Below are 283,421 nucleotides of genomic sequence, written 5' to 3' on the forward strand. Positions count from 1 at the left end.
TGACATATCTGTCATTGTTCCAGATATCCTAAAAGTGGGGCCCTTTTTTTTACGTTAGTGTCTCATCTCTCTGCCCCCCAGGGAGAGGAATGAATAGTTGAAAGCAACAAAATGGGGGAAAAGGCAAAAATAGCATCTGCAGCAGAACAAGCGATGAAACACATACTCTTTTTTAAAGTCACTGTGTTGGGAGGGGTCTGTAGCTATGCAGTTGGACTCTGCAGATGACTGGACCTGTTACTATGAGAAAAACATGGTTAGCACATGTTCTGCCTGGAAGACTTGGAAGTATTTCAGATTAAGAGATTTGGAGCCAGTAAACCTCATGAATTAGGGACAGGTTAGAAGGAAAGGGTTGGGTTGATAGCGGCAGCTGTGGTAAGGTGCTCAGACATCTACAAAGCTGAGTATTCTGGAGCCTAGGTGACACCTACCTGTCATAATTCACTGCTGACAGCCTCAATAGAAATGGGAAGGAAAATAAATTGTCCCTTCTCCATTTTAGAGGTCTCCAAAGATGAGATGAAGCCTCTTGATAGGGCAGATGTTTATAATGTCATGTGTGTTTTATTAAGATTTTTTCACTACTTACATTTTTCACAAAAGGGATGTTTCTTCAAAGAAAGGAGCACCAACTATCTGCAAATGACTTAGTAACCTGTAAAAAAATTATAAATTCAGAAACTCTTACAGGAATAGGACAGATTTTCTGATATCACAAAGAGAAACTCTGCATCAGAACAATGTCTTGTCATTACAGATGTGTGACAAGTAGCCCACTTGGCTGCTGCAGGTTTCAAAATGTTCTCACCATTTATTGTGTATCTTTTCAAAGGTTATTCAGCTGCTTCATTAACAATTTACATTCCTTTAGCTGTGCTATTCTCCTGCCTATTGTGGTCATTCTCCATCCTCCTGTTATACTGTGGTAACATCTGCTGGTGGGAAAACTCTCTATTACAGTAAATGATTGTCAAATACCAAGCAACCACTAAGCAACTTCTAGAGTCAGTTTAGCAAGCTACCTTAAAAAATAATTCTAGGAAATGCTTTTAGGTAGTGTGGATTTCGAACAAAAAATTAGTTCAGATCATACAAATAAACAACAGGGTAGGAAGGTCAGTATGTTCCAGCCGAGGAACAGAATTTATTTCCCCAGCCTCAGAGTTACAATAATATTCAGGGTTCCAAAAATTTTTCTGACCAAATATTAAAACCCTCCTCTCTACAAAGCAGGGTTGGCAATTTTTTTTTTTTTTTTTTAAATAAGGTAGAGGAGCAAGGCCAGAGAGGACATGTTAGTGCTGGAGTTGGGTGTCAGGAAATTTTTACTGGGACACGCGTTTTACTATTTCTTACAAATGTGCCGTTCTAGAAGGTGATGCTCACAGATACCATTTTGTGGATATAAGTTCATCAGTATGAAATCCAGATTTCTTACAACTAAAATTCAGAGATATGTCTGACTTAGGACATGAAGGGCTGTGTTCAGGTCAGGTACCTTTGCAATCATGAATACACCAAACAGTGTAAAAACGGGGGGACCATGAATCTTCCTTCACCAGACCTTATGCCAAGCCAAGGAGTGAACTTTGGAACAGACCTGCATGGAGGAGACGTGGTTTCTGGTCATTATGCAGACCCCTCCATCAGGCATGGAGTGGCTGGGCTGGAGACCAGTTTCTCCAACTTGTCTTTGCTCAGGCTTTTCTGGCAGCAAAACTGATGTGACATCAAAGGGCTCTTCCACACATCAGCACCTGCAGGTCTTAATGCAATGGGGATGATTTCTTTTCTTCCCCTCTGGATCAGACCCTCCATGTCTCTGGTGCTTCCCAAAGTCCCTAGGAGATTATTTCCTGCTGCCTCCAGCAAGTTTTAAATGAAGTGGAAAAAGAAGAAAAGCAGTTTTCTGCATTGCAGAAATGACAAAGGGAGCAGCTCTCCCATGTGCTCAAGGGCTGGGATTGTAAAGACTGATTTGGTGTTGTCTCCCAGCCACAGGTGTGGGTGGTTTATTTAGCAGAGAGGTGAGGCAGGGGGAACTCAACAAACTCATCTGACTTCCTTTAGTTCAAATATTTCTTGTCAGGACTTACTGAGGGAAAATAAGTATTAAAAGAGCAAAAGCAGGAAAAAGCCATTGGGCTTATCTTGTTCACTTCCTGAAATCCAAACAAACTTTCAAAAAAATCCATATCACACCCTATCCATTCACCCTGTTTCCCTGCACTGAGGATGGGAGAGTCTAGACAAATCTAGGCTTTGGAAAACCTTTGGAACTTTTTGGAAAATATGTTCCAAATGTTTTGTTAAAGGCTACGAACATGTTGGAAAACACTTGCTGGGGGCTTTTTGGGTTATTTATTTGTTTTCACTCCAAGCACCATTGCCAAGAGCACTGGAGAGAAAGGCTGGGAGGTCTGAGCCAACGAGTGATTACTCATATGAGGCAGTCTCAGTGATTTCCCCAGGACACCATTTGCCAGTGGTGACTCACCCAGTATCACCAAAAGTCAGGAGCCAGCCCCGGTCGTTTGTGGCAGCTCTGCTGGCCCTTCCATGGCAGGTGCTTTGCAAGAGCTCCTGCCCTTATAACGCTCACTCCAAGGTCAGGAGCGTGGTGTTCCAGTGTTTACCCACTTGGCTGTGCCCTGTGGCTTCTCATTTACAGTGAAGTTCATCTGTGTGGCTTCACTTTTTGGCAGGAGATGTCTGGTGCCTGGGGTGAGAAGCAGCAGTTCCTATATCAGGCTTGCACTGTCTGGAAGCCAGGTCTGCAGGCATACACTTCATTTCAAGCGAGATGCCTCAAAGCCTGTGTGAACCTGGGGTTCACTCTCTGGTGACCCAGGGTGCATTTTAATTAGTGGATGGCACTTTCTAGACCAGCGAAAGTCCAATTCTTCTTTACAAGTCAGATTAAACAAAAACAAGATCAAAACAAAAAAAAACCCCAAAAACAAAAACAACCCGCCCCCCCAAAAAAACCCCTAACAAATGAAAAACACACACACAAAAAAAAAAAAAAAAAAAAAAGAGAAGAAAGAAAAAAAGAGCAGCATCAGAATTATCCACCACAATATTAGGGAAGTGAATTTCCTCAGATTGTATGCCCAGCTTCTCTACATGTTCACTCCTCTGGCCTTCTGCTGTGGTTTCCAACTAATAAATGCATTCTCTTATTCTTGAGTTTCACTCTTCGCAAATAATCTGTTCTTTCTCATGTCACAATGGCAGAAATGTGCCAGAATGAGCCAGTTTTGTTTGGTCTCCTGGAAAACTTGTGGCTGCTAACTTTATGCCATAAAATAGAAGCAACCAGGGGAGTCTCTTCAGTACTTGGAGAATTAACTGACAGTTCATGGAGCTAAGTGATGGAAATTGGGAGCCTTCATCACAGATTTGACTTCTTAATGTGTTAAGCCCTTATTGTAAGAACCAGGGAATGATCATGTTCAATCCTAGCTGGGTTAGGTGCCTTATCTAATCAGTCTTTTTGCTTAAACACAACAAAAATGAATAGGAGGATTTCAGAACACTTTTACTCCTTGTGTCAACATTTTAGTTTTATTTTAAACACTTGCAAATCCTGATGCTGTAAAACATTTTTTGACCAGCTTCCTAAGGCAATTCACAACTTGAGAAAAACTGTCAGAAAAAAACTCCTGAGGCGATATATCTGGGAGACCACCAGGATTTAAGGGAAAGTGTCACCGACAAGGTGATATGAAGGGAGTTTTGAGCAGTTTCCAGTTAATAAGAAAATCAGCAATCATAACACCACATCGTGAGACCCTGAAGTAGCCCAACTCCTTCTTTTACATTATTTAGCAGAGGCTAGATGGCTTTGGGGAAAAGATAGCTCACATGTTCCCCTGGAATACAGGCTGGGCTTTGGAAAGTGTGGGAAATGCATGTAAATGTTTTTCACACACTTCAGCATATTTTACATTTAGAAGTGGAAGAAGAGAGAGTGAAACCAGGGTGGGTATTTAGGTTTTGGTGGATCTGTGCCTCTCAGATATCCAAAACCAAGACATCCTGGGGAACTTATAAAGAATCTCTTTCTCCAACGAAGCAAGGACTAATATCCAGTTTGGCCATACAAAGTAACAAGTTTGGCTAATTGCCCAAAAGTTTTGATTAAATTGTTAATAAATTAAGCTTAAAGAGCAGCCAAAAATCACATCTCACTACTAAAATTCATTTTTGATTGAAAAATCCTGCGGTTTGACAGAGGAAGGAATGTTGTGCCAATTTAATGTTGTTATTTGGATTGACATTTATTTGTCTCTTCAGGAGAGGTTCTTCTGTCACCTGTCCCTTGCTGGGGCAGAGTTGGGGAGGGGGGGCACAGACCTCTCTGTCCTCCCCCGACCCCTCACCTGGATCATGCCCTGCCACTTTTTGCATCAGCAAGCTCCAACCCTGAGTGGACCATGCCTCATTTCAGACAGAGGATGACAAATCCAAGGCACTCAGCCAGTTTCTAGGGATTAACAGGCATAAATAGCCCTGGAAATGCCTGGAGCTCAACTGACTCCTAAAAAGGAACAAAAAATGCAATCAAAGCCCCAACCCACCCTGTAAATTGCAGCACTAGCACAGAACTTAAAGTTTCACATTTGTGGTCCTCGTTTTCAAAAAGAGGTCTTCCACTGAGCAAAATCTATAGGAGATGTTTTTCACATCTTGTAATATATTTTTGACAGGAACAGAGATAGGATTATAGAACAGAGCAGTCCAATACAAACTGTGGTCTCCAAAAAATCGAATCCCCAAACCTTGCACTGTGGGCCTTTCCTCTTTCCTGGCCAAAAATCCCTTTAGATGGATTAGCTTCTGAACGCCCTTCATCTGGTAACAGAGATTTGGTCAGGTAGAGCTCACTGAGTACTACAGAGACAGAGGTGCCTTTTGACAGTTTAAAAAAGAGGGGGGTGGGGGAAAAGGGACAAATCCAGTTTTTGAAAGTTGGCAGAGGCAACCTGTCCGCTTCTGTAGACCACCACTTTTCACCTCTGAGCCAATCCTCTTGCACAAATATGACCAACCAAAAAAAGGTCAGGCTGGCAGAGCTTTAACTTTGGGACAAAGGGACACACTGGCGTTATGTTTTGCTGTTTTCTTTGGTTTCTTTGTTGAGAGGGTGGGTTATTTTGTTCCTCCTAGTCTGAGCTCCAGTGATTCATCCATCTCCAAATGTTGACATTTTAACCCGATACAAATCCCCCTGCCTAGCTTTCTGTCTTTTCCATTTTCGGTTCAGATTTCCCTTGTGGACTTGCAATTCACTCTCAGATCATTAATATCCTTTGCTGGCAAATCCCTCTCTGTGTACAGAGCAAGAGCGCTTGCTGCCAACTGATCTTCCTTCACCTTTTACTTCCAATGAGGAATGTAACCTCAGCTGCCTTTCAACATTTCCGGCTTCTATTTTTCTACCTATCATTCCTAGTTGCATAAAGGCCACTTTACCTCAGTTATCAAGGTTCTTTATTACTGCTCACTCACTGCTGATGTTTGTCTGTAACCTCACTTTTCTAGAGGGTTGGCAGACAGGAGGCAAGACAGACTCAGGCCGCTGAGCACAGGCTTTTCTGAGGATCCAGGATGTGGCATAAGCCAAGAAAGCTCCCCCTCCTTCCGAAGAAATATGGACAGGGGGAAAAAGGAAAAAAATGAAGCAGCAAGCAACTCTCAAGACCAATTTAAGCAGAATGAATGGGTCTTTGTTCTCTAGGGCAGGGTTTGCATTTATATTTGCTGTGTTAGCCACGGTTGTGATTTAATTGCACATCTTAATGACTTTCGGTGTTTCCCTTAAAGACCCAGAAGCTGGAATCAAGGGAGTCTATAAGGCCCTTTGCACTCATTCGGAGCAGAAGGTAAACCTTACTTTTACAACAAAGAGGAACAAAATTCTCCCCAAAAGGCTCCAAAACCCAAAGGAAAATAAAAGGAAATTGACATTTGTTGTTTTTAAGAAGTCTCAGGATCTTTAAGCCACTCTCAGGATTTTGGAAGGCGTGATGCTTTGATGCTCAAAATTGACAATGCTGCCTTTATATTGAGTGTGCCACCATGCACAAATTTGCTCAAGGAATTAGGACTCATTCCATATGCTACACCAGCCCTTTCAACTTGTTCCTTGTTCTCTTGATGCAAGTGGCAGCAAGGAGAGAAGCCAGTGCCCATCTCACCTCTGTTGCCTTTGGCGATAGCCCATCCCTCACAGCTTTGCTAGTCAGACTCTCATGACCTCTCACCATGTACAAAAGAGCTGGTGTGAGCACACACTGTACACTTTGGAGATGTTTAAATAGTATAGTATTTAAAGGGGAAGAAATAGGATAGTATTTAAATGGGAAGACATGAACACTGGGTTGGGGTTCACAGGAGAATGAGACCAATGGATGATCTTTCACTGTCCCTGGGTGAGATCCTTCCCTGCAGACCAGTGCAGCCAAAGACCCTGACCCTGTTGACAAAAATCACCAGCAATGCTGCTGTAACTTCAGTGGTGATCACTGTGGCAGGAAGCAGAGTGTAAGTGTCTTCCTGTGTCCTCCATCTTCTGCATCTAGTTTGTAACTTTCTTCATCCTTTTTCTGTCCTTTATCCATTAATCTTCAACCAGATTCATCACTGAACCACTGGGTTGCTGAGGCTCACATTTACCTTTTTCAAGGGAGCTGGCCTCATTCCCTGTGCATGCCACAGATCTACGCAGGCAGCATGAGCTGTAGCTGGGATAAGCTCCAGAGACTGGAGCCATCATCCTTCCACAGAACGTGCTGACTGAGCCACCAGCTGCAGAGGAGCTGGCTGTGGGCATGAGGAGCTTCATCCAGCCCTGGCTGCTCACTATCTTCCCTCTGCCAGAGCTGCTGTCAGAGCTGCCCTTTGGGCATTTATCAGCTAGCTGGTCTCTGTCAGCGTGAGCTGGGTTAGCAACGATCTACTGCCCAAGCTCAGGTTTTACCTGGAAAAGGCTGTGGAATGCTCACAGTAGTGGTGAAGCAGCACACCTGCTTCAGGGTGTTTGTGACAGTATGGATGGGTGGTGGCCAGCGGCTGGGAATGTAGCTTATTGAGACAGGACTGGAGACGAGATGTGTGACCAGACCTGCAAGAGGTCACTGGACTCAGGTCAACAACTTTGCACCACTGCTCTCCTTGCTGCCTTTGACTTGTTTGTCTACTTGGATTGTAAACTGTACAGGCAAGGGATTCTCTCTTAGCTGTGGCTTGGCAGAATAAATGACAGCAGATGAATTTGGTCTCAATTCTTTTATGACCTTATTTTAAAAAATTCTGCTAAATCCTCACGGCAAATATGATACTGATGGGGTTCTTTCCCCACCAGCATCATGTGCTTCCAGTAAGTCAGATTCCTGACTTTTTTTAAGGCTGAATTATTTCTACCTTGTTCCCATACTGTCTGTGGACAGCTACCTTCCCCTGGCCCTCACAAAGAGGGCCTTGCCTGATTTATGTCATGTTTCCATAACAAGTCTTCTCTGTTAACCCTAATTTTTTTTTTAAATTTAAACTTTGATTGAAAGAATATGTAACCCCAGCTTGTTGGTGGCTGAGGTGAAAACTGACCTGAGACACTTGTCACACAGGGTTTTCAACTGGTATGTAGAGAGAAGGTGAGGCCACCCAGTGCAAAATTACATTATTTCTGGAGTCCAGTGACACTGCTCTCTGTGTAGCAATGTAGTTAACCAGATACCAAAGGAACACAGGGCCTGCTTGTGGGCTGTCCTGGCCAGCAGGGAAAGCCAGGCACTGGTAACCTGCAGGTCATAGCCAAAATTTAGTGGCCTAACAACCAGTGAGGCTAACAGTGATCAAGAGTGTGGGAAGAGACAAGTGAGGAATTAATAGCAAGGACTTCAAGCTCCTGTTATAGCTGACACTCAGGTGACATTTCCTGGTTGACTGTGTTGTATTACAGTGCCTGCAGAATAAAAATGGTTTTGGAAAACCAACATATACATAAAAAAGAGACTTGTGAGGACATTTTTAATGTTCTGTGGTGGTTCTTATTTTTCCTGTGGTGAAACACAGGAAAAGGCAACCCTATGTTTTGTAAAGAGAAGGGGGAGGGGGGCTTGGACAGTCAGTCTAGAAGTATGCAGATGAAGAAGCATTTGCTAGCAGGGATTTGTTCAGTTTGGCAAATGTAAGGCAAGAACCAATGGCTAGAAGGTGAACAAAATCAGACAAAAGAAGTAAGTTGTTTTTATTTTTTAATGTGCCATAGTGCAAGAAGAAAATGATTGTGGAAGGTCTTATGTCATACAATGTACCGAAGATCAGATGAAGCCATCACAAAGATCTCTGACCTTGTAATTTCTGGTTCTATTAATGAATAATCATTCAGCTTCCATATGAATAAAGAATTGATAATACTATGGAACCTGAGACCTGCATTCTTGCTCTGTTAGCACAGCAACAGGACTTCGCACAGGGCGAAGAAAAAATTAGTGTTTTAGTACAGAAAGAACTCAACCTAGTAGTTGCCTAATGCTCTCACATCCCATTCAAACCAGCAGAGAAGTACCCATGGTCTCACTTGATGTGTTCAGCTTCTCACAGGATCTCTTTCTCAACACACAAACCATATCGTATGGAGATTTCTATTTACAGCAAGAGTGGGCAAGTTTCTCCATGTTTTTTCTACTCCTGTCAGCTGATTTACATGCGAATCATAAACCACATCTATTTTCTGTTTGTATTCTGCAGGCAACCTAAAGCAGTGCTACTGCCAAAGGGAGAATGATAAAATGGCAGTAAGGAAGGAGCACTCCCAGCTGCACCGCACATCTCCCCACACTGAGCAAACTCTCCAACCTTTTTCTGATATCATTCCTCAGGCACTTCCCTGCATCCTTCTGCTTGGTGTGCTAAGGACAGGCTAGGAATGGGGAGTGGTTCAAAGCCGTATTTAGTGCAGTTTTTGCCTGAAAAAAAAAATAGTGGTTTATTAGTCAGAAGTATTTTAAAGATCACCCGCCTCCACATGCATTGGTTGGCACGGTGGTCCCTAAGTGGGATTTAGGAGTGCCACTGCACTACATAACGCAGCCGGCGCTGGCAGCTCTGGGTGTAACGTGCCTTCCCAAAGCATCCCCTCCACAGGCGAGGAAGGGGCCGCTGTCCCAGCTCCCGAACAGCAATGCTGGCCTCTGGTGGCCGCGCCGGCCCTTTGCAGCGCGGTGTCACCAGCCCCGCGCAGCCACCGCCGTGCGCCTCCGGCCCTGGGCAGGGCTGCAAAGGGAACAGGCACCTGACCCACACACCATCCCTCGAAATGTTCCCCACTGTGGGGGCATCGCCTTCCCACTGGCATCAGCTCCCTCCTGGTGGTACTGACTGACTGACTGACTGACTGACAGCTTTGGCCCCCGCTCAGGAGGGTGTCCGCGGTCAGGACACACCTTGCTGTTATGGCAGCAGTCGCTATTGCTTTTGCTCTGACTACGAATGCCTGAGGGACTAAGTCAAACATTTCAGGCCATCTGAATAGCTCTGAGACAGCACTTTCACTAGGGTAAAGATCAAAAAAATCAACAAACTCCTACAATTAGAAAGCTTCTTCCAGTCCATGGAACATGGGCATCTGCAGGGATTAAGAGCAGAGTAGATGAGAGCTCCTTGAAATGGATATTTTCTGCACAAGTGAACCACAGCAAAAAATAAAGCTAAACGCAAAATGAAGAAACTTAGCAAATGTCAGTGCCAGTTAAATATCTCCTTTCAGCAGTATGGTGGTTTGGCTTCCCCACTGTTACCCATGACATGAGCTTTGTCAGTGAGGGATTAGAAGCCCATTATGAACTGCCTGACAAAGCAGAGGGGTTCAAGTAGCAGGTGACATGGTAATGCAGTAAGATTGCTCAGTTGACACGAGGCCACCATATTTTTACAAGGCAAGACCCTGCCACCTGTCTCTAAATTGTTCCTGACCCCTGAGACCACACAGAGTGAAATGGGGTGAACACATTCAAGGCTCAGAGCAGGGGTGTCTTGGTACCCCCTCTGTGAAAGTACTCATGTTATAGGAGAACAGAGGTCATCCTGGAAGTTGTTTGCCCTGATCTGTTTACAGTGGTCAGATGTCACACCTACATAAGTTATGGAGACAGACAAAGATCAGAGCTCACGAAACAGTGACTGGGTGCCTAAAGCAAAGGGAGAATGTGCATTTAGATTAGCTGGTGATGAGTGGACAGCTCTGGAAAAGAATGTCTTTCACCTTCCCTTCCTCATCTCTGCCACAGTCACAGCTCTGTGTCCCCAAGAGGCAGCTGCATGTTGAGCACCGGAGACAGCCTCACATCTGAGGTAGCAGTGAAGATGTTCACTGTGCACCCACTGAAGATGGGCACAAGCTGGAAGCCTGAGGGTGGACAGAGCCCACCCAGCACAGGAGAGGCACTGCTGGGGGTGGTGGCCCTGCTGTGGCACCCGGAAGAGCCTGCACTCCAAATACAATATGGCTCAGCTCCTGGATCAATTCTTACTGCATTCAAGAGATGTGAGTCACCCGACAAAGTGATTTCCCCCCACCCCCTTTTTTTGGATGAGGAGGCTTCAAGAGAGGAATTTTGAAATATCCAGTCCCTTTTCCAAAAGCTTTCATTAAAAGAGCCCATAAAGTTTCTCTGGAAAGTTAAGGAGGCCTTTAAGGAAAAAAAAAAATTAAAATTAAAATTCAGTTTTATTGAATGAATGGGCAGCACTGAAAATATTCAGAAAATTAAAATTAATTTGAAAATAATTAAAAATAAGAGAAGCCTAGTGTATGTTTCCAAGTTCTGGGTAATATTAAAGTAGCACTAAAAAACTGCAAAGGAAATTTACTGTGAGCAGGTGTTTGAAATAATTGGGGGAGAAAAAGGGTTGACTATTAATTAATGAAGAATTATGAATGTCCCTTGTTGGATTTTTTTCCTGTAGTCAACATATTTTTAACCACATGAACTTAGGGAACACATTTTAAAAGTGTGGAGTTGCTTTACAGACACATAGAGGGAGCTGAGCGTCATTTTAGCCCCATTTATTTTATTTTGCCAGTGGCATGCATTTAACAGGAGCTGTTGAGAGGACCAAGGTACTACAGCAAAGTATTCCTCATCAGTTTTAAAGCACAGATGTTAATATTTTCTGCACAAAAACTCCTACACCAGGGTCAAAGCCACTGAAAACTAAAACACAGCAACTGGTTTCAAGAAAGGCAAATGAAGAGCAAATGTGTAAGGCCTGGTCATGCATAGGAACTCGCTCTGGGCTGTCATCCCAAAAGACTTTCAGGTACCTACTGAACTCCCCAGGGCCCCGAGTGGACAGATGCTGGAGCACAGGTTTTGCCTGGGCTAACCAGCTAACCTGGGCTCCTGTTGAAATGGCTGGTGGTCTTGGGGCTGCCCTGGGCAGGTGTAAAGGGGCAGCACTTTCATGTCCTGTGCTTGGCTACTGTAAAGTTGTTCTCTTGTTGGTTCCTTCAGCCCCCAAGCTCTGCCAGGCGGATTGCGATGGCTTTGTTCCATGTCGGCGAAGAGCACTGAGCTCTCTGGAGAATGAATCCAACCCTTTGGTTGATTTAACTTACGGCTTCATCAGGAGGGTGTCATCTTGTACACTTAGATCTTACACCTGCAGGCCTCAGGCTTGTCAAATATAGGCTGGTATTAAATGGGAGCCTTCCAGTGTAAGAAGCCGAAGTTGTTTCTCAAGTACAGTGCATGTCTCAAGTGCTGCAACCAGAGCTGTGGATAAACCAGCCAGAAGAAGTGCTACTGACTGAATATAGGCCAGTACCAGTCAGAGGTTGTTTCCTGATTTCTTACCCTGTAACCTTTTTCTCAATTTTTACTCTTGTTCTTTATTTTTTCACTAGCTACCCACTTGAAATTTGATTTAACTCTGTGGGAAACAATATTTCTGATTCCAGACTGTTTTGGCAGTCGATGAACTCCTAGATGGCGTAAGGTTAAAGTGCATTCCCCAGACAGCAATACTGAATAGGCCAGTGGTGCAAGTGTGACAATTTAGGGAGAAAAGTACACCAGGTCCCTTGAGTGACCAAACACCAGAAATTTCAGTAATTTCTAATTTCCTCCTTAGTAACCTGGTCTTAAGGACTTCCAGCAAGACTGCAGTCAAGAGCATCTCAAGTCCCAGTTACTTGCAGAGACAGCCAATGTTTTATTACAAGGAGTGAGTACAAACTGTGGGCCTGAGTCAACCTTTGATGTAGGTACATTCGTTTAAATTGAAATTACTTTTCTCTTCATTTATCTAGAGACAGTAGTTGGGAAAAAGGCCACGCTTCTTTCTATCACTAATATAAACAACAGGCACATTAAATACAGCAAACAAAAACCCTGGAGTAAACAAAATCAGCATTTATTCCTCATTCATCTTTTTACAGGATTTCTTCATGATTTTCACAAAAGAACACATACCAGAGATACATGAGTTAATCTACAAAACCAGATATTCAAACCAAAGTGATCAGGTACATGAAAATCCACATGCTTCATGGCTTAGTTGCCACATGCCTGTCATCTAATTTCAAGGGAAGTTGCCATGGGATACACAAACATTAGTTCTGCCACACCAAAATGTGATCGCTAACTCTACGGACACAGCTAAGCAACATATTTACAAAGCACTATCTCTACCAGTCCTCATCTAAGTTTGAAACAGGTAGCTAGTTGTTCAGCTACCAAGCCTTCATGGAAGGTGAAACAGTCCAGCATTCCTAAACAGATTCACGCAGTGTTTAGTTTTATTCACAGGAGACACAACAACAAGTATGTATCAGTGATGATAAAAGTAGTACATGATGATGCATCATCCTCCTGGAAGGAGTTTGGAGCATCGGTGCTCATTCATTCATTCATCACTACTCTGGGTGCAAAAACTGCATCCATTACCATGTTTTGAAAGTCCACGAGTTAAGAATTGCCCTGCTCACTGGGTCCAGGGGAACAGAATCCAATGATTCCAGGTCTCCATCAGTGGAGAAGAGCTGACAAACACCTTTTCACAGAGCTCCTGGTGGGGGCCATTTTGCTGAAAGAGGCTGCCAGTGATTTATAGTACCAGCATTCAACTGAAAATGCTAAAATAACTTGACTCTTACTGCAGCAATTTAACCACTGAAGAAAAACTATTTCTTGATTGAGATTCCTTCACTGTTAAAAATATTAAGATTCTTTTTATTTCTACTGATCATCACTGGTGCAAAGTAGGTATTTTTGGCGGGAAGGTGGGGTGGTTAAACTGGGCTCTTGTACTAATCACATCACAGAAAGTGGACCTAGCACTTCCCTTATTTATTTCTGTGAGCTATCCTGTTATTCCTGGTTGGAATCAATAATTTAGTTTGGCTTTAACTTTATTCAGCTTCTAATATTAAAGGGAATATGAAAACTAAATTAAAAAGCAGCTGCTCTTGTAATCTCCAGAGTGGATTATCCAAGTTGCCAATTGCTTATGTCGTGAGGGTACCCAGAGGAGCAACTCACTGCAGGTGTTCACAAACATGGACATGATAGTATGGAGATCTTTCTGCAGAAGAGGTTTTTACCCATTTCGTAATTTTCAGGATGTACAACATACAAAGACAGTTGAAAAACCACTAGTGTCCCATCTTGTGCCAAGTATATTTGCCTCTAATCCTGATGTCCATTTTAGACTACTCTAGTATACCTGGCATCCAGTATACCTGCTGCATCTATAGGAGTGGTAATAACAGCATCCTAATTCTTATGAGTGCCAAGTGACACTTGTCATGTTCCCAGGATATGGCCTTTAATTTTTACATGTCAGGAAGAATGCAATGGTGTGCACAAAACAAAGACTGTGTCTGGGCACTTTATCCCTCCCACCACAACTGATGTTTCTATACCATTCTTGAGGCACCTCCAGTCATCCCTGTCTGTCCATGAGTATACAGTTAGATGGAACAACAACAGCTAGAACAGTGCCTTTCACACCCAAACCTGCACAGCAATTCACAGCTTGCAAATGCAATCACATAAACCAATAGGTAGCAAAAATTATAAGCATGCTCACACAGACGTAGGTGACTTATTAGAGCCTAGTAGCCTTAGTATTATTATGACCTAGTAGAAAATAAATGATGATGTGTCAGAACAATAATTTAACACAGCAGGCTTTAGCTATTAGTCATTACAGAACACATTTAAATCATAAAATCATAGAATCATAGAATAGTTTGAGCTGGAAGCGACCTTTAAAGGTCATCTAGTCAAACCTTCCCTTAGTGAGAAATGATGTCTACCACTAGATCAGGTTGCTTAAAGCCCTGTCCAACTCCACCTAGAACGTTTCCAGAGGTAGGGCAAAGTAAAACAGAACCCAAACCAAACTTGCATATGTGAGAACACACACAAAACAGCATGCTGCTCAAAGTGCAACAAGACACAATTAGGAAGCCACTGAAAAGAATCTGTCTCAAGCTATTATTTAACTAAAATTACAACAGCCATAAAAGATCACAGAATTACAGAATCATTAGGGTTTAAAGGGACTTCTGGAGATCATCCAGTCCAATCCCCCTGCCAAGGCATGGTCACCTAAAGCAGGTGACACAGGAACACATTGAAAGGGGTTTGGAATGTCTCCAGAGAGGGAGACTCCATGATCTCCCCGGGCAGCCTGTTTCAGTGCTCTGCCATCAGCTTAATGTAAAGAAGCTCTTCCTCATGTTGAGGTGGATACAAGACAAAAATGAACATCTCTGGAGACATTTTTCTCAGGCACATTGCTATACACAGCAGTAATGATTACACGGCAGTCTAATTTTTTACCCTTGGTAACAGTAAGGCCCTAGGTAATGTACCTCCCTTTTGACTCCATGCTGTAAATCCAGCGTCTGTGGAGCAAAAAGCAGAAATGTGCTTGGGATTCTTTCCTCCTCCACTGCACACCTGCAGGTCCACACTTGAGTTTAACCCTGGGCACCAAATGGCACCTTCAGTCACTGCAGAGACTTGCTCAGTCCAACTTCCTCTGACTGTCCCTCCCTCAACTTCACCCCCACTGCAGGAGCTGTTCCAAGAATGAAACAGTGGGACAATTTACAGACAAGAATCTAGAGTGTGACCACCATTATCCATGTTATTAAGAATGGAAGTTACATGCCTTGATTGTGTTAGCACACTGCCCCGTTGCACAAGCCAGAGGCTGCTGAGGGGTCCCCTCCTCTACTCATGTCTAAATTCTCGAGGTGGGGGAAATACATTCAGCTCTTCTATCCTCCCATGTGCTCCTATTTCTGACAGAGCACTGTACAGATGAACTTGGGGGATGTGCTCAACAGAGGCCATGTTTTCCTACAGCTCCTGGACGATTTGTGGCTGACTCAGTGCAATGCACTCTAACACTGGGCTGATCTTAATGGCACTAAGCTCTTAATTACTACTCAGATGTATATATCAACAAATAATAAATCCTCTTAATTCAAGTGAGCAACAAAGCAGAAAAGACTGTAGTCACACTATTATTCTAGTATAGGTAATAAGAGTCAAAATTACATATAATTTGTTCGTATCCATGTAAAATCTACCACAGGAAAAACAAAACTCTGATCCAATTCTACAATAGTGGCACTAAAGTGCATAATGAGATCCTGTCATTCCAAAGTGGTTTCCTGCATTTTAGTCTGAGCACTGAGTTGTTTACTGTATGGAAAGCTACAGTATCTTGAAGACAGTCAGAAGAGGAATGGCATCTCCAGCCCTAACAGAAAGGTAGCTTTTCTATTTTTTTTGTACAGGCAAAAAAAAATGGTGACTAAAAACAAGCAGCCCAGCTTCTATCTAAAAGTCATATGCTCCTTTTCTTGCTTTGAGACTGCTCAGTCTTTTCCCAAAGAAACTTCCGTTTCTGCTTGTCAAAGTTTACTTAAGACTACAGATGAGGACTTGAAGGTGGCAGTGCTCTATATTGTATAAAAGTTACATGGTGTGTCAGTGTGTGATTGCAGTATTTGCAACCTCTGGTGCAACACATCAGTACTACCGTGATGTCACAGCTGTAAGAAGCCCGGTTCATTTGCAGGAGCAGTCTTAAGAGAGGTACTACAATGATTTTAAAACATCGTATCAAACTGGCTGTAGAGAGTGTGATGGCCATGATGTCCCATTAATGGGCCCCTTTTTATTTCAAAATGAATGCTATCCAGAAAGGACAAAGGTGTGAGAAGCAATTCATTGCGTGGCGATGAATAATACTGTTTTGTCTTTATGTTGATCCCTTTTTTAAAAAGACAGAACTTAAATATATAAACTTATGCAATGCATAGATAAATATATAGAGATAGCAATGTTAATATGTGGTTTGATCATAACTGGATAAAGCAAAGACAGTGTAAAGACACCCCAACAGCATGATTAAATAAAATACTCATTACAATTTGCATTTATGTAGTTCTGAAACCAAGCAGTAAGAAAGCCATATACAGCAGGGAATAAGTCTCTTATTTTAACTTCAGAGCCTTGGCAATTTAGGCTCAGATTCACTTAATGATAAGCCGTACTCAAACAATCTCAAGTAAAGAATTCAGCTGTTCTGACTTCCGTTTTTCTACCCCGTTAAGAATCAGAGAGGCTTGGGAGCAAGATAAGAAAATTTAGAAATACAGAGGATTTTTTTTTGAGCCAGTAGACAGAGGTTATAATGAGCAAAGCACTGACTCACCTCTTTGCAGTGGTCCTAATCAATTAAATTAGCATTAAACAGATTAGCTGATATAAAATCACCCTCGGTTAAAATAACTTTGAATTATACTTGCGTTTTGAAGAACAGGGTCTGCATGGGTACAAGTGAATAGCGCCTTGTTCTCTTTCTTGTTTAATTAACCCAAGTGTATTTACAGCAAGCAGTAATTCATCAGGCTAAAAATTCCTGAAATGTACCATATCACAGTTGCAGCAAATTCACCTACATGCAAGGAAAGCCTCATTTCTCCCTTTCACTGGTGTTACATTAACATGGCTTTAACTCTGGTTGAGCTAATCCTTAACTCATTTTAGTGTGACAGGAAAAACAAACTTCAAATCTTCTACATAAGACAGCTTTAAATTTGTTGCTTTTTTTTTTTTTTTTTCTTTTTAAGTTATTTGACTCCAGTGTCAAATGAACCTTGGCCAAAGATACAACATAGTAACCGATTGCCTTCTGGGCTGAGATGAGAAACAGTTAATCTTACACGATAACTTAAAGAGCCTTTGATAAGTAAATGAGGATATAAGAGTAGGTAGAGAAAAGTTCATTATGAAACCAAGCTAATGTAGCACTCGCAGGCATGGAGAACATGCTGCTCCAGAAGAAATATGCTCCTACAACCTGGAGGAATACTTTCCTTCTTTCAACAGCTGAGTAGAGAAGAAGCAGCTCCACAGTGCTGGGACTTGTCCTGCAACTAAGGTGTTGTTGGTCCGTTTAGTAGAAGTCTCAGTCATGGCAGGGGGGTAAAGCACCGAGACTGCTGATATTTTCAAATCTCTTAGCAGCAGTAACCACACAGCAGCTTTTCTGCAAAATAAACAAAAAAAGAATCCAGTTAATTCAGCAGTATATTTTTCATTTGGTTAAGTGTTCTAGGATGACCACATGGTGGTTTCTTTGTGCATGAAGAAAAGAAAGCAGCACTGAAGCTCCCTGCTTACAAAGGATTCTCACAGACACCTTTTCTCTGAAATATTTTATACAATATGAAAAAACAATGCTTCTTTGTTAAGTGGAGATTGATCCTGGAGGTCTCTCTTGAAATGCAGCTACTCTGCCTTTTTTGCCTCTCTTGTCATACAGATCACAGTATGCAAAGGCATGCTGCAAACCTCTCTATTTGTGTTACCACTGACAGCATTTATAATGCCAGATCTAAATCAACTGGCACTTGAGTGCATTATTTTGGGTTAAATGTGGTAACCATACTACTTGCCTGAAAAAAACCAGCTAAAGGGATTCTTTAAAAATAAAGCACAGCCATGACTTTAGATCCACTCATTAAGTAAATTCAAATAAACTCCAAAAAGAAAAACACACACAGAGGAAATAACACTGCAAAAGCCAAAACCAGATTTTCCTGCAAGTTAGATCATGGGTAGGTTACTATGTTACAAAGCTATTAAAAGTTTATTTAAAAATAATTTTGACTGCTGTTGGACACTCAATTTATCTTAAAGTTGACTTTGGTTGTAATAGAAAATTGTGTAATACCATGCTTCCTGCATTAGAGAGGGAGAATTTTCACCATTTTGTTGCCTTGTTTGTTGCCACAATTTAGTGGCTTGAAATGGGAAATACAAACACCAGTCTTGCAAAAGGGCTGGAAAAGCTGTTTAGAAAACTACTGTGTAGAAGCACACAGGTGAGTGGATCAAAGCTTCATGGAATCTGTCTCAGCACCAGTGAAGTGAGGGTGAGTACTGAGGATCACCAAGAGGTATAAATTCCCAGTGGATTTCCACTCCAGAAGTTGATGATCAGATATTACCGTATCAGGAAGTTACACAGCTTCAGAGAGCAAGTAGAATGTAATAATGGTGCCTTAGTCCTTACTGGCTTCCACTGTATCATGGAAAGGCATCTTCACATCCCCGAAATAGCTCATATAAAGATCATTACCTTCTGTGTTACTGCACTACACTGTATAAAATCTGCTCTAATCTTACTTAGTCAGAACAAAAATTCCAACCTTTCAAAATACTCTCTTTTTCACATCTTCCTGGAAAAAACTCATTGCAAAAAAATGCCAGTCCTTCCATCACTTGCCCTACCAAGCAGATGATGGATGATGGCACCATTAAAAACTTGGTAGTGGTGAAAGGTGGACTACTTTTATTTTGGCATCCTGTTGTTACTCATGACGCACTACTAAAAGGAAGTGGTTTTACAGTGTATGTGTGTGTTCTCAGCCTAATTCACATCTTGACCCTCCACTGAGTTTTGCCCAGAGATGGCCTCCAGAACCTTTGAGTAGTTCCCCTGGTCCTTGAACAGAGCCACCAACTTCTGTGGTAGTTGGTGAAAGTGGCTGTGGGAATTGGAGTACTGGTTTATGGAGACATTTCACTGCCTGAAGTAGCGCAATTTCAAAGTGGCTGAGTGAGTCAGGGACCAGAGACAGAAAAAAGAGAACAGACTTGAGTCTCCCTGATCCCCAGGGGAGGCAACCAAGCCAGCATGAGAACCACTAATGAACTGTTAATGAAAGGGCAAAGACAAGGAGCCAGGGAAATAGGACAGAGAGATGCTCTGTCAAAATAGTTTGGGTTGCTAAAAGGGAAGGTAAGTGCCCTGTCAGAACTGGGCCCTCGGACACGTGGAGCAGCTTCTTTTAGGGGACACCTTGCTTTGATTTCACTGCAGTTAGTCAAGCTGCCCCGAGGGTCTGGCCCGTGCCTCTGCTAAAAAGTTATTACTTTTCATATTTCTACCCTTTTTAAACTTTACTTCTAACCACAGCATGAAAACCCGAAAGCTTTCAACACTGAAAAATTATTGGGTGAAATCTTGCCCCATGAGAGCCAGTGGGAGCATAACCATTCCCTCTAAAATGGCAAGGGTTTGCAGCACATATGGCTCCATACCCATTAATTATTTTGCACATTGCTGTTACTTGGTATAAGTAATAGAGCCAGTTTACATTTTGAATGCTTTCCAGACAGCAGCAGGGATGGTGGTGGTAAATACAATGTGGACCGTGCCCTTTGGACTATACAAGGTTTTCAGCTGCCCACTGATCCCTTCCACAGGGCCTACAGCTTTTACATCTGAAGGAACATTTGGGACCTGAAACAAACCTTCTGTTTGGCAGCTCTTTCAGAGAGGTTATTGAGCCAGGGGTGCTTGAGACACACAGTCACCTTTAGCCTTTTTCTAAGGAAAAAAGAAAAGAAAACAAAAGAAAGAAACAAACAAACAAACAAACAAGATACCATTATTGGAGCAGTAACTGAAGATCAATCATACCTTACCTCTACTTAAGGTAATGGCAGAAGAACACTGCAACATCAGCATGTTTAGTGAAGCTACTTTGCAAAGCACAGCTTTGAAAAACAAATACTGGGGGAGAAGATGCAAAGGAAAACATGAGCTATAAGCTTTGCATTAGGGTAGGCTTTCCTGAGAAAAAACTGGTGGTAGGAAGAAGGACAGCAGTTTGTGTTCTTGCAGCATTTGGAAAAGCCAGTCTGTTCCCCAGATTGAAGAAATCAGAGCTTCTGAAACTGGAGCCCAACTAAAGGAGTCAAATGGTATCCTATGAAAACCTCTGAAGATACATTAACCATGATAAACTCTCCTATTTTTACTGTGCACACACACTTACAAATCTTCTAATAATCTCATGGGAGTTGCTGTTCGGAGAGATTACAACTAAAAGTAAATTTAAGTGAAAATTAGGATAATTTATTTGATTTTTATATTCTATTTTATAGTAATTCTGGTTATCCTTACTCTATAACAGGAATATCTTGCAAGGACAGAGCTGTCATGACACTATTCAGACCATCCCACCACCTCATCAGCAGAGCTGCCTCTGCTTGATTATCATAATAATCTTTGTTCTTATTTTAATAACATTATTTTGTTAATTAATAAGATGGTCTATTAATTCTTAATGCTGGCCGTATATCAAGATGCACCATGACATATACATCCTAGGCAATGCAGCAGTCATTTTATTTAACACAGAAGTGCTTTGCCTGCAAAGGAAGAAGTGAATATTGCACTTCAAATGCTGTAAAAAAATTCTGAAACCTGTTTAAAATTATCCCCTTGTGAACCACTGACTCACAGACTGGACTCAGAAACAGCCAACAGCGGTGTCACTAACAGCATGAATCTCCAAAAATTACTGACACAGGAATAACCAAAGTGATTTAAAATCTTGTTGCTCCTCTAGCTCAGCCCAACTGAGTTGTTTGCTTGAGCAAACAACCTCTCCTTTTGTGTTGGCCACTGAGCTGGTTACCATCGAAGGGCAAGAAGGTGCTTAAGTGCAAAAGTATGCACTAGGTGAAGTTCATAGCTCTGTTGGGAAAGGTATCTCTTCGGAAGAGGTAGGATGAAATCTAACAGCACTCATGGGGGACTTCAGCAAAGCCTGAAAGAGTTTTCAAAGCAGGAGCAAGAATCATCCCCAGCTGGAAAACCCTTTTCATATGGTGATTCAGTGCTCATTTTGCAAATACTTTTATTTTGCTGAGAAATTGATCCACTCAGCAACACACAGCATTGCAGGATCTTATATTTCCTCTCAGACATGCAAGAACTGATGAGCAAGTGTGAGCATGCAAATTGTAACAGCTAAAAAAAGCAATGGGACACATGAGGCTCACAATGGCAAGGAATGAATCAGCAACAAAGACTCAAATTAAGAAAAGTGTCAAAGCAAAGTGATGTGGCAACACAAGAGGGCAGCAGCGGAGGCACAAGGATATTTAAATGTAGGGACCTGGAGTCTGTAGTGGAGCTTGTGGTCTGTTAACCATGGGTGTTTTAAGGCAGCAGTTGCACTTAATCTCCAGCTAGAGGAAAACCAGAACGCCATTAAGAGTTTTTCCCAGAATCTTACAAATCAGCAATTGTCTGCTATAGGTCATGTGTTCTGCCATCATGCAACGTTGTCATTTCAGAACAGTATGACAGATGGCAGATGAATTAAGTCTTATTTCACAGCAAAAACGTATTCAGTTCATTTCAGAGCATTTGACGGATACAATGAACATCATCAATGAAGTGTCATTATAATACTGTATGTGGACATAAAAAACTTAGATAAGTCATACTAGTTCTGCAATGGAGCAGCACAAGTGATACAACTGTGTCATGACGGCATGGCACACACATTTCAAAGATACAGGATTATTTACCATTTTTCCTTGATGAGAAGCTTTGATATGAAATCTTTGGCCTCATCAGAAACATCTCGAAATTCCTCATCTTCAAAATCCCAGTTACAGGCCAGGATATTGTTGAGGGTCTCATTGTCATCATCACCCAAAAAAGGAGACAATCCAGTGAGGCTGAAGTGAAAAGGAATATGTTCAGTCCTCCTGTCTTTCCCTCCTTGTGTACATGGTCTCCAATGTGCCAGCTAAGATTGTTCTGTTACTCTGGCCTATCTTAAAAAACACTACTGTCTAACAAGGTCTCCAGACCATTCCCATTTTTTCAACCACATACATTTTTAAATAATCACCCATCTTTTCTAACACACCAAACATTACTGTCTTTCATGGTAGGTCATATTTTCTAGACCTCTGACCACTCTTGCTCTACCCACTGGGAATTTACCAGGCAGTTTACATTATTCTGGAAGTGTGATGCTCAAACACTCCTGAGAGATATGCAAAAAAAACAAAGATGAAAAGTTCATGGCAATTGGAAAAGAGGAGAGATTTCTCAATATGGAACTTGGAAAGAAGTCTACATTTCCTATTTTGGGTACATATTTTTTCCCTTTTCCAATATAACAGCAAACTTGGATGACTGACACAGTTTAACCTGGAAACAGCTTACAAAGCAGATACTGAATCCTACTTACAGCATATAAGCAATGACTCCTAAACTCCACATGTCTGTAGGAAAAGAGACAAACTCATAATTCACAATTTCAGGAGCAAGAAATTCTGGAGTCCCAAAGTTAACTCGAAGTTTTTCCCTGGGTTTATATCTAGGAAGTGGAAACATTAACAAAAGACATAAATTACAATTCTTATTAAAGTTGCATCGTTAATTATCTAGCACTTAGAGGAATTCCAGAAGCATACAGAAAATTCAATAGGAAAACAAGGACAGATAGAGGTACAAACTAAAAATAAATATGCCCATATAGAGAATTAAAAGTGTTTGCAAGCTGTATATCATACAAGGACAAAATGCAGCTGCCATAAAAAGGAAGAAATTCATATTTCAAGGACTTCTCAGAGCAGCTCTTACCATCCTTTTGGGACATCCATATCTTAGGCATGAAATTTTTAACCAGTAAATCCTTCACTGAGATTATAGCACCTAATTAAACTAGAAAGTGATATGGCATGGAATATATTGTAAGAGCCCTCGATAGTATATTACACTCTCTTTTGAAGAGTCCCTTAATACTGGAGACAAGAGACTAGACAAGATGTACCACTGGTTTTGTCCATTTTAGCTGTTCCAAGATACTTTTATGTATGCTTAGTGAGAATCAGCCCTCTTTCAACCTTCTACCTGAAAAGAAGGTTTCAGGACAAATCTTTTTCACTCAGCTCCAAACATTCCATATTAAAATATATCCCTGGTTAAAAGAAACAAATTTGTCCTAAGAACAGTAGAAGACCATTATGTATCAAATACATCATTGTAGGGATGCAATACTTTTTTCATTGTTTCCTAATTCATTTATGATTAGTGAGAACACATGCACATACCTTCTTGCCAATCCAAAATCAATAATTTTTATTTGATTTGCCTCTCGGTTCACACACAGGATATTCTCAGGCTGCCAAGAGAAACAAAAGGAAGAAAAACACTTGAATGAGAAACAAGTATGAAAAACTGGGCTTTTAGTAAACTGTAGGGAGAAAACCACTAATAACAGTGAAAATATCTCATAAGCACCTTCTGCTTTCCTCCTTGTTCAGATGTCTCTGCATGGGTACCCCCCTTGCTGTCACACAGCAATTGGAGCTGAGCATTTTGTGCCTTCCAACAGCTTTTTCTTCTCCACAGCTTTTCAATTTGACATAAGGCAGCAGTTCAGATAAAGAACTAGTTAGGGGGAAGGGGACAGGGAATGTAGACTTCCAAAGAGGGGTTTCAGGATGCTGTCTGTGATTTTACAGACCTTGATAAGCTCACACTGATTTAAAAAAAAAAAATTAAATATTTTAGGCTTTGAAATTTATCTTACAGCTTTACATTTTTGAGTTCTCAAATGTTTATGTTTTTTTCAGGTATTTTAGCAAAAGATAGGATTCACAGGTTAAATGCCTCTGGATTTTCATAGGGCCAAATGCTACTCTTCACTTTCCTGGCAGGAATCCATTAACTTCCAAGAATTACTCCAAATTCTTATAGAAGGAACTGAGAGAAGGATGTGGCCAATTGTCTTTGAAATGTAAATACCTAAAACACAGTCCCATACTCACTGCCAGCACTTTTCTAGCTGCTCTGTCTTATTGCTCAGTGAGTCCTCTTTGAAACAAAACAGCCCTCAACACTTAAAACATTAGTTAACCTTTGTCACCATTACTAATTCATTTTACATGTAGGACTTTTAAACACCATATGTTCATAGTTTCTGAGGTCCTGGATGATTACGGTCAAGACGATTTTCTTTCAATTTCAAGCTTTCTTTCCCAAACTCATTTGTTACTGACAGCAATCTATGAACAAGCAAAACAGAAGGGAGAAGCCATAGCTGGCAAGCACATGAAAAGAGATCTCTGGGATTAATTTCTTGGATTGTATATGTATCTTTTTGTCAGCAGTTTGACCTCATACTAAAACTGTGCCATCTCAAGATCATAATTAATGTGTCCCAAAGAACTGTGTGAACTTCTGTTTGACAAGTTTCTAGGTAACTGGATGTTTATAGAGAAAGAGAAAAGTAAGTCTGGTCATTGATCGGCTACTGAAGCAGATCCCAACAAGCATCTGCTCATTTCCTTAACCACTGCAGTAATATATATGCTAACAACATTAAAGATGTACTATATTAACTCAGTTATTACAAGCCAAAAACAGCAGCTGTTATAAAAATCTCACCAAAGAGAAAACCATCTTCTGCACTTCTTGTTTCTTTTTACTGTATTGTAAAGCTCAGGGATCAATAGGAAGCTTTCTAGCCAGTCATAAAACTAAAGACATCATCCCATTTTATTCCTGCACTAAATAGAGGTAAGAAACAAGTCCATTATTTAATAAAAATTTGGGCTAAGGGAAAAAGAGCCAGCCCAAGTGTACAGTTTAATGAAAAACAGTAACAAATGTTTTCCAAGGGGTGGCAGTTGACCATTTGCAGTTGACCAGAGTAAGAATGTGCAAGTACATGGTAGAGTACTTGTACATGTGTAAGTACGTGGTAGAGAATCTGTCACCTTTCTCTGGGCTTTCAGCTACACTAGCAGTTATTGTCTAATCCAACATAGACACACTGTATTGGTTACATTAGCCACTGACTATTTTTATTCCTTTCATTTTAGAAAGTACTTTTTAATGTACTTTCCCTTAATCTGGCTGTCTACTGATGCCTTTTCATGACAGCAGCAGTTTAGTGTAGTTCTCAGAAAGTTGTGTAGGCCTTATACTGATCCTGAATGACCCTTGAATTTAGTTCCACTCACTCATGCCTTTCTGCATAGTAAAAAACAGGGATAATTGCCACCCCATGGCTGATGTGTAAAACACGTACCTCGTGCATCTGAATTAAATAATATTTGCACAGTATCTTGAGATCTAAATATTGTAATTAAAAATAGTGATGTATTTGTACTCAGCAGCTGGCTTTCTGTAAAATCAGTCTGTGGAAAATCTAAGCACTATGAAGCTTGATGACATATGACCACAATTTTCATCTAATTTACTTAGTCCTGTAGTAATTTAACTGATCTCAATGTGGTTAAAGTAAATATGCATTGAAATAAGGAAAGCAGAATAAGGCTCTTTGTTGTTTCTGCCACAGGAATCTGCTAAGCTTTATGGCCTACCATTAAGAATAGGAATTTCCACATCTGTCATTGCACAAAACATACATCTCAAAACTCTACCTTGAGATCCAAATGAAGAATGTACATTTGGTGCATGTACTGAATTCCATTGCAGATCTGTTTTACGAATGAGATAGTATCCATCTCTGTCAAATTGTAGTTTTCATCTATAATTCGGTCAAATAACTCTCCTCCTTCCACACTGAGGAGAAAAAGACAACAAAGCAGTGACCAAGTTCAAATCCAGTCCCACACAGTAAGACTAATGCTGAAATTATGCTATTGACTATTTTTATCATTCACAGTCAAGTTCAGTAAGATGAGCTTGTACTCAGATCTGAACTTTCTAAAGACTGGGTTCTGATGCATACTGTCCTGAACCTCTTCAAGGCCTGAGAGTCCTGTCTTCCAGCCACTGAAAACCATGAAAGTCTTGAAATTTGAATTTTATGCTGTCTTGAGTCATCATTTTGTACCACTGAAATTAATGAAGTTCCATGGAAAACCAAGACAACATGAGGGAGAATCTGAATTTAAATCTGTGGTCTCTTCCCTCTGAGTTTAAGAGGGACAGGATCCAAAATGTCAATCTCAAACTACCTAAAGTCAACAAAAATTACTTAATTTCTCTTCACATTTCAGTATGCCTCCAGTTTATCTGTTCATAGATACACAGATACTTTTTTTTTATGATATGTTAATCATGTAGACCAAATTCAGAGGATTATCTGAGAAGGTCCAGAACAGTCAAACTCACCCAGTTTTGAAACTTCTGCCATGACTTTCAGTGTTTCGGTTTTGGCCTTGTTGGCTTCCCTAAGACAGCATCTACTTAACTTGACCTTGAGGCAGGTATTTTGTGCCTAACTAGCCTGATAATCCAGCATACAAAGCAGGTTTATCCTTTCAGGCACCCAGCAAAAGGATTAGGCACAACACCCACATCTGGCTTCTCTTTGGTGTAAGATGCCTTCTTGTTTGCCTCACAGGAGATATTCTGAGAGGTTTGTTTCTTAGCTTACACTAAGATAAATTAAAGTATTAAATGAAAGATAAGATATGTAACACAGCTCCATCTTCAACTGGAGCAGTTGTTTTACAGCACGAGGAATGTGGCACACTAATTGAAAAAATGCATAAATGCCTGCATGGGAAAACTTTTCTCTTAAATTCCCCTTTTTTTCTCTTGTTCATAAGAACATATTTCATATGTGTTTTCTACCCATAAGAAGTTCCATTTCTAATTTCAGGAGAAAGTAAGAAGGAAGCTGACAATTCTAGCAAAAGTAGTAAGCACAGAAAGGAAAAGAAAAGAACACACTTACTATTCCATGACGAGTACAATATCATTTTTAGATTCAAAGGCATCATATAACTGGATGAGGTTCACATGATTCAGCTGGTTCATGACATTGATTTCATTTTTTACTTCATCCTGTAAAGAGCAATGAGTATTGCTTGAGATGCCTTTTTTCCTAAGAAAGCTACGTTTGAAGCAAATCTACATTATTTCATGTTTTCACTTGTGGCAACCAAACTCAGGGCTCCTGCAGTGGTAGAGGTCAAGGCTATAGGAACTAATACACTGAACTCAGAGCTTGAGTGAGGTGTTTCAGTAATAAGGTATTTGCTGGAAAAGGAAGAGACGAGCCCACATGAAGAAGTGGTAAGCTCTCAGGGATGTAAAGGGAAAAGAGAAACAGAGGAAGATTGTTCGAACAGCAGTAGGTGTACAAAATCAAGCTAAGCCCAGGACAGTCCTCAGAACCTAACTTTGCAGTCAGAGGAGAGAGACTAGTGCCTCCATTCAGCCCAACTATTTTAGACACGCTGAATCATTCTCTGAAGGTGTCAGTCTCTCTCCATTCACTCTAAAGAGATTCTTGGTGATCAGCTTGGCCACAGCTATATCTTAGCAACCCCAGTTATCTGAGACAAATCCTACTCTTGAATGCCCTTAATGACACTGATGTCACACAAAGAGGTTATGCATGTCTTTCCTGTGAAAGCCAGTCCCAGATGGCCAAGAGGTTTGCAAAACAGCCCAGACTAATTCTTCTCATCTGCATTTATGCTGATGTCAGGAGCCCAGATCATGTCTGTTATCAGCATTCCCCACACTGAAATCAAGTCATTGCAGCAAAGGCTACAGTGTGCTTGGGAGGGAATACACTATGTCACAGGCCTGACAAATGTTTTTACCATTAAAGAAAACACTAATAGAACTAGAAGCAGAAAGAAAAAAAAAAAAAAGATTTAAAAGAAACAGAAAACACCCCAAAAATAGTACTTTGATGGGCTACTAAAAGTTTTGGAGGAGAAGGGAAATAGAACTAGGATTAATGGTAATCCAGCAGGTCCTATGAGTGTGTGAGACACTTGGTCATGATCTGTTGTGTAGCTGAAGAACACTGTGTGACCACTTGGAGAACAAAAGACTAATATCATGCTCTACCAACCTTCTGTTTTGGACCTTGTGCTTTTATAATTTTGGCTGCCAACTTGAGACCTGTTGCTTTCTCTTCACATTTGTGCACTTGTCCAAATCGCCCTCTAGAAAAAAGGAGGAAAAAAAATCATCCAGCGGTACAGGTGTCAACTCTGAAAGTAAACTACACTATAAACAACCATAAATTATCCTCTCCCTACTGGCTTTCATTTCAATTGCTCTGTGTTGCTATTTTATCTTGTAGATCGTACTTGCTACTAATCATTTAGGCACACCAACATCACACACTGTTCTATCGGGTACTACTCCGCTTGTGTGATTCACTATACTCACCTCATAATATGCAATGACTAATCCCAGGGAAGTCAAGGATGTACTGTAAGGATAATGCCTCACTTATGTGCACCATCTCCCCCTCTCCATCACATCGTTCTCCCCCATGGGAGCGTTGTGATTTCATGATGAAACAAAGCCTTACCCAAGAGTATGCTGCCATGCAAAATTACAATATCCCACTCCCCTAAATAATGTCAGCATGAGAGATAAGTAACTGCATGGCCTGTCAGATCAGCCTGCTAATCCATCTGAAAACATGCATGTTCTTCCTCACTGAGTGGAAGAAGACTACAACATGTCTCTACATACTGCTGGCTGTAATTTGAGGTAAAGTATTACAGCATCCTAGGAGCCCTGTCATAAAGCCTGAGGGCATCTGGCTGACCTAGAACAATGCCAAACACAGGCCAAGTCTGCTGGTGCCAAACAGTAAGCCAAAATTCACTCACACTGTAAAATCAGCCTCCTCTTTTCATCCCTCTATAAAACACTGTAACAGCTTAGACTTTCATGACTTCAGCTCTAGAGGGGCATGTGGCCTCCACTGACCTCCCAGGGTGCTTGGCTGTAAATTTGCGCCTTGCTTTCCAAGTCGATTTACTTCACCTGACTTACCCTCCCAGAATTTCATCCTCGTTGACATTATAATAATTGCTGATCCCCACCCTTTTGGCTGAGACAATCCGGTGATCAAATGGTGCTGATGGAGTAGGAATATCATCTAAAAAAGACAAAATACACAGAGAGCATATGAGTGGTCACATGCAGTGCTTGTTTATCTCATATTTTAGTTCCTCTTTTTCCCAGATAAGTTCATTTAAGAACTGAATACACTTACTGTAAGCTTTATAGCTAGGTCTTTCTCTGTTATTGAAGAAGGGTTTTATTTCAGAAGCTCTGGCTCAGAAAAAGAGGTTATTGTTAGGGAGCTACACTACCAAGACAAGGACTCCTTTGCTAAGCTATCATCTTCTGTACAACAGTAGGGAGAGGCAAAGTGAAGACCACTGGACTATACCACTGTAGCTTCATACTCACAAGGGGCCTCTGCAATTCAGCCTAATCTCTGATTTTTTTATTACTTTTTCCTCCTCGGGGACAGTTAATAGGCGAGTATGTACTGTAACTCTCCAGTGGGGTAGGGAGAGAAACAACTCTCCTGCAGGCTCAGCTAAGAGAGGCTATTTCCCAGCTTTTGGTGTTCACAGTGAGGAATCCCCTCTTAACTGATTGACAAAACTTGTCCTTCTCCACAGTGTGGTCATCACCTTTAAAGATCACATTTAGAGCTTGTGCACATGAGGGAGTTTCACCCTGGCGGACAGCACTTGGGGTTTCCAATATGGTTCAGGACACACGGTAACTCATATGCTGCTCTGAAGAATTTCTGCCCTTAAAAAATGATGGCAGATAAAAGGTAAAGACGGGCACAGAAAAGTGATGGTTCCCAACATCACACTGCAGCAGCTATGGAGCTTTGGCAGGTCTCTGGTTTCTGGAGGTTTCTGGACCTCCACATGATGGACCTTTCTGCCATCCTGGTGTCAAAATCCCTGCTGGAGACCAGCCCTCCATGCCTAATTTGAACTTTTTGCAGGCTGTTGTGACTTCAATTTCATACCCACATTGTTTTTCATCTGATTGATATTCCTGAGAGTGACCTTTGGCTGACCAAGGTGACAAATACTTCTTCAACCGTTTGGGAGGGCTACAGCCCCAGTGTTTCAACATGAGCTCTCTGGTTTGGAATGCCAGCTCCTTTTTGTGTGAGGCTTGTTGAGCAATTTTAAAACCATTCATTACTCCAGTGAAAATGATCAAAAACACAAACAAGAAACCCCATGACAGCATGTAGCTGGCAGGAACACTTTGGTCATTAATGTAGCTGTAGATTGTCCTTATGCACAGTGAATGTCCATTTTTCCAGGACACAAGCTGTGTACCTAGATTTTTTTTTGACAGTGTTAATAACTTACATGGTCAGGAAGTTAGTTCATGGTCAAGGAATTGTGAAAAGCTGGGGCTTCTGGAAGTTTGCCACCTACTTGGGATTCTGCAAAGTTTGAATTGCAAGTCTGTAAGTATGGGTCTTTGCACGTTACCGAGACCCACAAAATGCCAAGAAAACCTCTAACCTAAGGCAAAATTTGACTCTAACAACACAAATTCCATCAGCACCAGCATGTAAGTGACAGAAGAAAAGGTCTTTTTGAAAGCTCAGCTCAAAACATTACCAAACTCTGGGCAAGGAAATATTCTTTTAAAGACGCCTGACTGCTTTTCAAAACTATGCTTAAGTTTTTGCCTTCAAGATGTTCCCCATGACAGACCCTCTATTTTTCTTTTCCTACAAACCAGAGGGGATTTCTCCCTATTCAAGAACAACTTTCTATTACAGATCGAAGATGCTCCAACAGAGACACTCTAACCTTAACATCATCCCTAACTATCTACCAGGGCTCACAGCAGTTTACGGATTTTAAAGCTTTTGGGCTATCTCCTGTTTTCTGCTACAAAAACCTAGCACAAACCTGCCATAAACATTTCCCTCCCACACTCTCACCCCATTCCCAAAGCAGATAAGTTCATCCTGAGTCCTGTGTACGCACATGCACACACATATAGCTTCAAGTCTTTCACCTCCTCACATGCCATAATTTCACATACAGGAATAGGCACCAAAATTCTCAAACTGGAGGTCTAATATTAGAAATCTCTGCCTCACCGTGGTGAACACTGCTTCAGAGTTCGGTGCCTGAGCACCGTTTATCTGACTGTTCAACAGCATCACTCAGGCTTCCACACAAAAGTCTGTATTTGCTTTGTAGACTGCAGTTGTTCTCACTTCAGATTACAATGGTACAAATATGAGCAAGCTGGTTTTTCAGGCTATGTCCACAGCATTGCAGATTCTCTGTTAACACACATTCTCAACACTTCCACAGGTCGACCGAGTTTGCTGCACCTGATATAATTTCTCCCTCCACTCTGTACTTAGGGGTTTTAGCTCTTTTGTTAAAAGAAAAGGGAGAGAGGGTAGTATTAGTGGAGTAATTGTGGCAGAAGCAGATTAATTGTGAATAATTTCTGACAGAACAGAAGCCTCTAAGATGGAAGCAAGCAGAATCATGTTACTTCTCATCAGTTTAGGATGTGGTCCATGAACAACTATTTCCCATCAGAGGAACCATGCACACCTTTTTCCGCTACTAATTACAATCACAAAATCATTCACTTCTACAGATACTGCTCTCTGCTCATCACTGCAATACCCATGAAATCAAATGCTTTGCCTTTAGGCTAGTTCCTTGCTTTTTATAGTTTTACATATGCCATCAGTGCTTCCTGCAACTACTCTGCTCTTTTTGTTGTCATCTTTGACTAGGCCTTCATCATGCACTTGATGCTCACTGCTATCACTATGCTCAAATTGGCAGGTCTGCCCAGGGATTGAACTAGAATTTCCTGTACCTTTTTCGCAGCTTTTACACCTGCAAGGACAAAACATGGTATTAGTGCAGAGTACACTTAAAGCAGAGCAACTTTAGAAACATAGGTGAAAAATGCCTACACAGCTATTGAATTCAAATAACATTAAGCTATTTTGTTTCACGGTGTAAAATTAACTAGTTTAATATTCACCTTGAGAAATAAAAATGGCTCTTAAATTAATCACGACAGCAAAATGTTTCTCAGTTACTGAAAACCTCACCTGAGTTCTTCTAAACTTGACATTAGGCTATCAATCTCACCTTTAAAGCAAGGGGAAAGCATTGGAATTCCACTTTGTACATACAGGTTCCTGAGAGCTTAAACGTGTTTATCCCTGAAAGGCTATCTATTAAATCCAGGAAAGAAAGAATTGCAGTAAACAAATTTATCAGGTCAATTGCCTGGGCAAATTATCACATTTTTATGTTGTCCTTTAAGTTACTACATTTTGCAGTAAGTTAATTCCCAGTTGGCAGATGGCCTAATCTATTTTGCTGATGTTATATGATGTTGCAGTATACAAACAAAACTATGGGAGAATTCTCCTCAGAGATAAAGAATAACCTAACATAATTCCCGTGTTCCTGATATATTTCCCAAGCAAACAACCATAACACACTGCTAATACCGTTTGTGGTAGATTGTTTGCCAGTCTTTTTTAAGAGTATCATTTCACTTAGATCAGAGGCATAAACATATTTTTCACTTTTGTATTGGGCTAAATTTTCACCAATACTTATACAAATCAGCCACTTGGACTTGAAACTTGAATTACACATTTTTTTGAAGCAAGGGTCTCTTCAGAATGTGTAGTTTGAATTTCAGATCTTACCTTCCCTCTGATACCTCATCATCATGACTTTGTTCTGCCACATTTTCCTTTTGGGAAGGAGCTGGTGGTTCCTCAGCACCTTTTTTACTCTTATCAGCATTTCCTTCCCCTTTATTCTCTTTCTCCTCTTGCTGTTCCTCAAATGCATCTTCAGGCACTTTTTCCTTCTTCTTCTCATCTGCTGGGGACTCACTCTCTGTCTCCTGCACAGTTAGTTTTTGACAAGCATCATCAACAGCATCTTCTTCCTGCTGCTTTTCTGGAGTGAAGGATTCCTGAAAAGAGTGTCTCCTATATTCATAATGGCTTCCTAAAGACAAACTTTCTCCTTTCTGCTCTGACTCTTCAGTATCAAATTTGGGAGGATCCACTTCAAGCAGAATGGAACTTTCCCTCTTGGCATTTTCCTTGTTGAGCTTATCAACTTCCTCTTCCCGAGAACAGGACTCACTCTGCTGGATGCGCCCATCTATAAGTAAAGAGGATGCAAAGGAATCTGTCAGTGGTTTCCTGATAGTCAGTAACAGTATTAGAGTAGGGCTGCACACTTAGCATAACTCCTGTTGAATTTTGAACTAGGCATTTGCTTTCCACTCCCACTTTCAAGGTCCATACAAGTGTCACCTAAGCAAGAGCAGACTACTTATTTAAAACTGGGATTGCATGGGTCACAAATGCTTTCTTTGAGACACAGCACTAGAAAATGTTTTTCTCATGCAAAGTTAATGTCAGCCAAGTCAAGGTCAATAAACTCCTCATGCAAAGCATCTTGCCGAACAGTTGGATACCCTGTGCTCACTTATGCTGATGAACACACATGTAATCCAAGCAACTTCACTGGAGCTGCTCAGGAAAGTCATGGCTATTTCTGTTCTATTTCTTAGGAACTAGAGGTTGATCAGAGAAAAAAAATAGTCTAACCTGTTGAATCTGGTGGTTTCTTTTCTTTTGTTTCTGTTTCATTCAAATGTGACCTTTCTTTGATGACCTGTGGGAAGGCAATTGACATATTAGTCAATTTATATAGTGCACATGTTGTGTTCGTCCTCATGAAATCACAGCCTGTTGTTTTTTTTTTTTTTTTGGTCAAATTCTCTGTGTTCTAACTCACACATTTCTATAAATGATGGTCCTTATTTTAATCACTACAAGCCGATTGAATTGATACCAGTGCAAAGCAAGAGAAATTATCTTGGTTGTAATCAGCATCAGTGTTGGCATAAAAACAGCCTAGAAAGGATCAGAACTGAACCGCAGAGACCAAACCAAAGAAGAATCCAGGAATCAGCTGCTGCCCTGTACTAGCTTTTGCTGTTAAAAAACTAGGTTAAACCAGATCTCGGAATATTTAATATTCTAGTAAAATGTTCAGTAATGATCTTACTGACACATATCAAAAATTTTCTTGCTGTTTAATCAACCGTTGGTAATGACTTTTTAAATGATGCAACAATTTATTAAGGGCTGAGACAGTAACCAGGATTTGGAGCGTATAAGCCCGTAACTTCAGCTTTGTACCCTTCTCTTACCTACATTTTACAATGTTGTAGTGACATCTAGAGGTGCTTCATACCAATCCAGGTCCTCACCTCTGCAATTACTGTTCCCTTTGTGGATATTAACTCCTGTTTCTATGCTGTGTGCTCGATGTGTTTTTTCACGGGCCACTCCTAGACTGGTTTAGTAGGTGACCACAGCACAACCTGGTTCTTGCTGTTGCTTGGTGCTCCTTTTTTCACCTGCCTTCTTCCTCTCACAGTGCTATGGAACTGGCACTGTCATTATAATTATTATTAGATCCACACAGTGTGAAAAGTGCAGATACCTCCAAGTACTTTCCAGACGGACTACCAGCTAAAGCAGTATTGTACACATCCCAACAAAATATACAGGTTCAGGCACTTACTTTTGAGTGTCTTAACCATGTGATCAGTCCCACAGCTCTGGCCACCAACCAGTCCTATTACTAAACATTTGTTCTGGTAAGCCCTCTGCATTTTTTTATGCTTTATTTTTTTATTTTAATTTCATCAGGCTATATAGAAATTAGGCATGAAATCAAAGCAATGTGTATCCACTATAAGCAGAGTTCAAGGGAAAGGAAATTCCATGAGAAGCCAAAAGAGTGGAGACAAACTGAATGTAACTGCATGGAGCGATTTCAACAGGACTTGTTCACAAATTCTTGATCTGCAAGGGACAAAGAAACTGTAACATAAGCATAAGACCTGAGACTGACAATTATTTGGGATGCAGTTTGTCCCAGGAAACTGCAGGCCACAAAATGAAAAAGGCCACAATACAACCAGGTAAATACCCTCGAAATATAAATCGGAGCCTTGTTCCCACAGAACTTAAATATAAATGTAATGTTGCCAGATGGAACACAGGGAATCAACCAGTGCTCTAAAAAGCAATAAAAAAAATAAATAAAATAGGGAAAAGCCACAGACTTATTTATTCTGCACTGTGTTGGCAATTAGTAATGCACTCGGATTCCTGTAAGTATGTCAGCCTCTCTGTACCGCTGAGGACATCAGCTCTGATCAAACACAGTCAGCTGAGCAAATAACCAGGGAAGTGGCCTCCAAGCTCTTTGATGCATGAGGCCAGGTTTCACTTTTGCATTCAGAATTAATTGCAGACACACAGCACTTCCAACTAAATATTGCTGTAGTTTTGCAGGTGTGAAATACAGAAGCCAGCTTTTGAAAATCCGTCTAGTGGAAGGAACACTGCACAGTGCTGAATACCTGAGACTGCCAGGGCATTACATAAATTACTACCGTGTTTATTCAAGCACCATTTCTGATCTCTGACATTTTACCAGCAGATGCCAGCAGATGAGGAGTTCATACTAATTTAAATGAAAAAAAAAAAAAAAAAAAGAATACAAATGAATTATTTACTGATCTCCTTCAGAATCAATTTGCAATAAATATAGGGTCAAGAGTACACTAGAGTAAGAAATACAAATATAAGGACTAGATATTGAAGTACTTGTAAATACATGAGTAGTTTATATATGAATAACCCAGTTTTCTCCACATTTTGCTGTTTGTAGCAACATGCGACTTCAATTTGTCAAATCTTGACCAGGCAATAAAAGCAAGAACTTTTGCTCATTATTTCTCCCCTCTAAAGGGTGGCGGTTCTCCAGGTTCTCTAGAGCTGACAGAAATCAAATTATCCTTCCCATCCCAGCCACAGGCAGTACAAAGACCTCCTTGTAGTTTGTCAGGGGCATGCGTGATGTCCAGCCCCAGGCAGCTGAGCAGCTGCTCTGAGAGCCCACAACTCCCAAAAGCTGTGACACTCTTTGAAAATCTCATCTGAAAGGTGTGGTGGTTTGTTAAAGACCTCTATCCCACCTAACTACTCTTCACACCGCTCCTCTTCCCTCAGTCTGTTAGAGCTTTCTTAAGGCTCTTTTTAACTTAATCCCTAACAATGTGTTATTTATTTATGTATTATTCCTCCAAAACAGGTTACATGACTTTCTACAGTCTGTATTTTCTAAAATGACTGTAATCAATATTTCTTAGTAGAAAACATTTTTTCCCCTTTCTGTAATGATTTGAATATTAAAAAAAATTAGGGAAATGGCAAATAGTACTTTTTCCTAGTCATACAAGCCAAAAGCTTTCAATGAATTTTACATTTTCATTTCACAAAGGTTAAATATAAAAGTTTGTGTTGTAACCCTGTAAAGTATACCACAGGAAAAAGGTGTCTGTATCTACACAATTTTGAATTGTGTCTTCAAAAAAAAACATTTTCTAGACTTAAACATATTCTTTCACAGAATTCTGCCAGACCCTAAGCAAGAGAGACAGATTAAAAGCCCAGGTGATGATACAAAATAATGTGAGATAGTCCAGAGGCTGAAACTTCAGTATAGACCAATGGAAAAAGAAAAAATTGGAAATTATTTAAATTGACTTTAGAAACCTGCAGAAATTAAGCAAAAAGCAATAATATATATAAATATAATATATTCTAATAGAAATTTCAAATGGAGCAAGAAATTAATGTCTTTTATAGACATCTGACTCCATTTTAATGATCTGTACATGGTTAAATTCCTTCTTTATACTGAAGCAGTCCTACCCTTGGAATGTTTTTTTAGTTAACTTCCAGATTTTTTTATTCACCTAATAAAACTCTTTGATTCTTTTTTTCCTACTGCAAAAATTTCTGTAATGAATGGCCTCATGAAGCAGCCCCAACCATTCAGTTAGAGGTTCTTTATCACCCCATCACATTTCACTTGATACCAAGACAATAACCTCAGCTTCCATTTGCCAATACCAAGACACAAACCTTTGCATATGCCTAAACCACATTTTAACTCTGTGTCACTTTCTCATGTTCTTGATAGTTTGCAGAGCTCTATTATGTCAAGATAACCTGGTTTTGTGTAAGATCTGACCACCATTCATTTATCAAAATTATTAAGTTACTTGAGATTTGCAATTAATGAGTTTCCCTAACAGCCAGAACCCAGCTATGGGCTTTGCCACCTGAGCACTGTACTGAGGATGCTCCCAGTATCTCCTCACTGGTTCCCAGGAGAGTGCAGAACGTATGACAGAGCCCTCGGGGCAACCACATGCATGGTGATGTCTCCTGTGCCATCCACCAAAGCTGGAATCCATCTCCTCCTGCCCTTTCATATTCCTCTTCAATACATACCCTTTTCTTCCCCCACCCCCCACAGCAGTGTCAAATATTCAGTGAGAGCATTTTTGATACAAACTTGTAAGTGCTAAAAACCATACACACGGGAATTCTGCTTTTATTGGTAGGTGGTGCATCTGCTTCCATGTCATTATTTTTTTTGGTACACTATAAGAACTGCTGGCAAAGATTCTGACTCTTGCATGATTTTGATAGAGCTCCTTGAACTAGATAAAGAAATCATTCCTCTGTAAAATAAAAACTCAATCTACAAATATTTTCTAACCACACACAAAAAATAAGCTCTGAACCATGAGAATTGTGATTCCCCCAATACAAAATACAAGAGAAGTTCTATGTGACCTGCTGCTTTGAAAATACGTAGGTAATGAGGTAACAACCTCTGTATGTGAAAAATCCCTCAGAGCAATATCATCCTAGGGAAGAAGCAGAAAATCAGTGAAGCCAAAGTGTTGTCCATTCCCCACGAAAGTTTGCTGACTTCCCACCCCCTGTGCTGGAGAAGAAGTGGCTGTCCTGTTTCAAATGGATGCTTCCTCCTGCCAGGCCATTCTTCTCAAAACCACGAATCTTACACAGAAGAGTAGAAAAGGCTTTCATGCAACCAGGCTGAGGACAGAGACCATAGCCTTAGTGAAGATGCAACGAGTTCCACTAACAGTGACAGGTTGGTTCTAAACATCTTACTTTTGTCTTGAGGTCTAGTTGCTGTCATTTAACAGAGTCATTTTCAGGCACAAGAAGAGCTCTGGAGGTAGATGTTTTAACTCCAATTGATTGGTTCCCTTTTAATGTCTCTGGAATACACAGAGGCCTGTAATAATCACCAACAAATCTGAGGCTACTGAGACACCCACTAAGACCAGAGTACTCATCATTATCTGGCTTTGACACATCCTTTCACTGCATCTGGGAAATCAAATCAACCAGTTACTATCATTTTTGAGTTTCTCAAATCAGGAGCAATGTCAGGCAAGCACAAGTACTGAAGATTTCAGCTGCTTTTCTTACCAACACATTGGACAGCCTCACATCTATCCCTTCTCTATACTGCTCAATGTCCTTACATGTGTGATGACTGACAGGGTGCACATGTGCCTCATATGCACCTGTGCCACTGCTATTAAATGGGTCATCCTCCTAAGTGGGTTCCAGTACTGTCACAGTGTGAGAAAGGAGGAAAAAATTCCATCTTGAAAGCCAAATCACCAGCAGATCTTTGTGGGGACAAACCACCCACTTGTCAAACTACTCAGGCAATTTTTTTACTACAGTATCAGTTAAGTAGCCTCACTATTAAGAGAGTATTTCTCAACTTAACTAACTCAGCTGAGCTAAGCAGGCAATGGTATGGATGGAAAATATCTTCACACTTTATGAACTGCCCTTCCTAAACTTTTCTCCAAGATCACACAGTTGTGAGATTTCCATCCAAAGGGTTATAAACTTAAGAAATCATCTCCTACAGCTTTGATGACTCACTTTGAATTGGACTCCAGAAATGCAGGTTTCCTAACAATTCATTTAAGAAGAAGGGAGTTTGATTTGAGGGGAAAGACCTGTTTGGGTTTTTTTAAATTTTTCCCTTTATAGAAAGACTGTGGTCCTGTGGCACCTCACCATGCAGAGCCCAGCGAATGAAATGTGGTGGGGCTCATTCCAGGCTCTCTGGGGGCTGCTGTCCAGCCACCCATCACTGCTCCTTCTCACTACTGCATGTGTATGCAAAAGCCAGGGTGCTGCCAGGATGGCACCAAATTAGTTGTGTTTCAAAGCAGCCACCCTTGTTACTAAAACTCAGTGTGGTGGAGATGCCACATTTAGTTGCAATAGCACTCTGCTACCAGAGGATATGGTCAACCATGGTACCCCTACACTTTCTGATAGGGGCTGAGAGGAGCCATTACCAGAAAACTGCCTAAATGTCAAGGATATCTGATGACAGAAGGTGAATTTTAGATGGCTGCAGTGGACAAAGGCTTCCTCCCTGAGCAAATCCCTCCTACCGCTGTCTCACCTCTTTGAGTAACCTTCTGCTTTTACAGGACTGCTCTCTGATGAGCTGCCTTGCTTTGCTTTCCTGCACTTAGCAGTTATCTCTTTATCTTCATCATAACGTCTCCCTAGTTTTGCAAAGGAATTGTAATGGATTCCTACAGTGGTCACTCTAACACATAGGCATTCATGTCAAGCCCGAAACCCATCCAATGTGGCACGTAGGTATTTAGAAATTAGCTGTGTCTACTTTGATTTCATACATTTTCAGACTTGCAGAGACAGAAAAATCCCAACAGTGTTCAGGAAGTGATCCTACGCAGGGAACATCGTACAGCAGACAGCAAGTTCTGAGTGTAAATGAAAACAACGTTAAACAGCATTATGAATTGAAAAGGCATGAAACAACTCCTATGGCTGTCACTAAGGGAGAGAACAGGGCAAAACAAGATGGAAACATTGTCCTGAGAAAACTTACCAGTTTTAGAGAGAGAATTTTAACTCTGACATACTACAGCTCACTCAAAAGCTGAAATTCTTCTACCAAGATATTTAAGTAAAGGCATCAGTCCTGAGGGAAAGAAGAGCATTCTCAAGTATAATGGCAACTGAGAGTGCTGACCAGCTTCATTGCCCAAGCAACACGCAACCCATCTGCTGAAATTCTGCAGAAATCTCTACTATTGAAACCACTGACCACAGCAGAAACTCTTGCAAATAGATTTTAAAAAGAAAAAAAAAAAAAAAACCAATTCCTACTTATTTGGCTGAAAGAATAAAAATACACGGAACATGGCCAATTTGGAGAGAATTTAAACAATACATAAGGGACCTGTTAGCATCTGTAGGCAAAATGAAGGAATCAGAACAGTTATAGACTGAGGCTGAATGGATCTTAAAACACATGTGGCAAACAGCAGTTTCATTGTGGGCTCCTACTAAAGCAGCCAGTGACCTGCAATTGCAGTGTGATACCTGCACAGGAGGTACACAGGGTTCAAGCAGAAAACACAGCTCCCACCGCTGGCATGTCTTTAGTGTGGGAAACAGCCCCAAACTGCTAATGGTTGTTATTCCTCAAGCAAAGCCTGTAGAAATATCAGAAAACCAAAGCTACAGACACCTGCAGGCAACTGCAGGAAGTTCAACACTACTTTACGATGGCAACAAAATGGACTTTCTGGCTCTCCAGATGAGTATTTGCAGGTTAATAGTACAGAATCTCTAAACTCTTTAATTTGGAGGAAACAAGTGAAGTATTATTTTACCCTCTTTCTTTATAAGTGAAAGAAGTAGGATGGAAAACGGAGTTACAGACAGGAACATTTTGCAACAGGATTATCAGACTACTTAAAAAGGTGTATTTGAGGAAAACCTCAAGGCTTTTAAAGACACTTACTGTAGAACTGCTGATTTTCCTGAGTGGCAATAGTGACAAAATAACTTAAACGACGAGTAGTACACGCTACTCCTCTCAGCCATGTGGTGATAAGGTCATGCTGCACTCAGTGGAAAACGACTGGGAAGCATTTGGCAGCATCGACAAAGCATGAAGTGTCTCCAAGCTATACCATATAACAGCTTCAACCCAAACCAGAAAGAAACTAAACTCCTGTATGAGGCAGTGGAGGTATTTCAGGATGGCAGTAAAAGGCAGGAAAGCAGAAATTTGCTTCAGAAGAGAGCAATCCCTATATTTTGCAAGAGCACAAAATATGCCTGTGGAGTCTGTGATTAGGAAACTGTTCCAGCTGCTGCTGATGCCAGGAGAGAGATTACACACCCCAGCTGCTTACTTCTCTCTCATTCCCCATCTTCCCTCTCTGTTCTGCCTCTTTCACAGCTCTCTACGTAATATGGTTCTGTAAAAAGAGACAGTTAGGAAAAATTAAAAAACAGTACTACATTAAGCAAAGAGCAGCACCTCTCTAGAGAAGGAAGGATGGAAAGACAGGTAAGCAGTAGGTAAACACTATTCACTGCCTTATCCTGTTGTACCTATGGCCACCCACTGCACCACCTACTAGTAATTCATTCATAAGTTATGATTGGATTATTTTGCAGAACCAGGCTGGGGACAGTCAAACATTTTTCAGACAGCTCAGCTGTTAGAACTAAGAGATGGCATTTACTCATAGCTGGAGCAGGGTGGATGACAAATAGGAACATCATCCAAAACATCTGACCATCTCCAGCAGTGCATAGAAGTGGGTACTGTCCTTCTGAACTAACTGTAGTGAATAGATTGCCTTGTTCGTGGCTGTACAGAAACAGAATAGGACTGTGCATGTCTAAAGGGATTGAAGGGTTGCTCAGTGTTGCCACACAAAGTCCACCTAGGATACAAGAGATGTTGTTCTTACTGCCTGGCAGCTTGCACTTCTATGGGGTCAGCACTGTTCAAAATTGTCATCAGGTGGGACTAGAGACAGGAACGATGATTCTGTTAAGAGAAGCAAGGATTGGTATTTGCACATTTGGATAAATTTGTTCATTGCTACATCAGGTATTAGTGCTGTATTTCAGGTGTAAAACTCTTCAAGGGTGAGATCCCCTATTTTTCTATTCCTTTGCTTTTCCTTTTACTTTAATCACAACTATATAAAACATATAGAAAAATATGGAGATCCAGTTCAAATATGGAGGCATGAGCAACCAGCTTCACAGTGCCTCCTGGATCAGTATTTTCACTAACTTGCTCAGAGATCCTATTCTTACCATCTCACCCAGAGGAGAGTCTGCTTGCCCTAAATGCTGGTCCACACTGTCTCCTACTAAGCTGACAGCCAAGCTCGGCAGTCTCTGCTGAAGGATATCATTCCATGTTCTGTTACTCCTAATGCAGGGCTGACTTCAAGTCTGTTTTTACTTAAACCTAAGATGACTAAGTGTTTACCAAAGCCAGCTGTTGTTCACAGGATAGCCTGGTAATTTTATGATGGTCCTTTTCTAATAAATCAAACACACAGAGAGGAGGTAACGACAAGCTAACATATGTATGCTATCTCATAAAACAAACAAAATATAAACATAATAATATCATCAGCGTGATTCCAGACATGCTCATGCTGCCTTTCCTAAGCCCACATGCTAGACAAGTTCCTACCAAGTCCACTCAACATCTCCAAGAGTCTGCCTAAATAAAAATGAATCAGTGAGGGGATTACAAATGTAGCTGCTGTTGGAAAAAGACAGAGACTCCACTTACTCCCCTCTTTACTGGGTCCTTGTCTGTAGGCTACCTGTTTTCATCACGTTAAAGGCCCCTTGCCTCTACTTCCAGGTCTTTCATAGCACTGAACTCTCCATGGGGCACCTGCATCTCTACCACCCTGGCTCCCCTCTGACCCACCAGGAGCACAAGCTCCTCCTGTTCTGCTACACCCGTTGGTTACCACAAACTCACCAGCAAAGCCTCCAAGGTCCTCTCCTTTCTCCAAACCAGTGTTTCTATTGCAGAGAGCCTTGCACCTACTCTGGTCTCTAGGAGCTGCCAGTTCATTAATGTGGCAGGCCTGATTCAGTTTACATTTATAAATAGTTTAGATGAATATATACTTTCACCAAGATAAGTAGATCTCTACCAAAAACTGCAGAGATGGCAGCATTACAGAGATGACCTGTGGGTCTCATTCCAATGGGGCTTTTACAACAGAAGTTTTCGTTGATGTTTTGAAAAATAAAAGAAGGCCTAAACTCAGATGCTCAAAATAAATAATCTTTTCTTATCCAAGTAATTGTATAAAACAAGAAAACTTCTCTCTTGTTGAAACTCCTTTTTTTAAACCAGCCCAGCCTGATGTTCAAGAAGGGCCAGTGATGACGATTTTTGTTGTCAGTCTTCTTTGGCAAGGAAGCTATTTTTCTCTTCAATTAATGATGCTCTGGAAACAAGGATGCACAATTTATATCCTTACATAGTGAAAGATCAGTCAGTTCAGCTGATAGAGCTTTACAAGATGTTCCTCTGTTGCTACTCAGCACTGACTGATATTTTTATAGTTTCCTTTGCAGGCTCAAGTGCTTCTTGTCTATCAAAGAAGTGGGGTTGCCTTAGGGTAACCAAGCTGAAAAGCACACGGTTTGCTGACCAGGCTATTTTGAATAATATTGGGTGCAGCGCTTCTTTATTTCAAGGAACGCTGTTTCCATTAATACCTTCACATGATGTTCTTCCTGCTCAAAAACTTTAGAAAAACAAACTCAAGAACTATTCTTTAAATGAACCAAAGAGTAAAGCCTGCATGTGACTTTTTGGGAGAAAAAAAATTAAGCAAAACAAAACAAAATATGAAAGGCAACCTTTTTGGTTCACTGTGGCTTAATTAAATACCAGCATACTTTGTCAGAAGAAATGCCTTAATTTTCTTTACCAAAAAATAAATACTCAAGCTACCTTACAAGAACTTATTAGAGTCAATAGAGTCTTTCAAGAGATTTTTGGTGGCTTTTAATCTGAACTTTAAAGAACATGATGGAACTCTCATTATGGTAACACAGGCATTTTTTTACCCAGGGAAGTTTACACAAGCCACAGCTCCAGTTACGGTAACCCTACCTCAGATCCCAGTTTAGAAGTCCCCTAGTCCTCACCAATGCAGAGAAATAGCAGATCAGAACAGCACACTTAAGATGTTCTTTGAAATAAAGGACAAACGTACGTACATGCCCTGACCCAAGGAGGCTTTTTACCAGTTCCACTAATCTCTAGACCCTGGTGCTCATAATATGGCTGCTGCAACTTGATTCCCCCAGATAATTATAAATCCAGAAAAGATCATTGTAAAATTCATGGCCAGGACCCAAGACTCCTGAAGCCTGTCAATCTTTGTTATGTTCTTTGTTGTTGCGTTTTACAGCTGCAAAGGAATAATTAGGAAAAAATGAAGGTCTGTATAACAAGTAGATTTTTCTATATCTTTTCCACTGAAACTTGCTCAGCTTGTCCTTATACTTTTCACTTCTAGAGCACATTGGTTGTTCTTTCTTAAATGTCAACAAAACGAAAAAGCTGAGCATATAACAGAACACTTCCGTAGCTTGCAATGATTCCTGCCAAGATGAAACACAAACCTGGGCTCACCTTTTCATTTTTCTTCTTGAGCAGGTCACCAGCTGTTGTCTCCGAGAAAATGTGCATCCTAAAGGGATGTCCAGCTCCTGCCTTGCAAACTTTACGTTTTTTAACATGATGTTTTACACTTGAATTATGAATTATTAATGTTTTCACCTTCTCTACCAGAGGTCCTACAAGTTTCTGTAGTCCAGAAACACTTTGTTCAAGTCCATCTAGCCTTTTAACCTGCTGCTCTGCTTTCCTGTTTATATCAGAAAGAGATTTTCTCATTTTAAGGCAAAGTCCCTTCATTTCGTTATTTTTCAATTTTTTGTTTCTTTCCATCCTTAATCCAGGTTCAGATGTTTCCGCCTTTACCATCTCAATGTCTTTTTCAATGCAACAGATTTCTTGGGAAACACTGTTAAGCTTCTTAAGGACATTGTCTTGCAGAGTCAACAGTTTATCAATTTTCTCTTCAAGGGAGGCAAACTTCACATCCATGATGTTGAAACTTTCAGATGCGCTGACATTACTTCTCACAACACGAAGAATTTGAGGAGGTTCCATTCCATTACCCGGCCCTTGGTTTTGCAAAGTGTTTGGATCGAATATTTTGGCCAAATTGTTGACCATAGACGTAGAAGAGCTCTGCCTGCTGGATGTGGTCATTTTGCTGGTTTGGGTATGGGAAGGAAATGCTCTGATGATCAGCTGCTTGAGGACAATATCAGTTGCAAAGGCTTTCCATCCAGGCTGCTCAGATATACAGCCAAGTTTGGCAACTCCAGCTCAACTAATTTAAAAACTACTCTCATATATTTGACTAAAACAGAGAAAAGAGACACTCAAATTATTTAGGAGAAAAATGCCTTTCATCCATTCTTTTCTTTACAAATATTTATCTATCTGTTTCTAAATTAAGTGAATATGGAGATGCATATCCTAAATGCACTCGGTTCAGTGATATCAGCCTAGCAAGGTCTGAACTATTTGCACTCCAATGGCATTTGATAGCAAAAAGGCTACGCGATACATGAGAAGTCATTAAGGGTAGAGAGAATTTGGCAGTGGTGTTGCTGCTTTTCAAAAGCCTAGCATGTAATGTGACCCCTGCTCTGAAGAGAATAAGGGTCCTTACAGGGAATTTAAGTGTGGCTGCTTGAAATTGCTATGTTTTAAGGTAAATTTTTCAGATGAAAACTTCTATTCCTTGAAAAGCCTGTTATGCCAGGCAGGAAGTCAATAGAGTGGTAAAAAACAAATACATTAAAGAAAGTAAAACAAGAAGGAGATGCTGGAATGCAAATATTTGGGAAAAAAAAAATCGGAGCCTTTTTATCTATCTTATGTCTCGGCTATCACATAGTTAGCTGTTTATGCACAAGTAGTTAACTCCATAGCTAACATCTTAATTTAGTTCTGTATTTATCAAGACTGTTCTAATTTGCTACAAATTAAGAGACTTGTGTTTTACTGTGATCTGGTCATACAAATACCAAAATAGAACATTTGATACTCAGCTCTTCTTTGTTTCCCTGACAGTAAATGTCTCGTGACCAGTAATTAGTATTCCTAACTCAAACAGTTTATTTAAGTTTTGCTTTTGCAAAAAGACTTCCGTTTCTTTCAGAAAGACAGCACTGGACAAAAAAGAAATTCCATTACTAGGAAGAGGATTCCCCTAAGGGTAGGTCTGAATTGTTGAACACCTTTCATGTTGGTTAGAAAAATAAAAACAGAATTTGAAAGAAAGAATAAAACCAGCATTTCTCATCTCAAGTCAGCTATACTCCACAGGAGCAAGAAGCAAATCAGTATGGATCAGCTTGATGGAGACAGACTGCCTCTGAAACACAAAGAAACAGCTACCTTGGACAAATGTCTGCCATAGATTGACCACACATAGGCCAGTCTGCACTGCTGCCACATCTTTTATAGAAATAAACACATAAAGTTGGCCAGATGGTTGAAAAACAGCCAGACTGTTGCTCTGTTCAAAGGATCAAGAGCTTCTTTTGTGATCCCTGTGAATTATTTCTTTTGACAACCCCAGTTTCTCCATCCTTTAAACAGGGAGCATGAGGGATAATTAGGTAAGGGACATAGTGAATTCTGAATACCTAACACACTAAATAGTCTTTCAAAATTGCATGGTCTTCTCTTCAATTTTAGGTGCCAAATGTGTCTTTTAGAGTCAATCACAGCTGAAGTTTTCAAAAGCTTCCGAAGGCATTCTTCTGCAATGATTTGTGACTCAACATGTAGTCAGTGTTGATAAGGATAAGCCAATTCAGGAGTTTATCCTCCAGTTACTGCAGGTTCATAAGTACATTTGTCACCACCTGGGATCAGTATGTTACTGCAAGTGAAAGTGAACTGTGTTCATGCACGACCCTAAAACATGGATCGAATGTTTTAAATAACAGACATTACCAAGAGCTGGCCATCATGTGTTACTGTGCACAGCACATTCACTGAGAAGACTGAGAAGGTTAAATATTTTTTAAAATAGGAAACAAGATTAAAAAGAACCCCAAACAGTCTAAAGATCTCTATTTCATGAAAAGAATAATATACAGGACAGCAGTTAAAAAAGAGGAAGTAATAACAAAGCAAAGAACATCACATCAGTTCAAGCAGAGTAGGTATATTTGAAGACCTTTTTCTTCTTCTGTTCATCTCTGCTAGAAACATGAACTAAACTCTCCTGGCAGTTTCATATCTGCAGAAGCCCCTGTTGGACACAAACTTCCAGAAGAGGCATTTGCATGTCTGTAAACTGGCCAGGTTTGAAAAGCCATTTATCTTGGATGAAACATCCCTGCAGGCGTTCACAGTCAGCTTTCCCCTGTCCCCTGTCCTCCCTGCACACAAAAAAAATAGGTTAAAGATTTATTAGATCTTGCCACCCATCCAGCTAGGACTCCTGATCTGGGGAATTTCAGAGGCAAAGACTGTTAGGCACAAGGATCCTCTCCAAAAGGAACATTTTGTTGAAGCAAGAAATTATTAAAAGAAAAAAAAAGGACATACAGACAGCAGTGGTAAAAACATGTGTTATATTACTGTGCACAGCCACATATGTTAAACATTTAAATCTCTGCTAAGAGTTGCCCTGGGAAATGCTATGTGAAGTACCTCAAACCAGTACTATAAACACTAATAAAAATTTTAAGCTCTCTGAGGTAAGATCCTATTATCAAGTATCATCTGTAAAGTCCTACTGATTTAATATTTTACCATGACATACAAAAATGCCAGACACTGAAAGGGTAGAAAGCAAACTATAGAAATGCTTCATTAAAAGTTCATCAGTATGTTTGTGGTTCTGTCTGAAGCTGAACTGAGAGAACTGCTGTGTAGGGGCTTGAAAATAGGAATAAATGAAAGAAAATGAACATCAGCTTGTTTTCTAGGCTCAGAAAGCTCTTGCCAGTAACTTCTTCACAGCAGGGAATCTGTGATCCCTGTCTCTTGGACTGTAAAATTGAACCAATCTTACATATCCAGATACTTTTCAGGAGTTCAGTGAGAATTAATTACTTAAGGGAAAGTGATCTGTAAAAAACAGTGTAATTTAAAGTATTTGAACATTTCCTTCTTAGTGCTGTGAATTATTACTGCTACGCTATGAAATTCAATAGTACTATATGTAAATAATTTGAGCCATTTATAATAACCAAATAGCTGAATGCAGCTTTCCTAGAAACGAAAATAATCTCTTAGCACCTGCACCTATCATAAATGCACAAAATAAGCCCATATAACAGCATTCTTATTTTCATCTCACAAACTTTAATGATGACTGATCATTGGATTTGCACAGCACCAAAATTACTTAAAAGTCTGTTGGAAACTAAGGGTGTAAGCTGCAGCAATGGTTACTTTCCATGAATTGAAAAAAGAGAAACACAGCTGACTGAAATACTTTGGAAAGAAAGCAATTCCACTAGTTTTAAAGATTACATGATTCCCCATGTTCCCAACATTGCATAATACTACAATTCAGAATATTAACACTAGGCCGCTGCACCATGGCAGAGACCATGTGAGCTCAAAGGCTGACATTGAACCTTGGGAACTTTTGCACACAGGTGTAACCAACACCTGCTAATCAACTGAGAAAATGTATGGTATTTGATAATCTGCCATACAGCCTAATTTCTTATATACAGCTGCTACCGTGTTGATGATGAATTCTTTTGAGTGGTTTTTACATAATAGAAAATTAACCTGTAGTTCTCAATTATTTCAAGGTCAGTTGGAAAAGGCCTTAAAGCAGTGTATATTATTTTCCAAGTATAGTGGCATTGAAAATTTGGAAGAAATAGCAGTTAAGTACCAATGGATACACAGTTGCTCCTACTGTGGCTTTCACATTTTTAACGTATCTGCAGACATGGTACAGTGAGCCTGTAAAAGATGTTACAAAACTCTGTACCTTACATAGACATAGTTAAATGGGCTATAGGTGAAGATTGGACAGACTGGAGAAGTAAATTTTTCTTTCTGATTTCTCTCTTGAGCTCAAATTGCAGCCAGTGTTATTTTCTCTGCACACACAAATATGGAAAGCTGGCTAGCATTAGGAAATTATCCCAGCATACCTATTTGCTCCCTAGCTCTATAAGCTGTCTGCTTCTGAAAGTGATCCTCCAGTTCAGAGATGCTCAGACCAAGCTTTTAGCACATTCTGCCCCAAAGCCAGTAAAAGGCAGGAGGACCTCAGTTCCACAGTGTTTGTATCTCAGTTTCATAGGCATTAGAGAAAAAAACTGGAAAAAAAAAGTCATAGCCCAAAACATCCAAACAGTTTCTAATCAGTAAGAATATGTAATATTTGTGGTTCTTTTAATTTCACGTGACAACTTACCAATCCAAAGAAAGCCTGCCTTCTGCTTAAAAAAGTTGTTCACTAAGTTTTCACCAATTCTTGGTCCTCTGATCATACAGCTGAGCTGTTAACTACCCTGCCTTACCTTATCTTGTTCTACTGGACCCATGCTACCAGGAGTTACCCTCTCCCTCCCTGCTTTTTTAGACTGACTCTTTTCAATTTAGTTCTGTTCAGTTCTTCATTTTTCCTAACAATTAAAGGTCCAGACAGTGCACCTCATAAATTTATGTCTGCTGGCATCAAACATTATAAACAAGAACACAAGTGGAAATGTTTGAGTTGTAGAGTCTTATTCCAACGTTTTTGGGCTGTAAGCCATGTATCAGGATATGCCATATTTTGTGGAAGTCTGCAACCACTGAACTTTATCTGGAGAACATGGTACACATTCATCAATCTTGAGTTGTGCTAGATAAGGTATCTCCAAAACTCCCATGTCCAGTTTAATATTTTACTGCTATGGAGGAGGTGTTTTCCCCTCAGAAATAACATGGGGACACCTGCCATGCATGAGTTTGCAGCATGTGTGTGATGCACGCTCCACATTCCAGCCATTCCTCACTCATATGTGTAAGCAGCATATGTTCTCCTGACATTTCTGTACCTAGGTCCTGGCAAGAATTGGGTTTAAATAGGGAATATATTAAGGAGAGCAGGCTGCAGGTATGTGAACAATTAGGTCTGACTTCCTGAGTTTTCCTAAACCACTATCTAAATTTTCCTTGGTGCGTGCAACTGAAGCTGATTTCTTCCTGTGCCATCCATGATGACTAGAATAACTTGTTCTCTTCTCTTCTGAAAATACATTTAATGTATTTGAAGTTTATTATTATGTCTCCCTCTCAGTATTCTCTCAAATATGTAGTTACTTTGCACACAAAAACATATTACCATTTCCTAGAAGTGATCAGTATTAAGAAAAATGGGGGGATTTTTTTTCTTGAATATTTTTCTGGAGAAGTTGCCTTCCTAGATGAAAAGAAATTGCAGATAGTCTGTGTTTGTGGATTTTTAATAAATTCATTTGTGAAAATTGTACAAGCTAACATGTTACGCTGTATCTCCTAGAAAACAATGTTAGATTTGTCTTTCCTTAGAACAATGGATCTTCTTTTCAATTAAAAATTTGTTTAAATCTTTAAAATAAAACCTCAGGACAGTGAAAATAAAAACTGCATAAACATATAGCATGAGTCAGCTTTTCAGGAGCCCACATAAAATTACTACCCATTGTTTTTTATTTCAATGAGTTAAAATAAGACCTTTGTAAGATTTTCTACAATTATCTTACTTTTCTGCTGACTTCTCATTTATTTTTATTCTTCTCAATGTCTAGTTCATGCCTTATATATCCCTGCCCTATATATCTGGAACTTCCATATTCTTCTTCCTTCCTTAAAATTAATTCTCTCCTGCCATTCTGACAACTGTTTTGTCTTCAGCCTTTATCTTATGGTTGATCTGCGTTCACTTAATGAAAACTCATTCATAAATTAAGAAAGATCAGGGAATATTTGTTAACCTATTTTTATGAAGTTCTAGTTCAAATTAACTATTTTAATGCTCTATGTTCTACAAATTAAAACAAAAAAACCCAAAAAAACGACAAGACAACAAACCCAACAAACAAACCACTCCTTTTTCTGAAACTCTGATCAAGAGAAATACTAATTTTATTCTCAGATTTTCCGCAGAAATGTGTATTTTGTGGCTGGACTGGTCAGAGCACATCGCAGAGGAGTTCCAATAGTATCTTTTATATTTGAATCACCAACTGTGTTTTAGAGATAAATCACATCTTTGTATTCTTCCCTATTGTGATAGTGGTCATAAACTGTAGACATCCCTAGAAAACAAGTCTGTCTCCTTTAATCAGTTGCAAATAAGGTGTTTTGAAGAAGACCCTTATATCATGCACAGAATATTTCTGTAGAAGTCTCAGTAAGATCCATATCTCAATAAGTCTCAAAGAAGGAACAACTTGAGACTTTGGGGAACAGGAAAGTCACTATCCAAAGTACTCAAAGATTTCTATGTGCTAGTCACAAAGCAGAGAACATACACAGTAGTGCACGTGAGAGCTAAAGCACATCTGCTCTTTCTCTAGTAGGCAAAAACAGCTCCCTGAGAAACAGTTTAAGCTTACAGCTGCTCAGCTCTGAAACAGATTAGAAAGCAAGCATGAAAGCTATGAACCAGACTCAGAAAGTCATGCTGTTTACTGAAAGTTCACAGATGTCCGTGATGGTAGAACAGAAAAACCATTCTCTTCCCCCTGCCCTCATTCCTCCCACCCTTCCCAATCAAAAAAGATCCATCAAGATAGATGAGGAAATTTATCCAAAATGATGTATTTCTACAATCAGCAGTCATGTTGGACTCCTTCACTGTGGGGGCTGAAATAACTGTGTGCCTAAGATTAAGTGACATACTGTATCATAAGTGATACACCTTTATGGCTGCTCTGGGGTCTGCCCAAAACACTTGTCTAGAACTCTGCTTAGGGTCAGAAAAGGAAACAGCTTCATACAGTGCAGGAGCATACAGCAAGAAAAGTCTGGCACCGAACTTCATGAGGTAGGACTAGGGAATTTACTGCTCCACAGGGCTCTCTGCACACAACTACTCTACGACCTGTTAATTAATTATGAATTCTGACTTCCTTTACTGTAATGACTCTGGTAACTAAGTACCCTGGAATATCCTAGTGATAAATGATGAGAGCAAGTCCCTGAAACAAACTACAGAGAGATCCTATTATAGTTCAGTGATCAATCTGCAGATGTCTGGTACTGGTCTTTTAGATATACTAGCACCCTCAAATTTTGAGCCTCTCTGTAAGGGTTTATGTGACCACCTTTTGCAGGAAAATAAATGTTAACTGATCTGTATATCCTTCTGTAGAAAATATCTTTGAAGATGAAAATGATAACAAGGCAAAATCCATATTTTGGGGTGAAATCTGTTGTACTCTGGAACTCTGCAGATCTCTTTCATGTGGAAAAGCATTTGCACAGGAAAAGTAGTGCAACTGCAGGTTGCATGGTGCAGCATGCAACATTTATCCAACATTTATCCAACAACTAACTCACACATTACATCCCATTGTTAACAGGTTTCTTTGGATGAATAAGAACCGCACAGTACATTTAAAAAGTCACCAAAATCAGCATCTGTATGCTTAAAAGCTGAAGTTCAAAGCATTTCACCATCAAAGTGCAGAGCGTTCTTTCACTGAGGGTTGGTCTCCACTATCATCTCCTGCTGTCAAGATATCACATCAAGAGTCTCACCTTTGCTTAGCTGTCCGCAATTAACTATACTAAAAACAAAACAAACCTCAAAACCCAGAGTTTCTTAAGCCTGAAAAATACTGTGTGATAAATTACCCATTAATAGCCTAAAACTCTATTTCCAGGAAGCCTGTTTAAAGGAAAATTCCTGACTTTCTGAGGCTAAAGCAGAGGTGTCATAACTCTGAAGCAGAGCAATGAAAGAAGTACTGTCTCCAGGTGCAGCAGGAGCTGTACCTCATTTCATCTGCTGGGTAGACTGGTTAAAATCTTTGGTTGCAATCCAAAACTTTCTGGCAGCTAGCATCCTGTATTAAAATTTATAAACCACAAAAGGCCTTTTCTTACAAAAAAGTTAATTCAGGATGGATAGGCTGAAAAGACTTGAAAGGGACAGTCATCAGAAGTGGTTATATGGAAAATTGGATGTAAGTAACACCTTTCCCTCCATCAGAACATACTAAAAATACAGTAAATGCAATTTCAGTGAGAAAGGGAAACTGTGCTGATTAAAAGATCTTTAAAAGAGCTGCAGAGAAGAACCCCGGAGCCGCCTGTCCTGTTGGGAGGTAGAAGTTCTACAAAGCATATATTATCCTCTTCAGAAGAAACACACTGATAGCTCAGCTTTCTTCAAGCTGCAAAACTTACCTGCTATCTACAATATCTGAGCCTTGGTCAGAAACAGTGGACATCCTCCGTGGTGACTGCCCACTCAACAGGCAGAGCAGTCAAGACCCCTGTGTGCCTTGGGCTGTCATGCTGTGATCAGCTGGCTTTACAAACTAACCCTTACAATGCAATTATCTTCTGATTCCCTCAGACTTAACCCATATTCTCTGCTATAAGAACACTCCAAAGATAACAACACCAGGCTAGTGAAGATCCCAGTGTGACAAAGAGTGCTCTTCTGATGAATGACTACTGATTCATTTTCACTTGTGGTGGTTTGTTCCCTGCTGCCTTCTACTGTGAGACCAGCTGTGGCAGTGCAGAAGTGGGAAGGAAATTTTGTGGATTTTTGTTTGTTTGCTCCTTTAGAATAACAGTAAACACTACCTACAAGTACTATTAGCCCAATTCTGTATCATACACTTACTGCACCAAAAAACAGGAATTCACTCATTCTGTAAGCCAGCCAGGGCACCAGTTATTTATTCAGGCAGACTCTGCTGAAGCAAACATTTTTTTACTACTATGACTGCAACCAGAGTTGGAATTAAACAGACTTTAACTAAGTAAATCAGCACAAAAAGCTACATGCAGAAAATGCCTTGACTCATCTCTTGAAAACCTAGCACCAGAAGAAGTGAAATAAATGGCACATTCATATTAAGCATGGATGTCAGAATCCAGGATGGTGTAAAAGAAAAAAGAAGAAGCACCATGAGATGCATAGAGTGGCAACCAGTGTTTTCAGGAAAGGGGCAATTTGAGCTCATTTGATCTGTAGGGTTAGCTAATTCTGGTGAATGTCGATATTTTACAGATTGTAACCTGAGCTTGGCAAGTTTCCATAGCATTACTTTATGCTTTAGGGATGAAGAATTCAAAGGAAGGGTGTTATCTAAAATTTAACTTCTGGGCTGTATTAAAAAGCCCTAAAATCCAGGAAGCTAAGTATTAAAGTATTTCTCCCCTTTGATCTATTTGTTTTATACCAATACAAATTGCCCATTCTGCTCAATTTCATGAGAGAATGAATAGACATGAGGTAAATAAAGGTCACAGAAATCTTTTTCCTTGTCTTCCTGTTCTGCCCAGGGTGCACATTAATAGCATTTTGCACTAGTGTATATTTTCAGCAACAGAAATGTCTTTTAGCTACATGTCTTCTTTTTTGGCTTTTTTCACCCCTAAAGTGTTCATTCCAAAATGAAACATGGCAAGTTCCCAGCCTTATAGCCGAACTTTGAAAGCCATCACAATCATCACCTATTTTTGTCTCCTCTAAACCCCATATATTTCAACTAAATGATCATTCCAGATGCCCAGCCACCTGGCTGCAAAGATTAGCCACATTCAGTGCCCAACCAAAGACATTCAGCAAATTAAGAATATCAACAGCTGTTACAGAGACTCAGCGTGTCACTTCTTCAATTTTGAATTACCTGGTGACTTCTAAAAGCTTCTATTGTAGCTGGTAGGACACTGATACACAAAATTAGCTGAGATTGACCAAATATCTTCTAGAATAAAGCTTTTTTGTTTTAATTTGCCAGGTTTTGTTCAGCTTGAAAACTTCCAAAGATGAGCATCAGTCTTGGTCTCATTGTCGTGAGAACTTCCAAATTAAATTATTTCCAAGATAAAACAAAATTTAAAAGATGTTTTGTGTGTACTAAATATATTCTTACGACCATTTACACAAAATCTGGGGAGAGGACTGTTGCTGTCAAGTATTTGCCTTTGCTAACGGAGGAGGACTTTCCTGGCAGACACAGGGAGTTTGAGCAGGATTTACTTTGCAGAGGCTTCTTTCACTTTCAAGAACCCACAGTGGCCCTGGCAAATGCATCCCTGAACACTGATATCTTTTCCTCCCACGCTTTCACTTCTCTCTACGACACCCTTCAGGAGTTGTAGAGTATGTAAAGAACCTTTTTAAATGTAGCGCAGTGAGTATCATGGGGAAGGATACACTAAATAAGAAGAAACAAAAGTTCTGAAAGTCAAGCTGTTGTAAACAGGCTTCTGTTTACCATCCAGGAAGGTCCCAAAAAAAGTAGTATGCATCCAGATGTTAAGACAGTCCATAAGAACTGGGGGAGAAACCCTGAGGCTGCACATTTGCCATTTTCCGACTTCAAGTGCTTTTCTTGGGAAGCACTGCTCCTTAAGGCAGGCCAGGAATAAAATAACAGCTGTGTCATCCAGGAAAGAAGAGCTAAGGTTTTATTTTGTGGTGATGCTACAGGAAAACTGCTTTCAAAGGTCAGTTTGGGCATCTGGTGAGCACAATGACACAAAGGACACAGAGCTGGATCACAGGGAACACGACTGAAACGCTATTTCTCTATCTTAATGCGCAGGCTAAGTAAAATCATGTAAGATTTAAAGTGCTTGGCCTTTGGGCCAACTAGCTAGGCAAAAAGAGCACTTCCTTTGGCCAGCTGTAGCTTTTCCCAGACAGAAGTTTCTTTTCACAGAAATTTTATCAACATGTAACACTGGGTAAGTCTGCAGTTTGAGTAAATAATAAAGTACACCAGTGTTACAAAAGTTGGCTAAATAAAACAGAGGCTAGTATTACTGATTCATTAATATTCCTGAATATTAATGTGTTTCAGCCTGTAAATACAGAGGAAATACTGTTTTTCTTTTTAGGAAAAAAATATTTCAGTAGTTCCATGTTGCCTGCTGAGAAGCCTCACCTTCCTACCATATTGTATCACACACTTGCAGTCCTACCTCTTAAATCTCTGATTTCATGCAACTAACAGAGTTTTCTCTTTCTTTTTTCTTCTAGAAAGTCCAATGGAGTCTTTAAGGACTTTGAAGAACTCAGTAGTCAGGATTATTAAACTAGAGTCCAAAATGAAAGCCTTGTGTTAAAAGAACAGCTTAAGTTAGATCACAAGTGCCAAAGGCCAGATTTTTTCTCTCAGTGAGTACAGAAGAACCAAACCAATGGACTCAGTCTGTCTACTGAAGCTCAGCAGTTGTATCACTTCTTTGCCAAAATGCAGACATTGTGCTTTCCTGTTGTCACCTGCTCCAAATTAAAACTCTGTTACAGTGCACACCTGCAGGCCACCAAAGTGAAGGCTCTAAGCCTTTGCTTGGTTCTTGCTGTGGGATTCGGTATTCATTTTATGAGGATAACTTTAAGCTACAGACACAGGAACTGAAGTATGAACCATATAGGAGGGCCCATCCACACAGGTGGCCAGAACAGGTGCAAGGTAACCTCTGCTGACAGTAGTCATGTTTCAGAGTGTTTCACCATCTGACGTCATTAGCTGCATCCAGAAGCATTTCTGACTGCTTTTTGAAAAGCCTTTGGGGAGAAGCTTTGCCTGCTGCTCATACTTACTTGTATGAACTTCAGAACTCTAAAGCCTTCTGGGGTGTTCAGGTGAAAACAGCTGTGCTGCTGTGTGATAGGAGTGGGAACCCTTCAGAAGCTGAAGAAAAGAGCATTCTGAACAATTTATGCAGGACACAAGCCACGTGCACTGGTAAGCAGGCCTAGCTCCTTAGTGAAGCAGATGGTTAGAACAGTGCTCTCCTAGAAACTTTTCCAGCAAAAAGAAAGACAGGTGAAGAGTTTGTACCCTTATTTTTCCCACTTGCTCCATGTAGTTGGCCCAATCACTATCTGGATTTCTTATCCTATCTGAGAACAGAAAGGGGGATGATGATGTCTAGACACCATGGCTTTCTTGCACCTGTAACTTCCCCACAACTTGCACCTGTAACTTCACAACTTCTGCATAAGAGGGGCTATAGGCTCTCTAACTTTAAATGGTTAAAATGCAAAGAAACAGCAACCAGAAATGTTAGGGGTCTTGCTGCATTGCACAGCTGATCACAGCGAACATCCTGTGTTATGCAGGAGTAAATTATTTTATAAACCTCACAAATAGGAAACTCTGACTTGAAAATACAGCAGGAGTAAGAAACATTATACCTATGCAATAGAAGAAAACTAACATTTCCTAAGAGCCAGACCTTTTGCATTTACTGAAGTGTTTTCAGGCTAAATTGTTATGTAATTTTTGTATTGAAAAAAGGAACCATAGCATTGCTTAGAATAGGTTTGTTGTATTTATATTAATGAAAGATCAGATCTGGATTCCTGAGTGTCTAGTGACTGCTTCTGGGACAGGGAAACACGAGAAGAGCAGTCATGTTATGAAACAAACTCTCCTCTTACCTCAAAGTCACTTTTCTCTCTTCCCCTGACCTATCCTCATCTGTTCCCTGCTTCTATTTGCAGAACTCCATTAACGTTACACACTCTAATTTGATCCCAAGTTTTTGGGTTCCATACAGAAACCCAAAAACAGAAACTCCTGGCCGATTTCCATGGCCCCTACACCATGGAAGGGCAGGCTGAAAGATAAAAATGGTCCCTTCTCACTTCATGCAACTGATGAAAGCCTATGTTATAGGCCTTTTTACCTTTTAAACCCTGTAATATTTTTGGGATCAGAGATACAAGTAACACCCTCTTTCTCTCTCCTGTTTGAAGGGAAAGCAAAGATAGATAAAGCCCTAATGATATCCCTGCCTGGCTTTCCTCTTCTTCTTAGCACGACAGCCAGCTATTACGCCTGTTAAAGCTGAATATAAACAAAAGGAAATGAAGTTACAGAACCTCTAGACCCCATAAGATAACTCTAGTCATCTAAAAGATGTTTAGCCTAAGGTAGGCATTCTCTATAGTCAAGGGAGAGAAAAAGTGAGCAATGTCTACAGGACAGTTCATCCCCAGGTTATGATGGAGCACAAATGGAAAGAAATATCTGAGGTGGTATTGCTCTCCTACCTGACTAAAGGAGGAAACCTGTTACTGTTTCAAGGACTAGGGGCAGAGATGACTAATCTCACCTTTTGCCCTCACTACAACAAAGCTTAGAAAACAGTCTGTCATCACAGAAACTTGAATCACAGCTTTCAGCATTGTTTAAGTTATGTCTGTCCCTATCCTGGGCAAGAGCCAGCCTTGTAACCTTCCTTCTACTGCCCTGTCATGTTAGGCTCTAATGAGAGAGCACAATGAAACAGCCTATTCTCATCTCAGAACATCAAACAGTGGGCTTTGATTTTGTGATGTGGCAGATGGTATTTTCATCACGACTTCTATCAAGTAATTCTCATGAATGTTGCTTGGAAAAATGGCATCGGCAGGAATCATGGATTAAATTTTGTCCTAAGGGTATGAAATATAGGAGAACTGATCAGAAATCACAAAGTATTTCATCACTCTGCCTACACAACACAGATGAGCACTGCAAAAGGGACTGTTTTTCTCAAAATATCTGATTTTCACTCTTTGGAAAGGCAATTTCCACAAGCTGGAAAAAAATCCACAGTCTTTGGAAAGGCAGGGCAATTTCACAGAGCAATCTCACTTTGCAATTAGGCTCTGTTGTTCAGTTTCTTATTAGTCTGCTTAGCTGGTTTAATGGTTTCATAAAACAGTTCATTCCTCTCTCACTTGCTCTCTTCCCCCCCCCCCCCTTTTTTTTTAAAGAAATACCTGGTTTCTAACTAATCCTTATGCCTTAATACTCACTGAAGGGTCACACATACACCTGTGAATAGTGTCTTGGCTCTAGAAAATCATGATCATTGTGACAAGATTAATAGGGAATGACTGACTGCCATCTCTCCCAGTGCAAGAGGATACAGACACTCAAAACAAGTACTGCACATCAGTTTCAAATCAGATTCTCACCCTAATTACTTAGGAGGAGCTTACTGCCACAGAATATTGATGAGGTGGTGGAGTAAGGGCAGATAAAAAGGCATTGGACAAAATTATGAAGGACAGTTGCATTAGAAGCAATAGCAAAGATCTTCTGGCCATGGGCTTCTGTCTGATTGAAGCTCAGAAGGTCTCCCTGGGTAAGAATCTCATCTTATGTTCCCCAATTTTAGATACTGCTACTAGTCACCTGCAGCTGGGATGCTGGCCAACCTCTAATTCAAAAATATTCACATGAAAACCCCTGCTTTATTGCTTGTAAGCCTTTCTTTCTGCCACTAGAACATAGTGCTTGCACCTGGAAACATTTGGAAGCCTTGCCATGACCTCACTCACCTTACTGCCTCTGGGATTCAATTTCATGACTGCTGCAATTTTTTTTTTACCTAAATTTTTCATCTGACACTATGGAAAATGAACTGTGATTACCCAGAGTGCAAGCCTCTATTCCCTGACCAATTCATATGATCCAACATGAGAATTAAAAATAATTGTCACTGGAGCTAACCAAAGACTTTTGAAACAAAACACTGGAATGTGTTGGAAAATTATGGCTCATGAAAACAGAAGACTGACCAACATATTATGTGCTCTTCCAAGTAAAATTAACTAGGGAAGAAGGCAGAGCAATACTTGCAACCCTGAACAAAGCATGTCTATTTTTCATTGCAGTGCACTTTTTCTATTGGAGCCCTCTCTTCAAGGGTGTGGAATTATTACAATGAAATCCAAAACTTTCTGAAATGAACCAGATTATAAATTTCTTTGCAAACTAATTTCAACCAGCTTGCTTAGTCAAAGGCATTTTCTATCTTCTGTAAACCCACTGACTGAACTGGAATGTATTTACTGTGAAATAGAATCAACCAAACTTGACATAAAAAGACAATTTTACATGAAGCTGAAGGAAGCTAATTTTGGTTTTAGATGCCAGTCTGTGTTGAACACAGCATACAGAGTTAAGAGCGGGAATGTCAGAGCAGGAAGCTCTGACAACAGGTAGAAGTGCTGGGATCTGCACTGATTTTTTCAATATTTTGTCTTTCTTTTCTCCTTTTAACCCTGCATCTCTACTTCCTGCTATTTTCCTTAAAAGATGGCGTTTCTTAACATCAAGTTTCATTCACAGTATCTGCAGAGCACAGCAAAATTCTTCAATTCTTTGGTTCTGCTGTACTAGCTGTTTCAAGTTTACTTTCAGTGGTAAACATGCCACAATGGGGAACATCACCATATATCAAGTAGCTGTAATCAGGCAGATCAGGTAGCAGTAATTTTCCTAATAGAGATCCAGTGTCAGAGTTCAAGCATGAAGGCTCAGATGTCTGCATTGCCACCGTCCAGAATCAAGTGTCAGGGACCGGGATTGTAACTGCCAGGAATGAAGGGTCACGTGTGGCAGAGCAGGGAGAGGATCCCACCCCAGAGCTCAGTGAGGAGGCTGTGTCTCCACAGATTCACCACTGGGCGTCGAGGACTAACACAGCAAAGGCAAAGGAGGCTAAATGTTTGTCTTCCTGGGGGAACCCAGTGCTTCTTTGCCAAACACTGATTTGTTCATGCAGGTGTGTCTCTGGGCAGGCAGCAGCTGCAATTCTGTGTGTGCAGTTAATCTTTCCAGACACTGCTAGTCATGCCTTTAGCTTGCTGCTCAATATGTAAGTACTTGTATGTTTTCTTAAGGAATACATCCTGAATGCATGTAATGGCAAGGGAACATCCCAAACTTAAATGGCTCCTGAATGGAGCTAAAGTGTCATAATTTCTTAAAAATGTTCAATTTGTATCTCAAGGACCTGCCAGTGCCCTCTACTCCTCTTGAACATATTATCAGAATGCCCAGTGCTTTAAAACTTAGTTGAAACTGTAGTAGAACATGAAGAAGAAAAATAGGAAGAAAAAATCCTAGGATATTTTTTTAATAGTAAAAAAAAAAAATATTGAAATATTTTCTCTCATTTGTATCTTGTTTCAGTTCAGATTTTTGACATCAAGGGAAAATAACAGGGAGCTAAAGTCAGTCAGCTGTGCGTCCCCCGAGGAAGTTGTGTAATACCTTTCTGATTCAGTTTCTCCTTTTTTTCAAACAGGGATAATAATACAGAACTATCATTCAGAGAAGCTTTGTGATTGGAAGGAAGCATCAGGCCACGAAAATGCAAAGACTGTTATTCTGAAAGCTCTCCACAGGAGCAACTTTAACTGTCATGGACATAATCAGAACTAGAGTGGAGTGGATATGCATCACACTAAGAGAAAGAACAATTATGCCTCTCTTGAGTAATGATAGTTAAAGTAAGCAATCTATTTTAACCTTTCCACTATTCTGAAGAAGTGCTCATATGATTGCTTATTGCTATGAACACAAAGTCATGAGTAACAGCCAAAGAGACGTGATTCTTTGAAATCTCAAAACATGATTTTAACTTGAATATCAAGGACCAGTCAGCCATCTGCACCTCTCAAACACATTATCACTGTGCTCATATCCCTATTGAGAAGCATGTTGTGCAAATCTGTTGAATCTTGTAACCTGGGTGTTTGGACCTGACAGAACACCCAGCGGCAGCATGCTCCCTGCCTCACACTAACTCCACGCAGAGCAACCCTTAGGCTCTCAAAGAATGAAGAAACATTCAAAGAATCATTGACTTAATCCACGTGGTAATACTGAATAAGTGAAGGTTAAGTAGGGAGAACCTGGTAGGCTCTAAATCCACACCATTTCAGTGCTCTAACACATGTTCACCCACTTGAACGGACTAATCCAAATCAAGGAAAAATTTCACCAGGCCAGGGCACTGAGGGAGCATTACACACAACAAACAATTTACATGAACTTTGAATACCCTACTCCACGGTGAGGTACAATAATTTATACGTCCCAAATAGAGATTGAGATATTAATGTGAATAGGCTTTAATATGAATAAACAATGCAATTTCTTCTCAGGGTTTCAGGACTCATTAGAAATTGCAGAGACAGAGTTAAACCTTATAGCAAAGTAAAAGTTTCGGATGCTTCATTAGTGCTGCATTCCCTCTCATGGCACTGTAAGTTAGTTTGCTGAAGCTCAGGACAGATTATTTGAATACAATTGCTTTAAAATTTAGTTTGTCTTTTCAAATACTTAAGAGAAGAATCTGAGGCAACAACATACAAAGAAGAAAGACAGAATGAAAAAAAATAAAAAAAGAAATCCATCTATTCCCTCATTCCTCTCTCCCCACCTTGCCTCTCCAAACTATAGGTAAATATAATTGTCATTTGGAACAAGAAACCCTACAAATGCCTTTAAATTGCAAAGAGCTCCAGTGGCTTGCATCCCAGCTTTCCTTCATCCAAGGTGGGATACATATAGGTTTCCAAGGAACGCATCAGAAGCTCTGTTTACAGTGATATCATTCACTCCTTATCTAGACAATGATCATCTGGAAGCACGAATCTTGTTTTTGCCCTGCTTCATCTTGAGCTGGGAAATAAGGTTGGTGGATGCAAGCAGCTTTACCTTTTTTCTTAATCTAATACACAAAGCCACAGATCTGTAGATTTTAGGATAGGATGGGCACCTTATAATCATGTATTCCAATTAGCTTGCATTACTTCCTAAAGATTATCTTGCAATTCTCAAGAATCACTCAGAAAGCAATTAATTGTCAAGATGTGTACCACTGCTGAATCAAAAAAGAAACACCACTGTCCTCAGGAAGCACTTGCGGAAAGTACTGGCACAAGTAGGTTCATGGAGAATATCCAAAACTATAGTTTGAAGCTATGACACATTTTGATAGTGCTCGGTATTAAGTCCTTGGCATATGAGCCATCTGTAAATCCTATCTATTATTAGCAGGGATAAAGAAATATGACTGGAGCCATTTAAGGAGCAGAAACAATTGGGGAGAGGTGGACTCATTAGAGTTAACATTCATATCACTGAACAGCACAATTAGAAAGTCTCATAAGCCCACAGGATTCATCATCATCTGCAGGTACTTCAGTTCCCAGTTAGCTTTGATGTAAATTATTTGTAAGCCAGAAGAGCAGAGACAGCTACAGCCATTGCACCCCTACATTTCATGTCATAGGTCTGAACCTTTGTCACTACAACACCTGCTGTTCTGCTGACAACTACAGTCTTCTAACTGTTCAAGCTGCTCTGACACCATCAGCATCTCTTCAGAAGTCCATGGTGTCTCAGAAAGGCATGAAACCTGATGTCTGTGTTCCACTGCCCAGAGATTACCAGTGAAACCAGCACATGCCTGCCACAGCAGAACCATCCATGGTTATGTCTATCACCAGTTCTTCATCTCAACTCCAATCTGAGCCTTGCTTTTTTGCCAGCCTGGATAATCAGATGAATGGACTATTTTTATACACGTTTACTCCACAGCCATGAGAAACATGCATTCAAATTCTAGGCATTTACAGGGTTCACAAGGAGATTCCCAGGAAGCTAGCTGGCACCTTGCCAGCATGGCACCCAACCTCCCTTCCTATAGGATTTGAATATTCCCATTTACAAGGATTGTTACCCCCTTGCAGCCCAGATTAAGGAATGCAGGAATATGGTCAACATACTCTTTTACAATGACAGCAGGATCTTTCATTGTCAGTCACTGGGGTTGTGGCAAAGGTACAGAAAACCTCTGTAAAGGAAATACAACAGCACCCAACTGATTTTTTGGAAAAGGACTTAGAGAAGAGACGGCCCAAGCACAATCTGTAGTAGAATATTTTGTGTTTTATCTTTCAATGATGTGTTATTTAATTGTTTCGTTTGTTTTCCAAATTCTAGCCTATCCCAAGGAAGACAAGGCACTCCAACAACCTCTCAAATACCATCTCAGAGGTCCAAAGAAAGTCAATGAGAATTAAAGATCCATTATAATCAGCCAAACTTAGTTCAGAAAATCAGCAAACAAGATTTTGTGCAAATTCTGAAACCTGATCTTCATTCCTGTTTGGATTTTATTCTGTTTATCTAGATATTCCCAGGAAAAGGCATCTCCCAGTATAACCACATTGGCAACTTGGAATATGTCCACTCAAGTAATGCACATGTGAATTCACATTCACAGCAGCTGTCTTAAGTCTGCTGATTTCTGATCCCTTGCATGTCTACCACAGAGCACAGTTACTTGGTATATGAAGTACAAAAGAATAGAAATAAATCATCTGGGAAAGGCAAGTGATTCCTGTGTCATATTAACCCACAAAAATTTCCTCCCCACCCTTATAAAACCACAAATGACCAAATGACCTGACATCTTGACTTCTCTTTGTAGAATCCGGCTCCATTTTCCTTCCTGAAGAGAGCTGTCTATTTTCTACCGGGAAAGGTCAGTAATGCTGAGAAATGGAAGTAAAGAGTTACTCTGTGCTGCCCATAGCACACAAGTCAGTGTAGGCAAGGCCAAATATTCCTCTATTAAAATTGCTGTGAGGGACTCTAAAGCATAAAGGTATAGTCTGCCTTGAAGAATATGGAAATATTTTCCCTTCACCCCCAATGGCACATTCCAGCATCAATTCCAAAAATCTATTCTTTCATACTATTTGTGGGGTCTAGGCTAGCTAAATGGCTAAACCCTTGCAGAATCAACTCTCAACACAGACCACAAAAGAAACCAGCTTAAGCAAAATGCAAAAAGTCCTCAATGAACAACATATGTAAATATATGGGAAAAACAGAAAGAAAGATGCAGAAGAAGCTTAAAAGAAATTATGAGCATTGAGCAGACTATTAAAAAATCAAGATTTCTGAGGGAAAGAAGAGCAGAATTGATCTCATGCCATTATACCAGGAGACACCTAACCAAGCAAAGCTTCATACAGCTCATATACAATATGGCTCCAGTAGGACTATTGTCAACTATTGTCAGTCCAAAAAGTAAGAAGATTCTGAGAGGAGAAAGAGGAGAAAGAAGAAAAATCCAAGGTTATTTTTTAAAAAGCAGCAACAGAAACACAGAACAAAACATGATAAATTGGAATGTGTTATGTGTTATTCTTTATAGAAGTGAAGCTGCATCACCTAAGCCCTCTGAAGAATGACTTTCAGATAAAATTGGTTATTAGCTCTGTCCTTCTTCCAAAAGAGGGTTTTCACCACTGGAGGTCACTGTAAACTGTAGTTGCTCTTTATCAGCCTCCCAAAAGAAAAGGAAAAAAACACTGCAGGCAAGTTTTCCAGGATGCAGGATCTGAGATGAGCCAGAACTAAAATTCAAATTGTAGATAATTTGAAAAACACCCGTAGCTAATTGGTGAGGACTTGTCTCTGCTGGAGACAAACTTAGTCTTGTTCCAACTCATTCCAAGCAGAGCAACTGGCAGACTGCTGAGAGTTGAGACATGTGCCTGCCTATACACAAGAGCCTCGTTTTGCATGTCAGCTTGCCTCTCTTACTGGTCTTGCAGACACTCTTCCTGAACACCGGCAAGCTAACAACAGCTATGGTGATGGGGACACAGTGGTGATGGGGACCTATCATTGCAACTCATGAAAATCCTGGGGGTTTTTTTTTAGAAAGCAAGAGTGGGATTACCTGCATTAGGATTAGGATCTCTAAAAAAGACAAATGTTTGGCAACAGTTCCTAATAAAAACAAAAGCCTCTAGGTTTGAAGGTTTATAGCCTATATAATCCATAGATCACAGTTCATCTGAATGCAATTTTCTTCCCTCATTTCATTGCATTCAGATAACCATTACTGGGAAAAATCTTCCAAACATTTTCTAGCCCACCACATTCAATCAGATAGCAGTGCATACATACTGTATACACTGCTGATTTCAAACTGATGCTCAGACAGTGGAGGGAGGTTAGTCGGAGTTTCTGTCTCCCGTACTGTAGGAGTCCTACTGATATGAATATCAGAAGGAAGAGCCAATGCTCACAAAACAGAGGTGGTGGGCCACTTTCAGGGGAAACAAGTATGAAAGCACTGGAACAGAATAAAGATAAATGATCTCGGCTAATTCCCAATGAATTTAAAAAAACAAGCAGCTTCATAAACAAAGAATTTACATTTCGTGTACATATCTGAAACTCCCACTTGACCGCAATTCTGACAACGCATCAGTGACAGCTGGGCAAGTTTTATCTGAAATACACCATTTTATACACTACGTTATGATTTTTGAGATGGAAGGGGAACCATCCCAATGCAGGTTTCTGTATTTTCAGCTCAATGAAACACAGCACACCAATTCTAGGCTTGTGTCAACCACAATAACACCAAAGGAGTTCGGCCTGGTTTGATCTAAATTGAGAACTTCTGTAAAAGACAAATAATCTAAGTGTCTGAAAAATTGGAAGAAATTAAAAAGGGACCAGCTTTTCTTCACTCCTCTGATTTATCTTTTCGTTTTCTCTTTATTCTTATGCACTTTAACCTATTCCAAGGAGTCAGTACCTGAAGGCTTATCACACAATCCATGGTACAGCAAAATCCTAACAAAGACCAAACCCTGCAGAATGAAGCTTGAAAAAAATCCTCTGATGCGATTAAAGCATTGCCCCTGTCAAGCAAAGGCTAACTACAAAAACAAATTCACTGAACAGTAATGTTATTGCTTTGTAGTGTCACTCTCCTCTCGTTTACACTTACACATAGAATATGAGCTCCTTGAAAATGCTATTGTCTTTCCACTGGATGTATGCTCAGACAACCTCAATGTAAATGAATGCATGAAACCCAACAACCCTGATTTAACAAAGCATTTCAGCACATGCTTAACTTGAAGTATGTGAAGAGACTCACTGTAAATAATGTGTAACCTGAGACCACCCACATGGTGAGATATCTCTGGCCATATCCTTTAGCATGTCATTTGGACTTACTGGAAGGTAGAAAATCCCATCTTTCCCCTGGAACAAACCATACTTGCTTGTTTGCAATCATAGTTAACAAACAGAGAGCAGGACATGAAATGTCTTACATAGCTCAGAAAGCTATGCTTTAGTTTCAGTTAGTTCTTTCTAATACTGAATGAACCTTTTGAGCTACATGGAGTACCACAAAGACCAAACAAAGCATGCTTTTACAAGCTGAGAGAAAAAATTAACCAGGACAGATATTGAACAATGGATAAACAGATGCTCCAAAGCAGTAGTTTTTCATTTGGGTTTTTATTCCAGAAAACATTTATTTGGCATAAACTTCAGTGTTTCCCTTGACAAATTAAATCTCACTCAAAATTCATGCTGATAAAAGTTGTTTGTAACACTACAGACTTGCACTACTCTTCTTCTTGACTTCCCTTGCATTGATGGGTCTTTATAAATTATGATAATTTCAAAGACAAAATGCAGTTTCTAAAGTCAAATGTTATTGAAAGATTATGCCAGGGGGAGGTTATTTTTAAGAGTCTAATTTTTTCTATGGTGTCTGCTGAACATTTTGGAAAATTCATAGTTCCAGACACTGCATACATTAAGAGTATGATCCCACATGCAGGATGATCCTGGAAACTATAGGAGCATTGGCAGACATGGAAATGGAGCTTAAATCATTATTGCCATCCCATATTCTTTCAATTATGCATTCCAATGATTTTTGGAACCCAAAGATAGCTAAGCAGCCAGTATTCTCTACTGCAGACACATGATGCTGAAATGGAGATGACTGAAGAATTCCTGGGGGGGGAAAGTATATCCCACATACTTGGCAAATGCCAGCTGATAACACGAAGGCTTTCATACAATGTGCCTCAGAGAATACAGTCCCAGATATAAGAAACAGGTGTGATAACCAAGACATTTCTTTCATTGCAAGGGGGTCCTGCTGCAGTAGCAGCATGACTCAGGCCCCAGTTTGGAAGTTAGAAAGTCTGACTCCCAGCCCTGTTTCTGTAACAGATCTGTTGGGTCACCTTGGATGCTTATTTCCATCCTTCTAAGCCCCTGCTTCTCCATTCAGTTTCATAACAGCCTGTCTACTTAGACTGTTGTGTCTCTGATGTGACAACTGTCACTCACAGTGTCCATATATAATCTCTGATACTTCAAAACTTTGAATTGTCTGGGGATATAAGGAGCAAATTGTCGTTCTGAGCTGGCTCCTGAAATATCTAACCATCCATGAAATTACTGCTAATGAAGCAGGGGGACCTTGTAAAGCACAGCGTGAGCCAGGAAGAGTGCATCACACAAGCTTTCTTTACAAGTCCCATGCTGGCCCTCAAACGTTTTGAATCAATCTGTTGGCAGTCATTGGCAGCTAGAACACCAAGCTAAAGATTTTCATGCCTATTCTCTGGAGTAGCTGACCAAAAAATTGTAGTGCAATTTTTATGCAGCATTAAGTGCACAAGGCATTCTCCTTAGGTAAGAAAAGTGGTGTAAATACTGTGTTTAACAAGCCAAGTAACTAACAATGACAGGAGAGGCAGTAGTTGCATGTGGAATCAGCCCACGGAAAAGAAAATGCTTTCAAAAACCTGCCCAATTTAAGGTTTTGGAAAAATTCCTGCCTTTCCATGTTTCTCTATTTTAACAGACACTGAACTGTTCTATAACTAAAAATGAAGTGCACACACAAGGGAAATTAAAGTTACAGGTCTTGGATGTAGTGCTGGAAAGATGCATTTTAGGGGCTAGAATATTGTCTTGAAAAAAGGACAGCTTAAAGGATTAAAAGTGACTAAAATAGAAACATAAATTTATCATTTTAGTAAATTTGTCCTATTCATTTGTCCTAATCTTCTGAATTTTGTTCATTCTTCCATTTTAGTAATACTATATGAAGCTATGTTTAGACCCCCAAAACTCTTTAGACGCTCTCATCATCAAGTTACATTTCCATACTGTACATTTCTATTCTTATAGAATAGGTTTCTTATGAAACCATTATAAAACCCTGCGAAGATACGAGTTGGAAGAAATACATAGGGTAGGTATAAATAGGAGAATGTAGGATGCCTCTATTATGGTCTAAAACATGCAAGACCAAGAGGCTTTAGGTAATTGCTCCAGATTTAGAATTACCAAACATGGGTCTACCAGAAGTTTCAGAAAGGCAGCAGAACATGTTTGATTTGATAAAAGCAATAATTCCCTTAGTGAATATGTCCTTTAAAATGTTGTGATGATAATAAGCGCTATGGCACCATCAAAGGTCAAGAGAAAATCATCCCACACCTTGTTGTCTCCCTGCAAAATAGTTGTTTAAAGACTGAGATTTTCTCTATCATCTTCAACTACACTCACTATTTAAGATATGAGGTAAACTAGACAGACTCATAACTAGGTAGGGTCATAACTGAAATTAAACCTATCTGCCCACATACCTGCTCTATCACTTAGTCCAGGCATGGTGTTAGGGAGATCTCGTGTACCAGCATGTCTGCTTAGTTAGCCTTGAAGACAGGGAACTATGGAAAAATACTCTCTTCTTTTTTATTGTCAATAACAAATTAATTTCTGTGTACTATAACCACATCATGTGCATTTTCTTTAGCACAAGGTCATTTATAAAGCCCCATTTTAATTTCTCCCAAGAATTTCATTTGTAAATGTCAAATAAGCACTTTAATGCACCTACCTACACAGTACTTAAAAAAATCCTCCCTTACCTATGATACAATCCATGCCAAACTTATGTTTTCAATATAAGAAATCAAGCAATTTCTTTAACTCAGGAGAGTAAAAAAAAAATTTTCAGCAAACACAGCTGGACCAAACACCAGGAATTACATCAGGTTGTCCACATAAGGGAAAAAATGAAGATACTGAACCTCTCAAAATGCTCCTTACATGTGAGGTTTCAGTTCAAGGTAACAGAAATGTGACCTCTCCCATGCAAGCGCCCTTGTTTGGAATTCTCATGCCACACTCAGTGCTGGAAAGTCACTTTTACTGCACCGTGACTTCTGCTAAATGTGTCCACAAGACATCGCACAAGGGTGCCAGAAGAGAAAGGTCACAGGGACAGTCTGAATGTCTCTCCCTGGACCTCCGTGTATTTTACAAATTGGTTGGGTAGGTAGTCTGTAACAAGACACCTCTGAATGATCATGGCCAAAACAATTCTTTGCTAAGCCATGCACCTAAGGTCAAAAAGATGTTTTTAAGGGAAGATAGACAAAATGCAACATCTTTTACAGAGAAATAAATATATATGCCTTTGCTGTATTGAAACTGATCTAATTTTCTGATGTTTTAACAGTAATATATTCCAAAGGTTACAATAAGCCTCTAACCATGGTATTCATAGGATCTAAATAAAAACCAAGGAAAATTAACAGGGTGAGGAAAAAGTGAATTGTATGTAAATGAACCCCAGAAAAATAAAGAAGATATCTGGAAGATGTTACAGATTTTTTAAATTTTAGATCCTGGACCAAATGGTGTGCAAGAGCTTTGCGAAGTAATCAGCACTTGTGAAATGACTGGGATCCAGCAGGCGGAGGGTTCAGAGGTATGCCTCCCCTCAGATCTCAGCATACAGCCATGTAAAGAGGACACTAGACAGAGAGTCAGCAATTTCATTTGCATATTGCAGATGTCTCTGCACAGATGTCACAGATGACTGAGAGCATAACCTTAGCATAATCTTCATCCATCTCCGTACCTGTTTTTCATTTCACTTCTCCCTCACCCAGCTGTTTAGACAACGAATTCTGTGGAGTGGATCCGACCTGTACTAAGCCTTACACAATCCCAGTGTTAGGGACACTGTTTGCTCATAATAACACATATAATTATTACCAAAGGCCCTTTACAACCCGCTGAACAAACACAGGCTTACCAACAGTACAGTTACCTCCTGCTGGCAGTAGTGTTCTGCTGTAGTATCACACACAGAAACAAAATGGATTTACTGCTAGTTACGTTTTATAGCTCTAAATCTTCTTCCTCAATTAGCACTTCTTTGGGGAAGGAGCATCATGATCAAAGGGTAGCACTGTTCCCTTAAACTCTCTTAGGAAGCCAAACTCATATTTTCACCAGAACCACAGAAAAATGAGCAAGACCCACAGAGCTCTTTTGATGCGATCCCCAGTTTTGCTCACTTTGGGAGTTCAAGGAAGAACCATTCTCAAATATGAATGCTGGTGAAGATCACCAGCCTTTCTCATCACAGCAGTCCAAACCTCCACAAGTCTGAGAGCCATGGGACACATATCAGCATGCAGAGGGACAAGGGAGCTCTAGGAACTGTTTCCTTGCGGGTGGCAACAATGCGTCTCTAGGAAGGGAGAGGGAAGGATGAGTCTGGAATGGACATGCCATGGGGTCCTGAGATGACACAATAATCTTGGTTTCAGGCAGCTGTTGACTCATTTCCTCCCAAAGCTAAGGATTCCAATTACCCAGGAGTACTACTGCATGAGCACAGCCCTACTGACAGTTCCTGGAAAGGACACTTGCCCTGCCCTTGGAATACTTGTGAGTCCGTGCCACCTTTCTATCTGTGAGGACTTAGGAGAGAGCCTGAGAAACTTGCACTTCATGAAGGACCTTTTAACTCAAAAGAACAAGTGTAGCATATGCAGAGAGATAAAAAAAGACAAAAAGGAAAAAAAAGGTCTGACAGATATTACCACTCTGAATTTCAAAAATGGGCTCATGATGATGTGCAACAAAACTGGCAAAGAGCTCTGACAGTCACTGACATGCTAAATTCAGGAAAAAATACTTTAGTTCGGATAAGAACTAGAAAACAATCTCTGGTAGTCTTAGTACAGGGTATTTTAAAATGTGTTTTCTTCACAGTACAATGGATATAATTCTCTTGCTACCAAATATCACGTATTATGTTGGCCTTAAGTCTTAAAAAACTGAAAAATAAATTGACCATGGCAGAACAGTAGAAATGCAATACAAATGGAAGGAAATTAACAGGAAGGGCAGTGGAATGAAATTAATTTCTTTTTCATTTCAAATTACAATTGACTCAAGAGAAAATGCAAAATCTTAATGAGCTAGGCATAAAGGAAAGAGTGGATCTTTTTTCAAGTTCATGTGCAAGTGCAGGAACAGTTTCAGACAAAATGCCAACTACCAACAACAGATTCGACCTTTTTTTTATTTGCCAGGTGATTTCTTCATGAATCTTATTCATCTTGAGTGCTGATATGTGTAGCAATATTTCAATTATTCTCCTTATCACTATACTGTGAGGTCTTTACACTATGCACGAAAAATTCTTCTATAAATTCACACAATAGGTCATGACTCTTTTTGGCTGATAACACTGGAAGAATATACAAGTGTGAGGTTACAGACTTTTCAGACCTTAAACCTTTGACACGAAAACACTTTTGAGATTCTGTAGGCGGATCTCTTCCCAGAAAGAAAGAAAAATGTCATTTGTAGCAAACTAAATAAAATCCTAAGCATTTTGGCAATCTACATCCTTGGAGATACTTCAAAAAAAAGTGTCTTCCTTTTTGCCTTTCTAAACTCATCTATTTCTTTTGTTTAAATAATGTTTCCTGTTAGGAATTCTTCTAAAAGCTCTTGAGCTACTACACGATGGGTGATCCCTGCATTACTTTCTAGGAAATCACAGCAAACAGGTATATTGTCTTTGCAACATGATGTAATAACTAGTGATGCTAATTCTTTGGGGAGATAACTCTACATTCACTTGACAACAGCAGGAAAATCAGGGGCTTACTAGGGATCTCTGAGTCCCACAGCAAGGGCTGACAACCTTGTTACCACCATGCCCACGGACGGTAACCTTGAGCACTCCCTTGTACTGCACCCAGCAGAGGTCACTAGAGGATGTTTTAATGGCAAGACAAAGCCTTCCAACTGAAGTGATGCACCTTCCGGAAAAGCACATCATCTGCCTAGGATTTACTGCCAGGTAGACCTAGATACTGCCAGTGTGAAAGAGAGATATAAATGCTGCTCCAGGAAAAAACAAATAGGTTTAACTGGCTACATCCAAACACAAGCAGCATTCACCCAGTTAAACAATACTGATACTGAGCAGTGAAATATATCTCATTTATTAAAAGTATATCTACTACCTGTGCATTTCCAGATGCAGGGATCCCTTTCTTTCTTCCACAGCTTAACACAGTCCACAAGGTTTGCCAGAGATATGAAGCCAAAAGGCAGAAATTATCTACAATCCAGGAAGCATTTCTTTGCAGGATTAGATCCATCCCTTTAATTTTAATCATCTGATTAACTTAGTTCTCCTGCTGTAGCAGATGCAATTTGGCAGGCACCCTCAAAACCCTCCCCAGCTCTGCAAGTACCACCTAGCTAGACAAGGCTTGGACACACAGCAGGATCCCATCTCACACTTCAATGCATTCCCTGAACCTATAAGGAAAAGAAGTGATGGATCACTGACAAGCATGAAACAGGTGGAGGGATCTACACGGGATGTGTATGGCATGCACTTGAAGGCAATTACTCTGACATTCCAGAACTTCTCCAATGAAAGCAAACTGTTAGCACAATCCCTTTGCAGTTAGCATTTCAGGCCACTGATAGTCTTTGTTTTCCCTTTTACTAGGCAAGAAATGGAAAAAAAAATTCAAGGCAATAACCTAAAGTGTGTCATGGTGCATATGCATAGAAAGGTCAGTTTGAAATGCCGTAGTTTTACTGTCTTCAGTCCCTTCTGTTCCTGTGCTTGCAGTCTATCTACATTGCTCCTATATCCAAACCCACACCATGCAGAAAGGAAGTCCTAGCTGCCTCCCCTTGTCATATCCAGCATCTGCTCACCTGCCAGCCATCAATTCCTTGATTCAAAGGATAGAAGGTGCCAGATTATTTCAACCAAATGGATATGAAACACTCAATATTATCATAAAAGTGTCTTCTTTCCCCTAAAATTCCCAGAAGCAGATAGAATGCTTTAGTTGAATTTTCCCAAGCAATTCAATGTGATGCAAATTCTGCATGGAAAATATTTGCTTGAGCAGTCAAAACCTGGGAAATTTCTAAACAACTAAAAACAAGGTATTAAAACTGGAAATGGTAAGTAACTTTAACCAAAAAAAAAAAAAAATCCTGCTGCCAGCTCCATTGTAAGCCCAGGGAGATTTATTTCTAGAGATCACAAAATAAAAATCTGAGGAACATAGCTTGGTGGGGTTTATTGTCTAACACATAAGGATATATGTAAGGATTGTGAAGAACCATTACATAAGGTCTCAGGTCTATACTTACGGAAGGAATTCCTATATGTAAGGATTATACATCTTCAATGCAACAGGTGCCATTAATTACAGCGCACTAAGAGTCATTGTAGAAGATGAAGCAGTAAGAAGAAACAGCACCATTTCTTCTCTGCTTGGGTATTTACCTGATCAGAGGTGAATAAGCAAAGAACACGAGTACCAGAAATCTCAAGTGCTTAAAATTCGCAAATCAGCCTACAAAAATCATGATATCGCTTGGAAAAGAAAGTCATGAGATTAAAAAATTTTAATGACTGTTGTCCTTTCCTCAGTCTGCTTCTGACTTCTGTGACTCCAGAGCACTCTCAAGCCACCTTTGAGTTTGTATGTAGCTGTTATGTTGGGAAGGGTCAGTTTAGTGATAGGTTTTTTCAGCCGGGAAACATTGATATTCCCTTCTTTCTTACTAAGAATGACAGACAAATATTCTCAAAAGCATGGGAGCCAGGAGCATTAGGTAAAACGAAGCTACCTGGAATCACGGAATCACACACATTGGCACATGACAAGAGAGTGCCATGAACTTGGGACGTGAAGAGGGCACCACAAAAAGGATATTCTGTAAGCTGTGCCAGGCTGAAGTTGGCAGCGCAGTATCCCATGACAGCATTCCAAGCAAGCTGAAAAGGCGCTTGGTAAAACAAAATGGGCCCAAACTTGGCTGAAGTCCACTTCCAATTTCCTGACCATACCAAGGCAAGCTTTAGACACGGTGCTTCAATTTCAAGGCTGAAGAAAGCTATGATGGTTTTGATCTCTTCTTCATTAGTTAAGAAGTTTTACTATAAATGTACTGAGTCCCTTCCAGGGTTTTGTTAAACAGCCATTCTTGACTAAAACTGTAAAACCAGAAACAGGTTTCTGTCAAAATATATAGCTCAAGATCTTGAACTGTTTTAGGGAGCAGAGGAAATTTATTTGAAGTTAATCAGTGATCATATTTTCTCTGTACAAAATATTGCCATGACTCTGGCCTCCCCCGGAAAAAGGAACTTGTTAAAGTATTGTTACCACCACGGTCATTTCCAGCACAGAACCTGCAAGGAAAGTAACTGCTAGAGAAAGGGTGGTGGCGGTGAAGGAGGTGAAAAGAGGCTCAAAGAAGACAATACTCATCTTCTGACTGGAAACAGGGAATTAGAGGACAATTAGCCACCCCCAGGCCTAGCTTAACTGAACACCAAATACTGAGGGTATCCAATAGTTCTAGATGAACTAAATATTTATAAATTAGTCCTTAAACTGTTTTCAGAATATCAGAAAAAGGATAGTTTTTCATAGAAAATGCTGTAAAATTATCTTCTTTGGGATTAGTGACTTGTGTTTAAACCTCGGCTCCACAATTCACATGTGCGACTTGATTGTTTTATAGTAGTGATGTTCAGAACTATAGAAGCTCCCAGGCTCCTCTTTACCCAGTTAACCCACCCACACTGGGTAATTATTTCATGACCACTTTTTGCAGATAGCAATTCAAGATCAAACAATTTGAATTGCATTCTGACACCAAATACTAACCAGGAAAGAGCCAGAGGTAAGAGCCAGAAGATGTGATGACCAACAGTGAGCAGCATTCACTGGGCCATCAAAAGCAGTCCAGGTGTTAAACGTGGAGCTCATTGGGACCTGATGCAGCTGGGCCAATTGTGTGGCAGTTTCACAATCAATTTACATTTGCACAAGCTGGTGCTCTTGTCAAAAGCAATTATTTCACCTTCTCATACCTGCTTGTTCCTAACCTGTGCCACCCCCTCCCTTGGACCGGCACGTTCAGACACCTTCGTGTGTCTATTAAGTGCAATGGGTCAAGGACAGGTCTGGATTTTTAGTCTTCCTTTAATTTGGTTCTCAAACATCAAAACAAAAAGTCTCTTACTTGCTAATGTATAACCTGAAGCAAAACTTCATGTTCATTAAAGATATAACTCAGCCAAGATACAAAGACACGTGCTGCCAACAGTACAACTGGGGGACGAGAGAGCAATCTGAAGAAAGCACACGCAAAACGTGTAAGGAGAAGTTTTGTCATGAGTTGTTTCGCCATCCTGTCCAAGAGGGAAACGGTCAATTGAGAGCTGGAGTGGCAAAGGGTGCCATCTAGAGGGCACCGACGGCACAACTTCTCGACAGCACCAATCACTCATAATTGATGGTCAACGATTGAGGGGTTTGCTTTCCATAGTAGCCTTCTAATAGCTATGAAATTATGGTGACGATGATGATGATTATTACTGTTATTACTACTACTGCTACAACATTGTGTTTGGGATTGTGTGTTTTTTATAAAAATATACGGTACCAAAAGATGAAAAATATGTTTGCTTTTACATATATCAAAAAACGAAGTCTAGAAAAATAGTTGTTTTGAGGAAGTGGATCATTTTCTTCTTTAATTATAATCAGTCGTTTCAGACAGAACTATTTCCTCCAGCAAATACAGACTTTGACCACTCTCCCCTAGATGGTCTCTTGAGCTCCAACACATTTCCATTTAAGTGAGTGGATGTTTTGTCATTGCTTTCACCTTCATCAACAGAAAGTACACACATAAGTGCATACACCTGGGCAAGGTTTACTATATTTCCTGCCAACACCCTCTTCTTTCCTTCCTTTCCTGATCAATAAAATAAAACTGCTCATCAGGCCAGCAGACCAAGCTAAGAACTTTTAAGGGAAGGTCTTAGTTTTCCTTTTATCAATATTAACAGATAGTTAGGGCCCAATTTTTTATCCCACTGAGAAATTCCTGAAAAAAAAATAAAAAAACAAACCAAAATGCTGTGTGAAAGTCAAGTTTTAAAAGCTTAGGAGAAATATAACCAATGTTTATGTATCTGGAAGCCTCACTCTAGTGAGGTATATTACCAGAGTTCAGTTAGATTGTCTTTCACCTTTGAAGTCTTGCTCCCAGGAGACTGATGAGCTAAAATGGGAATACAGAGCTATTTCTCCAGCTTGCAATTAGCCACCAGCTGTTCATTTTCTAAATGTATTCCTTTCTCCTCTACTGCACCACCAAAAACTCCCTACCCTTTCTTACAGCACACTTAAGAAAGGGCCAGTTCCAACCATCAGACTAAAGAAACAAACATCAAGACCATGAGTCAAGAGACTCTGAAGCGCAAAGTGGTGAAAAATCCCAGCACCTTTAGTGACTATCTGCAATTCAGCATCAACCTCAGATACATTAACACAGGCAAAGCAGCTCTCAGTCCTTTTGCTGACCATTAGGCCCACAGGAAGAGCTACACAGAAGAAACAGCAGTTTTTGCTGTATCACTTGTGCAACTTGTTATTTTCACACTGGAAGTATACTCTCTTAAAAGAGCCAATAACATCTCCCAAACTCCAACCACCCAATTGTGGGGGTGTTTTTTTAATTTTCACTTTCACTGTAACACTAAATGAAACTCTCCAAAATAAACATGTCCTACTTATATGAAATATGATCTGCTTGTTTCAATATGAAGTTCTCTTTCTATGTCTACAAAGTAAAAATTGTAGTACCTTACTGAAGACTGGAATAATTTTGAACAGAAGTGACTCAACAGATGAAGGAGTATTAAAAATTCAGTTTCTTGAGTTGATAATACAAACGGAAACACCATGAAATTTCCTTTACACCAATGCTCCAGGGTATCATCTGAACACAAAAATACTCAGAATACTTGAAAAACTGTTCTATCATATCAGCACAAGCAGCAAATAAACAGCCACAGCACAAATTTTTCAAGTCTTTTCAAAAACTGGTATGTAGAATTAATCTCTTAGTCTCCTACTGGAAGTGGATTTTCTCAGTTCTTATCTAAATGATGTGTCAATAAAAATACTTTTTCCTCTGGATTCTCGCATAGAAAAACCCAGAATACAAGGAAATGTGCTATTATTTCTAAACACATTTTGGCTGATCACAGAGTCATTTTCCTACCAGAGACCCCATACCATGATGCCCAGCACCATTCTTAGTGGAGACAGGTGGAGAACAGAGTTACACTGACAACACTCAGCCCTGCAATGTGACATTCAGCATGTAACCGTACTCTGCTCGCCAGGCAGTGGGAAGCAAAGGACAAAGCTGCCTCAGTTCCTTTGGGGAATCTGCTTTTTCCATCGAATTCATTCAATCTCCACAACTCCAGAGCTGTTAGACATGTACTTTCAAAACATGAATCCAACAAAATCCATGTTTACCTTCTGATTTTGAAGAGAACACACAACCCTTTTACAATTTCTGAATATTAAGTCCAGTAGTAATTAAACCCCAGAATAACAACACATGTGTTTGCTTCTACGAACACAAAAGATTAAAAGATGCTGACCAGTCTGTAAGAACCTAAAATCACAGTTGCCTGTCCCAAACACTGTTAGGGCCATAAAACGACTTGGCCACAAGATAAGCACAGAACAGGGCAGCAGTGTGGGGCTAACTCCAGACCTGGCAGAGGAGAGATCTGGCTAGCACATATTCGGGAATTCATCCACATAAAAATTCCCAGTGTGGCAAACTGTGTAAAGAAGCAACTGTTTATATCCCAAGTTATGGGAGAGATGGCATCTTCCACCACCAAAGCCCTCCCCCAAACAGTTAAGCCACTGTAACTTTCAAGAACTTGAAATAAGATAAATACGTTACTATTGTCTGAGTGTTATCTCAGACCGAAGAAGGGGTTAACAAAGCTGGGGGAGAAGAATGTATCACTGAAAATGGACACAAAGACTGCAGAACTTATAGGCCACAAAGAAAGCCAACTCAGCAACTGTGCTGAAATCAGCTCTGACTGGGTAAAAATTAATTGCAGCAGGGGGAGATTGCAACTGCCCACAACTCAAGAAACCCACTGACCCAAAAGAAGAGAAAGACTGAGCATGTGCATTACTTAGTATTAGAAGTGAGGAAATCATTTAACCAACAGAGTAAGAGAACTGTGTAGCCAATGAACTTCATTGAAAGACCTTAATTCCTTTCTTTGCTAAGATATATAAATAGTGAAAAGTGTTGAATGACCTCAGGACCTCCACCACTGAGAAACCACGGGTGAAAAAGGACCAATGGGACACCATATGATTCAGAGGTGGTGACTAGCTTCTACTTGATCTCTCTTCCCCTCTTTTCCATTTTTATCTCTCTACCTCAAATTCATTATTAAATAAAATCCATACTATTGACTTTGGCATAGTCTCATTTGCACTTTAATTTGGGCAGAGGCATCTCTCAATAATCAGGTCTTAACACAGTCTTTCACAGCTACAATACATTCTGATAGATGATGATGAAAAATTCAAGTCTACTGGGAAATACACATAGTAAACTCCTTAACTAGCTGAAAAAAGAGGCAGTACTTTGCGAAAACAAAGTTAATTATGCAGTTAGTTACCTTTTTATCTTCTGTTCCAGGATCTGATTCACTGAATTTTTCTTCCTGAAAGCTTCTAGTCATCTTCATTTTCTCCACACTCTGAAAAAAGGCTGCTTTTTCTAGTCTGCTTGCGCTGAATCGTGTATTTATCTCTTCCAGCCTGTTAATCTTAAGTAGCTTCATACTATGTCCAGTTAATTTACTGTCTGTTCTCCTCTCCACCTTAGACTCATAAACCAGTGAACACTCGTAACTTCTGATTTCTCCTCTTTCTTGGCTGTACAAAAGAAAGACAAATAAGAGATCTCAGTGTTATTCATGCATTTTGGCTTTCCAAAAAAAAGTGTTGCAACACTCTATATTTCAACTCTCTCTCCTTATACTTGCTGAACAAATACACAAAGTATACGGCACTAGCTGTTCACAGAGACCATTCTACATTGAACACCAGATAATTCAAGCAGGCTACAAGACCAATATAATTTAATTTGTTCATAGAAACTATTTAGCTCAATGAAATCAATACCTACTGCTGTTGCTGCAGAACTTGCTTATGGAGCATTCCTCACTTTTTAGCCACCTTAGTGGTTCCCTGTTGCTCAATGTATTTTCTTTTCTGTTGCAGTTACAGTAAGCTGATATGCAAGGACCCTGCTATCAAGTCCAGAAAGATTTTAGATACCAAACAAAGTAGTACAGGCTTGAACACAGTCCTTTCCTCTCTCTTCCCACTATCCTGTACCACAAAAATAGGTAGTTACCAAAATGGTGGCAATTTCTGGCCCTCTGTTGAAGGCTGTAGAAGAGCACAGTCCTCAGCTGGATTCTTCCCCACTGCAGGACCTTGCAATGTGCCTGATACGTACAGGATGTAGGATCATTGAGGCTTGTCTAATGGTAGGATTGGTTGGAAGGCACTTGCAAGTCAAGCTGTTAGCACTGACTCTCTGTAGAAGGCTTTTATTCCTCAGCAAGGTCGTGGGTTCCCACCTCGAGTAATCATTTGGCTACACTTGGAATATATGTCCTTCTGAACAACTAACTTTTGTAAAAGAGTAAGAGAAACTACTCTAAAATTTCAGCATCTCTTTCTACACCCAGGAAATAGAGGACCAAAACATTTCCATTGCTATTATTGCAACCCTTCCTTTGCTGTACTGGAAATGCAGCTACAAAAGCACAGTGCTAATGCCTTAGCTCTAGAAAGCTGAATCTGTTAAATCTCATTACACAACTCATAGTTTTCAATTTAACTTGCATAAATACCATAAATTATATGGTGTAATTAAGAATTTCTATACAACTTTACAGTCATTGGCAGCACAGAGAAACAGCTTTGAGTGTACAACAAAGACCCAATTAAATCAGTTATTTTTTACCCAAACACCTTCTAACAGAAAATGTTCCTTAGTGTTTTGACCCCACATCTGTGCACGTGCAGCAGATTAAATGTGTACCTACACCAACTAACTGCTCTACCCACAGTTATCCCTGCAAACTTCCCAGATGTGAAAGATGCCACATGCTATCCCATGTGACACAGGAGATGGTTGGGTAGTGGTGACATTTACAGATGATGGACAGCAAGGAACCATGCAAGCTTGAAGTTTTCAAATGAGCCTTCCAGAGAGATCCCTGCTACCATGTTGTTGTAGTCCTAGATTGTGCTGTTAATATGGGAGATGCAGGGACACTATCATGGGACTGTAAGGCATTCATCATCTGAAGTAGTTGTGCATCCAGTATGTAAAAATGTCCAGGCTGCTGCTTCTAGCATCTCTCACCAGCTTTCACAGTTCTGGCATCCCTCCCTTTCCATTTGCCATCAGCTGAAAGAACACTTTATGAGATTTTCTTCTCCTATTTCTCAAAAGCAGGCTCGTGGGTTTTCTTAAAGGCTCTGACAATTCCAGGTGAAATACCCAATGGCTCAGTCTGACCTTCGAGCCATTATTCTACAGCTCGTTTGATCTCCTCCACGACAAGGGAGGATACAATATAATCAAAAGCTGTCAGAAAAAACGGGAAATGTTTCCAGATGCCCTCCTGCTACCTCCACGTCTGCAGCTACTCAAATCCCACAGTGATTTAGAGAGACCTGGCTGTGAAGACTGCTTGTGGCCTGACAGGACAGCAGCCAAGGAGAGCTGATTCAGGCTCTCCATAGCTCTTCACAGAGCACATCATCCTCTGCGCTCTGATCACCAAATGTGGCCACCTATCTAATGAGAATGACATGTCCTAATTAAAGGACATGTTTCTTCAAGCTGACCAGTGAGTCAGTTACCTGACTATTAGTGGGGTGGCAAGCTCAAATGTCTTACTGGGCTCTATTACCAAGCAGAGACTAGGACTGAGTCCAAACGTGATTGTTCTTTCCACCATCATTACCTTAACGCTTCCCTGAAACAAAAAGCTGAACAATGGAAAGTGAAATTTGTTTGCAAGTGCGTCCTCCAAAGCCCCAGAGAAGAAATCTCACCCTGGTCATGTGTCACTGAGCAATGGGAAACTCTAACCTTCACATGGTGTGAAGCTCCATTTCCCCCAAAGGAGGGTGAAAACCTTCCCCCAATCATCTACATTCCCCAGCTTTGGCCTGGGAGATCCTTTTCTCTGGGTCATCTTCAGCAAGTCAATCTCTTACTTCAAGCAAAATATCTTGCTTCATGAACCACATTTTTACTTACAAGCTCAGAGACCACACGTCATAAAACCACTGCCTAGTTGTAAGCACAGGCAGTGCATACCTGTGGTCCTGCTGCTTCTTCTGCCCCATAGTAGCAAATCAATATATTTGCATTATAAAAATATAAACAATATAGTATGTGTTTATAAAACTGATCAGGAATAGAAATGGGTAGGCAAAGAGGTATTAGCCAAAAAGTAGAACCTACAAACAACCCATTTCACTTTCAACATCTGGGTTTAGGTTGCAATCCCTTCAGTCAGAACTAGGTTTACATGATGAGCTGTAAAGCACTTTGCTTCAAACTCAGTCCTTTGGCCTCCATCATCAGTTCAAATAAAAATTTTATTTCTAACCTGTTGGCCACTTTCTAACCAGCCATTTTCAAATTTTAAGCCTGGGGGTACTGTTAGGCAGTAGCTAGACTTGTTTACCTCTTAATACAGCTGACATTAGACTGACCTGAATTTTACAAGCTGGGAACTATTATGTCACGGTGTATAATTAAACCTAAACATATACTTTAAGAAAGAAAACAAGATGTAATAAGGAAAGAATTGCCAATGGGTCAAGTTCGGGTCATAAATTAGGATGCGAATGGTACCGCTTACTGTGCCCATCTTTGAAATACAACCTGCCCCGCATTCTGCAAAATACAAGAGTTGGGTTTTGAATCTAATTTTTTTTTTTTTTAGTAGTAATTTATTGATGGTTTTCCCCACAGAGAATGACGTTTTCACATATTTCAATGAAAGACCAGGTAGACCCGCAAGCCCAGAGACCGCGGCGATGTTGTTTAGCACGCCCCGAGAGGCAGGGAAGTCCGGCTGCCGGGGCGGGGAGTGGGCCCGGGCGGACTACAGCTCCCGAAGGGCTGCGGGCGGCCCCGCTTCCTGCCCCGGCCGCGGGAGCCCATGGAGCCAACGGAGGGCGCCGAGGAGGAGCGGCTGGTGCGGTGCCCCGTGTGCCTGCGGGAGCTGCCGGGCGCCGACATCAACCCGCACCTGGACCGCTGCCTGCAGGCCGGCGGGGCCGAGGCCGAGCCCCCGAGCAAGCGGCCGCGCCTCGCCGCTGCCCCGCCGGGCAGCCAGGCCGAGGGGCAGCCGGAGGAGGCCCGCCCGGCCGCCGGGCCCCCGGTCTTCTCCCTCTTCCACAAGGGCCGCGGCGGCGGGCAAAGCCCGGCAGCCGCCGGCGGGAGGAGCGGCGCGGGGCGGGACGAGGCCGCCGTGCAGCCGGGCCATGGATGCTCGGCCGCGCTGTGCGGGGAGAGCCTGGCGCAGAAGCTGGAGGGGAAGCCCCTGGCCGAGCGGCTGCGGCCGGACACGCTGGGGGACTACGTGGGGCAGGAGCGGGTGCTGGGGGCGCAGACCCTGCTGCGGTCCCTGCTGGAGTCCCACGAAATCCCCTCCCTCATCCTCTGGGGGCCGCCGGGCTGCGGGAAGGTGAGTGCGGGCGGCGAGCGCCCAGCCCCGGCTCACAGCCTGCGGGTTCGGCCGGCGCTACTTCACGTGGTTCTTGAGGCCGGCGAGCTTAAAACCTGTTAATTTCCGGAATCGCTCTTTTTTTCGCCCCTCTGTCTTCTTGGTTTCTTTTGTAGTGTCCTTGTGTTGGCTGATGTCCAGTAGTTTTCACTTAAGAGTACAAAAAACACAGCCTGCCTCGTGAATAAAATAGTTGGTCCACCCCCATCAGCTCCACTCCATGCAATTTGCACTTTGATTACACAAGGCCTCTCTCGCTTTCAGATAATTCAGATTTCGTAACTCCAAAGTCCGTACCTAAAACATAAGCCGTGGTTTAGTTAGTGGCTGAGAAGCTGAGAAACAGGAACAACACAGTCTGTAAACTCTGAAACAAGGTGAGATACCAGCAAATTAACACAGCATGGTTTGCGAATGCTGCGTTTGCTTTAGCCTACGAATTCTTGCCCCTGAGAGAAGGCAACACTGGTGTGGAAGAGAGGTAGCCAGACACTCATCCGCTTTCATACACTTTTAGGCTGGTGGGTCTTTGCAGGATCTGACCACTACATCTTCTTGTTCTGCCTCCTTTAAGATACATGGGGCCATTGTGAATCCCAAAAGGCCCTGTAGCATAGCTGTGAAGGGATTCACAGTTGTCGTGAGGGAAGGACCAGAGGAATTCCTCAGGTGTGGTCGAGCACTCTTTTAAGATCTTGCCTTAATTTTGTCCTGTTGTTCCACATACTTCAGACTTGTGGTGTGGCAGGGCAAACAAAATACACAGTTTTCTCTGTCAGTCTAATGTGTTCACGGCATTAAGTTTCACATATATATATAATTCAGCGTGTCGGCTGTATGAGAGTATGTTTGAGAAATCTGGGATAGGGGAAGTAATTAATGCTTAGCAGAGAAGTTAAGGACAGAGCAGCAGCTTGCTCTTCTCAGCATACTTAATTAAAAATAAAAAAATACTTACTATGTGTGGTGTTTGAATAATAATGCCAGTAAAACACAGTAAATAAGGAGCAGGCAGTAGAATTACATGAATACCATTAGCAATGATGCAGCAGGTTGTTTAGGCTAGATAACATACACCTGAAAATAACCAACTAGTGAACTTAAATAATTGCCACTTCCTTTAAAATAACAAAGTAACAGCAGAAAGCAAGAGCTCAGAATAGATGGTGTAAAGAAGGGCTGTTTCTGAAAGTAATGAAAACTGATTAAAGGAGAGGTGGATTGACTGAAGATGGCCAGAGAGAGAAGTGGAATTCAGCTCTTTAGCAAATAGGAATTCTCCTTGCTGAATGAGTAACACATTCAGGGGCTTGCTTCTGTATTTATTTGTGCTCTTTTGCCTTTTGTTTCTTGTTGTCTCAGTCAACAGCGCGTGCTTGCTCTTTCTTGAAGCCCTCTTTGTACAGGAAAAAAGCTGTTACAAGTGCAGTGGTAGCAAAGCAAAGGCTGCAGTACAGTCTCTGCAGACTGGCACTGATTTCAGTGGCCTTTGGGTTGTGATCTGATGGCTGCACCTGGCTTTGACCATGAAAGTGCTTTTTCATGAGCTTGTGACAGCTTAACAGTTGTGTTTCAGGACTTCTTTAGGAACCTTCGGTGGTACTAAAAGTGTCTTTGAGTAATGGGTGATCTGTTTTATGCCTGTAATATCACAGCTTTCACTCTCTGTTCGTATGACCCATCCTCCTCACCCACATGCTTTATGCAGAATTGTATTTAGTAAGCTTGCTTTTCACAGAGTTTAAATTCTGTTGCTCCTCACTTGTCTGACTTACATAATTTCTGTGCCTTTTGACCCATCAAAGAACAGTTCCACAACTTACCTGTTACATTTTTACTCACTAAGTACTTAAGCTATTGGGTAACTCATCTACTTTCTAGATTATTCCTTTTCAGCAAGGAGTTTTGAGTCTATGTGCTTTCACCTGGCTCCTGATGAAACATCCATTATTGGCTGAACCAGAAACTCCCACGAAAAGTTGAACTTTGCCCCTTCAACCATGTTTATCAATATTTCTAGGATGGTGCTATAGTTTTTTCTCAGGCCTTCTTCCCCATGAATCATATTGTCTGTCCCAGTTAAATATCTGCAAGTTCTGTCCTTTTCTTGGATTTTTTTTATAAAATTCCTCTCCTGACAGATTTAACATGCAAGCAATGTAGTCTGCCTAAAGATGGAAAAGGAGATCTGTGCTTGCCTGCCTGTCCCATTCACGTATTATTTGGGTTGTATGTATACAGTGTGCCTAAGAAAGCATTTCATGAGAAAGCAACTTAGTGCTTGAAAACTTGGAAGATCTTGTGAAAGAGAAGTAAGTGTTCTCACTGCCTCAGGACCTGGTTGGACTGATCAGCAAAAACTTCTGTTAAGTACAGTCCTTTTCAGCAGGAAAAGTACTAAGAAATAACTGCATGTTATGTAGCTTTGTATGTAACAAGGCCACATGCTAAGCTCTGCTCACCAAAGAGCTAAAACAGGAGCATAATTAGATATGTTGGTCTAAATTCAGAAGTGCTGTGTAAGATGGTCATACACTTTTTAAACCTCTTCATGCTCTTGCTGCCCATGGAATCTGGTTATTGCAGCCCATCTATGCCTTCTTCCCTTTCTACAGCCACATGCCATGCTACCTGATACTTTGGAAAAGGGTAGAGCAGGACTGTTAAAAAAAACCAACTGAACATGGAATAAATCATCAGGGCCAAATTTCAAATCAATTTATGTATTATTTTTCAATCTGGACCTTTATGAGATAGTAGTTCAACAGACTTTTTCTAAGCAAGAAGAAAATAATCTTTCCTGTTAAAGCGCTCTAAATGCAGTATTTCATATTGCAGGTCAAGAATATTTTTGGAGGATTTTTATCATGAGAACAATAAAGCTATGTACTGGAGTAAAAATATGTATGCTATGTAACTGCTCTGCCCAAGTCAATTTTGGCCTCAGCTGCACCTGAATATTCAAGGAAGCACCCTCAAAATTAAAAAGACAAAATTGATGTATTTCTGTTGCGATCCTCTTTTCTTTTGAGTTTCCATCTATACTGAGTCCTCTTACTTTAATGGAACATGATCTTTGTACTTTGAATTTGTCATCCTAATATCTTAGGAAGCCAAGGTGCTCTGGGTGAAAAGTCTTTCACGTTTTCTTTGCACTTTTGTTGCTTTTAAGTTGAACATGAGCCTATTTTCTACTTTTAAGAAGCTGACCACACTCAGGCCAGAAGAAACGCTGCCTCAAAGAGATGCTGTGGTTATTAGCTTAGGAACAGTTAGCTTGTTCATCCTGACTATGCAAATTTTTAAAGGCCTGTAGGAATCTGAGTGTAATATGAGTAAGCTGTACTCTGATTTATGGCACCTTAATACAGGGATTTAGATTTTTGCATGTCTGCCATTGGGGCACCAATTTTAGTAAAGAGTTAGCAGGGGGACACAGCGTAACTTGAGCACCAAATAATTTTGCTGCCACAGATGAAGTTTAAGCCTTATAAACATGAACATTCTGTATTTAAATACAGTAAACATTCCCTCTTGTGTCTGCTGTTTAATATTTAACAAAAAAAACCCAAATAGGTAGCAAGTGGCATGAACCTGCTTCTTACAGAAGATAAGACAAAGAGCATTCATGCATGATTTTCTGAGGTTCATGTGTGCACTCTAGTAATAAGATAAAATATGCTATGCTGATATGAGTGCAAAACATTAAAACCCCCAGTAAGTGATCTTTGAAGTTTCTATCAAATCTTCTCTGACATTATATTTTATTTCTAGGACTCCCTTGTATTTCTTTTCTTTGTTTGTATTCAGTAAATGACACATTGAAACACAGACAGCAAGTCCGACTTACCTATTTTGCTGCCCACGTATTTATCATCCCTTCCCTCCAGTGCTTCCTACTTTGCTAAGTGGTTACCTAACAGGCTGTTTGATTGCTTGAGTGTATTTCATCTTCTCTTACTCATACGGCTTGGGTCTGATTTGAAGTAATGAGTTCTTTCAATTGATTAGCATGAAATTTTTAACTGAAAATGCATCATGTCTTTCACTGTAGTGTAAAACCGAAAGTCCGGGACAACTCTGAAACATGGGTTTGTCTTTGCAGTTGCCTGGGAGCAGTATTCTAATACAGTGTGCTTGGTTTTGCTTATGCCAATCTAAATCAGGAATAACTTGGGATAGCTCTCTAGGAAGAGAAAGCTGGAAGAGAAAATACAATTGTATTCATAAAACAGTTGGAATAGAAGTACGCAAATCAGAAAACAGCAAATGGAGGTACAACTCCATTTCAACAAACATTATGCAATGACCTTGCATCTGTTTGTGCTTGGTTGGGCTTGGATTCTGGAAGTGCTGTAAAGCACACGCTATGGCTCTTGTTCAGTGACACTTACTCCTCCAGTAGTATCTCAGTGGGCTATTTGGGGTGTGAGGAACCAAACAAGATGGGTAAGAATAGCATCTGCCCTTATATAAATGCCAACTGCTGCTACTTTGATTGTGTTTATCTGTATAGACAGTGTCCCCAGGCCATGTTCATCTGCTATGCTGCCAATTTCCTTTAGACACGGCCTGTCTTATCTCCTGTGAGGCAGTGTGGTACAGAGAACATCCACAGAGCTACATCCCAGAGAACTGCTGCCCTATGTGGCATCCAAGGATGTTGTTGGTGTCTCCCTCAAGGCATGGCCTTTCCTGATTGCTTGGCAACCACAGTATCACCCTCCTGCCAGCAAAGAGAGGGTTGAGGGTGAGGAGAGGCCATTGATGGCAGCACCATGTAAACAAAGGTGTGGAAATCCTGGCCAGAATAAAGGAAGAGCAAAAAATAGCCAGAAAGTCATGGTCAAACAGCAGCAAAGAAAATCAGGTTGCTAGTTCAGCACTCTGATAATGTAGCTTCGACGCTACAAGTCTGTAGGTGTAACTAGCCTGTTGTGTTTTGCACTAGGGTTATCAGTCTCTTGTCATCCCTGCCACAAACATAATTCACACTGTGGTTTGCTCTGGAACGAACCAGCAAAGTGACTTGTTGGGGAAACCTACATGCCAGCTAGATTATCCGTGCTCAGGAATAATCCATGCTGCGCTGCACTTGTGCCAGTCTGTGCCAGATCTGCTTTGGTCACCTAAACATGGCCTGGCAGAGGCTACAACCTTCCAGACTTTCTGGGAGAAGCATGTATGTTGGAAGGACCTCACTTTTGCAGTATTCTTCATATGATCTAACCATATGTGCTAATCCCATCCCAGTTTTTTTCAATTCCACTTTCTGAAGTGAGCTAGGCAGTACCATTCTTCATTCCTGTAAGGAGCTTTGGTTAGCTAAAGTGATGGGCATAGGTTAATGGCCTGGTACAGGTCTGCAAAAATCAAAAAGACCACCTTACTTCTAAGAGGATACTGTAGTCATTGAACATCAGCATCAAAAAGACTGGCTTAACTTGTATGTGCTTTTTACTGTTTTCTTCCAGTCTTGGGTGTGAGGTAGCCTTGACTAGTGGCAGTGCAGAGAGGAGGGAATTCGTTTATTCTTCGAGTGTTGCCCAGTCAAGGAAACTTGTGGGTATACAGAAAATTCTTTTCTTCTAGTACAAAAACCCAGCTAACCAAATAGCAAATCTGATTGACTTCTCTGCTCTGACAGTGGGAGGTGTGTAGAGCCAAGCATGCTTTGAGGGTTGCTTTTGTTTCATCCATAACTTGTATCAAAGCCTGGAAGAACAGATAACATAGTTGCTGCGAGTGAGCTTGTTTGGTTATTTTTTTTGTTTTGTTGCTGGGGTTTTGTATATCTCAGTTTCAGCCTTTGGGAAAGGATATTCTCATTTGGTCTGACACAAAGCACAGGATGTTGAAGGAGGCTTTCAGTAGTTAAGTGTTTGTTCTGTGTGTAATGGGTCTGGAAATAAATCACCACAGGCTGAAGTTAAGTGTTATTCATTGGTGAATAATGTTTCGGAAGTTTCTTGGTGAATATGTTTCTGTGTTTCAGAACAGCTTTATGGTGTCACTGCTTTAGCTCGTCTAAACAGTTAAGTCAGTAAGATCTCACAATAGTCAGCATAAAACTTGAGATAATAGGTATGAGTTTGAATAGTTTGGTGTGATAGTAGAAGAGAACTAAAAATGGTTTCTGGAAGGGACAATTACGCAGTGAGCTCTGTACAGTGAAATTTTTAGTGACATTAGCAAAAAGTTAGTTTGTAGGATCACTGGATCACTCCTTAATTTATGGGAAGCAGTATTCCTGCTCCTCCCCATAAGGAAAAAACCGTGAGCTAAATAAGAGACACCTGTATAACAAAAGGGACACATTATTAACTTGTTTAGATTTCCTTTTTGTGCTTGTTTTGCAGGTCCTGATACATACGTACTCATTCATATTAAATTGCAACATCAGTGTCACTGTTTTAAAAGATTTGTTTTCCAATGTAAGAATTAAACTTCAAAATTTATTTTAGATGATGAAGGATAATCAGTGTGGGTTTTTTGCCTTATTTCATATCAAATTTTTAATTTTCTTCTTGGCCCTTAAATACATTGCCCCTGAGGAAAACTAGGAGTCTAGCATATGAGTTATAGTTGTTCTGTGCTAATGCCTTCATACTTAAGCTACTTTGCTTACATGAATTCTCCACTAGGTTATGTGTTCCTTTGGGTTGTAACCTGAAGTAACAAAGAGAGAGAAAACTGTAGCTTGTTACTGACTTTTGCTTGAGATGGTAGGACAAAAAGCAGCATAAACAACCTGAACTCGTGGGAGGTAAGTCTTTCAGAGGACCAGGGAAAGTTTGACATATATGTGATAGGCAGTTTGACTTGCTGAATGATTGATTGTGCAGAACAGAAGGAAGAGGCTGTGAACATGCCGGTCCTTGTCAGGCATTGCATTTGAAAGGCAATGTATGTTATTGCAACCTTTGGTGACCCACAAGTTGGCAGAGCAGGAGAGGTATCTGCTGGCTGAGATCTGTGCAGCAGATTTCAAGTAGATTCTTGGTCTAATAGGAACTTTTAAACAAATCTGTTGGAGTTTTTTTTTCCTGAATTAGAGTTAGAAATATGAACTCCTGTGCATGTGTTTAAAGCAAAATAAGCAAAGTGCTTTTTTTGTAAATAAAGAAACTGTCTGAATGAGAGGGTACAATGGGAGCTACCAGTCCAAGTGGAACTACAAGAAGAATAGCTGGTTTGTTGGTTTTTTTTCTTCCTTCTCTCACCGCTGCTACTTTTAAGAGAAGGAAAAGGTACATTCTTCCTTTTTTCATCCTCAAATTTGATGTATTGGGTGTTTCTATGCTTTCAGAGATTTTTAAGGCATGGGTACATCCTCTGAAGGTACATTCTGAATCATGGGCCTTTTATAAGGAAACACAAGTTTTGATTTTAATTTGGTAGCTTAGTTTAAAAGATAGTTTTCTTTAGTTTTTTGGGGGAAGTTGCTTATTTGTTTATTTTCTCAGATCTTTCAGATATCTATAGGCTTTGCTGCAAATGCTTTCCAAGTGTCTTTCTAGTCTTGTCCTCTGCAATGATACAACTTGGGGATTGAAACAACTAGTGGTTTGAGCTCCAGGAAGCAAGGGAGGATCTGACATGGGATGTGAGTCTTGTATCAGGACCTGAAATGACACCACTTCTGAAGGCAATCAGGAAGCCCTTACTAAAACTAAAGCAAGAATAAATAACAATACATCCTTCTCCTTAACCTCCCATTTTCTAACTTGGGCTGGTTGCCGTTTCAGGGACAAGGAGATCCATTAAAGGGACAGAGCAGGGTACTGCAACACTGCTGGTAGCCAAGTGGCAGGTGCTTGCTTCTGCAGCCTCCCTGCAGGAGGATCAGGTTGACACCACCTGCTGCTTTAACCTCAGCACTTGGAATATCTTCTGAGGTGATTTTGTTGACACCTGTCCCACTCCTCATCTGCTGAGGCTCTCTTGTCTTCAGTCTCCTTTGGATCCCTCTCTAATAGAAGAGTGAGCTTGATAGAAGAATCACCTGTTTTCTCTAGCAGTACTTTCAAATAGAGATACACTTTCTTTGGGGCATACACCTGTGTTTAGTAAGGGTTTTGAAGGGAAGTCTGAAAATCATGTCTGTGATATCTTCAGGTGTAATAAATCTACCCAGGAGGTTGGTGGAGGTTGCTTCTGTGCTTTGGTAGGCTAAGTGAAATTATCTATAAATAAATTTGGATTTGAAGAGGTTGTTCATAAGGACAGAAAAAACAACATAGCTGCTCACTAAAAACAGCCAGTTTGTTCAGTCAGCTGCCTTTTACTTCCCTGGGCCAGCATTTGATTACTGTTGACTACTTAGATTTAAGAGTTACGTTTTCTTAAGTACACATGTAATTTTTTAGTACTAATGTTCTCATGCTTTTGTAGAAACTGCTGTCTGATTAATTTCATTGTTATGTGTATTGGATATATAAAAGGATTTAGTTAATAACATTTTAGCTTTTTATTTCTCATATGCAGTTGTACTGTAAACTCTTCTGCAGGTGTCTTTGGGGTAGTCCAGCTCTTTATCCATTAACATACTCCACAAAATAACTGCACAGGGAATTGCGGTCAGCCCCTCTTCTGTGACAGAAATGTATTCGGCAGAGAGTTATTCCATGACAAAGGAGACAGCTGTCAGTGCTGTCCTTTTCAGTATTGAGGCTCGCTGGGTCTGGTACGTAAAAGTGCAGGCATTAGAAATGCAGCGGAGGAATTGGCAGCTACCTCTAGCAGGAAGTTTTTAAGTCTTCTGTGCACTAGAATAACATGAGCTAAAATGCCTTACTCTGTGAACTGTCAACACTGTCCCTATGTGCAAAATATATAGCTTTATTCTTTACATATTTCCTTAAAATTGGTACTTTCTGTGTCCAAAACAATTTTTACAAAGCTTTCTCCTGTTGCCATTTCAGACGACACTGGCACACATCATAGCCAACAGCAGCAAAAAGAATGGCACAAGGTTTGTGACACTGTCAGCCACAAGTGCCAAGACAAATGATGTTCGAGATGTCATCAGCCAAGCCCAGAATGAAAAAAGACTCTTCAAAAGAAAAACTATCCTCTTTATTGATGAGATCCATCGTTTCAATAAATCTCAGCAGGTACTGTACTATACTGCTTTCTAAAAAAGCCTTTGTCAGCCCTACTGTAAAATTACCCACTTTGCCTTAAGGTGATACCTTCCTTTGGGCTTTTGATTTCAGTGTTAATACTTTTAGTAGATGAATTTGGGAGAAACATAGAAATTAAATTCCTTAGCTAACTTCCAATCAACATTTAATTACTGTGATTCAATGATTTAAGTAAAACACTGAGCTATACTTACAGTTCACTTATGTGCCAGTATGTATATGATATTTTTATGAAATTTTATTTCTGCAAAGTCATGTTAGTAATGTTTGCTGCACACATCTTCATTTCAGCCTCCAAATGGGGGATAGCATTCTGTATTACCTTTACAAAGGTCTGGAATGTGAATGTGCCAAAGGCGGGTATTTTAATGTTGTCCACTCTTCTGTGTGAGAAAAAATAAATTGTGGCATGGTACTTCAGGATAGAACTGCAGCCATCACTTGGGGCTTTTTTTCTTTTTCCTTTCCTAGGTATAAGTTTTTTTCAGTTGTGCCATGGAAATCTTGAGTTCTCTACTAGAGGTTGCAGTTTTTAAATTGAACTGTACTGTAATCTTCCTGTAGTTTTCTGAACCATCCTATAGAATTAGGTAGGGAATTGTAGCCCTAAAGGTTGATTCAAAGCATATTTAGGAGTAGCCTCACAATTCGTTATACTTGGTAAGGCAATTTCATGATTTCTTATGTTGCCACGCAATAAACCAAAGTCACACAAACTAAAAATTTGCAGATTTCTTTACCCTATTTCTTTTCAGCTGGTAGGATCATTCTCAGTGCAATCATTTGTTATTAAGGTGTTGGGTGCATGAAATACAATCATTTCCATATTTGTGCAGATGAACTGCTTTGTCAGTGTGGTTATTTGTCATACCAAGAGGGAACCCAAATTCTCACAAGACACAAAAAAAATGTAGCCTACTCACATGGGAAGTTTCAGGTTGTCATTGATCGAGATCAGCTTTTTCTGCTTCCCTCCCATGCTCAGGACACTTTCCTTCCTCACGTCGAGTGTGGGACGGTGACCCTGATAGGAGCAACCACAGAAAACCCTTCCTTCCAAGTCAACGCCGCTCTCCTGAGCCGATGCCGGGTGATCGTCCTGGAGAAGCTCTCGGTTGAAGCGATGGAGGCAATTCTGATGAGGGCCGTCAGGTCCTTAGGGCTTCAGGTTTTGGGCCAGGGCAACCAGCACGGCACCCCTGCGACTGGCAGCAGCAGCAAGAGCTCGGAGTGAGTACTTTATGGGCTGCAGGGTGTTAACATGCACAGCCCGAGGAGCTGACTGCCTGCCAGGGAGAGAATGAAGTAGTTGGGGGGTGGGAAGAGAAACCCTAGCCACTTCTGATAGTAAAGAAAAGATGTGGCAGCATATGGCAGGGGCGGGGGTGACAGGAGAGAGAGAATTCAAAGCATTGGCTCTCTCCATCCAAAACATAATCTCACCGTCTGCATTAGGAGAGAATATTATACTTGTATCCGTAACTCCTGACTCACCCTCTCAGGATATTTAAATCTGTTCTGCTGCTGAGGATTTGCTGTGGAAGCCTGTAGCTGGGTCTTTGTCATGTCCTAATGTGTGTTACTTCTTGCTACCGGTTGTGAAAGTATCATGTTACCGTTAAGTGCTGCATGGGATATCCCCTCTTAGTTTGGAAGTGCCTGCCAGAAGTTTGTTGTTTTCTGAGAATTTTTTTTTAGTAATACCAGGGAGGATGCTGCTGCTTCTGTTCTTTAGTTGCAGGGTAAGTCCTGTGCTAGGTTTTAGGATATCCTGTGAGGAGAGGAGGCTGTTGCTGTGAGAAGTTAATAGATTGTTTTAAGAGAGACTTTGTTTTTCTCTGCTCTTTGATGTCCAGACAGATAAATTCACATTAAACACTTGAGAAAGTTTTGGAAAAAACAGCATCCAGATTTGTCTACAAGAGGTGTTATCTGCCTTCTGAAACAGGAGGTTGGCAAATAGGAGTAATGCGTGATACTGTGGTACTCAAATGCAAGCTATTACACTTCCTTCATGTTGGTTCTTGGCTGCACTCCTAGTAATGTACAGTGCATTGACATGGTGGTGATTGACAGACTGTATGAAATAAATGAGAGGGAATCCACTTGAACTTTATCACAGAATGTAAGCACAAAGAATTGCCAGCATGAATGCTGAGGTCATGGCAGGTAAGGAAAGGTATTCTTTTTTTATTTTTAGGTTACCCTGCCTTATGGTTTACTCATTTGTAGCTTTTATGTGTTGTAGTAATGTGAATTTTAGAAGAGAAGGCACTACTGCTTGTCAGCATTAATTTAATGGCACAGCTGTGGTTGTGACTACACCCTGACTGGTTCAGACACTTTTCTTTCTGTACAGGATTAAAGTACAAGGCATAGTTTCAGCTGCAGTTGTTTGGGTTTGGGTTTCACTAGACTCTCTGTGTCTGTAACCGTCCGATAGCTATGGATGATTTAAAGAGCATGGTGCTTCATCAAACTGAAAGAAGTCTGGCAGGCAGACTGTCAGACTTAAACAGTTTCAGAAATCTCTCCATGAGGAGAGAGGGCCACACTTCAAAGGCAGTCATGGGAGCCAAGCATTTAAAAATATAAATGGGGTTTTGAATTGAGGAAGGTTTGTTGCAGTTGTGTGTCAGGTCTTTCTTGTCTTTCATGATGCAATCTGGTTCTGGGCCACAGTTCCTACATTCTGTTACTGATAAGTTTGGATATTTATAAGCCATCCTGTCCCTTACTGTGGTACTGTTTTGGCTTCCTCATTAATTCCTGCTTTTTGCTTCGGTGTTCATACCATTTCTGCTTCTTCATTTCCTCTCCCCTACTCTGCAGGAGCAGCTGTCTCATCTTTTTACCCCCTTGTATCTATGAAACAGGACTGTCGTTAGATGCAGGCAGGTAACTGTTTATACTGTCCTGAGGAATAAATGGAAATCACCGATTACAATTGGTTTGGTTGTTAATGGTGCTCATCTTTATTCCAGAGTGAGAAAAGGAGCTGTAAGGCAGCATGTCCCCAAATTGTGGGGTGTACGCACTTTAAAAATGCTGCAGAGATCTAGCAAGAAGGCATAAGAGACACGTACATTGAATTTTGGGTTTCATTTCCCATGTGAGTCTCCCTTTCCAAGCCACAGCAGTGTAGTATGAAGTACTGCATGTGCTGCTTGGCCTCAGTTAATCAGATGGTTTTAGTATCACATCACTTGTCTGACAGGATGACTTACCTAAAAGAGGTTTTGAAGGAGAGGACGATTCTTTGTGATCTCTCCTATTATCTTGAGGAATAAGGTGAGGGTGAATCTTCCTTGGTCTTTGCAGGCATCCCTGAGTGATTCAGTGGATTTCATCACCTGCACCCCACAAGGAAAGTGTGCTCTACCCAAATCTATTTCCTTAAATTTTCTTGGTGGCTTTTTCTTATCTTGCTTCCACCATTGCTGCAGGTTTCTGATAAGGTTAGATCACCTGGAGTCTCTTTCACTCCACTGTGGCCTTTCCTTGCTCTAAAGCTGAAACAAGTAGCAGGGGGTGTTACCTACTTTGGTATCTTTCTATTTGTTATGTCATCATGGCTCATAAAGGTTCTTTGACAGAAATTTTTTATGTTAATTACTGGATTTATTTAGGATAAGATGTGCTTGTTGTTATATTTTCATCAGCATTACTGCTATCAAACTGTTCCTCTAAAGTCTGCAGTAAATCAAGCTGAAAGATGGAGAAACAGGAAAGGAAGAAACATACTCATGATGAAGAAAAGTAAGAAGTCAATGTTAAAGATTTTTTTATTGCTGCAATTGCTTGTGCTTTCTGCAGTTTTTGCTGGGTCAGTAATAGCACAAGCTGTTCCAGGTGTGCACTGATACATTACACTTGTACTGTGTCAGTGGTGGAAGAAACCAAATTCTTCTCTTAGCTTTTTATTTTTGTCATTCAAGTGCTGCCCTCAGAGTGGTATCTCTAATTGAAGTCAGACAGTAAACTGTATGGTTGATTAATGTGTTTGAAGTTAGATAGCACAGAAGGCACACAGCTGAGGGAAATGGAAGGAACCCCAGTTTCCTGTTGGCAAGCCCAGACATCATGCAGTTCAGCTTGTTACTGGCTGTATTACAAGTTCTGGCGCGTTTTGAATTCTCTGGTTCATAAATCACAACACTGAAGATGGAATTCCTTTGGATCTTCAGTGTTCAATACTTTTTTGAAAATTATTCCTTAATTGAAACATCCATTCAATTTCCTTGCAGGAGATGGGTTGCTGAGGTGAGAGGCAACACTGGAAGACAATGCTGTAAGGCAGTGAGCAGTGCGTATCACACTGCAGTAGCTCAGTTGGAGAACTGTGTTTGCCTGTGAAAGTGTTGCAATCTGCCAAGGAGTGAATGTAGTGAGAGTAATTGCATTGAGAAAGTAAGAAAGTACTGATTTATATGGGAAAGAAGCAGTGGGTACTTTATCTCATGTTTTGCTCGCTTATTTTTTAATCTTTGATCATACAGGTTCTCCTTGCTTGAGCTTCCTTATATTTATTCCCTGATACTATTTATGCTCTCTTGTCATTGGCTCAATTGCTGCAGTGCTGTATGGGTTTAACAGGTAGTTCATCATACATTTCGTGTTGGTTCTTGGCACAAACTGTCTGAAGGCTATGGAGATACAGAGGAGCTGGAAGAAGGATTTATTATCCTGTAGTGGTAGTTTTCCATTCCTTGAGCTAGTGTATCACCTTCAGCCCAGTGAGTGATGGATCCCAGTATGTCCCTTTTGGCTTGTTTATGTTTTTGTCTCCAAGTATCATCAGTTACAAGGTACCAACATTGGCCATTGGCATCCAGTGGGTATTCGGTGTTAATTTTGGAAGTTGAATAAAATATGGGATTGCCCATCTGCAAGAGTATCAGGAGCTTGGAAATAAGTCAGAAAGCATGGAGGTTATTCTGCCTTGCAGTTCTGATGGGTGCAGAAGTTGAGTAAAGTGGGAGGGAGTAGGGCACTTGAGTTTCTGAAGACAGAATGGGCTTAAAAATGTAAAATACAGCAAGTGGTTTTTGGAAGCCAAGATGTTGAAATAATTGCCATCCTGATTTTGAAATTACATTCCTGCCTGGTAAAGTTAAATCATCAGAAAATGGAGTTTAAGGTTTTAATTGCTCAGAAAAAAAATCTGAATTCAGTTATTCTGAGTATAACATTTTATTATTTTGAAATACTGAGTGTGCATGGAGCTGAGATTATGCAACAGGGAAGCATTACGTTACTTCCAATCAGTGATTCTCATCAATGTGCTGTGCAAACTGCTTGTATGTGGAAGTTTTCTCCATTTATTCTTGTTCTTTATCACATCCTGCATGTCATGCTACTGTATGCATGGAGTGGATCAGCCCAATACATAATGCATTATTTGGATTAGAATTGCCATTATGGTTATGTTGCAACTGAAATTACACCATGGAAAGGGACAAGGCCATTTGCTTGTAACCAGATTTTTCATACATTCTTGTGAATATTTGTTTCAATTTCTGTAATATAAATTGGTTATGTTGAGCCAACAGGGCATTTAGAGTTCTGTAGTGAAACTGAAGAGACAGGAATACAACTGAGCTTTAAATTAGCAGATAAATGGCAAAAGTGCTCTGAGGCCTCAACTTTCTTTGGGACAGATTGTACTTAGTTTCTTCCGAGGCAGTACCTGCCTTTTAGTGCTCTCGATGCTTCCCCTCCACTTGCAGTCACTGCCTGCAGTTGTGGTATCAGTGTGAGGAGGTCTCAAGCACAGGGAGCCCTGACATTGCCTTTTTGTACACCACTGGTAGTAATAGTAACATATCTTTTGGTAGACGAAGTGCAGGGCTGTTGCGAAGCATTAATTATTTGTTGCACAAGAGCTTCATAAGAAATGACCTCTCACACCAAGCTCTATGTGCTAATCCCTACTGATACCTCTCACTCTTGATTTACAGTCCAGCTACTAGAAGTGGCTCAGTTAGGGCCATTACTTAGTGCCATGTTTTAACTCCATTAGCTGCTGTCTCTGAATCAGATCAGTTACACCCTCTGCCTGACAACATCTTAGATGCTACCTTGTCTACATAACTAAGGTTTGAGGGTTAAATCCTCAACAGGGTGCCTGTGAAACCTGCAGAGGTGAACTGGTTTGGATGTGCCCTAACAGTGGGGACTACAGCCCCGCAGGTGAAAACCTCGAGACAAAACCTGAGGACTTTGTTGTTCTCACAGATTTTTCATGGACCCACTAGAAGATCTCAGGGGATCCTGCTGCTGCATTTCTCAGGTCTTCCCATCTTCATAGAATCACTGGATATTCTGAGCTGGAAGGGACCCTCAAGGATCATCAAGTCCAACTCTTAAGTGAGTGTCCCATACAGGGATTGAACCCCGAACCTTGATGTTATCAGCATCATGCGCCAAGCAAGTGAGCTAATCTCAGTCACTTGTTCCTTTAGACTGTGAGTTCACTGGAATTTGGCCTTTTTCATGTGTGTCTTGGGGTGACTTTATGATGCGTATCCCCCTATTGCCTGCTCTGTGCCCAGACATGAATCCTGTGCCTCTCTGTGCCTTTAAAGCTGGCTAAGGGAGAGGGGGGGAGAGCTGGTGGAATTCCTTTGGCACTGTGTTCAAAACACAGGTAAGCTCACTGGTTTCTTCTGCCCAGCTGCTCTGCTTCTGCAGCAGGGAAGAGAGTTACATTCCTTTTGCTTTTAGCTAGCTTCTCATTCATTAGCTGAGGAAAGAGGTTTTCGTGGGACTTTGGTTTCTTCTTCTTCTCTTCTGGACTGTTCAGAATGCCAGACCATCAGAACCTCACTGGGAGGCCTTTCCTGCTTAGTTTCACTATTGTCTGCAGCCATACCACCCTGAACGCCAGATCTCGTCTGATATCAGAAGCTAAGCAGTATCAGGCCTGGTTAGTACTTGGATGAGAGACTGCTTGGGAATACCAGGGCCCGGAGTGGCCCATGCTGAGCTCCAGCTCCGGAGAGGAGAAAGCCACACTCACAAAGGACTCTGAAATCTGCCCAGGTTCTCTCCACTGTGAGAGGTTTTTATTATTTAGCATTATTCTTTTCCCATGCCTGCGTGCACTGTGCTTGTTAAATAAACTTTTTTTTTTTTCCTTTTTCACTTTCCTCCGAGGAATTTTCTTTCTGTATTTGGAGGGGATGTTCCTCCCAGAGTGTTTCCCTTAATTTGTCTCAAACCAGGACAATGTGTTTGTATAGTTCTGGCACACGTAGAGCAGTAGATGGCAAGAAGAGTGATGGGCATGTATTGGGATACAGTTACTTTCTAGTAAAATTTTTTTTTTTGTACCCCAGTGACTAAGTTGTAATACTAAAAAAAGTAGGACTCTTCTGTTTTACATTGTAAACAATCCTTTCTGTTGTTGCTCTTTAAAGAACTGATAGCACCTCCTGCTGGAGTTAGTAGTTAGTTCAAAACCTTACACTAATTACTTTATAACTCACTATATTCTCTCACCTGCATTTGGATAGCTTCCTACCTTTCCACTGTTCTTCCACCGAGGAATATGAAGTGCTAGCAGTGAAATGCTAATGGAGTAAAACCTTGTAAAGTTCAGCTGTCTGTGTCAGAATTGGGCTCTGGCAAAAACCTAACCCTAATTTTTGTTGAATTTGATGAGTTGAGGATAAATAAGGGGGTTAAATAGGTGAGAGCTCCTGCCCTATATTTTTCACGTGCAGTTGTATTGAGCAGGCTTGGAGCAGCAGGAAGAGGGTCAGCCCCTGGCTCTGCAGGATGAGTTAAGACAAATTTAAACCCAGGTGTGTCTCAAGAAACTTTGTAAAGAAACGTCATCTCCAGCAGGATAAGCAAGGAGAGGGGTGTGATAGGGGCTAAGGGTGTGTGGTTATTCTGTTGCAGATTTCCAGTGTACATAGAGGAGAAAGCTCTGAACACACTTGCCTATCTTTGTGACGGGGATGCCAGGACTGGGCTGAACGGGCTCCAGCTGGCAGTTCAGGCCAGAGTAGCAGCGGGAAGGACCACTCCTTTGAGCGCTACCGAAGGTGGTGCTGCAGATGGCATTCTGGTAACAGAAGAGCATATAAAGGAGGGGCTGCAGCGGTCTCACATCCTGTATGACCGAGCAGGTGAGTAACTGATGCAGTTTCTGAGATGCAGTGTTCTCAAGATGTGATAGCCTTTCTAATTTCTGTTTCTTCACCCCTTTTCCTACCAGCTGCTCTACTGAAACAGTGATTGTACTAAAGTTTGTCTTAGAAGTTACTTTTCCTCTACAATGTAGTTCAGCCAGAAATTCCTTCTAAACAGTGTTTCCTCTTAGCAACTATGAAGTGTAGATTAGCTGAAAGACCTGTTTGCTGTCCTGAAAACAGTTGCATGGTGAAATTATTTGTTATTTAAGGTTATATAGTCTTCTATGAGGGTTTCAGTGTAAAGAGGCAGAAGAATTTGATGAGGATATATTTCTTGGAGGGTTGGATATCTTCCATTACACTTCTACTCCTTTGAAAGTCTTGGAAGTGCTCACATTCACAGCAGTATGTTATGTCAAAACCTGAGCAGTTTGCTTTATTTTTAGAGTTGCTTTTTAAGGTAATGAATGCTGTAGCTTGCCTAGGGCAGGCCACATAAATCTAATTTCATTTAAGGCTTCCTAGTGTTATAACTACTCTTGCTAAATTTGTGACTTTGCAATCTTAGGCATCACAGTAGTTGGCCACTAAACCATTTTATGTTAGAGGTTTAAAAATCAGTAGTGTCAGAGATTAGGTGAATCCCCTTGAATGCATATGCTAGTTCTTCAGCAATACTTGAATGACTGTGCACAGCAGTGTGAAATGATTATGCCAAGCAGTATGTGAAGAACTGATTTATTTTCTCTCTCTTTTTTGGCCACTGTTTCTGATAGGCACCATTAACTGCCGCTGTTCAAAACCTGTGATGAGGTGTTTCTTGAGATTGGTTGTAACATATGCCCGATTGGAGCTTTCTTGCTACAAAGAAGTAATGATGACTCACTGTCAGGAAAAAGGCAGCTGGGCAGATACTGATCTAATGGCAGCTGAGAAGTCAAGGGTAGGCAGGGGAAGGGAAAAGAAAACTTTCATGGGGTCTGTGGCAGGAAGAGGTCATGATTAGAAAGAAGCGGAAAATCTGACCCATTCCCTGGTGCGAGTCTCCTGCACCGTGTAGGTCCCTTGTGTGTTTGCTGTCGCCTTGTGGCCGCTGTCACACAGAACTCTTGGCTGTGTCCATTGCTCCCAGCCCTCCTACACCTTCTTGCTCTGGTAGAGATGGCACAGACTGCCTCTTCCTGAGGCTTGCATCAAGTCTGGGTAGCGTGTGTCAGGCCCTTCTCTGTTGCAGAAATCCTTGTTGTGGTTTCTTGTGGGTTTTTTTGGTCAGAGATTTTCAGAGTGGTGAGAGCAGTGAAAACTGTGTTTTTCTGGATTGTATAAATGCCAAAGAGCCTGATACAGATATTGTCACAGTAGCAACAGTTGCCCAAGTACATGCCTTTACAGAATTTCTCTCTTCTGTGGAATAGTCTGTGTTGACCACTGACTGTTGACTCCAGGTTGACCACTTTTGTCCATAGTAGAGATAGCTGTTTGTCCTTTTAATGACAAAGGACTTCCAGCTAGCAGCTACTGTATATACAAAGATTGGTTTTTTGGTAGCATGTTCTGGCTCATACATTTTGAATCACAGCTGTGGTGATGAGATCTACAATCCTCTAAAATAAAATGCTTCAGCCTCATAAAGCAGAGGGTCTAATCATGATAGCAGCAACATACATTTGAGTGTAGCATGTTCATGTAGAAAGCACCAAATAATTGATTCGTGTTCAGAGCTGTGAAAACATGAAATTTTTATTATACATAATTTTTTTTGTTCCCTTCTGCAAAATTTGCCAAATAGATGTAGTTGGCCATTCTCTTCTCTACTTTCATCAAGTAATCTAGGAAAGAAATCATTTTTCGTCCAGTTGTTAGGCTGTTGTTCTGATTTATGTGCAGACATATAAGGAAAAGGTCTTTGTGCAGATGGTTTATGCATTTTAGCTGGAAGGACAAAGAAACAAGTTTAATCAAATTTCACTTCCAGCAGCCACCTGCAGCCCTTGCAGTGTGAGAGGAAACAAAAATTATTCAGTCATATTTTATCTTTTAATTGCTGTTGTTAAAATTTTGATCCTTTTAGAAAATGATATAGCAACCAAATTCATTAAAGTTTACCTGCAGATGGACAGTGACTAGATCTTTTAAATAGAGTTGTATTGTTGCCCCTTCTTTTTACATATTGTATCACTCTGCTAACACTGATTTAAAAAGATAAATGTTAGTAGTTTCACTCTCTGTTTGGTAATATCAGCTGTGATAAAGACTGGGAATGTGTTGAGCTGAATTTAATTTATTCCACAATCTGGAACACAGTTTTTCCTTTCCCTACTCTGGAGGAGAAAAGAGAAGGTGTTTCACAGCCCAGGGCTTGCTCTTGGGGCAGAGCTTAGAGCCACGTGGGCAGGGCTAAGTTGCTATTCCATACCGTGCACATCATTGCTGGGGTAGGGGAATGGCTTATTTGGAGTTGATTTCCCAGCTGGTGTTAAACCACCACATCCACACCATAATGTTTTTTTCCAGCTCAGTTTTGTTATGCTGGATCAGAACAAGAAATCTTTTTATCCATGCTGTTGCTCTAGTCTTACTTCCAAGGCTGTCTTCCGTCCTTTATCAATGAGCAGTTGATGTTTACTTTTGGCTAAGAGAAAAAATAATGTGAGATGGGGACTGTGATTTTATTTTTGTCTGCTACCTTGTGAACAGGGATTGTTTAAGAAGCCCAAATGTTAATTATGGTCAGTGAACAAGACCTTTTCCCTGCCTTCTACCAATATGACTTTAGATAAATCGGCATCTTAAACTAGCCTGAAAACTCCTCATGAGCACATAAAGCAATCTGTGGACATATATCAGCAAGATTTATGCATCTGTTTATGTCAGGCCCTAGAAAGCCCTCTCTTCCACAAAGCCTCTTGTGTAGTATCTTGTTTCAGAAAGGTATTTGCCTTTGTGGGAACTGCATAGAGAAAATGTATTTTGATTCCAAAAGCTCTTCATAGTTTTGATTTCAAGAGGCATCGCTGATACAGAACAGCAGAGATAGATAAGCTGGTATGTCTCCATCTCTCAACTGAATTGATAAGGCCAAAATCTATATGTTGGCTAACTAGCCTGAGAGAGCTAATAAATAAAGATCTACTAAAAGTTCTAATTTTTTTTTTAAACTGCTTCTGGTATCTCAGGCTATCTATAAACTGTATTTTTTAGACAGAAATGTGAGACCTGTCTCCACTGCACATCACTGTATTTTGCTTTTAATTGAAGCTGCAAGTCTGATGTGTAAGTATTGTCACTGTGGCTCTGTCACCAACATCGGCTTTGTAAGGAAGGAAGTAAAAGGAGAAAGCTAATTCCCTCTTCAGCCTGAAGTCTGAAATTCCCTGCAGATGTATATATCTAGACCCAACCTATCTGCTCTATTCCTTCTGCCTCTCCAGCTGGTATTCCTACGTATGACACTTTACAGTAGCCCAAACAGCATATAAAAGCCTCCAGCAGAAAAATCTGGGTGAGTGCAACCTCTAGAGATATGTAAAGGCCAACTTCCTTACTTTTAAGAGACCAAGAGACGCCTCCTGCAAGAGGATGACGCGAGTTCAGCTGCTTGAGTTTATTGCTACTGACTTAAGTGTAATGATGGAGCATGGACATGCTGTTTGTGTTGGCTCGAGTGAGGGCTGCATACCAGGGCTCTTTGTGTGGAGTCCTAGCAAAAATAGCTGTCCGACTGCCTGTGCTCGCCGGCAGCTTGTCGAATTCCCCACAGAATCACACTCCAGCAGGAGAGAGATGAGGGAAATGGACTGGGAGGTGGAGGTCTTGCTGGTTACAAAAGGAGCAACTGCTGCAGCATGGCGATTTTGGTTCTCAAGCTCACGCATGCAGCCCTTTTATTTTTCAGGGCCTACAAGTGACTGGTGTGTTCTGATATGGCCCTCAGGCTGTAAATCCTTTTATCCTTAGGAAGAAGAGGAATATTAACAGATGGCTGTGCATGCAGCCAGTTGCCTTTAAAATACATACTTAGCTGTGAGCCAAGGAATGCCAGACACTTGAAAAAATAAAAAAGGCAGATAACATGGAAGGTTTAACAACGATATTGCAGCAAAGTACTCTTACAAGTTTGATTAAAAGACATGCATAACAATCAAAACCAGCTGCATGGAGGAAAATTGTAAGCAGGGAAGGGTCTCATTCAATGTTTTAAGTGTAGCCCTGGAAGATCTGTAGAATAGCTTTGTTTCTCCTTGGAGTCCATATCTAATCGTATATTAAACTTTAATGTTAAAAAAAAATTTCCTTATAATTCTTTCAGTCTTACCACTTTTTATTTAGTAGTCTGGCATTTCAAGTATTGTTGTAGTAGTGCAGGTGTCCACAGTTGAACTATTAGGGGTTTGCCAGGGTTGTGCACTGCAATTCTGTTTTCTCCAAATTGTATAATGTTCCATTGTATATCCACAGCATTTCCTTTTTTCTCACCTCTATATAGCACATCAAACTCGTGTTTTACTGCACACTTTATTTTCAAGTTTTAGATGATGTGAAATTTCTTTTTTCTAAAATATCACTACTATATAGCACTGAATTTCTCTGATTCTTGTGTTGTCTTCTCAGAGCTCTGTGTGTGTCCAAAACCAATGGTCAGTTGTTTGTTTGTGCTCATACTTTACCCTTTGGCAATTAGGAGCTATTTATGTAGAATTTTCTTCCTAACTGCTTAAAATATCTGGGTTTTTCTTTGTTTTTTTCTTTTGAAGGGAAGGTCGTTAGGGTACAAAACCCAAAGTGCTTGCCTTGCAATGTTTTAAAAAAAAACCACTTCCTTTTTGTCAGCAGTTGCTCTGTTTTGCTTATGTAGTTAGGGAATGATCCACATGGGAAACCATGAAAGCACTGAAAACATTAATGGGTGCTGCAACCACATATACATAATAAGAACTTGGAAAAGCAGCTTCTATTTACTGACATCATCTAGTGAAATACCTTCTGTTCCCTGTCATGCATTTCACTTAATTTCCTCCTAACAGCTTTACCTATCGCTTCTCCCCCATCCTAAACAGGAGAAGAACATTACAACTGCATCTCTGCCCTGCACAAGTCTATGAGAGGCTCCGATGAAAACGCCTCCCTTTACTGGCTTGCTCGAATGCTTGAGGGCGGTGAGGATCCTCTCTATGTGGCAAGGAGGCTGGTGAGGTTTGCAAGTGAAGATATAGGTCAGTATTAGTATTCCACATTGGAATATCACACGTAATGAAGATCTGCCAGGCTTCTCTGGTTTCTAAAATTTGGCTTTTGAAAAAAGAAGAAAACCCTAAACAGTTGTATGCAAAATAGGTACAAAATACTGAAATGCTCCACATGCAACAAAAACTTTGTGTATGCAGGCAGAGACCTACACGTGGTATCATTGTGATATCGCCTATTTCAGGAGAAACAAATGTTTTTGAGGTCAGGTTTGGTGTGTATTAATATCAATTCTTTTCAGCCCTGCTGGCTGTAAGTCACCAGTAAACTTATGCCACAGGGAGTATGTGTTTCAGGGATGTCTGATTTTCTTATGTGTCTGGCACGTGAATGCCTACCCTGAGCTGCAAACCTCAGGTTTGATAGCTGGCCCCCTAGTTGTAAGGCATCTTGATTGACTTGTCCAAAGTAGCAGATCCAGCAACACCTTTAGCTCATATGTGATGCGTGAAGAGTTAGGAGGTCTGGGGAAGCTGTGTCTGTATAGCAATATTTCCCCATTTCTTTATCAATTTCAAAAAGTAGGAAAATCATATGTGGTCAGCTACTGCTCAGGCTGCCACTGTGTGGCAGCAGATTCAATCTGTAAATCATATCCATGACTTAGACCTTTTTTTATTTTCTGGGGAGGAGGAGTACAGAAGAAGAAAATCTTGGAGGGGTTGCATCGTATGTATGGTGTGGTACTGTACCAGAAATTCCAATATCTGAGGAAGCAACTCTGAAATGTGCATGGATACCTTACAGGAGAGGAAAAAATAAAATTTTTTAAAAAATAGAGACATTAAGTGAAGTAAATTGACTTTAGCCTGCTTTTATCTGGTCCCTTTCTGTAGGACTGGCAGATCCTCTGGCTTTAACGCAAGCTGTTGCTGCTTATCAAGGCTGTCACTTCATTGGAATGCCAGAATGTGAGGTAAAGGCTTCATTAATTCACTGATTTGAAAGTTCTGCAATCTGTAAAACCTATCTGTAACTATAAAAAGAAGCAGATTGCAAGGACAGGGCAGACTTAGTTACTTGTTCATTCTGCATGCCCTATCTTTGACAAGAGAACATTGTAGCTGTTAAAACAGATGCTGTAGTTTAAAATAAAAGTTGCTGTGTATTTATTGTTAAAATGTGATATGTGAACATGTATCATTTTTCTCTATCCATTTTTTCTATTATAAATAAAGTAGCTATTATTTTCTAGTAGTGAAAACCATGAAGTTGTGTTGTTGTTAAATAATAGTATTCATATTATAGTAGCAGGCAGAGATCAGTTTGAAAACATAGTCCCTGCCATGTTATACAAACAGCCTGATTAGCAGACCTTTTCCCAAAGAGCTTAAAAGAAGTCATTTAACATTTTCCCTGTGCTTGTTTGCAGGTGATTCTAGCACAGTGTGTAGTGTACTTTGCCAGAGCCCCAAAGTCTATAGAGGTGTACAGGGCATATGGCAATGTCAAGGAATGCTTGAGGATGCACACGGGACCACTGCCCCCTGTTCCTCTGCACCTGAGAAACGCCCCAACAAGGCTCATGAAGAACTTGGGCTATGGAAAAGGCTACAAATACAACCCCATGTACAAGGAACCTGTGGAGCAGGACTATCTACCAGAAGAGTTGAAAGGAACAGACTTCTTCAAGGAACGAAAATCGTGACCACTGCGCTTGGAATGGATTTGATTTTATGACTCGTACATTTCTGCTGGGGTAAAAATTTCCCTTACAGTGTCAGCTGCCTGTTACTGTGGTTGAAAGGATTAAGCCACCGAGCCTTCCAGATACTTTTTTCTCCTGGTTTTATTGCTGTTGTTCTGAAGGTATTTTGTAAAGAATTGCAGTTAGGCAGTGTAGAAATGCAAAAATAAGCTTCATCCATATAGTGCTGTCACTGGTTCACGTGAAACAGAGAGAAAACAAGAGACTTGTATTTCTGGCTCTTGCTGTGAGACAAGAAATATTATTGTGCTGCTTTTTAAAATCAGTTTTTATTTCAGATTTTGAGAATGTTATTTTCCAGAAAAACAGTAAATTGTACCCGCTCTGCTAAAATACTGTAAACAAAATACAACTACAGAGTAATTTCTGCTCTTATGATGTTCTAGAGACCAATTTTGTACAACAGTTATTAAACCAATAAAGCTGTTAAAAATAATGCCTGTGCATTTGTTTAAATACTCCTATGACAGCAGTGTGGTTTTGAAAGTTTGATATCCCTTTAATTTTATTATCCCTACTTCCCAGAGCAAGTTTAATTCATTTTGTAAGTAGAATAGTCATGAAAATGGCCACTGGAGCAATACCGAGCTCTTTTCACCTCTCTCCAGCTATGATAGGACGCAGCCCTGTCTGGAACACCCCAGTTGCAGGTGGGTATTCCTTGACAGCAGAGGTATTTGGTGCTGTGTGGGGCTTAGATCAGAGGAGCTGCCACAGCTGCACATGTGGAGCTCATTGAGAGCAATGTTCACAAGCCAGGAGGTCTCTGGGCTGAGGATGCAATGCCAAGTCCAGAAGCCAACTTTATTCAGCTTATTGCTCTTAATTTTCAAGACAGATTGCTGACCCTTGGCCTTGATCAAAAGTGTTGGATATACAGCCTCCAAAACTTTGTGATTTGTATCAGAGATTAATTTTGTTGTGAGACTCCCTTCATATGAAGTTCTGCATGATGTAGGACTCCAGACAAAAATCATGGTGTAACTGAAATGTTTCAGAAATCAAACCTTTTGCATGATTGTGTACTGTTAGAGGGTTTGAGTCATGTTCTTTTAAACATTTCTATGTTCTCCTACCTCAAGTGTAGTTTTTGAATGCTTTGAGCAAAGTGTTCTTCTAAAGACGAGCAAGTATTTCAGCAAGCTTCATTTATGTAAATTTGCATGCTTTTCTTTTTAACACAATTCACTTTTTTGTTGTGATTTGGTTGGAACTTTCTTGTTGCATGAATTAAGGGGTAATTAATTAGATTAGTATTTTTATCCTGATGGTCCTCTGAAATGCATTTGGAGGAATAAGGCAAGGTGTGGTCTTTTCCAGTGCTGGAGTAAATCTGAGCAGCATGTGCTCACCTTCAGAGGGCAGCACAGGTTGGCAGAGGGTTCAGAGGTGGTGTTTCATTCCTCAGCCTCTGATGGAGGCAAAAAGATCATGGCCCTCAGGTCAGATCCATCAGACAGCGCTGTCTAAGGGGCTACCAAAATATTGTAACAACAAGTAAATATTTCAAAGCCATTGTGCCTCATGGCTGTTCTCCAAGCAAAGTGTTATTTACCTTTTCGCTTCCTCCTTGTGGTAATTAGCAGCACTGGAGAGTGGCTGCTTCCTGCTGTCTCCCTGCTGCTGATGTGCATCTCTTTTATATTCCCTTAAAGAGGGTCATCTCCTCTGAAGAACTCCATGCTCCATTAAAAATCCATCAGGACCAGATGCACTCACAGATGGACATTTCACCCCGCACCATCTCCCATCCCTCCAAAACAGACCTAAGGCAAAAACATCCATTTCCTCTCAGGAAGATGTATACAGTCTCCACATAGGATTGGCAATGCTGCTTTCAACAAGCAGAAGCCAATCTCTTAGTGAAACTGCTTCAAAAGCACAAGTTGAAAGAATGAAATTAAAAATCACAAAGCACGTTTCTTTGTTTTCTGGCTTTTGACTACCTGGGGTTTACCCTGAGAAGTTCACTGAAGGGCAAAAATGGTTATGAGTTGCATGCTGATATAGTGGTGTATTTATTTACCTTCGGAGTGTAGAGCTGTAAGGTAATACCAGATATTGCAGTGTCACTGGAAAATTTGGGATGAGATTTGTATCCCATCAGGTCACAGTTGCTTCTGCTGTAAGAAACACCATCAAAATCCACTATGCCTCAATCTCTTTTTCTCTTACATAAGTTGGCCCACTAAGAAACAGTGTAGATGATGAGAAAGGCCATGCCATAAACATTCCATGTTGGAGTATTCAATACTTTGAGAAGCAAATTGTACTGTATGTTGCTTCTCCCAGTAGTAACATGCCCATGTCAAAGATACGGATAGCCACAACAGAAATATCAGTTAAATAATGCCCCAAATGAGTTCCACTGCAGGGGTCTTTTAGAAAATTACCTAATGAATATTGTTTCCATCATTTAGCTTGTTTGACTCTCACAGATAAAAATTTGGATGATAGAGCTGGCAAGGAGTTGTCTGGGCTTTTATACTAAATATTTATGTGAAATCATTACTTGTATTTTGTTTTTCTTGTCTTGTTTTCCATGCACAAAGAGTTTAAACCTTCAGTTTAACCTCTGGACTGCATTTTTTTCCCTTTTCTGTGAGCATTTTCTCTCATGTTGAGAGAAAAGCCCTTAGCCAAAATGATTGCCTAGCATTTTCCATTAAATGACTTAAAAATGAAAGTGTTTGTGCAAGCTGATTGTTTGAATTCCTGTCTATCCTGAAGATACATTTTCTGGCTGCTGTGGCAAGTTCATTATCTGAATTGCCAGCAGCCACTCTGCATGTTCGGCATGTTTCCAGACAGGCTGTGCTCTCCAGGATTTTGGCTGTGGTTTTTGTCTTTTATTGTTACTAGGTAGTCTGGGATTGCATAGGCCTCTTAATGAATATGGCTAACAACATGCATTTAGATGGTCCATGAGATAATATGACAGAGCTAGTGGTTCACTATGGTTAAAAAAAAACAAACCCACCAAACAGAAACAAAACAAACCTGAAACAACCAAAATAAAATCAACCAACCAAACAAATAAATGAAAAAATCCAAACCAAAAGCACAGTTCTGATTCCAATTGTACCTTTTTATCTCAATACGTGCAAGGCAACTGGACTGGTCTTATTTCTGTAATAAACCATAATGAACCATATGAAATCAAGACAAACATCCATCTCCAAGACTTGATCAGGTTTATATACTTTACCAGGATTTTGGTCATATGTAGACACATACCAACATTTAACAGCAAAAGTATAACTAACATGGTCTGAGTTAACTCATCTAGGTTTATCTCTAGTATAAGGTGACGTGAAACCCAGAGATAACTATCCTCCTTATCCCCTCTATGGTATGTACTTGTTAGGATGAGCAATTTCAACTGCATGAATCAGACGAAAAGCAGACAGTTGGTGGTGGGTGGTGGTGGTGGTTTTTCTGTTTAAATTACCAAAACCAAAGGGCTCTCCTGAGAAGTGTGTTGGCAGCAGTACAAAGTTTAGATTACTCATCACAGCACAGTGAGCAAATATCTCTGAGTTTTGTCTTGTTGTAAAGCCTGGTCTGCTTAGGAGAGGCCAAAACTGAGAAGGAAATCCAGCTACTGCTATCCCCTGTTCCTCTGGAAGAAACTTGCATGCTGTCTACTTAAACCAGCAGCCTGTTGCAAATTGGTTTTGAACAGAGTACTCAAGTACTCAAAGTGCTCAAGAAGTTAGCATTTCCCTCCTAGGAAGTTTAACTGCAGTCAGGCTGACTTTTTAATGTTGCATTCCTCAGGGTTAACATAAACCAAAAATTTTGTAAGCAGTATTTTTTAATGTGGTGGGCGTGGACTTATGACTGCTACCTAGCTAAGACTAAGGGTAAGCTCCTGATTTTGTGTTGAGACTTGTGATGTGACATACTCTCATCTTGTGTATCTTTAACACATTAAAATTACATTTTCTACCTTTTTCCTCAGTTAGAGCATCTTGTACTCAAAATTACCCTGCTTTGAACTCAGCGAGGCCTGTGTTCATTCAGTAGTTCTACAAACAAAATCCTTCTCACAAGGTCATTGAAGCAGCATATTATTATTTAGAAATGTGAATACAGATGGCGTGCCAGTTTTCTCTGCTGGAGTCAGCCCTCATCAGTCATTTGTTCTGACAAGAGCACAGGAAAAAAACAAGGAGTACTAAGGAAAAACACAACCATGTTATTGTGGACATAAAATATGGCAGGGGAATATTGGCCAGTAAGCTTGCTGGGTTTTTTTAAATTGTTGGATGTGAAGCTGATTTTATTGAGATTTTTATTGCCGAGACTTTATTTTGTGCACCCTGTCTGTAGAAAACCAAACTTGTCTCAATGTAATGGTTCAGATACCAACACAATAAATACAGAGAGACATCAGTCTCCTCATAAAGCTACGCTGATTTGTACAATTATGCAAGGTTTTATCTTTCTTCTGATTTCCTGGTAATTACTGCTCTAATGGCCTTCAGTCATGTATCCTGCATGCATTGACTGAGTTTGTGCCAATAAAGATAAGGATGTAATTAAAATGGAGTTTTTGAGCCTTGCTTTGGCAAACCCCGTCTGTGGCAGCAGCACCTTTTTTTGCTAAAATGCTGAAGACAAGGCCCAGAAACCCAGAACTAACCCAACATCAAAGTGTTCCAAATTTTTACATGGGTTTTTTGCTAGTACTTTTTGTTTGCAAGGTACTGGGTTTTCAGTGTCGTGTTTTTGAAGGGGTGCATTCACATCTGCAGGCTGCAATACGCTCTCTCTCCTTTGCAAGCCTACCAGAGCCTTTGCAACTGGGCATTGCAGACCAAATGCTTGTGCCATTTCGTAAATCTGTGACTGCCCCTGTTCCCTGTGGGGGCGAGCAGCTCGGCTCACACTTCCAGGGGAAGCTGCTGGTTCATGCAATCATCTCTTCTGTTGAGCAATTTGGTTTTCAGTATTTTCACCTACTCTGAACAACTTCAGCCAGCTGGTCGCACCTGCTGCACCAGTGGTTTTCTTTGGATCTGCTCTTCAGACTGTTATTTTGGTACTCTGAAATACTAAACTGCATGCAAAAAATCGCCTTTTGGAACAAAAGTTTAAGTAGAAGACTTTTATTTCTTGCTTAAAGACAAGATTAAAATACAGTTTGCAATTATATAAATTATTGTGTCCCACTCTGAGCTGAGGTTGTACACGTAAATGTTACAGTACCCAAGATAACAAGCAAATAACCTCCAAAAATAAACACAGAACACAACAGTATGTAATTACACTGGCTCCCAGGAATAAGGCTGTGGTACAGTACCAGAGATTTGAGCATAAAGAGGCAGTAGAAGTCAGCTCAGTAAATGTAGAATCCTTGTAAATAAAGAAGCACATAAGATAGTTCTTGCAGATCACGCCCAGTCATCCTCTGGGAAGCTAAAATATCTTTTGGGAATGATATAGCTTCTGGTCAGAATCTAATGTCATATTGACAGTTTCTGAACTTTTGAAAAGGCACACAAAACCTCTAATCCCTGAAAAATGTTCATGTTTTCAGTAACTAGAATGGCACCAGTCTAAATTTTAAAAATCCTCTTTAAACATCTCACCTAAAGTTCTTACTTATTTTTTCCCTTTTCATTCAAAAGCTGTGTTGCAAGTTTTCTGGCTACTAACTTCAAGGGGTTACTTTTGTTTAAATAGCTTAATCCTTTCTCTATTAATAGATGTCTCTAAACAAATGTTATCTGACCTTCTATTTCACGACAGAACTGGGTAAACTCAGCTGTTCAAGACATGCCTTTTGGTGCCTAGAATGATTTTATTACAGTATTTTTGTAAAGCAAGATTTTAGGAGAGGAATAGTTTTGTAAGAACAACCTAGTATATGTGCATAAGGAGTGATTGGATTATTAAGGAGTGACTGGTATCGCAACGGGGAGCTGTCAACACAGAATAACCCATGTGAGGATGCATAAAGGGTGATCCTGTGCTTTAAGAGACATGCATTTCTTCCAAGAAAATTTATTTCTGCTCCAATATTTCTTCTGCCTACAGTCAATATTTTCCTTGTTTAATTAAAAATTATGTCAATCTCAAGAAAAAAAATAAATTACTCCTCCATTTCGCCGGGGTTGTTTTAATGGGAAAGGCAGAATCTCAGTCAAGTTACTAGGAACCCATGACAGGAGGATTAACTCAATCAGGAACAAAGCTTTCATTACCAATGCTGCAAATGCTAAGTTTTCTTTTATGGGGAAGCATATCTGCCCAAGAAAAGTATGTTTTGTGTTGGGTTGTGGCGAATAAAGAAAAGGAAAGGATGGTCAGCATTGAAATCCTCTTCTATGACCATGCAGAGCATAGCAATGCCAGCAGTGGCAGCTGCAGCTTCTGTGCCTTCCTCATTCACTTCCACAAAAGCCTTGTGGACAACTTCAGAGAGGAAGAGGTCACATGCCCCTGACATTCCTGACAAGTCAGCCTTGCCACTGTCAAATACATCCAGCAAGCCCATAGCAGCTAAATCTGATTTAAGGTCATAGCTTTCTTCCAGCTTAAACTTTGGCAAACGCACGTGAACGTCAGCGGAATACAGATGCTCTGGACGTGTCCATTCCTGGAGCTTCTCTGAGGTAAGCTGCTTTTCCATCTAGAATTCAAAGGACAGAGATCATGACTTATCACCAGTGTAGTATTTCATTTTCAGTAACATTTATGAGGTTTTATTTATAGAACACTATTTTAAAATGGTAAAGCAGCTATACAAAAGTGAACATACCCGTATCTTTGATAGCTAAATAGAGATCAAAAAAATACTATTAAAATTAAGTGGAGTCAGTGCAGTTTTTACTTTACAAAGTAATGCAAAGTAATACTTTACAAAGACATTTCCTTCTCGCTGCAGTGTACAGAAGGGAAAAACTTGCACCGACAGCAACCCAGTCTTCTTACTGTTTAATCTACTTGAATGGAATTACCTAATTAAAAACAAGTAACAAAAATCATAATCAGAGAGCTCAAAGAAGCTGGCCGTTTAATGGAAAACAGTCTCACTACTTCACAGTTAAGAAAATAAAGACTTTCAAAGCTACTGAAAGAGAAGACACATGAACACAAGCTAAAAAATCAGAACACAACTTCTCTTCCTGATGCAGTACACCCATTTTTTCTTTATTGCTCTACTAGTAGAGAGTTGTCTAAAAATACACTTGATAGATCTGGTGCTCTGAGAACATGGGTTCATCAAGGCTTTAATTTTGAAAGGCTGAACTTAAGAACATTGAACAACTGCATTAGCTTAGATGGGTCACCTTCTGCAGTCCAGTGGAGTCCTCTTCAGTGTCATCAGGTAAGAGGATGATCATACTAAGTTCTCTTCCATCGTAAGGCAGCTCTAAAACACGGATCTTCTCCTCAGGGATGTACCCAAAATTAAATTTCTTTTTCTGATACATCATTTTTACTGTCCTTCTTTCATTCTGGATGGATAAAAGGCACCAAAAGTAACAGTTAAGGAAATACTCATTTGAAGAACTGATAGGAAACAATTAAGTTAAAACTGCATTTTTGTAAACACTTTTCCTCCATTATAGAACTGCTTTTTTCAGACTTCTGACTCCCTGTTTAATAAGAGTTTCTTCTGAAGAAATAACGTGTTTGTATTATTTGTCTCTCCTTTGGCTTCTATAGCACAGTCCTCACAGAAACTGAAACAGTTTCTTCAAATTGCTGTGCCCAAAAATGAAAATGTTAAGCCAACAAACATCAACTCTGTTTAGCATAAAGCAGAAGATTGCATACAGTAACTTGTAAATCTAATAACATAAACATAATATAGAACAAGAAGATGGGGCTTAATCAAAATGTCGTCATTTTAATACTGCTTACCTAGCATCACAGACACAGTTCTTAGCTGATGATCTACTGCAGACAGAAATATCACTAAGTCCTAATCTATAGGTGAGAATTGTCCCTGATACTATTCCAGTAAGTGAGACAACAAATAGCTTGCTGAATACAGAAAAATACTAAAATCCATAAAAAATAATTAAAATATTCATAAATGACTTTGTATTTCTTAATTATTTTATCTGTAAGCAAAGCTTCATGTTACTACCCATATTATCTGACCTCTCCATTACATGTATCCTACCAAGACATATCTGTATTACCTTATTTAACCGAAATGGTGCATCAGTGGTGTCAGCTTCTTGAAATTTCTCTGCCCAGTTCGCTTTGAAATAAATAGCATTCACCAGTACCAGCTTGGTCATGCTATCAACTGAGCCTTCAGACAGCAGATCAGGGATTTTGCCTTCAGAGACAACAGAAAAAAAGTCATAACAAAATCATGTAATAAGTTGATGGCATATAAAACATACATAGAGAAATGGATACCACAGAAATACTAAAATATAAAACTAATCTCTACCTGTAATAACATGTATTTCAATACCTGCCCCTCTACTTCACCATGCTTTTTAATAGTACACACCACTATAACTGTTGATATACAGTGATTTGTTGGAAATGTAATATTGTTAGTTTAAACTTTCACGTGCAACTCATCTACTTGTCATACAAGAACTACAGAACACCCACATTAAGGAACACTGAATTTAGAAATATATATACAATATGGACCAGGACTGACTTAAACAAATTCTCCAGCTCATGAGTACAACTCCATGTTTAGGCATCTCTCCTGCACTCATGGTTTGAACAGAAAAACAAAATGGAAAACTCTCAGGACTCATGGAACTGTTTAAATGCCTTGCCTAGGTAATTTCTGGTTCTGTCCATGCATCAAATGAATATCCCAAGGCAGAATTAAGCTGTTGTAAAGACAGAAGAGAATAAAGCCCATTCCTGCTCCCAAGATACGAAACACTGCTGGTTATTAACAAAAAGGTAGTTTACCTTCAGTTTTCTCCTCGACCCACTGGTTAATTTCTTTCCTGGCTTTATCACAAGCCTGAAGGAAATCAACTGTAGCCAAATCAGCTCCATATAATTTCTGTGTATTAGTCAGGAAATCCTAGATTTTGGAATGATAAGAATAGCTTTCACTGCATGCAGGTAAGAAAACATCTAATTATGAGGTGGATAAAGTGTACGAGATTGTCACCTGCTCTGAGGTGGGGCTCTAACAGTGTTGCGTGGGGGTTTCTGAAGTTAACAGGTTTTTTCCCCGCTCTTAGAGTAAGCCTCATAGTACACCAGCCATGTCTAGAGCTGATGGGATGCGCAATATTTACCTATCATTCTCCTGAAACAGGCTCCTGTGCTCAAGCACAGCTAGGATAAAAGAAAACTCTCCAAAATAGCTGAAGGGGGGACAAAAATATCAACTTATGTGCACACAAAGTTATAATTCACTGGTGAAGAGGCATGTTGTTAAAACATATTGGATATGCCCTCCCAAATACATAACATTTTCCAAAATATTTAAGTGATGTGGTACTACTCCAATGAAAATCCTAAAAAGCTGATTGCAACAGGAACAGAAATGGCTGCAACCTAAAAAGCTGGTTGCAACAGAGTGGGATGTTATGATAGTCACTGTAAGTTAAGAACATAGACGAACAATTCTTCTCTTGAGGCCAAGCACAGCAGAAGTGAACAAGAAAAGAAAAGGGTTTGCTGTGTTATACCCTTTAGCTGAGAGGCACAGATACCCACAGCTATGGAAATGCACAGGGCAAGTATGAAATACTCTTGTCAACTGCCCAGTAATGTTTAGAAATACGGCTGGCAATAGTTCTACTTCATAAATACTCAAGTAGCTGCATTTTCCCCCCAGGTGCCACCACGTGCCATCCTGATGTGCACCACTGTACCGGCAGAAAGCTGTAGGACTTCTCTCCAAAGAGCCGGCTGGCCAGCCGCAAGAGATAGGGAGCATTGCTTCTGTTTATATCCATAGCCAGAGCCTGGAATCTTGAATGAACACCTTCAACTTTGTCAAGATGAAGTGTCTGAAATAAAAGAAATGAACTAGCTGCTGTTAATATTGCCTTAAAAGAACATAGGGTGTCTCTGCAGGGCAGGTCTCATGCAGCAGGGCAGGATCCAGTAGGTAGGCTGAAGAAAGAGAAAGGAAAAGGCTGGAAGCTGCTTAGAGACTTCTGTAAATCTCAAAGAATGAATCAAACTGTCCCTGGGTGCTACGCTGCCCCTGTCAGCCACCTGTATTGTGCTCCTGGTTTGTACACGATCACAGATGAAGCTCCTGATCACAACCCTTCTTGATCACAACTCTTCGGGGATGTACCCAAAATTTAATTTCTGATACATCATTTTCACTGTCTTTCTTTCATTCTGGAGACATAAAAGGTACCAAAAGTAACAGTCCTGTCTGCATTTCTGTGGGCCTCTCCTCTGTGGGCCACTGGACCCAAGAACTCATTCCCAGGTGAGGAATCAAAAAGACATGATGCCATGGAGACTCCTTTGCTTTCTTGGTTCCCCCTTTGGCCCAAGGGAACCTGGGGTTGTATATTTTCAGAATATACAATCTACTAACACAGGTGAGGTATTAAGAAAACTTAGAGCAAGAATCTTTTATAATTTTATGAAAATATAATTCCATAAATACATATATACTCCATAGATACTTTTTTACATATAAATATATATGTATTAAGAAAGTATTAGCTTTAAATCAAACACATTTCTGCAATTTCTCTTTACCAGTACCTCCTTTTCCAGAGGCAAGCTGGCTGGCCAAGGCTTATAGATACGACAGCAGAAGCTGCCAGACCTCATAGACAGGGAAGGCTACACCAAAGAAGGAACATTCACACTCAAACTTAACCCATGCATTTCCCAGTAGGGAAGACTGCTGTGAAGCAGTCATTGGATTCAAAGGAAAGCCTTCCCTTTCTCTCACTGGGTTTTTGCTCAGGCCTTGCTGACCACCTCAGTGCAAGCTGTGCTGCACAGATGAATGGCTGAGCAGGAACATCACGGAGGCAACCTTACAATAGCATCGTGATCCCGGAAACAAATTTCTCTGTGCTTGCAAATAGCTCTCGACAGTTACTAATTGCTGCCTCTTTAATTAGCACTGTGTTCATAAGTGAAGTACTATGGTACAGGAACACGTCCTGCTGAGGGTGACTGTGTTGAAAGACATTTATTTCCCCCCCCAAGTTGATTTTGCATGATTTCTGCTGTCAGTAGGTTTATCCTAGGTGGGGCTGTCAGTCTGATTACATGAAATATGTTCAAAGTCTGTTTGAACAAGTAGTGGGAAAGTAATTTTATTGAGTAAGCACAGCAACACTCAACAGTATAAAAGAGTTCCTCCTAAAGTCCAGAATACAAAGGTGAAATTGTTCATAGGCAAGCTCACAATGATGACTGCAAGGAGCAGACTCATACGCCCTTTTACAGGCGGTAGCCTGGTGAGGGTGCAAAAATAACAATGACTGAGTCCCTTCCATGACAGAGGTTTCAGGGGAAAATGGCACACTCCTATATGCACCATTTTTGCAATTTGTAAGGAGTTTTTTTTTAAACTGTCCTGCTCAACCTAAGGCTATGATAAGGATAACCATGCAGGCTGAGCTCCTTCAAGATACCTGAGTGCCTGGCTGATAGTAAGAGATGGATACTTAGGTAGCATCACCATGTATCATCATAATTGTTACACTTAATATCTATAATACCATCGATTTTTTACAAAACACACAGAATTACTAACAATGAGCACACCATTGGTGATCTTGTGTTATGAAGTAATAGTTTGTCAAAATGTCTCATGAAAACTCACAAAGCCTTGCTGCTGGAAATTATGATCAATTTGAAAGGAGACTGACTAATGCAATTCGTTTTCTCCTTCAAGAATTAACAAGGGAAATTAAATGAGCAACAAAGGCCATAAAAAATACAGGCAGAGGGCTTTGGAGCAGGGTAGGCAGAGGGTGATTAACTGCAGAGTGTGAGGAAGACTCAGTGTGCATGAAGAAATCCTGTCCTGATCGCATAAAAATACCCTCATTTCATCTTTCCTCTTCTAAAACACAACCATTTTAAATGTAAATAAAATATTAAATTAATGACCCTTTTATTTTACTAACCTTCAACACCTGGGCTTCTGTGTTACCTTTGGCCCCTAAAAGGACCATGGCCAGAGCAGCAGAGATACTGACAGGAGAAAAGAAGACATTTCCTGTTGGGTTGGCCTCACTAAACCTTCTGAGCAGATCAAGTGCAAATCTGCTGTTGGCAGTAGACAGGTTCTCCATGGTTATAGCTGAAAAATAAAACATTTGATAAGGACCTGGGAAACAATCTTCAAACATCTTGTCTAACCTTGTGTGACTCACACAGTAAAGACTGGATTAAACTGGATGCAGCTGCTTACAGAAACAGCAAGAATATCATTATCAGTACACCTTATTCTTTTAAAAAAAAAAAAACAGTCACATTGAAAAAGCAGGGGATTTTCTCCATGGTAATTGTATATTCCAACCTTCTTTATCATACTAACTTTAAAGACATTATTTTTAAAAAAATTCCTGCCTGCAGGTCTGAAATTGGAACTATATGTGCTGGTAAGACTGCAAAAGTCCCTCAGCCTCACAGACCCAGGACCCATCAGGGTTCTCCTTCTGCAGCATTCCCTCTGCTCCTCTACCTGCATCCTGCACACAGGACATTCAAAATATCTGCTCAGGGACACTCAGACGCCTCTCAACAACCTGCCCGTCTTCATGGCACAAACCCCATGTCCCTGAGCTGTGTCAACCCCGCCAAAGACTTGGGTACTCGCTGACTTTCAGCAGCGGAGGGTACGGCTGTCCCCCGCCTGCGCCGCCGAGAGCACTGGAGCTGCCTGCCTGCCGCATCCGGGACCATCGGGACACGGGCGGGAGCCCGGGGCTCTGGGAGCGGCGGGTGACCCACCGACCGGCGAGGACACAAGCGAAGCGCAGAACAGGCAAAGCCTCAGGGCTGACACGGAGCAGCGATGCATTTTGGGGAGATGCTCAAGAGCAGGCCCTTGGAGAAGGGTGAAAGGTGCAAGGGCCGGGTCAGGCACAAAACCCCACCCAAGGGCAGTGGCGGTACCGCAGGATGCTGTGCAACCTGCCTGCTCGCCCAGCTCAGATTCCGGCTGCTCTGTGCTTGCTTGCAGCCGGACTCTTGTTTTTTTCTTCTCCGGAGCCAGCTGAGTGGAGGAGTTTACACCAAAATTTGGGTGTTTCCTGCACAGTCTTTCTACAGCAATTGCAAAATACCACTATGGGCTTCCTCCGTGCCAGACAGATAAACACCCGGCAGCTTTGCGACGTTCTTATCGAGCTATAGGCTAAAGAAAGCCCACCAACATCCCTAAAAATATCCAAACCCAAGCCCCGAGGCGTGCTTTCACTTTCGCTTACCTACACGTCACTGCGCAAGCCTTTCACCCAAACCAGCTGCTGGACAGTGCCCACCCCCGGTGCCCGAGAAGCGCCCCCCACCCCGCGCAGACCCCGCCGCTGAGGGGGCGAGGAAGAATTTCCCCTTCTGTTCCCGTTACCGCCCCTTTCCCGTAGGATGTCCCGGGGGCAGGGGCGGGGACAGCCCCGCGGAGCCCCAGCGCAGCCAAGGGCCGCTTGGCCGCCTACCTGCCAGGCAGCGGAGAGCGGGGCGGGATGGGATGGATCGGAAGGAGCCGAGCTGCGCGGTGACACCGCGCTGTCGCCCGCGGGGACCCCGCCGGGCCGGGGGGCGGGACAGGGGCGGGACGGCAGGTGTTACCTGCGGCCACTCCCGTCCGGGTGTCCCCGGTTTCCCGGCTGAGAGACGAGGGAGTTTAGGGAGTGGAATTAACCAACAACCCCCACCTTGAGCCAGCGGTAAGAGATCCAGGTGTTTTAGACCCTGGGACAAGGACACGCCGGCTGCCTAGGGAGGCTTGTCTCTGCCTTTCGACCCTGTGTTTCTATTTACACTCATCTTTTATAAAGTTATTTCGCTTGGTTTTTTCATTCCAAAGAAAGTAACTGCATGGAGAGTTTTCTTTGGTGTATCGCGATCTTTGTTCTCCATCAGCCCTCGGTCTGGCTCCCAGGACGTCCCCACCAATACTACCCGTATTGGTTTCAGGTGTATAGCATCAGCCCTTTAACGGGACTGTACGGCATGCATCCTGGTGACAGACGTGTTGGGTCTCACTCCTCTCCCCTGCAAATACTGCTTTTATTTGCTTCACCTGAGACAGCTGGGTTACTGTGTGCTGAATAAAGGATATGCCCATCTACCACCTTTTGGGTAATGTCTATCAAGCCTTGATTTGAAGCTGTGCAAGAATCCAAGAGGAAGCATTGCAGTTCTGCCCAAAAAAAAAACCCTATTATCTAGGGAGCCCCTTGCTATAAATCCTTTCAAGGCCAACCACTAATGTATGGCAACCCAAGTAAGCACCTTGGGTTTCACTACCCAGAAAAATCTTGTGTTTAGTGATGAATTCCAAACAACCTACATAGAAGCGGGTATTACAAGAAATAATTCGGATTTCAGAAACTGGTTAAAAAATGTACTATTTATTGTGGAAAAAAGAAACAGACCACTACAGCAATTAGAGTTCTTTTATTATTCAAAAAACAGAAAGGGCAAAAAACATCCTTGTATTAGGAAAGCTGTTTCAGCTTTGTCTTTGGTATTCTACAGTTAAACAACATTCTTTGTTAAAGGACCAGAACCAGGTGACAGGTAATGAACTAAGGATCTTCTGTGGTGATGGTTCTCACCCCATAAATACCCTATAAGGACATAGGCTGCAAAAACATTTTTGCCTAAGTGCTTCTCCAGTTACTAGACAAAAAAACCACAGCTAGGCAGGATGCTCAGCAACACCTGGAACAGGCTGCCAAACACTCCTTTCAGCTCCAGGGAATGTATCAAGGCACTCAATGGATGAGTCTGGAAGGTAAGAGGGGAGGGCAGCTGCAAATGTGCTCCAGCCTTGTCACAAGCAAAAGTAACTTCTTCTCTCCCATGGGCTCTCACTGCCTGACTCTGCCTGCTGCACACCAAAAGTGAAGTCAAGCACAGAGGAAGCACTCAGAGAACAAGGGGGATGGCTCTTGTGTCAGCAAGAACCTGGAGACCTCTGCACCCAGGTGCAGGGGCAGGAGGGGTAGGACATGAAAGGTGCTGTGCTTGTCTAAGCAGCTCTGTTATTCCTGCCAAGCCCAAGATCAAGAGCACAGAAGAGGGTTCAGGCACGGCTGAAAGAGACAATTAGTGCAAAAGGAGTCACCCTGTGCCAGGGAAATGTGAATTTATTGTGTGATGGCACCTATGCTGCCAAGACATCTCCTCCTTAGGGACAGCAAAATCTGCCACAGAACAGAATGCTGGAAGTTTTGTTGTGCCGGATGAAGAAGAGGAAGGGATGATCAGCAGTAAATTCTGGAACGATCATCGCACAGCGCATCATCATCACTGCAGCTGTGGCAGCAGCCGCTTCAGTGCCTTCTTCGTTGACATCCACAAAGGACTTGTGAACCACTTCAGAGAGCACCAGCTCGTTGCCAGATGAGATTCCCGAGAAGTCTGCCTTCCCCGAGTCAAATGCATCAGGCATTCCCATGCTGCGCAGAAGGGGTTTCAGATCATAACTTTCTTCCAGTTTAAATCTGGGTAAAGACACCCTCACCTCTGTAGAGTCCATCATTTCAGGATTGATCCAATCTGTTAGCTTCTCATATGTAAGTTCTCTTTCCAGCTGAAGAAAAATCCCAGATTTACTTAATTACATTGGGAATTGAATCAGTCTTACACAAGCAAAAGAAGTGCTTATGGGGTTTGTTTACACAGTCCATAACATGTATCTTTTTTAGCAGGGTTAGTGTGTCTCAAGCCAAAACTGCAAGTTATACTTGTCACTTGAGAATACGGGCCCCACCAAGATCATTACCAAACGTTTTTTTGGTAGGTACGATCACCTCCATGTCAGGCTTACTTCTACAGAACATGTTAGATTGTTTGGGGTTTTTTTAATTTTTACTTATGGGAAAGAAAGGCACAGAGGAACAGCTAACAAGGACGCAAAGAAACAAAACCTAGTTGTTCTATCTCTTTACCAAAGATTCATTCTTCAGGTCAGTCAACAGCATCATGAAAACAGTCTGCTCGCAAGGCCCGTTGCAGTCAGTGCTAGAAAACTTTAATACACTCCTTGTCCAGAGTGCCAAAGAGCCCACACTTGTATCCTATCCTCACCACAAAAGAGATCCTGACCTTTCCTGTGAGCATCCTTCCAGGCACTGAGCCACACACCACCTGCCAGCTGCTCAGCACAGAAGATCTACAGGACAAGCCACCAGACTTCCAAAGAGCCCACCCAAAAGCCCCCTCCCCACACTCCATCATCACCAGACTCTGCCTTCACCACAGCCACAGCTGACCTCTGCTCCTGAGCAGCACCAGCTCTTCTTCCAGAGCCTCTGGCTAAGGCAGCAGCACACAGCCTGAGCAGCACTGACACACAGAGGGGCAGTCACTTTGGGGACAGGGAGGAGAGGGACATTTCTGCTGGCACCAGGGACACAGTCCCTCTGGAACTGAACTGCAGGTCTCTGAGCAACAGCAGACCTTCTTCCCTAGAAGGATTCAGGCTGTCTTTGCACTCAGCTCAACAACTTACTCTTTCCAAGCCTGTGGATCCATCCTGGATTGCATCAGGGAGCAGGATGATCATGCTCAATTCATTACCCACATAAGGGAGCTCAAGGATTTTGGTCTGGAAGTCCCCAATATAGGTCATGTTAAATGTGTCCTTCTTGAACATCATCTGCACAGGTCTGGTTTCATTCTAGAAATACAGAGACGTCAACAGTTAGTGCTGAGCTACTCTGCTGGTCTCAAACTACGAAGCAGGCAGCCTGTTACTCAAGGCTTTTTAGGATTTGACCAAAGACAACTGATCACACACCACAGAGCGCAGACACCACACTGTCTTTTGGAAATAACTAAATATCCCTGAGATTTCATTTTTAATTACTAATGTAGAAATGTCTTTGAAGATTCCTTTAAGGCAAATACGTGTCCTTGCCCTTTTGTTCACTTAACAGCTAGTGACAAACACTAAACTGAGCTGGTAGGAAGTAGGGGCTATGTTCTTTGCTGTAAATTAATAAGTCACTTCAATGCATGGGTTTTCATTTTTAGCCCATGCGGTTCCAAGCGCTACAACAAAGACTTAAAATATTTTAAATGTATCTACTAAAACTACCAAGAAAGTGAGAGTATTGTTTTGAATTCTTAAAAGTTATAAGGATACTAAGAAGGGGAGAGTATTTATTCTTATTTGCATTCTCTGCTATCTTACTCCATTTCCACATGGAGCATCAGCTACTACTGTTTGCTCCATTATTTTCCTTCTTTTCAGTTTCACTGCTTTCTCCCTTACCTTCATGAGATTAAGTAGATTTCTGTTATTGAAGTAATGCTCATTGGAATAATGCCCAGAGAGAATATGGCAGAAATTATTTTGCAGCAGCACTGACACATAAAAAGGATCAATAAGCAAAAGAAAAGCCACACAGAAAAAGAAAATCATCCAGCGAGTCATAGAAGTGCAAGAGTCACAGAAATAATTTCACAGGATATTGGAAAGGTTCCTGGGATGTCAGAGTAACTCCTTGTTACAGAACAGGATGTAAAATAACTAGCTTAAGACTTCAGCTTACACCTCGGATTTCCAACTGTTCATTGAGGACAGAGCATCAGGAACTGAGTCAGTCCAGCAGTCTCTGAACTGCTCTTGTAGAGAATATGGGGTGACCAGAAACACTCCCTCATTTAAAAAGTGCTAGTGGCACCTTAAAGCAGTCTTGGATTTATTTCACCATTGGGGAGGGACAGTTTCAAGACAGGCATGAGGGCTTCCATTTTCCACAGTGCTTGCTTCAATCACCTGAGTTAAGGAAGGCACATTCCCAGTTCTTGTTAATGACACCTGGAGGCCAAGCCAGGGCTGCAGGGGATCCTGAGGGGCCACCATGGCCTGCCCATGCCAGTGGCCAAGTCTTCTTAAGAGCACTGATCTACTTCTAAAACCAAGACTGCAGAGCACAGACATCTTAAAAGGACTTGTTTTTCCCCATCTATTTCGCACTGGCTCAGGGGCAGAAATGCAGCAAGAAAGCTCTGACTGAAGAAGACTTCAATTCACAAGCTTTCACACCTGTCCTTGTCCTAGGTTAAAGCTTCTAGTAATGATGTGAAAGTTCAGAGAAACTCAGCAAAGAGGGTGTTCATAGGAAAGGAAGGGGGCATAAGGGATCTCTTACAGCCGACCCAAGCTAACCCTGCTTGGAAGATTTAGTTTCTTCTTACAGGTGTTCATTTCAGACTACTTGAGGGGAACAGACTTTGCTTGTCAGCATTTCAGCACATCGTACCTTATTAATTCGGAATGGCCTTTCTGTGGTTCTCTCTTTGCCGAACTGCTTTTCCCAGCTGCCTTTGAAATAGATGGCATTCACCAGCACAAGCCTGGTCAGGGAATTCACAATCCCCTCTGCCAACAGGTTCTGGATTCTACCTTTATGATACAAAGGAAAAACCCACACTTTTAATAGGTTGACATGGATCTAATTATTATCCAAGACAGTATCTACTCTGTAAGACATACACAATAGAGAAGAGAATTATGGACCACACACAGCAACAGCTCTGCCTTTGGGTGCTTTGAATTCACAATCCTATATCCTGAAAGGGGTGCTCACCCAAGAGGTGGCTGCCATTAAACACAACAGGGCACTTGGCAAAGCACTCACCTTCAGTCCTTTCCTCTACCCAGCCATTGATTTGTTTCCTGGAATCCTCCCAAGCATGCATGAAGTCGGTCTGCTCTAGGCCAGCATGGTAGGATTTCTCACTCGACTCTATAAATGACTAACAGGGACATTCACAACAGATTTTCACCAAGAGATTTACTCTCATTCAGACACAGATGATTCTTACAGTCCCCAAGGAAATCTGCCTCCTTTCTTTCCCCAGCTTCATATCGAGCCTTGTAAGTTCTGGCTGACAAGTTCCTTCTAGGATTTATAACTCTTCTTTGAACCAGGAATTGTTACTAAATCAATTGGCTTTAACACTCTACTACAATCTTCTACTAAACCTCAATGAAAATAATGTGGCTATTTCTTTTCTTGTTTTTCTTTTAGGTTTCAGGGACATGACATAGGATTTTTTACGTTTCTTTATAAGAGTTTTGCTAAGAAGATACATCAGCCATTTGTCCCTGAGCCAATTATATGAATGGAACACAGAACCCTCAAGCGTAGAAATTCATGGATTTTACCCTGCTTTGCCATATTCAGATCACAGGTTATCTAAAAGGAGACTCTCCACCAAGTTCTGACACCAGGCTCTGGCAGAATCTATTGCACTCCTGGCTCTCAGCACAGAAAACTTGCAAGGCAAACCCCAAAGGCTGCCTTTCTACTCTAGAGGAAAGAGGTAGCAAGTACATTATCCTAAGAAAGGCCACAAATTTAAGGGCTACTTACTGGAAGGAACTCAAATGTCTTTTCTCCATAGAGCCGGTTTGCAGTTCTCAGGATGTATTTGGTGTTTGGATCATTAATTTCAGAGAGAAGGGATTGATACCCATTGTGAGCATCCTGGGCATTGTTCAGAGAAAGCACCTGCACAAAGACAAACATCCACGGTGCTTGTACAAGTAATGACTGCAGAGTCAGCAGTCCTCATTTTCCTTCCCTCAAGGAAGCACTAGAGGATCACAAAATGGCTGAGGTGGGAAGGGACCTGTGGGGACAAGCTGGTCCAAAGCCCTGCCCAAGCAGGGACACCTAGAGCTGTCCAGGACTGTGTCCAGATGGATTTTGAGTCTCTCCAATTATGCAAACAATATAAGTTTTTGAGAAACTTCCATAAATATAAATGGAAACAAAACATGGGTTTATACTCCTCTCCCAGTTTGCAAAGGAAACAAACATCAGAACCAAAACAACTGATTTTGCACTTAATATTGTCAGTTCCTGCATAAAACACATGCCAAGTCGTGTTTGCTACCTGAGCAATTTCTTAAAAAGGAGGTAATCAGGTTGCAGTTACCAGTTTGAAATTTAGACAGTGGGATTGTTTTAGTATTTTTTCAGTTGCCAGCTTCATTTTCAGAACATGTATCATGTGATATTAAGCCCAAGCAAGGAAGCAAAAGAAAATACTTTATGCAGCCACTAATTGATCACACCAATAAATAAATCCCAGGTACCTCCCAAATACACATTAAAGAAGATCTGTCTCAAAAACCACAAAAACCTCCACACAACAAAACCCAGGAACCTCTTCATTTCATAATGAACAAAGCTCACACTAAAAAACAATGGACACAGGTTCTGCTTACACACCCACCAGAGGAATGGCTCTGCTCTCTCAGACTACAGTGACAATCACAGTTTAGCACAAGGGCATGGCACAGACTGTAAGACACATCTGTTCCTCATACGCTCCCATCAAATGCCATCCAACAACTTTATTTGGACCTACCTTTGTTATTTGGGCTTCAGTGCTACCTCTTGAACCCAGCAAAACCATGGACAAAGCAGAAGAAATACTCAGTGGCGAAAAGAACACATTCTGCCCACTTTTCTTCTCACACAGCTTTCTTAAGAGCTCCAGAGAAAAAGTGGTGTTTGCTGCACAGAGGCTTTCCATGCTCCTGAGCCTGGGACATAAAACACAGAACAAGAACGGATCAAACTTTTTTGGAATACAAAAACTTGTTTCTCTCTTTTGCACTTCCCTGCAGAAACTAGGCAACAAATGTCATGACTCGCTTGGAAAATTATCAGCTCACTGGAGACTGATTTGGTGGCACAAGCACCTGAAGTCCCACACTACATATTTGAGTTATTTTACCAGTTTAGAGTCTGCTTCTGGATTTCAATCCCATATCCACACAGTGTGATATCTTTTGAGGTAGCCAGGCACAACAGCATTTTGTTCAGGACTTACTGAAAGAAGTCTCTCTTGACTTCACACAGAAAATAATTTGATTTCTAGGACAACCTGAGCCAAAGTTAGACAGCAGAATGACAGAATTACCAACTCTTACCTTCTGTAAGTCTACAGACCTTCAGTGGTACCTGCAGCTTGCTTCTATGTGTGCACGCTGGGTTTTAAACCTATCAGCCAGGCTGGGAGATGTCAGCAGAGTTACTTTGGCTACGAAAAGGAAGAATTTCATTGTAACTGCAACATTCTCTTATAAAAAAAAAAAAAAAAAAACAAAACAAACAAAACAAACAAAAAAACCCCAAACCAAACCAACAACAACAACAAAAAACCCAACAAAAAACCCACAAACAAACAAAAACCCCCAAACCTGATACCCTGCAACTTGGCAAAGAAAAAAAAACAATTCCCCAAACTAAAAACCCCAACCAAATATCACTCACATTTGTAATACCATATTTCCTCCCCATATAGCTCATATATCCCAACATTACTTATCACTCCAAGTTATTGGCATTATTAAAAAAAAAAAAAAAATCCTTGCCCTCTAACTGGAAATTGGAAGCATTTGTGCTGGCAAGAATGCAGGTTAAAATTCTTCAGCCTCACAGACCCTGCACACCCACACATCTGACTCACACAGCAGCTTTCCCCCGCTTCTTAAGGCAGAACTGTCAGATTCGCTGCTTCCTTTCAGATTCAAGTACGGGGAGGAGTTTGCATCCGAATCTCCGTCTTTCCTGCACGGTCCTCCCACAGGAATTGTAAATATCCCTGTTAGCTCTCTCCTGCAGACGCACAATCGCACGGCAGCTTTGCAATGCTCTCTTAGCAAACTCTGTGCTAAAAAACCCCAACAACAACAGCCCCCCGACCCAAGATCTAAACCAATACCCCAGAGCGCGCCTTCACTTTCCTTTCCTTACACCACCCGTGCAAGCCTTGCTCCCAAACCCCTCACAGCCCGCACCCTCCGCCGCCCGAGAAGCGCTCCGATTTGGCGGAGACAGAAAGAATTCCTGCATTGCTTCCCGATTCCGCCCCGCTCCCGCTGGGTGCCCCGCGGGCGGAGCCAGGGGCGGAGGCTGCCCCGGTCCCCTCCCGGCCCGCGCAGCCCCAGCGCAGCCGAGGCCGCTTGGCCGCTTCCCTGCCCGGCCCGCGACAACCGCGGCGGCACCGAACCCGCTGGGCTCTGCCGAGAAGCCTTCTCCTCCTGCGACACACTGAAAAATACGTGCATAAGTAGGGTAGAAAAAGGAGAAACAGACCCACGCAGCGCTTGCACTTCTTTTATTATTCCAGGAACAGGACCCACAAAACACATCCCCCGTGTAAGGACAGCCCTTGCAGCTGCGTCTTTGGAATTATACAGGTAAACTATGGTGTCCAAGAAAGTATTAACAGGATAAATATATAACAGTAGCAAAAGAAAAAACCAACTCAAGGCTTTGTCATTCAAATATTCCATAGGCACCATGTGCCCTTTTGTTACATTCTTTAATAAAGGACTAGAAGCAGGTGACAGGGAATAAACCCAGGTGTCCTGGGGTGATGAAACAAAGGTACTCAGACCACAAATACCTCACAGGGACATCTGGTACAAAAGCATACTTTCATTCCCGTTCTTGCCTAAGTGCTTCTCCAGTTACTAGACAAAAAAACCACAGCTAGGCAGGATGCTCAGCAACACCTGGAACAGGCTGCCAAACACTCCTTTCAGCTCCAGGGAATGTATCAAGGCACTCAATGGATGAGTCTGGAAGGTAAGAGGGGAGGGCAGCTGCAAATGTGCTCCAGCCTTGTCACAAGCAAAAGTAACTTCTTCTCTCCCATGGGCTCTCACTGCCTGACTCTGCCTGCTGCACACCAAAAGTGAAGTCAAGCACAGAGGAAGCACTCAGAGAACAAGGGGGATGGCTCTTGTGTCAGCAAGAACCTGGAGACCTCTGCACCCAGGTGCAGGGGCAGGAGGGGTAGGACATGAAAGGTGCTGTGCTTGTCTAAGCAGCTCTGTTATTCCTGCCAAGCCCAAGATCAAGAGCACAGAAGAGGGTTCAGGCACGGCTGAAAGAGACAATTAGTGCAAAAGGAGTCACCCTGTGCCAGGGAAATGTAAATTTATTGTGTGATGGCACCTATGCTGCCAAGACATCTCCTCCTTAGGGACAGCAAAATCTGCCACAGAACAGAATGCTGGAAGTTTTGTTGTGCCGGATGAAGAAGAGGAAGGGATGATCAGCAGTAAATTCTGGAACGATCATCGCACAGCGCATCATCATCACTGCAGCTGTGGCAGCAGCCGCTTCAGTGCCTTCTTCGTTGACATCCACAAAGGACTTGTGAACCACTTCAGAGAGCACCAGCTCGTTGCCAGATGAGATTCCCGAGAAGTCTGCCTTCCCCGAGTCAAATGCATCAGGCATTCCCATGCTGCTCAGAAGGGGTTTCAGATCATAACTTTCTTCCAGTTTAAATCTGGGTAAAGACACCCTCACCTCTGTAGAGTCCATCATTTCAGGATTGATCCAATCTGTTAGCTTCTCATATGTAAGTTCTCTTTCCAGCTGAAGAAAAATCCCAGATTTACTTAATTACATTGGGAATTGAATCAGTCTTACACAAGCAAAAGAAGTGCTTATGGGGTTTGTTTACACAGTCCATAACATGTATCTTTTTTAGCAGGGTTAGTGTGTCTCAAGCCAAAACTGCAAGTTATACTTGTCACTTGAGAATACGGGCCCCACCAAGATCATTACCAAACGTTTTTTTGGTAGGTACGATCACCTCCATGTCAGGCTTACTTCTACAGAACATGTTAGATTGTTTGGGGTTTTTTTAATTTTTACTTATGGGAAAGAAAGGCACAGAGGAACAGCTAACAAGGACGCAAAGAAACAAAACCTAGTTGTTCTATCTCTTTACCAAAGATTCATTCTTCAGGTCAGTCAACAGCATCATGAAAACAGTCTGCTCGCAAGGCCCGTTGCAGTCAGTGCTAGAAAACTTTAATACACTCCTTGTCCAGAGTGCCAAAGAGCCCACACTTGTATCCTATCCTCACCACAAAAGAGATCCTGACCTTTCCTGTGAGCATCCTTCCAGGCACTGAGCCACACACCACCTGCCAGCTGCTCAGCACAGAAGATCTACAGGACAAGCCACCAGACTTCCAAAGAGCCCACCCAAAAGCCCCCGCCCCACACTCCATCATCACCAGACTCTGCCTTCACCACAGCCACAGCTGACCTCTGCTCCTGAGCAGCACCAGCTCTTCTTCCAGAGCCTCTGGCTAAGGCAGCAGCACACAGCCTGAGCAGCACTGACACACAGAGGGGCAGTCACTTTGGGGACAGGGAGGAGAGGGACATTTCTGCTGGCACCAGGGACACAATCCCTCTAGAACTGAACTGCAGGTCTCTGAGCAACAGCAGACCTTCTTCCCTAGAAGGATTCAGGCTGTCTTTGCACTCAGCTCAACAACTTACTCTTTCCAAGCCTGTGGATCCATCCTGGATTGCATCAGGGAGCAGGATGATCATGCTCAATTCATTACCCACATAAGGGAGCTCAAGGATTTTGGTCTGGAAGTCCCCAATATAGGTCATGTTAAATGTGTCCTTCTTGAACATCATCTGCACAGGTCTGGTTTCATTCTAGAAATACAGAGACGTCAACAGTTAGTGCTGAGCTACTCTGCTGGTCTCAAACTACGAAGCAGGCAGCCTGTTACTCAAGGCTTTTTAGGATTTGACCAAAGACAACTGATCACACACCACAGAGCGCAGACACCACACTGTCTTTTGGAAATAACTAAATATCCCTGAGATTTCATTTTTAATTACTAATGTAGAAATGTCTTTGAAGATTCCTTTAAGGCAAATACGTGTCCTTGCCCTTTTGTTCACTTAACAGCTAGTGACAAACACTAAACTGAGCTGGTAGGAAGTAGGGGCTATGTTCTTTGCTGTAAATTAATAAGTCACTTCAATGCATGGGTTTTCATTTTTAGCCCATGCGGTTCCAAGCGCTACAACAAAGACTTAAAATATTTTTAAATGTATCTACTAAAACTACCAAGAAAGTGAGAGTATTGTTTTGAATTCTTAAAAGTTATAAGGATACTAAGAAGGGGAGAGAATTTATTCTCATTTGCATTCTCTGCTATCTTACTCCATTTCCACATGGAGCATCAGCTACTACTGTTTGCTCCATTATTTTCCTTCTTTTCAGTTTCACTGCTTTCTCCCTTACCTTCATGAGATTAAGTAGATTTCTGTTATTGAAGTAATGCTCATTGGAATAATGCCCAGAGAGAATATGGCAGAAATTATTTTGCAGCAGCACTGACACATAAAAAGGATCAATAAGCAAAAGAAAAGCCACACAGAAAAAGAAAATCATCCAGCGAGTCATAAGAAGTGCAAGAGTCACAGAAATAATTTCACAGGATATTGGAAAGGTTCCTGGGATGTCAGAGTAACTCCTTGTTACAGAACAGGATGTAAAATAACTAGCTTAAGACTTCAGCTTACACCTCGGATTTCCAACTGTTCATTGAGGACAGAGCATCAGGAACTGAGTCAGTCCAGCAGTCTCTGAACTGCTCTTGTAGAGAATATGGGGTGACCAGAAACACTCCCTCATTTAAAAAGTGCTAGTGGCACCTTAAAGCAGTCTTGGATTTATTTCACCATTGGGGAGGGACAGTTTCAAGACAGGCATGAGGGCTTCCATTTTCCACAGTGCTTGCTTCAATCACCTGAGTTAAGGAAGGCACATTCCCAGTTCTTGTTAATGACACCTGGAGGCCAAGCCAGGGCTGCAGGGGATCCTGAGGGGCCACCATGGCCTGCCCATGCCAGTGGCCAAGTCTTCTTAAGAGCACTGATCTACTTCTAAAACCAAGACTGCAGAGCACAGACATCTTAAAAGGACTTGTTTTTCCCCATCTATTTCGCACTGGCTCAGGGGCAGAAATGCAGCAAGAAAGCTCTGACTGAAGAAGACTTCAATTCACAAGCTTTCACACCTGTCCTTGTCCTAGGTTAAAGCTTCTAGTAATGATGTGAAAGTTCAGAGAAACTCAGCAAAGAGGGTGTTCATAGGAAAGGAAGGGGGCATAAGGGATCTCTTACAGCCGACCCAAGCTAACCCTGCTTGGAAGATTCAGTTTCTTCTTACAGGTGTTCATTTCAGACTACTTGAGGGGAACAGACTTTGCTTGTCAGCATTTCAGCACATCGTACCTTATTAATTCGGAATGGCCTTTCTGTGGTTCTCTCTTTGCCGAACTGCTTTTCCCAGTTGCCTTTGAAATAGATGGCATTCACCAGCACAAGCCTGGTCAGGGAATTCACAATCCCCTCTGCCAACAGGTTCTGGATTCTACCTTTATGATACAAAGGAAAAACCCACACTTTTAATAGGTTGACATGGATCTAATTATTATCCAAGACAGTATCTACTCTGTAAGACATACACAATAGAGAAGAGAATTATGGACCACACACAGCAACAGCTCTGCCTTTGGGTGCTTTGAATTCACAATCCTATATCCTGAAAGGGGTGCTCACCCAAGAGGTGGCTGCCATTAAACACAACAGGGCACTTGGCAAAGCACTCACCTTCAGTCCTTTCCTCTACCCAGCCATTGATTTGTTTCCTGGAATCCTCCCAAGCATGCATGAAGTCGGTCTGCTCTAGGCCAGCATGGTAGGATTTCTCACTCGACTCTATAAATGACTAACAGGGACATTCACAACAGATTTTCACCAAGAGATTTACTCTCATTCAGACACAGATGATTCTTACAGTCCCCAAGGAAATCTGCCTCCTTTCTTTCCCCAGCTTCATATCGAGCCTTGTAAGTTCTGGCTGACAAGTTCCTTCTAGGATTTATAACTCTTCTTTGAACCAGGAATTGTTACTAAATCAATTGGCTTTAACACTCTACTACAATCTTCTACTAAACCTCAATGAAAATAATGTGGCTATTTCTTTTCTTGTTTTTCTTTTAGGTTTCAGGGACATGACATAGGATTTTTTACGTTTCTTTATAAGAGTTTTGCTAAGAAGATACATCAGCCATTTGTCCCTGAGCCAATTATATGAATGGAACACAGAACCCTCAAGCGTAGAAATTCATGGATTTTACCCTGCTTTGCCATATTCAGATCACAGGTTATCTAAAAGGAGACTCTCCACCAAGTTCTGACACCAGGCTCTGGCAGAATCTATTGCACTCCTGGCTCTCAGCACAGAAAACTTGCAAGGCAAACCCCAAAGGCTGCCTTTCTACTCTAGAGAAAAGAGGTAGCAAGTACATTATCCTAAGAAAGGCCACAAATTTAAGGGCTACTTACTGGAAGGAACTCAAATGTCTTTTCTCCATAGAGCCGGTTTGCAGTTCTCAGGATGTATTTGGTGTTTGGATCATTAATTTCAGAGAGAAGGGATTGATACCCATTGTGAGCATCCTGGGCATTGTTCAGAGAAAGCACCTGCACAAAGACAAACATCCACAGTGCTTGTACATGTAATGAATTTGGGAGCAGCAGAGTCAGCAGTCCTCATTTTCCTTCCCTCAAGGAAGCACTAGAGGATCACAAAATGGCTGAGGTGGGAAGGGACCTGTGGGGACAAGCTGGTCCAAAGCCCTGCCCAAGCAGGGACACCTAGAGCTTCCAGGACTGCGTCCAGATGGATTTTGAGTCTCTCCAATTATGCAAATAGTATAAGTTTTTGAGAAACTTCCATAAATATAAATGGAAACAAAACATGGGTTTATACTCCTCTCCCAGTTTGCAAAGGAAGCAAACATCAGAACCAAAACGACTGATTTTGCACTTAATATTGTCAGTTCCTGCATAAAACACATGCCAAGTTGTGTTTGCTACCTGAGCAATTTCTTAAAAAGGAGGTAATCAGGTTGCAGTTACCAGTTTGAAATTTAGACAGTGGGATTTTTTTAATATTTTTTGAGTTGCCAGCTTCATTTTCAGAACATGTATCATGTGATACTAAGCCCAAGCAAGGAAGCAAAAGAAAATACTTTATGCAGCCACTAATTGATCACACCAATAAATAAATCCCAGGTACCTCCCAAATACACATTAAAGAGGATCTGTCTCAAAAACCTCCACACAACAAAACCCAGGAACCTCTTCATTTCATAATGAACAAAGCTCATACTAAAAAACAACGGAAACAGGTTCTGCTTACACACCCACCAGAGGAATGGCTCTGCTCTCTCAGACTACAGTGACAATCACAGTTTAGCACAAGGGCATGGCACAGACTGTAAGACACATCTGTTCCTCATACGCTCCCATCAAATGCCATCCAACAACTTTATTTGGACCTACCTTTGTTATTTGGGCTTCAGTGCTACCTCTTGAACCCAGCAAAACCATGGACAAAGCAGAAGAAATACTCAGTGGCGAAAAGAACACATTCTGCCCACTTTTCTTCTCACACAGCTTTCTTAAGAGCTCCAGAGAAAAAGTGGTGTTTGCTGCACAGAGGCTTTCCATGCTCCTGAGCCTGGGACATAAAACACAGAACAAGAACGGATCAAACTTTTTTGGAATACAAAAACTTGTTTCTCTCTTTTGCACTTCCCTGCAGAAACTAGGCAACAAATGTCATGACTCGCTTGGAAAATTATCAGCTCACTGGAGACTGATTTGGTGGCACAAGCACCTGAAGTCCCACACTACATATTTGAGTTATTTTACCAGTTTAGAGTCTGCTTCTGGATTTCAATCCCATATCCACACAGTGTGACATCTTTTGAGGTAGCCAGGCACAACAGCATTTTGTTCAGGACTTACTGAAAGAAGTCTCTCTTGACTTCACACAGAAAATAATTTGCTTTTATAGGGCAACCTGAGCCAAAGTTAGACAGCAGAATGACAGAATTACCAACTCTTACTTTCTGTAAGTCCACAGACCTTCAGTGGTACCTGCAGCTTGCTTCTGTGTTTGCACGCTGGGTTTTAAACCTTCCAGCCAGGCTGGGAGAAGTCAGCAGTTATATGGCCTACAATATAAAAGAAAGAAAAAAAAATAAATTATGTCGCCAGCATGACATGTGACTGCAATTTCCTGCTTTATTACAAAGAAAAAAGATCAAAGTTCATTTTAGCTCCGTTTTATTGCCTGCAAAGCAGCAATGCACATATTCATAAGCTCAGTGCCTGTCATACTCTACATACATCTGTTATAAGTAGTGAATTTGAATCAACACCACACCTATTAAATGAGCAATAACTACTAGAACACTGAGTTAATCCCAGATAAGTATCATATGTCATCATAAGATACCTACTGATAGTTTTTACTATCTCTGTGTTTTGTTCTTCCCTTTAGGCAGGGCCTAGTGTTGACATGTTGCTACCAAATACAAAACCAACACCTAATTCATACTACTGATTCATTATCGTAGCCAGAGAGTTGAAAAGAGCAAGTTTCCACCTGCATGCTCTTCCACCCAAGAAAATTTCTTGCTAGTAGCTTTACTATAAGCAATAGGCATTTTCTCCAATTTCTCTTCTCCCATAGCTAAAAAAAAATACAAGCAAAAAACAAGCAAGCTTTGATGGAAACAATCCTCCAATTGTGTCTGAATGAGTACTTTATGCACAACATAAAGAGGAGACACATAGTGTTCACATTGGTTACAATGAAGACCAGAATTTTCCTACTGTCCCAATACCTGCAGATTGCTAGCAGTAAGGTTTTTTTGGCCTCTGGGTCAAAACACACAGGATTAGTGACACGAGCAGGCAGTTATTTCCTAGCAAGTGTCTGTACAGTTTCCACAACAGGCAAGAATTTACAGACAAAAGGATGCAACTGACACTATCTGACTGCCTGAAAATCAGAGGCATTCAACCAAATCAAAAATAATATTCAACAGCTGGGACACAAGGCTAGGAGTTACATCTGCACAGTCAACTATGCTTTCTCTGCAGCTCAGGAGGAGCAACATAAGTACAGACACCTTTCTCATCAGAGACAATACACAGTTTGGAATCCACAGTTTTGGAGTAAATCCACAGTGACCACACTTTAAGGAACCAACAACCTCATGATACAAGTACATATTTATTGGTCAATTGCATACCGCTGCAAAGCCCTCAGTGGTCAGAGGGTTTGCTGACAGCAATTCCTTCCTCACTCTGCTCTCCCCATGCTCTGCAAGTCAGCGGTGAGACACTCGTACAGAGGTTTTGGCATGCCCAGACACTGTGTGTTCCTACCACTCTGAATTTGATGCATATATTCTCAGCAGTCAACACCTGCGCTTCAGGACAGTCTTTATGGACCAAAAGGCCATATGCCGTATGTAGATCAACCAGCAGACAGCTACTGCAGGGCCTCGCCACGGGGAAACCAGAGCAGGGTGCAGCTCTCCTCCAGCCTGAGGCCCAAGAGACACTTCCCACCAAAACTACAGTGTGGATCAGTGTCAAACTGATCCAAACAAGAACACTTCCCGACGTTGTGTCAGCTGCATCAGAGGAGACTCAACTCTTTCAAACACAGCCCCAGAGGGAACTCAGGGCAATGGCCACCAGGCTGTGTCCATCTCCACAAAGAAAGCTCTGTCTGTGGCACGGACACCCCTTTTCCCACCTGCTGAACCAAAGCAGACTTCGTTGAGGGAAAATGCTTCATTTACGATTTGGAGAGTTGGGAGCGGTATTAAAACACCTGCAGGGCGAGGTCGCAGACAGCTCCTGGTGATGGCCCTTGGCATCGCAGCTCTCCGGGGGGGCAGACCGTGGGACACGGCCCCGCTGCTGCCCGCCTCCTGACCCCTGTGCCTCCGCAGGGGCGGGGAGATGGGGGGCAGCCTGACACTGTTCCAGCAAGCTGAGGCACAAGAAGCCAAAGGTTTGGCCCGCCCTGGAGCGAAGAGTTCCTTCTCCACCCCCGCCGCGGGCTTGGCCCGATGGCAGAGGTCCCAGTCGTGCATCCCCGCGGTGCTCCCGGCGCTCCCTAAGAAGCGCTCCCGGCACACCGCCGCGGCTCCAGCTGGCTAGAAGCGGCGGTATTTAGGGAATGTCACGAAAGAGGGAAGAAAAAAAAGAAAACACGAAACACAATAAAAGCAACACCATGCAGATCTACTTCTTTTTTAAAAAAAAACCGCAAAACAAGAAAACCCAAAAAAAACACAGGCACAGGCTTCCCGTAGAAAACCTTCAGGACAACGCAGCAACAGCAACGCGGCCGCCGCACTCACCCCGCCGGCCGCCGCGCTCCCTGTTCCCGGAAGCGCCGCCAAGCACAGGGAAAGAACGGGAACCCGGCCCCCCGGGACCTAGGCAGAGCCTGAGGCGCTTCACCCTTGCCCGCCGGGAACGGGGAGGTGCCGCCGCCCCTCCCCGTAAAATGGCGGCCCCGCCGCCTCAGTGAGTCTTGGCCGCTGCTCCCCTCCCCTTGCAGCTCCGCCGGCCTCGGCCCGTGTTTTTTCACCTCTGCCTCCCTCTCGTGGCAGAGCTGACGGAAAACACCCCCGGTCTGTGAGGGGCTATTAATTACTATTACTTATTTCTGAAGGTAGGATTGCTTTGAGCAAAATTGAGCTGTTGCTGTAGCAAGACACCGTACGGGCTTAATCCTTCTTCACACTCCTGAGGGTCTGGGTGAAGCAAATAGCCCTTAGGGAGATGCATTGCGTTGTATTTTATTGTATTGTTTTTTATTGTATCTGTAGAGCAATATGAGGGTAATTGGGAGCTGATGAAGACTTGGGATGTGGAAGGAAAGCAAGGGGACAGCCACAGGGTGAAGGTTGGGAGAATCTGCCTCCAGTAGTAACTCAAGAGCTTAATCTAGGGCTAAAAAGCAGGAACTGGGTCTAATTGCTGAAGGCTGGCAGTACATGCTAGGGCCACATCAGGATAAGCAGCCCTCATCATGAGGGTGAGGAGAAAGACTGAGGCAAAATATATTTGTGCACAGTGCTGTGAGTGGGAGAGACAGAAACACCATAGCTTATCGTGATACCCATGATGGCCTGATCTGAATGACAGCCAGGATTGCTCTGTGGATGTGAGGCATCACACTCTCCTCATGGCACTACCATGGTTGTTCCATCAGGGTAGGAAGGAGGCATTGGAGGAGCTACGCCTCAGGCACCAGGGTGTGTGGTCTGATGAAGAAAGAGTTCAAGTCCCACTCCCTGAGTTGTAGAGAGCTCCAGGTTTGGGGTTTGCCTCTGTGCTAGCAAGCAAGCAAGCATCTCCTGCTCTGCAGGGCAAGGACTCACTGACTAGGGCGAGCAAAGTCTGCCAAAGAAGAGGATGGTTTGTGATTTGTTGTGTCTGATGAAGAAGATGAAAGGGTGATCAGCTTTGAAAGTCACTGTTGGGACTTTTGATCTCATCATCAAGACACCTGTGGCAGCTGCTGCCTCAGTACCTTCTTCATTGACCTCCACAAAAGCTTTGTGAATAACTTCTGAGATGAAAAGATCCTTCTTCACTGACATCCCTGTGAAATCAGCCTGACCTGGGTCAAAAGCATTTCGTATCCCCATGCTGCTCAGAGGGGATTTAAGGTCATAATTCTCTTCCAGCTTCAACTTGGGCAGGTACAGATCGACTTCCGCTTTCATCATGTTGTCTGATTTGGTCCATTCAGACAGTTTCTCATATGTCAGCTCTCTTTCCACCTGCAATGAGTTGAGGAAGAAAACAGTTGGAATGCGAAGGACAGAGACAAGACATGCACAGACCAGTGTCTCAATGCTCATCAGGAACATGTAAAAAAAGGCCCAACTACCTGCAGTGATGAAAGTTGGAATGTGCATCATATTTACAGGGCATAATCCTACAAAGTGCTGAGTGATTTATACTGCTATTTATTTTTTTAAAGGTGGGGAGGTGTAGCCCTGAACCCTCAGAGTAGTTTATTATTTTTTCTCTGCTGTGAAGAACATTGCTTTTTTTTGCAATGTGTGACTTATAACAGTAATAATAGGTGCTTGATGTGTGTGTATATGGATGAATTTTCTCTGAGTAGTGGTAAATAAATGGGATGGATGGGAACTGAGGTACAAATAAAAATATTTTCCCTGCTCTGTTTAGAATCTGAAACTGATCCTGACATGGTCATGAGTGGCTGTTGACACCTTCTGGGTCAGGATAGTCAGCACCTAGTTTGAGAAACCTCACCACAAACTATCAGCTGGAAATCCAGACTGCAAATGACATGAACATGAATTAATACAGCCCTCAGGAGAAGATAATTCTAGGGCACAGTGACTGAGATGTGATCCTTGCTTTCCCTATGCTATATTGGCAAAAGGAAAGAGGACACAAAATAGGCTAAGGCAGTTGTGTGGACAAAGGTTTTAGATGTACTATGTTTGCAATGTTATCATGTGCCCTGAATCCTAAGGTGAAAATCATGGTGTAACAGTTTCTGAAATTAAGTATGAGCATGTCTGAGCTATTCTACTGTGATTTTGGAGCTTGTTGTTCCTCACTCTTTTCATTTGTTTCTGTTACTGTTTCATAGTGTATGTGATGCAACAGTAGGTCAGCCTTACCAGCTCCAGGCCAGTAGTGTTATCACTGATGTCATCGGGTAGGAGAACGAACATGCTGAGTTCATTTTCCACATATGGCAGCTCAATGATTCTGAATTTCATGGTTGCTTCATGGAATATGAAAAATTTATCTTTCAGAAACATCATCTGTACTGGTTTAATCTTGGTCTGTGAAAAAATGCAGACATTAAAAAATTACCTTATGTATTAAAAGGATGATAAAATTTACTTGCTTCATTGGACTGAAAACAAGTACAAGACTCAGCAGCGTTTGGATACCTTGGAAAGGTCCCTTTCCTTTAGACAGTATCACGTACACCCCCTTTTCAAAGTCTTTGAGATCTTTATAAAAAATTAGCATAAACACACAAGCTAAATACCTACTAACTGAATCCCATGTAATGGATTTATAAATTTAAAATAAAGGAGTTAGCTTTGATAATCAAGTAACTCTCTTTGCAGGCCATGCTATTCACCGTGTGAATTAAACCCTCTCTGGTACCAATGCATTGGGTTTGCATGGTAGTGGAGAAGCTGCAGGGATGAGTTCTGTGAGGAGACATCAGAAGATGCCTCTTTGTCAAGCAGAGCCAATTTCAGCTGGCTCCAAGGCAGACCCGCTGCTGTCCAAATCTGAGCCAGTCAGTGACACTGGTAGGGCCTCTGTGATTACATATTTAAGAAAGGGTAAGAACTGCTGCACAAAAGCAGCTGGGAGAACCAAGTGAGATGATGTGGGAGAAACTGCCCTGAAGACACTTACATCAGCGAGGAAGGAGGGGGAGAAGGTGCTCCAGGCCCTGGAGTTGAGATTGCCCTGCAGCCCACGGTGAAGACAATGGTGGTGCAAATAGCCACCCTACATGCTCCTACCCTGTGGAGAACCCATGCTGGAGCAGGCTCCTGGCAGGGCCCGTAATGCTGTGGAGAGCAGCCCTCTCAGCTCTCAGGAACAGGTTTTCTGGCATCACCTATGACCCTGCAGTGGACCCACACTGGGGCAGTTCTTGGAAAACTGCAGACCATGGGAAGGACCCACATTAGATTTGAAGGACTGTATCCCATGGATAGGATCCCACAGCTGAGCAGGAGAAAAGTGTGAGGAGGAGGGATTGGGAGAGACAGTGTGATGAGCTGACTACAAGCCCCCCTCCCAGTCCCCCTACACAGCTTTGGGGCACAAGTGGGTGAGCCACAAGTGAAGCTGTGCCTGGGAGGAAGGAAGGGGTGAGGGTAAGGCACTTTATATTTGGTTTTATTTCTCACTAACCTACTCTGACTAATTAGCAATAAATTAAATTATTTTCTTGAAGTTGAGCCTGTTCTGCCCGTGATGACAATTGGTAAATGACCTCCCTGTCCTTTTCCTGACCCATGACCTTCTCATCCTGTCCTGTTGAGAAGGGGCAAGTGATAGGGAGTTTTGGTGGGCACCCACCACAACCAACTGCTGTGATGGATCCTAAAACTGCACATGTTGGTTTCGGGTACGCAGTCACGTCAATTACTTCACATTGCCTGGCATACAAAAGGTATTTGCACCCTTAATCTATGTCAAACAAAATGTTTGCTTCCATTGACAAATAATTTTGCTTGCTTTTGACACAGTCCAAAAATATGCATGCAGTCAGCCACTGGGAACTGTCAGTGCATGATTGTTTAAATACTGTTAGCTCAATGAATAGATCATCTGAATAGACCATCCTCACACAGTCAGCTAAAGTGACCAACCCCGTGAAAACTCCCTGTGAGGTCTGATGCAGCACCCAGGGTGCGTGTGGGAAGAACAGCTGAATCAGATCCCATGAACTCAGGGTCCCAAGAGCAGAAGAGTGCCCTAGGTGTGTAAACATCGCTCTCAAAAGCAACCTGGTCCCGTTTGAAAATGGTACTTAGAGAATTTCTTCTTGTCCTTAAGCTACTTCACTTAGTCTGCTTAGCTTACTTTTTTTTTATCTTAACTTTAACTGTTCTCAAGTATTTTGATACTGTGGAGTTACAAATTAAAAATCCAGTTTTCATGAATATGCGTGAATAAGACAATGCTGACTTATTCTCACAGTTGCTATGCTCACTGAGTTTGTACCACTTTCTCAGTTCTAACTACTGGTGCAGTGACATATGAAATACAGGTGAAATATTTTCTCCTCAGTAATAGACATATTGCCATAGGACAACAGGCATGTAGACAAGGAATTTACCTTGCTTAGTCTGAAGGGCATCTCAGAAGTATTTTTCTCCAGAAATTTCTTTTCCCATTTTCCTTTGAAATAAATGGCATTTACTAAGACCAACACAGTGCGAGAATGGAGAGATCCTGCAGGCAGCAGACTCTGTATTTTCCCTGGAAAATCAGACAAAGAGACTGTTATTCCAGTGTGACTGCATAACTTGACAATTTTGTTTGTTTTCTTTGCCTACCTCTCAAAAATGTTTGCATTTGGGTTTTTTTTTTATTGTACATTTTTATGATGTGCCTATGGTAAAAGTGATTTTTGAAGTATCTCTGTATCCTTTGTCCAGAGAAGTTGTGGATGCCCTGTCCCTGGAAGTGGTCAAGGCCAGACTGGATTTGAGCAGCCTGGTCTAGTGGAAGGTGTCCCTGTCAATGGCAGGGGAGCTGGAACAAGATGATCTTTAAGGTCCCTTCCAACCTAAACCATTCTATGAATTCAGTGATTTTTATATATATATATATATTTATTGGAGTTTTGGTAGTAAATTGTGTTGGAAGTAGGTAAAGCGGTATAGCTTGCATGTTGTGTGAAGTTGGTTGCAAGCAGCTGAAGAATGCAGAAGTAAAACCCTCACTAATCACTGTGAAGCCACATAGTATTTACCTGTGCTCCCTCCAAACAGCAATGATTCAGAGGAGGCTACAGCATAAAGAATCCAGGGAAGGACCTTGTAAGGAGCAGCAGTTAGGTTGGAGAGAGGCATTCTTCAAACTATTCAGCTGTACTTTGCTCATCACCTCCCTCCCCTGAGTTTCCACCTTTTATGGATCCTTGGCTGCAAGAGCATTAAATGTGGAAATAAAAAATATTTGAAAGTGAGTCAAGAAAAAAGCCATCAGAGTGATACTTACTCTCAGTTTGATTTTCTACCCATGAATTGATCTGTGCTCTGACTTGTTCTGCAGCTCTCTTAAAGTTGACAGCTTGTGGTTTTGCATTGTAATAGCTTGTAATGAGCTGTAAGAACTTCTGAAAGACAGGATTTTAAAAAGTGTGCTTATTTAGTTAAACTTGAGTTATAAAAACGTTAGTAATAATCACTTTAACAGATTATACGATCTGATAATGCATAATTGAAGAAAATTTGTTTTATACGCAGTAACCTTTATAATAAGGTCTGATACATTCTATTCTAAATATTAAGTAAGGACTGATCAAACTTCAGTATCAAGGAAACTGATACATCACATTTTTGGTTTTGAAATCAAAAGTGGAAATCCTTAATTTTGAAATATTTATGAAACCTTTACTTTTTTTTTTAATTTTTCAAAATGACATTTTAACATAATTTAAATACTTTTTTTGCCTGCTTTATGAAGTAGTTTTCAGTACAAGATGGAGGAATAGTCTCATATAAAGTTGAACAAAGTCTTTTAGTTTGCTTCAGAGGTGAGGAACCTGCCAAAAATTTGTGAGGACAGTAAAAGGAATGTTCTGGTAGAACAAATAAATGGCAGAAAAGCCAAATTAACGTTTGCATTGCTGTCTGCTGTGAAATAATTCATGGAGATTCCCAGCAGGAAATTCGCTCGATTCTCTGTAAAGTAAAGGTGCATGAGATTATGGAGAAAATGAGCAACACATATTCAGAAGGACAAATTGCTAATTACTCAGGAAACCAAACAAACTCCAAAATCAAAGAACAGTAACCTCACTTAAAAGCACCTTCCAAGGACCTGGAAGATGATTAATGCAACGTCAGTTTTTAAAAGACTTCAAGGATACAGACAATTACAAACTCCTGAGTCGGTGTGGGGCAAATTAATAGAATAGGTGTAGTGAGTGTGTGGGTTAACATGACTTATTGGAGGAGTGTCAACAACATTTTGTAATAGGAAATGTGAAATCACTTCTGAAATCTGTTGGAGTTTTCTGAAGGTGTTAGGAAGCATATGGGTAACAAGGCTGAGCCATTACAGTCGTTTTGGATTACCAAAAGGCATTTTATAGGGCTTCTCACCAAAGGCTGAGCATCCATGGGACTACAGAGACAGATCTCATTTGTTTAAAAGACTGGAAACCAAGAGTAGGAGGAAATATGTTCACGATGAAGGGTTATTACTACTGGAGTACCACAGGGGTATGTGCTGGGGTCTGTGCTACAGTGTTTTTTCCATAAAACCAAAGTCTAAGTGTTTACATTAAAATATATATGTTAACATCTTTATTGGTGACACAGTAAAGGATAAGATATAGGAAGTCATTGTTACTGTTTAGGAATGAGGTATTGAAGCTGTAATGGACAGGTGCATGAAAATAATCTGCCTGCTCATGGCCAAAAACACAAATAAAAATTTAAGAACTATGAAGAAAAGAGTAGGCAACAGAAAAGAAACTTCTGTAATGTCACTGTATGGTGTTCCCTCTGCCTGAATTCTCAAGGCAGCTGTGGCCTCCCCAGTCTCAAAAATGCTACAGTATAAAAGATACAGACACAGGGAGTGAGGGTGACCAGAGATGTGGAGAGGTGTCCTTTAGAACAGAAATGAACCCACAGGGATGCCAGCAGGCAGCAAGCTCAAAAGGCACAGGCACTTCCTGCAGTGTGTAGCTCAGCAGTGGAAATCCTGGTGCTGAGAGTTGAAGTAGATTCAAAATACAAGTCTGCAAAGTCCTGAAACAACAGCTCATCAGGGTCTGTTGAGTAGACATGCTCTCTGGTTCAAGAAGTCCCTGAGCTGCAGATCACTTGGTGGCCACAGCAGATTCTGGAGAAGAATCACTACACCATTTTCTCATGCGCTTCCCAAACTATTGCCCACTGCTGAAAACAGATGGGCCTCTTGTCTGTCCAAGGCTAGCCCCGTATGGCTGTCCTCGTGTTCTCACTCCATCCCCAGTGCTATCATCTGGAATTTTTTTATTGTCTCTATTGATAATCACTCTTAATGTCAACATATTCCCAAGATGTTCAACTCACAGGCAGTAATGGGTAGGTCTTTTCCTCATACAGTCGGTTGGCACTCTTCAGCAAGTAAGTGCTTCTGCGTTTGTTGATGGCAGACAGGAGCTTTTTTAAGCCAGAGTGGATGTTTTCTGCTCCCTCATGCTCAGGATCCTTGGAAAGAGACACCAATTAATATGGCAATTTTTTTCTGTTGCAGGCTGTTACGTTTATTTAAATTGTTCATGTTGTTTTAATTAAAAAGTTTCAGGGAATGAAAGTATTTTTTGAGTATGTTGCATGTTTGCAGCACTGTGTGTAACTAGATGCATGTGTTTCTACCTGTAGGGTAATGATTTATTTCTGCAGTGCTTTGTAGGCATTTGGGAGCATCATCTGACAGTGCTCCAAGGAAGCCGAGTCTCATTTTTGTCATTGTCAGGCCTGATTTTCAGTTTCACAAGACCTTTCAGTTTCCCAAGGATCCATCAATGCAGCCTGGCAGCTTTTAAAGAGGTGTTCTATTCTCATGGACACCGGTGTCAAGGCACAGACTTACCAACTATTCAAATTTTCCCTGTTTCACATGTTTTTTTTCTGTTGCTGTTTGGATTTCGGAGAGAGCTTGTTTTGGATGTCAGTGTTGATGGGTTTAGGGAGGATGAGCTTGTTGTTGCCAGCTGTTGCTTTGCTAATGGAGGAATGAGCTGGTCCCCACCAGCTGCCTGGATGCAGTGTCCTCCCCCATGTCATGTACTGTGCCCTGCACATGAGACACTGAGAGTCTCTGCCACTGACTCAGCGTGACTTGTCTGTCATTCCTTGCTAAGATACTTGCTCACTCATGCTGAGACATGGGCTGCCAGGAAGGACCCCTAGGAAAGAATTTGGTAGCCAGAGGACACAGGATAGCAGAGGCTGAGTTTTTTAATGGGATAGGAACAGAATGGAGAGGTGATAGAGGAAAATATCTGAAGGACAAGATTAGACTCACTTTGCTACAACTTACAAAGTCAGTGAGTGGCTAAAATGAATGTGATTGCAGTGATTCATCTTGAAGAATCATCTCACATCATCAAAGGAGAGAATGGTATAATCCTCTTCCCCTTTTTATTTGCAGTTAATCTAATTTAATTTCTTTCAGCTATCTTTTGGGTTCTATGCTGAAAAAAAACATGGCTTGCTTGAGTTAACAAGCTTTTCAGTGCTTAGAAAGTTCATTTGATGAAAAAGATCTGAGCAGTCTCTCTTGCTGGCAAGTCTCTGGGGAGCTGATGAGCAAGGATGAGTCAATATGCATTACCTTAAAGGGGAATTTTGTCTGCCTGATGTGTCCATGCATAAGAAAGGTGGAAGGGACTTTACTGGGAGTCAGGTGTGAATGCAGTAGCTGTTTTTCACTACAGGAAAAAAAAAAACCAACCCAACCAACCTGAAGGGGATAAGAAATGGAATTGTCCAAAGCATATTAGGACCAATGATTGCTTGGTATTTCCACAGCCCAGCTAAAACCAAGCGAGACAGTATTAGGGCCAATCAAAATGCTCTTAGTGTCTCAGTTCTGCTTTTGAAAGACTGAATTCACAAGCTTTACAGTAGTATTACCTACTTGCTCACTTTTTCTAGATATAGTTCTTACTGAACCGAGACAGTAGATAATAGACTGAAAACAAGCAGATGTTAGAAGCCTAAAGCAGTAGTTGCATTGGCCTATCCCATTCTCAGAGATTTTTATCTCACAGTCTTTTGTTGTAATAAATACCATCTTTCTTTTCTTTGGTCTTGCTGGAGAAGGCCTTGTTGTCTCAGATGAACCTTCTTCTCTTGCAGTCTGGTTAAAATGAAGAACCTGTGATGATGATAAATGTTCAAAAAGACCCCTTGTTTGCTGGAGATTAATATGCCCAAGGGTTGTAAGCATGTTAGTTTTTTACGGTAATTCGTCAGCCACACCTAATGATAGTCTGTTGAAGTTATTGAGGACAAGATCATACCCTTGATTAACTCTCTGTAACTGTATCATTACTACATAGATTTTAGCCACATTGACTGCTTAATAATAGGTCAATATTGTGACAGGAACAGGTTCCCCAGGGAGGTGGCCCCAGTAGCAAGCCTGACAGAGTTCAAGAGGTGTTTGGGCAACACTCTCAAGCACATGGTGTGACTCTTGTGGTGTCCTGCACAGGGCCAGGAGCTGGACTCAATGGTCCTCACCTGTACCTTCCGACTCAGTATATTCTATGATTCTATGGTATTTTCAATACTCACATATCTCCGTTATTCATGGGAGAATTACCATTTTTATGGACCAACTATGTCACAAAGAAAGATTTGTGTCACTCCTGTGCGGCCAAACACATGTTCAGGAGAGCTCGCTAACTTCTGTATGCAGTATGAGAAAGCAGATATACTGCTACCAGAACCAGCTGAGGTGTAGAAGCAGTAATATCTTGCCTGAGAGATTATCTCCAGATTTCCTTTCTCTAGCATATTATAGGTCCATATTAATTTTTTTAAATAAAGGTGTCTCCCCCCTACTGTTTGAACACAATGTTAGGTTAATTATTCAGTTCAGAGGGCAGTTAAAATGAAATGTAGAGTTCCAAGCAAGACCAACAGTAGCCTCTAATGTCAATAACTTCTCGTTGGCATACCACTTGCAATGCTCTGTAAACTGTAAGCTAAAAGAAAGATTGGTGAAGAGCAGAGATCTTGGAAATAAAGTGGAAGTGGCCTGCCATAATGTTGGTACAGAGAAGAGCCCCACTCCTGCTGTCAGCGTTGCAGATCACTGTCCTCCCATGTTGTTCCTTGCTGTTCCCCATAGGTAGAATAACAGTGCAATTTCTGTAGGAACCACCTGTAAAGTGGTGCACTAATTTCAGAGCTTACCTCAGCCATCTGGGTTGCGGTGTCACCTCTTGCACCCAAGTGGACCATGGCAAGAGCGGTTGCAATACTCCAAGGAGAAAAGAAAATGTTTTGGCCTTTGGAAGTTTCATTCAGCTTTTTGTAAAGGTCCAGAGTGAAGCTGTTGGTTGACACTGAGAGAGATTCCATTGGTGCACCTGAGACAAATGAGTGTCAGACAGAGGTGGTGACTGCCTCTTCACTTCTTTCAAAACATACAAAGCTGCCAGTGGGAAATTGCCTGCACCTCTCAAATACAGTCTGATAGTATCCCTGGGTAAAATACTGCACAGAGACCAAGTACAGTCAGCTAGGAGGTTTCTTTTTAAGACCTGCATTATTTTTTCCTTGCTCATCACTTTTGGTGTCCTTACCAGTTTTATTTGTTCTTCATCAGTTGACTACAATTTTAGCTAGAAATGTTTTCAGAGTTTAGACTTGTTTCAAAAACTTATTTGCTCTTTGCTTAATTTTCACAGAGTTATTCTTTGATTCTGAGAAAGTGAAACAGAATAATTTCTCACTGTGCTGCTTTGGGCTTTTTTCTATTTGTTTAAACTTCCTGTGCTATTGTTTTCTGCTGAAAAAAAGCATGCTGAATTCATGTGATTCACTACATATATCCCAAAGTCTACTCGAGAGATACAGATTTTTACGTGTTCTTGGTGTAGGTAAACCCATATTTGGAAGCTGTAGCTGGATTTGCTAATTTCTGTTTTTCAAGAGAATTCTTGTATCTTACATGCAACCCCAATAGTTCCTCTTTTAACCAACAACAAATTTTCTCTGGTTTCCTGCGGGTTTGTCCTGCACATTTTCCATCCTTGTTCTGCTTCTTTTCCTAAGTGTGTTTTTACAGGACAAAACCAAAGCAGACAAATAACCACAACCCCAGGATTAAACTGATTTTCCATACATGGATCCAGAACAAAGCTGTGCATCCTATTAGCATTTTTTGGTCCATCTAATAATTTGATAAATATTAGGGCAAACTCAGAAATTTCCATTGTCTTCATCAGCATAAAGACTAATAAAACATTTGGTAAAGTTAGTGTAAGATGGCGTCAAGTAAAATTTAAACATTAGATCAACAACAGCAACTGGACATTTAAATCCATCTTCACCCACAATTTGTGTGGTTAAATCAAAACCTGCTGTCCTCAAAGTGAGCTGCTCCCATGAAGTGCCAGAGATGCCTGGAGCCCCTGGGGTCCTCAAGTTCTGTTTTCAAAGCTTCTTGGAGTTCTGCAACTCCAATGCTTTGAAGCATTCCCAGAAGTTCTTCAGAGATAAACGTCATGCAGCCTAGCTCATATCTGAGCATTTTTAGGTCCTTCAAATCACATATCTTGCTGCTGTTCCTGGATGCTGATACTCCCAGAGCATATATAGGGAACGGGGCTGAGCTGAATATTTTTAACTGAAGGATTTCAAACTGCCATCTCCTTCTCCTGTTCCCAGGGAATATATGGGGAGCAATCAAGTATCTCTCAGGCTTGAGAGAGAGAACATACATGTGTTTCTGTGAGATTCACTGGTCTACTAACCACTTTGGTCATCTGGCAAGGAAAAAGTCTGGATGCCTGATCCAGTAATTATTTGAAAGTAATAAATTAGAGGCTTGAACTAGTACACCCAATGCTGAGCATCCAAAACACTGTGCTAGGGAGTTATGTTGTCTATTCCAGGATCAGTAGAAGGGTATTCTCTCCTATAGCTCATTCTTAGTCCTCTGACCTGGATCAACTGGCAGCCTGGTGATTAAGGCATCCTTCCTACAGATCAGGAAACTTTCTGCCCTCCTAGTCTCCGTAGGTTTTTCCCAACCTCGGTTTGCATTCTGTCACTGTGCATTGGCACAGTGTTTTCCTAAGGGCTACACTTTGTACTAAAAAATAAGTACTCCCTTCCTCTATATGACTTTTGTGCCATCATTTAACCCCCCCAGTTCCAAAGAATTTTAAACTAATTTTTAAGACTTCCAAATAAAAGCTAGTTATTTTGATAGGAATATTTACATTACCTGAAATCCTGAGAGAGAAAAGAATTAAGATCTGTCTTCAGCCAGGATCTGTGGCAGTCTGCAGGGCAGTGAGTACTTTTGGACATGCAGAAATGTTTGCACCTCCCTTTTCTTATCTACATCCTCTTCTGGTATTAAATGTGCATGTTCCCTCATTTATTCCTAGTTCTCCTCTCTATCACCTGCTTTCAGAACTTAGAGACTTCCTTAGTTCAAGGTCATTGTTAGTGGGTGTATGTCCTGGAACATGAAGGCCAGTATTCCTGTTCCCCACAGGTGTCCTCCACAGCTGTGGAGTTTGGCCCACAAAAAATTTAGGAATTGCAGAAAATAATTCAACCACACTGTGTTGCCAACAGATATGTTGAAATAATTTTACAGCTTCTTTTTCTCTACACCAACTGGGGAAATTAATAGAAACTGATCTCAAAGCTATGGCTAAAAGGGAATATTGAAATAGACTGTTAATCTCATTCATCCTGTGGTTAAATTCCTGTGAGAGGGGAAGCATCAGAATACTTGTAGACCTCACTTCACGTAAAGCCCTTCTTTTGTAGAAGAATATTTTTGCATTTTTGCTCTTCTGTTTCAGAAAACAGATCACAGAGGAAGTTTAAAAGGTATTTACACAGTCACCTAAGACATGTGATGAAATGAGAGTGAATGCTGGGCTCATTTGAACTGGTGGATGCTGTTTTGAAAGACTTCTGCTCCTAGAAAAGTCAGAGAAGGTGCTTTAGATACCTACAGGCCCTAGATTATACTGAGCTTATTATTCCTCTCTGATGACTGACCGAGTTTGAATCATCCACCAAAAGCTGCAAAACTGCTTGGAAGCTCTGCTTGTAATGGCTTCTTTTACTGAAACTATCGTATATGACTAGGGAGCAAAAACAGGAGAATGAGTAAAACTGGATGTCAAAGGTGTAATAAAAATTTTGTGGTCGTTATCTGTCTTCTCTGCTGCATTTAGGCTTAGTAAGGAATGGCTTCTGCCCACTAATATGACACATGCAGAGTAAACAAATTACCTGTGTGCTGTCAACCTATATGGGAAAAGCACTGCTATAAAGTGTACAAGTTCATATTTTGAACAAGGATTTTGTTTTAGGGCTCCTATACACTTAAAATCTGACTGGTGCATATACCATACAAGGTTTCAAGAGCAATTTGTGTGCCTCTCTTTTTTTCATACCTTTTGGTTTTAAGTGTGTGCAGCTTTTGTGGCCTTGAAAGTCCATCTTATTTTCTTGCTTCGGAAATGTATTAGGCACTGTTATATTTACTTATGAGCTTAAGAAATGTTTCTGCTCTGTATCTTAATCTGCTGTTGTTTGTTTTTTAGATAAATTAATAGAAGAAAAACCCCAAGCAGTTAGTGGGACTGCAAGCTACAAAGATTGGCCAAAAATACAGGAAAATGAAGAAAGGGTACCCAAACTGTGTGGACATTCTCTGTGGTATGTACTAGCTGCTGCAAGATCCTGTTTGGTAAGAGACACTGGAGTTACAGAAGGGAGCACATTAGCCAAAGAAGTGCTCTTGGTTTTGCTGTGCCAGGTGAAAACAGTGAGAGAAAATAGTGAATTGATGCAGACAAAATGGTAGAAACAAGGTTTCACTGCATCAAAATGCCTGACCTATTGACCTCAAGTGGATTAACCTCTGACAAATGGTCATAAAAAAGTCTTTTGATAAAACCAGTAATTTTCCTCTGGCATACTGATGAAGAAATTTGGTCTTTTTTGAAGCCATCTTTCATCCCTATCTGGCTCAGCAGGGAGGTTGTATCTTTCTTCCTGTTTGATTCCCATATTCCTGTACCTGTGCTCTCTAAATTATCCACTGGAGTAGGCCTTTTGGGCATTTGTTGAAGATCAGTTCTCTTGCAGTCACTCCTAGTAATAAGCAGCAGAATCACTAAAATCAGTGTTAGACTAAGTCCAATTATGGATTTTTACTCTGCAAAAAATCCTATCCAACTATGTTCCCTAGGAAGAAAATGAGACCAAGTATCACATCTGTTGCAATAGAACTCTAAAGGACAGGACTATAAACGATATGTGGAAAGGGTGTTTCTTGTGCCTATTTCTGATGGCAAAATAAAATCTTTAAAAATATGTATGCATTTGCATTGCAGTTAAAAAGCCATGGGGGTTTATATGTCTTTTTCTTGAATACTAACAGTACACCTACACTGCAAATTTTCTTGGCTTTATTAGTGTGACCTGTGTCTACCATTTCTGCTTTCATGAAGTCCATCTACCACAGAGGTTCCAGGAATTCTTTTATGAATCAAAGATTAGTACTGGAACACAAAACCCCCATCTTTCATTGTTGGATAAATTGAAAGCATGTTTATATGCTGTGTTTTGACAGGCATGGAATCACTAAGTGACAAGCAGTCCCTGCTCACAATGTGTTTGGGTTGAGGCTTGCTTTATCAGTTTCCAGTAAGTACTTATTTCTTTAGCTTTCAAAGTACTGTGACTTTTCAAAGAGGAGTTCATAGACCTGAAGTTCCAAATTTTGATGATACAGAACAAACCCAAGGCTTCTTGAAAACAGTTATTTGGAAATGCTATAGTGTAGCACCTATTACTTGGCTAATGCCTTATGGGATGTAGCAAAGAAGGAACCAGGCTCTTCTCAGAGGTTCCTGTGAGATGACAAGAGGCAATGGGCACAGACTGAAAACATGAAATTCAATCTGAACATAAGAGAGGATTGAGATGGACACTTATGAGGATGGTCAAACACTGATATGGGTTGCCTGGAGAGTTTGTGTAGCCTCTGTTGGTGGAGGCAGGTATTCAAAATCCAACTGGATATGGTCCTGGGCAACCATCACTGGCTTAGCCTGTTTGTATAGTGGGTGAGACCAGATGATCTCAAGTGGCCACTTCTACCCTGACAATTCTCTGATTCTATAAGGGGTAGCCTGACCTGAGAGCCACATGCTGGTTACCATGAAAATAATGCAGGGAGGCACAAATGAAGCAGCTCCAGTGTTGCTTGCAGTAGATGAGCTCTGCAGAGACTTACCTTTCCTTCTCTTTCACACTTCTCACCTGTATTCCAAGTCTTACACTGGATTGTATACTCTTCAAGAAAGGTGAGGCTGGGAGTGGCTTGGTACCCAACCCAGCGTGTTTGACCCTTTGCACCTCTCGCCAGCTGGCAGTCACTGTGCTGCAGTTCCTCAGAGAGCCTCAGAGGTTCTGTTTTCCCTTTTCTTGTTTTTCACAGCCTTCATTTACATGTTCTTCCACATCTAAAGAACAAACTTCTCATTAAAGCTGAGTCAATAGCACACATCTGGGCTGCGCTGGGGTAGGTCCTGAGGCACTGGCAACTAAGCTGTGGGTTACAGGTAAGGGAGGGCACTGATTTTAGAAGCAGTACTTTGTACAGGGAGGAAGATGTGGATATACTTTGTTGAAGGGAGATGTAGTTCCAAACAGAATGCCTTTTGGGGAGGTGGAGTGAGTTGTAATTACAGGTGGAATTTTGTTGAGAGTAAATGCTTTTAAAGTACCTCCCTCCTGCATTCAAATCCTGTTGTCTTACGTAATGTTCTCTGACATGTAGTTGGACTACCACAATGGCTGCAAAACTTTATGCTATTCCTTATGGCCACATGGATAACACAAGTGCTGCCCTCCCAAGCCATCAGGGGGAACTGATGCTGCCAGTACAGCATGGCTTGTTCATTATTGTACATGGGCAAGAGGGATGTGTGGAAGGTTCACTTTTTTCACGTTGCTTGTTCACTGTTGAACATGGGCAAAAGGGGTATTTAGAAGGTGCTGTTTTGGGCCATAGCCTCTAGTCAGACTGCTTATTTTTAGTGTGTCATGACAGGTATGTTTAGTAAATGCCTAGGATGGCATGCAGAATAACAGTGTTTAGAGGCCTATTTGAAACCTAGTGAAAATAAGACACCAGTGTATTAAAGTTTCTCAGCTTTGTCAGCTGGGAGACTGTGGTGGTTGATTTGGAATGACAAGAATGGACACTTGCTCCAGTGGTGCAGATTGCAGGATGTTCTAAGAGAACCAAGTAATTTAATGTCTTGAATAACACAAACACAACTTCAAGTTAATTTATTTTATTAAATGCAGCTCATGGTAAAATAATAAGGATAGCGTTAATCAAAATCAAAATTTCCCTGGTGTTTCTGTCAACATCATTAATATCTTTGCTGAGATGCACTCATAAGGTACCAATCAAACATTGGTCAATATTACAGGTGGCAAGGAAGCTTTGCAGATATTAACCAGGAAACAGGTATAATTAAGTAAAATTAAAAAGAGGAAGCAGATTTAAATTCTAACAGGTTTAGATTACATATCAGTAAAAGGTGGTGAGAAGGCATGTTGCTCATCATTTTCTTAGCATTTTTGCTGGTTGGAAATCTTGGCAACCTTAAACTACAGAGTTTAGAAAAATGAGGAAAAAATGCAACGTGATTAGAGGTCAGCAATTTAGTATTAAGGGTTGGACAATTTTCCCACACAGCCTTACTTTTTCTGGAAGCTGAAAGAGCAGGAGAAAATGAATGTGATGTGTTTATATACATGTGGTGAGACAAGGGATGGTAAGGGGCATTCTGAGATTATTCTGGATTTGTATTAAATTTTGTTAATTTCCAACAGTCACAAATTTAAAATTAAGGTTATGAAATAGCATTGTAGTACAAATGCAGGTTTCCCAGTGGGGAAAACAGAGCAAAAAGAGCATACAGATCTCTAGAAGTTTTTTTCTTTTGGGGACTCTTTTTCCTCTCTGGGAGAGTCAAGAGAATGAACTGCATGTCCCTTGAAGTCAGCATTTGACATAGAGCTAGATGATGGCCTGTGTGCAGAGAGCTTTGTGACTCCACCTTCCTTTTAAACAACAAAGCCAGAAGAACAGATTTGATAAAAGGGAGCAAAATTCTTCACTTTCTTCTCTGTCTAGGACTGTCTCATTAGGACAATGGAAAAGAGCAGTAGAGGGGTGTTCTTATGATGGCTCAGGATGGTTTTTGGATGCTGCCTTCTTTGAGGGGGTTGGGGTGGAAGGAAAAGAGCAATCACTTTCAATAAATGTGGTTACATGGCTTAAGATTGCGATTTTAACACTGCAGTTCACATTGTTCCATTGAACAGTGAACCTTGGTGGCTGTCTGAGAGCAAGTAATAATTCATTCTAGAGGAGTGCAGAATCTACCAAAAAACAGGATGCTCTTGGACTTGTTGTGTCTGATGAAGAAGTAGAAAGGGTGGTCAACCTTAAATTTCAGAACATGGCTAACAGGTGGACTTGTTACTTCTATAATGACAGCAGTAGCAGCAGCTGCCTCGGTGCCCTTCTCATCAACTGCAACAAAAGACTTGTGAAGAACTTTGGAGATTATCACTTTATCCTCAACCATTCCACTGAAATCAGCATTGATGCTGAAGGCATTGCGCATTCCCATCCCGATCAGATTACTACTGAGGTCATATCTCTCTTCCATTTTGAATTTAGGTAGGTACAGATCCACAAGAGTCTCGGTCATCTTCTTGGAATCAGTCCATTCGGACAGCTTCTCATACGTCAGTTCTCTTTCCAGCTATTGTTTAAGAAAGAAAAGGAACTTGGTGTTTGCAGGGGAAAAACAATTAATTAACTATGAATTAATCAATTTTATGGCAATGTAATGAATTAAACATTTAAAATAGCAAATTTAACATTTAGCTGAAAGCATGTAATAGAAACTGGTTTTACTGATGATCAGAGACAGGGTGTGCAACAAATATTTGAGTCTTAATGCTGCAAAGTTTTGAACAGCACCCTTTCCAAATTCATTGCAAAAGAGAGATGGGAAGGGCAATCAACGGCTGCCATCCCCCGTGGTAGTTCTTTCCTCTCTTTTACTTCAGTCCTGATGTGAATAAAATTGCTGTGTGGCACGTGGTTTGGTCTAGCTCTATAAAAACAGGTGTTAATATTATTGAACATATTTCCTTGACAGCTTTGAAACAAAGTGCTTTCACTGCTACTCTGTGTCCTGGGCACTACACCACCAGATTTCAGCTCAGATCAAATGGAGGAAAGCATGAATGGTATAGACTCCAAGAATTCAACAATCTTGGAATTGTAGTAACTACAGTAGCAGATCTCATTATTGTAGCAAATGCAGTCTCACCAAAATCTTAGTTTTTCATAGAGCAGACAAATGGTGGGAGGGAGAGGGGGAGAAAGAGTGGGAACAATATGGAAATAACCTTCCAGCCCATGGAAAAAAGGTGTCATCTCAGGAAGAGCCTGTGTCTTCTTGTGGGATGGTGTCTTTCCTAAATGTGCAAGGAAGGGAGATTTAACCCTTACAGATCATGTAAGATTGGGTGTCAGTCAAGGGGCTACTGAAGAGCTGACCATCTGATGATGCAGTGTTGACTCTCTTCAGTTCCTACCAAACTAAGGGTGCTGAGCATGGAAGAACTTTCTTGGGATTAGATAAGTATTAAAGAAAATTAATTCAGCTAGTGGAGGAGGCCAAACAGCATGACAGCGTGTCCTCAGAAAGGGAGATATGATTGTCAGCCTACCCTTTTTTTTTAATGACTGAGCAGTAATACGAAATGGTTGTAGCATGCTTTCTTACCTGTTCGAGACCCGTAGTGTTGTCTTTGATGTCATCAGGAAGGAGGATGAACATACTGAGTTCGCGTTGCATATATGGCAATTCAATCATTTTGAAATTCATTGTCTCCATGATGAGAACTGGAAATGTATTTCTCATGTACATCATCTTTACAGGCTTGGTCTTGTTCTGGAAATTATTCATTTATAAGTAAGAAATCATTCCTTGAATGGAAGGATGATGATGTCTCAGTGCAGTGCGGAGAGAGGAAACCTTTATGAGCAGCTTTTAAAACAGTGATTTATCATCCATTTCCCAAAGCTTTTCTTGACTGGACAATATTGCTTATCTTGGCATCTGTCCCAAAGCTTTTGGTGGGGGCTGAACTGAGAGATTTTTCTCTTCTCCCCAAAACATGCCCAAGGAGGAAGGAGAAAGAGAGTTAGAAATGTCTGTAGGGCTTAGGGGTATGGAGCAGGCGTGGGGTATGGCCTTACAACACTGGCAGAAAAACGGCTGTGGTTTAAGAGGATGAGTGTTGTGCAGTTTATCAGTTGTCTCCTCTGTCTGGTGATAAAAGGTGACCAGCTGATTGCTTGACAAAAGGTAACAGTAGTGTCAGAGCAAAAGGGCTTCTGATGAGAGGAGTTCCTGGCAAGCAGTCACCTTGTCAAGAGTATGTAACCTCCCTTAACATTTACATCCCTCCATTCAAGGAAGCAGACCATGTGTGCGTAATAATCAGGAGGCAGAAGGTACACTTTGTGGAAGTTGCACAGAGTTCTTGTCTGTAACTGTGAATTCATTAACATCTCTTCTGCATATATGCCATTAATACTGCTTCTAGTCTCATGCAGCCATGCACCAGTTCAGGGCACCCTGTTGCAGCTGTATCTGAGCAGGAATGGTTGTGCCCAGCCTGGCTGCACGGTGCAGAGGCCTGGTACCGTCCTCACCGGTGACACGCCACGTAGCTCCCATCCATGAAGCCTGGACTCTCAAAATCATTTTTTTACAATTTAGTCATTTTTAGCACTGTTTTATGAAAAGGTCATAAATTACTGTAGTGCTTTTGGAAACAATAGCTGTTATCTGGAGCTCACTAACATTTACCTGAGCACATCCTAATGCTTCAGTGAGCTGACCACTGACAGATTTTGCTGTAACCAGCTTTTCACAGTCTAGTTACCACAGGGATACCTAAAAGACTTACGAAATGGAAAGATTTCAGCAATAGCTGTTGTGATCTGGTTGTTTACAGCAAGACCAATACAGGAGGAACTTACCTTGCTCAGTCGGAAGGGTTGCACCTCTGTAGCTTCTGCCTTAAATTTCACTTCCCATTCTGCCTTGAAGTAAATGGCATTTATCAGGATCAGCTTGGTGGAGTTTGTCACATCTCGTGGACCCAGCAAATTCTTGATTTTTCCTTTTGAAACCAGAAGAGTCAGGTTTCATTCCGGCATAGCACAGTGAGGACATTTTGATCAGTTTTTCTCTCAGTTCAGCTTCTTAGTAAAAAGTCCACACCTCAGTGCCTTACTCCCTAAAATGCTCCCCTGACATAAATCAATGCATTTCTTTACAGACTCCAAAGCTGTTTACTGACCTGTCCTCCTGGCTAACTGACAGGCATTTACTCCTTCCTCCAAAAATGCCTCAACTTCATGGCAAGCAGCTAGAAGCAGAAAGCCTCGCTGGCTGGTTACACCAGGTAGAAGGAGGAACACCTCTGCCCAGTGCACGGTGGTACAACAAGGCAGGTATCCCCACCTGTCCTGGAGCGTGCTGGTGGGCAGAGGTGTCTCTGCCCTCTGCTCTGCCAGCAGTGCATGGGTACAGCACCAGGGCACAGTTGTGCCTGAGGAGCGGCTGCTGCAGAGCACAGCAGAGTCAATGGGAATCTCCCCAAGGAGCTCACTGAGGTCCGGATCAGGTATTTGAAGCTGCTTAAATGTGCGGCTCTTTCTCTGTTCCCCCACCACATCTCTGCTCACTGCCCACATCCACATCAGAAGGCATGACCTGGCTGCTGCAGTAGCACCTGGGGAAGCAAGGGCACCTGCCCAAAAGAAATGGCAGACTGACTTTGTGGGAGAGCAAAGATGTTGGGACTAAGCCCAGCTTACCCTCAGTTTGTTTTTCAACCCAAGCATTGATTTCCTTTCCAGACTGTTCTGGTGCTGTCTTAAAGTTAATCTTGTGTGGCTCTGCTTTGTAGTAGTTCTTACTGAGCTGTATGTATGTCTGAAAAATAACAAAAAAGTGAACAAAAAAGTTCCGTCCTAGAGAAATATACTATTTTTCTGTTCCAAAGAGAAGTTGTTCACTCTTATTCTTGGGCCTAGAGGGCTGCAGGATTCTGATTGTTACTCTCTGCTGGACTGTGGGTTAACAATTAAGAAATAACCAAAGAACAGAATTTTCCCATCTTTTGTTCCAAATTTTATCTGGAAAAGCGAGAAAGGCTCTGCACCTGCTATGGGTGTCTATTTACAATTTTATATATCGGGGGTTCCAATACTATAAGTACACTGCATGAAAAGGAATCCCTACAATACAGTCAATGGACAACGTATCCTTAAATTCTGTAAGCAGACCAACTGGTATTTTCCAGTTAAGCTTATCACTGGAGTCCAGAGCTCTGATTTGCAATATTCAAGGTCAGCTTCAGACCTGTTCTATTGATGGCAAGTAATTAAAAAGCTAAGTATTCTTTGCACTTTGTTGTACTCCTCTCTGACATTTAACTTACAGGCACTAATAGGAAGGTTTTTTCCACATAAATGCGGTTGGCACTTCTCAGTGAGTAGGTGCTTCTGGGTTTGTTGATGGCAGAGAGGACCTTCTTGAAGCCAGAATGGATATCTGCAGCTTGCTTGTTCTCAGGATCCTTGGAAAAAGAAACCAAACATTCAGCAATTTCATTTTCGCATGAAATTTTCAAAACGTGCTAAGCAATGTATGTGGGAGAGGGATTTGGGTTTGTCTTTCTTAATTTTTATTTTTCCAAGTTCAGCATCACTGAAACTTGCAGGGCTCTGTTCATGACTGGTTTAACTGACTTGACATATAACAAACCTTCCAGACTATCCCAGTGACTCGTCCTGTCACACTTCTGAATCTGAGTGAAAGGAACTGGACTTCAACCTGTTCTGAAGTATGGTTGGGGTTTGTACTTTAAAGTAGGTACTTTAAAGGTACTTTAAAGAGGGGTGCAGACAATAAATACTGGACTCCTAAAGAGCTATCTGGACATTTTGATTCTGGAGGTTCTTTATCATGGAGTTTCAGTACTAATGGATACCAATTTTCTTCTCTTTGGTCTCCCCCGAGAAGGCCTGGCCACAGAAGAAGAGGCTTCAGCTCCTGCTCCCTGGGTGAAATGAAGAACCTGCAAGCAGAGTTTCCAAAGGTAAGAAATAGGCATGAAGGACCTTGTGAGACTTAAAGCTGAATGGGGATCAAATGGTTGTCATGTTTCACTCCTTGTGATAACTCACTATGCTCCCTGCTGCTTAGGTGACTAATAAAAGGGATGCTGAAGGTGTAGTGATGATAAATCCCATGGAATAACAATGAGTAGCACCATCCCCCTCCCAGACCACAAACACAGTGCTCCTGTCTGCATGCTGCAAGGTAGAACTCCCTCCCTGTTTCTCCCAACAACAGGAAAGTGTTTGTGCAAATCCAAATGGTTCTCCCCACGATAATAGTACAAAAGCAACCTACCTCTGCCATCTGAGTTGCTGTAGTCCCTTTTGCTCCCAGGTATGTCAGAGCCAGAGCAGCTGATATGCTCCAAGGGGAAAAGAAAATGTTTTTTCCCTTGTTGGTCTCATTCAGCTTGTTGAAAAGATCAACTGTAAACTTGCCAACTGATGTTGAGACCACTTCCATTTTTGCAACCTGGAAGGAGGTAAAAGGCAGAATTGTACTATTTGAATATTTATAATTTTGTACACAGTACACATTAGTGAGAAATGTTCCATATGCAACACAATCCATTTACAACCACTAAAACTAATAGCATAGTTCTATGTTTCTCTTCCACATAGATACTGTTTGTCACCTGTTAGAAACAGCAATGTCTTCTAGGTTTTTCGTCCTCTTTTATACAGCTGCAGTTTTCTTTGTATTTCTTTCTGCCTTTGATTTTCAATGATGTGCAGACTTGTAACCTCTGTATTTCTTTTATTTTTTTGTCCTTAACTAATGATTTATCAAAGCTATGGGAATTCATATGCATTTTTAGTACATTGGTTCACAACATGCTCGAGTTTCCCACTACTACATTTTGGATCTGTATAGAATTGACAGCTGATACTGTGAAAGGATTTAGGCATAATTTTTAGGCTCATTTGCTTTTTCTGGCCAGCCACCTATTCTGAGTAGTTTCATGATCAACAAATCTGTTGTTTCCATTTAGACTGATGCAGTTTTATTCATTGTGTACACCTACCACCTCTTCTGTATGTTCCAGGAATTTTGTTTTCCCCAGAAACTGCCAGATGCCTTGGGGTTATGAGTACTCCGGACTTTAAGATACCCAGTAATACCTGTCTCATGTAATTTACTACTCAAGAGACCAGAAATGCTTATATTATTGTTGCTGCTGCTGTTGTTGTTGTTGCTAATTTTTGTATCTGTGGAATGGAGCAACAGAAATTGTGGGGCAATCTCTGTAGTCTGCAGGTATTTATCAAGTGTTTGGTTTTCAAACAACTACATTCTTTCTGGCAGTCACTGCACCCTCAGGACCAAATCTGTACCACAGAGAGATTTTCTTTCATTGGAGAACACAACCAAGAGACCATCAGGATGGGAATTTCTGTTTTCAACTAGTGAGTACTCCTCTGAGTCTCTGATGATGAGCAGTGCTGTGCCTTCACCTCAAGTACAGAATTCCTTTATCAAAATGAAGATTTTAATTGTAATGCAGTCACTGTCCTAAGAAAACTTTCCTGCCTGTGAATAATTCTGCCCCAAATTAGCAGTTTTCCTTAGGCTCACAGATTTATATTCTCTAATGGTTGACATTTAGAAAAACACAAGGCAAGATTACTGCATTATAACATTGATATGGTAAAGTCATTTACCCACACAGTCATGCATGGCACAGGTTGCTTTCTAAAAACATCATAAATTTTACTTAAATTAATTTAAATATTTACCTTTAATCCTGTGAGAGAGAAGACTTAGGTCTTGTCCTCAGGTTCTGTGTTTGTGCATTAAGCAATTTTTAAATTAAGAAATATAGTACTGCTTGCCCCTCCCTTTCCTTTTTATCCACGTGCAGGTTGCTTCCACCTACCCAAAGTTCCTTTCTACAACATCCCCAAAAGGTCTTACGTAATTTTGGCCTCTTTGTTGTCCTGGTCACTTTTCATGTTTAGACATTCCAAAAGGACAATGGAATTAAAATCAGGTCTGTTTTTGCACCACAATAGCCTACTGACAGGATAGCAAAGCAAGTTGCCCATTCCAAAGGTTTTCTGGTGTTGTGGAGATAACTGCTCTGTTGTTTAAAATAAGTGACTACTAAAAAGTTTATACAATAGTTGGTTTTGGCTTCTGGATTTAAGCAGATATTGAGGGTCTAATTCTCCTCTCTGTGACTCCTGGGTTTCAAATGCAGTACCTCAGCATAAAACACCAAACCTAGTGATTGAATTGGACATGGGAGTCCAGCTTCAGATTGAAGATCATTAGGAGCACAGACAGAGGCAAAGTGATGAAGGAGGGTAAAGGATGGACACCCCACTGGTTGTGTTGGTGAAGAAATCTCATTGCAGCTATGCCTGAGAATCATTTGAGACAAATACTGCAAAACCCTGTGTTACTGCACAGTAAGGAGGAGGGCAAGAGCTGAAACAACCCTATTTGAAGGGCCCGAACAAGGACAGAGAGAAAAAGTACAGTGGAGGCAAACATGGCACAGGAGTTGTCACTCTACAATCCCATAAGAGAGGCAGTGATGAAAGAAGAAAGTGATGGCAACAACTGTAAGACCCTGGAGGGCAGGGAAAGGTGAAGGAAGGGAAGGAAACTCTACTGTGTGCTAAACATTTTGCTGCAAGCCTGATTACAGAAACAGAGTGGGTTAAGAATTCTAAAAAATGGCAGAAATCAATGTTGTGCAAGGCAGTGAAGAAATTACAGAAATTAAACAAGTGCTAGTTTCAGCATGGTGAATAAGTCCTCAAGAAATCTGGATAGGAGATAAGTCAACTGAATGGTTAGGTGGTGGGAAAGCCCAAGCCAGGAGACTCCCAAGTCCCAAAGATATATGCTGTGAGCAAGCTAGCTGCCTTTGCTAGTTAAGATGCAAGTATGCCATGCAGGATTAGAAAGGGAGATGGCAAGGCAGAGTGGCTTTTGACAAGAGAGAAAAAAAAAAATCACACTTATTAGTTGAAAGGGGCATCCAGAGATCAACCTTGTGCTTGGAGCAGGGCCATGAGTAGATGAGGTTAGCCATAGCCCTTCCAATGATGTAAATTCCACAATCTCTCTGAGCAACCTTCTGCAGTGTACTGCTGCTCAACATGGGAAAGAGTTGTTCTCTAATGTACCACTCACCTTTCACTGTTGTGGCCATTGCCACTCAGTAATGATCTGGCACTGCCAAAAGGACTTCAAGTGGGTCATCTTTGCAATCATGCTTAAAATAGTGAAGGAGAGAGAAAAGGTGACTCACATTTCCATGGACTTTAAAGGCCTGAGTGAGTTTGTGTGCTTGTTGTCGTGGTTTTGTGCCTCCTTGGCCTTTCAGGTGTGGCCTTTCTTTCTTTATTCCCAAGGCATATCAGGAAGTGCTTAAGAGGCTTGTCCATGGGGACATGCAGCTCTTCCATGAGGTGAAGGAGAGCATGGAACTGGACATGAATGCACAGGGATCCAGTGTTATGTTTCAAGACTGAGACAGGCAGAAGGCAATCCTCTTGGGACTCTATAGGGATAGCACTTGCTTCATGACACTTTTCCTATGTTCCTTCCCGTTTGGAAAGTCAGAGCCAGAAGGGACCCTGGAAGCAGCTGACCACTTGAAAGAAAAGGGAAAGGACTGAGTGACAGTCAGCAGTCTCTTCTCTGCCAGGAAAAGGGAGTCCTGCTGTTTCAAGAAGATGTTTTTCTAGTAAGATGCTGTTGTTGCGTGCAAGTCCATTAAGAAACTTGGTCCTTTGCTCTCTGTTGTGAATTCAGATAGTCAGGATCATTCCCTGCAAACATGCATGAGTGATCAGGACACTCTCTTAGGAGAAGGAGCTGTGGCAGGAGTAAGTATGACCTGGGACATTCACGTTTGTCTTCCAGAAAGCACTTAGGGCTTTAGTATTACTTATATTAGTATTAGACTTGATTCTCCCATTTGATCTTGCCTCAAACCAGTAAAGTAAGTGGCAAAGTAAAATGAGGGCAAAGCAGTGCAGTGCTAGGCTGGAAACAGTGTAGTATGGGTGAAAGGTTACAAAGGAGAAAGTTCCCTCCAGTTCTATAGTGTTGTTACATATTTTTCAATTTTTGTGGGACAGAGATTGGAAAGTACATGTGTTGGCCCCTTTTAGAGAGAAAAAGAAGCACCAATATCAGGAACACAGAGGATTTTGCAGGTTTATTTCATTACCAGCTCTGCCAGGCTGCAAAGTTGGTAAAAAGCTGACAAGAATGTGGGTGAGGTAGCCTTCCTGGGGAGCATCAGCATGAGCTGAAACAATCGAGAGGCAGCAACAAGAGCAGGGAGATTTTCCTGTTTCTTTGCTTCTTAGGTACCAAAACAAGTATATTTAAAATGATCAGTGCAGTCTGTTCTGAATTGTGGATGCTCTGGTTCAGAAAGTGCTGAAAAGACACAGTAATGTTGTTCTTTACACAGTTGGGTACTTGCAGTGTAGTGCTAGCATTTTGGGGTTCTTTGGCTAGGAAAATGACCCAGAGGCATGAATTTGAGGTTATTTTTAATAAATACTCTCTTCTAACATTGAGAGATTTGTCAACAGTACAGGAAAATTAAGAAGTGCACAGACTATTGAGATGCTCCTTGTGGTGTGTATTTAGTTCATTGTTGTTGTTGCAATAACCTGTTTAGTAATCGAGTTTCTACGGGGAAGAAAACCTTCCCAAGAAGAGGATAGTCTTGGTCTTGTTGTGCCTGATAAAGAAGAGGAAAGGGTGATCTGCCACAAAGATAACAGTAGCACCAAGACTTCGTGATGCCAATGCTGCTGAACTGGCAGCTGCTGCCTCTGTGCCTTCTTCATTGACTTCCAGGTAACACTTGTGAAAAACTTGTGACAAAAACAGATCACCAGTCTTGGACATTGCTGTGAAATCAGCTTGACCTTCTGTGAAGGCATCTTGTATGCCCATCCTGCTCAAAGTAGATTTGAGGTCGTATTTCTCTTCTAACATGAACCTGGGCAGATAAACTTCCATGTTCATTTTCTCCATTAGTTCTGGATTGGTCCATGCAGACAAGTTTTCAAAGGTCAATTCTCTTTCTAGCTGCAATTAGTAAAAAGAAAATTAGAAAATTAAAAAATGTTCAAAAACCTGTGCCCCAAGGGCTATTTCTTCTCTTTTCTTAAATGCAGAACTTTCCAAGAGCTTGTAAGAGTACAAGAAAAACAGTAATGAAACAGTTTGGAGATCTTTTTGACTAAAGGAGAATGTTTTTCTATTGTATATCAATGCAGTATTTGAACTGTTCTCAGTAACTGTCAGGGAATATAGCAGAGCTACAATAGTCTAGTTGGTTCTCTGGTCCCAGGGCTGTTTTCCCCACATTTTAGAATTTACTGAAAAGAGCTTCCCCCCCAAAGACACACACCTTATAAATGACAATTTCTTAAGGGTTTGTTATCCAAAGGCAGAATCAGGCACTTTTTACAGAAGGTGGCAGTGTCCACCTAGGTCTGAACATAACAGAGGCTGCCCAATTTTTGGTGGGGTTTTTTTGGAATGAAATCACATCTGTCCAAATTGGTGCAGACAGTGGATCTCAGCAGTGCTGGTTTTCTGTCCTCCTTTTTGTTTGGCTGGAAAAGGAGCAATCTTATGGGGTTTGGGTTACCTGTTTCCGGGACTGATCAACATTAGAAACCACAGACATGCTAGCTTCCAAGACTAAGAAATATATTCTGAGCTCCAAGAGCTTCAAGCTCACAGTAGTAAACCAGATTTGGGATTTGTGTTACCTTGAGCCTGATCATTACCCTCCTTCCATTACCTACCTCCTCCTTGGTATTTTACCTCACACATGCATAAATTAAGTAAATAATGTCACTCTTACTTTTTTGCATGATTCTCAGGTTTTTTACCTTTTGTAAGCCAGCGATGTCACTCGGTAGCAGGATAAACATGCTGAGGTCATTGTTGACGTATGGAAGCTCAAGAACATCAGCCTGAACTGGTTCTATGTAGTTTAAGTTAAACTTATCTCTCAGGTACATCATGGGCACTGGTTTAGTTGTATGCTGCAACAAATCAAATCAAATGTTTTACATTTGTACTCTGAACAGTAAAAGGACTGAGTTAAAGTAGCACAGTGCATGTTTATTGTAAATACAGTAAGTCCTCTACAAACTGCCCAATGTGTCTGAGACATCCTTATGGGCAGGACACAGAACACAGGATCTTCAGAGGACCCCTGCTTTTCTGGAAAGGAACTGGGAGGCATGGCCTGCTGTCTGAGCTGTCTCAGATGACACCAATTATAGGAAACTCGATGCCACTCTGATTTGTTGAATGGTTAAAAGTGAAAATGTAAAAAACTAACCCATTCAGTTTTGTTCACCTCTTTGTTTTTCCTGCCTTCAGAGGATGGAAGCTTGTTTGAAGTCAGCTTCTGACAACTTACTTGTGGCTCAGGGCCAGGTATGTGTGTGCAGTCTTAGTGCTGAAGGTGTGGTGAAGAAAGTACAGTGTATGCTTTAAATGAAATAACTATCATGCCACATGGATTTAAAGGGTGACAGGATTTCTACCACCTGACTCCCCCCTCCCCCCCCCATCTTTTCCAGGTTTTTCCACCTGCAGTGTAGGAAATAGAGCAGTATATTGCCATACCATGTTTATTCTGAAAGGTCTCTGCCTGGTAGCTTCAGCTTCAAACTTTGTTGCCCAGTTTCCTTTGAAGTAGAGTGCATTTATCAGGACTAGCCTCGTGAGTGAATCTACAGATCCAGGAGGCAGCAGATTTTGGATTTTACCTAGAGAAAACAGAGGGACATTCACACATCTGTGCAGTTTCATTGTTTCAGTCTAAGTGCTGGCACAGTTTTTGGGGATATAAACCATGGAAATTTTAAGTGCTGCCATAGCACCCATCTGTCTTGAGATTCCTCGCAAATATGTAGTTACTGGGGTAATCTTGATTTACACAAAGAAGAATAAGCCATATTCCTCATACATTGAGATGGAGGACACTAATTTCAGTAAGAGTTTGTCAGTAGATGAGTAATTTAGAAAAGTCTGATTTACCTTTCTGAGGTGAATTGTTTACCTGCCATGGGTCCCATGGGTACAGAGAAGCTAAAATGGCTTCTTTTTGATTTGGAGAGGAGAGGCTGGAACTTACCTTCAGTCTGTTGTTCCACACTGGAATTGATGTCTCTCCTGATTTCATCTGCTGCTCCCACAAAGTCGACTGACTGTGGCTCTGCACTGTAATATCTCTTGGCTAACAGTAAGTATTCCTGCAGTGCAAGAGAGACACCTGACTTAGGTTTGTTGCCTGCCAATATGAGTACTACTACAGCAAGAGATAAAAATTATGTGGACACAAGCACAGTGTTTTCTCAAAGGAACAAAGTATTTTTTAATGGAAACACTCAATTTAAACATTCTCATCTAACTACATATAAAAATCACTGTGAGATTAGGTACACATCCAAAAAAACTAAAATTTTATGCCCAAAGTCTAAGGAAAAGTATCCTAGAAAGTATTCACATTAAGGATAATAGCATAATTTGCAAATGTAGTGAAAATATTTAAAAGTATATGGCTTATGTTGCCATAGGTAGATCATGAAGATTAAATGACACTGCATAATCTGAATAAAAGTCTTACCTTACTGAAAGGCAATGATTTTTCTCCATATAACTGGCTGACACTTTTAAGCAGGTAATTTTTAGTGGATTGGTTGATTTCAAAGCTGAGTGCTTTAAATCCAGTATGGATATTGTCTGATTTGCCAACTTCTGTCTTGAAGAAAGAGAAAAAAAAAAAAAAAGAGGACATTTTTCATCTGTTGTATAAAAATCTCAGTTTTTTCCTTCACACAAATCCAAATAAATTATTTCTCTTCAGGTGATCTGTTACCTTTATTACAACAGAAGAAGTGCTCTAAACTGGACAGCTATTGAAAGAATCATTTTAAAGTATTAGAATTTGCAGATGCGGCATAGACACTGTGGGCATCTTGGAATGCAAGTGTTAAGAGCCTGAACTATGTAAAATATTTGAGGGTTTGTAAGTGGAGATTGTGAAACTTTGGATATTCAGAAAATGAGAGTCAGAGAGTAATTCTTACACAATGCACAAAGATTTGGCTCTATTGCTCCCTTAATTTATGAAAGTCTGAAGTGTTACATGGAAGGTTTGCCTCTGAATTTCTTAATCTCTCTCTTAGTATTTTGTGGTTCATTTTTTTTTAATGTTTCAGTAATTGCAGTAAATTCTTGATATTGAAGTGACAGGATTAAATGGATGTGGGCTCAGACTCTCCAATGAGCTCAAGGAAGAAGCTCTGAATTAGTAAACTAAAAGTCTGTGCCTGTGCTGTATTCACGTCACAGTTATATCAGAATCAGAGGCACGAACAGACCCTTAAATCTTCAGAGTGTTAGAACCCATAGCACTCTGTAATTCTTACAGTTCGGGCAAGCGTTACTCATGAGGAGCAATCCCTCTCCTGTTCATGCAGTGCAAATGAGATGTTGACATAAAACCTAAAATAAATCTTCCCAACATGGGATTTGGCTGTGGGATGCAGATCCATTCATCAAAACTAGCAGCAGTTGGGGTTTTGTGGGCAGACTGCAGGGAAGCAGCTCACCCCCCTAAAGAATAAGGATGATTGAAAAGAGCAGGCAGAAGAGTTTGACATCACCATGTTTGAATTGTCAGTGAGGAAAACTATCAACTCAGAGGAATTCCATTTGCTTTTCTGTATTTTTCTGCTATGTTAGATTATGTATACGTTGGGACAAGATGCCTGCCAGTATGGCAAAGATTTAGCTCAGGAATGTAATGATTCCCATTTCTCTAAGATTTATTGTGGGCAACTGGTCTACTTTGGGAAATTCCAAGACATAGATTTATGTTGTTAACTTCTTGATTGAAATGGAGACTAATTTCTGAAACATATCATGCATAGGTCACCAGGAAAAGTTAATGTTCTGGTTTTTGTTGTCGTGATGCTGTAATCAAATATATGGAAGAGCAACTCTTTTCTTGGGATTAGGTTTCTGAGGTAAGAACTGTGCTAGCTTTTGTATAGTAATAGTCTGAGAAAGAAATCTGCCCTCAGAGCTAAAAGAAATAGATCAAGAGATCAATTGAGCATCAAATGTTAAATTTTGCAAATCTGAGGTTAGATTGTGCAATTCTGTGTAAAAGGGAGAAGCACGTAATAAGTGTTGCATTAGGTGAAGGTATCACAGAATGCTGCACCAATTAATTGTGTACACGAAATCTGAGAAAGACCAACATAAGCAAATGTAAATGTGGAAGGAAAACACAAGCAGGAGAAGATGTGACCATGCCCATAGCTTGATCACCAGCTTGGGTGACATACCTTCTGGAAACATGCACGTCGATTTGATAGACTCTCTTCTGTTCTGGAGTAGACATGCATTCTTATGGTTGTGGTGACATTTTTGGCTCCTTCAGCTTTGTTAAAGTGAAGTACCTGTAGTAGGAAAAGAAATAATAAATGTAACAATAAAAAATTTGCTATTTCAGTGACATTTTTCAGTGACATTTTTCAGTGATGTCATGGGGACTGGTAATGAGGAGAGTCTGGCTCAGATTTTGTTCTTGTGTCCAGTCCTTACTGAATATGAAATCTTTGGTTAGGTCCTGATGCCCATGTGTACAAAATGGCTTGTGCAAACTAAGCTGAGGGCTGCAGGGAAAAACTCTTATGTACGTGGCCTTCATTGAGGAATCTGCCTGCTTTAAGTTATGCTCTGGGATGACCAGTTAATACCTGGAAAGAGCCAATCACCTCCGGATGGAGTCTACCAAAGCAGAAATCTAAATGGAGCTCTGCTATGTGTCAGAAAGCCTGAAAAATTGTGCAGGCAGTTCCATGCCTTAAATCCCTTTCTCTGGGCTTGTTCACTACCCAGGCAACAGAGGGGTGCAACCAACCTTGGAACAGTTTTCAGAAGAGCTGTGCCCTTTGTTTTGTTTTGTTTTCCCTTCATCCTAACAGAAGATCACTCCTTTTCTACCCTACTGGGTCTCTTTTGTCCTGTAAATCAGGAGTTAGGTCACTGCCTTAGCATGTGGGACAACTTCTGCCTTAGCAGATGCAAACTCACAAACCTCCCCTCCTACAACAGGAGCCAGGTACCTTCATTAGGTGTTTGGTAACCATGCATTGGGGCTGCTCTCACTGTCCCCTGACAACACCACGAGCTTTGAACAAGTGTGACATGATAATTTCAGTCAGTAATTTTGCCTGTGAAATACATACCCCAAAGAAAGGGTTGTAGTCTCAATGTGGTTTTTCTCTAATCTTGTAGATGTGGATTTATGTTTAGCAAAGTGTAAAATTTAAAATAACTTTAGGGGAGAGTCCTCAAAACTCTATACATAATATGGCTTTCCTCTGTTCCATCACAGCAAATTTCTGGCATGGAGGACATTAGTCCAAGAGATCAACTCTTTCAGACAGCTACTTTTTGAAGCCTAGACTCACCTTTGCCATCTGATCTGCAGTGTTACCTTTGGCTCCCAAATAAACAGTAGCCAGGGCAGATGAAATACTCCAAGGAGAGAACAATATATTCTTGTCACCATCTTCCTGACATTGCTGTTTGAAAAAGTCGAGAGCAAAGCTTGTGTTTGCTTTATTCAATGCATCCATTGTCCTGAAGTGGCACAGAAAGGGAGAAAATATGCTATTAATGAAACAATAACTATGATTGCTATTTGTTTAGAAGTTCCTCTTCACTGTTGGAACTTCTTTGTGATTTAAAGACTTTCTAAAATTGCCTATATGAAGAATGAGGAGCGTTAACTATTATAAAGTCACATAAAGTTTAGCATGTCCTGTTTCACTGATGGCACTAGCTATCATTTTTAGGGATGAACCAGCCTCTAGCTGTGTTTCATATTTGTTCACCAGGAAATTTATTGCACTGTCCTTTACAGCATCTTGGAGTGACAGTTGATAGCATTATTCAGCAAAGCCGGCTCTAGAGACTATTGAGAAACTGTCTCTTATGAAAAATGTTATGCTTCAATTTGTTCAAGAGCCTTTTGATGCTCATCTCTGTAGTAACCAAGACTCTGGTAACAATAGCAGTCAAAGTATTCCTTTAGGTCAAGACAAAACACTCCTTCCTCTACTTGAGCAAGCACTGCCCCAACTACTGCGTGCTAAGCATCCTGAATTACCTTTCTGACTTTTAAAAATGTTCTGAAACCCTGTCTTACAGCACCAGCCCAGATCCTAGCTTCCCAGTTCTTCTGCAATACAAGCTTTCCATATTCAACAGACCATAAGGGCTGCTATTTATCATTTGCCTTGAAGGTTTAGCTGAGGGTTCTAGTCAGGGACTAAGAGTATTTCAGTTGGTATAGGATGGCCTTAGAATAAAAGATAGTTTTTGACCCTAGTAACTTGCAAACCAGGAGCTAAACTGATAATTCTAGGGACTAAAGAGTACAAGAACAAATTAGCTGACTTAAGAAACACAGTGGTTCTTAGTTTGCTATGATATATATGCTAGTCAGTGAGCTCTAGAAATTACAGAACTCTGAACAATAAGTTGCTCTTCCTGTATGTTTTTAAGACCTTCATCTTCTAGACTATGCCTGTGTAATCTTAGTTAATTACTTTTCCAAGCATTAGTTGTTTCCAGTTCAAATACCTGCTTCCTTTTTTCCTATGCATTTGTCAATAAAGCAACAACAGTCAAGAACAAGTGAAATAAATAGTGTCTAGAAATCATTACAGTACCTTATTTTGTGCAGGGAGAAACACTGCTGCTCTGGGTGTCTCCAAGGTTTCTGCAGCTCACATGAAGGGTAGGATGAATTTATAGTGTGCCTGGCCTGTTCTGCAAAGGTTCTTATGACTCATAATTCTGCAATGTAATATGCCCTGTAGGCCACATCCCTGTGGAAGAACTGAATCACCTCAGAGTAAGATGTGAAATGATGGTAAGAATGATACCATACAAGAGCTTTACAAAACTGACTGCTTAAGTATTTCTGTAAACACTTTTGTGGCAACAGGCTAGTAACAACTTGAATCCACACTACTTTGAACAATCTTTCTTTTGTGGTTTGGAGAGTTTAAAAAAAGGCAGTCGCTGACCTACTTCTTTTATGGTTTTTCTAACAGAATTTATCTCTTAGAAACAGACAGAAAAAAAGGAAAGTGACTTCTTGTGTGTGAGTTTTTTCTATTGCCCGCTTCCTTCTGAGAAAGAATTTGTCATTCCTGGTGGGTTTCTGTTTTAGAAAAATGGGGTTTGTTAATCTTGAAGGATTCTAAGACTGTACAGCCAGGGAAACTGTAACTGTGAGATGGGAAGGTTCAGAGACAGGCACCAGACCCTTGCTTGTATTAGCAGTGGGCAAAATCACTTGAACTTCGTGTAGGTCTTAGATTAGATTTCATTTCTGTTTCCCCACCCAGTCTGGAAGCTGTTTGACCCATGTAGCACATCAGAGATCTATTCTTTATTTTCCATTCCAGAAATCAATATTCTGTCAAATCCTCTTTTTCTTCTTTCCTGGACTACTAAAATACATCTTTCCCTGGTTTTCCTTGCAATCATGCTGTCCCTGCTTCTGTAGCCCTTCCTGTATCTGTCCATCCCCACTCTGACCCCTAACTGAAACACCCTGTAAAATCCTGCCTTGCCCTTTATTTAATTTTTTCTCTCTACGCTGTTGATACCTCTGCCCTGAAAACCTGAATAGGAATTTGATACCTCCCCAACACTGAGCAGAACTCACTCACAAGGTCTGTTTCCTCCACATAAACTCCATTTGGAGAGCTTTCTTCTCACCTGCTGTCTGTGAGCATACATTTAACATGGACTTATGTTGCAGGGCAGAGGTTTTCATGAAGGATCTCATGATGAGGAATGAACCATGGAAATGCCTGCAAAATTTGGTGCGGGGTGTAGGAGGGTACAGCTGCAAAGGATCCCTTGACAGTAGTGAAACTTCTATATCAATGTAACTTGGGAATTGAAAGCTTTGCTGAAGTTGTTTTCCTACCTGTGAGGAGCCACATTACTTTAATTGGATGGTGTTTTCCTGCCCCTCAGGTATTTTGAAATGGTAGCTATGCAAAAGGGGCATGTTTCAGTGTGAGTTGTAATTAGATGTATATATTGTTTTCCAGAGAGCAGCATAGTGTAGGAGAGATATTCACTGCAGAACTAATTGCTCCCATTGCACCTGGGAAAGCTGTAATCTGTTTACATTGGCCTTAAATGGTTTCCAAAGCATAAATGATTTGAGTAATCCTTGTAAATTTAGCCCTGTTGTTGAAGAGTGATAGATACCCTGAAAAAACTTCATCCCTTAGAGCAATTGCTGTGGGTTTTCTGGTTATAAAGCGGGGGTGAACTTAATTTGCTAACTAGTGCTACTGCTTGCTGCCTTACAAGAGGTGACTGGGGTGTTCTGTTTACACAGAAATTCTGGGTTAGGCTGAATGAGAGGTTTGTTCTTTTGCACAAGGTTTCACAGCTACCTTTTTAGAACACTGAGTAACTAAAATTATACTCATCTCAGAAGACAAAATATGCTTTATCAATGTGATGGATTGATAATATTTTCTAATATCCCTTTAAATTAGCATCACTGGAGGACACAGCTCATTGGATGGTGCTACTGCTGACTCAGTAGCAGTGGTACTCTCACTCCCACTCCTTACCAAGTCAACACAGTAGCACACTAGAAGACTTATATTTGTGTTAATAGTGTTCTTCCTGTGGGAAGTAAACCTGTGGTCCCTTTCACTGCAGTCATTCATGTTTCCATTTGGTTAGGACAAATATTGGCAGGATACCAGTGCCCTGGCCAAATCTCAGCTATATAAAGGCATTTTGTGTTCCTCCAGTTTCAGTGTAACTTTGCACACGTCATTTTGACTTTCCTACACAGTGTGTTGCTCTGTTCATTAGTGCCTGGGTTCAGGAGTAGATGATGTGTTTGATGTCTGAACAGAACATTATAAAGTGCCCTATGAAAGTTCTTAAGGGTCTTGAGAAAAAGACTTGCTGTCACAGAAAAATGGTAGCTTCTGCTCTGACACAGTATTTTTAGGGTACAAGTTTCCATGGCTGGTATTCATGCTCATTGGTAGATTATTTTATCTGTCCACTCTGTATAGCTCTTGGAAATCTTATTTAATTCAGAACTAACGTGTTCTATATTTCAGGTAGATCAGAAGAAAATGTGGTGTTTGAAGGAAAGCTCTTCAGTTTCCCTGACATCCTCAAGTGTTTTTTACAAGTAAAAGCACTGTTTATTTACTTGGCAGGGAAGAATTTCTGATTCAGCCAGCAGAGCACTCTATTCAAGTTTTTGACTCAGCCAGAGCAGGCCAGTAGATTTTAAACATGAAAGGAATTTAAATGTCCCCAAAGTTTTAAAAGGATTTTAGGATATACAAGGAGCAGGGGGAGGAGAAGGGTTTTGAAATCTGAGAATATTTTAATGTCTTTGTAGGTGTGATTTTTTTTTTTTTTTTAATCTCTCTGTGATTTAAATTTAAAAACTAAGGAGGATGGGGGCATAGAAAATGAGACAATAGTAAGAGTGATAAGCGCTCTATTCTGCATTGGCGTGGCCTCACCTTGAATACCGTGTGCGATTTGGGAACCACAGTATAAAAAAGACATTGAGCTATTGGAGAGTGTCCAAAGGAGGGCCATGAGGGTGGTGAGGGGACTGGAGGCAAAGCCGTATGAGGAGCGACTGAGGTCGCTTGGTCTGTTCAGCCTGAAGAGGAGACTGAGGGGAGACCTCATTGTGATCTTCAACATCCTCACAAGGGGAAGTGGAGGTGCAAGTACTGATCTCTTCACTCTCATGACCAGTGACAGGACTTGAAGAAACAGCATGGAGCTGACTCAAGGAAGATTTAGGCTGGATATCAGGAAAAGGTTCTTCACCCAGAGGGTGGCTGGGCACTGGAACAGGATCCCCAGGGAAGTGGTCACAGCACCAAGCCTGTCTGAGTTCAAAGAGCATTTGAACAACACTCTCAGGGCACATGATGTGACTCTTGGAGTGTCCTGTTCAGGGCCAGGAGTTGGACTCAATGATCCTGATGCGTCTCTCCTACCTCAGCGTATTCTATGACTAGAAACATAACATTTTCTGTGCTAAGGGGGGCTCTTTTCTGGGTGATGCCTCTGTCATAGTGTAATTGAGAGTATGGCATGAATTTTTCCTAACATTGTCAACTGAAAAACCTATATGCATTACCTAGACTGAGTATAACAGATTTTGGGTTTTGCTGTAAAGGAATTTTATGTATGATGATAAGTTTGAATCAACCAGAAATCTCAAACAGGTTTTAAGTTTAAGAGATATTAATTATTTGAGTATCCTTCTTGCCTTTAAAGTTTTGGTTGATAATACACGTGTCTTTATTTTGAAACTGAGTAGATAGAGATCTGTTGTGCACCTCCTACAAGTAAATTTGCAAGCCTTCCCTTGCCAAGCAATCCTTGCTGACATACTCTAACACTATGTAAAACCTTATGAGTTTCCAAAGGGTGTGGTGAGGTTCCTATATAAATATTATTGAGGCATTTTTTTCCACACCTGGAGAAGCAAAGGTGTGGTAAAATTTGACAGTCCCAGCAGAATTCCTCATACTTTAGTATTACTTCTATATGCTTTAGCTTAGACACTGTAATTAATAAAGGTAGTATTTGTCCTGAGAAATTCTGCTCTGGTAAGAAGCTCAACACTTCTGAGAAAGGATTGATCTCCATATCTGAAAAGGGACAGTTTATCTGTGAATGAATATGCATACTGTTTCCATATGTCCAAGGGTGCAGTTTTCCTTTGAATGACTCAGATGGGGAGCATTTTAAAAGTATCGAAGGTCACAGATGACATCAAAAATATGAAGAGTGGCCTGAATTTCTCAGTCATGATACACAGTGCTGCATTATGAGTAATGACGTATATGTGGCTTGTATGCACTTCGGCTGAAACCTGTCATTTTTCCAAAGAAATCTCTCAAAGGGTGGAACTGTATGTCAGCTGCACAGCTACTGAATCACAAAGCTGATCCCTTCTTCCTCTTCCAGTGCTATAGTTAAGGATGTGCCGCATTACGGGATGAAGAATGTGAATATCAAGTCAACTATCTTCAAAACACATTTCTAAACAAGAGCCCATCTGAAAACAGAGCCTTGTGCTGATGTGCCAGAGCTGGGTAGACCAGAAAGGCTGTCTTTTAAGAAAGTCATTTAAACATTTGCTCTATTTTTCATTCAGCTTGATTACAAATATTCTTGCTTTGTGGAATGACCAGGAGTTTCCCAAGAAACCAAGGCAGTTGGTGATTTCAGGAGTTTCAGCAGGAGAATTTCCCCAATACTCACTTAAGGAGGTGTACAGGAAATCTTAGCTATTCTCTGATCTGCTTGGCACTTGCTGCCCCTTCATAGTTGCATGCTTTTTAGGCTAACCTTGGAACTGATCTGAACCACCTGATTAAGTGCACATACAGCAACAGTAATGCTTTGTCCTGGAAGAGGGTAACCCCAAAAATGAGGGCTTGGAATGGAATTTCCCCTTTAGACTGACAAGGACCTTGGCTGAGCTGGAGTGTCATGAGCATCACTTGAACATGACTTATCAATGACTTTGCCATTGCATCTTTCCATCTCTCACATTCCCTGCCTGTAGCACAAAGGATCTCAGTCTCTTGAGACCCGACATCCTCTTGCATGGTTCAAGTTAATAAGCTTTTCATAGCCAAGTATAAATTAATGACTTGGTAGATGACAAGACAAGATCATCTCATATTCATTTCTGCTCTCAGGTGAAATAAGATGGAAGGTTTTCATTTTGTTCCTCAAACTTTTGTGAGTCCTGCAAAAGTGTGAACTTGCAGGGTATTGCACTGAGGACTTTATTTTAAACTATCCTGATGATCATCTGCTCTTTACGAAACCATTTCCAAACTCTTTTGATTCAGCTGTAAGGAGATCTGAATAGCTCCATTATCTTTTTGACCAATATCCATGGCTTTTAGCTCTTTGAAAGCCAAAAGCAGAACTATCTCTGTGTAGTTTAAACCTAGTGCAGTAGTCCCTTTCAGCAGCTTCAGACTTTTCTTTCTTCTTGGTCTATCTTCCTTCCTTTTCTAGACCTTCGGCTTTATCTTCCTTAATAACCTTTATCCTTTTTATTACGCCTTGCTCCTGTGGTTGCTAATTTCTTTACTGGGAACATAGACAGACCGACACACAGGTCAAGGCTGATTTGAATTCAGTGGAACAGAGGCAACATCAGGCTAAGGAAAGTTACCAGAGGACATCTAAGGAAAGGCAGAGCAACTGCTCTCTGTTTGTGGCTGGAGGAATGGGCTCTCCCCCACCTCCTGCAGATGCAGCTGAGATGCATCTTGGCCTCTCTAGCTGACACAGCATAATTTCATAGCAGATGGTCCCTCCAGGCAGTAGGAGGGGTAAACTGTCCTCCCGCTTTCTTCCTTGCCCTGACATTTCTCCTCTTAGAATCATGTCTTGACTCCAGCCCTGCCCTTTTCCCTCACTGCCCACAGGACTAGAGATTGCTAAAGGGCAAGGAGGAACAAGGAGGGCATGGTGAGGGTGGGGATAGTCAGCGCCTTGGGGAAAGATAGTTAATGAACTATATCAAAGGGAGATGAGGCAGAAGGAAAGAGAAAAGAGGGAAGAGGAAAAGAGGAACTGCTCCTGCACACAGCCTTGTGAAGTTCAATGGCTCCTCCTCTGCCCCCTTTAATCTGTAATTCCCTTCCTTACAAAAACAACTGGCACCTCACTATTCTCCCACTCCACATTAGCTTCTTATCAGACCCATTAAACTGGAATTTTACCTCTGTGACTAAGAAGTCAGCCTTCCTTGTAAGGATATGCTCACCTCCAGGAACCTGTTCCTGTTCTCTAAAGGTGCCACTAATAGAAATTCTTTGTTTCCCTGATGTGGGATGCTATTGCTAGCATTTAGAAAAAGTAAGTGATAAATGAATTAAAGAAATAAGAGCACGAAATTAGTTTGGAATATTTTTTTCCTAAGAGTAGCATGCAATTTGAGAGTGTTTGTTCCTTTCACAAGACAGTTGGACTATATGGTATTAAACTCTTTTTCTTGTGATGTTTAATACTGTAACAGTGAGGAAAGAGAGGCCAGGTGCAAACAATATCCCAATAATATTCCCATATAATAAAATGTAGATAAAGTATAAATTATGCTTCTGGACTAAAAATGTGTAGCATGAAGCTATTATCTCCCTTTTGTTCCTTAGCATTTTTAACCATCCTAGGAATTTGCTGTTCACGTGGTGACCAAACACTCCTTGGGATTTTCAGAGGAATTCTGTATTGACTCCAAGAGGTTTAAAAGTAAGGGAAAGCAGTGAGAGCTTTGTGGACTGGGCATGGGAGAATCAAAATGAAGGAACTGGTGGGGCTCATTCTCACGTGTGACCAACTCTCATTTGGTGAGAGAAAGCTGAGCTGGCTAGATAGTCTACACTGCTTCTACATTAGTAATATTTGTATTGATATTTAAAATGAAATTAGTCCTAACATTGTGGATTCTCCAAATTTAAAGATATGCAACATTTGGCTGGGAAGGGCCCTGATGCGTTTTTGAAGTTAAGACCAGGTGACTGTCAGCTGCCCATTCCAACACAAGTTACTCTCTAACTCTGTGAACTTCAGGAGACCAACTTTTGCAAATAACGGACTTTGTTCAACCCAGCAATATTTCTTGCATTTTTATGTATTAGAACAATTAGTCCTGGAATAAACAGTAATTCTGTCATGTCTATGGAATTACCTTCCTATTGTAAGACCGCAAGAAAGCAAGCAAGGGTGGTCTTGTATTGGCACAACTCAGTAATCCTTTGCATTAATTTTCTCTTTGCATGCTTGAAATTACAAATGTGTGTGGGGTGTGGTGGTAGAGCAATAAAAGCCTTTAATGACAGATCCTAAATCTGTGAGTGTGAGCCTTCTTCCATACTTGTGCTGAAGGACATTCTGTGGGTAAACAAGAGCATAATGCACCTGTAATTCATGAGGCAGCAGAAAGCTGAAGTCTCTAAGACATGGTGCTATTTTGCTTCTTTGAGGATGGAGAGAAGAAGCTGTAGCCTCATTTCTTGGCACAAAGGAGAGGACTTGTTCCATGCTGAGTGGTGGAGGTCTGATATCTGGCACACAGCTTGGGGCTAGATCCAGGCTTCTTCTTTTAGGTGCCTGTACTTTGGGTGCCTGTTATTACAGAAGCTACAGTACCTGAGGTGTGGAAGGCTGTTGAAATTTTTAGCATTCAAACAAATGTTTCTCTACCAGGGATCTGAGGACTTCAGCATCCATTCCTTAATGGGGGTATGATTTGCCAAATTCCAAAATGGTTTCTGAAAACAGGACTGGGAATACATGGGGTTTTTTCTTTTAAGGAAATGACTGCTGAGGACAAGAATATGACTGCTCATTGCTGTGCTGGCAGCTGAAGTCAACAGAAATCGGGAGGTAGCACTGAAAATATCTGTCTATGTACAGGAGCAGATGTACTTCTTCATTTCTTCTGTTTGTGAAGAAGTATGTTTTAATTGATAAAAACTAAAACAACCTGGAAATAATGCAGAAATAATGCAGAAGAGTAGAACAAATCTGCTGTAATTTAAGTGTCCTTAAGAATTTAGGTGCCCTATTTCCATGACCAGATCAACAGAAACTCTAGGACAATACTAAACACGTTGTTAGCTCTCTTGCAATAAATTTCCCCATTTGTTATCTCTTGATCAGCAATCAGCTAAGATAAAGGAAAGTGAAGGAACATATTTGAACTATTTACACACCCGTGAAGGTGGTGTCATGTTATCTTTGTTCTTTTGCAAGACCGTGTTTGCTACCAGCAAGTTGTGTCCCCTAGGTCCCACCAAAGTATGTGTTATTTTGGAGGATGGAGCAGGAGAAGCCAGAACAAGTAGAACAAGCAAATATTGTGTGGTGGAACTGAAAAAGCATTCCACCACAGTCCTCCCAGCACTGGTGCTATGCTGTACCTACTGGAATCAGGAAAGAGCATAGCCTTCTTGCAGCAACTGCACTCCCCAAAATCTTTCTGTTTTACTTTCCTGGTACTTCTTTGTGACAGTTCCTCACAGTTCTGTTTCCTTCCTATCTTCAGTGACAAAGAGATGAATAACTAAATCCAGAGAAAAACTGTAACTCGCCGTAGACATCCCATCTCCTAGCATGATTATTCTCTTTAGCTTCTGAATAAAAGCCCATACAGCTTTGTAAGCACACCATAAGGATAAGTAAAAACCACCTTCACATTTCCCTTTCTCCTGTGTTCTCTGCAGCAGTGCTGTATCTCAGTGACGTGTAGATTCTGCACATATCCAGCTGCCTTCCACACTGCTTATCAACTCCTGTTTCAGAGAAACTGGATGAATCATGGTTTGTGCAGGAATTGTTGTATCTGACTAGTTTGAATGGCATGAATAAGAGAGTAAGGGTCATGCTGGCCCCTTCCTGGAAAAAAATTGGTCTCAATATTGCATCTTTACCCAGAATTAAGACAGACTCTCATTTCTCACTTCTCTGAAATCATTGCACCAACTCAAATAGAAGAATCACAGAAACATAGAGTATTTCAAGTTGGAAGGGACCCATAAGGATCACTGAGTCCAACTCCCTGCTCCTCACAGAACTATCTATAAATAAACCATATGCCTAAGAGCATTGTCCAGATACTCCATGAACTCTGACAGACATGGCACAATGACCACATCCCTGGGAAAGCCTGTTCCAGCGACCAACCCTCTGGATGAAGAAACTTTTCCTAATGCGATCGTTCCTCACAGCTGATACAGCTTCTTTCCATTTCTTCATGCTCTTGCTGGTCACTAGACAGAGGAGAACAGCACCTCGCCCTCCACTGCCCCACTGAGGAAGTTGTAGGCTGTGATGAGGTCACCCCTCAACCTTCTCTTCTCCAAGAAGAGCAAGCCAAGTGACCTCAGACACTCCTTGTAAGTTTTGCCCTTGAGAGTTTTCACCATTTTGGTCACCCTCCTCTGTATACACTCCAGCAGTGTGATGTTCTTCTTATATTGTAGAGCCCAAAACTGCCCCCAGGCCTCAAGGTGAGGCTGCCCCAGTGCAGAGCAGAGTGAGACAATCCCCTCCCTTGCCTGGCTGGCGATGCTGTGCCTGATGCCCCCCAGGACACAGTTGGCCCCACTGGCTGCCAGGGCACTGCTGACTCATGTCCAGCTTGCCATCTGCCCAAAGCCCCAGATTTGTACATATAACCAGGATTACCCTGTCCTAGGTGTACTTAAAATACTCCAAATGAAATGCATTTGCTTAAATAAATTTTTATTACGATTAAAGGAGCAAAAGTGTACATCCACAAGACCCATTTATGCAGGGATATATGGAGAAAATTTGAATAGCAACCTGCCATGTTTGGTCATGATGATTGTGCCACAAAGACTTAAGAAGAAATATGAATTATAAAATTCCTAAAATGCATCTTTAGAAAGTGGGGAAGAGCATTGCAGTATCAGGAGTAGAAAGAAAACTCAATTGCTTTGTCAGAGTAGGTATGGTTGGTGGTAGTTTAGAGTTTAATCTAGGAAATTTTGAGTGACTTATTCCAGAGGAGTCACCATAAAATTTGTCCATAGGGAAACCTGGCTTAGTTAGAAGACCGCATTTTTTTTTCAAAAAAAAAGGTGTTGTGTTTTTTCAGTGTGATGATTTGGCACTATTGTTGTTAAATTGCACCAGGAGCATCTCTGTTAATGCCCATGCTTACTTTAAGTCAGAATTTTAATCCCTGAACATCCATGAGTAAATAATAATACTCTGCAGAAAGGAAAGGCAAAGGCTGTTTTCATGGCATAATTTCTCTGCCTTAACCTTTTTTTTGTTTTAAATAAAGCCTTCTGGTTTTAGAAAATATGGATGAAAGATAAAGTCTGTGTTTCTTTTTACACTTGATACTGCAGCACTTTAGGTCTTGCTGTGAGGGACAGAAACTCTTTCAGCTTTCCTCTCTTTAAGGGGAAAAGCATCTGCCAAAGAACAAGATGCTGTCACTTGGGTTGTGCTTGATCAAGAAGAGGAAAGGGTGGTCAGCCCTAATCTCTTCAGAGACACTTGTGCCATCCACCCCAGCTTCTGATGAGCCTACTCCCTTACTGCCTGCTTCATAGATTTCCACAGATGCTTCATGGAACGCTGCAGACACCTTCAGGCTCTCTGCTGAAGAGATGCCAGAGAGATTGGCTGATGAGCTGAACAGGTCAGTGATACCCAAGGATTTTAAGACAGATGTAAGGTTATATTTTTCCTCAATCTTCATGCGGGGGAGATAAACTCTAATCTTCCTCTCTTCCATCTTACTAGAACTGGTCCACTCCTTGAGATTTTCAAAGGTGATTGCGGTCTCAAGCTGTAAGGAAACAAACAAATTAGATCTTTGGGATGAGAGCACAACCTCTTTTGTAGCAATGCAGTACCATTAAACTGACTGCTCTTGCCATGGTGTATTTTCAGGATATATACAGATTCATGTGTCTAGAAGAGGAAAGCAAACCATGACTCTCTCTTCTCTGTCCTGCTTCCTATTTCTTTAATAGGCTTACTGCAAATTAATAGTCTTAGTTAGATGGCTACTCAGCAAATTTCACCAAAGATCTTGCCTATTTATCTTCTTTTCTTTAGAACTATATTCCAAAATCATTCTGTGCTTATGAATTGTAAGCTCTATCTACATTTAAGACCTCCAAGTAAGGAAATGTTAATGGTAACCAATTATTAATACCTGCAGTATCTAGAGGCATTTGAACCCAGCTAAATTTCATCAGTAATAAGTGAGCTGTCAGTTACTACTGAAGAAATCTAGCTGTGTTCAAATGACTCTTTGTTTTTATAATTTAGGTTCTTTAAGTTAGTGTGCAATCATTTCAATGAATGCTGATTTATAACATAACTCTTCCTATTCAAACTGCATTCCGGCCAATGACAATATCCCATGCCCATATTCTGTCCATATCAATAATAATATGTCATGTAAGTTTTACTTTCTGACATTGTTTTAACCATTCCAGTACCCCTCATATTCAATTTTTAGATAGTTTAATTTTTGAAGGTATGAAGGAAGCATGTTGAAGGCTGTCAAACTATTCAATAATTACAAATACTCGAGCTAATATGAACTTCTCAGGAAGCTCCTCAGGATGCAGGAATTGAGATATAAAAGCTGTGGGGGTCAAGCTGCTGGAGTAGCAGCTTCTTATCTGAGAAGAATCTGTTCTGCAGTGACGAAAATTTTACCCACTAAAGCAGTTGCTTAGCAATCTATCCTCAGCACAAACTTTTGCAGGACCACTGAGACAGCTACATGCCTCTATGCAACAATCCCATGTTGCCAGTATTCAGGTCTGTGCTGGTGATGTGCTTTAAGATAACTTTGTTGTGAAGAGCTTTTCAGCACCTAAATTTCACCATGTTTGTAGTTTTCTGAAACCCAGCTGCCAGGGCCATACCTGCTCCAGCCCAGAGATGTCATCAGGCAACAGCACCCACAGGCTCAGCCGCCCACTGGCATATGGAAGCTCCAGGATCCTACATTTCTCAGAAGGGATCTCTGCCACTTTAAATGTACCAATCTGAGACATCATCTGCACAGGTTTGCTTTCTTGCTGCAAAACCGAAGAAAACAATACAGTTTTCACAAAGATTGTTCCTAGAGTGTAGAAATGCCTACTTACGGTTAAAGCTGATAATTGCTCTTTTTCAGGAAGATTGTACAACAACTTGTCTACTCCCTTCATAAATTCTAGAAGGTGACACCTTTAAAGTGTTGTACGCCCACATACCTCAGTAATTCTGAAAGGAATTGTCTGGGTGTCTTCTTCCTTAAATGCTTTCTCCCACAATCCTTTGAAGTAAATGGCACTGACCAGGACCATGTCAGTTTGTGAACTCACGGAGCTTGGTTGAAGGATATTTTTGATTGTCCCTTCAAGAATGCATAGGAAGAAAGAACATGTATAATGTATCTGTGTATAACACATCTTACTTGGAAATTACAACATTAAATGGAGGGTACAGGACTTGTGGGAAGGAGGGTGTAGCAGGGACATTATTCTGGTTTTGTAGCTGTTATCTTGTAGTTCCAAGGTTGATTTTCTTACTGCCGTTGACAATGGCTGTAGTTTCTCTCCCTATAAAGAATTATAGTGAGAGATAAAAGAGCCAGAGATTTACTTGTTACAAAATGAGTGTATTTTGTGACAACAGGAAGAACCATTGGAACCTTTTATCCCAGGATGGTCTCCCAACCAAACATTTAATACTTTTTGCTTCAAACAAAAGTTGAAACATTGGTGTCAAACAATTTATCAATGTGTACAAAGCATATCTTAGTACTGTCCCTTTTATCAGGAATGGAAGTATTACATTTCTACAAAGCCTCTACAGATAGAGAGAGTCCTCTAACAGGAGTGTGTCTGAGGAAAAAAAAATTGTTATATGCTAGTTCTGTATCTGGAAACTTATCTATTATCCAGGAGAAGGAGCAGAGGGAAAGGCTTTGGTTTTTCAGCACCTGACTTAAGTGTTCTCATATGTTGTTCAAACATGGTGGCAGAAGGGAAAATACCTATGCTGATAGTTGGCTTCCTCTTACCATTTGTCTGACTTTCAACCCAGGAATTTATGAGCTCTCTGGATTTTTCTGCAGCTGTTTGAAAGCTGATAGATTCCAAACCTCCTTTATACAGTTCCTTCACACATTGTATGTATTCCTGCAAAGAAAGAGCATGCCATTTTCAGATCAGAATGTCAAAGCATTTTGCAAATGCAAAAGGCAAGAGTGAAATTAACAGATATGAGCAATATGCTTATTAAGGCTAATCAGTAAACCATAAGCTAGTTTATAAGCATCTTAAGGTTTCACATGCACAGTTTCAAGCAATTTTTAACATTTTAATCAATGTTTTCCCGAACTGAGTTTGATCCAAAACCAACATTCACTTCAGTTAAGTATGGGGTTTTTTTCATTTTGCCCAATTTAAAATTTTAATTTTTGCAATGGTATTTTCCTTTAATTTCAAATTAAATGTTCCTTTCAATGGAAAACCTTGCAATATTTTTGCGAACCTGAAGTTATTTTTCAGGTTTGTTTTGCAAGGTGAGAAAAGAGTTGGAGTTAATCTCTTGCCAACAAAAATTACCTTTATTAATTATACCTTAACCTGATTGGATCTTTATTGTACTTTGCACAAACATCTTTTTGGCTAGTCACATTTTCTCTCAAGGCTCCCAAGGTTTAGGGCTGTGATAGAGAGAATCATTCCATGTGGAAGAAAATTTCTTTAGCAGAACCTGGACTTTTTACAGTGCTTTTTGCATTACAGAAAATTACAGCTTTGACATTCAGATCACATCTTAGAGCAACTTACCGGCAGGATTGGGTATTTCTCTTCAGCATAAAGTCTACGGGCGATGCTGATCGAATAATTGTCACTTGGTTTGGTGATTTGGGTGAAGATGTCCTTAAGTGAAGTGTGGATGCTCACCGATGTGCCGCACTGATTGACATGAATACAAATAAAAAGATAGATGATTTATCCTGGTTTTAATAATGAGGAGGTATTACATCCTATATGAAAAGAGTAGAGTAGTTCAGATGCTTCTTCTTATAAAACTGTTCATCCTATGCTGATGTAGTAATTTTGTAATATATACAATTAGGTGATGGTTTTCTACTGTAATTTCCTCATACCTTTTGGGGGCGGGGGGGCTTTTAATTACCTGCCACGGTAATCTAGCTCCAGCAGATCACGTAGGCTTTCCTTTGTTCCCGACCAGTCCTGTTTAACCAGTAGCACCCAGCTACTTTGCCTAATCATACAAATATCTACAATTTCCCCCTATTGGCCCAATATTATGGTGATGGGTTTCATTTTATGCTTGCTCTGAATCCTCTTTTACCTTCCTCCCCTGTCCATTCTTATGAATGAAGTGTTTCCCAAATGCTGGATGAGGAGTGCTAGCTGCACACTGGAGTAGGATTGGAACTGCTAAGAGACTACTTTATCTGATAGTTTTTGCTCCCAGGAGAAACTGACATAGAGAGGGAGATGAAATTATTTCTGTACCTGAGATTCAGTGCTCTCTCCAAATCCTGGGATTTTATCAAAGTGGATAGCCTGTAATTAAGAATAACAGTAGTTGAAATAACTGGTATGACAACAGAAAGGTTATGCAACTGAGATTAACACATAATGTTTGAAGCAAACCTATTAACTAACAGAGAAGCTGCATGACGCAAAAAGTGCAATCTGTCTGTACCATCTCTGAATAGCCATGCCTACTGTTGCCTGCTTAGATGATCCTTTTTTCTATTGAACATCTAGGATTCAGCTCCACTGTGTGCTACCAATAATACCAACTTTCTTATAGGCAACAAGCCAGCTACTCTCTTTCAAGATAGTGAGAGCTGTAGGAAACACATGAAACACTTTGCAGTCTGGGAATATGTTTTGGCTCTTTCCCTAGAGATTTTGTCTGCTTTCCTTATATAAACAAAGGATCACTCAAATGTGTTTTCATCTTTGAGAATTCTACTGCTAACAATGATAAAATTTAAATCCAGTTTCAAGATTTCAGGCTGATGCATTTGTTTAACACTATGGGAGTTTGAGGTGGCCACAGCTTTTGTGTCACCATATGTGACACCACACATTTTTAAGCCTCCGAGCAACATTATCCTGAGCAGCAGGAGGGTTTAAATCCTTAAATGTAGTCTCACCTTTTCTATCTGAGCCTTGGTGTTATCTTTGGCACCTATGTAGACCATGGACAGGGTTGAAATGATGAGCAGAGGGGAGTAGCAGACATTCTCCTGGACACTCTGGCTTCTCAGCTCCCTGAATATGTCACAACAAACTTCCGTGCTCACTGGACCGATGGAGCCCATTGTGCAACAGCAGTGCCTGGAGCAAAGAGCAGAAATACAATAACAATGTAATGGTGGGAATACCATGCACACACAGCACACACAGCACACACACTTTAATAGGAGTTTTCAGGCAATAAAATATAAACAAGTAGTTTGGAAATCATTCTATGTTAACATGTCCTTTGCTATGTCACCTCTCTTGCATGTTAGAAACTCTGTTTTCACAAATCTGTTTCCTTCTGCATTTCTATACATTTACCTTTTTTGTAACTGTTCCTCAGAGGTCTGGAATCTGTGTGTGATTTCTGTTTACCTTTTCAAAGCAGTCAAACAACAATTGTCTGTACTTATTTTCACTCACTGAGAGCTAGAATTCCTAAGTACTTCATAGTAGCTTGATGAAAACAAGTAAATATTATCTCTTTGATATACTTGCAAAGCTGGAAATTTAAGTGCAAATTATACTTGCTCTAGGTTTGGACAGATACAGGTAAAAGCAGAGGCTAGCCATTTTTATTTTTTAAAAGTAAGTAGATGTAGTAAAGTATCTATTTGTTGCACAGTACTTACTGTCAGTAGATCTTCAAAGGCCCATAGCTTTACACTTGTTTTAGTAATGGAAGCATCTATAGGCAATACAATTCATCTAAAGTCACCTAGTCTAGGAGCAAGACTGATGCACAAAATTCATGTTTCATTGTATTGTGCTTTCAGATATAGCTTGCTTTGCTTAATTATGCTTTATTTTCTCAGATTATAACCTGTCTGATAAATTAAATTGCTGTTTTTCAAAATCCAGCCCCCTAGGTAGGAGCTAAATGCTGGGCTCTCAAGTTTCTCTTTGTAGTGTTAAGCTCCACCAAAGTGTTTTGTGACTGTCCTCTTCGATATACACATACAGACATACACTTATTTCTCTCACTTTCCCAACTTTATAAGTTTTTTAAAAACTGTACATCTGTCCACCCATGCACCTTTCCATGTTGTCTTGTGTTCACCAACCGTATTTTTCAGGAATGCAACTCTTAGAGAAATTTCACACTATAATAAACTTAGCAAATTCACTTAACGCTACAGTTCTGCTCTCAATGCACTCTTTTGAACCAGAGGTCAAGCAAGAAAACTTATTACTTGTCTGTCAAAATCAATCTTAAAAGATACTGAATGGGAGGATAAGATGCTCTGAAATAAAATCATGTTTTGAGCACAAAATAATATTTTAACCACAAAGAATAACTTAAAAATCTCCCCAAAGCCACAAATATTCAGATTTTCCACATAATAAAATAGTGTAGAATGCATATACACAGGTAATATTTGTAGAGAATATCACGTAAATATTCTGTCCTGAAAAATATCAAACACAAAACAATAACTTATCTCTTTTTAAGTTTAGTCAGAAACAAGAAATAATAGAGTGAAAAGGTAAATTTTCCTAGAGAAATGCTTACCTTCAAGCCTCAGCACCAAAGACAATACAGCTTTCCAGCTGTATGTGGGTATACTGGCTGAGCCCTGGGGAATTTATACAGTCCGAGTTGTGACCCACCCATTGTTGCCCTTCAGAAGTTTGACTTTTGACACCATAAAAATAAATTAATGGTATTAGGTCACTTTTTTGCTTCAATGGGTTCGTGTTCGATGAAAGGGACAACAAATATTAGTTTTTTATTCCGTATTACAGTGCTTTTCACCAGTACATCAGGGCCATTGGGCTGGAGAAAAGGCCAGGAAATAATGCCTCATTTACAAGTAGATAGGGGGATGGCAGTAAAAACAAAAAATGTGAAAACCTTAGTGATGTCACACATAATTAGCAGTTATTAGTCAATATGTCAGTAATTAGTCAGTTTATTATTATGGTTGTAGTAATAGACCAGAACTCTCTTTCAGATGATCCTTTTTGAATGTACAAAATGCGGCCATGCTAGACAGAATAGAAGGGAGAACAGGACCTAGCCTTTTATTCTACTAACAAAACTGGGGAAATAAAAAAGGGTGCATGTGACAAAAACAATTGAGATGAAAGTCAAAAAAGAAACATTTTCTTTGTATGAGTGTGGTTTTATAGCGAAGTGTTTTATTCTCAGGGGTTAACAGCAGACCATAATTAGACAAAGTAAAAAACAGTCAGTTCCAAATGTATTTGTGTATGCACTTGCATTGTATCTCTCAGATCTTCCATGAGTAACTCAATGGCCTGACAGATGATGGAGGAACGGTGAAATCCAGCTAGAGGAGTGTTCATGGTCTGTGGGACAATCATAATATACAATAGCAAATATATTTCAGTTATAAAAGCATTTCACTTACAGAAGCTATTGTTCTGTATTGAAACAATAGAATGGACAAACAGTTATGAAACCGTTCTGACCTCTGCAAAGCACTGTGTGATTTCTAAAACGGGGGGGGGGGGAAATGGGGGAAGAGAGGAGGGAGATCCCAAAGTCTGTACAACTTAATTCTTCAGAATATATGGGACATAACTGTGATCTCTGATAAGGAGAGTAGGCTCCTGTACTGCTGCCAAAAGTTTAGGCAGTCCAGTGTTCTTTGCCTCAGTCTGCTTTCTCTTGTGAAAATAAATGTGCCATATAAATCTACATTCCCCTTGATGAATTGTTCCCTGTCAGTGTGTAGCTCAGGACATGAGGTGGTAACACAGACATCAGGACAGGCAGAAGTGCTTTCTAGTGCTAGGCAGCCAGAAGAAAACCTGACATATCAAATAGTGGGAGGTGTGCCTCGACCTCAAGTCACAGGGTATGTATCACACGTTGCTTTCCTTTTAAGCTTTGTGCCCACAAAATAATGATTATCAGTTATCCTTCTAAGCTGATGATGAAAAAGATGAAGAGAACGTGCCAAAGTGGGCATATGGCAGCGATGCTGAACTAGGAGGAGCTGTGGACTCCCTCAAGGGTCTTAAAAAGAGATGTGGATAGACTGGAGAGCTCAGCAGTCACCATATGTATTTAATTTAACAAAAGTAACTGCAAGATTCTCCATCTGTGATGGGCTGATCCTCATTGCAAGTGCAGATTGGAGGATGAGAGGTTAAGAACAGCCCTCCATAGAGAGATCTGTGGGTTTGGGTAGATGGCAAGTTGAATATGAGTCAACAGTGTGTCCTGGTAGCCAAAAGGGCCAACCACATACTGGGGTGCATCAGGCACAGCATCACCAGATAGTTGAGGGAGGTGATTGACCCTGGGGGGGATCTTTAATGTCCCTTGAAACCCAAACCATTCTATGATTCTATGATTTTCCCACTCTGCTCTGCACTGATGTGGCCTCACCTCGAGTGCTGGGGGCAGTTTTGGGCACCTCAATGTAAGAAGGACATCACACTGTAAGAGTGTGGTGACAAAGATGGTGAAAGGCCTCAAGGACAAAACTTACAAGGATCGTCTGAGGTGATTTGGCTTGTTCAGCTTGGAGAAGAGAAGGCTGAGAGGTGATCTCATCTCAGCCTACAACTTCCTCGATGGGGGCAGTGGAGGGGGAGGTGTTGATCTCCTCTCTCTGATGACCTGTGATGGGACCTGAGGAAATGGAATGAAGCTGCATCAAGGGAAGCTTAGACTGGACACTGGGAAAATGTTCTTCATCCAGAGGGTGGTCAGTCACACCCTGAAACAGGCTCCTTAGGGAAGTGGTCACAGCACCCAGCATGTCAGAGTTCAGTGAGTGTCTGGACAATGTTCTTAGTCATATGGTTTATTTATAGGAAGTCCTGCAAGGAGCAGAGAGCTGAACTCAATGTCCTTATAGTTTCCTTCCAATGTGACATACTCTGATTCTTCAAATCTGTGTGTCTTCACCAAATAAGCTGTTTTCTCACATTGTTTATAGTGCATCTCAGATTTATGCCACTATTTTCACTCTTTATCCCTTTTTTGTTCAGGACCACTATGTGTTCATCAGGGTTTAGTTCTACCACACTGGTCTTCCACTGCTGCATGTAAGAGCTGGTCAGGGTATTTAACTCAGTGAAATCTGCTTTTCAAATGTCCTTCAAGACTCTGTGCTACACAACCGTGATTCCCATTCCCTTAGTCTGGTCTGCCATACATGAATTACAGAAGTGTCCAGACCTGTATCACAAGTCCAGCTCATGACATATAGCCTGTATTTTAGGACCTACAAACAGATTCAGGAAGAAGCTGCACTTTTATCAGTAATCATTTTTTTCACATCATCACACTGAAAGAATAGAATAAAAATTACCCCAGTGGTTTTTTATACCTGGTGAATTTGACTTCTGTATAGTGTCCTGGTTCCAGACCTGCAGAACAGCGTTGTTTGCATTTAATGCAGAGTTTTGTTCCATAAGTTACACAAAAATCGTGTTTTCTCTCCCAAGAATTGGAGTTTCAGATTCAGAACACACCCACAATAAGCAAATGTGTGGAGGATAATAAGCTCTGCTGTGATAATGTATGATAAAGGCAAGCCGTGCTCTTTCTGAGGGGTCTGGTGTGGTTTTCTGTGCTCAGACCAGGAGTTAATGCAAAGCCAGTTTTAAGCAACAGAATATACCCAAGAGCAAATGAAAAACTGCATCAGAGCAGACTATCAGCATAGCATCAACACTAAAAGGTCTTGTACAGTCTGCTTGACATGGGGTCTAGAGAGAGTAAGCAAACCTTCCTGCACTTGGAAGACTACTTGGGACAGCTGGCAATGAATTGTCCTGTCCAGCACAGCTGTGCAAAGCAGTATGAACAGTTCAGTCACACATCCTTATTTGACAATGCTTGTCCCAAGAAAGAGGGCAGCTACAGCTCCGCTACCCTTTCCTCTTCCAGGCATTTCATTGTGGAGCTGTCCCTAAACCAACAGACTTGTTCCCTGCTGTTGGAATCGCCGTGAAAAGGGGATGCAGTCACTCATGCTGAGTGGGAGCTACCTACAGGTTCCTCCCTTCTGATTGCACACAAAGGTCATCCTGCAGCCCAAGGCAATGTGCAGGACAGCACAGGATGGGGAGCCAACCTACACACTCGGCAAGTTCAGGCCTGTGCCTTCTCTTGTCAGGTACTATGTGGGTCGCTAACACCCTGGTGTACAATTGTATTTGACTTCAAATCCCTGCAGAAGGCTTCCAAGCAAAGCCTCCTGAGAACATTTTGAGACATGCGAAGGAATAAAAAATGATGGGGAAAGCCAGCACAGATTTACCAAGGACAAATCTCTCCTAACCAACATTATTGGCCTCTAGGATGGGCAGCTTGTTCTATAAACAAAGGGAGTGCAGAGGATATTGTACACCTGACTTCAGTAGGACCTTCAGGATGATCTCCTAGAATATCCTTGTAGTCACATTGGAGAGCTATAGTCTGAATAAGCAGGCAATATTTTGGGTGGAAAGTTGGCTGTACTGCCAGAAGCAGCAGGAGCAGGGCTGCTCCATGAGGACAGTGAGCTGAGCCAAGAGTCAGCCCCCAGGGAGGGCAGTGCCCTCACTGTTAGATGCCACAGCACAATATCTGACCACAGGGAAATGGAACCAAATGTCACAGTGCCCATCAACAGCCATGGACACAGCTGTGAGAAGAACCAGGGCCATGGTGCATCTACAGAGCCTAGGGTTAGGGAGCAATGAGAGTTTGCTCCCTGTGGAATGGGAGGCTCACTGAGCAGGTCCCAGCAAGCGCCTGAGCAAGAGAAAAGGACAGACCCTGAAAGGGTGACAGGTCCAACCAAGCCTTCAGAACATGAGCCAATATAGTGACAGGGCATGTCCAAAATTGAGCTGGGAAGTCTCTCCACAAGTGAGGGCTGCAATCAGATCCAGTGACTACCAGGCAGGTCAATGGTGACAGAGTAGGCTCAAGTTCAAGCCAGGAAATCAGTGCACAAGTTGGTCTCAAGAAGTCTCACGGCCAGGCAGGAACAGAACAGCCCCTGATGTGGTGCCACTGGGGCAGGGGCTGATGGCCCCTTGGGGGTTCATATGAGGTCCTGGGCTCTGGGCAGGTGGGACAGGTCCCATGGAAGATCAGGGCCACTGAGGGTTTCTAGTGCCTTCAGGGCTCAGACCAGCAGCCTCCCCTCTGAGGACAGTGTGCTCTTGCTCCATAGGGAGACCTGCACTTGGCAGGGACTCACTTTAGAGGGACACACTGGCTGAGGGCTGTTAGTGGGCTGTCTCAGGGGACGTAGAGACAGGGACAGTGGATAGGAAACGGACACGGCACAAGAGGTAGGGAACTGAGTGAGGTGGTCAGGCCACCCCAACAGGCCCCAGAGGCTGTCAGGAGAAAACCAGGAAGGATGGTCTGGCTGGGTGGAAGACGGTTCACTCAGGAGCCTGGCCATGAGTAATGAGTGAGTGCTTTGTGGAGATCAGGAAGGTTTGTGAGGACAAGGCCCTGTGTGACTGGAGACCCAGGCTCCTCAGTGCTTGGCAAAGAGCTCAGGGAGGACTGAGCTCACTGTCAGGGAGCGGCAAGGGCCAGCTTTTCCCAAGGAGGACCGAACCAGGAGTCAAGGGGGATGCCACAGCTGGCAGTGCAGGAGCCTCACCAGCCAGGGCTCAGCAGCTGAGCAGAGCAGGCCCAGAGATCATGGGCACTCCAGATCACAAGGCAATGTCATGGCTATGAGGCAGGTGCAAAGAAAACATTGACTACAAAGCCAATTCATACAGGAGAGGTAGGTCTGGGTCCAGTGATCACAGGGCAGGGCCAAGGTCACTCTAGGAGTCCTTGGCCAGGAGTGGGCACAGCTGTGTTTGAACTGCAGACTCACACACCTCTGATGTAATACAGAGGGGAACTGAAAGTCCAGCACATAGCTTAGAGCTCCTGCGGTCACAGGTGTGGGAGAGGCTCCAGGTATGGCTGAGCAGGACTATTAGAAATTCATTAGTGCACTCAGAGCTCTGTCATACACTTATGAGCAAAAGAGATGGGCCTGGAGTTGAGGCTTGGGTCTGAGGTCTGTCAGGAGGCAGAACCGGAGACAGGAACTTACAGTGTACTTCAGTGCTATGTCTAGGCTGAAACAGGCTTCTGTCATGGGCAACAGCCTTGACCTGGGGAGTTTCACCTGAATTTCTTGCTGATTAACATAAAATTTTTGTTGTTGATTTGAGTATTGACAAAACCAATGTAACAAGCTATGCTTACTAGTTTCGGCTTCCTTGTTACACTCAGTGCTCCCCAGTCCCTCTGATGAAGCAGGAGATAATGGAAGAGGTCAGGGTTGGTGTATGACTCTATTTCTGGCAGCTGTTGCTGCTCACTTTTATCCTGTTCTTTAGTCTGCTTCAGGGGCTGTAGTTCCACAGGGATGTCCTTGCTTTAGCATAAGTGACCAGCAGGCTGCAGTCCCTCTGGCGTGTCACTGCCCCAGCCTGAGCTGCCTGTGGCTGCAGTGCCCCAGAGGTGACTCCCAAGAGTGTGCCTTCAGCTGTGCTCTTAGTAACATCCCCTTCTTAATAATATCCACGTCTTCTCTCTTTTGTTTCTCCAAACACATCTGTCCCATTTCTCTGTCCACTCTTCCTTAATTACACTCGAGCAGAGGTGCTGTATGCTCTCCTCTAACTGGAGATTTGGCATACAGTGAGTTTTTGTCATTCATTACAGGGTCTGCTGCAACTGGCCAAGGACAGTTCATGTCCTCCTTTCTCAAATGGTGCCAGTGCCCAATACAGGCTCCAGACCCATTTGCAGAGGGTGTTGGGGAAATCTTCTGCCGAAGATGGTTGTGCTCTCAGGGTCCTAACACTGGCTGTTGTCAGTCCTGGAACTCAAATAGCTGGTAGTATTTTCTGTATATTTATTTCCTCTCAATGGATTTCTCTTCCCTGGTTTTGTTCAGTCTCCCTTTAAAATCATGAAAAATTTTATCATCTCCAGCATTCTTTGATCATGAGTTCCATCATTCAGCTGTTTGTTGTCAGCTACCTCTTGTCAGCTACCTCTATGTGTTGATGTTCTTTTAACTGCTTTCTACTAACCTCTTTTAATACCATTAAGTTCCTGTGTTAGAAGATATACCAAATAGCCAACCTCTGTCGTTGCCTCTGTAACACTCAGGACTTCAGAAACCTCTGTTCTGGAGAACATTCATCCCTCCCCTACAAGTTTGACTACATGGGCTCAGGCACATCTGAAGCTGCTGCCAAGCCTTGAATTAGAGCACTGTTTGTGTCAAATCTGTCCTCCATGGGGGTCTACATCCTCCTCATTCCAGAGAAGAATTTAAACTGAGTCTCTTGATTGTGAGTCTCTTGTCCTTGCTGTGCTGCATGTCTGTGCCTGGCCATGAACCTCACTGAGATGGACACTGTAACTCACCATTCCAAGTGTTCATTTTGGACACTAGAAATTATTAGAAAAAACTCACTAGAAAGGAAATTATTAAACTGTATTTTATTGGAAATGACATGAGAGGGGAAAAGGAGATAGCATAGACAAATTCATGTCCCTTCCAGTGGTCAGATCCCCAAGCAGTGCAGCATTGAATGGATCTTTATTCAGGGAGCAGCACACTGTGCATATCCCATGCATGCAGAGGTTCCCTGGTGGTGTGATCTTTACACTTTCATAGGTAGGTTCTGTTTATTATTTCTACTGATGAATGAAAGTACACTTATACAGAAAAATGCTGCTTCACTTCAAGATAAAGACAAGGATACGCCGGTAGCATCATCTGTGAGGTTCTCCATTATGATTAGCAGGTGAAGCTTAGCCCACAGCCACATGGTATGTTCAGCACTGTATAGTGCTGAACTTCTGCCTGGATACCGAGAAGTATGTGCAGCATAACTTAGCACAAAACTGCACACACTGATCAGCCTGATCCGATCCATTTTTATGTGGGCACTAACTCCTCGATGTACAATAACGTTCTGGTCAGGAACACTACAGACTCTGATTTATGGATTTAACCTGTAGGCTTGATATTTGACCTACCTCATCACCACAGGTTTGTTTGGGAATCACTGGACTGTAGCAGCAGTGTAGGGAACTGCAGCATTCAATATCTTACAGGGAAAGCCCCTGCCTTTCTGATTTTTTGTCACCTCCTGCCCTGGATCCCCTTTCCTTGCCAAGCAGCCCCACCCTTGCTGCTCTTTGACAATCCCCTCTCTGCTGTCCCTTTTCCATATTGATAAATCTTAGCTCACTAGCCACAAGAAACAGAAAGCCCTGCTCTGTGTCAAAGCCTTTCTAGCAGACATGTAGCTTTCAGTTTGATTCAGCATGCTGTGCTCTCTCAAATACCGTTTGGGAACCCAGGACAGCTTTGCCATGGAGTCCAGGAGGTTCTCTGCACTTCTTCTAGTGACTGTGGTTACAGCATAATGCCTGCTAAATCTTGTGCCTTCAACCATGGGTTTGGTTTGCTTACGAGAAGGTAGGCCTCTCTCGGAAGTCATAGATGCAGAGGGATGTGGAATGGTCTCAGAAAATTATATTCCCCAAAGGGCAGGGAAGATAAGTCTTCTCCAACCCTTTCCCAAATGACATGAGAAGGAAAGGCACACTTAGTTCCCACAGCATTTCAAATGCTGTCCTGTGCACGTATCTGTTTTTGCTCCACAGACCCCTGGCAGTACAGTAAATCCAGAACAACATGGCACATCGTGAAAATGGAGTGTAGCAAACGGACAGGTGGCAGTTTATTGACATACCAACTTCAGTGATGCTGCCAGGGAATAAAAAGAACTATAGGACAATACCTAGACTTTGTGGGAGCTTTGTGGGATCTGGGATTCATGTTATTGAACTCTTGCTGGACTTCAGAGCTGGGAAACAGCAGGCAGTGTTTGCTCTCCACACAGCTGCTCTTCCTTCATCCTTTTGTAACACCCTCCATGCTGCTCTTTCCAGAATTGCTTCCCATGGGAGCTGCAGCAGCCACACAAACCCTGGCAGTGCCTTTGCAGCAGGTCCTGCTGGCCCAGACCAGCAATGCACAAGCACAGTACTGGGCTCAGCCATTGATACAGGGATCTTTTTCAGCCTTGCTGAATCTGCACTTTTACCTCTCATTTTAGCCTCTTTGGAGGATGTTTTCTCTTTCATAAACCAAATAGCTCTATCCCTACTCCAGTGCTTGACTGAGGTATTTTTTTATCCAGGACAGAGACATCCTAAAATGCCTCTAATCTTTCACCAAATAATATTTCTGTCCTTTTCTTCAAAAATTACTGGGTTCCAGGCACGGTGCCATTGGTCTACATTTTCAGTATATTGATCATAATCATCTTCTTACCCAAAAATTAAGAACAAAATTGAAATTTACATTAAGCTCCCAAACCTAGTTTTCAACAGATGTCTGTCTGTCAGAAGACTTGAGACATCATTTTGTATCCCTAGTGACACCTAACGGCCCCATGTAAAATGAGCCAAATAGCTCTGTTTCACAGTGAAGAAGCTCGATGGGCCGCTCTCATGTGTAGTTTTAGGAAACCAAATACCATTTCATTCATTTTATTTCATTACCATTGATTTTCTCAATTTCTTTTCTTTAAAATAATCATCAAACAAAGGAACAATTAAACAAGAGAATAGTTATTTTTATATTCATGTTATATCATATAATAAATACTAATTTTATTTTCATTGTACCTAGAAAGTGCAAAGTGACAGATATGCTTGTTTCAGTTTAATAACAGATTTATAATTGTTTACAAACTTTCACCTTCTGCTCCTTAGAACAGTATTTAGTCAATCCTGCCTTTTTCTTTTTTGTTTTAGTTGTAGCAAAACTCTGTTTACTGTTTTAGACTATAAGGGAAGCAGAGCATGATATGCACAGTAAACCTTGAAATTGCATATATATATAAAAATACTTTTTTGCTTGAATACTTGTGTTAACCATACCTGATCCCTTGTAACTCTCTTGGGAAGACCAGTATTTGCCGTTCTCCCATAGGCCTCATAGCAGCCAAGAAGATGTGTTTCCCTGTAGTCAGCATCATCATTTCAAGTAATATTTAATACTTACTTTGAAAATGTTTGAGACAGCTCCAAATAATGCCAAGTGTCTCCCTTTTTTAAACACTTTTTAAGTACTGTGATTTGCAGTTCTGCACACATATGCCAGTAGAAGGAAGACTGCTTAAGTCAGTGATTAACACTGATAGGTCTTTCCATTGGATAAACTGCAACCTGAAGAACCTTCCCCCTAAAGACTGTGAAATAACAAATAATATCTCTAGGGGATTATGTTACCAAAAGGAAGTAACAAAGATTTCCTCACACGTTTCTTGTGGGTATTAGACAGCTGAAGCTGTCCACCTTTTAAGAAAAAGACTTTTCTCACGTTCTTGAAGTTGTATCTCTTAGGCATCACCTCAATATATTTACTGACGGCAATAAGAGGAAATCTTTTAAAACTATTTGGAAATACAATAGCAGATTTAAAAAAACTGAGTTATTTGGTATGTCATACGGAGATAAGCTCAAGGTAGAAATAGGAGCTGTAGGGCTTACTTTGCTTAAACTCAGAATTTTAGAAAAAAAAAAGAGAAGTTCTTTAATGACTTCATATATGGGTACATTCTGGTTTTGAAAATAGGATCTAAATCCTAGTCTAAACCCCTTCTGTCAATAATCATGACCCACTATATCATGTATTTTGATTGTGTGGTGCAGTAACCCAGAAGAGGTAGAGACATGTTTTGTTTGCAATGCTTTTATTAGAATAAATAGAAGGACCAACAATTGACATTCACAAAATCAATGACATGTCATGGGAATGAAGATGGGAAATTGCATCAGTCAGGAAGGTGTTGTGTTTGGAGATGATGATTTAAGAGGAAATGGTAAACTTTCTGTATGCCCCCTCAGAACAAGAGACCTTAGCCTTACAGTATGTGCAGCAAAAAGAAGCACAAATGCATTACTCAAAGAAGAATGATTTGCTGAAATTAAGAATTTCATCTTCAAGTTGTCCAGGCATCAATTCAAGGATGGTAGCATAACAGGTTCAACAAATGAACAGGATTATTCTGCAAGCTGTGTTTATTTCAGAGAACTCCTATAGAAAAACCAGACTCTCAATATCAGTGTCAGAATTTCTCACAAAAATCGAAACACTGGTCCTGAATCTTAAGTTATTCAATCACAATGGAAGATACTTCTAAGCTTCTTCTTGAAATTCTCATTTATTCCTGGATATAAGTCCTGAGTACAACTTGTGTAAGCAGAAATATCTGCACCCAAAGATCTGAAAAGTCACATACTTCTTCAGGAATATCTCCCTAGATATTGAAGGCTTTCTACTTAGAGACAGTGAAGAGATAAGATTATACTACAATACTAGAGTAAAGGGGGTCTGTTTCTGAGGGGAACATAAGCATTATTTCCAGCCCTTTTCTCTTTACGGAGAACAATATCTACCAAAGAAAAGGATCATGTCGCTAGGATTGTGTTTGATCAAGAAAAGGAATGGGTGGTCAGCCCTAAACTCTTCAAACTCAGAGGAATGTTGGATGTCTCCAGTCACAACCTCTGAGCCACCTGCCTCAGTGCCCTCTTCAGTGACTTCCAGGTACGCTTCATGGATGGCCTCAGATATCCTCAGGCTCTCTGCTGAAGAGATGCCAGAGAGATTGGCCGAGGGGCTGAACAGGTCGGTCATACCCAAGGATGTTAAGACAGATGTGAGGTTATATTTCTCTTCAATCTTCATGCGTGGGAGGTACACTTTCACTCTCTTCTTTTCCATCGCCTTGGAACTGGTCCACTCCCTGAGTCTTTCGTAACTGATTTTGTTCTCAAGCTGCAAAGAGAGGTAGGGAATGAAATGTCTGAGACAAAAGTTCTATGGCCTTAAAAGCTGTGTTTACCATCTGTTACAGTTGTTTTCCACTTACTTTGTGTCCATAATAGAACTGATACATATACTTAAATGCATTTGTTTATCCTGTATGCTTCCTCCTGACTACAGAGAGTATCTCAACTGTCTTGAGGAAGTTCCTCAAACCTTTTTCTTCTGGAAATTTCTTCATCAGATCAAATCTTTTTTTTGTAAAAATACAGCTTTGAAAACATCAAAAAATATGGGCCCTAGAACTGTTTCCCTTGGAAGATATTTTATTGATCCCTTTCCTCAACTTTATTCCTTTCTAATGTTACTTTTCTCATTTTCCTTTTAGTCAGCTCTTGGAATGCTTTCTTCATCACTTTCCTTTTTTATTTCCCCTAGGATAATTTTTTTTTTTCTTTAGTAAACATTTGAAATTGCTCAGAGTGGTAAAAATCTTGCTACCTCGTCTAATACCTGATGGATACTGGTGCATATAGCAACATCCTCTTCTGCAGGGCTGCAGCAGCCCTACACTGCTTTACCTTCATCTTATAAAACTGAGTTCAGGACTCTCCTAAGAGGCTCTGCCTGAGCACCTGGAAGCACCTGGGCAGATTTTGTGCTCCCCTGCCTGCCCAGCACAGCCATGGTGTGGGCAGCTGGGATGTCAATGGTCAGCAAAAGGTCTGACAGCAGCCAAGCTCCACTGAAGTCATAAATCTTCTGCTTGCCCTGCCAGGACCATACCTGCTCCAGGCCAGAGATGTCATCAGGCAGCAGCACCAACAGGCTCAGCTCTCCACTGGCATATGGAAGCTCCAGGATCTTAATTTTCTCTTCAGCCACTCTTGCCACTTTGAAGGTGCCGTTCTGACACATCATTTGCACGGGTCTGCTCTCTTGCTGCAAAATCAGAAATGTGAGATGATGTCATGTGGGAGCAATTCTTTCCTTTGGTCAGACAAATGTACAAGGCCTGTGAAAGGACAGGACTCAATCTTCAATCACGCTGCCTTTGGAGAAGACCTGTGTCTCCATTTAACTCTCTTGCCTACTTGTGTGCCCTGGAAGCCTGGTCAGACACAGATCTTGTGAACACTACTTGGGTTTAGGCCCAGGCACTGACAATGAGGGACTCAGCTAATCACCCAACCTGTGACATGTATTTGTAACACCCAGACTGCTGCCTGTGTGAGCCAACAGCTGCCCTGGCCAGAAGTGTGTCTGTGCCCTCCTACCTCTGTCACATTGAAAGGCTCTTCCCGAGTGTGTTCTTCTTTAAATGCAGTTTTCCATATCCCTTTGAAGTAAATGGCATTCACAAAGACCAGTGCAGTATCCAGACCAACAGAGTCTGACACAAGGAAGTCTTGGATCCGTCCTTCAAGAAAGAGACAGGGCAGAGAGGGGTAAGATACAGCTCCTCTGGTGTGCACAAATATCTGCGATGTGGGGGTGAGGGTGGGGGTTCCTGCTTTGTGGAGTTTTGTTTTCATAGCAATAAGCAACCTGCTCTTGCTTGACCCACCTTTTCTAGAGATTATGAGGAGAGGGAGACAAGGATATAGTTTATGGTAGGTGAGGGAAAATACCTGCTACCCATTTTTTAGTCCTTACCATTTGTCTCTTTTTCCACCCAGGAATTAATGAGCTGTCTTGCTTCCTCTGCAGCTGTTTTGAAGTCAACTTCTTCCAGTTCTGCTTTGTAGAATTTCTTTGCACACTTTATGTATTCCTATAAGAAGAAGGGTTACAGTTGTCAGACTGATGAGAACTTGGAACTATATGGATGTGTAACACAAGATTATGAAATAAAGCAGAATGGTTTAAAGAACAGCGACGTCCTGGGTTTGAACGTGTCAGACACTGAAGATGTCAGTCACAGCTATCTTCCCGTAACTGAATCTTAAAGCTGTACAAGAAAGACTGCTTCACGTATATAGGTCTGGCACTTTTTGATGACACAGGGTTCTAAGTTAAAATTTTGATATATTTTCTTTGTTTTACTAGAACAGTTTCAGTTTAACACGTTTGTAAGGACAGACAATGTTTGTCTCCTTCCCTTCCTCTCTTTATTTTGAATACTGTGTTCTCACATTCTTAGATTTCAAAAGCAAAGCTTCCTTTCACTGGGAAGATTTCGTATTTGGCTTTGAAAAAATCCAAATTTGACAATTGCAGTCTCCATTATTTCAAGTAATAAAATGTATTAAATTTCCCTTAAAAGTTATATTTTTCATTAAAAGCCATTTTTCTAGTAAATTAACAGCAATCTTGATTACTCCCCGTGATTTGTAACATAGGCATATTTTATGCCATTATACCTTTTGCCTTCACTTAACAGTCACAGAAAGGTCCAAACTCATTCTGTACCAGTTCTCCTCATGGCCCACAACCACCTCTTCACCAACAGAGTGGGCTACTGTTAGTGGTGCATCTCTAGGGCAGAGTCATAGGGGATTGACAGGAAATCTCATGGAAGTCAGTTCACAATGTAACTCACCTGAAGAATAGGGTATGTTTTGTCAATATAGAGCCTGTCAGCAATCCTGAGTGAGTAAGTAGCGTTTTGCCTCCTGATGTCTGAGAGAAGGTCCTTGAATGATTTGTGGATGTACTCAGCAGTGCCACACTGAGGTGATGACATGGAAAAAGAAGACAGATTGCATAAGGAAATAAGATCCCAACGTATTGTTCCTTTCAGTTAAGAGTCATGCTACAGGGCAGTCTTCCTCCACACACTGTCACCTTTGGGACAGCTGGTGCTGTGGTGGTGGTGGTGCATTGAACTGGCACGTTCATCCTTGTCAAGACAAGCCCCCTGAAATGTGCTTTTTATAAGATTTGTTGTGTTCCTGTCACTGAGACTTCTGGAGTCTTCTCTGCTCAGCATCTTCCTGCCCAGCTGAAAATCAAACTGCTGTACCCTGGCTCAGGGTGCTGAGCCCTGCTCACAGTCCATCCCCCAGCAGCACTTGCCCGGGAAGGCACCCTGGTGCCCAAAGCATTCTCCCCATGCCATTACTTATTCTGCTGAAAAAAAAAAGCAACCTGCTGTCTTCCTGTTTGTTAAAAAACAGGTGAATTACACCCTCCTTCCCTCTCTCCACAGATCCTCTCGGTTTGAAGTCATTACCATAGTTTTTGTCAGGGTCTGAAACTGCCAGAAGGAGAGGCAGAACAGTTCTACTTTTGCTCTGAGGAGAAAATAAGACAAAAAGGAAGATTAAGTTATTTCTCTACCTGGGAGTCAGTAATGTCTCCATCTCCTGTAACATTATCAAAGTGAAGAACCTGCAAGAGACAATATCAGTGGTAGAAATGAGAAGCATGACCAAAAATAATGTGAATTCAAGATTTACACACATTGCTTGAGATAAAATTGTTGGCTCAGGAAAAAAAAATTATGCTAACTGAGGAAATAGATACAGGTGAGCTTGCAACTGGTCTATGCCCTCTGTGATCTGCTTGGAAACTGTAAATACCACTCTTTGCTTAGATGACTTTTTTTCTAGTGAATGTCTAGAAATTAATTGAATTACATTTTATGTATTGCTAAAAATACTCTGTCTTCCTGTGTTTCTGGGATTTATCTTCTTTATATATTAAAAAAAGAAAATCTGCTTACATTATTTGGAACCTGTCAGAATTTAAAAATCATAAAATAAAATTGCCTGACTGGTAATCTGTTTTGCTATGGTCCCTGAGATTTTTTTTTTTATGTTTAAGTCAACTGCCTGTTATATTGAAAAGATACACTTTTTTATTATTATTTTCTATATATAACTCTGGATTCAGTTCTCCATTTTGTGACTTTGGCTTAGTTCTTGTGCATTAAAACAGGTGAGAACCTCATCAGTGGATAATATTTTTCAGGGATTTTACAAGTAGCAGAAATAGAGGTCACTTTACACTCACGTAAATAACTTACCTTCTCCATCTGGGATTGAGTCTTACCCCTTGCTCCCATATACACCAGGGCCAGGGTTGAAAGCATGCTCAGGGAGGAAAAGAGCACATTGTCATTGCTGCGGTGAAATTTCACCTCTTTAAATACATCAAAACAAAATTCTGCATTTGCTGCACTGATGGAGCCCATCGTGAAATCCCTGGTGTCTGAAGGAAAAAGAAAGAGTCTGACTTACTGTGCTGAAATAGGTCAATTGTAATGCAAAAAAGTCAGTGCACATGGACCCTAAACTTAGTGCACAGGGTATTTTCAGCAAACAGAATCCAGTGGTGTGGATTTAAAAGGCGGACATGCTTTTGGATTCATGAGCAATCAAAGTGCTGGACATCTGCCATCTGTGCTTAGGCTGGTGAAAGAAAACACATGCTATAAAATACAGTACTTCAAAGTCTAATGAAACAGTATAGTGTTTATACCACTTATAACTTAAGGTCTTGCAGATCTTCAAGCAATTTGTTTCCCTCTGTAGCTGTTAGGGAACAAAATCCAGGGTACTCTGTCACATGTATCATAGTACCTATGGAATCGACATATTAATGTGACAATCATCTCTTAATGTGGGATAATTTGAACAACAATGCATCTAACTGTTCCCCTGATAGAATGGATGCTCATTCTCTCTCTAAATTGAACTGCTTATATAGGTAATATGAGGTAGATTTTTTATTATTAACCTAGTCTGCTTACTACTATACTTTAGGCTTTAAGCTCCATTTATGTTCTTGGTGAAGAAACAGATTCATGAAGCAAATGCTTGGGAGTTTTGTTGTTGTTGTTTATTTTTGAAGACGTAACTATTAAAGATAACACAGAGCTGTAGAATGATGAGGTCATTTGAACATTCTGCACTCCTTGATTTCATTCAGAGAATATCTTACATAACCCCTGGAATTTAAACAAATTCAATTTTGTCTTTTAATACTAAATGAAAAATTAAAGCGATAGAGGAAGAAGGAAGAAAGTCTGTTGTAACTTATCACCAGCTGTTCAGTGTAGAAGAGTTAGTAAACAAAACTATAGTTCATAAAGACAAATACTTGGACTTTATGCATGGCAGACTGTGAAATAGTAAAATAATACAGAAGACACATGCAAAGGTATGATGCCTGAAGTGGCCACCTAAAAACAGAGACTAGACAAGAATAAGGGAATAAAGGTAGGTATTTCTTTGAAGGGCCTTCAAACAAACACCCTGGAGAGTCCAAAGGCTACTGCCAAGATGGACCCCGAGTCACGAGTTCTTCACACTTTTATAAGTTTGGTTCATTTGCATATCAGGGTTAATTCTCCAATTAAAACTTCAGTTAATGATGTAGCTACCTAAAGTTTGCCCTCCTCTTACACATTTTGGGCCTAGGACAATCTGGGTGTCCTGGGAGAGCAAACCTAGAGTGGCTTGTTACGTCTAACTAGCATGAGAGAACAGCAGCTAACAGGCCACAAGAAACTTCAGAGTTACACACTAGGCAGTACGGGATTTGAAAAATATGAAAGTTAAAGCCTAAGGCATCATTCCCCCCCTTAGAGACTTGACAAGGCCTCTACCTTGTCGAGGTAAGGTTTCTGCAGAAGGATTCCTTTGATAATTGGTTTCTTCAACTGATATTGAAGGCCATAAACATGAGGTTACATCAATACAATTTCAAGTAACGTAAAAGATAATTGGTTTTTACCTTGCAGATTAGAACTTAAATCATAATTGAAATAAATTCTTACCTTATCAGATTCACCTGGGAAGGTATAGCACAGCTTCTCAGCTGTACTTGGGGCAGACTTGACGAACCCCTTGAAATATATCTTGTGTTATTTTGTGACACGCCCCGTGCTGCTTGTTCTGTGTTAATCCAATAAAGTGATGGATGGAGCCCAATGTCAGATATGCACTTTTACTTGGAAAGAGTCCATTCTTTGAAACAAAAAAAAAAAAGCCTGAATGAAAGGTTTTTAGCCTAAAGTTTCCTACAAGGAAGATTTATTCATCACAGCACATGACACCTTGCAGAAAAGACAAGAGCACATTGAAATGACTGAAGAAAAAATAATGATAAAATCTATTCATTGGAACTTGAATAGTAAGTACCATTTGGTTATGGCAGCAAATATTGTAACATAACTTGTGAAAATGAAATTTTAAAAAATGGTGAGGAATTCAGTATTGCAGAATATCTGTAAGGAATTTTGTGCTATTTTCCTTAATGCTCTTCTGTCTTGAGTAGTGACAGGCCAGGTCCATCTCAGAGCCATCATTCTGTGAACTCGCAAATTTTGGTAAAATCAGCATATGCTGGACTGTATTTATTGCAACTTTTCTCCCATTGTTGGCTGGACTACCAGTAGTCCCATTGTCTTTCTTCCCACCAGAATCCCTAGCTCTTCCTAAGAAATGGAGAAAATTTGCTACCAAGGAACGTATGAAAAAGCATATCCTTTCGATCTTTGTTGGCAAATTTAATAAAACCGAAGTCGATTTTTCTGCAAGAAATTATATGTATTTGCCTGGTATCCTTTGCTGTTTTGTAAGAGACCTCAGACACGGTGTTTCACAAAGCAGTTTTTCATTCCAGAGTAATCTACAGAGCAATCTGTGTCTTTCAGACATAGTCACAGTCTGTGCAGCACATCAGTGGAACAAAACCCTCAGTGAGCATATTTTGGGAATACAAATTAATTTCAAAAGCAATTTCAGAGCATCTATATAGAGAAGAATTACAGAGCTAAATAAAAATGTGTTGGGGGAAGAGAGGTTGAGAAAATAAAAAAGACAATTTTTAATTCAGGCATCAGGATATTTAGATCCAAGACAGATGCTACCAGGAAAGGATTTGAAGTCGCCACTTTAATTTTGAAGGGTAGTTTAAGGCGTGCTGTTCTTTTCCACAGGTCACAGCACCACATGCTAAGTTCAAAATGTGCCTTTTGTACATACAGAGACCATTCTTACAAGACCATTCTTACTATTCTTACATTCTTCCACAGGCAGCTTCATGGCACATCAGCTGAACAAACCAGCTGAAGAAACATTCATGGTCTGCAAGACAGTCATAATATACAATAGCAAGCAGAAACCAGTTGCATAATTCATTTGAAATAAAAGAATGGACAGACAATAAAAGAAACTGCTTTGACCTCTTAAATGCCATGTAATTTAAAAACAGAAATCCAAAGTCAATACACAAAATGGCTCTGAAATTGTCTGGAACAAATTATGCCTCAGGAGAGTAGGGTTGGACTTTTTAACCCTTTTAGTTGTCTGTGCAAGAGGAAAGCCTCTGAATCATCTCTGCTTTTCTCCCTAATACAGTCCTTCACAGTCCCATTCAGCTGAAGTTGCTCATGCAATAGGAACTGTGAAGAGCTTGGTCTGGACTGGTGCACTTAAATCACACTGGTACTTCACACAGCACAGTGTGTGGTCCAGGCCAGTCTGACACAACTTTTATTAGGCTGGAACAGTGCTTTTGAGGAAAGATCTTTAGACTTTGACCTGCTTGGGTGGCTCATCACTGCAGAGAGAATCACTGCAAAGAGAATGAGCTATTCTCTCACAGGAGCAGTGTGTAAACTGGTCACCACTGTTGTGAATCCCATTTAGCTGAAAAAGGTCCCACCTTGCTGGAGGACAACAGGTCAAATGGGTGCGTGTGCCGGTGTATGGTAAACCTTTAACCACACAGCTGGAGTGCTCCCTGGACTGCAGTCTGTTCCTGCAGCTGCTGCTCCTTCTGCCTTTCCATCTGAAGACTGCCTTGTTTCTGTTGAAACAGGCTTCTACACTCATGGCCATGGTCCATTGCAGTATACTTGACAGCTCAGAAGGCAAAGGAGAAGCCAGTATGTTTTACCCTGCCACTTGTAACATTCAAATATGCCTTGAATCTTTTCCCTTGACAACCAAACTGTCTGGTGGTGTGCTTCAACTCACCATATGTGAGCCACCTTAGCACTTGTGCACCATCTACCTGAATCACATTTCTATCATCATAGACAGCCTGTAAATTGGTAGCTACAAAGATGTCCCATGAGTTGGTACAGTTGTTTTGTCACAGCCAACTCACAGCATTAATGTTGTTAGTAAAATATTTCTGAGTTGAATATATTCATTAACGAAAGAAATGTTTTGGTTCTACAGGAGAGAAGAGGCAGTCCACTGCTCAAGAAGCATGTCAATGCACAACCCAGGTTACCAGTTTTGTTAGCATTTTTATTATTTATTGGTCAAATATATGATTAATGTAAAGCAAGTTGCAGAAGCAACTAAATCATTTCACAAGTAAAAATCTTGATTATGATCAGCTATCAGCACAGAATTGTAAGAATATAAGAGGTGGTGCCTAGACAACTGGGTCACTGTGGAACTGTCATGGAGTCTAGTGAGGTTAAGCAAACCTTCCTGCAGTTGAAACGCTTCCTTGGATAAAAGATAATGGAATGCCCTGTCCAGCACAGCTGTGTAATGCAGCACAAACACAAAATGATGTGTTTATCCACATACCCTTGTTTGACAATGCTTGTCCCAAGAAAGAGGTCAGCTAAGGCTCTGCTGCCCTTTCCTCTGCCAGGCATTTCATTGTGGTGCTGTCCCTAAACCAACAGACTCTTGGACACTTAAACCTTTACAAAAGGATACGAAGTCCAGGTCAGCTCACAGACCAAAGCTTCTCATCCAATCACAACATCCCATGCAGAGCTCAAGATTTCGTTCGCATCCATGCTGCTGTTCTTTTGTCAGTGGGAAGGAGCATGTTGATTGTTTCATGTTTGTCTTGCTCAGAGTGAGTGCCAGTGATTGTTCAGTTAGCTGCCATTGCAGACCTTGGCGCTGCAGCTATCAATGATGGTTCCTCTCTCAGCTGTCCTGTAGGACTGTGTTCTTCCCTCAGTCTGAAGAAAATTTAGTGGTCTTGTGCAAGCTCCTTCAGACCGGAGCTCTTAGCCCACCTGATGTCTTTCATTGGCAGCCCCATGCCATCCTGAAGTGTTGGGCATCTTTGCTTGCCTTGGTCACTCACAGGCTGTGACAGGGCTGTGCATACCTCAGTGTTGGCAGAGTAAATTTCTCCAGCGAAGGCAACTTCAGAAGGATCCTGTGAGGGATTTGATCACAAGTGGATCACCCTTACTGCATCTGCTTAGCAGTGCACAGAACAACCAGGGTCTGCAGCTATACAGGTTCTGGACCAGCACACACAGCTGTCCCTTTATCAGTCACCACAGCTCATGTGAAGTCCCTTATTCATCCCTCAAGTCCATGGAATCAGCCAGCAGCCAGGGTGAGGCTGTGGATGGCCTTACTCACTGGCTCCTAAGGGGGCAGCAGGGTAACTGGGTCCTTCCACCCAGCATACACATAGGGCACGACGGGTGGCCACTGGCACTGGCACAACAGTTAACTGGCTGTGCTGCGTGGGAGCTTGGTTACCAGCATCCCTCCCCACAGAGGAGCCTGCTTGTGGCAGCCTGTGACTAACATTGCCCAGTTATTTTACCTCCCATCACTCACTGGAAGTCTGCCCAGCATGTCCTTTATCTCAGCACATGATCCTGGGAAAAATAGCATTTTTCTTTTGCACAGAATAGGATAAATAGGATAAATCTCTTGGTTTGTTTCAACACAGACATCCTTCCACAAAGCCTTCCTCTCCTCTGAATAGTAGCTTACTGAGATTCTTGACATTATTCCTGCAGGGAAAGACTGCTGCAGAAAAGGAGAAATGTCACTGCACAAGGGTCCATGCCATCATGTTGGCTTTGCAAAAAAGAACTGGGAGTCCTGGCAGACACCAAGTTGACCGTGAGTCAGCAATGTGTCCTTGTAGCAAAGAAAGTCAAGAGCACAAAGGGATGCCGTAGAAAAGCATTGCCAGCCAGTAAAGGGAGGTTTTCCTGCCTGTCTGCTGAACACTGGTAGGACCGCAGGTGGAATGCTCTGTCTAGCTCTGGGCTTTCCAGTACTAAAGAGATGCGGATGTACTGGAGCAGGGCCAGAGAAGAACCACAAAGATAATGAAGGGATTGAGGTATCTGTCATGAGAGGAGAAGCTCAGAGACATGGCACTTGTTACCGCGGAGAGGAGAAAGTGCAGGGGGATCTTATCCACATGCATAACCTTCTGGATGGGAGGGTAAAAAGAAGATGGAGCTAGACTTTCTCCTGAGAACAGGCAAGAAGGAAGGGACACAACCTGAAATAGAAGAAATTACATTTAAACATAAGAAAATACACTTTCTTATGGATAGGGAGGTAAATCCAGGTTGCCCAAAAAGGCTGTGGAGTTTCCATCCTTGAAAATATTCAAAACACAGAAGGATATGGTCCCAAGCAATCTTCTGTAGCTGCTGTGCATTGACTGGAAGGGGCAGCTTGGAATAGAAAATCAGCAGAGGTCGCTTCCAATCTCAGCTGTTCTGTGCTTGTATGTTATATTCAGAGGAAGGTCTCAAGGGAGATGGAGAGAGCAGGGTTATTGCACATTAATGTGCAAAGAAAGTACTGTGGTGTGGATGAAGCACTTGGGATGGGAGTGTATGGCACATTTCACAGGCGGCTACTGTTTCCATGCTGTATGAAGAGAAACGTTGCCGCACAGTGGCAGACCCTTGGATTATCTCTTTGTGCTTTCTGGAGGGGTGCAATTTGTACCACCAGATGCAGAAGATTTCAGATTTTGTCTTGTTACCTGCTAAGCCTTATTTCTGGTACTGCTCAGCAGTCTGTAAGAGAAAAAGGGTCTCAGTTCTTCAGAAAACCCACTGGAAGACTGTGACAAAAATGCCAGTAGCAACAAGGAGGTTTTCAAGGCATATTTATTTTTTCCTTTTTTCATGCAAAAAATGTGGAGCATTTCAATATTATTAAAAGCAAGTATTAAAGCAAGTTACAGGTTTTGTACAGTATTTCTGAATTTGCATTTTTTCCTGCCTCCTGTCTTTTCTTTTGGGAAAGGGGAAGCTTTGTACTTGCCTCTGAGTGTCATGGCCCCTTTGCTTTTTTCCCATTCCTTCATTTTGACCATTGCTGTTGTTCAGGAAACGACACTGGTCACCGAGGCATATCTCTGTACTTTAAGCACTATCCAGTTTAATAATTATAGAAAGGAAAGTTTGCAAATATAACCATTTTGAAGTCTTCTTATTGTTGAAGTGTACAGGCTTTTAAATTTAACAGAATGGATCAACTGCTTCTGGCTACAAGAGATGCAGAAAGTGATTAAACTGCTTATGGCAAGCCTTGAGATGTTGAAATTTTGCATCTCTTGGAACAGTTTAGACCACTGCTTTAATTCCTAAAGAAAAAGAATTAGAGAGTACTTGGTGAAATAGCTGTCTTTACCACTGAAAAACAACTGCGTCTGTATCACAAACACCCTGATGATATTCAAATAATGTGGATGTCAGACAGGTAACACCAGCCTCTTTCCTCTACAGATCTGCTTTTATCATGCCACACCATATATATTAATATGGAAATAGAATCATAGAATCATGTAATGTCCTGAGTTGGAAGGGATCCAACAGGATCATTGGAGTTCATCTTCTGGTCCTGCACACGACAGCCCCAAGAATCACACCATGTACCCGAAATCATTGTCCAAACACTTCTTGAACTCTGTCAGGGTGGTGCTATGACCACTTCCCTGGGAAGCCTGTTCCAGTGCCCAAACATGCTCTGTGTGAAGAACCTTTGCCTAGCATCTAGCCTAAGCCTACCCTGATACAAATTCCTGATATTCCCTTAGGTCCTGTTACTAGCCACCAGAGAGGAGATGAGTTCCTGGTCCTTTGCTTCCCCATGTGAGGAAGCTGTAGACTGCAATGAGATCTCCCCTCAATCTCTTCTTCTCCAGGCTGAACAAACCAAGATCTCAGCTGCTCCTTGTATTTCTTCCCCTCAAGGCTCTTTAGCATCCTCACAGCCCCCCTTTGGATGTTCCCCAATAGCCTATTGTCTTTTTTATATTGAGGCACCCAAAACTGCCCCCAGCACTCAAGGTGAGGCTGCCCCAGTGCAGAGCAGAGTGGTACAATCCCCTCCCTTGCCTGGCTGGCGATGCTGTGCCTGATGCCCCCCAGGACAGGGCTGCCCCTCCTGGCTGCCAGGGAGGCAGCTCATGTTCATGAACTGCTGGCTCATGTTCAACTTGCCATCAACCAGGACATCCAGGTCCCTTCCTGTGGGGCTTCTCTGTAGTGTCTTGTTCCCCAGTTTATACATATATCCAGGGTTTCCCTGTCCCTTATAATTGGAATAGCTGATATTAACAACAGAACTCTCAAAACTCTCAGTGGGGAAATGCTTGGCCTAAGAGTTGTCCATCTACTTATTCTTTCTTAAGCCCTTGGAGCCATATGATTTTTCAGATGATTTCATCATCTTAAATGGCAGAGTTGCTGAAATAATTTTTGCTTGAAATATTTATCTGACTAATCATCAGTTCATCTTTAATGCCCACTGGAACTGTATTGAAAAAAAAATAAGAACAAGTTAATATTCCATTGGGCTATTTCTTGGTAATCTGTACTACAGAAAGGAATCAAACTCTAGATATGTGCATTCATTTATTTCATAAATGTGTAGGAAACTTCATATCTACATACTTTATTCATTCTAAAAACAGGAGGATTTGGTACTAAATCCCTTTTTGCTCACAACAGTTACCAATGTAACAATATTTTTAAGGGTTTGTCATCCAGAAAATTAGGAAAATTCACATAATTTCATGACAAGCATTTGTAACTTTCTTTTATTATTTTAAGAAAAAAATCAATTATATGCATCAAAATAAGTAATATGTGATTAGAATGAAAACAGGTCGTAATATTGTGCCGAAGATCCATATTTGGAGATGCTAGTGGACACAGAGGAAAAAAAGAGAATATTAGAATTCTCATGTATTTCTTGAAAACAGGAGATGTATTCTTGACTATCATGGGAATAGAGAAGCCCAGCTACATTCATGGAATAATAATGTATTTGAGTTTTTAACATCTGAGAGCTTTCCAGGAACAAATTGAAATTTACTTGCTAAGCAAGATCAACAGACAGAAATCATTTCAAAAGCTGTGTTTTTTCACAAAACTCACGTGGAGATCAGATTCTTTAACACCACTTACAGGATTTTTCACAAAAACCAAAATGCTCTCAAATTTGAAGTGACTTACAGTGTTTTAAACAAGAATTCAAACAACTCTTTTGCCTGGCAGTTCTGAGTCTTGGATCATCTGGATCACCCAGATATCCATGTTTCAGGTTTTGAATCTATACTCTGTGACAAGGCACAACTGCACCTAGAGAAAGTTAGATGTCCTTGCACATTCCGCAGTGGAAGGGAAACTCTCCATGACTTTGGAGAACCACTGAAAGAAATTCAGTATTCAGGTGAGAGGACAGCTGTGGTGATGGTGGATATGTGCACCATTTCCCAACAGTTAAGTAAAAAAAAAATTTATGTGGGCACCAAATAATACCCTGCATAGTAGAATCTTGTCCACAAGCATCTCCTCCAGACTGGGGATCTAAAAGCTGGTGTTTCAGGAGCAACATGGGTTTGCTAGCAGGATAGAACCAAGGAGTGGGTTGAGCATAGCCCAAGGCTTTCCATGTAATGGAATACCAAAGACTTGGAGGCATGTCTGCAACTAGTTCTTCAAGTGAAACCCATTCATTTGACCCCTGCCTGGCTTGTGAGTGCCTCTATTCTCTGTGGGCTCAGTCTTTGCTGGGCTCAATCAACACTGAAACCAGTCTGAGAAGGGAAAGGAGCAAACACGCTGCTATTTCCTCACCTTCAGGTGCGTCTTTGCTATGGAAGCTTCAGGAAAGGTCATGACTTAGAGTAGCATTTCCACTTGGAGAAAATAGTGAGGATATGAGATTATACTAGAATACTAAAGGGGGTAGGCAAGCATTATTTCCAGCCCTTTTCTCTTTACGGAGAACAATATCTACCGAAGAAGAGGATCATGTTGCTTGGATTGTGTTTGATCAAGAAAAGGAATGGGTGGTCAGCCCTAAACTCTTCAAACTCCGAAGAGTGTTGGATGTCTTCTGTGTCATCTGCTGACCCAGCCTCCTCAGTGCCCTCTTCAGTGCCCTCTTCAGTGACTTCCAGGTACGCTTCATGGATGGCCTCAGATATCCTCAGGCTCTCTGCTGAAGAGATGCCAGAGAGATTGGCCGAGGGGCTGAACAGGTCGGTCATACCCAAGGATGTTAAGACAGATGTGAGGTTATATTTCTCTTCAATCTTCATGCGTGGGAGGTACACTTTCACTCTCTTCTTTTCCATCGCCTTGGAACTGGTCCACTCTGTAAGTTTTTCAAAGCTGATTTTGTTCTCAAGCTGCAAAGAGAGGCAGGGAATTAAATGCCTGGGATGCAAATCCAACTTCTTCGTACCATTCATTTCTATCAAGGCTATGATAAAAGTAAAACCCTAACCAGAATGGTTCCTGAAGCGCTTCCTATTGACATCCTTCTTGCAGTTTATTAATTGCCTCTATAGTACTGCCTGTCACTCTCCTTTTATTCAGTTCTTTACCAACTTGATACATCCCCTTTTGTCCAACTAATCTTATGTCTCATTAGGTACAACCCAACAGTTTCACAGCCTAGTAAATTAGTCAGCTTGTGAAAGAGATTGCAAAAAAAAGGACATGAAAATTTACCTACAGTTTATAGTACCTAACAAATGCAAACTCTTCTACATATTTAATAACTCTACTTTATAATTTAAAAATATTGCTGAAATAAGAGTAATTGTTCATATACTGTAGACTGCATTAACTTTTCCCTTACTTGAGTACAGATAGATAGTTTTGTAACACTGCCCATTTACTCATCCTCTTCTGCAGGGCTGCAGCAGCCCTACGCTGCTTTACCTTCATCTTATAAAACTCAGTTTAGGACTCTCCTAAGAGGCTCTGCCTGAGCACCTGGAAGCACCTGGGCAGATTTTGTGCTCCCCTGCCTGCCCAGCACAGCCATGGTGTGGGCAGCTGGGATGTCAATGGTCAGCAAAAGGTCTGACAGCAGCCAAGCTCCACTGAAGTCATAAATCTTCTGCTTGCCCTGCCAGGGCCATACCTGCTCCAGGCCAGAGATGTCATCAGGCAGCAGCACCAACAGGCTCAGCTCTCCACTGGCATATGGAAGCTCCAGGATCTTAATTTTCTCTTCAGCCACTCTTGCCACTTTGAAGGTGCCGTTCTGACACATCATTTGCACGGGTCTGCTCTCTTGCTGCAAAATCAGAAATGTGAGATGATGTCATGTGGGAGCAATTCTTTCCTTTGGTCAGACAAATGTACAAGGCCTGTGAAAGGACAGAACTCAATCACACTGCCTTTGGAGAAGACCTGTGACTCCATTTTTGTCTCATCTGCTGGTGTGCTCTGTCAGACACAGCTTTTGTAAATCTGACAGCGAGGGACCCAGGTAAATCACCCAGCCGATGGCAACAGAATTGTAAATACCACAAATACACAGCTGGCCAGAAGTGCGTCTGTGCCCTCCTACCTCTGTCACATTGAAGTGCACTTCTCGAGTGTCTTCTTCCTTAAATGCAGTTTTCCATATCCCTTTGAAGTAAATGGCATTCACAAGGACCAGCGCAGTGTGGAGATTAACAGAGCTTGGTTCAAGGAAATCCTGGATCTGTCCTGTAAGAGAGAAGCAGGGCACAGAGTGGTAAGTTTCATAGCAGTAGTCTTGTGTTTTAGAAGTCAATCAATAAACTGCTCCTTCACTTGGTTTTCCCTTCTCCAAAAGTCTGCACATGGAATTAAGGTTCATGAGGATGATTTAATAATACACAGAAAGACTGTCATCTGGCCAGACATTTCTGCAAGAGGACAGGTAGGTTCAAGAGTTTTATAGATCCCTAGGAATATTTCTAGCCAATGCTTGGGAAAAAAAAAAAGATTTATACAGATAAGAAGGAAAGGGAGAGGGAAGGACCAACACAGATTTTCTCTTTCTCACTGTGTTTCTTTCTCACAGTTCACTCTCGTTTCCCCCCCCTAACACCCCCGCCACACACACACAATAAATACACACCAGATTCTGAAACATTTATTTCCCACCATCAGCTTAGTGTGCATTACTTTCTCCCCTGGAAGTCCACTTCTTATCTTCCAGCACATCCTTGTAAATTATGCCAATATTCTAGAGAAGCTGGGACTAACCTTGCATGAGTTAAGCTCTCCAGACAAAAAAATTGTGCATATAAAGTGTGCATATTATGTGTGCATATAGTGGCACCTCTGCCCTTCCTTGCCAGATGGATTTAAAGCACTCTGTCACTGCCACACAGGTGCAATAGAGTTATACCTTTCCACAGAAAATATCCACTAATGGGGACAGGAGGAGGAAATTTCTCCACTAATGTTTAGTCTTCTCAGAGATTGCTAAAATACAGTTGTCAGAGGGAAGTATATTTCATAATCTTGTCTGACTTACCATTTGTCTGATTTTTCACCCAGGAATTAATGCGCTGTCTGGCTTGATTAGATGCTGTTTTGAAGTTGACCATTTCTAGACCAGATTTGTACAGTTTCTTCACACATTTTAAGTAGATCTGTAAAGACACCAATTGTAGCCACCAAACTAGTAATTTTTTAAAAACAGTATGAAAGTGAAATAAAATATGGCTAATAGGATTTTTATAGTGATGTCATGGTTAAGGTGTTCTCGTTGCTTATTTCCTGAATGAATCTGCAAAAAGTGAGCCAGAAAAATTATTGTGTTTTATGACAATTTCAGAACTGACATCTTTACTATGTGACCAGCTAAGAGCATATATTACAGAAGTTTAAGTATTTTCAGGAAGAAAGTCTAATCCAAACCCACTGTTTTCAGGTTCATTTCAGACTGTTTTATTATCTTTAAGTCCACTTCCTTTTTTTGAAGCATTTTTCCTTATTTTTAAAGGTAAGAAGTTCCTTCGATTAGAATATTTGTATCTTTTGTTTTGGAAATGTGAAAGAAAGATTTTGGCACTTTCAAAATTTGTTTTTGAGGTGAGTTTTCAAGCAAAGAAAATGCCAAAGTCAAATTATTTTCTGGAAAAAAATCAAGCAACCAATTAAAATGAAATGCATTGGGGGAGCAAGTGGGGAATGCTAAATTACATTACTAATAATTTTGTTTATTACTCCATTCATTTTTTAATAGGGCCATATTTTTGCCTCAAATTGCTTTCCATTTAGACTGTTGCCAGGGCCATGGCAAAGGCAAAAGCCATGCAAATCCACACCAGTAGGGACCATTGGATTAACTGATCACCTGCTCTGGCCAGTCCTCCTGGATTACAGAATTATACAGGGTTTAGCAAAAGATCACTTACCGGTAGGATTTGACTCGTCCTTTCAGCATAAAGTCTGTTGGCAATGTGGAGTGAATAATTGGCTTTGGGTGCAGTGATATCAGAGAGGATTTCTTTAAACAGTAGGTGGATATTGACAGACTTGCCACACTGAGTTGTTGATAAGAAGACAGAAAAGCACAGCTCTTAGGTTATTTTATAAGAGGATTTTTTAATCAGGTACAAATAACATGGGAAAACACACAGTGTTTGAACATTTGCAAATGAACATGTAATACAGTCTGAGAGTTCCGTGGGAGGGATGTTCAGCATAAGCAACTAATGATGTAGAATTCATTCACAGGCTAGTGGCAACAAGCAAAAAACTTCACTGATGAATCTGAAATCACGTAGCTCAGGAATGAGGTGGAAAAAAGAAAAATGCAGGTGTTAATTAGTGCAACTGGTGACTTGTCATAGATACACAGCCTCTAATTCCCAGCTGCTGCTTGCATTTCCATGACGGCTTTTTGCAGAAGCTGCAGATGGAAGAAGAGAGCTAGATGGCAAGGGAGTCAGGAAGTGTCTTGAAACACAGTGAAAAAATGAATCACCTGTCTCAAGTCCCAAGAACGGTATTCCAGGTGACACAGGCTAAAAGCATGTAAGGAAATTGCACAATGATAAACAGTAGCTGGGACTTTATTTTTTGAGAATAATTGTGTTGAACTGCTCCTTTCCAAATGCTTAATGAGCCCCTAAATGCTCTAGCTTTAGATACTACCTTTATCAAAAAAAAAAAGTCTCATCTTTTTTTAAGTCCCTCCTTGTGTTTTGGATCCCAAGTGAACAGGGGCAGACCAGGCTCCAGGGCTTTTGTTACCTTTACAGGGGCAGCAGATGGGCAAAAGCATACAGGTGGTATCCCAGTACCTTGGGACCCCTCATGGTTCTCTTGGGGTAGAGGTGGGAATTGGAGTCTGGAAAAGTCCCTGTAGCTTTGTAAGAGTGTGGTTACTTTCCATCCTTTGAGGATTCTGGGCTCTTTTCTACTGTAGCATCTTCCTGTCCCACTTTGGGGTCTCAGCTGCAAGTCTGCCTACTGTACCCTGGCTTCAGGTACTGAGACCCTTTCAAGTACCCCACCAGCATCTGCAGGAGTGGAGTTCATTTACATAAAAGTGCATCCTGGTGCCCAAAGCATCCTGTCACTTACAATATGTGCAGCCTTCTTTTTCTGGTGGTGTTTTGGGGTTTTTGTTTGTTTGTCTTTGTTGTTGGTTTTTTGCTTGGCGTTTGTTTTGTTGCTGTTTTTCTTTGGGATTTGGTAGTTTGTTGTACTTTGTTTTAACTTACATCTCTTAAGAGAATTAGCAAAGGTTTGGGAAGGTGTTGAACCTACTAGAAGCACAATTAAAACAGTCTATTCTCAGGAAAAATGTGAAAGAGAAATCAATGTACCTTAGATTTCTGTACCTTGGTCTGCATACTTCCAAGTCCTGCAATTTTGTCAAAGTGAAGAACCTGCAATTGAAAGTAGAAATTGGGTATGTGAAGTCCACTGACAGTCACTGATGTTTGTGCTAAAACTGTAGGTTTTCACTAACCAAGTCTGATTAGCACATGGATGAACTGAGAAATTTCATGTGAGCTTTGAACCAGGTGCCACACTGAAAATTTGTGACGGTGATCTTCAGCTTAAATCCCTTCTTTACCAGTTAATGGCATTCGATCTATAAATCAGCTACAGCCTTACTGCATTGTATTTATAACTCTGACTCTTGTTTTCTGAACATTTCATCTTTCGTATGTTTCAGGTTGTCCTTTCCACCTGGAAGGAATCAGGTCTGTGAGATAATATAAGCTGAAGCAAGAGACCTGCCTTAACCATTCTCCAAAACTGCTCTTTCTTAATGAAAACCAAAGGCTGTTCTTGCCCTTCATGGGGAAATGTGGTAAGTGAAAAGTAGCTCCAGAACCAAACCTCACAGTTTGGAAAGCCATTCTTTTTCTAGGCAGGTTTGGGAGATATAAATGGATAATCTGCTGCCTCTTTGAATGGGGTCAAAGAGAGTTTGTACCCCTTTATGTAGCTTACCTTCTCCATCTGATACTCAGTGTTATTTCTTGCTCCCAGATAGACCATGGCCAAGGCTGCAATCATGCTCAGGGGGCAATAAAAGATGTTGTCGTTGGGACGGTGAAATTTCACCTCTTTGAATACATCAAAACAAAATTCTGCATTTGCTGCATTGATGGAACCCATTGTGAAATCAGTGTTACCTAGAGCAAAGAGAAATATGACTTTATGGTCATGATATGAGGTGCTTGTTTTGAAAAGTACTGCCAATAGCCCAGAAACTGCCAGTTCATTGCTGGTTTTGTGATGCTGAACCAGTGAATGAGGTGAAGCCTACAAATTCTGTGATCATTAGAAATATTGCAACTCCTGACCCATTTATATCTGAACATGTGTTTGCTTTCTTTTGGCGAGATACTATCTCATTAGCAAGATAGTACCTTATACTTGCCTTTTAGGAAATAGAAAGTTTCATCCACCCTTCGATAGGATAAATATAACATTGAATGGATGAGTTTCCCTGTGGCCATCCAGAGGGTTCTGAATGGTGTTTGAGACAATGCAAACTTAATATTTCATTTCTTCTGTGGCTGCTCTTGAACTTTAAATCAAATGTGGTCAACTCATTATACTCTTTATACACTTCTTACTGTTGCTTAGTACAACCAGCCACAAATTTGGAGGTTACTTTCCTCTAATTTATAGGAATAATAAGAGTAAGTTGCTCTGTAAACCCAGCCAGTTGCTTAGATGCTGACATATAAATTAAGGGGGGTTCTGTCCTGTAGTCCTGTTTCAGATATTTAATCTCTGCTGATGGTTTTTAGCACAAGCATGCATATATTTACATATATATATGTATACACACACATATATAAATATATATAGAATATATGGGTTTTGGCAGGGAGCGAGATTGAGAAAAGAGAAATGCCTTTATTCCCAATGATTAAAATTATAGAAGGATAGTTTTGATGTGACAACAGATTTTCAGTGAAAAAGAACTCTTTCTACTCAATGCTGTGGTGCACAAGCCACATATTTTGCACACTTAAAAGTATTTGACAGTCAAACAGTGCAAGATATATTGATAAGGCAAGGCAAAATTACTGTATATGCTGTCTTTTTACATACCTGTCATATTTACCTTAAAGTTCTTAAACATAGTATCACTTTTTTGTACATCTTAAAGAATACAAATTAGAAATGACATTTTCTTGGAGAAATACTTACCCCACAGACTTCAAAGAGGCATGTAATAATCCAGCTGAACCTAAACAGCTCCCTGAGCTGTTGGTGATATATACTGCACGATTTGAGACACTCCCACTGTTGCCTTCAAGAAGTCATCTTTTCACTCACTGCCTTTTGTCACAACCTCTTGATTAATTGCATTTTGAAACATTGAGCAGAGCAGTTTCACGCTGGTACTCTGTCTTCAGCAAGCCAACCTTTATTTACTGAAGTAAAACTGGATTTAAAAAAGAATTATTTAAGCTTTTGCTGTAACTTTCTCTTCTCCTCAGCTGTGAGGCACTGTCAGTGCTGAAATCAGTCTAACACAGTACTCCCACAAATCATGAAGGGAAAGGTGGATGCTGGGCTAACTGCTGGAAGTCTGGTAGATATGCAATGACCCACTGCAGCATCTGTGCAGTGGGACAGAGGGAAGTTCCTCAGGAATGGTGGCCATCTGACCTTGCCAAAATAATGTAATTCCGAGCAAAGCCAGCTGCAGGATGGTCATTCTATTGAGAAGGCTTTGAAATGGATTTTTTTTCCATGTTAGAACCCAAAACTTTCTGTTTATTTTTCAAGACTGAAGTAGCACTGAAAGGTGCTTTGATCTGACAAAATGCAGAATTGTGTTCCTGGAGTCCAGAGACTGGTGTGGTGTATAGCTTGTACTTGTTAAAAGTACAGCCACATCTATTTCTTTGCCTAGGTGAGACTACAGTATGTTACCTGAGGTCTAACTATGAGGGTCTATAGCATAGGTGTGCAGGAGGAGGGGAGAAGGGGTCTGAGGAGAGAGCACATTTTGCTAAAACCTCATTTTGATGAAAACATTTAGAACAACAGTGTTGAGATGACTTAGAGGCCTGAAGATGGGCATGGAAGAGGAAGAGATTTGAGGAACGGTCAGGAATTACTTATTTCCTGGGCTGTAAGCCTGACCCCAGAGCATTCAGGTATTCAGAAATTTGTGTAAACCAGCCAGTGGGATTTAAAGGATGACTGAGAGTCAGCTTTTAATTTTCATTCTGTGCAGGTCATGGCAACAAGGCCCATGGTAGTTGCACAGGCCATTCTCATAGATCTTCCATACCTTGTAACTATGGCAGGTGAATAAGCTACAGAATCTGTCTGCAGGAACATTCATGGTCTGTTAGACAATCATAATGCACAATATAAAATATAATTCAATTGTAAAAAGCTATTACTCTTTATTGAATAATAGACTTGATGAACAGTAAAAAAACAAATCTGGCATCTGTAAAGGCAATGGGGATAAGAGAAATACAAATTTGTACATATTAAGTCACAGAGCATACAACAGTAGGTGCACCCTCTGTGAAAGGGAATGGGAGCTACTTTATCCTTAACAGTGCTGTTTGTTTTGCTGAAATGCAGGGATGTGTGTGCAGAGCCTGATAATTGGGGTGGCTTTTAGTTTCCCGATTCAGAATGAGGATGTTGTAGCAGCAATAAGGATGGGAAAAGCTGAAGATAAGAAGGAGCTTTCCTCTCACCTTGTTCAATGCTCCTTATTCGGTGACCTGGGCTGCTGTAGCTTTTACTTTATCCATACTTATCAAACCATTACTGCCTGAGGGCACAGGTTTTGTGTGCAAAGGGCTGTCATGTGTCTTTTCTTATTCTCCCATTTTCACATATTCACATTAGAGTTCCAGCTATTGCTCAGCAGCTGCTCAAGCACATCTTTAGGGCTTCCATGAAGAATTTTCCTGGGTACCCACATTCCTTTGCAGGCTATGGTTCAATTTGTTTGTGTGGACCTCTGTGGAGATTGTCCAGGAAGAACCCAACCAACACTGCTAAAATGGCCATCTCTTTGCACAATGTCCAAGATTTTCTCAAAAAACATTTTGTTACACCAACTCTTCTGGGAGGGGGCATGTAGGTCTTTCTGGTTTGCTGTCCCATGTAATATATTTGCCTTCTTTGTACACTCTACATTTCATATGTCTACCTATGGAACACGCTCACCACAACAATCTCTACGCGCAGGTACAGTGGTTGAACATCAGAAAACTGCTCAGTTACTGAATTATGTAATCTACCCTAATGTGAAAAACTACTTTGCCAAGACAGGCAAGATGGTTTAAAACATCCAAAGTAGAAAAGCTCATGGAAGAAAAAAAGTCTGGTTCTGCCAGTAATCATGGCTGGGGCAGTACAACTTCTCCAGAAAACAGTCTGTAACTGCAAAACCTTGGGTTAATTTTGGGCATTTTTAATCCATCAACTGCTAGTGCAAAAGTGGTTGAATCAGCCCAGGAGTAGATGCAAATTCTGATCACCATTGGCTATCTGTATGCAGTCACCAAGAAACAACTGCTCTTTCGTAACTTTGCCTGGGAAAAACAGATGCTTCTCCTGAAATTCAAAAGCTACAAGTGTAGTACTGCAAACAAAGCAAGACAAACGAGTTAAAATCTGTTTCATATCCATGTTTGTCCCAAAAAAGGGCTGAGCAAGGACTCTGATGCCCTTTGTGCCTAAACCAATACGTGGTGTTTGCCCCTCTTCCCTGATGTTGGCATAAAAAAGGAGACACCAAGGAGCTGGGAAAACAGCTCTTTCCAGCATTTCTCTGTTCTCATTTTCACATTTAATTTCTTCTGGTGGCTCAGGCACTACTGGGCAGTGTTTGAGAGTAATGTTTGCTTGTGCTTTGGGTGGCCTGTCCATCTGCATCACACAGACTGTGCACTTTACTGCACCTGAGTGTCTTTCTTACTGGTGTCATAAGGAACCAGGACTTCCTACCATAAAACCTTCTACCAGTTAGATTTTGAGGGAAATAAACACTAGTCTTATTCATATGGGGGTGGAGGTGAAGTGTGACTCAAAGCTGCCCTCTTTGGCTTTTTCAGTGGCAATCCTAAAATCTCCTTTTACTCTTCTTGTCTATCCATTGCAAAGCTTTTGAAGATATAATAAAAATTATGTTATACATGGGTACTAAGAAACTGTTTAAAGAAAAGCACAATTTCAGAGAAAACTCGGGAGAACTGCAACCATCGGAGAGAATAGAGTTCAGTGGAAATGTGAATATGTAAATCAAGAGTCACTCAGTAATCAGACTGTGAAAGACACAGATGTTTCTAGTGTGGGACAAATGTGTGTACCTTTCCATGGTTCATTATGCAAATAGTATTTGATATCTTTTGCTTTTCTTTTTGCCAGTCTACACATTTGTAGGCTGTCATGTGTGCTGGCGTGGTTCAACACTTGGCATCGAGCCTGTCCCTGGCGAGGAGGCAGGGAAAGGCCCTTCAGGGATATATCTGCTCCAGACAGCATTTGGAGTTTCCAACTTTTCTCTGCTCTGCAAGCTCTATCATTTGGCATTGCACTTTTACAAGCTACAGTTTCCCACAGAAGAAGCATTTGCTGCTAGAGTAGAGGGCTTAGCTTATATTTTTAAGTAAACATCTCTGATTTTGTGGGAGCACTGCCCTCCCCACTAGGAACTGCTACCACTACAAGAGCAGCAGGGGACTACTTTCCAGCTTCTGGTGTTTTGCCACCACATTTTTTAGATGTCTTGTAGATTAAAATGGCAATAAGAAAAAATGATGACATAAGGAGAAGATAGATTTTTTTATTATAATTTACACTATATTTTGTTGCTGGTTCTGAATTATCTAGATATCCCTAGAGCAAGTTTTTTTAATAAAAATTGTAAAACAAAATTACAATTGAAATACAGAATTCCTGTTGTGAGACTCGTGCTTTTGGGGATAATATCTTAAAGCACTTGCCTTTATCACATTAATTTTTTCTTTTACATTTTATCTGAAAATATATAGGCCTGATTGTGCAAGCTAATAAATTCTAATCCGGTTCATACTCTTTTTTAATTTTAACCTAAGTAATTTATAGTGAAGACAAACCAGATCTACATAAAATTCCAATGGCAGTTGTTGAAAAACATGTATAGCTGGTTTTTGCATACTTTATTTATCAGAGCTAACAGCCTGTGTTTTGTGTTCTCTTACCAGCTAATTGATATAAAAACTGTGTCTCTACAGGTAATTTTACTATTTCAGGCTGTATTTCATACTGCAATTGCAGCCATATGAGGTATCTCCACAGACTATAATGGGCCTGCTTTATTTAGCAATTCAATCTGTAATTTTTCCTACCTATCAGCATTTGGAAGAGCCCTTTGAATCATCAGTTCTACAATGGCACCAGTATGCTCGCAGTGTTTACCTTCTCCCCATCAGTGAGTAACAGGAAGAGGAGAAGTGAGTCATCAAAGAGTGGAATATTTTTCCTATAAAAGCAAGTATTCTTCATGTACCTGTGGATTTTGGACACTGCCTGCTGCCAAACTGGGCAGGCTGCTCCCTTCTTGTGACCCTGTGCTATTCCTTCCTACCACCTACTGCACAACATCCAGGAGGTGGTTTAGGGAACTAGATCATCAGCAAGCAAATTAGCTTTACCAGAAATTTTCCTCCTGGTTTGCGTCCCAGAGAACTGCTCATCCCCAAGTCAGGCAACTAATAGTGGTCACGTAACAGAGGGAACAGACTCAGGGTTTATGCACCCTAATGAATTGTCCAGTGCCTAAACTCAGCATGATGACTATTTAAAAGTGGAAGGTAGACTTCAGTGTCATCTACATTTTTGAAAAGGATTATCACTATTTGTACTTGCTATATTAGACTAATCCTCTGTCCACTTAATTCTGCAGACTACTACATTTAATATTTAGCTTGCAGTGGGTTTATCATGATAAATAATAATAATAATAAATAATAAAACAAACACAGGTTACCCATATAAATACCATCCCCATAGATTTTTAAATTTTTTTATGTTAATAATGAATAAAACAGCTGGGACAAGAAACTCACACTACCTGAGGGAAAAACAGAGCTGACTTTTAGAGTGAGAATAGCGGATGTGGAAATTATGTGTATCATTCCCAGTCATCACACAGCAGGCTTTGTCAGGAAATTGTCCCATTACTCTGAAACTCTGTCTTTGTTATGGGGAAGTTTATAAAGAAGTTGGAGAATTTTCTTACACATATAGGGTTTTTCACAGAAAAAAAATAAGCAATGGGTCTTCCCTTCTTCGGAACAAGCAAAATTACACCAAAAAATATTCTGTCTTCTCTGCTCTCTGAGAACAAACCCTGACAGCTCCAGCTTGAAATACTGCCTCCAATCAATATTTAATAGGAGGCCTGAAGGAATACTTTGCTACTCCCCTATAAAGTGGTATTTTCTTTGAGACCTTAGCTAGGTAAGGCTAAAAGAGACCAAGTACCTGAGGTTATGCTTTTAGTGCAGATCCCTATCCTCCTGTCTACTTCATGTGAGAGAATGTGTCACTTATCTTTAGGGCACTAAAGTCATGGGTTTATTGGATCCATACTGCATTAGGAAAGACTCAAAGTAAATTTTTCTTTGCAGATGTCTCTAGAGCACTACAGCTTTTTGGCAAATACCACATAGTGTATTTTAAGGTAGGTGTTATTTTCGTAAGGCCTCCTAAAAGTAAAACATCCCTAAGGTTCACAGGGTTTAGGGTTTTATCTTTAATTTGGGTCTTCTCGGAAAGTCTTTTTATTTACAGCAAACCAGACTTCGGGATAAAATCTAGAGAAATGTCTTTTGTTTTCTCTTTTGTCCTTACTGCTTGCCAGTTGGGATGTAAGTGGGGAGAAAGATCTAATTTCCAATATAACCTCCTCTTAAGGAGAGGAATATCTTCCAAAGAAGAGAATGGTGTTGGTTTGGTTGTGTCTGATGAAGAAGAGGAATGGATGGTCAGCTTTGAACTCGTAAGTTACTGGGCGACACAGAGGCATTGCAAGAAGCCCCATGGCACAACCTGCTTCAGTGCCCTCTTCATTGACTTCCACGATTGTCTTCTGGATGGCCTTGGACACAACCAAGCCATCTTTCATAGAGATTCCTGACAAATCAGCTTTTCCCCAGTCAAAAACATTCATTACTCCCATCTCCTTGAGAGTGTTGTTGAGAACATAACTTTCCTCCATCTTGAACTGGGGCAGGTGCACCTTCACTCTCAGCGGTTGCATCGTAGCCAAGCTGGTCCATTCTGCAAGTTTTTCATAGGTGAGGGCACATTCAAGCTGTAAGGGGGTATTGATAGCAATGATTGGCACCACAATGAATGCAAGGAAAGGAAGTCCAGTTTTTCCCACTTGTTTTCTGACCACACTGGAGCAGTGCTCTCTATGTACAGTACTAGACAGAAAACAAAGTGTTACCTGTTCTAGGCCAGTGAAGTCCTCACAGTCATCTTCAGGAAGAAGAATGAACATGCTTAGTTCATTATTGAAGTATTGGAGCTCTATGACTTTTGTTTTCAGTTCCTCTATGATGGCCATGTTAAAATACCCTTCTTGAAACATCATCTGCACTGTCTTTCTCTCATTCTGAAACACATGAAACATATTAATCGGAAAATACAAAACTTATCACCTTGGTTTTCATTGGTTTCAGTATTGAGGTTAGAGTTCAGTTCAAAAGCATTATTTAAACTGGTCATGGGTTTAATGTACTTGTAACATTGATGTGTTCCTCTCAGCTGTAGTCCCAATGAAGTTATCCATTTTAGAAGCATAAAAGCTACATTTCCCTTTCTAATGGTGCCAAATTACTTTACTCACAACTTCATCGTTACACCCTTCTTTTTTTTGGCGCGTCAGATGAGGAAACTGATACATCTGATGCAACCATAAATTAAATACGTCATGAATAATGCATACATTCCCCTGAGATAATTTGCCTTGAGTATATTTTTTCCCGAAAGCACGTACTGTTCTCTTCGTAAATAGTAGCAGAGAAACAGAATCCTCAGCTTCAATCTCGAGAGCAGACTATTTTTGAAACAGCACACTTAGCTGCAAAATCCCCAACAAAGTTAGTGCATGTACTCAGTGGATTTGGTCCAACAAGGATCTCAGCTGCACAAGAACAACTTCTGATATGAATTGGTAAAAACATTTACATATTTGGTTAGGAAAATGGACAGAAATACAGCCTTCTGTTCTGACAGAAGACCACTGTTTTGTCTTGGGATAACAGAAAGGAGAAAAGCCCTCTTCTGTTGGTACAGGAGACAGACATCTGACCTCCATCCCCCAGCTGCTTCAGTTCCTGCCCATACTGTACCTTGTTCAGGTGGAAATATGTTTCCTTTGTGTCTTCTTTCTTAAATTCTACTGCCCACTTTCCTTTAAAATAGATAGCGTTGACCAGGACAAGTACAGTAGAGGGATCAATAAAACCAGCAGCAAATAGGTCTTTGATTTTACCTTTAAAAATAATGAATTAAGAAGAATTATTACTTTGTTCTGGCAATCAGCTGACTTCGACTATTAATAGTAATTTCTTTAAAATTGAAAAGTGGTATAATTCTGTCAGACAAATGACAAGAAATTTATGTACAGCCTTGAAAACAAGGAACTCAAAGTATTTTTGTTCCTCTTACTACATTTATTTCCTATTGAGAAAAAAAAATAGTGCAGGTGTTTAATACATAAAAATCTTGCTATCTTTGGAAAAAAATGGAGAGTGATATTCCTAAGTGGTTCAACTGCAAGCCAACCTGCACATTTTTTCTTTACCTTTTGTTTCATTTTCAACCCAGAAGTTAATTTTGTCTCTGACCTCTTCTTCAGTGTATTTAAAATTTACTGGTTCCAGTTCTGCTCGATAGAATTTCTTTGTGGAATCCAAGTATTGCTGGAAAGTACAAATTGCAGAAGTTTATTGCAATGCAATGAGTTTATAAGATAGATGATTTCATGGCTTCAGGATAATTCCATGTAGTAGACCAGCAAGAAAGAAATGAGTGAAAAAGGCATATGTCCCTTTGTGCTTTATGACAGAAGACATTCTGCTGAGCTCCCCACTCCTAGGAGCTGTTACAAGGGACACCACAGTCACTTACCTGGAAGAATGGATAAGTAATTTCTCCAAAGAGCCTGTTGGCAATGGTGAGACAACAGCCTGGTCCGGGTTCACTGACTTCAGCCAACAGAGCCTGGAACTGGGAATGGACTCCTTCATCTTCTTCACACTTCAAACAGGAAAACAGATGTTTCGTGGTAGGCTTGATCTTTCCTATGCAAAGTTGGACCTGAGGGTGAATTGCAGCCTCTCTCTGCTTGAGAAACCCTACTCCACCCAGCTGATAGAGGCATTGGAATAAATGCACCAGGACACCACCACCTATCCCCCCGTGCCAGATGTACAGAATGACAAAACAGTTCCCCTTCAGGCCCACACCAATTCACCTCCAAACTACATTGTATCCTACAGTGATGTCTCTGTGCACTCTAAGCAAAGGGCTGCTGGTCTAGAGACTGGGAGAAGCAAGCTCCAAGGTGCCTTTAGCATGCTCTGTAGTCAAACTTTTGCAGGTGGCAATTGAAGAACTTATCACATTTTAGATTGGCACTGCTGTTTTGGTTAGAAACCTGTAATGAGAAGGCTAAGCTGTTGAAATGTGTGATCTCACAAGGCCCCTTAAATAACTAATAAAGGACCAGTAATAAGTAGGTCTGCAAATCTAGATGGAGAGGCTTATCAGCCCTGCTGTGCTTTCTGATTAAGTGATTGCCTTCAAGGAAAAAGGTTGACAAACTGGCTCCTGTTGCTTCAGCTCAGAGCTGCAATTGTGTCTTACCTCCTCAGAAGGGTATCTGTTTTCCTGTCTTGTACTGCTCAAAACTTCTCTGAAATGAAAGACCTGCAATGTAAATGTTGGGTGAATGCAGCTGAGTGGCGGTACTCCAAAGCTAAAGCAGTGTTGCAAGCCTGTCCCAAAACACAGCCAGACATAGTCCCTGGGGAAAGGCCCCTTTGTTCTTTACCATAAGATCCTTGCAAGTGAACAAGTAGCTTTAGCAGATGGTGAGTGCATGAAATCTTTCAAATCTTTCTACATGAGAAAGGAGGCTTTGGGTGTCCAGAGAAGGCAGAAAACCACATTAAAGGGAAGGAACTCTTCCGAGCCCTGGAGAGTGCAGGGATACCTCCAAAACACTTTCTTTAGCACTGGTGTATTCATTGAACAGTCAATTCAATAATAATGCTTAGTCTGAAGAAGTTTGGTATTAGGAACAGCATAATGTATTTTTAAAGGGCTCTCTGTGTGCATCAATCCTTTGGATGTTAGGAATTGTATCAGATGGTAAAACCAGCCTCTTGGCTCATATCTTGCCATTGTTCCCTTTTCAAAGCAGAGAAGACCTACCTCCTCAATCTGTTCTAGTGTGCTGCCCCTGGCTCCAAGGACAACCATTCCAAAGGCAGCTGACAGACTTAGCGGGGAGAAGAAGATGTTTTCATTTCTTTTTCTTTTTCTCAGCTCTCTGAAAAAGTCAAGACAGAACCTGGCATTGGCAGCACTGAGAGAGCACATCGTGGCACTGTGGTCACCTGAAACATGGGAAAAAATAATTTAGGCTTCTCATCCTTACACCTGCTATGTTTAGATGCCCTGGTAAGTTTTTTGCAATAGCTTGGCTGTATTATTCTGTATTTCATGGAAATTCCCTTTTCATTACATTTGGGATTTCACAGTGAATCTGGAAACCAGCACCCTGAATAGCAGAAGAAACACATTTGCAGAAACAGTATTCTGAGTTGAGCTGCTTCTCCAGCTCACTCAAAAGCTATGGCTTTGCCACTCAGCCCTAACTTTGTCCTAACCACACTGCCAGCTCAGTTTATATCCTGATCGTTTTGCCTTCAGTTGTCCAGGCATAGCACTTATTAATTACACCCTTGATCATATCTTATTCTTTGTCTCTCTAAAAACTTTGTATTAGTCAGCTGTGCCTCACATACTGTATCCTTCTAAAACTGGTTGCTTAACAAATATTCAACAGAAAATGGAGCTACAGACAGGCTCATTTAGTAAGATTTTCAACTAAGACACATTGTGCAGTTGTAGAAAATTTCAGTCATATTTTTTTATTTCATCTGCAGCTGAAACTCTTTTTTCCAAGCACCCTTCAGTTACAATCACAATAATTACAAGGAGATCATCTTGAGTGTTCTGCAAAACTCTTCATATCTTAGACCTAGAACAGAGTTCCTTTCTTGTGACAGACTTTTCCCAGTGTCTTCATCCAGTAAAGTGTTGTAGAAGCATCTGATTATAAGAAAGTCAGTTCAGTATTTTAGAAGTTGCACTATTCTAAGTCACTTTTGATTTGATTCTAACTGTGTCTGAATAATTTCCTCCACACATGTAGTAAACATATTTCCCCAATACACAAGAAGAATTAAATTATCCATATAAACATTTGAAAGATGGAGCATTTTAGAAAGATTATGCTCTTATAAATTACTAGTCTGGGTCATACAGAAGAAGTGGCAAATGGTTTTAATCTTTAGACACACACTTGGAAAGTTTAGAAGTTCCATTGTGCGAGTTAAGCACAGATTCATCACACAGCCCATAAATTTTAATGTATGCAACTTGGAAATATTCTCACTTTCTTAAAATATGTCACATGCCATATAGATGTACCAAGCATGCATGTATATTACTAATGGACATATCAATCCTTAGACATTTCCTAGTTCTGTCATTTAGAATTAAAGATCATGGAGATATTTACCTTCTCCTCAGGACTGACGGTGTCAACTTGACAGTCGAGCTTGTTGATGGGGCCTCTAGAGCAATGGGATATAAAACCATTGCCACTCCCAGTGGCAGCATAAATTTCACTCATGATGAATCATATTCCTGTCTGTTGCAACCAGTTAGCATAATTAGGAGACCTGTTGTGGAATCTTGAATTTTTCCATATCCCTAGGAGTTCAGAAAGTAGTCACAATTTTAAATGGATACTAAGATGTAAAAAAATTCTAAGTAGTTATAAAAAAAGAAAGCAAACTCCTAGAAACAAAGGTGATTTCAGAGGGGGTTTTACCTGTAAAAAGTAAATTTTTCAAATTTTGATGTGTTTTGACATCAGAAGTGGCACCAATGAATGCAATATATAGTTTTTGTAGTAGAAACAATTATACTGATATAACCAGCTCACTGATTTAGTTCTGGGCTAAACTATATCCTAAGTTTAGTCCAGGACTTCTCATTACTCCTCATTTTTGTCTGTTTCTCTGAGGAAGTCTGATCATTGCCTTATGTTGCTTCAGCAAGGCATAGGCAGCAGGGACAGAGCAACCTACTTATAAGAAGTAGTATATTTCTGGTGTTATTTTCTGAAAAACAATCTTTCTTCACATTTAGGTTGATATAGTGTGTGGGTGAGCAAGTATCTGCACGAGTATATGCAAGCACTAACACTTACAACGCTGGTTTGTTACAAGTACTTAGTTATCACTGCTAACATATATTTACATATCAACCCAACCAGATACTACGCTTATCTGGTATTTAGGAAGCTCTGAAGGCAGTTTCCTATCAGTCATAAAGTACTCATGGGTTTAATTCTCTTTCGGTTTGAATTTTCTCAGAGCTTTTTCTTGGGAGGAAATAGAAATTAAAAACACAGTGTTCATTCAAGCCCTGAAAACAAGAGAGTCAGACCTGCACAGATTTTGCCTGAAGGAATGAAAGCCATGGAGTCTGGTTTAACTTGCTCAACACTGGGGCAAGAAAATTTCCCAAAGAAGCATCTGGCTTGCTTTCCTGGCTTCTGGCTGGACTCCACACAGTCACTTAAAAATCCACCTGCTGAGCCTGTTCCTCAGTGCTAAGGAAATTTCCCTGTCTGACCATCCAGGAGCCACTCTGGCAGTCACAGCTGCACCACCCAAGCTGGATGGAGGCCACTTCGCAGCTGCATCCCCCACACTCACACAGTCACACCAGGTTTCCTTACCATCACAGAGCCTCAGACATCTCAATCCTTAAAATAATTTAATCATGGTGCAATAACAAAATACCAGCTCAAGCTGGTGCCTCCAAGGAGGGACCCCAAACAAAGGAAACTCTGCACTTTTACACCCTCCCAATCTAAGTGTGGAGAAGTCCAAGGTCCTGCCGTGTCTTTGAGGCCAGGCCATAGGTGCCTGTGCCCTTTGTTCTGCACTGGATGGGCACTTCATGGCCCCTTGCCTGGGGCTCCCGCCCAGACCTCAGCCTGCAGCTGCACCCCGAGCTACCTGCACTGAATGGATGCCCCAAAACTCACATTGTCACCAAAGGGGAACTGCAGAGCAGAACTAGGCAGATGCTGTTCCCTTTCTTGTGGTGATGGGCTGTTCTCTGCATTCTGACTTTGGGCACTAGGCATAGCACACTTGGAGGAAAAATGTTGTGAAATATAAGAGGGGTAAAATATACAGGTAGGAGCTGCAAGATGTAACAGTTTTAAGTCAGGGTAGCATCCAGGTGTCTCCCAGAACAGAAAGGAAATTATTTTCAAGCAGCAAGACACAACCAAGTATTTGGTTGGATACTGGCAATTTTTAATCCAAATTAATATTGTGAATGGAAAATTGCAATCCTGAAGCATGATAAATAATGCCCTTTGGGCACAGGGGTATGTGCTAAAGCCACAAGCACCCTTAAAATACATTCTTCTGTGTAGGAATCTTTTAAGGCAAAGTTCAAGTTATCTAATATGCTCTCAGAGCGAAACACTACACTCTTAGCCACTGCTTAGTTTTCTCACACTTTTGAGCTCTTGTCTTAACTGTCTCAAGTGAACAGGTTTCTCCAGGTTTGTTCATCATTGGTTTTTATTCTTCTGGTTTTGTAGGCACTCCTGTTCTTAATTCATTTTGAGTTAATCTGAAGATTAACTGTGGCTCCATTGTTCCATTTGGTGGAGATTTGCTTCACATGAATCATTTTCTGTCAGTGGTCAAATTATAGATAATGGAGCTGGACAGGCATTCATTCCCAGAAAGGAACATTCTCTGCTGTTCTTCTAGTCCCCTGCTTTCCTATTCTCTTCTAGGTTAGTTTAGTGTAGGTTAGAGCGTGGCTTAGTCACAGATAGTTTTTTAATGGGAATGTCTGAGAAACCCAGGAGTTTTTTTTCAACTAGATTGAAGGATCTTCTGAATTGTAGGTTTTTAGGAGACTCACTGTGCAAGTGCTTGCTGGGAAAGGCAAAGCTACATATCATCCTGCTAAACAGAGGGCTGGACTGAGACCTGCACTGGATTTTCCAGATCTCTGACTCCCTTCTTGCTCTTTAAATAATGCAGAGGTTCACTGCAGGTCAGAGAAAAATGAAGAGGATTGAAGATGGTCGCAGTAGTCTCAGAATCAGGAGACTCTCTTTATTCCTTTCCATGGATAAGCCTCCTAACAGGAAAGGATAAATAGCAGGAGGACTTTTTCTAAAGGTTACAGAGTAGTAGTTGCTGAGATGCGTTGTGTGGAAAGGAAGATGGAGATGTAAAAGCACTGCAAGTACAAAGGAAGTGACAGATTTTGTTTCAGGTAGTTAGACTACTCTGTCAAGAATGCAGATTTCAAAGACAGCCCTTTTAGCTGGTGGTCAGATGCTTGTCATAGTAAAGTTGCTTTCAGGCACAGAGGAATGGATTGCAGACTGACCTGCTTTCTACACCTAAAATTCCACACATTTAGATAAGACTGTAAGTAGCACTACGTCCTTAGGGATAAGTTTTGTCCAGCACTCTTTACCTGTTTGCAGTTATTTGGGCTGAAATTCTCAAATCTTTCCTTCATTTTCCAGCAACATTTTTTTAATGTTTCTGATGGTCTTGGAGCCAGGACCAAGGTAATGAAGACTTCTCTATATGATCTTTAAACCACAAAGAGCTCTGATGACATGGATGAGATAAGCACAGGAAGGCCAAAGCAAGGAACAAAGATCCAGCTGCTGATGTCAATCAGCAGAACACAACCTCACATCGAGAAGCAATGACTCACTCTGTAGCAGAACAGACCACCAGCGTACCCCTTGTGATTATTCTTTGCTTCAAGAGAATGCAGGAAACTTGGATGTCTACAGTTCTCCCTTGGCTTTTTTCTCACTGTTTGCAGCCATACACTTCCCTTGCTGTCGGTGTCTGCAGGACGTAGTAGGGAAGCAGATCCTTGTCGAGGAACCAGAGGCTGATCTCAAGTTTAACACCAAAGGCTTTTCTTGTCCCTTTCATCTTACAAAATGAACGTTCTGCTACCACCCTGCTCAGATGGTAATTACAGAGTACCTGATTTGTCTGAGGTTGCCTGTGAGTAAAGGTATCATTAGAAAAGTGGAGTTGCTGAATAACAAGAACAAAACAAGGACTCCTTTGATTTTCACTGCCCAGGAGGGCCCCCCTCCCTGTTTGTCAGACAACTGCTACAACAAATAATGAGTCTTATACAGTCTTATACATCAGAGCAATTAGGGTGATAAAGTATCTGTGGTGATCCACAGAAACTTTAGCATGACAGAAAAATACCTCTTGAATTTGAGAAAGTTGGAGAGATTTCAGATGTTACTGATGGTCTCAGCTCATCTGGGAAGCAGCACATGAACAGAGTCTGATATTCATTTCTGTGATCTTCAGGTTGTATGAGTCAGGAACCTATTGAAAACCAAGTATCAGCTTATAAATAGCACTGCTGTCTGCTGACTCTCCAATACTGGATTTACTGGCAACAAGGTGCGGGAATTGATGAGTGTGAACTTTGCAGAGACCTGGGGTACCTCATGCTGGCCATTCAACTCACCAGGGAAAAGGGGAGCCCAGAGCTGTTGTTTTCCCACTTGAACTTCTTTGTGCACCAGAAGCATTTCCATGATTACAGTAAACCCCATTTACATTCCAGGGAAATTTAGACACGATACAAAATAACATGAAAATATTCTCCATCTTTGGTTCCCTTATCAGCATCCAAAAACAGCTCTAGCAATACAGCCAGTTCTGCCTGTTGTACCTTCTCTGCTCACACCCTTTCTCACTTGTTCATGAGCTTTGACTAACAGGAAATTACATTTGTAGGCAGGGATGTCTGCATGTGTCTTCTTAACGGACTTCCATAGTGTAAGGTGTTATGACTACACAGATAAATATTTCTGCATGATGACCCTGTTTTATAATGCTGATTCAGGCTTTGTGAGTGATCTCATTTATAGTATGTCTGGATATCATTTCTTTGTGGCAATTTAAATCATTTTATAAGCCATATTTCTTTACCTTAAGAGCAAGTGCATTTTTCAAAGCTGTGTGATACAGAATGTCCATACGTATTCCTCTCCTGGTTCTGCCTCAGTGCATGACTATTCTTGTCAGTCATCACTGTGGGATGCAGTAGAAAATAGGAAATTTCCTTTGCATTTTAAGAATGAGTCTGTTTCTCTATATTGCTTAGACAGTGAAAAAGATAATAAATATTTTCATGCAATGGAGCTGTTGTTGTTAACTTTGGTTAGAAATGACAGAACTGTGGCTGGAAGGAGCTTTGAGATTCCTGGTGCATCTGCTGCCCTAAGGTAGGATGAGAGATCTAGACTACAGCTGATAGGTGTTTGTTGAACCTGTTTTTGAAGCTTCTAGACAAAGGGTTTCCAAACCTCTGTTCCATTTCTGTTCTTCCTTATTCCTGAAGTTTTAACTCAACTTTGTCCTAAGTTGTCCTGACTATAAATTAAAACTGTTACATCCAGTTATCTTTAAACTTGGTATGTGCTGATGGCCAAGTTGTTCAAGTACTTATTAGTCAGTTTATCCTTTGAACAAGACGTAGCATTTGGGAGTGTATCCCTGGTCATAAAATGTAATTATTGTAGATGTACTCATAGCCAGGACATTAACACTGCGCTAATCACACTACCCAAAACCTGTGGGTATTGGTAGCTACTGAGCTACTTTAACAAATTATGGACTTGGAAACTTGAAATACCCTTCAGGGCTGCTCAGCCCTGTAGCACATTGTGTAATTTTCACCACTCTGAGGAGAAAGGTACTGCTTTTGGCCATCATTCTGGATGTTAAAAATAATTGCTCTTCCTCGTTCCTGCGACAGCCCTTGTGGTATGATTTCCATAGCTAGTCAAATTGTGCAGTGGCTCAGTAGTCCTATAGAGTCCCCATGGTACAGAAGCACACACAGTGCTGATGCAGGGGGAAAGCCCCATTTGGCCATTTTCCTAAACCTCCTTCTTGTACAAAGTAAACATTACCAGTAAGCCATGGGAGGTAAACAGGATCTGGAACACCATCAAATGCCTGTGGGTTGACTTCAAAGCACTGACCCTGCCAGCAAGCCTTCTCATTTGAGAGTGGGGAAAGTGTTCCACTACGTCTTCATTCGCAGAGCTGCAGTTTACTGTATATTTAAGATGTGGTTAATTTTTTCCTCCTGTATTTGTAAACCAGAAACAGGATGTACCCATAAATATATTCTCCCTTTGTCTGCTTTTGTGCTACAAGAGAAACAAAACTCTGTGTGTTCATTTCTAAATTGAGACTTCAAGACAGCCCTTTTTTCTTCCTGCTCAGCTGGAGAACTGGGACTGAATTCTGTTCTCAAACATGAGTGTAAATCTATCATAACTCCACCAATACCTGTTCACTGACAATTTAATAGTTTATAAACAAATGTCGTGTAATTGCAGAAAATTGTATAGGCAGAAGAGACCAGAATTAGACCATATTTGCTTTTGCAGTACAGTTCAGCAACGGCCAAAATATATCAACACTGTTTTAGCCAGAAATCCCAAAAGACCATCGTGCAAGCTGCTGTGAACACAGTCAGCTCCATCCCAGTCACACTCAGTGCACCTCAGTGCAGACACAAGACAATTGCATCAATATATTCTGAAAATAATATGGTACTTTAGAGGGATTTTCAACCATTATGGAATTCTGGATCAGGAAATACTTTCCCCTCAGTGGTCTCCCCTGTATTCTTTAGTAAAATAATTTCCCACTCATCAGGCAGAGGGTCATAGAACTGGCAGGGTGAGAAATTATAGACTTAGAACAATCTTCCTCCAAGGCCAAACACCTTGTGGTCTCCAAGGAGCATGGTTTTTCAGGCACATGTCAAACATCAGAGCACTGGAGAAGAATTTTCTTAGAAAGTTTCACAGTGATACTAAAAAACCTCTACCTTTTGCACTCATTATTATTTTCAGAATGACAGGTCAGAGAAATGAAGGCAAAAGACATTCAAGTTCCTGGTGGTGGCAAATTACACCTCGCTGTGCTTTTAGTTCACAGATGAAATACAACAGGCAAGAGACAAGACATGTGGCAGATGCTCAAAAGCATTGAGTGCCTGAGGCAACTTTCAAATCAAGGTTCAAAAAAGCCATACCAATTAAATGCTTTGAATACTTTTATTGCTGCCATACTTTACTACTTACAAAGAGAGGGCCTGGAAAGAGTACCTGAGGAGAAGAGTGTGGGACAAGCCTCTACGTATCTCCATGCCCAACATCTGTATGGAGACTCACTCAGGACATGATCTGTGTTCATGGCAGCCAAGATCCTTCCCCCATGGTGGTGTTTAGGCACTGGAGATGGGGTTACTGGAGGCATGTGGGGGGAAAGCAGTGGGGTTCAGCACTGAGCTGTCTCTGGCTTGGGACCTGGTGGCTGGGGACAGAGGCCTGCAACACCTCCTGGAGAGTGGCCCCACCCAGCAGCCTTGTCATGTGGCTGAAGAGGGGAGGCATCATGCTGGACTTCTGATTTATGCAGTGCATCATCCAGCTGTTTAAACAACCCCACTGCAATGGGAGTTTTCATGGCTAAGAATGAAATAAGAATGAAATAAGAATGAAATAAGCTCCATTAAGGGTGTTCACTTGTTTGAGAAGAGCTCTAAACAGGAAAGGCCCATTATAATTTTTCCAGTTGTCTTGCCAAAGCAACTTGGTGTTTTCTCTTGGGGTCAAGAATACGGATATCAGGAAATGTCCATGGCACTTGAGAGCAACATGTTATTTATGCCTTACTCCTTTCTACCAGAGTACTGTGCTCTCTTTGGGCAGAAAGAAGCAGAACCTGCTCTACCCTTAGGGGAAATATTGGCCAAAGGAGAGAATGTTCTTGCTTTGATTGTGTTTGATCAACAAGAAGAACAGGTGGTCAGCTCTGAACTTCTAAGGAATGTGGAGGTAAAACACTCTTTTGGTCAACCCTGTAGCAGCAGCTGCATCAGTTCCTTCTTCATTAACTTTCACAAAGAAGATTCTTCCCCTGTCTGCTCCAGCTAGCTCCACACTCACTTTCATCTGCTCAATTTTTTTTCTAAGTAAGTGCTGTACTCTGTGTAAACACGGTCGTGTAGTCAACATCCTGGGTTTTTTGCAAGAACTGCTACATGGTTTAGAAGCACTGACCAACCTTCAGACACTGTGGTTCACTGAAGTACCTAGTACCAGAGGTGGATTTTTCCCACAACACCGCAGGAAGTTAGACACTGGTATGGGAGCATAGCTGAGGTCCTCAGTGTTGGGTATTTGCTGCTGTACTCCAGCTAGGGATCTGATTTCCTATGCCTTAGGCCTAGCCCACATGTTTCAGCAGAATAGTGTGGGGAGCTTGAGGCATCAATGGTTATGGCTTGAAATGTATGTGGGGCTCCTGAGGCTTTTGTTGAGCTCCACAGTCAGTGTCTGTCTGCACCTCTGGAAGGTTTGCACAAAGCAACAAGCAAATAAGGCAGCAAGGTGGAGTTGCTCCAGTCTGGGGTACAAGAGATACACCAAAGGCCCCTGGGCATGTCTTCCGGGATCCTTCATATTCATCACCATTCATGAGCAATGAAATGGGCTCCATGCTGACAAAGCACTCATCCTTTGACCATGGAGGCTGCTCTGCAGCAGTCAGTTTTCTCACAGTGTTTCCTCCTGGTGTCTAGAGGGTGGCTGTGGGCTGAGCAATGCCCATATTTTTGGCCAACAGCTGCTGTGCTCAGCACTGCTCTGAGCAGAATAACACATTTCTCACAGAAGACCAGCAGCTGAACCCATCGAGCAAAATGCACCTAAGTCCCCACTAGATAACATGCAATGATTGCATGAATAATCTGAAAATCCGACTGAGGGAAATTTCCTGTCATGAAACTCTAGTTTGAGAAAGCCTTTCCCCACAGCGGTCATCCCACTACATTTTAGTAAGATGATTCCTCACTTGGCAAGCTGAGGGCTGTGGGAAAGGCAGGACTGGTCGTTGCTGGCCCATGCTTGGGACTGCTTCGTGCTGGCAGACTGCAGGGGAGAGAAGGGACAGACAGCAGAGTGGGCTGCAGTGGGGATCTCCTGGGAAAAGAGCTGTCAGGGTGTGAGTGGAGGCAGAGCAGCAGCTGGTGCTGTGAGGTTGCAGGCTGCAACTAAGGCTGTGCCAAAAGCTACCTGGTTCATGAGGCATTGCATCAGAAAATAAGGTATCCGTCAGGATTTGTGACAGAGGTCCTTTGGGAGTGCTTTTCCAGCATGTTTAAAACTGTCAGTTTTAAAGATGGAAAAGATGGAGTCTGTTTCCAAACTGTGGCACTCAAGTGAGGGAGGAATGCAAAATAATCTTGGAGATGTGTAGGTGGCAGTGCTCTTACACAAAAGCTGTGACTCGCCATCCCACAACTAAGAACATTTAATTTCATGCCCAAGGATTCAGATGAAAAAGCTGCACAGCAGCACTCTCTGAAGAGCTGAGAGGAAGCTCACAAATTACCTATTTCATTCACTATGTTCTTTTCTTGGCAGATATTAAGAAAGTGAGGGAAAATCATGCTATCAGAAAAATGTTTTTTAAATTCTTCCACAGCATTTTTGTTAGGATAGGCACCCACATACAGATCCTTTTTTCTGTGTTACTGGACTAAAACAGGAATGGCACCAGACACTGGAAACCAGAACTCATCTATAATGAAGTTATTGAATAGCAGAGTTATCAGTCCTGGAGTTCTCTTCTTGTGCCTTTAAGCTGCACTCCTTCATGTAAGGGCTTCAGATGGAAGGTGGGCAGTCTTGCTCTGCAGCCTATGCTAAAGCCTAGTGCCTGAGAGCACTTGGTTCATTGTCTTGAGAGCTGCAGGCTTGAATTCCAGCAAGGATATGGGATACAGGCCCTTCACCTCCTGAGCCACATGAATTTCTCCACTACAGAAGTTAAGTACTATTTTCAATTTTAAAAAAAAAAAGAGTCATTGTAATGGCATTTTTCAGGAGCCCTATTTGAACAGCTTTCACAAGGCCTGCTTTGAATCCATTCGCTAGATGTTCTCCAGGAATTTACACCTCATCCTACCTTGCTCTGGAATTTCAGCTGAGCAAAGCATCTGATTGCTCACATCAAGACAGTTAAGAGCAAGCAAAGGAAAATGCTAGCTGATAGAAAATTTAGACAAGAAGAAAATAAAACACCTACAAATTTTGGATGTGGGAATTTTGCTTTCAGAAAAGAAAAATTAGCTTCTGGATGTACAAGTTTAAAGCCAGCCTATGCTCTAGTTAGGAGAGACACCTCATTATTTCAGTGTGTCTTTCCCTTTCTGAAGCCATGTATAATTCTGTGCATTAAACATGTTATTCACTGATTCTCCATTATATATATATTTTAAAAGCACATTTCAAATGTTAATGTGCTAAACCTCATCCCTCTGAGGAAGACATCATGTTAAACCAGCAAATTATCAGTAATGTCTCCCTATCAGCCAGCAAGAAGTTTTATTTTTTTCCCACAAACATTCCCAGGTAATGTTTAACTGTGATTTCCACAAATTATTCTGCACTTTACAAAACCTTTCCTCATTTTTCAAAGCATAGAGAGAGCTCTGTCTCTCAGATTTGCATCTCAGAACTTTCAAATTCACCACACAGCAGCATGGGAAAAGGAAAACACATTCCTTCAAAGTCCGTTGCTACAGTGTTCCACATCGGTAACTTCAGTGGGATGCTTTAGACCATTTTCTTCCTGTTCTTTGAAACCTTGAGACAAATAGTTTGATTTTTCCCCATATAAAAGGCAGCCTACTTTACTATATAAATAATTAACCATCTTTAGGAATACACGGTTCCTGCAGACACCATGAAAACAAAATTCTCTTTGGAATTATTTGGGAACTTAGGACGGACTTAGGAGAGGTCATCCAGAGGGGTGATGGAGTCTCCATCTTTGGAATTACACAAAAGGCATCTAGACTTGTCTTGGGCAACCAGCTGTAGATGGCCCTGCTCATGCAGGGGAGGTGGACCAGCTGATCTCCAGAGGTTCCATCCCACCTCAACCCTCTTGTCAGCATCATTATTACACGGGAATGCATATGGATGCAGGAGTACAGGAGCATATGTGCACATCAAGAAAACAAAATGTTATTCATATCCAGTGAGCTTAAGGTAAAATTTACTCCTTTTCTAGATTCAGATCAATATTTACCATTCAAGGAGCCTAGGGGCAGAGCATCTGATTCATAGGTTCTAAACAAAACTGGCTGCAGTTTATTTTTAAGCACAAACTAGCTGTCAAAGGATTAAGAAAGCGTTTGGGAGAAAAATACAATTTCTGCTTTTCATCCAGGTGTTCCACAGTGTTAGAAAATGGCCCTGATTTTAAGGTGAGCAGAGTTTGCCAAAGAAAACGATAGTATTGGTAGGATTGTGTCTAATAAAGAATAAGAAAGGGTGATCAGCCATAAACACCTCTGTGAGAGGCAGAGACCTGCTCACAATGGAAGCTCCCGTGCCAGCTGCCGCCACTGTGCCTTCCTCATTGACTTCCACATACGCCTTATGGACAACGTTTGACAGCACCAGAGATTTTGCAAATGTCATTGCAGAAAGGTCCACTTTTGGTTCAGTGAAGATGTCGGTCATCCCCATCTCTTGTAAAGCCTCGTTGAGGTTAAAGGTGCCTTCCAGCTTGAATCGGGGGAGGTAAACCTCCACTGTTGTCTCAAACATCTTCTCTGAAGAGGCCCACAGTATTAAATTTTCGTAGGAAATTGTGCTTTCAATCTATAAGATGGGGGGGAAAGGAGATTAAAATAGGCGGGAAGCTTTGAAAAATTTAGATCTTTACCCAGTGTTAATTCAGACAACTGACTTCCAGGCCTCGTCTGTGACATGTACTGCCTTACCTGCTCCAGTCCACTGACAGATCCATCAGCCACATCGCCTGGCAGCAGGATGATCATGCTCAGTGACTTCTGAGCATAAGGGAGTTCAAGGATCTGAGCACCCACCTCCTCAATGTAGCCCAGTTTAAATTTGCCTTTCTGATACATCATCTGCACAGGTTTCTTTCTGTTCTATTGAAAAGAAAATTACACAGTCTGTTAGGCAATACAGCTCTTACCAACACCGCTACCCAGCAGGGGAGGCAAGTTCAGTTCCCAACACACCCATTCATTACTCACAGGGCAGCTCAGCCCTGGACATTGTTAAGCTTTCTGCAATTCTCGCAGAATCTAAGGTGAATAATGTTAAGATTTACAGAATGCAGATGTACCTGATTCAGTTTAAAATCTCTCTGAACTGTTTTTCCTTCCTCAAACTTGTGTTCCCAGGATGCTTTGAAGTAGAGTACATTCACGAGCACCAGCAATGTGTGTCCATCAATCACACCAGGGGCAAAGAGTTCCTTGATTTTACCTAAAGGCAATTTTGAAGCACAGAAGTAATTGTTAGTTGTCAATAAGACTCTGGACTGAGATTTAATTACTGGTCTGTGAACTTAGTTTTGGAAAAACTTAAAAACAGATATTTAGCTTAAAAACACAGTTCTTGGTTTATTCAAAGGACAAAAACAATATAGGTAAACAAATGGCAGATTCCTCTGCCCTGTTACCAGCCAGGGAGGACGGGGGAACTGGGGGTCACTGAACACCCTGGTGTTCTGAATCTGCATTTATGGCTGTTTGCAGGAGCAGTTTGTCTGGTCAAGCCTTATAGACACTACTGCAATTATCAGGCCAGGCATGATAAGGGTGAGAATACAAAAGTATTTGGCAGCAAACACATCTTTAACTCAGAAATAATTTAGCTGGTAACTTACCCTAATATTTCAAGAGAGGATGGGAAGACAAACAACCTTTAAACAGCGTAAGAGTGAACAAGTGAACACACAGAAATGTGAACAGGTCTCTGCTTTTCCTATTCTGGAATTTCATTTGTTGAACCCATGTCGGAAGGCAGTGATAGAATGGCTATGGTTTTGCTTTGTTTTACCTTGTGTCTCACTTTCAACCCAAGCATTCATTTTCCTTCTGGCAGCTTCAACAGCACCATGGAAGTCCACTGTTTGCAGCACTGCTCCATACAGTTCCTTGGTACACGTTAGAAATTGCTGTAAAGCAAAATAAAGATTATGAATTAGTCAAATCTATTAAGCATTTATTGCCTTTTGAGGGAAATCAATAGTTCAGTAGTATTTTAGAAATGGGGAGGGACCTGTTGAATCCATAAGGCAAAATTTCATTTTGGAACTGTCAAGTGCCTGAATTCAGAGGTTCTTTGAATAAGAGATAATTATTCTATTGCATAGGTAAAAAAAGTAAATAAGTAAAAAGAAAACCAGAAGAAAGTGCCTTCTCATGGAGAACTGCATAACTGAGGTCCAGATAAAAAATTAAAGAAACAGAAAAAGATGCAAGATGAGTTGTTTGATGCTTAAGTATCCAAATAATTGACAGAAATAATTGACAGAAAAGCAAAGACGTGACTAGCAAGTTAGCCATACCAAGTAGTCTCAAGACCACTTAGTCATTCAGTAGGAAAGGAGAGAGAAGTTCAGAACAGCAGCCCTGTGCATGAACCTGTACAACACCCCAGGAGATAACCCCTCTCCAAGCTTACTGCTGCCCCAGCTGTCCTACTTGCAAGGCCTGAAGTAGGCAGTTTTTAGACAGCTTGAATAGGCCATTTTTGGCTGTAGGTTCTCCTCTGGCTGAGTGTACGCACATGCCAAAAGTGAACAGATCCCTGCCTTATTTTTGCTCTACAGCCATTGATAAACATAGGGTGGCTTGCTGGGTTTTTTTAAATAAAATGACTGGAAGTTGACAATTTTGTCTCTTTCCCACCAGCCCAAGAGCTACGGATCCAAGAAGTACATCGGGTGCTCCAAAATACACACAAGGGGGCAACAGTGAGGCTCACAGTTACGGGGAAGCTTGAGGTCATTGCCACAGCAGTGACTTACCTGCTGGAGTTCAAATCCTTGTTGTATAAAGAGATTGTTGGCCAAGGTTAAAACGTATTTTTCACCAAGGTTTCGTAGTTGTAAAAGCAGCACCTGGAACGCTTTATGGTTAAGGTCTCCCTCCTTGTTACACTGGGAGTAGCACAAGAACAACAATTAAAATGATTCCTCTGTATAGCTTTGGTTGCTAATTTGCATCCTAATTAGATAACACTATAAGGCTAACTCCTGCTGTACTGATTTTTAAATCCAACTAGTCCAAGATTGTCTAGCCTGATCCTCCTTCAGATGAGATCACTGAAGGCTTTGATACAGACTTACTGGCCCTTAAGAAAATAACACCTTGTATACGGCATTTCCTAGAAGATTAGGCAGACTCCGAGCATGTGATCCTGACTCCCTCCAGTGGCAAACCCTAGTGCTTCACCTGCACTAACCCACCACGCAGTGAAGGCAGGGCTCCCCACGCAAGAACACACCTCTGAGAAGGAAGGCTGATCCTCCAGGCTTCCTTCTGGCTCCGTTTCTGGGGCTGCACTCTCGTGATCATACCCAAGGCTCATTCTTCCTGCAGCTTTCCTGACATGGAGCACCTGCAGTTGAAGATATCGTTTTACAGCAATTGTAACTGGGATAAAACCGTATTCCTTGTTTAAAAGCTTTGCTGCGCTGTATTGGATACGTGTGTAGATTCACAAAAGACATTTTCTCAGTTGCACTCATCAGCTGAAATGACAGACTTGAACTTGCTCATACATTCATGTTCAGACTCACATTTCTATATTAACAAACCAAGAAGAACTTGCACTTAATCCCTCAAAATGTTACCCTTCACTACCTCAAAATATTTGATATTTTATATTTGATTTGTCTTTTCATTGCTACAGTTACCTTAAATTTCAAAACAAAAAGTTTCCCCAAGCAAAGAGATAAAAATGAATTTTCTTTGAAAACATCAAAACTGGCTTCTTGCAACCATTCTTAACATTTGTATCAACTTAGGAAACAGATCAAAACCACAGTGCTCTTAATGGAAGCCAGTCCTTGTTTCTAATGCACAAATATCTCAATGAAAAATTTTCAGCAGCGTCTCCATTATAATAATGTTGCATCATATATGGATTTACTCTCTTTTTATAGAGGATACTGATATTGGGCAATTCCCATTACTTTCCTAAAATAAGCAGGAGTCCCTGTCTAAAGGATTGATGTGGCATAGTTATGGTAGCCAGGGGGCTGCAGGGATATTTTCTGTGCAAAGAGAACAGACTCTGAGAGAGTGTCTGGGTGGGCACAACAAAGGTCAACCCACCACACCCTGGCGAGAACCTCTCCCTTAGGATTGTTGGCTGGTCTTTTACCATTCATGGGCTCATGTAAGGAAGGAGAAGAAAGGTTGTAGAAAGCAGAACTTGCACTGCAGGGAATAAAGACACAGTGTCTGGTCTTCTTCACCTCCTCCTTGCCCACCTGGGTCTCTGTGGGGTGAGACATTTTGACTCTTGAATGTCATAAGGGACGAGTGAGCTAATGCTTCCAGCCCCCCAGGTGCAACCTCTTCAGGTGTCTGCAGCTCTCCCCACTGCCCACCCAGACTCCCACTTTCGGGATTCTTATAGCAACCACAAAAGGAAACGCCTGCCCATAATTCTGAAACAAAGCCTGATATTCTGCCAGCAGGCTGGGGGAAAGCCAGAGTGCCCCACTGTGCTGTATGACCTCCCCTCAGTCGGCCCTTGCTCCATGCTCTTGCAGGGGGGCACGATGAGACTCACACCAGCAGATGGCAGGGATCATAGTGCTCCAAGCACGACTTTGGCAGCGCCTGTGCCTGCCCTTGTGCAGGCTTCCTGTGAGACACTCACACATGTGTTGTGCTGGGATGGCCAACATTTCTATTAAAGGAACAGCAAGCAGTGTGGAAGCACCTCACCATGGTTCATTCATACTCACTTTTTCTATCTGAGCAGCAGTGTTGTTTTTTGCACCAAGATGGATCAGGGCCAGGGCAACAGAGATGCTCATTGGAGAGAAGACAATATTTGTGTCCTCTGCACTTCTGTTGAGCTTTTTGTAGAGATCAAGGCAAAATTCAGTAACTGGTCTAGATACAGAGTCCATCATGAAGTGGCTGCTGAGTGGGAGCACAAAAGAATGAAGAAATTTAATGTATCTGGCTTAGCTAGACCACACTGTGAAGCATCTGTCTGCCCTGAAATTGTCCCATAGCTGGTTGCTGACCATAATAAACACTTTCGAAATCCTGAGAGTTTTAATCAGCCTTGCACAGATCAGTCTATGAGGCACAGCAGGAGCAAAGACACAGAGGGTCTGCAAAAGGGACCCATGCTCAGAACATACGTAAATTCCTCAGAAAGGACCCTTTTTCTGCCTTATCCCATGCTGTGTCTTATTTCAACTCATGGTATTGAAATTAGACAGGTATGGATTAACACTTTCCTTCTCCAAAATGGTTTGATGCATAGAGGTGCATCAACTCTTTCCTCTTTTAACAACATACATTAGTGACAAACCTGGTGACAGAAACTAAGCCTGCATATAACCATGTGTGGTAACCAGAGCTGTGGTGAGGGGGTTTCAAACAGCAGGTTTCTAAAAATAAAATCACTGTCCATTAAATGTCTTCATACATGAAAAGAGGTCATTAACAGCTATGGAGACTGAACTACATATGGAAACATTAGCAGTTTGAAATACACTTTTAGCTTCTTAAGAGTTTTCCAGGAGCCACAGCCTGAGGAAGGATGCACAATTAAAAATTCTGAACAAAGTAATAGCTCAAGAGGCCTGAAAAGAAGCCTGTAAGTTCCTGCTCAGTGATATGATATCTGTCACTCTGTACCTTTGTACTAGAAACATTACAGTCTGATACCTCTCCCATGGGTCATTTATGTTCAACCCACTCCACTAAGGACAAGTTAGAACCAAGTTCAGCTTGGTCCTTGCAAGGAGGAGGCCATTTGAAAAAAGGGGGATAGAATCTCCTTTCCCAAATCTTAGGAGAATTGTAAAGGTGTTGTGTAGATACCAGTGGGATCACACAAAATTTTCTGGAATTATTATACCAAAAAAAAAAAAAAAAAAAAAAAACCAAACCCACATCACTTTCAGTATCAAACAAATATTTTGAACAAATAGCACTGGTCTGTGTTCCAGAAAGATTATTTACTTAGGGGAAAATACACAGCCACAGTATGGAGACAAGTCCTTCATGTGTCCCGTGGCGCAGATCTGGCTGTCTCTACCTTTCAGCCCACGCTGGGGCCTGCATGGGTCAGGTCCAGAGAAAGCTGCCAGCACTCCTCTGTTGAAAAAAGGAGTGAGTGCACAGCCAAGTGGTTCTCCCCAGTGCCCACAGATGGCCACAGCACAGCAGGCACTACTCTTCCTCAGCCCTGTCTGCTCTGAAGCTGCAGCCTCCAAGCTGAAGTTACACGAGGAGCTCCAGTCTGTGTCACCAGAGGTTAAAGGTGGAAAGAGGCTGGTGCAAAGCTGAACTTCAGGACCTTTTATCAGCAGGGCAGTTGTGCAGCCTGTCCTGGGCTGTTGGTGCCCCTTTTAGAGTTGTTTTGAGCCGTCTGGGGAAGGGGTTTCCTGGTGCTGGGGACCTGCAACCTATTCCAGCCAAAACTCTCCTGTCACCCTGCTCTCCCACTGTGGCCCCAGTTCTTCTACCACAGCCATCGCTCCCTCCCTTCACAGAGAGCCTGACCTTCACAGAGTTTTCTTTATTCAAAGAGCTATTCAAAATGCCTTGCACTGTTCTCAAGATGCAGCATGCATGCTATCTCCAGCTCAGCCATGAGCCAGGCATGACTTTGCGTGGAAAGCTGGGACTCGGGTGCCAGAAGTTACCAGGGCATTCAGAGTTGATATGGCTGAGCCAAGATGCAGCATTTGTCTGTGAAACCATCTTAGCCTGCAGCAAGTGCCAGACAACAGGAATGAACTCAGACCACAGGAAAACAGAGTGAGCCTAAAACAGATTGCTGCAGAGTCTTGGAAGAGGTGGAAAAGTAAAGTTTCTGAATATATGAAGGTACAACATGTGGCAAATGCAGACATTCTTGCCATTTGACTAACTCAAAAAGTACAGCAACAATCAATGCTTCATCCTGTTTCTGAGTGATGCTCTGTGGAAAGAACCTGTGACACTGAAAGAAAAGTTCATAGATGTTTCATACTGAGACTTCTGTTTTACCCTGGAGTCCAGACGTACTTCACATAAGGACCTAATACAAATGGACAAAACAGATGAGAAATATCCAAAAGGTTCTCTGCACAGACAAATTAAAGATGAGTTTTATCTCATTAATTCTGAACACAGCTGTTTCAGCTCTGGTGCTAGTAATATGTAATGTAATATGTTAGTTTTATGTAACATGGTTTTCATTTTCCTTTTAGTAATGCAGTCATCTGAGCCCAAGACATTGCACTAAATAATTTCTCTTTTCTTCCACCTTCATATCCTACTATCCACAACCTTCTGAAAACAAAACTCCGTGCATCTTCAGTGCTGAAGTTTGTAGTGCTATACTCCCACATGTCTTGAAAGATCTGAAATGGAGCTGTGAATTCAGTCACGGTAAATGTAGGGCATGAGGCATTTTGTAGGTGTGTCCCAACTTCGAAACGAGTCAAGGAGGAAAAAAAGAGTTAATGAACTTACTCAGTGGGAAGAAGGCACCTCCACCCCGCCCTTCAGGGAAAGGGCTGAGTGCCAAGAAAGGAGGGAGAGCCCAGGATCTGTGAACAGGTTTTAAAGTGAGTGTCTGGCACACTGATGTGGCCACTCCTTTAGCAAAACCAGCAGGCTGTCACCAGAGAGACATCCAGGTGCAAACACTACAGCCAACTCCATAGCTTTGTGAGCGGGAACTACTTAGAGAGCTGCCCTAGAAATCCAGAGGAAGGGAGGGCAGGTATGGGCTTGTGGAGAAACTTTCTTACTGTACAGTGAAAGGATTTAGTGAACTTTCCTAATCTAAAATGGGGGGGGGAAACGGGGGGGGGGGGGAGAAGCATATTAATGATTCCACACCACAAAGACTTCTGTGTAATCTGTGTAATAACTCAATCAGACTCCTGGAGCTACTGCAAGGACCACAGCGTTTGTAGAACATCCACAGGGTGGACAGCAAATGGTAATGTCACTTTCAAATAATCTTGGAGTGGTAAGGAGGGATGATCCAGGATCAAAAGAAGTGTTCCAGGAAGTTCCTAGCAACTGTTCCACACTAGCCACAGCAATTGCACTGAGTATTATTAATAGTGCAGAGCCCCTGATGACAGGAGATCCTTTTCATGATGGTTCAGCAGCTTGTAACATAGCCTGGCAAATGAAATTACTGGCCCTGCAGTATGTGAGCAAGAAGCTACCCAGGAAAATAGCTTCCTTCAGAAGAAACCACTGCATACCACAGACCTCGTAAAAATTACAAACTTCCTCCACGGCTATGTGAAATAATGAACACTCCTTTTCTATAACTATTCATGATCTGTTCGCTCTTTATAGTTTGTTTTTGGCTAAGGGTAGATGAAATCAAAATAAAAACTATCAAGGGATAAAAAAATCTGTGCTGAAAACTGTCATAATTAATGGTTGTATTAGACTGTATTATTCAGTCAATAGGAGAAGGCAGTAAATAGGGTGGAGAAGGTAAGGAAGCTGTAGCCTTGCTGTTAAGGTAATTCTGTATTTCATACAAGTTAAGTAAGAAGGAACCTGTTTTGCCTGATGCCACATGATAATTCCCATTGCATGTTTTACTTATTCAATCTGTGTCCCATTAAGGTGCTTTAATATACATTCATTTCTCATACACAGAGGAAAATAGAATTGGCAGAAATTACATGGTCTATCCTAGAAAAAGACAACATGACAGACAGTGCTGTCTCCTCACATGAAAATTGGTAGAGGTGACTTTCTTATTTTTCATGACCATTCATACAAAAATGTGATTCCAAGTGTTTCTGTGCTGATTTGGAGTGAAAGGGACAAACATCACATAAGAAAAATTAAATTTCCTACAACACAGCAATTCTGATCATCCCTAAGTGGCACAACACATGCTTTAAATTAAGAACCAATACACTTCAGTACAAAGCAGCTTTTCAAGTGAAATGGTGCCAAGTTCATTTTCCAAACAACCTGGCCTCTCAGGATGCTACTTTTATGCCAGAAAGCTTTTGTTAGTTTGCATCAGTCCCTCTGGTATCTTACATACCTCTTTCTAGGCCAGTTATTTCTGCATAAACAGGCATGGAGGTGCATTGGCCTCTTACAGGCTGTACAGTGGCAAGTTATTTGCTGTGCCTGTGTGCAGCTGCACAGGCATCTCTGCAAGCCTCTAAACATCATTGCCAAACCCAGGAGCTCTTATTTTAATAGCAAAGACTGGCACCCCCACTAGCAAACCAAATCTGAATACCACTCCACCCTTTCTCTTTTACAGCGTCATTGTTTAAGAACATAAACAACTTCCCTGGCAGTGAGAACCAGTGTAAAGGGGAAATGCCTAAGAACCCAGTCAAAGAATTGCATGCCCTCTCTCTTGTCTAGTGAATGTTTCAAGGCTTTTTCTTGTGCCATGCAAACATGAGTAAAGAAGGAAAATTAACCTGTATCTCTCATCCTGTGGGTCAGGTTGTCCAGGTCACCAGCACCATCACTTTATAGGAAGCCCATTTCTACCAGAGTGAGTAGAGGTGCTCTGAAAGAGCCTCTCCTTCAGCCCTTCTGGAGACATAGGCAGAAAAGCATCTACTTTCTCATACCAGCCACTGAGCTCATCAGTCGTGTGGCAATTAGACTTTGCTGAGTGGACAGAGAGGTTCTGGGGAAACATCAAATTCAACAGCCTGTGAAATTTAGGCAAGAATCTTTAAATGTGTCCCTAAAATACTCATTCATGTCCCACTGAAGATCAGCTCCCTTTGTGTGAGCTCTTGAGCCACCTGAATTTTAGCAGTGTGTTCTGCTGCTTGCAGCCTGTAAAGGTATCTCTCTCTCTGCCCAATATATAAAAGGGATGTTTACTTTACCAGCCTGTAGAGTACTTTGGATCAGAAAAAAAAAAAAAAAAAAGCACAGTTATTTTGGAAAAAAAAAAAAGAAAACAACATAGAATCTTTACCTTCTTGCCCGAAGAGGTTAAATGAAGACGACAGCTGAGTTCTGGAGCACGTTCCTGTCAATACTGTATTAAAAAAAATAATCTCCCCCTCTCTTGTGGGAAAGTTCAGCCTCTAACCAATGATTGCTGATAGCAGCATCTTGCAGTTTCAACATGAAGTTTCCCCGCAGAAGACTGGGAAACCTGTATCTAGCAATATGCTATTAGCATTTCTCTCACGCTGCCCAACGAGTCTGGCAGGCAATATCTGCTGGCAACATCTCCTGATTGCAATGCCAAGTCACTCTCAGCTGGAAAACTGGTCATTAACCCTGGAGACCATGGCTACACTGCTGTGCTTAGTCCCTTTCAGATTTTGATGGGGTCTGGCCTGGACACAGGTGTGTGCAGGGTTCATGCCAAGATTGTTTGGAGCTGAGCTTGCTTGCAGAGATAGAGCAAATGAATGGGAAATGCATGAGCTTTATGTTGCTTACAGCCATCTCTCCCTCTCAGATAAGGAGTTGGCTTTATGTGCATGGAAGGAGCTTAATTAGAGAAGGGAAGAAGTATTTCCTTGAACTGTAAGAGGAATCCCCAGACAGGGGGTATTCTTTTAAATCGCTGGAGTTAAGAATAAAAGAAGGCCAGGAGTGGTTGATTACAGAGGTCAAGTCTCCAGCATAAAGTGAGAAGGAAGTAAAGAGATGGGAAGCACAGAGCTGTGCTAGCACAGTGCTTGATCTCTCCTAATCAGTACCACTGAGCTCAGGTGCAACACTGGGTTATGGCAGCTGAACTCAGAGATCAAAGCTAAACAAGGGCTCTATGTGGCTTTGTAACACTGAAAATTTTATGTCTTTCCTTTCTCACCTCTTCTTTCTTCCTACAAAGCGTAAAACTGGCTTTGGATTCATAGGATACTTATGGGATCAAACGTGGTAAGCAGGGAAGAGAAAGAAGGCCCCCCAGCACCATCCTTCCCTTCCCACTCTTTCCTTCTAGTGCGGAAGCTGGATCACCCTCTTCTTCAGGCACAGCACTGTCCAGCTTTGCTGCTCCCTGCTCCTCTGCCAAGGTCTCAGCCTAGCTGGCCAAGCACCAGTGCTCCAGTACCCATCTGCAAAAGGGAATTCATAAGCAATGCAAGATAAAAGGATAAAATGACCATTCTCATTACCTCTGTTCTTTTCCTTGCTTTTTTGCTTCCATTTTCCATTCACTTTCTTGTTTCTGTTTTTTCTTCCTGCATGTTCCTGTAGTGTTCCTTAGTCTTCCTCCTCAATTATTTCTTCCTCTATTTTTAAAATTTATTTATTTATGAACATTGCCTTACCATGTATCTTCTGATGCTTTTCTAGTCCAAGCTTCTTTTCAGTGACAGCCTAAGTATTTTTGAGTATCTAGCAAGACTTTCCTTCTTCCAGTTTCCGTGCTTTCTCCCTCCCTCCTATATTGACATCATTCCTCCACCGATTTATTTTGCTTGCTCTGGCATATATTCCCTCAGAACTTCCCTGACATCAACTTAACTGCTTTGCCTCAGGAAATTTCAATGTAGGTGCAAATTCTGTCTTTTCTAGGCCCTTAGGACAGTATAGTCACAGAAATGTACTGCTTTTCCAGTGGGGCCAATTTGCCCTGAGGTGCATTTTTCAACTTTCAGAACTTCGCCACAAACAACTTTTGCTGCCACAAGACATTGGGATGTGTCCCTTCTCCTCAACCAAATGCTGGGAGCAAGGAGCAGGCAGTGACTGTGCAGATGAGCAAGTGACGAGGTGAGCAGGCACACAGCCCTGCAGTTTGCAGCTGCCTGCCAAAGCCAGCCACAGCTTGCTGTTTTCCATCACTGGATAGTAATGTCCTGTTGAAAGGTGAGGTGGAGCACCCTGTCAATCTGAGCAAGTCCTCAGCTATGCTCCCTCTCTCCACTGTAACCAACACCTTCTAGAATGTAAGAGTTCCTACACGTGAACTCCCACACAAGTTTTCCCATGTCCTCCCATGCAATTTCTTGCCCAAGGCCCAGAAGCCACCAATGGGTAGAACAAAACCAGTAGACTGTAACATGGTTTCTCACACCAGCAAGAGCCCCGTGGATCCTTCTCCCTCACATGCTGCAAGGTGGAAAGGCTACACACTGGGACTGGCAGAGAAAAGGGGCAGAAGTGAAAAATGAACCTGAGATTTTCATGGGCAAGCCACCCCGTTCATAAATGACCAATAAGTGGGTTTGCCATATGTGGGCCAAGACAGCTTTCTATCTCTAACATCTGCTTGCCTTGCACAGGCTGGGATATCTTGGAATTAGTCAGGAGGTGGAGAAAGACGGGCCTCACCCTGAAGCAGTGTTTCTCTCTTCTTTCATGGGATAACCCTTCCTGGCCAAGCTATCACAAGGAGAATGCTTCCATAAATTTGTGGGGATATGCCAAATGCTCTGATCAACATTTAAACAGACTACAGCCTCCATTAAATGAAGACTGGCTCCTGAGCTGGAATGTTTTCAGAACCTGAAAAAGTTGAGAAAGCAATGTCTGAGCTTTTCTCCTTTAGGAAATCTCATCCAGGAAGGAAAAAAGGGATGGGATAATCTGCCAGAGGTTTTCATCAGCCTAGCAGACCAGCAGAGATGTAGCAGTAAGCATGAAATGGCCCGATGGACAACTGGAACTACCTGACAAAGAGTCAGTGTCCAAACACAAACTGTACAGAGCAGAGGCAGCAAGTCCGCCTTCTCTATGCATGGACTGCCTGTGCAGCTGCTTAGTCACCAACTCCAAGCACGATGTCCTGACCCACAGTCAGTCCTGAAGGAGAGCCAGTAGAAGCCACAGTGATAACAGCCCTAGATACATCTGACCCCAGCCTTCAGAGCAGATCAGACAATGATGGGGTGCATCAATCGTTGCCAGGCATTCAGGTATCACTGAATTTGAGCCAGTAAAGATCTTTGCAGCTAAGCCCTTCTCAGACAGGATGGGCTCACAGTAATTGTCGTATTTTTCATTCTTCTGACCACTACCCCTGTACAGAACATCTGATGCATATCAGCAAAGACCCCCAGAGGTCTGCAGGGTCTCACCTCCCATTGCTTTTGGTGCAAGTTATTCTCCTCAGTACCCTCAAAGATATGGGCCAAAGACCCCAGTTAACCCTCTGGCATTAAAAGGCATTAGACTATTAAAGTAGTTCCACCGAGGGAGCTACTGAATCATTGTGACTAAAGGCTTCTCAGGGGTTGTTACGTTCAAGAATCAAAACAGAACTCCTCACAATAACCAGTGCTGTGAGGTTGAAATGATGCATATTAGGGGTTGTTGCATGTTCTCATTTAGAGATCTCTTTCCAGTTTCTTTCAGACCTGAGGTACCAAGAGGATTTCCCAAGTAAAATGCTCCTCTTTTGAGGATACGTAACTGAATTCTGCATGTATCCTGACCACCTAGTAACACAGTCCTTACTGGGAACTATCATCATGTGGCTCAGAAGGGCAACCCAGACATTCACTTAGTTGGGGTTTTATTTTAATTTGACTTTGTGGCCTAAGTGAATCTTTTTATTTCTATTCCTGTAATTTATTGGAAGTCAGGTGTGAACACTGACACTGTCAGTGAACACACAGACTCAGACTAGAGGTATTGTACATTTGACACAGGTTTTACAGTGCTTTATTCTGAACAGTAATTAGGTAAACGAGTACTGAACATATGCAGCAGGCAGTCTTTAGATAGAAATGAAATCTGATTACCATAATCTCACGTGGAATTTGAAGACTAGCAATTACAATGTTAATTTCACTCAAGTTGAAGTCCTTATTTCTTTCTCATGCTTCAGTCATTAAGTAACTGTAAGGAGTTTCCTTAATGCTGAATCCAGAGCTAGAAATGGCAGATAATCTGTGCATGAAAAGTGTGGCACTTCCAGTATTAATCCAACTGTGTTCTAGCCTTGAATTGCATAATGTTCTTTTCCTTAGGATATATAAAACAGGGTTCCTCATGGCTGCAGTGAACTTGTCCCATCTTCCATGTCTGAAGGGAATGAGTCAAAAAAGGCCACACAGCAGAGTCCAACCTCCCCAGTCTGGGAACTGATGTAGCTCATGGTGAAGAGTCTTCTGGAGACACATACTGTCCCCATTATTTTTGCCTCTGGTGTCCATAGGCCTCAGTGTGGCTGCTGTTTCACAGGTGCAAATTCTGATGCCAGCCTGAACTGTTGTAACTATGCTGCAGAACTTGTGCACTGCTTCACTGCGTGTTGGCAGAGTCTGGTAGGACACCCTGGACCACCAGAGTGTGGCCGGGTACAGGGGGAGAGCTACCATACCACATGTCCACATTTCCCCTTTTAGGCATTAGAATCCAGAGAGTGTGAGTCACGAGGGAGAGAGGTTTAACTAGGGAGCAGGAATGCAGCTATTCCTCCTAGAGCCCTTTCCAGCTCCTGGTCTATCTTAAATCAGGCTCTCAGTTCACTTCATTTTGGGAAAAAAGTGTCACAGAGGAACCAAATGTTCTTGTTGCTGAAACTGGGATACTTCTCAATAAAATATGGTGCGTTCTTCACAGTGGAAATTATTCTGCTACAGGGGAGAAAACAAAAGGAGAGAAACTAGTTCTGCTGCATATGTAGAGTACATTGTATTACTCAGCCAATATATGAACCTCTTAGATTTCCTTTCAAAGGTGATAGTGAGGAAGAAAAGCTTTACAGGAGTGTGCACCATCACAAATGTAATTGTGCTTTTTCATAATGAACGTGCCCCACCTAAGGAGAACAGAATCGGCCCGAAAGAATCACGTTGCGAGTTTTGTTGTGTCTAAACAAAAAGATAAATGGATGGTCAGCTTTAAATTCATCTTTGTGTTGCAGAATCCGATATCCTGGTACCTCTCGGGAGTCACCACCTTGTTCATTTACTTCCAAGGAGACTTTATGGATGATCTTTGACACAACCACACCTTTTGTCTCACACATCTCAGAGAAATCTGATGTACTTTCATTGAAGATATTTGTCATTCCCAGGCTTTCCAGAAGTGGCTTCAGGTCATAGTCACCTTCCACGCTAAACTTTGGAAGAAATACATTCACTTTGGTGTTGGCCATCATGCTGGGATTGGTCCACTGTAATAATGTCTCAGGGGTCAGAGCCTTTTCCAGCTGAAAGCATAAGGGAACAAAGCAAATTAATGAGCAGTCCAAGGAAAGAGAGAGAGGGGGAAAAAAGACCATTCCTGAACTTGTCACTCCTATCAAGACTCCAAAAAATAAATAAATAAATAAATAAATAAATAAATAAATTCACAACCATAGCATTCAGGCTTAACACACTCTCAGTTACATTGATGAAAGTATGATTGAATCCATGGGACACGCCTCTGGAGCATTTCTGCATGCGGTCTTGTGGCAAGCTTTAGATAACCAATCACCTCAACAGCCAAATGAAGGAACCTGAGGAAGACAGTCCCTACCCAAGTTACACCTGGCCAACTGGCAGAGATCCAAAAGTCTTTATTCCTGACCCTACAGAGTAATGAAATTGCTGGTATTTGGGACAGAAAATCCAAATACAGAGCCTGATCTTAAACAAACATGCAGCCGTCCACGCAATTTTTTTTAAAACTGGAAAGGGAGGAAGCAGAATGTGGGTCCACAACAAGCTGGTATGAGGAAAGGCCTCACTTGCATTTTATGATAGGTGTGTTCCATAATTTACTCCAACATATAAAAGTATCTTACAGCTGCAAAGACAGATTCTGCCTGCCTTTAAAATTTGTGGCTAGTTGCAGCAAATTACAAAGGAGACTTGCGTGATCATCAGTTTTTTAATCCTTATATAATTTTAATATTAATTAATATTATTAACTACTTAGTCATTAATAAACTTTGAAGAGGGGTGAAAATATGTTCTAAAATTTTCACAGAGAAATTACATAAGAAATTGTTGTTCTGTAGGAAATGCCATATTAATTTTCACATTTATGTGCAATTGTAATTAAAAATGTCTCATTTTCAGGCACCTCTGCTTAAAATTAAAACTTGGAGAAGTGTAAGACCTTAGTAAAATAAATCATGGATACATGTCAATTGAAAAAAAAAATAAGGACACCAGAAATAAGGGCACCTTCTACACTTTATACTGCTTTCTGTGCACTCCTTATCTAGAACAAAGCCTCATTTACAGCCTCACACGTGGACATGGTGAAAATGATGATGCCACAAAGACTAGGAACAGAGAAGCAGAATGAGAAGGTAAATTCACAGGAAAGTTATTTTTTGTTTCCTTATGCATTGCTTCTAAATAACAAAAATCTTCCATAAACATATGGCATTATATGGGCTGTTTCCAAAGGAAGTATCATAGCAATTCTATTTTTTTCTCTCACCTTCTCCAAGCCAGTGGTCTCATCTTCAATCTCTTTGGGCAGGAGAATGAGCATGCTTATATGTTTGTTAAGGCATGGGAGCTCAAGGATGGCAACATTTAAATCTTTTACATAGCCCAGGCAAAAAGTAGCTTCCAGATTCATCATCTGCACTGGTTTAGTTTCAGTCTGCAAAACACAGAGGAAAAAAATCTATCATTCCTTTTAATTCACAGATACAATGGTGGCAGAAGAAAGTTTGTAAGCTTGCATGGAAGTGGTAGATTGAGTTACCACCAGAGAATTTGTTGGCTTTCATAGGTAATGAAAGCAGCAGTGAGAGACTGTTGGCTTTTTACAGTAGGCAGCTTTGCAAAGAAAAGTGGAACAGAATTCTAATTAATACAATAGCAACATATTGGGGATGTGCCTTAAAGAGCAATTTAGCTAGTATTGGTGGCCCTTCGCGCCTTTTCACAGAGTGCTACCAACTACACTGTCTATGTGGCATTGTAATGCTAGCAAGTGTCAAGCACTGAGCACAGTTCAACAGTGAAGGTCACACTGTTCAGACCAATAATTGATATTTTGGTTCAGGAGTTGAAACAGAATCAGAAGAAATTTCAGGCTCACCTAAATCCCTAAGTCTTTGCTTTTGAACAAAACAAAACACTTTATTTCATAGGGAAGATTTAAAAACTGTTCTGTCCACACGAAAACGTTCAAAATTCAAATTCAGTAGAAAAATGTTACTTTAGGTGAAAAAACAACCTTGAGATGTTTCACTTAAAAATCTTAGTGATGATTGTATGATTTTAAAACTTTTTTAGCTGGAACTATTGGCTTATGAAATAATTTATGAGTATTTTCAGTGAACCTGAAACTCTGACTTTGTTCCTGCATCTCTCTCTATATGTATGTGTGTGTATATTTGGAATATAATCTCTTTATCTCACAAATGTTGCGCAGCTTTGTATCTTGGCTTAAAGTTGTCTGATTACAATGTTCATCAGTAGTCACAGATTCCTGAATGCACCAGCCACAGGTGCTGCTCCCACTTGAGCCTCATGGCTAAGCAGGACTGATATGCAGAGGGCTGCAGTCCTGAGCTTGACTAGAATGAGGAAGATTGATGGGATGACATCTCTGAAGAGGAAAACACAGGACCAGGCACCTAAGGGATGTACTCAAAGAGGTGACACAACTGCACACATTTCACTAGCTCAAGAAATGCAATGTGCTTCACCTCTGCAGGGTTTGGGATGCAGCCTCTTGTACCTGCAACCTTCCAATCTCTTGGAAAAAGCCACCCATGCACATGAATGCTCATCTCCTTGCAGACAATGGATGCTCCTGACCACTTAATACTCAGCTCATGTTGTCTAAAAATACTCCCAGGACAGTCTGGAACCCTTGCAACACTGTGTAAAATTAGATTCTAAAATTCTAAAATTCTAAAATTAGAGTCTAAGAATGCCATGGTAATAAACATTTCTCATTTTCTCTTGTTAGCTCAAAGTTTGCATTTTCATGAGAGGAAACAGCACCTTTCTTTTTTTTTTTTTTTTTTTCAGAACATACCTTGTTGACTTTAAAAGGACATTCTTTGATCTCTGCCTCTGGGAACTTCTTCATCCAGTTTGTGACAAAATAAGCTGCATTAAGTAGAAGGATCTGAGTCTGGTCACTTACACTATCCTCATTCAAAACATTCTCCATTTTTCCTGTGAACAGGTTTAAGATGGTTGTTAACACAACAATACATTAACGGTATATCAATTGCTTTAAGCTAATATGGTAACATTTCACTGAACTAAACACATTTGTGTCCTGCATCTCACAGATAAAATATTTTATTTCTAACAGAAAATTTCAAAAAGGAGCACTTACTTAGAAGCGCAGCTTAATTCTTGATATGGGGTTTGGGATAGAGGCAGATCTTCCAAATGACATGTTTCATTGGTTTATATCACATGCAATCAAAACTTCATCTCCTGCCTTTGTTCAGTACCTTAAAGAAGGTGCTGAGTTTTCAGCGCAATTCAACAGGTTTAAGTGAAAAAACATTTGTCATTTGGAGAGCAAGACTTGAAGGGAAGTTTCAAATTAGCAGCTACTCTTTTCTAGACTGACACATGAGAATAAAATAACCGGGATAACAAAAAGTGCTGCTCAGATTACAGTCAATAACCAAATACCGCTACAGACCTCAAAAGAGTAGGTGAACGCCATGTCCCACTCTCTCTGTTTTAGATCTGCTCGAGCACTGCCATAAATGACCCTGAATTCAGAGCACTGCGGAGGCAAGTCCTCTCTTCGAGCGGCACAGGCAGGGCGAGGTGCCCCCCCATGGGCACCTGTGCCAGCCTGGGAAGGACCGGATTCGTGCACGGTGTTTCCATATTTGCACCACACGAGGGCAACAGGTGGCAACCAACCCCAGGGCCACCTCTGCTGGGGCTTCCACAGGACAGCAAATGAGAGACCCACATCTGCTTGTGGCACCCTTGCTGGCAAAAGCAGCTGAGATATTAATTAACAGCCTGGAATTCAGAGTCCAACAAGAACTTCCCAGTACAATGAAGCTTTTAAAGGAATTAGAGGGTTCGATGTTTTGGTTTTACATGTTGTGATGCTCCACAGCCAGGACCTGTCATTCTCCCAAACCATCCTGCTGCAGTCAAATGTGAGCAGCTTTCCCCAAGGCTAATACAAGGTCAATCTCACATTTCTGCCTTCAGAAGTGCTGCAGCAGTGAAGTCAGTGATTTCAAAACAGGCTGATGCTGCTAATCCTCATTAATGCAAATAGTAGGCCTAGTCTGCTTTCACTATGTATTTACTCCTAAAGACGTGTCACCAGGCTAAAGATCTTTCTCTGAAGAGGCAAACAGCATCCCCAAGGTTAAGCTGTACCCACCATCAGTTAGCTCTGAAAGGGATTTGTTGATCTTTTGTCGGGTTTCCTCAGTTTTTTCTTTGAACTCCACTAATTCCAGTTCAGATGGAAAAGGCCTCTTTGTGGAGTTGACGAAGTCCTGAAAGACACAAGTAACCAAAGCCATGCTTGGTTAAATGCCATTGGGTAGCTGAGGAGTCAATTATTAGTCGAGGAAAGCTGTTATGTAACTACAGGAGACAACAAGGACGCATGCCTGCATCCAGCACATCACTCTCAAGGTCATCTTCAGTCCGATGGTGTTACATCAGCAGCTGAAGTGACTTGGACATTGCAGGAGTGACCATGTTGCCAGAGTTTGACAGGATAAAACAACCCTCAGTCCAGGCCTGAGCAAGACTGAGATAGAGGCCACAGTCTGCTCCCATCATGTCTGTCCTCACCAGGGGAGACATTTATTGCTCTGGATGGGTGCCGGCCTTTGCTGTAGCAGAGGCTGAACAGCAGGTGATCCAATCACAGCATCACTGCAGCATGTTGAGCTTTCTGAAATATCACTTTTAGGCTAATGTTATCCTTGCTTGGAACTCTACTCAAAGACAACTTTGGCAAAAAAAACCCCAACACACACAGCATTTTTCTCAGTTTTTTGCAAGGTTCATAAGTTAAAAGGCCAAACACCACCTTCTTCACTTGTGTTGCTTCAATAGTCAGGCTTCTGCCTTCTCAAGCACATTAAGAAAACTAAAGCTTAAAACTAAAGCAGTAATTACTTGGGTGTGTGAACTGGACACACACTTGCACCACCAATTTTTTTATACTCATTTTCACTCATACTTGCAATGCAAAGACTTTGATGTGGCATAGAAGTTATGTTGCACTCAAAACCAAACTCACTAGTGACCTAAACCATATTAATGAAAGAACTAAAAGTGTTGTAAGAGTTGCACAGCTTGGGGTCAAGCAGCAGACTCATCCATCCTCCTACAAACCTTTATGGCAGCAGACAATATTATGCTGTTTATCATTTGAGTCCAGTCAACCAACAGCCAAAAGTAAGAGAATTTATTTTAAAAAACATTGCAGTCTGACACCATAATCCATCAACATGATGGCCAAGCAATTCATAGCACCAGGGTTTTCCTGCAGTACTTACTGTGGTAGGATTGAGAGACTTGTCTACAAAGAGCCGTTTGACCATTTTCAGTGCAAAGAAAGAGCTGAGTTTGGAAACATCTGAAGTTATTGTTTGAAACCCGAAAGAAACATCTTTGACATCTTGTAAATGGAGCACCTGTTAAATGAACATGATAAAACACTAAGCATCTTTTATTATTATTATTATCATTATTGTCTAAACATTCCTAGCTTAGCAAAAAATAATGCTAGTTTGTGACCAGAGCTGTGGCTTTTTGTATTTAAGCTAATGACAGAGCTTCTCACTGTTCTTACTCAAAAATCATTTATGTATTTGGCATGCTTACATAAATCTAAAAAACCTGATCCTACCAGAACTTTTTCCAAATGCATTTCTTTCCTATGAGCAATCCAAGGAAGCCAGCAGAGCTGTTCATGATGGCGATGTGACTTAGTCAACTAAAAATCCATAGTACAGAGTCATAATGTTTTTGCCAAACTCACATTCCCACCCAAAATCCTGAAGTTTTAAAGCCAGATACGTGAGAGTCCCAGATAATCTCCTTTCTAGAAGTGGGCTACACCTTTAAAACTGCTTGACAGACCATCAGGTTTTCTGACTGCTGTGACTAATACATGACATCACATGATATCTCAGCAAAAACTGATCAGATAAAGATAACTGTGTCTGGTTTTGTAGACACAGTATAACTGTGGGTAGGGCTGCTGACCCACACATGGCCACCTCCCAACTCCTGGGAATGACAAGTCCAGTTCTAGGAAATACTGGGGTAATGATGCCTTTGTTCGAAAATAACCCTATAAATATGAATTACAGTTTTAATGCCTACTTATTACAGGATCTTTGATGGTGGCTGTTTCATTACAGGAAGCCTGTCCAACCCTTCTCACCTGCCTCAAATTCCCTCATGAGGCACAGCAGGCACTTGTAACCTTCTTTTCCCTTTGTACATCACTCCTGCTCTTTCTCCCAGAACACATCACACCTTCACATACAAAATTGCTGCTCTGCCTTAGTCACCCCTCCATGTCCTTGCTCAGCAGGAGAAGAAAGAAATAAACTCCCAACACAGCAGCAGCAGAGCTCTCATAGCCAAACTCCAAGTCCATTTCCTTAGAAACAATGTTCTCAACTTATTTCCTTTTTCTCCAACAGTTTTATCTCTTTGCATATTAAATGCAGAAGGCTTCTATGCCTGGGAACTAGGCTGGAGGAGAAAACTACTGCAGCTTCTCTACCTTGGAGAATTTTTGGCATAAGTTTGTTGACTGATGTTCCAGAGTACAGCTGCCAATCCGGCGCCTTTTGAATCTAGTATTTAAAACCCAAGTACAAACTCAGGGGCAGGCAGAAGCTAGAATAGACATGGAAAATAGAAGATATTACACTTAAAAGCATACCAAGCTCTCCTTAGCATCTGTAGTCAGCACTTTTTAAATACCACTAGAGAAATATGAAACGTAAGTGCGCTTGTGTAATAGAGCTCCATTTGTGGATGTGCAGGTTAACTTGTTATTATGGAATGGCTCAAAGCAAATTGCAGACACAAGTGAAAACAAAATAAGGGCAGGGTAATATTTTTAACTTTCCCATCAGAACGACAATGCTTGAATTTTGAAATGGTGAGGGAGCTTCAGGGTACCATTTTAATTTTAATTATTTTTTTAAAATGCTGTTTGGAAAAACTTGCAGTGCTTACAAGATCCATCCCTGAAAGTCTTCAAAGCCAGGTTGGGTAGGGTCCGGAGCAACCTGGTCTAGTGGAAGATGGCCCTGCCTATGGCAAGGGGGTTTAAGGTCCCTTCCCACAGAAACCATTCTATGACTCTATGATTTTCATGGACATATTCTGTGAACAGCACAAGACTCCCTGTAATCTGTGGCATAAGTAAGGGCACAGAAGGCTGTGCTCATGGGTACTTTCAGTGAATGAGAAAGTACATGGAGGAATTCCCAAGGGAGGAAAAATACATTCAAATATGTAGAGAGTCTTTTTGAGCCAGGTGATAATCAGCATACAACTGCATACTTAATTTGCATTTCATGCACCTTTAGGTAACTGCAGAAACCATGGGGACCCTCACTGGGATAAAAAGGATCCAGCTCAATCTCTGCTTGCACAGAGGCAGCAGACAAGGCTGCAGGGCTGACTCCCTGCACCACAGTGTGAGCTCCATAAACTGATTGAATCATGACTGCCATGCTGGATCATGGAGCTGGAAACCCCTCGAACATCATGAGCTGCTTGTAAGGAGAAACATGGATGAAATTGTGCCCCTTCCACTGCACCCACCTCCTCTTCACAGTACTGCTGGAGAAAGGGGAAAAGTCAGTGACAGGGCTGCTACACATACTTGCTGCTGACAGCAATGGCAAAATCATTGTCAATTCTGTAAAGCTTAAGCATTCTTGAATAATAAAAAAACAGTTACCCAGAAAATGCAGTGATCTGGACCGTGACTTGTAGCCAGAAACACTACGCTAAAAGGAGACAAGGCTTTAATACATCTGTAAGGACTCTGCCATGTCCACTTCCACCTTGTACATGCTTGAAAAGATTTTTCTTTAAGACAGAGTTTCAACCTTTTGCTGTCCAGGGCCATGGAGTGTGGAACCATTGAGGAAATTTGGAGGGATGGTTTGAAGTTTGTCTTACACGAGAACCAGACATCCAGGAGAACGTTAACAAGAGTCAGTAAGAAAGACACCTACAACAGCCATATAATTTTGCAGCCACAGAACAGGTTGCTGACAGCTTACCTGTTTAATTTGGTCTGCAGTATCACCTTTCGTAGCTTTATATGCCAGAGCCAGAGACGTTGAGGTACACAGTGGGGAAAAAATAATATTGGCTGTTTTGTCCTTCTCACATAGCTTTTTGAACATATCAACTGCAAAGGCAGTGTTCGCTAGTTGCAGAGCATCCATTGTCATCCTGAAATGAAAAAGGGAAAAGAGAGATGACTCAGGTTGTAATTCTAGTTCCTGCTGTGCTGGGGCTGGGTTAGAGCACTGAAAGAGGCTGGCACCAGTATCTGGACTGGGTATCGAGGAGAGGAGAGGAGAGGAGAGGAGAGGAGAGGAGAGGAGAGGAGAGGAGAGGAGAGGAGAGGAGAGGAGAGGAGAGGAGAGGAGAGGAGAGGAGAGGAGAGGAGAGGAGAGGAGAGGAGAGGAGAGGAGAGGAGAGGAGAGGAGAGGAGAGGAGAGGAGAGGAGAGGAGAGGAGAGGAGAGGAGAGGAGAGGAGAGGAGAGGAGAGGAGAGGAGAGGAGAGGAGAGGAGAGGAGAGGAGAGGAGAGGAGAAGAGAGGAGAGGAGAGGAGAGGAGAAGAGAGGAGAAGAGAGGAGAAGAGAGGAGAAGAGAGGAGAAGAGAGGAGAAGAGAGGAGAAGAGAGGAGAAGAGAGGAGAAGAGAGGAGAGGAGAGGAGAGGAGAGGAGACATTCAGTAATAGCCACCATTGTCAAGTGACAGCGGGCAATGCCACGTTATGTAGAGCCAGTATTATCAGAAGCACTTGAGAAAATCTGTGTAGGTCAGGGTGACCCACACACACTGAGTCAGATTGGATAATATATTAATTTAATCTGTTTTTAATTGATACTCTTAAAATGTGCCAACTCAGAAGGTACTTCACCTAGGCTCTGGGCTCTCCTGGCTCTGACAGGTCTTTAATGTTCTCATAACTTCTCTATCTCTTGCTTCATGGCTAATTGTCCATTAAATCTTTAGCTTTGGTACATGTCCTTCCTCTTAGGGTTGATTGCCCATTATCCCTGGCCTTGCTAGAAGTCTCCAGAAAGCTGTCTGGTCCTGTAGGTTGAGATTGTTTTAGAAACTTAAAGGAGGCCTTCTAAAAAATACTGCTGTGTGCCCACCCATCACTTACACTGTTTTAACTCAAAGGTTGTCCTAGCCACTCTCAGTAACTGCAGTTGCCACAGGACTGTTACATGACCCATGCAGTCAGGAATGGCAAGGCACAGTTGCTGCTGTCCATGCTCTGGGAAAGCCAGAGACTATTCCCATCTTCCAAGTTGCTTTCCCATACCTGAAGCTGCACTTCAGTATAAGCACATTTGTGTAGATTCAAGCCAACAAGGGTGAACCACAGAATTTCAGTCAATAGCACAAGTCTGGCTTTAGACCAGCAATCACACAGAAGATGACCCCTTTGGCATAGTGAATTTGACACTACTATGCCCCCAATACCATGTATCCCTAAAAAAGAGGAAGCTGTTAAAATTGGTGCTAAACATCTCCATCAAAGCTATTGACAGAGACAGAAAGGAAATGGAAATTCTTGCATGTGTTCTACTTCCCAAATGTAGCTGAACATCTGACACCATTGTACAGAGACACTTTAGAGCAGCTGTGGTATTTGACAGCAGTAATGACTTCCAAATAATTTGTGGTAGTTATAAATTTTTATAACTATTTTTTTGTGGGAGTAACAGAACAGGCATGTAATTTGCCTGCAACACAGTAGAGAAAACACTTTGATTTACTCATAAGACCTGTTTGACTACAGAAGGCCTTTTACAAAATAAATGTCTTTATTTTTATTTTAATTAACTTATACATGTTCTTGGATCTATTAGGTAAGGCAATTGTTTTATGTGACAGCTAATTTGTTTTAGGCTAAAAGATGAAGTATAAAAGGTTAGTGAAATTCACAGCATTTAATCAAGTTAAAAAAGAAAAAAGATATACTGGCATTAAACCAAGGCTTTTTAAGTCAGCATTTGAAAAGCACACCTAACCAGCCCTGCACTCTTGCAAAAATATTCTGACTGTTGGTATTAGCAACAAACTGTTTGCTAACAAATCCCCTCCCACTGGGGGAAGGAAAAAAAAAGAAAAAGAATTTGTCTTAAAGACAGCAAACAATGAACATATTTCACTGGAGAAATTTATCTCCACATAAAAATACAGAGGAGCACGCTTCGCAACATCCAGAGGTTTTGCCAGACTCTGAATTCAAAATGGGTCTGGCTGGACTTGTCCACCTTCCAATCAACAATCCACTCTGGCAGTCTCTGGCAGCTGCTTGGTAAAGAGAAATTTTCCATGAGAGATTCCATTTTGCAGCATCAGCAGGCATCGAGCTGATGTCATAATGAGGTTCAGGAAACCTCTCAGAGATCTTATGGGTGCAAAGAGAGGACCAAGTGCCAGCCTAGCACTGCAACCATCCACCTCATTTATGCAGACACAATTTCTCAGGCATGAATGCAACTAATTACCAGAAAAGTCGAGCTTGGCAGCAATCATGGGCTCAGCACACACCTTAAAGGAGGAGAGCTTTAGGCAGGACAGTGGCAAAAGACAGAACAAGTTTGAAGGACTGAGACTGCTGTTGAGGGAGTAACTTGCAACAACAGGGGCAAAGAAGCAAACATAAAATCATTCCTTAAAATGCCTCCCTGCCATTTCTCATCACAAATGTGCTCTTTTGTGCCTGTGCGTGTCTTAAATAAATTCCCCTACATAGGCTACCAACCTTATCTTTGCCATTAACTCAACATTCTCTCATGAACACACGTATACTGTGTCTGCTTCTCAGTCCCTTTCTCTCTGCCCCACCCCACACCACCAACACCCCCCAAAATTGAACATCTGGGGCAAGTACTAACTTCACAGGTATTTCCTACTGAGCAACTGGTGGAAAATTACCCAGTGAACCAAGAATGCGTCATTCAATAAACATCTACCACCCTCAAAAAGACAAATAATACAAAGAATCTCACGAGTCATGCCATACACCTGAAAAAAACTTAATTTGTTAATGAAGTAAAGTATTTTATTCAGTATTGGCTGGCATGATATTATTCTATTTAGGCCTCTGGATCTTCCTTACAAGCTAAAAATCAACATGAAATCATAACCAATTAAAATACCCCTTGTTCCTTTCCAGCCTAATGTTGACTTTGAGATGTAGATGCGCTGTGTTTCACTTCCTTGGGTTGCAAGACATTCAGAGTAAGAAAATAAAATAGGAAATTTTACATAATTTAATTAAACTCTTCTTCTTATGCCAGTTAAAAGCTGTACCATGGCTTAAAAACTCCTCTGATCTCATTAGTAACTCTGATAGTATTAATGTTCGATCCTTTTTTATAAAGTTTCAATGTTTCTTTTCAGTGAGAAAAACAGGAGGCGTTTCATGGTGAACCATTTATTTACCTTTGTTCATCCACTAACTGCTGATACTCTCAAAGCTTCTTTCATGCAGAGTGAAACTCTTTCTGGTAGTGGCAAAGCTCTCCATTCTAATTTCTTTCTTTTAATGCTACTATTGAAATAAGGACCATTCAGGGCATTTTGTTGGGAAGAAAAGGTCAGTTGCACCCTTAACCTTGAATGATTGGCTGGATAGTAAATGATAATGTCTATTCCACCATCTTTTTCAACCGGTCAGTCAGTTTTTTATTCTCCATTTATTAATGACTATTATATTCCATTCTATTCTATTCTAACCATATTCTTTTTTATCATTATTATTATTATATTTAAGAGCTCACAACATTCATATTACTGAAGAGAACTTACAGTAAAAAATCTTAAATCTCTTTAAAGCCTTGAGCACCCCAAGCCTTGCAAGTCCAGTAAAGCCAGTTCCAGACAACTGAGAAGGGTTGAGGCTCCCAGTGAGAGGAAAGCCCATTAGCTGCCCATTAACAGTCTCAGAAATCAGATGTAGCTCCTGAGTCAGTAATCACAGGGAAACCTCAAACAGGGAGGAGTCAAAAAACTGAAAATGAAATTTTAAAAAGGCCTGCTGCATGGATTCTTGTTGGGTCCCTCCTTTCCCAGGAAAGCAGGATGTCAGCAGTTACAGAAAGGCCCGCAGCAGTGGGGCATCTTCTAAGCACTTGGAGCTTGCAATCCGCCCAGCTTTATTTAAAACTGACTGTCTTTTCTGTATTTTCAAATACAGAAGGGAGCTGAAAGGCTCCTGAACCAGTTCAGAAAAACCTGATTTAAACTTTTTTATTGGTATAAGACAGCATTTTTGCTTAGTCACTCGTGGATGAAACAACAACTACAACAACCGCACCCACCCCCCCCCCCCCCAAAAAAAAACCCAAAAAAAAAACCAGGAAAGCTTTGTTTACTATCTGCTTACTAAGGGTAAATCTAAATATAACTTATATTTAAAATTATAATCAAAAGAATAGCAACATCTGAGTAGAAATGTCTGACAAGTCAAGCTAGCTGTATGGCAGGAAAAATCCGATAAAACAGAGCAAGTATTTATTTTATTCTTGTCTCAGTTAAACAGTCCTTCCAGGAGAAGACACCTGTGGCAGATAAAGCACCAACAATGCTGGCCATCCAGTGCTGGGGGTTATATTCGGTCTATATCTCAGGAACTGTGAGTGCCAGCACTGTAGTCTCTCCAGTCCAAACAAAATTCCAAAAGGACGAATTATATGAAACAACCCACATGCAAATTTCACAAGTGAGGCATTAATATGAAACTAGATCAAGTGTTTAACATGACCCCACTTCAACTCTTACTCAGCAAACACAAGAAACAAAGGAAATAAAAGATTTCTGTGAGCCTTTTCTTCTTCTACAGAAATGACAACTCTTCACCTGGCAAACTACCTGGATAAAAAAACAAGGACATAATTTCCTCTGAACAGACATTGAGAAATGCAAGATATCAGACTGATGCGGGACCAGAGCACCCCATATGGTTGAGGAAAAAGCACTGTCAGCAAAAGAGCAGGGAAAGTCACTCCAGGAAGGAAAGAGAAACAAGCCACTGCAATAGGCTTTGTTGTACTTCAGTAGCCAATGAACTGTTCAAACTAAATGGTCGCACTGAAAATAAATTTGTAATTACTAGGCCTAAGTTCCTGTCCTTCACTTTAAATGAGTGCAGATTAGTCATTTGGTTAATAACTTGGAGCAAACAGAGCAGAGCGCACACACCTCTGCAGAAAAGGAGAGGAATATTCCTCTCTAGCAGAGGCTTAAAAACCAACCTAAATCATACTTTGGCACATGAGTGATTTTCATGGCATCATACACAACCTGCTTTTTCTGATATGGGAATAGCCATTTGCAATAAACCACAATATTTTAATAATTCCTAATGCCCATGATGTCTCACCTGCCAGATCTTATTCACTGCTTCCAATGAATCTTTCCAGAGAGAAAGAAATCTAGCATAGCAATTGCAGCAGTTTTGAAATGAAACCAAAACACTGTCATTTGGGAAGGCAAAAAAAGCTTCTTCAATTCCATACGTACATTTTCTGTTCAAATTTCCTTATCCCACTCCCTCCATACAATTATGTTTCACAGCCAAGATTTGTTAACTATTAGCTCGGCATAAATTAAAATATCAGAGAATGAAGAAAAGCTGTACTTACTTTGCAAGGCTATAATCCTGGTAAACGAATCAATGACCTGAGCACAGCACGAAGAACCAGCTGCCCGTGCTGAAACCTTGCTGAGCAGAAGACTCTGTTACTTGACTACTCATTGACACCACTCCCACTTTCCCAACCTCAATTTGTGCGCACAAACACACTCCCTCTCACTCTCGCTTTTTTTTTCCCGTCCCTTAATCACTCTTCGTGGCAACTCCTACATTGGAGGAGCAAAATGATTCACACCAGAGTTGTCTTTGCCTGCCCAGCCACTGAAGACAACAACAAGCTCTGGCAGGAAAGAGCAGCCCTGTTTGTTGCCTTCAGCAAGCACAGTACAAAAGGCACCAGACAAGAATGAACGAAGGCTATGAAGGAGAAAATGCAGGAGTTGACGAGCAATTAAAAGACCTTCTCAGCAAAATCAGCACTTCAAGAAACTGCAGTTGGTATTACCGCTATTTGCAGAAAAATTGTAATAGTGAAAAGGAGACCCAGAAGACAACCAAAACACGTAGAAGTGTGTGGCTGGGCACTTTGCATCTGTATATGCATTAAGACAGTATCTTAACTCTGCCTAAGAGGCATATGTATGTGTTTGGCTGCCTAAAAAGCCCAAGGTCAAACTGGAGTTAATGCTCAAAGGAAAACATCTTGTTGCTGTAAAGCAAAGCTCCCTCCCATAAGCAGCCAGGTCCTCTGCAGGGGAGCAGCTTTCCCTGCTGCCAGCTGTCCCCAGAGGTGGTAGGGGAACAGAAAATCCCATCCCTTCACTTCCAGAATGGGCACCACTGGGTTCATGTAATACAGCCCACGTTAGTACCGATGAACATAACAGGGTGGGAAAAGAAAGGGAGAGGGAGAGGTTCCGGTGCAGCCCACCAGGTCTATTTTCTATAATTTGAAAGAAGTATGCAGTCCTTACCAAGAAAGAGGTGTCCTACCCCTGCTCCACACAATTCCCTGGCTGGGCAGCCGAACTGCCCACAGCAGACAACACCAGCAAGTACCCCCTGGGAGGCCACGGCTGCCCCTCAGTCCTCATGAGAGAACTGCCCCACACCACAGGAACAGCTCAGGTTCACACCTGAGTAACCCCAGGTGGCCCTGCATATTTTTAGACTACCAAAGGCATAAGCAAGATAATTGAATTTGCTTTCAGGTTTGAAGTGCTGGTGTGCCCAGCTGCCCAAATGAAAGGGGTAGGACACCAAAGGACACATTTTCACCAACACAGTACTTCCTTGGTGATAGTGGGAACTGGGGAGATGGTATCTCCTTCTGGAACGACATGTTTCTGTGTTGCTTTGAGCATAACTCAGGCCATACCACAGCATCCAGATCAGGTCCTACCTATGTTTCCTTCCAAAAGGCTCCTAAGCTCTTATTACCCAAATGATTTTTTTTTTTTTTTTTTTTTTTTTTTTTTTTTTTTTTTTGGCTGTGAGGCAGATGGAGTTCACCTTCCATCACTGCCAGACAGCAAATTTAAAATTCATATCCTTTTTCATAACTGAATTCATAACAAAGATAGGGTGTGGATATGTTTAGGCAATTAAAATAAGATACAGGCCACCTAGCTAAACTGTGCCATCTGGGACGTCATTGTTATGTATCTAATTAAGCCTTCTGTAAGAGAAATGTTTATGAAAATACACAGTAATGTTGGCTGCCAGACTCTTCTCAGATGTCTGCAGGTAATCTAAAGCCAAGTGTTGCCAACTCTGCAGAAGCAAACCTTTTTTCAGACCCAGGTCTAACAAGTACGGTCACTGTGAAGTGGCTCAGGAGCTTCTGGATTAGCTGCAGAGAGGTGGACAACAGGCAGACTGCCTTCATAGAGACAGCACTACTCACCAGATCCATTTCCTTCCCACTCATAGGTGGGAAATACAGATAGAAGTATGTGCCTCAAAAGGCTGAACAGTGGGAAAGGGAAAGGGCTCTGCCTTTCCCTTGATGGAAAGATGGAGGTGTGTAAACATCACTTACACTTCACTGGGTAACCACTCTGCAATGGCTGAGATCTGGCACTATGTAGCAGTACAGAATCCTTCAGTCTGACCTAGTTAGTGCTCAAAAATTAATTAATTCTGATCATGGTGCCACGAAACTAGTAATTACTGCTGTAAATGTTATGCTTCAAGTGAAGAAGTCCACACTGGCTCTGGTAACTGAGCGACTCACGGGGCAGTCTTGCTTCCCCTAAGAATGGACAGTTTGGTCTCACTTGCTCTTGGAGGCAGTGTTAAAATAACTGTGACTTCCTGCTAGCAACTTATTCAGATTTATGGGAATTGCTGGCATATAACTGGATCTTACTTACAGCCCAACAAGGAAGATGTGTAAAAGCAGAAGATGCTGACTTGAAAAGTAAGAAGATGTTTATAGTCGAAGTTTGCACAGGACAAGAAGTGATGCAGTTGTCCCTGTGTCCAGGAACACTCTTCCTCAGTCTGACTGAATAACAACTACGTGCATCAGCATCTCCATGTCCCTCATTTACCTTTCACTAAATTAGTTCTGTTCAGTTTAATCTCAAACTATTTTCAACTCACACCTATTATGACCTGGCTTTCTGCCACCACATTAAAAAAAAACAGAACCAATAACAATTTTTCCTTATGAAAAAACCAAAACTATTTTTAAGCTCCCTGTGAATTGGACACCTCCTACCATGATATTATCAAAAAATAGGTAAAAGAATAAGGTAAAAGGATAAGGTAGAAACAATGGGGATGTGACATGGAATGTGACACTTTGAATCTTAAAGTGTGAAGCCTTTTAACACAGACAAGTTACAGTCTACTGGCAAAGTAATAAATGAGCTACTGTCCTCACTCTTCCAGGTCTGAAGGGAAAATCCAAAGACGTTGCTGGATGATAGGATCCGGCAGTTACATTTGTGTGTCTGCATCTCTGAACTGGCACGCCAGACACACTTCATTGCAGAAGGGATGCAACACACCAGGTGACTCTCCTGTTACTCAGCCTGCTCTCAGTCCTTATTCCCCCGGCTCTCCCTGCCACTCCCTCCTAGGAAGGCTGTTCCTACATGCTGCTGGAAAGGAAAAATCACCAGCTGCCTTTCCCCCACTCTTCAAGCAAGCTTGTTTGTGGGCAGGGAATACTCTTGCTGCTCAACAGAGCATGAAGAACTATTTCCATTATTTCAGAGGCTCAAAGTACCCACTCTAGTCCTTATTTTTCCTTCCCCCTAATCACTAACTCTTGGTGTATGTCTGATTGCAATTAATGCTGGCATATTCAGATGGCCACATAGGAAATCATCTACAAGTGGGACTGAACAACAAATAGAACAAAACTGGTGCACTCTTTCTACACTGTCAGTCATGAAAGATCATCACACAGAGTTACAGCTTTCACAATAAGCTTTGAATCTTGCAAGGAAACCAGTGATAGGTTATTTGTACACTTCTGTTTTGTTTTAGTGGCCTACAACTTTAACACAATTAGAAATATTCAAAGGGTAAGAAAGACTGCAGTGTCTGTAAACAGGTATACACAGCAGAGCTTTTCATAGTTTTCACATAGCATGGGTCTATATTACTATTTAATAACAGGAATAAACCATAGTCAAAGTATTTTTCATTTCATAAGAAATGCTAGTAAAGATCACATCGACCACAAGCTAATTTGAAATTAAAATAACACTTACAAAAACAAAGCATTACTCTGTGGTTCCACTGAGAGAGGCATAAACTGAACAGCAACAAACTGCCTTTTTTTTTCCCCTCCCAAGGCATCTGCACCAATACGTGCATATAGTAACATAGCAACACACTGAACCAACACGTATGGCAGCAAAATAGTTTTCTTCAGACATCTCTGCTGACGTAGAACTATTACTCACCAGTTATTACTTCTAATAACAGACAGGAAATTAATTTCTCATACTTTAATGTGCTCACTTTTGTGCTGGGTTTTTTGGTTTGAGGTTTTTTTTGTGAGGCTCTTCTGGACTCAGGTATATGTTTTATCGGGGAAAAAAAAAATTGAAATAGGCAACCAAACAGCTGACAGATTTCAGTGAGAACAAAGCCTTTAATCTTTCCATGTGATGGGATCAGGTTGTTGAAGATTTGACTATTTTCCCTAAAGGTGTTGCTCCCAACACTTAGCACTAGGCATAATGCTTAGTGTAAATCAGCTTAATAAAGACATAGATTTGACTGACTACTTGGAATAGCTTCGCAGTATAACTAGGAATTTAAAATACAAGGGGAAATTGATATACGTAAACCATACTAAAAACTCTGACACGTTACTCTGAAACTGTACAAAGATCACCTTCTGTGAAACAAAAGCAGAGAGGCAATGCTTTGGATTAATAACTTCTCACCAAAACACCTGTGATACACTCCTTACATGAAAAAAACCCCAACTTTGAACCCATCCCTGTGTGCACTGCTGGTTCAGGGTGCCATCTCATGGGGACAAAGATAATAGTCTTTTTCCTTTGTCATTGGTGCCCATTGTTACTGCATCAGCTTCCTTTGCCAGGCTGGAACTATGATTCAAAATCACCTGCCCTATGTTTGTCCCAGGAAAAATGCAAACACACTCACATTTGTCATTTTTTCTCAGTATTTTTTTCAATTTAGTGATGTTTTCGAATGTTTTAAGTGTCACTGTCTAGTATTGTTCAGTCGAAAGCACTTTACCACAGGAGTGCTATTACTAAGGTAATTTTCCCTACATATCCACAATTTCTTGTGCTTGATTACAGATTTGTGAAAGACCCTGCTGGTGAATCATTGGCAGCATAATTATCCATAATTATCCAGTAAATTCCAAACTGAGCATAGGAGCAATTTTAGAATTATCTGCCTTCAAATAGCAAAATAAAATCCATATGTGGATAGGATTGCTCTTGTCAATGTGGAAACTCTAAAGAGAGAGGAGATCACATTGACATCAGGTAAATTAGCAGAAGTATTTTTCCCAAAAGAAATAAAGGGACCAAGCAGCTCCCTCCCTCGGACATCAATCTAGTTTCAACTCAAGATTCAGCAGATTCTGGAAGGGATTACATGACCTTCATTCCTCACCATAGCAGACCTGGACTCTGACACACAGCTTCTCTTCCAGCTCTGTGTTTGCATTACTCCCTTAAATTTCTCCTCAGTATAGAGGAAGGGGGAATGAAATTTAGGGCATTTCTCCCCCCCCTTTTTTTAATCCTTTGTCATCTGTAGATGAGTCACTTTCTTCTGTAACCCAAGTAGTTACCTCTGTGTGATTAACCTGGGTGAAGGCACATATTTTCCCAGGCTTGTTTAGTGCAGTTGGGCAGCCTGAATTTATGCACATTCAAGGAAAATAAAAGCCTAGAATTAATATTTGCTGAATATTTCACTGGAAATGGGCGTGACTTCACAAGCTGAATTTACTCCTCTTGTGTACTTTCAGGGTAGGATGAAGGCCTTTGTTTATCCCTGCATGCAGCTAAGACGAGGGGTGAACATGTTAATTCCTGCTTCTCCAGGTGAAAGGCAACCAACCCACAGTGTGGATTCTTATGCACTACTTGGAGAAACACACCCTGCATGTTGTCTGTGTGATCAGTAAATTACAGAAGTTATACCTGCAAACCTATCTTGACTCCCGGTTTTAAAATTTACAAATAATGGTCCAAAACCCCAACTAATGCAAAACGTAGTGCATAGTGCCCATGAAAGTGAAGCAGCTATTCCCATAGCCAGCAGCTGATTCAGCTAATACGACCACTGACCCAGGACTGAAAGACCTGCATCACAAAACATGGAGTAAAGAATATTATATTAGCCCGTGATAGGAAAAAAAGGCTGTAAATCGTGAGATTCGATTATATATTTTACAAAAGAAAGTTCTAGGACTTGATAATAGAATTTTTCCTTCTTACTTTCCCAGTTACCCTTACCCAGATAATAGGTAACCCACTGAAAAGTAGTTTCCCTCAGTCCTTCTGAGATCTGATGGTCCCATTAAGCTCTACGGAAAAACTTCAGAGGATACTGCATGTCTGTTACAAGCTAATAAACTTGCTAGCACAATAACATTAACATTTATATAACAGGAGTAAGGCATTAAATTTAATAACACAAAAATGTAATAAGGTAAGGTGTCATTACTTGTGGTAATGCAAATACTTTCCTATTTGTCTATCTAAGGTTAACATTCAAAGCCCACTGCAAAGGTGGCTACTGACTTCAGTGGTTTGGGGTGAAAAAGGACAACAGACTTCCTAGAGACAATTGCATTGAAATGTGTGGAGAAAGCATTGTACATGTGGAAGCACTATAGACAGGTTATGATAGAATAATAGCCTGGTTCAAAGAGCTTCCTGCTGAAAATGAAAATTATTCTGCTAAGAGTGGCATGGATCAAGAGAAAGTTAAATGACTTCTCTATCCATTTTTTCCTCCTTTCCATACAAGACCTAATTAAAAGGCTTAGGGATTAATAAAGAGGGATCCAGTAGGGAAATTCTAGCCCAGAAATCTGGTGCAGACTACACTGCAGTAGCTGAACAGCTAGTCTAGTCCCAGACCAGCTCTCTTCCCCTTTCTCACCTTAATCATTCAGGCTACAAGCCATTCAGTAATGTTGGAAACACTGCTCTCTACAGTCACACAGGCAAAAGTCACTTGAATTTATCATGAGAATAAAGTCTGGAAGCATCAGAGGCAGTCCATCAGTTTTAATATTTACTCATGCCAATGAATCTCTGTTTTGCAACAGCCAAGTTCAGCTATTCTGCTGTATATTGGAATGGCAAAAGTTATTCCCCTGTCATCTGTTTAGGGGAGTCTGGTAATACTTTTAAAAGTACCTACTGCAGCAGAACTACTTTTATGCTTCTCACTGCCTAACACAATTCAGATTTCTGGTACTCTGGCAACAGTAAACACTACAAGCTTTCTATTGCACAGGAGATTCACAGAAAGAAAAACTGGGTCAACTCTCAGATTTGTGTCTTTTTAAGACAGTGAGACACATGCTGTGACAACCAGCTGGCTTGAACCCTTTCATAACACAGGTTGTAGAACCTGATCTACCAATTTTATGAGACCCATGAGTTCTCTTTGGATTACAGCATATATTTTTGAAAAATATGGAAGTGATTAAAAAAGACCCCCAGGTGATGAGAGCATCTACAATATCCTTAGGAGTTGTTCCAATGATTCTACAGGTCATCAAAATTTTAAATGAAGGCAGTATGAAGCAATCTAAAGTGCACAGTCCAAACTTGAACATTTCTAAACTCAAAGAAACATTGGCTGGGGAGCACTTTTTAAACTTTTAACAATAAAATCTCTGAGGTGAATAGGGCTATATAAGGCTGTTAAGTCCTGTGACTATGAAAACATTTCAAAAAGAAATGCTGCTGCACCAAACTCAACAATGCATAGCACAAAATCCCTGAACTCATATATGTGTAAAACAGCTGGCAGTTTCCAGCTGGCAAAATTGTGTATTTTAAATGAAAATGAGTCAACCAATACAGCCCTGAGGCCACATCTGCTCAACTGTACAAAAAGTCATAATCTAAGAGATTTTATTCTATTCAATCTCAACAAGTTATCAAGATATAACACATGAAATGCTATGCAGAAAAGACCTAGGTGAAATGTTTGTCCTTGGTCTCTATATAGAATGCTCATGAGTGTCCCTGTCTGCTGAGTTCAAGATGAGAAAAGCCTCAGAAATCTCCAGACTTATGCTCATAGAAGGCAAATATTGCCCTCGAAGATAACACATGCAAAATTAAGAAAAATACTCTTTCAGATTTCATTTTTATTCATGACAATTTCTGCTGGTACTAATGTAGGAAAAAAAAAAACCTACTGAAATTCACTATGCTAAATGTTATTCCAAAAAAATAGCAGTAGCAGTGGACAATATATTTCACGATTTAAGAAAATAAGCTACATTTTTATTTCTGTGCTCTGTCAAAAGATCAAGTGAACAGTTCCAAAATGTGCCCTGAGTTATACCTGCAATCATTTTCTTAGGTTATTTTCATGTTGTGCTGGATTAATCTCACTATGAACTACAGGAATATACATCCTAAGTCATTCCATTGCCTGGAATAAACTAGCTTAGTCCACACTTAGTCCACACAAAGACAACACATTTTGTATATATGCACGCCTGATTTGAAATCAGTGTGCCTTCAAGCATTTACGTATTTTGAATTTCCAAGTTTAAAAACGAAACCAGAAGTAGAGTGAAAATTAACTAGCTCAAAAGTGACAAATTTAAGTTTTCTTTTCCAGGTAGGCACAACCAGACCCATTACTGTACTATGGCAGGAAGTACTGTCACCATCCCCCTCCGACCCATGAGATGGGGTAGTGTCTGAGGACCACGAACTCCTCAAAATCCAGTGCTTCAAGTCTTGCCCCGAAGCTCATTTTTGTCTCTAATGCCATAGATGTAACATGGCTTTATTTTGTTGTCAGTCTTTCTGGTCCTGAATACAGCTTTAATTCTCTCCCTCCTAGGCTCCATAGCTACACAACACCCTCTCTGTGCCCAGGGCCTGAGTGCATTAGGAATAACAGCTCTTCAGACACAGCCCTCCTCCAGAAGGCTGCTGTGGTTTCAGTGCTATTAAAAGTGTTTACATGTGGCAGCCATCTACCTGGGAATACCACAGTAGCAGTACTCCCACAGGCACTATGTAACAGGCAGGAAGGTTCCCAAGGACAGCTGGTGGCTTGCAGCGCTCCTGCTTTTCAGCCCAGCATGTTTCCCAGTGAAGAGAAGGGACACAGCTGCACCACAAGTCCATTGCAGGTCCTGTCCCAAGTGCACAAACTCCCTGTGTGTACATCAAACTGGATCGAGATGCCGTAATGGGATCTGGACAACCTGAATTTTACTTGCTAGTGTTTTAACAAGCCTTTGTTACCTAGGTCAGATTGATCTGACCAGATTCAGCATCATTTCATCAGCTACAAAAATACAGAAAAAACCTCCTGCCTTCTCTGCCTTGTCTGTCTGCACTGTTAAGCTCTCTAAGGCAGTGACTTCCCTTCCCTGCATGGTTCTCATGTCATCCAGTTAATGCCAGTCTCACTCTGATGGTAACATTAGTCATCTCTAGCTACCCCTTAGCTGCCACAGCGGAGGAGAATCATAGATATGACACCTGGCTGTGCTGTAGGCATGACTGGTTTTATCGATGTATCCACCTACTCTTGGCCCAAGGTGTCCAGGCAACATGCAGTGTGGGCTCCTTCTCTCCAAACCAAGCTATGGCAGCAGGAAGCATTCTCCACAACAGCTTACTCAGCCTTAGGAGACACGGGAGATCATCAGTGCCTGTGCCACGCAGTGCCATAGCAATGGGTGCAACAGTGCCCCAGGCAGTTACAGGATGGACTTAGCTGAGGCCAGTAGGTACCCACAGTAACATCTTCAATGTTTTATTTTCATTATGCTTAGTTGTACACAAAGAATATGGGAACACAGGAACTTCCGCACTGGGAAGTATTAGATAATGGAACTGTACTTGGCCCTCAAATTGAAGTAATACCCATAACATGGCATTTCATTAGCTTCTCAAGAAATAATCTTGATGTCATTACTCAGCATTCATCCAGTCTTGCCCCAGGCAAAACTAGCTGCAGTCAAATTATAGCAGGAATATCATATGAGTAAGTCTTAAGGAAGGAGTGCAAGATTTAGCCTGTTATCTGTAAATGACAGAGGTGCCTTTTCTGATTTACTTTCTTTAATCACATTTGCAGAAACCAGTTGTTTTTTCTGGAGTTTCAGAAGCCAGTTCAGTGTAACTGGAGAGGCATACTTACACTCTTGTGACGTACTTATTGTTTTAGACCTAAGTCTAAATACTAAATATAACATTAAGGATTAAAAATCACAGGTACAGATGACACAGACGGAATTACTAGCATCAGGAATGTATCTGAGAATACTCTGCTACGCTAATCAGAAGGAGAAGGTAAAGCCAAAAAGAAAATGATACCCCAAGGAAGTAGCCTGTTTTAAATAAAAAAGAAGGTTAAAAGTAGCCCAAAGGCTTCATAATGGTATAATCTACCATGAAAGAGTAAAAGGAATAGGTTTGCCTCATCCTTTGAAGATGGAATAAGAAAGAAATAGATGTACATGATTTAACCCACAGTTTTCTTGAGCACTTCCTACCATCGATGCCACACTTGAATCCTGATGAGCACACAACTGTAAGGTTCCTTTAGAAATAAATCATCATCTCTCCTTTCGCTTTGGCCAATTCCAGTTGTCTTTTGTGGCAAATTCTCTTTACCATCTCATTTCCCAAAGCCTGATTACATGACTTAATCTTTCCTACATCATATCTTTACACATTTGCAGTCAAGCCAAGGAGAATAGCTGTTACTGACCATATCTAAAAATCAACCAAAGCATCCTCAACATGTGAGGACACTCACCAAAATAAACTGCCAACCAGATGACTTAATGAAGAGATTGCCACAACATTCCCTGGTACAGGGGGAACTGTGGATATGCCGTTTTCCCTCTGCCCAGAACAGCCTACTGACAGTATTAAAAAAGTTCAGTGGACTTTTATTACAAAATAAAATCAAGAATGTTACACTGGAATTATTAAGTCAAACCCGCACTGTGGTAACTTGGAGGTACTTGGAAGAATGGGGTTTATTATAGTTAATTATCCCAGATACTTCTTTTTTTTTGCCATAAAGGAATTAAAGTACCAGAGGGGAAGATACGGCACGCACTTAGCAGACATCCCCACACGCATACAGCAAGTTGGCTTTCCAGAACTGGTTTGTAATTGGTTGTGTGTTGAGTCACTTCCTCCTCCCCACTCTGTGAGCATCGCACGTCACCTGATCTTCATTACTAACCCATAGGTGAGTGACACTTGCTCATGACTGCGTCAGAATTGATTAAACAAGTTTGGGCCTGTTTAGTCTGGACAAGAGAGGACTGAGAGAGGATCTTATTTAATGCATATAAATATCTCCAAGGCGGGTGCCAAGAGGATGGTGCCAGACTCTTTTTGGTCGTGCCCCGCGACAGGATGGAGAGCAGCAGCTCTAAACCAAAACCCAAGTAGTCCCACCTCAACATGAGGAAAAACTTCTTTACGTTGAGGGTGGCAGAGCACCGGGACAGGCTGCCCAGGGAGGTC

The 283,421-nt window shown here is 41.3% G+C and overlaps 14 protein-coding genes across 24 annotated transcripts; 1 reads left to right on the forward strand and 13 right to left on the reverse strand.

Moving 5' to 3' along the window:
* Positions 1 to 16,178: 16,178 nt before the first annotated feature.
* Positions 16,179 to 94,085, reverse strand: MYLK4 (myosin light chain kinase family member 4). Of its 2 annotated transcripts, XM_032116698.1 has the most exons (15): positions 94,003 to 94,085; positions 79,782 to 80,040; positions 33,785 to 33,851; positions 32,864 to 33,332; positions 32,011 to 32,030; positions 29,155 to 29,260; positions 28,214 to 28,307; positions 27,080 to 27,189; positions 25,815 to 25,956; positions 23,475 to 23,545; positions 22,610 to 22,738; positions 21,936 to 22,088; positions 21,518 to 21,590; positions 19,863 to 19,938; positions 16,179 to 17,589 (listed from the first exon to the last, which is right to left on the reverse strand). In XM_032116698.1, the coding sequence occupies exons 1-14, from the start codon at positions 94,056 to 94,058 to the stop codon at positions 19,891 to 19,893; spliced, it is 1,797 nt and encodes a 598-aa protein (XP_031972589.1). In that variant the 5' UTR covers positions 94,059 to 94,085; the 3' UTR covers positions 16,179 to 17,589; positions 19,863 to 19,890. The 2 variants fall into 2 exon arrangements, with proteins under 2 accessions (XP_031972589.1, XP_031972578.1); XM_032116687.1 differs by lacking the exons at positions 79,782 to 80,040; positions 94,003 to 94,085 and adding an exon at positions 44,643 to 45,287.
* Positions 83,333 to 108,611, forward strand: WRNIP1 (WRN helicase interacting protein 1). Its single transcript, XM_032116712.1, has 7 exons — positions 83,333 to 83,894; positions 92,858 to 93,049; positions 94,065 to 94,309; positions 100,988 to 101,217; positions 106,281 to 106,436; positions 107,304 to 107,383; positions 107,840 to 108,611. The coding sequence occupies exons 1-7, from the start codon at positions 83,367 to 83,369 to the stop codon at positions 108,113 to 108,115; spliced, it is 1,707 nt and encodes a 568-aa protein (XP_031972603.1). The 5' UTR covers positions 83,333 to 83,366; the 3' UTR covers positions 108,116 to 108,611.
* A 4,662-nt stretch (positions 108,612 to 113,273) lies between these two features.
* Positions 113,274 to 121,888, reverse strand: SERPINB1 (serpin family B member 1). 2 transcript variants are annotated; one of them, XM_032116734.1, is made up of 7 exons: positions 121,786 to 121,888; positions 120,250 to 120,425; positions 118,006 to 118,143; positions 117,086 to 117,203; positions 116,338 to 116,480; positions 115,477 to 115,644; positions 113,274 to 114,815 (listed from the first exon to the last, which is right to left on the reverse strand). In XM_032116734.1, exons 2-7 carry the CDS (start codon positions 120,415 to 120,417, stop codon positions 114,414 to 114,416), a joined length of 1,137 nt encoding a protein of 378 aa, XP_031972625.1. In that variant the 5' UTR covers positions 120,418 to 120,425; positions 121,786 to 121,888; the 3' UTR covers positions 113,274 to 114,413. The 2 variants fall into 2 exon arrangements, with proteins under 2 accessions (XP_031972625.1, XP_031972617.1); XM_032116726.1 differs by lacking the exon at positions 121,786 to 121,888 and adding an exon at positions 121,558 to 121,651.
* Positions 121,889 to 122,730: 842 nt separating this feature from the next.
* LOC116447520 (serpin B6-like) lies at positions 122,731 to 130,221 on the reverse strand. Of its 4 annotated transcripts, none has more exons than XM_032116800.1 (9): positions 130,128 to 130,221; positions 129,797 to 129,945; positions 129,277 to 129,367; positions 128,690 to 128,867; positions 127,687 to 127,824; positions 126,949 to 127,066; positions 126,571 to 126,713; positions 124,812 to 124,979; positions 122,731 to 123,890 (listed from the first exon to the last, which is right to left on the reverse strand). In XM_032116800.1, the coding sequence occupies exons 4-9, from the start codon at positions 128,855 to 128,857 to the stop codon at positions 123,486 to 123,488; spliced, it is 1,140 nt and encodes a 379-aa protein (XP_031972691.1). In that variant the 5' UTR covers positions 128,858 to 128,867; positions 129,277 to 129,367; positions 129,797 to 129,945; positions 130,128 to 130,221; the 3' UTR covers positions 122,731 to 123,485. The 4 variants fall into 4 exon arrangements, with proteins under 4 accessions (XP_031972691.1, XP_031972673.1, XP_031972700.1 ...); XM_032116782.1 differs by having other exon boundaries at positions 129,258 to 129,367; XM_032116809.1 differs by lacking the exon at positions 130,128 to 130,221 and having other exon boundaries at positions 129,797 to 130,121.
* A 211-nt stretch (positions 130,222 to 130,432) lies between these two features.
* Positions 130,433 to 139,581, reverse strand: LOC116447537 (serpin B6-like). 2 transcript variants are annotated; one of them, XM_032116819.1, is made up of 8 exons: positions 139,410 to 139,581; positions 137,110 to 137,198; positions 136,522 to 136,699; positions 135,520 to 135,657; positions 134,782 to 134,899; positions 134,404 to 134,546; positions 132,643 to 132,810; positions 130,433 to 131,721 (listed from the first exon to the last, which is right to left on the reverse strand). In XM_032116819.1, the coding sequence occupies exons 3-8, from the start codon at positions 136,687 to 136,689 to the stop codon at positions 131,317 to 131,319; spliced, it is 1,140 nt and encodes a 379-aa protein (XP_031972710.1). In that variant the 5' UTR covers positions 136,690 to 136,699; positions 137,110 to 137,198; positions 139,410 to 139,581; the 3' UTR covers positions 130,433 to 131,316. The 2 variants fall into 2 exon arrangements, with proteins under 2 accessions (XP_031972710.1, XP_031972720.1); XM_032116829.1 differs by having other exon boundaries at positions 137,091 to 137,198.
* A 275-nt stretch (positions 139,582 to 139,856) lies between these two features.
* Positions 139,857 to 151,843, reverse strand: LOC116447508 (heterochromatin-associated protein MENT-like). 2 transcript variants are annotated; one of them, XM_032116760.1, is made up of 8 exons: positions 151,780 to 151,843; positions 149,739 to 149,914; positions 148,606 to 148,692; positions 146,880 to 147,017; positions 144,811 to 144,928; positions 143,924 to 144,066; positions 141,723 to 141,890; positions 139,857 to 140,843 (listed from the first exon to the last, which is right to left on the reverse strand). In XM_032116760.1, exons 2-8 carry the CDS (start codon positions 149,904 to 149,906, stop codon positions 140,442 to 140,444), a joined length of 1,224 nt encoding a protein of 407 aa, XP_031972651.1. In that variant the 5' UTR covers positions 149,907 to 149,914; positions 151,780 to 151,843; the 3' UTR covers positions 139,857 to 140,441. The 2 variants fall into 2 exon arrangements, with proteins under 2 accessions (XP_031972651.1, XP_031972659.1); XM_032116768.1 differs by lacking the exon at positions 148,606 to 148,692.
* A 4,031-nt stretch (positions 151,844 to 155,874) lies between these two features.
* Positions 155,875 to 163,655, reverse strand: LOC116447502 (heterochromatin-associated protein MENT-like). The gene is made up of 8 exons (XM_032116747.1): positions 163,567 to 163,655; positions 162,125 to 162,301; positions 161,700 to 161,786; positions 161,148 to 161,285; positions 160,522 to 160,639; positions 159,679 to 159,821; positions 158,414 to 158,581; positions 155,875 to 157,378 (listed from the first exon to the last, which is right to left on the reverse strand). The coding sequence occupies exons 2-8, from the start codon at positions 162,290 to 162,292 to the stop codon at positions 156,968 to 156,970; spliced, it is 1,233 nt and encodes a 410-aa protein (XP_031972638.1). The 5' UTR covers positions 162,293 to 162,301; positions 163,567 to 163,655; the 3' UTR covers positions 155,875 to 156,967.
* Positions 163,656 to 165,981: 2,326 nt separating this feature from the next.
* Positions 165,982 to 173,680, reverse strand: LOC116447548 (serpin B10-like). Its single transcript, XM_032116842.1, has 8 exons — positions 173,590 to 173,680; positions 172,324 to 172,495; positions 171,193 to 171,306; positions 169,464 to 169,598; positions 168,972 to 169,089; positions 168,461 to 168,603; positions 167,713 to 167,868; positions 165,982 to 166,897 (listed from the first exon to the last, which is right to left on the reverse strand). The coding sequence occupies exons 2-8, from the start codon at positions 172,489 to 172,491 to the stop codon at positions 166,493 to 166,495; spliced, it is 1,239 nt and encodes a 412-aa protein (XP_031972733.1). The 5' UTR covers positions 172,492 to 172,495; positions 173,590 to 173,680; the 3' UTR covers positions 165,982 to 166,492.
* Positions 173,681 to 183,773: 10,093 nt separating this feature from the next.
* LOC116447555 (ovalbumin-like) lies at positions 183,774 to 190,314 on the reverse strand. The gene is made up of 8 exons (XM_032116852.1): positions 190,277 to 190,314; positions 188,676 to 188,859; positions 188,023 to 188,073; positions 187,324 to 187,452; positions 186,549 to 186,666; positions 185,737 to 185,879; positions 185,404 to 185,559; positions 183,774 to 184,307 (listed from the first exon to the last, which is right to left on the reverse strand). The coding sequence occupies exons 2-8, from the start codon at positions 188,841 to 188,843 to the stop codon at positions 183,912 to 183,914; spliced, it is 1,161 nt and encodes a 386-aa protein (XP_031972743.1). The 5' UTR covers positions 188,844 to 188,859; positions 190,277 to 190,314; the 3' UTR covers positions 183,774 to 183,911.
* Positions 190,315 to 200,657: 10,343 nt separating this feature from the next.
* Positions 200,658 to 205,704, reverse strand: LOC116447589 (ovalbumin-related protein Y-like). Its single transcript, XM_032116949.1, has 7 exons — positions 205,534 to 205,704; positions 204,846 to 204,896; positions 204,106 to 204,234; positions 203,220 to 203,337; positions 202,841 to 202,983; positions 202,350 to 202,505; positions 200,658 to 201,575 (listed from the first exon to the last, which is right to left on the reverse strand). The coding sequence occupies exons 1-7, from the start codon at positions 205,699 to 205,701 to the stop codon at positions 201,174 to 201,176; spliced, it is 1,167 nt and encodes a 388-aa protein (XP_031972840.1). The 5' UTR covers positions 205,702 to 205,704; the 3' UTR covers positions 200,658 to 201,173.
* An 8,511-nt stretch (positions 205,705 to 214,215) lies between these two features.
* Positions 214,216 to 225,693, reverse strand: LOC116447572 (ovalbumin-related protein X-like). The gene is made up of 8 exons (XM_032116924.1): positions 222,187 to 225,693; positions 220,972 to 221,156; positions 220,335 to 220,397; positions 218,916 to 219,044; positions 218,030 to 218,147; positions 217,088 to 217,230; positions 216,656 to 216,811; positions 214,216 to 215,912 (listed from the first exon to the last, which is right to left on the reverse strand). Exons 2-8 carry the CDS (start codon positions 221,137 to 221,139, stop codon positions 215,499 to 215,501), a joined length of 1,191 nt encoding a protein of 396 aa, XP_031972815.1. The 5' UTR covers positions 221,140 to 221,156; positions 222,187 to 225,693; the 3' UTR covers positions 214,216 to 215,498.
* A 1,259-nt stretch (positions 225,694 to 226,952) lies between these two features.
* On the reverse strand, positions 226,953 to 232,914 carry LOC116447571 (serpin B4-like). 2 transcript variants are annotated; one of them, XM_032116912.1, is made up of 8 exons: positions 232,829 to 232,914; positions 231,454 to 231,638; positions 230,884 to 230,946; positions 230,146 to 230,274; positions 229,820 to 229,937; positions 229,365 to 229,507; positions 228,458 to 228,625; positions 226,953 to 228,319 (listed from the first exon to the last, which is right to left on the reverse strand). In XM_032116912.1, exons 2-8 carry the CDS (start codon positions 231,619 to 231,621, stop codon positions 227,915 to 227,917), a joined length of 1,194 nt encoding a protein of 397 aa, XP_031972803.1. In that variant the 5' UTR covers positions 231,622 to 231,638; positions 232,829 to 232,914; the 3' UTR covers positions 226,953 to 227,914. The 2 variants fall into 2 exon arrangements, with proteins under 2 accessions (XP_031972803.1, XP_031972792.1); XM_032116901.1 differs by having other exon boundaries at positions 230,146 to 230,334.
* A 7,501-nt stretch (positions 232,915 to 240,415) lies between these two features.
* LOC116447563 (serpin B11-like) lies at positions 240,416 to 253,617 on the reverse strand. Of its 3 annotated transcripts, none has more exons than XM_032116884.1 (8): positions 253,460 to 253,617; positions 248,256 to 248,433; positions 246,782 to 246,895; positions 246,303 to 246,434; positions 245,330 to 245,447; positions 244,611 to 244,753; positions 244,240 to 244,410; positions 240,416 to 244,117 (listed from the first exon to the last, which is right to left on the reverse strand). In XM_032116884.1, the coding sequence occupies exons 2-8, from the start codon at positions 248,424 to 248,426 to the stop codon at positions 243,713 to 243,715; spliced, it is 1,254 nt and encodes a 417-aa protein (XP_031972775.1). In that variant the 5' UTR covers positions 248,427 to 248,433; positions 253,460 to 253,617; the 3' UTR covers positions 240,416 to 243,712. The 3 variants fall into 3 exon arrangements, with proteins under 3 accessions (XP_031972775.1, XP_031972764.1, XP_031972754.1); XM_032116873.1 differs by having other exon boundaries at positions 248,256 to 248,436; XM_032116863.1 differs by lacking the exon at positions 253,460 to 253,617 and adding an exon at positions 252,551 to 252,645 and having other exon boundaries at positions 248,256 to 248,436.
* A 3,468-nt stretch (positions 253,618 to 257,085) lies between these two features.
* Positions 257,086 to 272,381, reverse strand: SERPINB5 (serpin family B member 5). The gene is made up of 7 exons (XM_032116936.1): positions 272,252 to 272,381; positions 266,630 to 266,804; positions 263,867 to 264,004; positions 262,732 to 262,849; positions 261,394 to 261,536; positions 259,834 to 260,001; positions 257,086 to 258,607 (listed from the first exon to the last, which is right to left on the reverse strand). The coding sequence occupies exons 2-7, from the start codon at positions 266,801 to 266,803 to the stop codon at positions 258,215 to 258,217; spliced, it is 1,134 nt and encodes a 377-aa protein (XP_031972827.1). The 5' UTR covers position 266,804; positions 272,252 to 272,381; the 3' UTR covers positions 257,086 to 258,214.
* Positions 272,382 to 283,421: the final 11,040 nt, after the last annotated feature.

Source organism: Corvus moneduloides, chromosome 1 (assembly GCF_009650955.1).
Source record: "Corvus moneduloides isolate bCorMon1 chromosome 1, bCorMon1.pri, whole genome shotgun sequence".
Lineage (NCBI taxonomy): Eukaryota > Metazoa > Chordata > Aves > Passeriformes > Corvidae > Corvus > Corvus moneduloides.

Bases quoted from the DNA above. Each gene is read 5' to 3' on its own strand.
- MYLK4 (XM_032116687.1), bottom strand. From the start codon at position 45,287: ATGACCACATCCAGCAGGCAGAGCTCTTCTACGTCTATGGTCAACAAT. The intron at 25,957-27,079 runs GTAAGTGTGTTC...TTTTCTCCTCAG, and splicing joins ATTGTACTCGTCATGGAATA to TGTGGAAGGAGGAGAGTTAT. The intron at 19,939-21,517 runs GTCCCTACATTT...TTTTTTCCTTAG, and splicing joins AGCTCCACTACAGACTCCAG to AAAAAGGCTAAAGGTGACTG.
- WRNIP1 (XM_032116712.1), top strand. From the start codon at position 83,367: ATGGAGCCAACGGAGGGCGCCGAGGAGGAGCGGCTGGTGCGGTGCCCC. The intron at 94,310-100,987 runs GTGAGTACTTTA...ATTCTGTTGCAG, and splicing joins AGCAGCAGCAAGAGCTCGGA to ATTTCCAGTGTACATAGAGG. The intron at 101,218-106,280 runs GTGAGTAACTGA...CATCCTAAACAG, and splicing joins CATCCTGTATGACCGAGCAG to GAGAAGAACATTACAACTGC.
- SERPINB1 (XM_032116734.1), bottom strand. From the start codon at position 120,417: ATGGAGAACCTGTCTACTGCCAACAGCAGATTTGCACTTGATCTGCTC. The intron at 117,204-118,005 runs GTACAGTGGTGC...TCCAAAATCTAG, and splicing joins AGTCCTACAGCTTTCTGCCG to GATTTCCTGACTAATACACA. The intron at 115,645-116,337 runs GTAATACAGATA...TTATCCATCCAG, and splicing joins CACCATTTCGGTTAAATAAG to AATGAAAGAAGGACAGTAAA.
- LOC116447520 (XM_032116800.1), bottom strand. From the start codon at position 128,857: ATGGAAAGCCTCTGTGCAGCAAACACCACTTTTTCTCTGGAGCTCTTA. The intron at 127,067-127,686 runs GTAAGTAGCCCT...TGTCCCTGTTAG, and splicing joins AGACATTTGAGTTCCTTCCA to TCATTTATAGAGTCGAGTGA. The intron at 126,714-126,948 runs GTGAGTGCTTTG...TGTATCATAAAG, and splicing joins GGTAGAGGAAAGGACTGAAG to GTAGAATCCAGAACCTGTTG.
- LOC116447537 (XM_032116819.1), bottom strand. From the start codon at position 136,689: ATGGAAAGCCTCTGTGCAGCAAACACCACTTTTTCTCTGGAGCTCTTA. The intron at 134,900-135,519 runs GTAAGTAGCCCT...TGTCCCTGTTAG, and splicing joins AGACATTTGAGTTCCTTCCA to TCATTTATAGAGTCGAGTGA. The intron at 132,811-134,403 runs GTACGATGTGCT...CTGTATTTCTAG, and splicing joins GGCCATTCCGAATTAATAAG to AATGAAACCAGACCTGTGCA.
- LOC116447508 (XM_032116760.1), bottom strand. From the start codon at position 149,906: ATGGAATCTCTCTCAGTGTCAACCAACAGCTTCACTCTGGACCTTTAC. The intron at 147,018-148,605 runs GTATTTATTACA...TCTCTTTCCAAG, and splicing joins GACCAAAGAAAAGAAAGATG to GATCCTGAGCATGAGGGAGC. The intron at 140,844-141,722 runs GTAAGGCTGACC...AACTCATTGCAG, and splicing joins ACACTACTGGCCTGGAGCTG to GTGGAAAGAGAGCTGACATA.
- LOC116447502 (XM_032116747.1), bottom strand. From the start codon at position 162,292: ATGGAAGTGGTCTCAACATCAGTTGGCAAGTTTACAGTTGATCTTTTC. The intron at 161,787-162,124 runs GTAGGTTGCTTT...CTCTGCTTGCAG, and splicing joins CAGCAACTCAGATGGCAGAG to GTTCTTCATTTCACCCAGGG. The intron at 161,286-161,699 runs GTATCCATTAGT...TCTTTTTCCAAG, and splicing joins GACCAAAGAGAAGAAAATTG to GATCCTGAGAACAAGCAAGC.
- LOC116447548 (XM_032116842.1), bottom strand. From the start codon at position 172,491: ATGGATGCATTGAATAAAGCAAACACAAGCTTTGCTCTCGACTTTTTC. The intron at 169,599-171,192 runs GTATGTCACCCA...TCTTTCTTCAAG, and splicing joins GACGTGCATGTTTCCAGAAG to ACAGAAGTTGGCAAATCAGA. The intron at 166,898-167,712 runs GTAAAAAACCTG...TACTAATTGCAG, and splicing joins ACATCGCTGGCTTACAAAAG to CTAGAAAGAGAATTGACCTT.
- LOC116447555 (XM_032116852.1), bottom strand. From the start codon at position 188,843: ATGGGCTCCATCGGTCCAGTGAGCACGGAAGTTTGTTGTGACATATTC. The intron at 186,667-187,323 runs GTAAGTTGCTCT...CTTTCTTTGCAG, and splicing joins AGAAATACCCAATCCTGCCG to GAATACATACAATGTGTGAA. The intron at 185,560-185,736 runs GTATGTGGGCGT...TCGGTTTTGCAG, and splicing joins TTCCTTTCAGAATTACTGAG to CAAGAAAGCAAACCTGTGCA.
- LOC116447589 (XM_032116949.1), bottom strand. From the start codon at position 205,701: ATGGGCTCCATCAGTGCAGCAAATGCAGAATTTTGTTTTGATGTATTT. The intron at 204,897-205,533 runs GTAAGTTATTTA...TGTCTCTTGCAG, and splicing joins CTCAATCCCAGATGGAGAAG to GTTCTTCACTTTGATAATGT. The intron at 204,235-204,845 runs GTAGAGAAATAA...TCATCACCTCAG, and splicing joins GAGACATTACTGACTCCCAG to TGTGGCACTGCTGAGTACAT.
- LOC116447572 (XM_032116924.1), bottom strand. From the start codon at position 221,139: ATGGGTTCCATCAATGCAGCAAATGCAGAATTTTGTTTTGATGTATTC. The intron at 220,398-220,971 runs GTAAGCTACATA...TTTCAATTGCAG, and splicing joins CTGAGTATCAGATGGAGAAG to GTTCTTCACTTTGACAAAAT. The intron at 216,812-217,087 runs GTAGGAGGGCAC...CTGATTTTGCAG, and splicing joins TGCACTTCAATGTGACAGAG to CAAGAGAGCAGACCCGTGCA.
- LOC116447571 (XM_032116901.1), bottom strand. From the start codon at position 231,621: ATGTGCTCTCTCAGTGCTGCCAATGCCAGGTTCTGTCTTGACTTTTTC. The intron at 229,508-229,819 runs GTAAAGAAAAAA...TTATTTTTAAAG, and splicing joins GGTTGAAAATGAAACAAAAG to GTAAAATCAAAGACCTATTT. The intron at 228,626-229,364 runs GTACAGTATGGG...CATGTGTTTCAG, and splicing joins CATATTTCCACCTGAACAAG to AATGAGAGAAAGACAGTGCA.
- LOC116447563 (XM_032116863.1), bottom strand. From the start codon at position 252,597: ATGCACCTCCATGCCTGTTTATGCAGAAATAACTGGCCTAGAAAGAG. The intron at 246,435-246,781 runs GTGTGTTCTTGC...TGCTACTCCCAG, and splicing joins ATCAGCCTTCCTTCTCAGAG to TGTAACAAGGAGGGAGACCT. The intron at 245,448-246,302 runs GTAAGTCACTGC...TTTGCTTTACAG, and splicing joins AAGGATTTGAACTCCAGCAG to CAATTTCTAACGTGTACCAA.
- SERPINB5 (XM_032116936.1), bottom strand. From the start codon at position 266,803: ATGACAATGGATGCTCTGCAACTAGCGAACACTGCCTTTGCAGTTGAT. The intron at 261,537-262,731 runs GTGGGTACAGCT...ACCTGTTCACAG, and splicing joins CCTTTCAGAGCTAACTGATG to GAAAAATGGAGAATGTTTTG. The intron at 258,608-259,833 runs GTGAGAGAAAAA...TTATGCTTTCAG, and splicing joins AGACCACTGGCTTGGAGAAG to CTGGAAAAGGCTCTGACCCC.